The sequence below is a fragment of the Xiphias gladius genome, chromosome 4 (assembly GCF_016859285.1).
Source record: "Xiphias gladius isolate SHS-SW01 ecotype Sanya breed wild chromosome 4, ASM1685928v1, whole genome shotgun sequence".
NCBI classification, from domain to species: domain Eukaryota; kingdom Metazoa; phylum Chordata; class Actinopteri; order Istiophoriformes; family Xiphiidae; genus Xiphias; species Xiphias gladius.
This window is the reverse complement of record NC_053403.1, coordinates 8,204,673-8,493,030: the sequence shown is the minus strand read 5'-3', so window position 1 is coordinate 8,493,030 and position 288,358 is coordinate 8,204,673. Positions and strand designations below refer to the sequence as shown.

The 288,358-nt window shown below is 41.8% G+C and overlaps 9 protein-coding genes and 1 long non-coding RNA gene across 15 annotated transcripts in view; 4 read left to right on the top strand and 6 right to left on the bottom strand.

Moving 5' to 3' along the window:
- Positions 1-10,218, bottom strand: part of fut8b (fucosyltransferase 8b (alpha (1,6) fucosyltransferase)) — an 88,643-nt gene extending 78,425 nt beyond the window's left edge. The window contains exon 1 of the mRNA XM_040126225.1: positions 10,025-10,218. The gene's annotated coding sequence lies outside the window, so the exon portion shown is untranslated. The remainder of the gene's footprint in view (positions 1-10,024) is intronic.
- Positions 10,219-50,459: 40,241 nt separating this feature from the next.
- On the bottom strand, positions 50,460-136,142 carry LOC120789288. Its single transcript, XR_005707366.1, has 3 exons — positions 135,991-136,142; positions 133,389-133,457; positions 50,460-53,872 (listed from the first exon to the last, which is right to left on the bottom strand). It is a non-coding gene; the product is annotated as an uncharacterized LOC120789288 (long non-coding RNA).
- Positions 128,760-129,704, top strand: tmem121ab (transmembrane protein 121Ab). The gene has a single exon (XM_040125911.1). It carries the CDS (start codon positions 128,760-128,762, stop codon positions 129,702-129,704), a length of 945 nt encoding a protein of 314 aa, XP_039981845.1.
- A 6,284-nt stretch (positions 136,143-142,426) lies between the features above and the next one.
- Positions 142,427-177,895, bottom strand: slc24a4b (solute carrier family 24 member 4b). 2 transcript variants are annotated; one of them, XM_040125416.1, is made up of 17 exons: positions 176,979-177,895; positions 170,151-170,258; positions 159,757-159,833; positions 157,186-157,260; positions 157,005-157,089; positions 156,787-156,890; positions 156,341-156,415; positions 156,192-156,217; positions 155,875-155,928; positions 153,441-153,532; positions 150,732-150,901; positions 150,321-150,456; positions 148,888-149,054; positions 147,479-147,593; positions 146,621-146,733; positions 146,410-146,475; positions 142,427-145,455 (listed from the first exon to the last, which is right to left on the bottom strand). In XM_040125416.1, exons 1-17 carry the CDS (start codon positions 177,139-177,141, stop codon positions 145,306-145,308), a joined length of 1,776 nt encoding a protein of 591 aa, XP_039981350.1. In that variant the 5' UTR covers positions 177,142-177,895; the 3' UTR covers positions 142,427-145,305. The 2 variants fall into 2 exon arrangements, with proteins under 2 accessions (XP_039981350.1, XP_039981349.1); XM_040125415.1 differs by having other exon boundaries at positions 150,321-150,462; positions 176,979-177,894.
- Positions 177,896-193,179: 15,284 nt separating this feature from the next.
- cpsf2 (cleavage and polyadenylation specific factor 2) lies at positions 193,180-202,313 on the bottom strand. 2 transcript variants are annotated; one of them, XM_040125170.1, is made up of 15 exons: positions 202,157-202,313; positions 201,589-201,755; positions 200,572-200,731; positions 200,364-200,469; positions 200,144-200,273; positions 199,945-200,060; positions 199,266-199,453; positions 198,753-199,043; positions 198,477-198,577; positions 197,928-198,131; positions 197,683-197,835; positions 197,118-197,340; positions 196,508-196,822; positions 194,671-194,805; positions 193,180-193,292 (listed from the first exon to the last, which is right to left on the bottom strand). In XM_040125170.1, the coding sequence occupies exons 2-15, from the start codon at positions 201,735-201,737 to the stop codon at positions 193,200-193,202; spliced, it is 2,364 nt and encodes a 787-aa protein (XP_039981104.1). In that variant the 5' UTR covers positions 201,738-201,755; positions 202,157-202,313; the 3' UTR covers positions 193,180-193,199. The 2 variants fall into 2 exon arrangements, with proteins under 2 accessions (XP_039981104.1, XP_039981105.1); XM_040125171.1 differs by lacking the exon at positions 202,157-202,313 and adding an exon at positions 201,880-202,055.
- A 10-nt stretch (positions 202,314-202,323) lies between these two features.
- On the top strand, positions 202,324-204,908 carry LOC120788911 (NADH dehydrogenase [ubiquinone] 1 beta subcomplex subunit 1-like). Its single transcript, XM_040125177.1, has 3 exons — positions 202,324-202,588; positions 204,107-204,251; positions 204,696-204,908. Exons 2-3 carry the CDS (start codon positions 204,112-204,114, stop codon positions 204,730-204,732), a joined length of 177 nt encoding a protein of 58 aa, XP_039981111.1. The 5' UTR covers positions 202,324-202,588; positions 204,107-204,111; the 3' UTR covers positions 204,733-204,908.
- A 163-nt stretch (positions 204,909-205,071) lies between these two features.
- On the bottom strand, positions 205,072-210,950 carry riox1 (ribosomal oxygenase 1). Of its 4 annotated transcripts, none has more exons than XM_040125172.1 (15): positions 210,783-210,950; positions 210,477-210,629; positions 210,100-210,260; positions 209,428-209,527; positions 208,622-208,735; positions 208,124-208,230; positions 207,912-208,019; positions 207,350-207,384; positions 206,904-207,082; positions 206,438-206,542; positions 206,199-206,340; positions 205,904-206,024; positions 205,637-205,736; positions 205,462-205,548; positions 205,072-205,215 (listed from the first exon to the last, which is right to left on the bottom strand). In XM_040125172.1, the coding sequence occupies exons 1-15, from the start codon at positions 210,867-210,869 to the stop codon at positions 205,150-205,152; spliced, it is 1,665 nt and encodes a 554-aa protein (XP_039981106.1). In that variant the 5' UTR covers positions 210,870-210,950; the 3' UTR covers positions 205,072-205,149. The 4 variants fall into 4 exon arrangements, with proteins under 4 accessions (XP_039981106.1, XP_039981107.1, XP_039981108.1 ...); XM_040125173.1 differs by having other exon boundaries at positions 210,100-210,257; XM_040125174.1 differs by having other exon boundaries at positions 210,100-210,254.
- Positions 210,951-212,353: 1,403 nt separating this feature from the next.
- Positions 212,354-242,715, top strand: extl3 (exostosin-like glycosyltransferase 3). Its single transcript, XM_040125704.1, has 6 exons — positions 212,354-212,553; positions 232,209-234,847; positions 235,658-235,785; positions 237,508-237,652; positions 237,790-237,918; positions 239,621-242,715. Exons 2-6 carry the CDS (start codon positions 232,709-232,711, stop codon positions 239,828-239,830), a joined length of 2,751 nt encoding a protein of 916 aa, XP_039981638.1. The 5' UTR covers positions 212,354-212,553; positions 232,209-232,708; the 3' UTR covers positions 239,831-242,715.
- A 2,026-nt stretch (positions 242,716-244,741) lies between these two features.
- Positions 244,742-263,182, bottom strand: syt14b (synaptotagmin XIVb). The gene is made up of 9 exons (XM_040125523.1): positions 263,152-263,182; positions 259,499-259,546; positions 255,218-255,364; positions 252,164-252,301; positions 250,542-250,801; positions 248,943-249,380; positions 247,407-247,587; positions 246,918-246,974; positions 244,742-246,214 (listed from the first exon to the last, which is right to left on the bottom strand). The coding sequence occupies exons 1-9, from the start codon at positions 263,162-263,164 to the stop codon at positions 245,898-245,900; spliced, it is 1,599 nt and encodes a 532-aa protein (XP_039981457.1). The 5' UTR covers positions 263,165-263,182; the 3' UTR covers positions 244,742-245,897.
- A 1,979-nt stretch (positions 263,183-265,161) lies between these two features.
- On the top strand, positions 265,162-271,746 carry LOC120789167 (cytosolic 5'-nucleotidase 1A-like). The gene is made up of 6 exons (XM_040125718.1): positions 265,162-265,429; positions 265,604-265,771; positions 267,828-267,957; positions 268,139-268,261; positions 269,409-269,593; positions 270,386-271,746. The coding sequence occupies exons 1-6, from the start codon at positions 265,316-265,318 to the stop codon at positions 270,749-270,751; spliced, it is 1,086 nt and encodes a 361-aa protein (XP_039981652.1). The 5' UTR covers positions 265,162-265,315; the 3' UTR covers positions 270,752-271,746.
- Positions 271,747-288,358: the final 16,612 nt, after the last annotated feature.

Genomic DNA, 288,358 nt, shown 5'->3' with positions numbered 1-288,358 from the left:
TAAATCTATTCTTCAAATGCATTGCAAATGCAATATATGTCAAAATAATGCTGAGGTATGTTTTGTCTGTATTTTGCAGATGTAGCTCTGTATTACTCTGCTGTCTTTGGGTGAGCAAACTGAACAGGTATGAATTAATGTCAACTTACAGAGAGAATCACAGTGTAATCCACTTCTTACTACCTCTGCGATCACTCGGTATGTACAATGAACATGCAGATATTTCTGTCTATTGTGGGTGGGCGTACTCCATGAAGAAAATTTGAAAACTCAGAACTGTTCACCGAAGTACTGCTGTATACAATTATTGACCAGATGTATTCAACTCAAAGCAACTCAGTTTTCTGGTTAAAATTCTAGCCCTTCTTTGTAAAATACCATCCTGATCCTTTGCTGATGTCCTCAATTAAATCCATCTCAGCCCTAAAGGAGAGTTGTGAGAAAAGAACTAAAAATAATAATCCACCCTCAGATACTCTTACACTGTTCGAAATCATCAATATGTGATGAACAATGCACTCCAGAAGTTAGCCTGCGATTGTTAAAAGTACAATTTTGTTGTACCCACTTTCCTTCCGTCTTCCTTGGCTAATTCGACTTCAGTTAATGATTTTCTATATTTCCCAGAGTGCTTTTCAACAACCCCCAGAGAAAAGGTCTGACAAGCTCAATGGAACAACCGGTTTATTCAGCTGTGGGTTATAGACCTATATGTAGGGGGAAAAAGATTCATAAAAAGATTCATAAAAAGATTCCAGTCAATTGCGTTGTGCATTTAAGACAGAACACAAAATGTCTTGCAGCTGCACTGTATTCTGGTCTTTTGAGGCTACTTTCTGGAGAAATTACTATCACTGCCTGGTTAACAACGCATTTCCGCTAGTAATAATTGATGGTCATTTAATTTGCTCCAAAATTAGGTCTTTTTGTTTGATTCCGAGGGGTGGATATGAAAAGCTTATTTATAGTTGGGATTGCCAAATACAGGGAAATATTGCATTACACCCTCTGCATTTGGTCATTTTGCTGGGGAGTAGGAAAAATAACATCAAACAATGAAGTGGTTCCAGAAACTAACCATTACCATTAATTCTTAACTGTCTGAAGGTGGATATATCCATAAAGGGTATGTTTTTCCTCTCAATAGAACTGAATCGAGTATGTGGCAAACATTTGCAACTTCGTATTAGGAAGTTTATCCTTCTATTCTGTACAGTGGATGTATGTGTCTGCAGTGCCTGACTGCAGATTTTGCTGTATATTCACAGTGTGACTGCTGTCTGATTGCTAGCCTGCTGTTTTCCAGAGCGCCATGCTGGGGCAGGTGACAGGACTCCTGCAACGGAAATCCAATCAGGCCAATCCTCTACGATCCCTCACAATCCTCTCAGCTGCCGCCCTACACCGCATACCATCAGTAACACACACTGTACATGCCACACACACTTACAATGAACTCTTTGATGGATATGGAGATGGACACATGCACATTAACCACCTCACCTCCAGTGAACTTGGCACAGACATTTGGGACTGCAAAGTGTACAGTTAGGTGCATAAGTATTTGGACAGTGTCACAATTTTTGTAATTTTGCCTCTGTACACCACCACAATGGATTTCAAAAGGAAGCCATCAAGATGTGATATAAGTGTAGACTTTCAGCATTAATTCAAGGGGTTTAAAAAAAATACTGCATTAACTGTTTAGGAATTACAGACATTTTTATGCATAGTCCCTCATCTTCAGAGGCTCAAAAGTAATTTGTCAAAACAACATAATTATAAATATCAGGACTATTTTTAATACTTGGAAGAAAATCCTTTGCAGTATTAGACTGCCTGAATTGTGGAACCCATGGACATCATTAAATACTGAGTTTCCCCCTTTGAGATGCTTTACCAGGCCTTTACTGCAACCACCTTCAGTTGCTGCTTGTTTGTGGGTACTTCTGCCTTAAGTTTTCTCTTCAGTAAATGAAGAGCATGCTCAGTTGGGTTGAGGTTAGGTGACTGAGTTGGCCATTAAATAATATTCCATTTCTTTGCCATTGAAAAGCTCATGGGTTACCTTTTCAATATGTTTTTCGATCATTATCCATCTGTACTATGAAGCACCATCCTATTGGTTTTGCAACATTTTCCTGAATCCGAGCAGATAGTTGCCCATGTACTTCAGAATTCATCCTGCTACTTCTATCAGCAGTCACATCATCAGCAAACAACAGTGACCCAGTTCCATTGGCAGCCGTACACGCTCATGCCATAACACTGCCTCCACCATGTTTGACAGATGATGTGGTATGCTTTGGATCATGAGCCGTTCCTTTCCTTATCCATACGCTTTTCTTCTCTTCATTCTGGTACAAGTAAATATTGGTTTCATCTGTCCAAGGATCTTGTTCAGGAACTAGACAGGCTTTTTTATGGTTTCTGGATAGGTCTAATCTGGCCTTTCTGTTCTTTATTGTTCCAAGTGGTTTGTACCTTGTGGTATACCCTCTGTATTTACATTCATGAAGGTGTCTCTTGGTTGTAGAGTTTTACAATGATACACCTACCTCCTTGAGAGTGTTCTTGACCTGGCTAGATGTTGTTAAGGGGTTTTTCTTCACCAAGATAAGAATTCTGTGATCATCCACTTTAGTTGTCTTCTGTGGTCTTCCAGGCCGTTTGGTGTTGCTGAGCTCGCCAGTGCATTCTTTCTTTTAAGAATGAACCAAATTGTTGATTTGGCTACTCATGAAGTTTCTGCCATCTGTCTGATAGGTTTGTTTGTTTTTTCAGCCTAATGATGGACCACATATTGAGAGTTCCCATGAACAGCTACCAAATGCAAATTCAATACGTGTAATCAACTCCAGACCTTTTATCTGCTTAATTTGTCATCAAATAACAAGGGAACAGGCAACACCCAGTCATGAAACTGATTGTCTGTCAATTGTCCTATTACTTTAAAGCCTCTGAAAAGGACGGGCAATGTATAAAAATGGCTGTAATTCCTAAACAGTTAATGTAATATTTGTGTGAAACCTGTTCAGTTAAGACTGAAATCCTACTCTTCAATCACATCTTGATTTGTTTGTTTCAAATGCAATTGTGTGTTGTACAGAGGCAAAGTTATAAAAAAATTATGTCACTGTCCAAATACTTACGCACCTAACTTTAGCTGACCTCTCAATGGAGGTCACAGAGATAAATTTACCCCTTGGGGATCAATAGTGTAACAGGAAAAATCCATAAACACTGCCCCAACCATGGCATACAAACCCTCCAGAAAACAGGAATGGCAACAGTGACATAAATAGCCCCGCGCCTGTGAGAAAGATAATGTAGGCCTTTCATCGTGGTCTTGGTCCCACTTTCCACAGGCCTGGGGTTGAAGCCTCTCTGGACTTGTGTGGAAGTCACACAAGGCCACCCAGCACTGGCCAATACTGGATCAGATACCACTGCTAAATGGAGGCCATTCAATAATCCTCGTGTGTGGGTAGAGGTGGAGTGGTTGCTGGGAATTTGGGCTTGCTGTTGAAAACAGAATAATATCCAAAAACCCCCATGTAGAGGCAGGCCTGTCACACAACCTTTCTACCCAACAGTGGGAAATGCACCCATTCTGTCAGATGAGCTCATAGTCCTTTTCTTTTTCTATTCCTATGAGTGTGTCTTTGTGCATTCTGTTTTCTGGCCACAGAATGAATTTGGGCTATTGTCACTGTGATCCTAATGGCCAGCATCTGGCTATGGCTCTCTGTTTTATTTTTTGGGGTAGGGAGAGTGAGGAGTGGGGGGGTAGGAAAGAGGTGGGTGATCTGACTGCTTGTGCCTCAAGCTGCGCAGCTGTCCCAATTACTACCTCTCTCTTCTCTCCTAATTTTCCCTCCATACCCATCTGCCTCTTCAACACTCCAAATCTCTGTCCCATCCATCCGTGGACGTCACTGGTGTGGGTTTGTATTTTCAGGAGGCTCCTATGCTCGAAAGAGCCCTTTAGAGACTGAAGTAGGTTTAGATCCTATTTTAAATTAGATGCTGTTGGGTACATAAGACCCAGACAGTGCAGTATCTTGTCAGGCAGCTGAGAATTTTTAGCAGCATCCCTGAATCCCTCCAACCCTCCAACTCTCCTGCCTCCTCTGATCCTGGTCTGCGCTGTGGACTCAGAGGGGCTGACACGGCTGTTTGATGGGCCATGGGCATTGGACATCAAGGGATTTTGTGGGTAGGTGGTTGGCTGGTTGGCAGGGAACAGGTGGGTGGGGGGATATGGGGGTGGGATTTGATTGGTGGGGCTGATTGTGTCCTACAGTGAGTTGCTCAGTAATTTCTGATGAGATAAATATTCACAGTGTGTGTACCCATGTGAATTCAGTACCTCATCTAGGTGAGGTTCCAAAAACTTCATCGTATTCATCTTGGCGTAGAATACATATACATACATATGTATGTATATATATACATATACATACGTATATATATATATATATACATACATATACATGTATATACATACATATACATACACATACATACATATACACACACACATATACACATATACACACACACACATATACACATATACACACACACATATACAAATATACACACACACATATACACATATACACACACACATATATATATATATATATATATATATATATATATACATACATATACACACACACACACACATATATATATATATATACATACATATACACACACACACATATATATATATACATACATATACACACATACATATATATATATACATAACACATACATATATATATACATACATATACACACATACATATATATATACATATATATATAAACATATACATATATATAAACATATACATATATATATATATATATAAACATATACATATATACACATACATACATACACATATACACATATACATATATACACATACATACATACACATATACACATATACACATATATATACACATATACACATATATATACACATATACATACATACATACATACATATATACACATATACATACATACATACATACATATATACACATATACACATACATACATATATACACATATACACATACATACATACATATACACATACATACATACATATACATATATATACACACATACATATACATATATACACACATACATATATACACATACATATATACATATATACATATATATACACATACATATATAAAAATATACATATATACACATACATACATACACATATACACATATACACATATATATACACATATACATACATACATACACATATACACATACATACATACATATACATATATATACACACATATACATATATACACACATACATATATACACATACACATACACATACATATACACACATATACATATATATACACATACACACATATATATACACATACAAACATATATATACACATACACACATATATATACACATACATATATACATACATACATATATATATATACATACATACATACATACATACATATATATACACATATATATACACATACATACACACATACATATATATATATATGTGTGTGTGTAATATATATATAATATAATATACAATATATTATATATAAAATATATATATATAAAATATAATATATATATTATATATAAAATATATATATAAAATATAATATATATATATATGTAGCTGAGAAGAAATGTCGTAAGACCCACTTCCAAGCTGAGGCTGCAGCAATAACTCCAAGATACAGCAAAAGCAAGCACACATAAGCGAGTGTTTACACACGCAAATACACAGCCTCTCTGATGTGAATGCACTGCAGGTTGGGCAGCTTCCCTGCAGGGCCAAACACAGCTGAAGTAGCACACTCTTTGAAGGGGAAGTCCCAGTCAGGATCTCTCCCTGGTCACAACAACAGTAAGAGGGACAGGGCACAATCAGAACTACCCAACAACCCAAACCCAGCACACATTTACACATCCAAACCCACCCTAGACAGCTGTGGCTAAGGCATTATGTGATCTAGATCCAGTTCCTACACAAATCCAATCTGATGCCACATGGCTTTAGGGCAAAGCTCCTATTGTGCCTGTCTGACTGAATTCCTTTTCAGATCCCCCATTCTTCCACCCTGTCTTCAGACATTCAGTTGAGTAAGACAAGTGGAGAAGCAGTGAGACATTTAGACAGGCAGACAGCAGGGCAGGCCTGCTGGGGCCTTTTCTTTTTCTGCTGCTGGAGAATACTATCAGCCTGGATCAGGCTAGAATGCTCAGGCTGAGCTTCAGCAGCCGCGTGGCCCGGCCCGCTTTTCTCCATGGAAACCTGCCCCACACTCGCCCTGTGATTGGCTCATACAATCACTAGACAGACACTCTGTCTTACAATACAGATAATAATGGCCCTCTGGCAGGATGAGAGCTGGATGAGAGTGATGGCACAAAGGCCATTTTCTTACAGATTTTGCCCTTTAGAAAGGCTGAATTTTGCAAGCTTACAATAAACTAGAGACTGCAGGTATGTTGCTGCACATGACCTGTAGCTGACTATCTCTACAGTCTTTACCCTACTGTTCAAGACATCGTTTTCTCAGCAAAGTCATTAAAACCTTAAGAGATTAATGATTATTTTCATATCTTTTTACTGGTGTCTTTAAAAACCTAGAGGGCTGAGGAGAGAGAAAGCAGAAACCAAACTCTAGTCTCACATGATAAATGCCAGCCAAATGTCAACACTATACAGTGATTGTTCACTGAACCATATGCATGAACCAGCTATTCTTTATCGTTCTTGTCTTGGCGGATCAAGTCTTTCATTATATGGTTCAGAAATGGGTGGGTGTATATGTATCAATATATAATAATTTCAATGTTTCCCTTCTTCTGAGCAGAAACAACACAGGCTAAAGCTTGTTTTCAATGACTGCTGCTCTATTTACGGTACATTGTCTGGAATTTGGGAGCAGAAATACCCTGCACAGAGATTAACAATACCAACAAAACAATGCTACCAGATGAGCCTTCCTCTTTGGGTAGTATTGTTATTGCAGCTCGCTACAAGCATTGCCGTGTCTTGCATAGCCTCTTCACTTCAAAATGTGTTGTTTGTTTCCTCCATAGCTCTATTCAGCCTTCTCATCCGTCTAATGTTCTCAGGAAAAAAAAGTATATATCCGGGACAACAGGGTGCAAAAAGGGGATGTATACACAGCACACTGAAGCCAATATCAAGCATTATACACACACTGTACACTGTGCCAAAACACTGTGATGCTTGAAATTAGAATGGCTTTTCATGCAAACAGAAACGCTTGCTGTGCAGGTGACAGGCTGCTACTGCAGACAGAATTGGAATGAAAAACAAATCCAACTGCTATTTTAAATAAAACTCCACTTGTCAGTGGATTGCTGCACTAAACCAAACAGAGAAATGGTTCTTGCCATCTGACAAATTTGCACAGTGTTAAATTCAGATAAAACTATGAAATAAGTCACCTCCACATTTTTGCTCACCGCACTGCATCTAACCTCTTTGGCAGAGCATCACTAATATGTTTAATGAACTCATTAGTCAAAAATGAAGACAGACAGTGGCATGAAGCATGGAAGGTGGAAGCACAAGGGCAGGGAAAGAGGGAAAGAAACGAAGGAAGGGAAAAGAGAGAAAATAGATCAGCTGGATGGTTGGGTTGGGCTAATTCTCTAAAAAGCAGTCTCCTGTATAACAGATACGGTATCATGTGATACAGTACGTACATGGTAACAAATGCAACAATCTTCCAGTGTAATCAACTCAACAATCAGAAACAATACAATCTGGGAGGCATTCTGCAAAAACCTCCAGGCCTGCCAAGTAAATATCAAGGGTTAGTTTGAGTGTTATCGCTGCTATTAGATATGAGAGCATCATCAAATATTACGCAGCCTGGAACGGACTGTTCTATTGTTATTATGTGTACTTGGCTGGTATAAACGAGTCCACCCATGGCTGTGCCTATTCATTCCAAAAATGGCACAGCCCAGATCAAAGTAAACTGTTGCCAAAGCATGAGTCACCTTGCTTTATGTAAAATAATTGGCCCCTGACAGTTTAAAGCAGTGTAAATTCAGACGGACATCTATCAGAAGCAGCAAAGTCCCCGCCACTGGAACCTAAGACAGAGCTCCCCTGCCATGGCATAGACTGCTGTCACCGCAATATATATGGCTGCTTACTTATTCATGAATGGATTAGGGCTACTAACTCAATCAATCTGCTTCCAGTTACCAAGCCTGACTTTATTAGATAACATTAATCATGCATTAGTTGTCCATAGGTGTTGAGTTTCTCCCTTGTCAGCAACTACAATTCAAATGAGAAAATAATGGATATTAGCTGCAAATGGATCGAAACTTGGGGATAATTGTGGCGCTATACAACACTATGAGCTAATAATTTACTGTCAGACAATATGCTGTCAAGAGAAAAAAAAAAAAATCACATTGTACTTCACAGAGTTGAAATATGTCTTGTGATATTAGCAGCAGACATTAAGTGATTTGAAATACTACAAAAAACCATAATTCATCCAAATCCCAAATTGATTTCTTGAGGAAGTAATAAGATATTGCACTTATTATCCCTTGAATCTGTCATTAAATAGGATTAAAAAGAGGCTTACGCTATACTGTTCCTTGACACGCTTTGATTTTAGCTTGAGTTCTGAGGTCATGACAATATTACACCCATCCACCCATACTGAGGGTATGCAGTGTGAGCTGCACATTTATTACATGCCAATTGGCGGCACTTCTACAACACTATGAAGGCATACATCTTCTAGTGTGTGCCCCTGCTCTGGTTTGAACCTCTAGCCCTCACCAACAGTGCCGCCGAACTGAACACAGAACCACAAACACTGTGTCTTGTGTATGTGGGTGCTGCCATCTGTATCATCCTCAGTGTTGTAAGGTGTGTGTGTGTGTGTGTGTGTGTGTGTGTGTGTGTGTGTGTGTGTGTGTGTGTGTGTGTGTGTGTGTGTGTGGAAGGAGGGGTTGGGAAGCAGATCCCTCTGACCATCCTGCTGTGGTGAAAGCTCAAGCATGGACCGAGCCGGGACGTTTTACTTCATAATCACATATCAGAGGCGCTTATTACACACTAACCACACCTCCAGATGCCGAAAACAAACACACGCCTAGCTGTGGTGGGTATTACAAAGCAGTTCCTGATAGGTACGAGCAGCAGCGCACCGAGGCTGGAACACAGGCAGCATTGTCTGCCCGTCACACATAAAACACAATGAAGGAAAAGGCACCGAAGCATACACACGCACACACACACACACACACACACACACGCACGCACTTGCCAAACGCCTCCTATGTGTCATGTGCCTTTATTTTCACGGCGTGTGTGCTACGGTGGAGGTCAGACGCATTTCTGTCTCAGTCAACGGTGTGAGGGTTTACGGTATGCCCGCGACAAAAACCGAAAACAAGCGCAGCTAGCTTGTGAGCTACACGCTTCTAGCACTGTCGGTGCCTTTAGCCCTTGACAACGCTGCCAATTTTAAACCACTTTAATGCCCGTTCACTCACACTGCCCGGGTCCAGGCAGTGCCGCGGTCTTAGGAGAGGGTTTCAGACCGACTACCCTGGTCGCTGAGCGGATGCACCGTAAACCAAATTGTTTTGAACAAGCCCACTTGATTTACTCAGCAGTAGAGCAGCAGGAGGAGGACGCGGGGTAGTCTCTGTGGGTACAATGCATATAAGCGTCAACCCGTTATCCGTCTGAAGCAGAGCAACAGTACCCGAGTAGCGGCGCTGACACAACGGGACCGGATACTCCTACCTACCGTGACCGCTATTTGGTCCCCGTGATCTCAGCAGCAGCAGCGACGCAGTCAACAGGCCGGGATGTAGTCGGGGAAATCTGTGGGCTGAGCTCTGCCTCCGTAGCCCCTACGTTTACGCCATGCAAGAGGGCTATCGTCACCTACCTTGACATGATACACCGGCTTCCAGCGGCATCCGACCGGGTCCGCGGAGGCTGGGTCTGACGCAGCCGAGATTTGTTGCTCCACAAAAACTGAGTAGAAAAGGGCTGCGGCGGAAACAGGAACTGGGAGAGCCGTGGTCTCCGAATACGGCAGTCGAGGCTGCTCTGTACAGATCTGCTGGATGGTCGGTGTCAAAGCAGATCAGAGAGGGGGGAAACCTAACATCCTGTCAGGATTTTTCAAAATAATAAGCTGCGTGGTCACCAAGTGCAGCGACCTGCAGTAACCATGTAGTGTTTCTAGTGACAACAGTAGCTGTTAATTGTTTGTTTTTTTTTGTTCTCTCGGAACTCGCAATCTGTGTCTGTGGCAACTGTCACACAATCACAATCACTAAAACACTACAAATAAAGAGAAATACCCGTGCTGAGTCTGAACTCCGAGTTAAATTATATTCATTTTCTGTTCTTTCCTTTGTTACATTTGGGGCTATTTTGAATGCACTGAAACTCTATCAGAACTGTATTATTATTATTTTTCTTTTGTTCATCATTTATCGTCTTCTTTCGACCAAATTCCTTTTAAATGTTATTTCCCTCTCAAACACCCATACGGCGTAAAAGCATCTATGCCTTATGTAAAACACTTTGAATTGCCCCCCGTGTTCAAACGTTTGCCTTTCCCTTTCTGTGCCCTGAAATTCGGGCGGGGACTCGTTCTAAAGCGAGTGGGCCGTATTCCCGCCTTACGGTTATGAGCTTGTCGCTCGGCGTCTTTTACTTTGGAGGCAGAGTGGCGGCACTTCCTGGCCGCACGTGGCCCCCGCTCGGCTGGCTTGACTCGGGCCCATGCAGACCCTGGTGGGAGTCGGACGCGCGCGCGCGCCAGTGTCAGGTTGTTGTACTGCAGTCCGGCTCGTACACCGACAGAACCCGGTGCCACCGAGACAATGGAGGGCACAGCCGTCCCCCCCCCTTGGAGGATGACACTCCGTGCGACCTTCAGACGAGCACAGCGTCGGCGCCGGGCAGAGCCTCTCGCCGGCAGCCCGCAGAGCGTAATGCCATCAGTCCCCACTCGCCTGCACTCCGCTCCATTACTCATCCGTTACAACCTCTGAGATTACTTGTTGCATGTGTTCTTTCCTCGACATAATCAGCATAGGGCAATTCCCTTCTCATCTCGGTGATAAGAGAAACCAAAAAGCTTTGATAGCCAATGTTTTTTATTATTATTATTATTATTATTTAATCTATCTTGGCAAACTCAGTGTAGTGGGAATATGTCTAGACGGATGAAGCAAACTATCCTACATCTTTTGCTCACCAGGTGGGGCGGATTGGAGACTCACGGGCTCGGGCCGTTGCTCAGTTGTGAGGACGTTTCGGGAAAGCGAGGTCCTCGCTTTTCTGAGACACCTTTAAGGGGGCTGCTTGGGGGGGGGGGCTAAGACTTGGTTTTAGGGTGATGGTTAAGGTTAGTGTAATAGGCTGGGGAATGCATTAGCACAATGAGATATGTGCGTGTGTGTGTGTGCGAAGTGTTTGTGGTAAAACCGATCGAAAGTGAAAGTGTTTCATAATCATTATTTTAGTTCAGGAGAAAGTCGTTTTTTTTCGTTTTGTTCAAAATGTCCTTCTAGTGCTGTCAGCAGTAAATAAAAATTCCCATCACTCCCATCGTGTCGGGGTGGAAAAACACTGGATCGACCATATTTGCGAGGGCAGATGCAAAACTGGGCAGTAAGTTTGTAGTTCCCGGCATTAGTAAAGTATATCTCAAGGTCTCCTTGTCTAGTGGAGTTGACAGGACTTCAGACCAGGTCATCGGTCGCGCCGCTATAAAGGCTTCACGTGCTCGCACCGAGCAGTCTTCCCGTGAACACCAGCTCATTCTCTCTCACGGTTCAGATTGCGGTGACACTGGTTTCAAACTTGAGCCGGTCAACTTTATGCAGCGGGAGTTCCCTCGCGTGAGGCTGACCCAACAAGGGCGTGCTTCTCGTGTGCTTCTTCATGTACACACTCCTTTGGCCGTGGCGTAGTGGGCATGTTAGTGCAGTGGATGCGACGTCGTTTGCATAAGTATCCCCTTTTGTCCGTGTAAATTGTTGACCTGAGTTGGGCTCAAGTGCGTCTCGAAGCAAAAGTAAAGAGAGAGTGTGTGTGTGTGTGTGTGTGTGTGTGTGTGTGTGTGTGTGTGTGTGGATGGGCACTGTAGAACAGTAAACAGGCTTCCAGGTGGCAATTTGTTGACCTTGAACGTGTAATTTACTGTACCACTCTCTGCAAATTACTGTATATGGATGTTTTTCTAACCCCCCCCCCCTTTCAGACTCACTTGAGGATTAAATCACTAAATCAAACTCATAACACCCAAAGGCTTTTCATTTGTTGTTGTTTCACCATCCACCTCTGAAAAATATCCAGCTTTCTGAGTCTGAGAAGTCTCACTCCTGTGGCTCACTCCCCCCCCCCCCACCACCTACGTTTAGCACACGAATAGTTTCCATCTCGCTTACAGGGTCTGACTCCTAAAGCTGATGCGGTAGCGCCATCGTGCGGCACGCAGGACACTGCGCACGGTCTCTAAGCGGGGGGGGGGGGGCAGTCGGTGTGAGGCATCTTCTTGGTAACCTAGGCGATGGTTCAGAGGGGATGTGGCTCAGGAGATCGTTTAGTTTTGTGTCATCAACCAGGCTAATCTCATACCCTGGAAAATAACTCATATTTATGGTTCAACACATAAAACACCCCCCCACACACACACACACACACACACACTTCCCAACCTCATGCACAAGAGAATTTTGTCCTTTGGCTCCAATGCCATCATCATTATGGTTCTCAGCTGGGCAGAGGCAGCTCGATCACTCCCGGCCTTTTTTTTTCCCGCTGTTGACCTTTTTCGGATTGAGATACCGAGGTAGGGTTTCTGAAGGAGAACGTGTGAACTCCACTCCCCTGAAGGAAAAGATGGACCGGGCAGACACAGAACCGGCGAGGATCATATTGCGCGCAGAGACTCAAATGCTGCGCTTTGTATGCAAACGTGGCCGGGTGCTCAGACTGGCCTGCTATTTGCAGAAAAAAAATATATATCTAAGGTGTGACTTTTCATGCCAAAAAAAAATGCATCTCATGGAACAAACAAAATGGAACAGAATAAATAAAATAGATTATAATTAGACTATCGTCACTGCTTTAAATAGTAACACTTGGGAAGGAATGAACGGCACATGGCACTTGGAAAGCATTTCCAAAATGCGTTCTGTGCTACAAAACATTTCATGAAATGCATGATTGAAAGAAAATTTTAATTATGAAATATATTTCATGGGCATCCTGGTGCTGAGCAGTCAAAGACTTTATATTCATTAAATGTAACATGTTAGTGCAACATTCCTACCTCAATTCTGGCCAGGGAGCTTTGTGGATGAACGGCATTTTGGGGATGAGCAACATCCCGTGCGTTCAGAAGACATGGTTAGGAAAGACCTCGTGACCCTGAACTCGTCGCACAAAACAGTTCATGGGGTTGGGGAATTAGTCCAAAGGTTGAACACCTGGAGGACGAGCGACAGATCGGAATCTTGAGGATGATCCAGCGGTTCATATTGTAACACTGATTCTCGTGTGAAGTTTGCTGGACTCTACGAACTCCTTCATTGAGGATATATGTGTTTATATCGAGGGGAACTTGCAGATACCTAAGACAACAATTCGTCATCCATTCAGTAAAGAATTGTTACCTGTCAACAGTTTTAGATAAGCTAGTAAAGAGACATGGATCATGGATTGACTCGATGCCCTATTTAACATAGAGATTGGCTACTACAGACCGTATCACTATTGCTATGACTCTATATGGTGAGACCCTTCCTGCGTTAAAATATCAAACTTTCAGGAGACTGAGGCCTTAAAAAAAGTATTTTACTGTTTGTGCTGGAATTAAACTTTTAAAAAATGAGAATACTATGAAGCCCGCTTGCACGGAAATTGCAAATTAAAAGTTATAATGAATTTTGGAACAAGGTCAGAACCAATAAAATCCCTTTAGCCTCTAATATCGGTGGTGTGAGTGGCACAGATTAAATTGTTAATCTATGGCAGAGGCATTATTATGACTTGTTTAATTGTGTGCATAGTAAAAAGTCAAGCCCGCTGTTAATGACGCTGACTTCACCCAGGGTATGATAGTGAGGTCTGATGAAGTGTGTGAGGAATGGGCGTCAAGGGTCTGACGAAGACAATTCAGTTGAGGGTGAATGCTGTTTTTGAAAAAATGTGTATGGGTTGTTTTGACACATAACAAAGTCCCACATCTCCATTTATACAGTAAAACAGAGAAAATTATTAAGAAAAAAATGTTGTTTTTTTTTACCCAGCTCTCCGTCCTTGTCATTTCATTTCACCTATTTCTTCCCAATCCTCATACCCACTGTCAGTTTTTACAAAAGTTAATATAGGTTGAAGCTATCAACAATGCAGTGCATAGACAGCGTATGAAGTTAATACAAAACAAGTCAGATAATCACATTTATGATATACATGCATTCAAAATGCTTATTTGAATGACAAAGTACACAATACCCAACTATATGTCATTATTGACTCCACATTGCTATGATTGCAGTCACAGCTTCAGAGGGTGGCTGTGATGCACATGCACAGAGTAACAAGCCTAGAGTTTGCTCGGTTTCTAAGACAAAATTCAGATTGGGGGGGGGGGGGGCGGATGGCAAGCCATGGATTTAGTGGCATGGAACGGTTAGGAACAAACTGACGCAGACGACTGCAACAATAACTCTAGGGAAGACTGAAAATGCATACTTTGATCTATAGTCAGGGGTCGAAAACAGGGAGGCTTATAGGGAGAAAGTTGCACGCTAGCTCTAATAAAGACTGCAGCACCTAAAGAAGGAATCAACGGACTTGTGCAACCAGATAGCTTGACTGGTGAACCCCTGTGAGAGCTTTTTGTTTTCAGGTGGGGATATTTGGCCAAAAGAGTGAACTAATACCAAGACAAATCTGTTCAGTGCCCCGGAATTCGATGGATACGTCTAAACAGAGAGCAAGGCAAAAAGAACACACACCTGTTTCAAGGTAAGACAGCTTGCTCAGTTATTGGCCTCTCTAATGTTTATTGCTGGTTCAGTGAGCAGTGCAGCGGTGTGATATGGTGTATCATCAATGCTCTGCTGATCGGTTAGCAAGCATTGGTCTCTGTTTAGTGACAGTGTATCAAGTGCAGCTGCCAGGTGGTGTAATCTAGGTTTTTATGTCGGTGTGAAAATTATGGATTTGGAAGGAAAATGGAGCGATTGTTTATTATTTATCAGAACTAATCACAAACAGATGTATGATGCTTGGTTCGCCGGTGTGTACTTTGCAAAGGCTCTGTCTACTTTGATGTTACCCTGCAGCTGATTAAATCCTGTACGGACATTCGAGCGAATTAAGCTTTGCCTGTAACGTTGTACAATCAGCAGTGTGGGGCTGGGCAACAATTTAATCTTACCGGGATTGTATCATGATAACCGTTTTTTGTTTTTTTTAAATTGTTGTTTGAAAACAGTACAATTAGTCATTAAGGTTTTGTCTGATGTAGCACTTGGCAGTGGAGCACAGTTCATCGTTGCATGACTTTATATTTCATTTTGCACACGTTGGCCTTGTTGTGTATGCAGCTGCTCAGCTGTGGTGTAGGCATAAAAGGAGAAGAACGCAGAGACTTCCGGTGGCTTCCAGTAATAGCATGAGGACCTTTCTGTGTGTGTGTGTGTGTGTGTGTGTGTGTGTGAACATTTTATAGTGCTAGTCATATACTGGTCAACGGGAATGAACCCATATGTCAGGCAGTGATAAGAAATTTTATGTTTGAGGAGATAGGATAAGTTCGAGAACACCATGACTGATGTCTTGCCAGGCTGCACCTGTTAACCCACAGATATGTGGTGACTCTTTGCATTGCAAATTACTCTGGTATTGATACACCAATGATGCTGTATTGTTTAATTGTATTGTATTGTTTTATTTACTTTGTGCATTCCATGACACTTTGGACGCTGAGTTACATTTTGTGTATTTCATAAATTTCATGCCATAACTCAGTATACATAATGAACGCATATAAATGCAGCATGAGATCCTTGGCGGGCCTCCAGTTTAGTAGGAAAACTTGTTTGCTACCGCATAAATTTCCTAAAAAGCACTGTTCTCAATAAAAAAAACAAAGATCTGTAAAATCTTACCTTGTAAATTCCAAAACTGATAAAATACAATATAAGGAAAAGATGTTCATTTTATAATGGCCCAGCTCTTCTTAATTTATTTTGATTAAACCCATCTCCTGGCAGCTCTTTGAATTAATCTTACTAGGAGCAAATATTGTCTAATTTTCAGTTCTGCTACAACCACATTCTGGATTTCAGAGTTTAATTAGAAAAGAAAGTCCCGTTGTGATTGACCCAGTTTTAAGTTGTTAGTTTTTTTTTTTTATGGAGATGGGGTTAAAGTGCTAGAAATTAAAGTCACCACCAGTTTGGGAAAAAGCAATTAAAAATAAATCATTAATAAATAAAAGAAGCACAGGAAGAGAATAATCAAGTAGAAAAGGGATAAATTCAGGCTTAAGAGGGGGATGAGGATAAATTGTGATAGATATGTGTGTTCAACATATTTTAAATAAGTGCAAAGGTAAAAATGTAGTTTTTGAAAAGGCATTCCTGGGCATTTTGTCCTCTGTATGTTGTCCACATGTTGAGATCACATGACAGTCATTACGTGGCAGTCACTTGAGAGTCACTGGAGTCACATGAACTACGCTGTGAAGGTCACGTACGGACGGCACGGTAAGTAGCGAAAAATTGGTGTCACAGTTTGTCCCTCTGTTCAGGGATGGTTGCTCTAAATTCACACAAATAGCCTCCTTCTCATCCCTCTTTCAAACCACTTGTCTTCTCTCTCTGAATTAAAATATTGCCGTCATGCTCCTACATGGAAGCTGGAGCTTAACCCGAGGAGGTAACAATTAACAGGTCATGAGCTTATTCAGCAGAACTGAATAACACCTTTTCTCTTCTTGATATATATGGAGCTGAGCAATCCTTGTTCATTAGATGAATATTAAATCAATGGTGTAACTTTGGAAAAGGGTTTTTAAGGAGATTTTCTTAGCTGTGTTGATGCAACGTATGAAGGCAGGTCCTGAGTCTATAATGACTTTTAATGCCATTGTAGACCTGCAAACCAAACTACTCAAACTTGGTGAAAATAAATCTTCTTATATTGGTCTTGTTCAATAAAACAAACACTTGAAAGTCTGGCATAATGAATATCTATGACCTGTGTCATGCTGCAGAGTCCTTGTCCAGTCCTGGGCCTTCTGAATCATTCAGGGTTTCCCCTACAGCACGTACAGCCTCCTCACATACCCCGGCAAATTTTATTCGGCCCTAGTCCCCATTAATTGTGATTACAGTTGTAAAACAGCTGTCACATAAAATATCAGGATCTGCACCAAATGCACTTCATATACAAGAAAACTGCTTTTGGATGTGGAGGCATTAGGAAAGTAAATATTCAGAGACATTTATTTAAATGCATTATTCCTTTTAAAACACTAGATGGCAGAGTTACATCACATCTGCACAGTGTCAGTCTACTCAAAATCCCTTACAGCAGTGTAAATGCAGCGGGCTACAGCAGCATCCATGTTACATGTTGGTCATCATATTTAAAGCGCACGCTGTGGAGGACTGTGTGCAATGCTTTTGTTTTATTACGTGCATTCCGGGGACATGTAAACGTGCCTGGGCGTTAAACTGACTGAGTAAAGTCAGAGGGTGAAACGTTACAGTTGGTGAAATTCAGACAAGCGCTGTGATTACAGGCTTGCTAATGCTCGCCATGCCGCCCCCAGGTGTCGCTGAAGTTTTCCTCACAGTGGAGGGAGCCGGGGCAGCTCTCACTGCAGTTTCCACCATACCTGCCTGACCATGCCCTCATCTTTGTTCATTCCTCACTGCTCACCATCACCACTATTACCGTCATCACTATCATCATCATCATCATCATCATCATCATCCAAATCATGTAGGAATTTGGCATGACGGCATGTATACAGTATATACATATGGTACAAAGATAGCAGGATTACTGAGGTGCAAATAATTTTTTACAGTGGTAATGAGCAAAGAATATCACTACAAATACACTTTCAACATTTAAAATGATATGCTGTCACATAATCGTATGTATTGTGTACAGCAGTATACATATAGGACAGGGCAGGGGTAGTTTTGCAGCTCTCTTATTTTGTTTAGGGTGTCAGGTAACCATTATTTTCACGATCAGTTCATCTTGATTATATTCTCAACGAATCAATCGTTTTGTCCATAAAAATGTCAGAAAATACCCCAGGGTCCAAAATGACATCTTTAAATTGCTCACTTTGTCCGACCAACAGTCCAAAACCAGAAGATATTTAGTTTACTGTCATAAGATAGGGCAGAGCAGCAAATCCTCACAAAAAATTTAATCGATAAACAAAAAGGTGCCAATCACCCAATCACTTAATTGAATTGTAGTGAGTTTCAGAGTCCAGGTTTGTCACTGGTGTAAGATAACTTTTTTCTAATGCAAACAAAATTTGTTGAATAAACCTTTTTGACTTGACAGTATTTAAGTGATATGCAAGTGGTGTTAAACTTGTCTGTAAACAGGAAACTGTACTGGATATAGTGCCGAAACAACAAGTCCAGTACAATTATGGACAAAAAATGAATTCTGCACTATTTTTAACTTTAAGTCAAACAAAAATGCTAAACTTTTGCTGGTCCCATCTTGTAAAAGTTGATTATTGGTTGCTCTTCTCCATTTTATATCATTGTACCATTGAATTTTGGAATGTTGGTTGAAGAAAACAAGCAGTCAGATTTTCTGAAAATTTGCTGACTAAATAATAAAAAAATTAATCAATAGATTTTATTAATTGATAATGTAGGCCGCAGTCTTAATTGGAAACAATCGAAATTCTCTCACCCCTCTGTACTGAGTAAGTGAAAAGCTGTATGCACTGGCTGTCCAGCCTGTCAGACATTTCATCACTCATTCATAAGGGTTGATTAATGCCACTGACTTATTGCGGGTTCCCAGCATCGGTTCATTTTCAATGCACACTTCGCAGCATTTCCAATTTCAACTCTGTTGTGATTCACACCTTTATTTCTCACAAAAGCTGCTGAGTCACATGGCAGCCACTGCACTGCAGAGTAAATGTAGTGAACGACTGTGCCGCACACTGCTCCACAGTACCTCGAGGTCAACCACTTCCAGTATGTTGAACTAAGTTGAGAGATTTCAAAGGTTTATGATATGTGATTCTAAGAGCTCTCTGTTGGCAGTGAAGGTGACATCTGCTCCCCAATCGTTGCGTCTGTACCACCTTATGGTTGACGGCAGTCCCTGTGTTTACTGTCACAAGCTCGGCTAAACGACTCTGGCTCTTCCATCTGTGATAGAGCCTGACATTTAGACTTAATGAGCAAAGCAAAGCGGTGCAACTATGAAACTCATCATTAGCTGCACTCGGTTTGAAAACGCCACTCATTTGACTGCATGGTGCAAATGATTGAATGAATGAATTGTAAAGCAAGCATGCAAGCATGGCCAAGCTCTGTACATAAGGGCATATCCAAATCAGGAACTGCACTCAGCACTTAGACTTGCCTCGGTTGAAAATCCTTGTCACCTCTGCAAGAAAAATTCTTCTGAAGGGCCATGTCATACTCAGCATGTCAAGTGGGGATTTAAATTGAATCCTGGTGTTTGAGACTGTCACAAATCTGCAGCCGTTAAAGAATGTGCTGAAGAGGAGCTGGCTGAGTGACTATTCTAATTTTTGAGATAGTGGGTTATCTGGGAGATCTCTTGCTGTATATGGGAGGTGTAGCAGCAGTGAATGGTTGGATAGATATCGTTTATGTTGCGTGCACTGTGTGTGTGGCAGGTATCAGCGTTGATTGCATGCCTGTGCAGGTTGTGTACGAGCAAATTCCAAAGCACAAAGCAGTAGTGAGTGTTTATTTATTTTCAAGAACTTCAACACATTTGGTAAAGAAGGTGTGGAAGAATTAAGGAGTGAGAGGTAAAGAGACTTAAAACCTTCTGTATTTAAAACACTCTGCAACAACATTAAAAAAAAGCAAACATCCAAAATAAATTGACAGAGAGCTCAACATACTGCAACACAAGAAAACAGTAGCAAATGGAAAAAACATCTTCATCACCATGAACATATGTTGCATTTTGAAAATGATCTACAAATACAACACAGTGGCTTGAGTTAGGCCAAAGACAGTCAGCAGTGCAAACTCCACTCCGATAGTTTTGGGGCCACTGGAAAGTACTACCACCTGTTACTAAAAAACACATTCACCAGTTTGACAAGAGCGCCACCAGTTGTTGGAAATAATGTGCCAAGAAACGTAGCAATGCACTTCCAAAATGAAGAAAGTAAGACTTCTAGTTCAGTGAAAACATGGATATACACAGTGCAGTTTTCATAATAATTACAAAATCAGCTTTGCAAATGTGTTAATGTGAAAAAAAAAATGCATTTGTCATGATCCTTGTTAGGCCACAAGAATCCACACAATGCATTTTGATGAGAAACACTGAATTCATTTAACTGTGTCCACAAGAAAAGGGTACATTTAAAGGTACCATGTGCACTCACAGTATGAAAAACATTATTAAAACCCCATGCTCTGACTGAAGTAAAATCATTCTTAAATACCTATAGTCTACAGTCGACAAAAACAGCTCCCATTCCTTTAAACCTGGCCACAGCATTCATTGTACCAAACACTCTAACCCAACCAAATGGCCAGCTAACTAAAACTGCAACTGATTTTCCTCCGGCAGAGTACACAGAGCAAAGGATAAACCCTCCCACAACGAAATCCTGCCCCCCAGCTTACCATACGGACCGTTCGGCAACTTTAAAAACCCACTGAACTCTATGACAACCACAGCAAACAGTTCCAAACAGAGAGAGGGAGAGGTGGAGAGACAGCTGCCAAATCGACGGCCGAGTGGCCACGTGTTTCTTCCTGCTATCTGCCTTCCGTTAATGATAACACACCCAGAGTGACAAGCATGGATGCAGCGGTGGCCATGCTGGCTTCAGTCTGCCAACCAGCAGGATTGGAGACAGGGCTCCTCTCCCACTGATAGCTATGTTAAAGAGGACGCAAAGCAGAATAATGATAAGCCACCCAAAGAAATGCACCAACACAATAACAGAGCGGTGTGTGCGATTGTGTGTTTTGACTTTGATTTCCGTGCATTTGCAGGGACAGTAAACAACAGAATGATATTAAAATTATCAAAGCAACTTGGCCAACTGTCATTCCATTGTGATTTCCGTGCCAAAAACAAAGGAACAAAAGCTTAACTTTGCAAGATAAAGGGACATACTGAGCAAACAAACACATTCACATCTATTCCCCCCATAAGGAAAACAAAGTCCTGGCACCAAATCACTGTGACTCAGCACAATGTGAGACTATGCGGTGTAAGCGTATGCAAAGTCAGTGGAGGATGAAGCTGTAAAGATGTCAATGGTGGCCGTCATCACGCCAGCCTTGTTTGGCAAGGGCGTCTACTCCCTGTGACTGAGGAGATAGACCACTCAATAAAAATGGCTGGTAATCTGGAGCCTGAATTGAGCCATGCCCTGGCCTCTGACAAGATGAATTCACTTAATAATGAGAGCATTTGGATTTATGGGTAACGGCAAGGTGAGCCCCATCTCTGAATGGGCACAGACTCTTAATTCCGGCGAAACCCACTGACTAACACCCTCTCAGTGGTTGTTCACAGTCATACAACAGCACCTTTTCACCCTTGCCTGCACTGCTCAGCACCGGTAATAGCAGTTCCTCCACTGAAGTCTGTCCGGCTCTATACTTGCAGACCACAGTGAAAAGGCCCCGTTGCCAAGAAGACAAGACCCAGGAAGAAATATTTAGACGGCTCTGGCAGAGTAACAACTCTCTCTCCTCAACGTATCAGAAACGTGGGAGAGGTTTACATGTACTTCTTTCCTAAATGTATTCATATTCATAATACTGATTACACCCTTACGAGATGCTTTTGGCCTGGATAATGTTGTCCATGTCCTAAAATTAACCGTTTTTGCTCCCCAGTGGTTGCTCATCATGGCACAGTAAATTAAGAGCAGATATGTGAAATGCTCGTGGAGTAAAGCAGTGGTTCCCAACCAGGTGGTCAGGACCCCCCCCCCAGGTAATCGGCAGATAGATCTGAGAGGGAGCAAGATGATTAATAGGACTGGAAAGCAGAAAAATAAAAACGTCTATGCTACACAAAATTAGACTCGTTTTTCAGACCTTAATCTAATCTTTGCTTTTTTCTTTACTGGTACCGGATAACTTGTCATAACCCACAGACATATCTGAAATCAGATCACAAGTAGATAATGCTTTATTTTAAAGGAATAGTTCAAGTTTTCAACAACTCTGCTTTTATTCCCTTGAGTTGAAGTTGATTTATGGTTTTGTGTTAAGGGTTTTAGATTACAGCGCCAATGCATATAGGCTCTGAAGCTCCGTGATACGCACCTCCTCAAAAATGTAACTACGCATCGGTGCTACGGCAGCCAAGGAGATACCATGTGGAGACTGCAGGAAGTGAGACTGCTTGTGTTTCCTCCTGCAAGTTTCAGATGCCAGAGATCGTTCGGAGTGAAAACAGCATAAGTTGAGGTTAGGAAAGACTCAGAAGACTTACCCTTTTCAGTAACACACATATAGCCGAGTTATTTCCACTGCAAACCTTCCGCTCAACACAATGACAGCGCTCTGTCACAGGGAATGACAGAATGTTAGAATAGCGATAGCACGACAGTAGTCTCTTATTCAGCAATGAGAAAAGGCAAAAAAGAGCTGACCTGAATGTAACTCCAGTTGGTCGTAGCCACCATTGGTCTATATTACAAAGTAAACGAAAGACTGTAAACACATGTGATGTGGGGAATATAATCAAAGCATAACGACTGGCTAATCACATCTGATGCATCCATCATCTGTCTATCAACAGGCAAGATTAAACACTGAACTATAAGTCACGGGTTTTGATTTTGGTCTCTGTACAGGCAGGGTGGTACCAAAACATGCAATGTCTCTACGGTGACGCAACGTTGGGATTCACTGAACAGTGATTGCGACTGGATGTTTTTTCAGAAAAAGACTTTCAACAGTTAACATCCCTAAAACCACAGGCTGCCATTTTTACATTTCTTTAAGAAATACAATGTGTTGATTACTGAGCTTCACGGGTATTTGGAGGTGTATTTTTTTCACTTTAGACAGACCCAAGCTAGCTGTTTTCCTCCTACTTCCAACCGTCGTGCAAGGTTAAGCTAACTTCACTCTCAGAAAAGAAGCAAGTAAGCATACCTCCCCAAAAATGCTGAACTATTTCTTCAAGGGAACACTTGCCAAAAAGGGTGGGAACTACTGGCTTAGAGGCTACATCTCCATCTTTGAGGTTGAAGAGCAGCAACACACAACCAGATGCTTTTCCTGTCTTTGCCTGAGTGAGAAAAGATGTTAATATTGACGGTATAGAGGAACAGGCGGGGAGGCCGAAGCAGGATTCTTCATTCGTTACGGCAGCCCGGCCAGGCAGGATCGCTGTTTACTGCGAGTGAGTATCTTCTTAGTCATATCATTGCCCAGCACGTTCATTTCCTCTACAATTTCCCCCCATGCTGCTTTAAGGCAAAGCTTTGTGCTGTATATAAGTCATGCATAGAGCCGGTGAAAGGGAATAGGCACACTGGAAGGCATGCCTATATTCATGTGGCAGGAATATGATGAATAATTCTGGGTTGTGAATACCTAGTGTTTCATTACAAAACACATGATGGATTGGAGTCCTGTTGAAGACTGCGAATGAAAGCTGCAGTTCTTTTTTGGCCCAGCTAAGTGCAGCTCACCCTGCCTTAACTATTGTAAATGAGTTCTCGCTCACAAAAGAAGGCTGCCCCACTGCTCGGCCTCACCGGGCCCTGCCTCGCTCCACTGGCCCCTGGACTCGCCACTCAAAGCCCCCTTTTTCCATTTTCCAATGCGGCCAGGAGCCAGCTGGCCTTATTGGAGTTTTTAAAAGCTATAGCCTCAAACATTCATCCTCTGTCTCAACACGTTCTAGATGGTTTCCCTTTTTCTCTGTGCCTCACTTCATCTTCATTTTTCGTCCACCTCCTTCTCTGTGTGCTGCACACTCTTTCTCTCGCTCTCTCTCTTTTGAAACTTCTTTACCATTCCCCCTTTTCCCTTAATCCTTTAACTTATCCCCAGAGCTCACTCCATTGGTTCAGTTTGGCCTGGCTTCTTCTAAACCCTTCTCATACAGACAATCAACATTGCCAACACAAACGGTAGTTTCAGGCATATTAAATTCTCCTTCTTCCTTCATTCACACTGAAACAAAGTCCTCTGAGAAACGGGGGCCTGCTCTCATCTACTTAGATTTAATTTGGGTTTCACAAAATGATACAAACACATTCTGCTATCTGACTCATGTCGAATAAAAGACCTGAGATTGGAGACACTGGCCTCAATTTTCTTCCCGTGCTTTATTATTATTCTGCTGGCAGCATGTCCCAGGGCAAGGTTGTGGTCAGCAGCTCTCTGCTGTGTTCCAACAAAATAATTACAACGAACAATCGGAAAAACCACAATCAGTGACAGATGAGGCGCATTAGACACAGTTATTCTTTCAATTTGACATAGTTCTGTGCTTTTACTAGCATGTGCTTTACATTTATCCTATGGATCACAAAACACGGGGTATTTTTCCTAAGATTTCATCCTAATTAACACTGAATTTTGAAAGTGACATTAAGGCACAGTTTGAGTCATATAGCTGTATACATATAAACAAAATTCTTGGCAAATGAGACAGGATCTGTCCCCAGCAGAATTGCTCAGCCCTGTATTTCTATATCATTAGTCGGGAATATGTCCAAATTCTGCACACAGGCATGTCATTTCCCCTTGACTAGGGAAATGAGCACATCGGTGGGGGGTTCGAGGCGCCTGGCGAGGCAAACAACACAGCACGCATATCCGCAGCAAATAGGATCTGCTTCAAAACCACAATGAATCCCCTAAAAAGAGAGACAAATTGGGATGAAATTTGCAAAAAATAGATTGGGATAATAATTCAGTGGGAAATTAGCTGAATGCAAGTATGAATCAAAGCTTTGTAACTAATTTGGACCCTTATGCTATCAGTGATATTACACTGAGATAAAATATTGCCATGGTTGCTTTGTTTCATCGTGAGGGAACAGTCTTGTAGTGCTGTTGCCCTGACATTGAGATGAGCTACTGTTTACTTGTAGGGATTATTTAGACCCAAAATGGCCTCCATTAGTTTTAGCCTGCCACTAGTTTGTATCCCTTCTGATTCCGACCTCATTAGTGTTGGTATCTTTACTCTTTAGTATTTCATTCACTTTCATTTACATCATTAGAAGTAATCATCATCATATTCCCCATATTATTTACATCCACTCACTAGCATCCTCCTCTTCATCAGAAGCAACCAATTTGTTATCATAATTATGCAGCAAGTATGGATGGGTAATAATGACAGAATCAAGTATCATATTATTTTGGACCAAATACCCCAGTTAATTATGCAATGTTGTTTCGGGAAGCTTTTCAGAAGATATTTACACAAAAAAACACTGAGAGACATTCCCAATTACTGTATCGTTTTATAGACTAATCTGGGTTAATGGCCTAGGAAAACAAGCTGTTACTGCAGTGATTTGTAACTTGTAAACCTGCGCAATAACTCTAATGCATGTAAGTGCATCAACAGAGGATCCCGTATAACCCAGCATGTGTTGAAATAGTTGTCAAAATGTCGCTGAAACAAAGGACATACAGTGTGCAATCTCCAACTTTTAAACAAACATTAGCCCAGTTTAAATGGACACCTGAAAATGACTTCACCAAGAAACCACTCAAACTAGCTTACAGGGCTGTGCTGTTATCCGCTGCTCAACTATAAAGTTCAACTTTTGGAGAAAAACCAAAAGCAAAATCCATAAACTCCAATCAGTCATTTTCATTTTAAATAACGTCCATGAAATCCTTATGCTCCGTCTATAACCATACGCTCTGCAAACATGAAATGTTCTCTGCCTGTGAAGAAGAAAATTCTGCTCCACTGTCATAAAAAACCTCAGACCCATGTTTTTATGACTGAACAACATCTATATTCACCTAGGTTGTACCATGTCGGAGGGGGCGATTGCCAACCGTGATCAATCCAAGCATCGCTGAAAATATTTTCAGTTTGACACTATCACTGGTGCGTCACCTGAGACCACATCACATGAATCAGCAAGGAGATTACTCCATAGCCAAACAGGCAGAGATATTAGCTGTTTATTCAGCTCAGACAAAACGGTTTATTTAGGTTAAAAAAAGGCTGTCCTATGTGTCAGGAGGCCAGAAATACACATACATTTAATCTATTTCAGGATACCGCATTTGTCCCAGATATTATCTAGTCTCATATGACAATCTAATATTATAGCCCCGACTAAAAGCCTTAAAATTAGCACAGAAGAAAACACACCGCCTCCTCTCACTTTGCTACAGTCATGCTCATGTCAAATCCCCAAAATACCAGACTGGTGACATTTGAGAAAGAAACCAGCGTGAGCTAGACAAACCTTTAACTCGTAAAATAACTCTTCAACTCTTTTATTATTATTATTAAAATACCTTATTACCATTGGTAGCGTCATCACCTTCTTTATCTACAGCCTATTTGTCATCATTATACAGACAGCATATTATCATCTTCATCAGTCTCATAATGGCAATAACCATCATCATTATCATCATCATTACAAATGTCCTTACTCCTGCTTTAACATCAGTAGTATTATTAAATTGACATCACATTCTTGCCCATCATCATCAAACTATTAATATCATTACTGACTTCATCAGTACCATCGCTCAGCCAAGAAACTGACCATTTATAGCAGATGATTACACATTTAGATTTGATGTAAAAGGCTCTGCTCTCTGAGGGAGTTCTCAGAGAATCCGAGTAGCGACAAGGATTCAGTTGAGAGCAAGTCCCGCCTCTACAAACACACATACAAACAATAAATCTCGGCCCTGTGGCAGCAAACAGCTTTGCCGTGAGCGTGTCAAAATGGCTGTGCCGCACACCTGCAACGTGATTGGGCATGACTAGTCAGCTGGTAGCCAAAACAGCCGATGAATGAACCGGCGGTCACTGGACATCAGTCGGCGTTCACAACGTTAACCTCTTTTGCCATTGTCTCCGTTGCTTCATCATCATCAGTCTGATTGGCTGTGGAAACCGGATGGTTCCATGTTTATTTTACTATGATCTAAGACGTAGCTTTTCCTGAAAATGTATGAAAGACACACCAGCCCAAGTAGTGGCACGTAAGCTCATGCGGGCTTACGGAATTAACCTTTAAAGCTCCCATTAAAGGGTTAGTTCACTCAAACAACAACAACCAAGAATCATCTTGTGATCTCTAAGTAGCCAGGCAGACAATTTGGCTTTCATTTTGTCCAGATTGCTGTCAGCAATACAAAAAACTTTTAATTCCCCTATGTATTGTGTCAGAGGCAGCAACCTTGGGGAAGGATATGTCAAAATCTTGACAAATAAAAGCCAAACGTTCTGCACAGCTACGGGAGACAGAGATAAGTGAGAAGAGAAAAGATATATATTTTTTTGTAATTTGGGTGAATTGACCCTTCAACAGTTAAATGAATAATGTATTCCTTTTTCCTACATTAATACTGTCAGCATCATCGTTCGTAGTACCATACACCATTAACTTTATTATGATCATCATTATGTGCTCATCAAAAGTTTTTCATCCTCTCTAATTTCCTTGTCCTCAGGCTCTTATTCATCATCATCATCACCATCATCGGTATCGCCTCTGATCTGTCTCTGTCTGCGGAGGTGCAGAAAAAATGAAAAGATTTTCCTACACCACGTAACAAGGATAGTGGTGGAAATGTCAGAGTAAATAGCCCGCAGGAGAAGGAGAACAAAACAAACAGGGGCGATAGCGAGTTTGATCTGCTATTTATGAAAAAGCGGAAAAACAAAGGAGGACAATGAAATCGATAGCTTCCTAAATCAACTAAGAGAGGGTTAGCAGAGGCTCCTGGGCAGCCCTCCAGCTCAGGGACTGGGAGTTTATGGATCCTCCGTCACATGCACACACACACATACACACATATATACAGTATATACAAACGAGGCGAGCAAGCACACACACAACCTTCAAATCCTGAAATCACACATATCTCCATGTATCTTTCAAGTAAAAACACACCCACATGAAAACCAAGATCGCATACCTTTCATTCCCTCTCACAATCACACACGGGCAGAAAAAACCTACACCCACACACATACAGTAATCCGCCTTTCTGTCACACTTGCACACACACACACACACACACACACACACACACACACACACACACACACACACACACACACACAGACATCCAAAGTGACAATCCATAAACAAAGTCCAGGAAGCACATCTTTCTCTATCTCTCTCTATCTCTCTCTCTCTCATACACACACACACACACACAAACACACACACACACACACACACACACACACACACACTCAACTCCAGAAAATCATAAACAACCTTTCTCTCTCAATCGTTTCCTCTGTCACACACCCACAGACACATATACACATATCCACACACACAGTTCCACCCGCTTTCTCACACACACACACACACACACACACACACACACACCACACGCACGTCTACACTCACCCACACAGAATCATGAATGCACACCTTCTCTGCTCTCTCTCTCTCTCTCTCTCACACACACACACACACACACACACACACACACACACACACACACACACACACCTCATCTTAAACTCCCCTCCAACTTGCACACAAACACTAAACTCTGCTGAGATTGAGTCAATGCAGTAAAAAAAAAAAAAAAAAAAAAAATCCAGTTTCACCTGGAAACTATATTACACTCGTAATTTTAGGTAAAGGCTATGTGTTGAAATATGACGTGGGGAAGGGCTTGTAAAAACCCACAGTAAACTGCAGCATCGACATATACTGAGCAAATAAAAATGATGTATTCGAGTTCTGATTGTAACTTACGCTTGTGTACCTGTTTACTCATATCTCAGTTATAAATAGCTTAGCTGCAATTTTTCGCTCCTGAATTACCTTTACTGCCACGCTCCGCCACTGCTTTAGTTTTTGAGGAAAGTGAGTTTCTGCGCAGAATTAGCAAAAAATTCCCTGAGTTTTTTGGGTTTTTTTTTCATTAGAGAGAAAAGCACTGATCACGGCGAACTGTTCCTTTGTTGTCTGTGTTTGAAGTCTGTTGTTTTTCGTGTGTTTGGATGTGTTACTAAAGCTACTCTCAGACTCCACTGAGGGTTCCCTCCTTGTTTGTTTGTTTATGCCATTGGGTTCACCCGGTGCTGCTCACTCAGCATCTTTGCAGCCGGTGTCACCGAGCGGTTAAGGTGATCGCCTGGTCAGCTAAGTTTAGGCCTTCCGCCAGGGAGAAAAGGCTCGATTCGTTTTTCGCGGACTCATCCGCCTACATTATCGTGATCAGGGATGACAGGCAGCCGGAGCACGCGTCCACGCTCGCTCGGCGAGTGGAAATTACAGCCGCGGCACTCGTTACATCCCAGAGAGACTGGATGAGAGGGAGAGCATCGAGAGGGAGAGAGGGATGAAATGAGGCAAAGTGACAAAGAGAAAATGACAGATGAGAGGAGGTGAAAGAGACACTAGCAGATAGACAGAGAAAGAGAGAGAAGGGAAGAGAATCATACCGCTGGATAAACAAAGGCGGGGGCCCGATGTTTGTTGAGCTGAGTAGATGCTGAAAAAAAAAAAAATACTGTATGCCGTCATATCTGTGTGAGGGCCCACCGGTGGAAGTGCAACTCTGAATAGGGAAAGAGGGATGATGAGAGAGTTGAGGCCAGAGCTGTTTTCTTCTGCGCAGGAGGCAGGATGTGAATACCTAATCAATAGCCATCAGGACATGGGAGGATTTACTGTCTTGTGCTAAAGGACCCAGACACCCCAAGGCAAGTGGAGTGCTCAGACCAGAGCAATGGAGCATGAACGCTCTGGCACAAAGAGCCGCTGTGATACAAAGCGGGAGGAGGGTCCACAAAGGACGGGAAGGACAATCAACCTCTTTTTTTTTTTTTTTTTTTTTTTTCAATATCTGTCCCCAAACAGCATTAGTTGTTCCATGCTGCATACAGCTGTACATTTTACGATTACAACCACTGACTCCAATTTTCTGAATACCAACCCTTCGGAAGAGAAGCCATCTTGACAACCAGTCAGCCTACCGACAACCTCGCTAGTCAAGCTTACTGCGAAATAGTTCTTCTGAACGGAAAAACATATTTTTGCGTCACTACATGTATAATTGCAGAAAGAAGTTTTGAACGAAAGCAAGTAAAATCGTTGCTAAAATTATTTAACCAAAACTTAAAGGTACCCTGTGGCTTTTTTCACCACTAGTAGTCCCACTGAGCAATGCTTTCATGGCGGGACCCCTGTTTTGTTGAGCCTCTTGTGCTGAATGTAAACTGAACTGAGAATTTCACAGGATACCTTTAACCGGGCTGGCTACGGATTACGTCAGATAAGTCATCTGGCAGCCAAAACACTGGAAGCATTAATCAGTTGGTAGGTAGTTTGTCAGACAGTGTGGTACCTCTGCCTGAAGGCATCAACCCGAGTAGCTTAAGCAGAGGCACACCACGAAAAGTTGATGAGGGCTTAAATTCTTCGCAAAAAATACTTTATTCCAACAAGTGATAGAGGGTGCAAAGTGCATGTAAATGAAAATAAAGCAGCGAGTGTTTAAGCTTCCATGCCTTGCTCAGGGCTTGGCTGAAAGCGGCACACAAACACTCATAATCGAATGTCCTCTAATTAGCAGATCACAAAGAGCTGAGCTGATTTGGTTCATGGAAAGTCCCCACAGATGACAGAATAGACACTAGTCAGACACAGGTGTAAACAATAATAATCAGGGTCTCTGTACCGTGCCTGCCTCTCTTTCTTTCTGATGTGGTGTACTCGCACACTTAATCAGAACACCATCACTGATGTTATTAGCTACACCTGTGCTACTCCTGCTATGACAATTAGACATGTCTGTTATGAGAAGAGACTAATTTCAAATCAGTTCATCCTCACGTAGTCAGTCCTCAGTGCATTTAAAAGTATATAGATTTGAATCCCTTTCTTATATATTTTTGCCTTATCTACCGTAACACAATAAAATGTACATGTAACTTAAGGAGAAACAGTTTAACAACTGGTGCAGTGATACTAAAGGTGCTGCACACCAGCACAGGTGTTGTCGCCTACTTGGGCTGCTCGTGTCATGCTCATGTGTAATTGCCAGTTTCCGGATTGAAATACCGTCCACGTCAACATCCAACGACCGAGGGAGGGATTTTTCTGAAAGCGTCAATATATCTGACAATACAGAAGTGCCTGAAAGCAAAACAAAAATAGATGCCACACGGCAGTCTGTCATTCAAGGTTTTTTCCAGCTTTTTGGTTGTCGTCCTTGTCGTCTTATTTTAATGAATATCGACCTAGATTTTGAATGCACATTATTTTTGACTCCCAACTTTGCAATCACACAACCGTCCTGTGTTGTCTGGTGACCTGAACCTTCGCAAGTCACACACAATGGATTCTTTCCCACCCCTGACATCCACCCCATATTCCATTTCATCCCTGTACATGCAACACAGTACGGAGAAGAGCTCAAATTAGCCAAAATAAGTGAAATCCCCCCCCCGGATACCATTCAAGTGCAACATCTTTCAAGGTAAAAGATCCCCATTACTGCCATTAGAGACTGGGGATGTGGATCAGTGTGAAGGAATGTGTCATTACCCAGGAAACGCAAGTCTGCTCGCGGCAAAGTGTGATTTGCAGATTGTTTATGTTTTAGCACAGAGAGTTTTTCCTTGTGATTTCAGATTTCATCATCATGGAGGAAAAACTTTTTTCTTTTTTTTTTTTTCAGGCTTCATGTCAGTGTTTTATGTGTTAAGAAAAGTGGCTGTTAGTTATGAAGATCGCAGGAAGCAAGAAATTTGTCATCAATCAGTTATTGCATGCATGTAGATGTTTTTTACAAAAAAACATTATTTGAATAATTATGCAGTCTGCATAATTACCGACACAAGCAGGTACTATCATTTTTTTTTTTTAATAATTCATAATGGTTATAGATGATATATTGGCAGGATACTGGCATAAACTGGCAGCAATAAAGTTCTTTTATTTTGAAAACAAAGTGAGCTGTGGTGACAAAGTCAAGCTCAAAGGATAAAACTGGAATACAGAACTTATCAAGAGGGAAATCATCTGGCACCAACACTTTTATGAATTCCATTATAAAACTGCAGACACAGTTTTAAAAATCATGGGATCATTGTGGGTGGCACACCATGGCTACCACATCGGTGATAATTATGGGTAATTACAGACGATACTGTTTGTTTTTTCTTTTTTTTTTGGGTTGTTTTGCATAATGTTGAGAACAGAAACCGGCTGTTAATTACTTGCTACAGCGTCACTACCTTGAATACTCTGTGAATTAATCTCAGCCGCTCACGTAGTAGGTGTATATGTATATGCACGATGAAAACTAATGAAACATAAGAAAATGGACTGAGTTAATTAAGATTTCAGGCTTGATTTATTTTAACAGTTTACACTTACAACCACACATTCAAAAAATATGTATCACACTGCAAACGCACACACATATTGACCCCCTAGGCACACGCGGACACCCACCTACAGGCACACACACACGTGTAGCTTGCCCCAGAAGACCTCTCGGGCCACGCCGGAACGGCCTTGACGTTTATGCTGATCTAGCACGGCAACTGCAGATATTGCTCTACACTCCCTCTTCATATTGTCTGTGTTCGGACCGGCACGGTTCACTTACTCACCACTCCACAGCCTGGCGGCAAATAGACTGTGAACATCCAGACTGTCCATCATGGCGGGGAGTTTGACAGTCCTCTGACAGGCATGCTGAATTGATTCTTCAGGCCTGCTGTTTATTTTCGCTTGCCTTGCCAGCCCGTTGCTCGGCTTGGTCCGGTCTCTTGCTTGCTTGGATTCAATGTCCAACCACCACCACCCCCCCCCTCCACCCCCACCCCCCCTCCTCCTCAACCCACCCAGCCTATCCCTGTCACTGCAGCGAACAACTGACACTGACAAAATAACAGGGGTGTGTGTTTCCCTGCTCTGTTTTGCCAAAGCTATTTTCAACGCCACGCAACATGACAATGACTTATGAATGGCAGCAGCTGGCTAATGTAGCACAAACTGGGGGTCCCTCGTTCAAACATACACACATTATGCAGTGCACACACATCAACCCAAAACACCCACACACACAGACATTTGCACTAGAATAATAGCCCAGGACAAACCTTTTACCCCCTATAGATACACAGGACTAATCAATATACACCGTCTCCTGAAAATTACATTTATAAACAACTAAATTGCAGAAGCAAATATGTTTTAGAGGAAATACAATGCTGCCTGCATTGTTTTTCACACAGTGCATATATATTGAGGACAGGTTTATAGTAAATGCATCTGCAAGCTGTTCACGTGCCCATTTGTTCTGCTTACTCTAACACTCACACTGCTCTTCAGTGCTCCTACAGCACCTGCTGCTTCCAATTTAACTCCTTCCACCGCCTCAGCCTCCTCCAGCCTCTTTATTAAGCGTAGTTTCTTGAGCTTTTTCTTTGTGTGGCCACGTTCATCAGCGTCGAGGTTCGTGAGCGCAGACACAGTCTACATCTCAAGCTTGCTCGGACTTGTTCAAGAGCATCACAACAGCAGAGTCACAGCGGCTAATTCAAATACACATCGTATTGAAATAAATGACTATAAAACTTGAACTTTATCTGCAAAATCGTCCCTGTAGGGCTGCACCTAACAATTACATTCGCTGTCAGTTACTGCCCGGATTATTTTTTCGATTAATTGGGAACAACTCTTTTGTACATAAAGTGTCAGAGAATAGTGACAAATGCCCATCTAAAGAGACCAAGATGAAGTCTTCAGTTTGCTTGTTTTGTCTGTCCAACAGTCCAAAATCTAAATATATTCAGTTTACAATGGTCTAATAAAAAGAAAAGCAGCAAATCCTCACATTTGAGAAGCTGAAATGTTGGCGTTTTCTTTGAAACATTTCTTATTCCTGTTGCCTTTAAATAATTTGCAATATACCTTTTGTAATCTAATAATCTACAGTATATGTGTGTATTCCTGTATGTTTCTTGTGACTGGCAATTATCCTTATTACTATCATTATTATTATTAGACTTTCTACTTCATTTACTCTCTTCTTGTTCTTTTTCTTTCTTTTCTTCTCAATCTCCATGTCCAAACACATTTATATATTCATATTTTCCAAGGTACGAAATTTGCTATATAAATAAAGCTTGTCCTGCCTTGCCCTGATCATTTATCTACACAATCAATCACTTATCAAAATGCTTGCAAATGAATGTTCTGTTGATTGACTAATCGATTGATCGTGTCAGCTCTAATTCACTGCAATCTCCGCTCCCGGTAACAAGATAATGGCTTTAAGGTGATGTTTAGGAAAGTAAAAACCTTGGCTCAGGCCGTAATTACATTTCCACCTGAGCTTATTTTGCAAGGCAGATTAGCGTATAAAAAACACACTCTGGAGGAGATAGGGTTGCCAAAGCCCACATGTACACACAAACCAACTGAACATAACCCCTGACCCTTCCCTCATCCATACAGAAATAGACCCCACACACATTTAGCTCTTTCCTTTACACCCAGAAATGCAATGCACATATGAAGTCTCACAGAAATATATTCACATGCGGTCCAGACAACTGACTGAACAATCTGTGTCTGGCCTTTCCCGCGGCATCGGGAAACATGAGCGAGGTGTGGTCATAAATATCTAAAATGGCCCGTTCCATTCAGTCAGGCCAATGGTAATCAGACTAAGAAGGCAGCGCTGTGACATCAGCGCCGCTAACCTCAGACCCATCCCGCACCGCCGCGGGCATAAAATCATGCTTCTTCGCTAGCTGCACCACCATGTACACACTTGACATCTTGACGGTCTCTCCGTGAAAAAGAAAAAAAAAACATATATGAGACACGCTCTTTCATGTTTTACATCACTGACATCGGGTTACGAGAACAAAGAGGAATTTCCAGTGGGAGTCTTTAATCTTGTTAGTTACTCTCCAACCATTGTAACCTTTATTTATTCAGGTGATGCCTCTGGAGCTGAGGTATTTTTATTCCAAGTAAGATCTGGAATGCAACTTTGTTGTGTGTTTAATCAGAGACATCATTTATTAAAAAGCATTTCCTCATTAACTGTTAAAGGCTAATATACAGTATATTATTATACTAGACCGACAGACAGACAGACAGAAGAGTAGCACATTCCTGAAAGACTACACTCTCTTAAAGCATTGACTAAACAAATCGAAAAACCTGTCCGAGTTGATTGTAAAAGCTGAGATGCTATAGACTCCCGGGAACCGAGACAGCATTAGCAGCTTTGCCAGTTTTTGTTTTCCTGTTCCCTCCACGGGACTGCAAGCTGATATTGGCAGCTTGAGTCGGTCTCTGTTTCAGTGCCATTACTATTTTTACCCCCCATCCGTTAAAGCTCCTTCTCTCTCCAGTGGTTTCTGGGGATAAGGGCTTCTGTCCCCGAGTTGCAGCTGGTAGTATCCGCATTCAAACCTCTGCAGTTAAGATCCCACCTGTTCCCCTGCCAAAATACATACACACGCTTTTACTATTAGCGATAAAGTGTCGTTTTTACAATGGCTTCCCTCTGCCATGATTTAAATAGATGTTCTGCTGAATAAATCATTGAAACTTGTTTCCCCTGTGTTGAGATTTTGGAGGTCTTTTTCAGTCTCTGTCTTCGTCCCACTGGTCTGATTCTTTGTGTTGCCTAGAACAATATTCTTTGATCCACCATAGTCCTTACTGGCTTTTTGCTGTTCAAACTCTACCTCCTCCATATCCTCTCTTCCCCACCCACCCTCCTTTCTTTCCATCCCTCCAGCAGCCTCCATTCATCCTCTGCCTCCTGTCTCCTGCTCCCTTTCCATCAGGGTTGTAGAAGAAAAAACAAAGTTGGATTAAAATTGAACCAAACTTGGTAAGCCTGATATGGAGGCAACCACAAAAAATATACTTGTATAGTAGGTAATATACAGTATACAATTCTAAATCTTTCAAATGGCACACATTTAAATCTTAGCACTACAACATCTACGCCAAGTCTCAAGTTTAATGATTGTAATTCTTAGAAATCATGAAACACAACCAGTGTAAACCACAAATTTCTTCAAACTCTTCTTACCCCCTTGTAGTGTAGCGCTCACTTCTTATGGACAGTTCAAATTTCGTCATCTAGAAAAGTGTCCAGAATTTTTTCTTCGGCCGATAGTGACGTTGGACTCCTCCAGACAAATTTGATGTCGCCTGGTTTGCCCTGAGTCCTCCAAGCTCATCCCAGAGCACTGTGAGGTGTCCTCATCGCAGAGAGGCTCTTATCAGCTGTGACTTGCCTTTTGTCAACACACTTGGTGTTTAGCCTGCAGCCTAGCCCGCTGCCGCATTCGGTTTCCGTCATCGCACTTGCCGGAGAAGGAGGATTCTCACGCATCCTTCAGGCTACAGAGCGGATGAAAACTACTATTTGGAACACGCCAGCACATCAGCCTTTGCCAAAATAGCCAGAGCCAGTTGTATCGGCTCTTCATAAGTCTAAACTCAGCTTAGTTAAAACGTAAGAGTTTACTGAGTTGAGATTTAAGCATCTCTAAATTAAAACAGGTTGTACCACATAAACTCTTACGTAGATAATAGTCGTCACTAAACTTTTGTGTAAATACTAAAATAAACAAATCTAATGATAGCTTGTGGAAATATGAGCCGTTTTCAGTGAAGAATGAAAGAGTTCATTCAGAGTACGGTCGACACATCTGACCTGACACTTTATATAACGTTGTTTAAAAGTCATGTAAACAGGGAAGATTCTAAATCAAATGACCTAATAAGTTAGGCTAGCTTAGTATAATCGGATTGTAAAACACACCCACGCACACATACAGTATGCGTGGGTGCATACCTTGTAGCGCAACCTTGTTCAGTAAATCACTAGTTCGAAACTAGCTAAATTCTTAGTTACTAAGAACTTAGGAAGGACTCACGAACCTAGCAATGGATTTACGGGTAGCGGGTGCAACCAAATCCTGGTGATTAGTCCCGATACAAAATGCTTTGGGAATCTTTGGATGCGTCAGCTATCATAGCGGTTGTGTGACTTGTTGTTTTGCAGAGGCTGTCCTTCTGTGCGTGCCCTTGTGCCTGCAGCTTCAGGGACACCCTTCCTGTTGCGTCATTTGATGGTCGCAGCACACGCCGGATATGCCATAGAGACAGAGGAAGTACGCAAGGCGGCCAGGGCCAAATCCAGGGAGCGAATGTAATAAAAGTGGCGAATAGGAAAATGGTGTAACGCCTCGACACTGCAGGCGTGTGGCCTTACACAGAAAACAATAGGTGGGGTTGTTGTGACACACACCATAAAACAGTTGTTGTGTGTTGCTGTTACAGCACTGGCTGTATCATTGACCTTTATCTGTTTTTTCCTCCGTATTTTGTGTGAGAGTGGGTGCTCTGATCCCGTGCAAACTGTTTTCTCCTGCTTTGCTTTATCTTAGGGAGTCAGTAAGCGTCTTTCACTTTGCGTTGTTTCACCTAGGGATATTTTGCTTTTGTTTATTCATTTGGCCTAGGTTCACCCTGAAGGGATGGCTTCTATTCATTGTCACCTTTCTCTTGCCTGTGGTAATAATGAATTGTCTCACTTTATTGATCAATTAGCGGTTGGTTTGGGGACTCCTACCCCCCTAGACGGGCACGTTACAGTCGCCTTTAAGATACAAACCATTTAACTTGCAAATTCCCCTATTGAAGTCCATCAAGGAAAGGAATACTGTATGTTTTTATCCTCGTTACATTTCCTGTTCCTCACTACTGCTAAATGTCAAACAAAGGCAAGATGCCATAAAAACAATCTTGCCTTGTACAGATTTAAAGACATGCTGCTTATAACATAAACTGGCATGATATTCTACCTCTTTCCTTACCTGCTGTTTTCCTGGACAAAAAACTGATTTAAGACTGGGGTAAATTACAAGCTACCACATCCACCACTGCCCAGTTCACAAGAACAAAAACACAGTAGCACTCACCCACGTTTATAGCTTATACACCTCTGACCCCTGGGTTCTGACTCTCTGACAGATCCATGTATCAACTGTCCCCACGGCAACAGCCTCTTCATCTGTCTCTGGTCCCTCGCCTGTCACGCTCCCCAGAGGGAGAAATACAAACACACACACACACACACACACACACACTTCCACAAACTTCTATCCGACCACCTCCGCATCCAACCGCCATCTGATACAGTAGCACCCTCCCTCTGACTCCTCATGAATATTCATCAAAGACGAAGCCCGTGCCCAGAGGGCAGACTCATTTTGTGGACCGCAGAGACTCGCCACTCTGTCCTCAGGAACGACACTCGGTCTATTCACATCTAGCCGTGGTTGGATTTTTTTTCTCCCTCTACTCCGCCTCAGCCTGACTCCGCTGATGAACTTGCATTCTAAGAAAAGGTTAAGCACAGTGTGCGTTGTGTGTGGTTCTGCATGTTTCCTATCAATTAGGGTGCGTTTGTTTATATCTCACTGATGTGTGCAGAGGGACTAAAAGCACATGCATGTATGCAACCGTTTATAAAACTTCCTAAAATATGATAAAATACAACTATAGAATATACTTATAAAATGGGTCTTTTTTTTAGGTATAAAGTGCTGCTGTTCATATAAATATGTTTTAAACAAAGGTGTGCTTCTTTCTGTTGAGGTGAAAAAAAATAAGCTTACTTTATGTATTTTTTTCAGTTTCTGTGGATGGAAAATATGCATCTTTTGAACATGTACAATATGTACACGACATTTACAGTATGTGTGTGTGATAAAAAAATACAAATAAAAAAAAATTATGAGTACAGGATCTAATACTGATCAAATACGGAACAACAATCCCACAGCTGCAGCTTGCTAGCAGCCTGTCAGCATTGCAAAGTTACCACTTTTCAGGACTGCTGACATCAGAGGAAGGCAAGATCTGTAAAAGTCAACTCGGCTTTGACAAGTAGAGAATAAAAGGAGCAAACGGCATGCGACGCGTTTCGATTTGTTTCTGCAGTTATCTGGTAATAATGCAGCCTTTTTTTTATCCTCGTTTCCCCACTTTTCCTTGGCTCCTCTTGTGGGGCTGTATCCCCGGAGTGGATTGGTCTTTGAGTTCAGCACTGACTGGTGATCACTGTTTTTGTTGATTTATCTTCTCTTCCTTTTCTGGCAGAGCTCTGCCAGACTACAGCACCAGTGAAAAGGTCTCCCTCTGTTTCTCCCCAGCGTCCCTCTCTAGCCCGTGGTATTTCGAGCCTTGTTGTCAGAATTACCCGCAGATGTGATACAAGAGCCGGCAGTCAAATGCTCGTGCTCGACTACAGCGACGTACGATTCTGCTACATAGCATTATCTGTAGGTGTTCCAGCAGCGAAAAGACCCTGAACACACGTTTGCAGAAAACATTATAGGCCTATACAGCACCTCAGTGGAGCATTAATGACAGCACTTAAACAAATTACACTGTAGCAGAAAGTCTGTGTGAATAATGGAAGCTTCTGTGCCATCCTCCCACCTAAAATCATTAGCTCAGCAGCCTCCTTCCACTCAAGTCACTAATATTATTGAGCACAGCGCTAATTGAAGGTCCACCCTGAGAGTGCTCTCTGAGTGTGGGAGAAATAACCGTGCTTCACGCCGTGAAAACCCTCATTTTCATGAAACCTTATTTACTGATCTGTTCGTCTGCACTAGGACACAATGGACTCACGGCTCCTCTTTTCAGTGCTTAGCAACCACATCTTTTTGGGCTCCACCTCCCCCTGCCCTCTTTACTCCTTTTGTCATCTTTCTCTGCTTTTTTTTTTTTTTTGGCTCAAACTCCCATCAACCTCCCCAATCTCCCAATAAATTGGATGGCAGGCAATTAAGTGAGTTGTCGGAGGGCTCGCTGACAGCAATTACAAGGTGTGTAGGAATTCTTGTGGAGACGCAACACCCTGCACTTTTGATTTCTAGACAGATCTCTCTCTCTCTCTCTCTCTCTCTCTCTCTCTCTGTTTCTCTGTTTCTCTCTCATCTGCCGCAGAGAATAAGTTCAGAGAGGGGAGGGGAAGAAAAGCGAGGAACCAAAAAGGTTGAGGGGGAAATGATCAAGATAAAGCAGGGGAGGGAGAAAGAAAGAGGAGAGAGAGACACAGGGAGAAAAACAAAAGAACGGCAGGAAGGCAGAGAGCAGGGTGAGGAGGGGAGAGACAGGGAAGTGATCAAAGCCCAGTCAGGTTTTTGTCAAAGACTGTAGGGCAAACTCAGAAGAAGCCGGGGATAACCTCCACGCACACTTTACACTCAGCAGAGAGCACACACTTGTGTAAAAACACAAACAAAGGCTCTCATATAAAGTGTGGGCATACACAGTTTTTTTAACCATCACTCTTAAGAGGGTTAAGGCTGTTTGGGAAATGTTAAGCAAACTCTCAAATGATTCAGACATCCCCTCACATTGCACAGGAATTTTCGAGGCTAATGGAATTTTCCATTCGATTCTCAGCTTTATGAGAGTCTCACATTGACTCTGAAGACCACCTCATTTTACCATGATGGTCTGATTCTGATTCAGCTGTTGTTTCTGTTCAAGAAAAAAAACAACACACTTCTCTCAGTCAGTGTGTTTACATGCACTTGAGTAACCGGGTCAGCGTTCTCCAGGGGGGGTCATTTCTTAAACATCGTGCAAGAAGGAATCCCGGTTACTTTAATTGGAACAGGGGATTTGACAAACTTTAATTCCCCTGCTAGATTTCTCGTGGAGAACATCCATTTCTTGGCCATGTGTATGGATTTCTAATCTGCTTTTTACATGTACCCATGTGCATGACAAACACTTTAGACAGGGAAAGACAGAGAGCAGCAGATCGGATGGATGAAGAGATGGATAATATCACGTGGAGAGGCATCCTTGTATTTAAATCAATTTAAAACTCAAACTAAAACAAAGTAAACGCTGTAGGTCTGAGACCACATTCAGACCAACTTCAGCCCTGTGAGATATTTATTTGAATGGAGCCAGTGCAGTGTCACAACGTGACATTCATCTGGTAGGGCCCTGCGTCAGCCAGTCACACACATCCAAGCGCACGTTCCCGGTGGATTACTTTGTAACATGGCCGCCATATTTCTATCTTTCGTCTCACGATCATAGTAACGAAAGATAGAGTGGTCGCCGCCAGGATAACCTTCCAGGGTTGTAAAATCCTGTCTGAGTCTTACAAACCCTCTCACTGCGCCACCAGTCTGCTACACACACACACACACACACACACACACACACACACACACACAAGAAAAAAAGGTTTCTGCAAGTAACCTGGTTACGTAAATGCGTGTAAAACGGTAAGTATAATCATTAAAAAACCAAAACATCATCCCTAGACAGCTATCAATAAATGCACTTACCTGTCCATTAGTGCTTCATTATCATTGCTTTAATCCTCTCAACAAAAGGTTTGTTGGGCCAAGGTGGATGAGCCCGCTACCCCCAGTCCTGTCTGCTTCGGAATATGAAACACATCACAGGATTAAAGGAGCGAATTTTTATTTTTTTTCTGTCCATTTCTATCCGTGTCAAAGATCAGCTAAAGCTATCATTAGCTTGTAAATCACGCTGCGCTTTTAATTGCAGTAATAGCAGCAAAGTTACTGCTTCATTAACGTGCCCTTGTCCACAGTTGATAAACTCAAGGCTGACTCTTGGACAGTGTATAATAACACAAAACCCACACACGCACACACACACACACACACACAGAAAATAATGCAAGGACACACATGCATGCGTGCGCTGACATATTTTGAAAAGCTTTATTTGAAGTCATAATAACAGATCCCAGCACACACACACAGAAGTGTTCTTCACACACCCATACGGATTTGAAATGCTTTACTTGAATTCACTGTTGAATAATACATCAAAAACACGGTTTAAGGATATAAAGAAGCGCGAAGCAGTGTCAAAACCTCAAATCCTGGTTACCTATTACAGCACCATTAACACACACACACAAATTAAGTTCTATTTAGCCTTATTATTCCTGCACTTCACACACTAAAGAAAACGTACATCCCAGAGCCAAGCCCAAAAGTATAAATATGCATGTACAGCACACAATAATGTAAGTAAACACTGGCAGCCGTAAGCTTCCAATCACATTCCCACACAGGCTGCTAAACCATCACCATTATCCCACTTAAAGTCACCAACTGGTTGACGCAGGGTTGAATAAATCCGACTGATTTTATGTGTGTCCCACGCAAGTGTGTTTGTTTTTATGTGCAGTAGTGTCAGGGTCAGTAAAACTTCGCTATAAAATGCATTCCACATAGTGAAGACGGCGCCTCCGTCGTAATTTATTAAGAGTCTGTCTACATGCACCACTTTCTAAAACGAGATTTCCATTTTTTCCTCTCATGCTTACTTTGTAGAAAGTGCACATACTGACACTATTGGCGGCGAAGTGAGCTCAACCCTTACATTTATGCACACGTTTCTAAACAAGCTACAGGAATAAATTGTTCTTCAGTAATTTAATGAATGTATTTTAGGCAGCGGCGGAGTGGTATTTGTGGAAGTAGGAGAGTGCTTTGACGACAAAAAACGTGTGAACTCTTACATTTCCAGAAGGGCATCTGTTTGCCGCACCAGCAGCGTCAATAAGTGATGAACGGCCTTGAAAAGCAAAACAACTCTTTTACTGAACTCTATCTTAAGCGTGTTGGTCAGTCCACCAATTTGGTCCAGATGGAAATGACTCAACAGCTAACGGATGGATCTGCCATGAAATTTTTGTACAGACATTCAGGGGACCCAGGGGATCCTACCGACTTTTGGTGAGCCCCTGACCTTTCATCTAGCGCCATCGACAGGTCAATCTCTTACTTTGTCTGCTAATTTGGTTTCTGACCGAATGCTTGAAGAACCAATGACATTCCCGTCAGCCTCAGCCGGTTTCTCTGTTAACTGCTAATCAGCAAATGTTAGCACGCCAACATGCTAAACTAGTACAGTGAACATGGTAAACATTATACCTGCTAAGCACCGACAGCTTGCACCAGCAACAGACAGCACTTACTCGAAATCCGAGACGCATGACAGCAGAGGCAGGCGCTTTAACACTGCTGTGTTGTGAATGTTTGGGTGATCTCTAACTGATGATCATTGGAACCATGATGCGATCATTTTGCTTTAAAACAAACAAACAGAGGGTTAGGAGAACGAATGGAGGGAAGGGGGGTTTCATGAAATGAAGAAATAAAGTAATTGAAAATGAACACGTTTAGTACCACAGCTGATACAAATAACAAATAATAACAAAAGGAAAATATTAGAGATACTCTGATGGTATTAATTTGCTTGTGTTTTGTCTGTTTGCATGTGGTTTTTTTTCAGTCGTAGTGCGCTGAGGTCTCTTGGCCAACGTACTAGCGAGTTGTAGGCTACAAGACGGATGGATGTGGCGCATATCGTGCTGCCATTTCAGAAAATAGACGAGCACGCAAATCTGGAATTTTCTAAATGAGAATCCTCACATTAACTTGAAAAAGGTCCCAAGGGTGGAAAGATGCAAGTGCATTTCAACGCTCACTCCTCCATTGGTCTCTAAACAGCGTGTGCAGCATAATAGGCCCACTGTTGTCAAGCGACTGCCAAATTAGTCCAAAAGACTGCGACGATGATATGATAACAAAACAAATAGCCTATTCATTGGGGCGCTTTTTCAAATTAGCGCAGTCACATGGATTATTGAGCTGACACCACAGTGACACCACAGTGTGTAAACAAAGGTTTTTATTAATGAGGTCAGGCTACTATATTAATTTAAAAAAAAAAAAAAGTTTCTTTTTGTGTGCTGGAATACATGGACGCAGCTCGGGTGATGGATTGACTGAGCCACAGTAAAGCCAAATGCAAGCTGACAGCGACCTTAACCAGGAAGCAACGCTCTGGGCGATGAGCTGTAACAGAGAGAGAGAGAAGGGGAGAGAGACAGCAGGTAACAATGGAGATAGAGACACAGAAGAAGGAAGACCGAAAAGAGGAGGATAGGGGAGTAAAAGGAAGGAGAGACAGGAAGAAAGAGTAATAGTAGGAGGAAGAAAGAAGAGAGCACACTGCGAGGGAGTGATAGGAAGGTAAGAGGGTAATAGACTATGTGGCCAAAAGTATACGGACACCTCTGCCATCATACTTACTTTTTTTGGTCTGGAAGCTTTTTTTCATGGTTTGGGCTCAGCTGCTTAGCTCCAATTAATGGTAATCTTTGAAACACAGTGAAATAAAAACAATTTTTTTCCAAGTGCTAGTCCTTTGTCCCCGAGTTAATTATTCAGTTATCTCTTGGTATAATACATGTGTTCAAAAATAACGTTTGAGTATTTTTACATCAAAATCCCTCTCTTTGATCTCCCTGTAAAACATTTCTGAGCTCGGGGGTTTGTGCATAAACGTATCAAATCAAACCTGATACGGGATATGACGAGGTAACCTCACCAAATATATGAATCCGTTCTTCAACACTGGCTGCCAACCACTTTGTTTACATTTCCAAAAATTGTGTTTGAGGTCACATGTCATCCTCTGCCTTCACAGCTGACAAGAGAGGTGAGGGAGGGGTGGGTGGAAGTTAACAGTCCTCTACAGCTCCAAAACTTAACACAGCTTCATATTGATCCGTATTTTCAAGTGATCAAATCCAGTTTTATTGATTTAAATCTCTCGTTATCTCGTTATCACGTTACCTATATATTCAGTTTCACTTAGAAATATGTTATGTTACAGAAGCTAAAGATGTGCTGATTTACATTTTAAAGTGATTTTAATACTGCCCTATACAATGACAATTTATACAATAGAGTGTTTGCAACTTTGAGGACTGCTTGTGGGAAGCGCCGTTCGTTGGAGTGTAAAAACTTTTTTTCACATGTTGTACATTTACATGAGAAGCAATTTTTAGTTCAATGACTTGCTCAGGGACACGCATGGAGCCAGGGATTAAACCACCAATGAGCGTTCTGCTTTACCAGCTGGTCCGCAGCCACCCTTTCACTGTCTTGTGCATAGGCTTGACCTCAACCCCCTTTGACACTTCGGAATTAGCTATCCAGGCCTTGTCACCCAACATCAGTGTTCAGCCTCAGGAATGTTCTTGTGGCTGAATGGGAGCAAATCTTTACAAGTCTTTTCTGAGGAGGAGAGATGTATCGTAGAGAGAAGAAAAGAAGAAGCCGAAGAGTCATCCAGGAGGATTTGTGTGGAGGAAACAAAGAGCGGCAGGGGAGAATAGAGAGAGGCAGAGATGGGTGAATGGGAGCAGGAAAGGAGCTACAGTAGGATGGGTGAGGTAGATGGATAGAGGGAGAGGGGGAGGGAGGGAGTAAGTAGAGGGGACTGAGGGCAGTGTGTGGCCCTGGCTGTGTCACTCCAGGGTGTAGTGCTGGGCAGCTGGCCAGCCGCAGGGGAATTGGGGAGGGGGGGGGGCAATCCAATCAGCTGTAATGGAGTCAAAGGTCACTGTTCACTCCTGCAAAATTGCCATGGCCAACTGCTGAAGCAAGAGACATCGAGCGAAAAAGCACACACACACACACACACAGACACACACACACACAGACACACGCCGATCACTCACTCACCCAGCTGCTGTAGTACAGTATATCCTGATAACAAGAAGGGTAAATGTGTGTGTGCGGCCATGTGTGGGTACTTGCTTTTGTCCTTGTGTGTCCTTATGAAAGATAACGAGGGAGCAGAGAGGAGGAGATATGTTTTATGCTTTTGGTCTTGCGTGTGTCCTCTGGTGTAAAATGTACAACCAGAAATTACTGATGATATTGGCGGTTGAGAATACGGATTATTGAACTCTCTGCTGCCGTAAAGTGTGGTGCTGTCGTGTGGACCAACCCAGCTGGCAAGAAGCATGTACATACACGTATGTGCAAGTTTAATTCATACCACATGTTGAATTATACTTGTTGATTATGGGTCTATTTTACATAGTTAAAGGGGAAGTCTGGTGATCTTCTATGGTGTATGTTGCGACAAATCCATTGAAAAGACCAAAACAAACAGTCAACTGATACCACTCACAAGTTTTGTCTGTGTAGACAAAGCCTGATATAGTTTATCCCTCTGTGCCGAATAATCCCACAATGTGGCACTGGGTGCCTTCACCACCACAAAAATGGGCACGGTAGTTTGTTCAGAAAGTTTCGGGTGTTGTACCAAATCTGAGGCTAATTGTTGGTTTCTGTTGGTCCTTTCATGGGATTTGTTGATAATAACAAAACAAACAAAAAAAACAGAAAACTGCCAACTTTATCCCATCATTGCCCAACTGAGCTGGGCAAGCAAACGCTCTAAAGTCATGCACACACCAAGACCACAAACACACACATAACTTAAAGTTAACTCACTTAAATGACGGTCTGCGCAGCGCTGACTCTGTGTGTTTACTTTGAAAGTCGCGGGGGCTGGTTCCGCCTCCTCTGCTTCCTTTTACATAGTTTAATCTCCAAATTGTGTAAAAGAAAAATGAGTTAAGCGTCATCACACAAGTTTCAATGTACCACTGAGTAGAAAACAGCAAGAGCTGAAAAAATTGTATTTACTGTTTGCAATTATGTGAATGTGAAAGTGGTCCAAGAAAAAGCACCCAAAAAAAAAACACAAATACACATTAACAAGTATACAAGATGAACCATCTCAGATAAATTATACTTCTAACATGGACCATTTGCTCTGCAAATGTTCTAAAAGTAAGATCATCTATTCAACTCGTTTGTCAGCCCTCCAGGATGCACACAGTGTGTTCAGGTGAGAAACACTGAATGTAAACATAACCGTTAACTTTTTCTATCAGATACATTTCTTGGATACTATTCTCAGTTCAAACAGATTTCTCGCACTTAAAAAGAAAATTTACAGCTGATTTTGAATCATAAAGTTGAAGGCGAAGCCGAATTCCACTTTGTTTCCCTTCTTGATTGAAGAGAAATCAACAGAAGCCAACGTTTCAAATGGAACCAAATGCGTGGGCAGGCTTTGCTTTAAGAATGTCACTTCTCGCTTTGGAACACGAACACAGGTCATTTTATTGTTGCTGTTGCCTTCTTGTCAACTTGAAAAAAAAAAAAAACCTTTTTTGGGAATAAAAAGTGCACAATTTTGTCAACTGTTCATCTAATTTCACATTACACTAACATTACATACTGGGCCCTCTGCTCTTACAGTATGTGTAATGACAGAATTCCACTTAGTAATAGTGTTTTGTTCAGGGACACCTGTAAAGTACAAAAGATTGTATTTAATTCAGTTCTGTACTGTTTATCTTCAGCCTACATTAAAATGCAATATTTAAGTTGCAGTTACATGTAGGTCTTCAGTCTAACTGATTGGCCATTGTAGTGCAAACATTTTTTTTTTAATAACTGGGAGAAAGAAGACAGCCTTAGACCAGCCTCTGATCCCCGGCACTTGCGGGGCAGAGGGCAACAAGAAAAATCATTTAGAATAATGCATGTGTTACAATCATTATCCCTACCCTCAAGCCAAACTGCACGGTAAAAATAACCCCTGTCAATAGTCCCTGGCCAGGCTACAGTATCTGTTCTCATACTGCGTAATGATCACTGAGTTGCAGCACACCAGAAAACTCATACTGTTCAAACAAAGAGCCCAGAGGCGTCAGGCAGCGGGGCGGCTCTGCTCGTGCTGCTCTCATCCACTTTGCCTCACAGGGTCCAAGAGTCAGAGATTGTCAAGTAATTAAATACTACACACTGGCGTGACGTGTGTCGACTCTGATTATTATCTGGACAACCTCCAGACACACTGCTGCCTTTGTTTCAACCTTTATCTCTGACTTTGTTGACCTGCCCGCGCTCAGTTGCATCTTTGCTTAATCTCATGCATGAAATACGGCTGCTTTATTGTTATTAATTAAAAACACATTTTGCTCAATTTCCCCCCATTACCACATGCAGTGAGGAAAGGAGGAAAGGCATCATTTTCTAAAGAGCAACTAGGACCTTTCTGCTCAAGGGTGTCAATTTGTGGTGATTTAAAACTACTTTTGGATTAAAAGGAAAAAAACAACATTAGATGCTTTTTATGAGGTGCTTAGCAGACAAATGGTCTGTTATTTCCAAACTGTCCTTTCATTTAGTATGGAGTTAGTCCTTGAAGCACCTCAGCAGGGGCACTAATACAAAAACTCAACAAAACCTTGAAACCCCTTCCAGCGGATGTAGACGAAGCGCTCCAATGTCAGCTGCACCACGTGCATGAATTTTTTAAAATTAAAGTCCAGTAAGCAGTCTAATTGATCCTCCTTCATTGACCTGAGAAAACCTCAGCACCACCTCACTGCGTAAGTGAGAGAGACGGCCGGAGCCTAGTGAAAAGCAGCCGGGACAAAAATCAATAGGTCTCAGCATCTACTGCCAGAGAAGGAGATGGAGTGAGGCGAGCGAAAGACAGGTGAGAGCGACACAGACAGCTCAACGAGGCAGCGAAAGCCGGGACAGTGAGGCCGACAGGAACGCGGGAAGGAAGCAGAGAGGTGAGGCACATGTCCTGCGATGTGCTGAGATGTAGCGAGGCCACCGGAAAAAATGGTCTTCCGTTTATTCACCCCACAAATTTGAGGTACAGTGTCAGTCGTGAGACCTTCGGCAGGGGTGATGCTCATCAGGGGTTGTTACCGATTTTGCACGTCTTCACAAAGCAACAAGTCCTCCAGCCTGTACTACCATATGGGTCATTTGGCCCTACCTTCTGATACAACCTGTAGGAGCGCCCCCTGAAATAGCACCCCTACAGCGCCGGTGAACCGTACCTTCGTCACCATGGTTACAATAATAAACACGCAGTTAAGCTTATGTAACAGCCGTGGTTTGGTCAGGTTTAGTCAGGAAAAACTACTTGGTTAGGTTCAGGAAAAGATTGTGGTTTGGATTAAAATAGCTACTCCCTTTAGGTTGGAGGACTTTTGGCATCATGGTTACAATGATAAACACACGGTTAAGGCTGTGGAATGGCTATGGATAAAACAACGGGAAAGATACAGGGGTCTGCCGTGTGAAAGTTCTGTGTTTGGTGGCCCGATCCGTCCACCCACCCCTCCTTCTAATGAGTACTTTTGTCGCTCTTCATCCTACGTCACCTGACTTCATCCTTTCAACCTCCCGCCATAATAACTGCAGCTGCTAGAGATGGCCTGACAATAAAATGTAACTATGGGTCGTGACAAGCTGCTTGTACACTGTAGATGACCCGTGGGCTCATTTTTCACAAGAGGGCAGTCTCCATCTGTGTCGATGTAGCCCGATCTTTGGCTCGTATCGGTTATTCCTTACACCCCTACATATTTGGTGTCTTTGGAAACTTTAAATTTTATAGAAAAAGTTTTATGAGTTTGAGCAATGTTCGGCTCCATAGCATAATTTTGTAAGGACTGACCCGCCGGCAGGTCAGGGGGTTTTAACAGCTTAAAAATTTTGAGCGTGAATATTCTGAAGCTATTATTCCGTCTGAGGTATCCCCGGAGGTGTAATCGAGTTTGATGGTAGATTGCAGTTCTTCTGTCCTGGAGCTCTCTTATTGGATTAATCCGTTCTCCCTAAACCATACCGCATCAGCAGTACAGTGTGCTCTTTGGGCAGGCTAATAAGGGACTGTGAGCGGTGTGAGAGAGCGTTCACTCCCTGGAGATGAGGCTGAGCTGAACAGGGGATCCACAAAAGGTTGGAGGTGCAGCAAAAAGGTCAACTCTCTCAGAAACCTCTGTCCGCTCATGCTGCTCTCGACCATAGCTCGTTGACAGGCGGTCCTCAGCTACTGGAGCCGCAGAGGTCAGACTGAGGCTATCGTATGCATTTGCACATGGACACGTGTGTGTATATTTCATCCCCTCTGAATCCGGATTCTGACTAGTTGCGTCCGTGCATGTGTGGGCATTCAGCCGTCCGAGCCTCTTCGCGCACGTGCCTCTGGGAGCATGTATGTGCTGTGGGCGAAGCGTATGAAGCGTACTCGGATGTTGTGCTCCTTCCAGCTTCCTCATCAGCATTCTGTCCTCCTCCCTCCCGCCAGCTGCGCCGGTGACCACTGATGTGTGTGTTGCTGACATTTCTGGCAGCCTGAAGACAAAAGCCACACATCTCGCTGTTCTGTCACCCCACTGGTAGGGAAAAGGTGAGTAGCTGTTGTTATTATTTTTTCATTTTTCCACTCCTAAACAAACAGCGGCCCTTCAACTTGACCAAAAGCCCTGCTGAGACTACCTATTAGGAGGCAACAAATATAGCCTCGGTGGCCTCTTTAGGTCTGCTTGAAACAATCAACGCGCTATGACATAAACAAAGTCTGACTGATATGTTTCCATGGCAACAAAAACACGCAATGGCATTTAAATCAAGTCTTTATTAGTCTCCTGTACTTTTTCATTCCAGGACACAATAGAGAATCGGAAAAGAGCCTACAGGGCTTCAGTCGCCACAAGATTTCTTACTACCTCACAGTCTATCAGCACTCGATATTAAGTCTACCAGTAATTTGTCAGCAGCATAAAACTCATCAGGACAGCAAGATTCACTCATTACTTTCCTCTTGACTGGTCCATTTCTGATTTGAACCTCATTTGTCTCTCAAATTCCGGTTGCTCCCTTGGGGTTTGTCTTTTAAAACAGGGAAGCAGACTGATTGCTTTTTAAACAAGATGATATAGAGGGAGTGGAGTATTTAACCAGTCCATTTGTCGTGACGCAACATTCTGTTCACCTTGCCGCAAATATTGAAAGACTTCTTCCTCGTGTTTTGAACCAGACAGACAGCCACGGCAATAACATTCAGTTCCAACCCAAGGGAGTTAATACACCACAGAGCCAAATATGGCAGCTATTTTTCTCTCCGCACATCTTCTCATTTCTTTTCCTTATCTCAACTTGCCCCCCCCCCCACCGCCTTTATTCCTCTCTCCTTTTTCTACCTTTCTCAAGTTGCTCCCACTATATCTCTATTTCTGGGAGCTTCCCTCTTTTCATTAAAAGGTGTACGTGGGGAGCGATGAATGGGAAGGTTATCGGGAGTGAGCTGAGATGGAACCGTCTCCTCAGATTATGATGCTTGCTACCATTGACTGTGCAGTGAATGTGAAAATGTTTTTGGGCTGACTTGGAAGGGTGGGGGAGGTGAGGGCAACAAGTGGTGTCTACATGAGGTGCAGCGGCTTGCCAGATTGAGGGCATTGCTGTGAAACAACAGCACTGATTCGGCTGTAATTTGTGCAACTCTATCCATTTGAGCCTGAAATCCTTTTGTTTACTCCAACTCTCAGGGCTCTGCTGAGTCGGCCGCCATACTGAACAGCCACATTTCACACTCTTCGAAACACATCACGGCGGGCCATTTGGTGATGAGTGTAACAATATCAAGATGGGATCACAGGGCGGGATTTCAGAAAAAGGAAAAAGCTAACAAGCAAACAAAACTCTTGAATATTGAGTGCCAAGGTCAGCCACAGGTGAGTAAGATAGGAAAATTCCCCTCTCAAATTAAAATGTGTGTGCTTACTCACAGCTCGGATACAGTATCAATGCTCATGGCCCATATGGTCAGGCTGCTTCCCCGCTGTTTCCTCAGGGGAAAACCACACTGGTCCTATGAAAAGCCAAATTCAAACTCCCACGTGGTTAACGAGTGAATACTAGAGGAATGATTCATGGCAGCTGGATACTGGCTATCACTCTTTGACTCTCTGTGGCACCCCAGGGCTCAGGGGCTGACTGACTGATGGATTCAGAGGCACTGCATAAAAAAAATAATAACAAAATTCTCAAGTCTGCAATAAATTGTTTGCTAATGGATATGGACAACATGCCACAGAAATGTATGGCATGTGGGCCCTCATTTGTTGGAGCCGGGTGATATTGCAGATGACATTAAATGCGTCCAGCTGCAGCTGCAGCTCACATTAATCATACTCTCGGAGTCAGGACCTGTCAGACCAGATTAGGAGGGGAGCAGAGCGAGCTTCATTACGCCTCTCTCTCACTCCTGGGTGAAGCAGGATCACGAAAACGTAAGTGTGGGAGCGTTGCGTTTGTGTGTTTTGGCACAGACTATGTGTGGTGCTACAGCCCATCAGCAGGGTGACCTTACCGCTGCTCTGTGAATTTCACAGCTGTTTTTCAGGTATCATAAAGATTATATTTAAACAACAGATAGCCGCTGATAACAGTGATGCCTCATAAACTTCTAAGCATCTGATAAACCCCTTGCTGCAAGGAGGACATATTTGATACCAAAAAATGAGAGAAAAAACGTTATCCCTTTAATAGAGTTGAACTTCAGTGTGATTGACTGCAGGGGAAATAAAGTGTCAGGGCTTGCAGCTTCATTCTCCTCTGATACTAAAAGTGGGGCCTCAACCACAAAATGAAGCCCCAAATGCTGGGAAAAGATTTTCTATTGCAGTTATGACAGATATGGCGCTGTAGACAGTGTAAAACTGAACAGGGTGATGGGAGAAATTATGGGAAGAGCAACAGACAGAGAGGAACAGAGTTAGGAAATAGAACAAGCGCTAAAGAAGACAAAGGGTGAAATATAAGAAAACTTCAAATCCAAAGTGTCGTGGTTAGACATCAGGCAGGCACAAAGCTTCATCCTTAGTCAAAGTCTTTTCTCCTGCATATCAATGTGTGTTGTTCAGTTACCCTCTTACAATCAAGGAGCCATTCATGTTCTCAGACATCAAAAATTACTGTAAAAAGGCTTGGGTGCCCTCCTCCTGCGCCACCACGATGATTCAGCAGTGGGAGCTGACAATCTGGTGGAATAATGAACAGCGACATGCCGGGTGAATGCAGGTGTAAGCACATGCCTTCATTTGCTCTTCTTACTTCTGTATGCCAGCTTCAGCACTGGCAGTCAAGGCTCCCCTCGTCCTCTGCCCCTGCCCTTCCTGGGATGGTAGATGCTCGTGCATAGGAACTCTTTGAGCGAGTACAACAAAACAAGCAGCTTTGAAAACTTCTTCTCCTTTAGATGCCCCAGGTGACTTTATTGCCTTTGTGTGATCTGGGCGCCTTTCTTGGTCTGTCACACTTTTTCTTTACTTATTAATCCATCTCCGTCACACTGTGGCTTTGATGCTGCTGACGGTGGAGCTGCCCTGATTCTGTCACCGAAGAGGCTCTAAAGGTGGGGTACAGTCATTGTGATGGGTACTACAAGGGCTTTGGAGAACCCCAGTGGTGAGATGGGAGAGTGTAAAACAGCCAAGGGTCCAACCGGGCGATTTTCATAGCAGCATGGGATCTCTGATCACTGAAACAAAGACAGGGCACATTAATTGACAATTTGTCGTTTGATGTACAGAAGACCTCTGCTGGGCTATTTGGAGCAACGGGGAGATTTCTGAGATGTCACGTAAAGACACACTCAAAACACAGACACGGGCTTCAGTCAGGATGCCAAAGCAAGGTACATGTGTGCATTAGACATTTCTCCTCTACATGAAACCCTCTGTAATCCCCCCCGTGGATAGAACAGGCTTCACCTCTGTGATTACCGTGGAGGAAAGAAAGATGGAAGACTGGCAGGATGGAGAATATGTAAGAAATGGTTCAGCAGGATTGTAGCCAGACGAAATGTGTTTCAGACAGGGACATAAATACCCCCTCTGGGTGGATTAGCTACCACTGATACTCACAGCTAGGAGGGTGGCCTGTCAGAGCACAGGAATGTGCAACTGTGCTGCGTCCATTGTTAACACAGCACCTTCATGTCTGTGCGTGTTATTTGACAGAACGTAGAAATAATGGATGAGAATGAGTTGTAAATGATTAATAGAGATTATTTGCTTTGTTCTGCTCACTATTGACAGACAAGTAGCCTCTGGCTGCATCTATGTGTGCCTTTACTCTTCCAAGCAAACCAAGAGGCTATTTCAGAGGTGGCGGCCATCCCAGTCGTAAATGACTTTGGAGTGGAGTCAAGGGTGACTGTGTTTTTTTGTGCGTGTGTTTGTGTGTGCATATGTGTGGGTCCATAGACTGGCATCGGTGTCTATCCATCTATTTAAGCTTTCACATGGGGAAAATAAAGTTATTTCAAAAAGGTTAAAATTAGAAATGATGACACTGGAAGAAAAGGCTTCAGACAGCGAGGGTGAATTAATTTGCTCAGTACACGAACAGCTGTTTGTCCCTGTTTATCCCGAGTTTTTCAAAGAAATTATACAGACAAGACATTTGATATGATAAGTGAAAGCTTCTGCATTTGAATTCCCTTTCCGCAACTCTACTCCTCCATTCTGAGCTGATACCACACACTTCTCATCCTCACATAGATGTAGAGGTATGTAGTTTATATGGCTCCTAAGGGGACTATCTGCAGATAATAGTATCAAATGGCTTAAACACAAGCTGTTCCAAGCCTGTGCCTTTATGAGAATCTTCACACTTTTCAAGGCAGGAAATCACTTTTTATAGATAGGTCTATGGAAATGCCATGCAGTCAGGGACTAGATGGATTGTCAAGTCATTTAATATAGATGCAGGGATGTTAATGTTATCCAGACAAGGAAATTGCCTCAACTAATTACAGATCACGCATATACCAAGGGACGGCATTAGCAAAGCAGCAGTAACTCTGATCAGTGGTGCACCTTTGAGGATGTCTGGTGTCAAAATGTCAGGTGTAATTGTCTTGTACTGTCATGATGAAGTACATTAACTAGTGTTAATCACTTAACTACCCTCTCTGTGTACCAGCATTATGTAACCACGGTGTATCACATGTGCATACAAGAAACAAAAAACATAATATTCTGACAGAAGCCTAGCTGAAGTTTCTCGTCCGTGGATTTATGTTATGTTTATGCAAAGCTGCCTCAGTAATTTAGATTTTTTTTTTTCCTTGTTGGTCTGTTATAATAATGTTTTAAATTATGCAATTCAGAACGCCAAAACAGAGACTTAAGCACTGTGGCACTGCAAATTTGGCATTAAAAAACAGCATACTGCCACTGAAATCCAAACTTGAAGGGGGAAAAAAGCTTCGTCTTTAAGTTAGGTGTCCTGGCAAAATCTGCAATGGCACCGAGGAAAGTTCAAATGAGGAATACGAGGAAAAGGAGAGATACATCCTGGACAGTCATCAGTGCTGAATATAGTTTGGAAGCGCCAAAAAAAAAACAGAAAAATAAAAACTTGCCAATAAGAAGGACAATCCGTATTTTCCGTCTCCAATTACAAATGCAGGAAAAGAAGTGTCACCATCGAAGATGGCTACAGTACTTTGCTTACTGCTACGATGCTTCCAAAAAGCCACTTTGTCACATTTATTGATTAAGGTGTTTTGCATGATCAAGCATACAGAAAGTTGTAAATTTAAATTTAAAGTATCCTATTTCCAGGCCTGCAGACATCCTCTGTCCCCTGTACTTATACTCAACTTACTGAAGGAAGTCTACAATCCAGCAGGACAAGATAAAACTTAGCTTGCTTAAAATTCACATTTTCTGCAGTACATGTAGTAAGAATGGTTAATTTGTAGGCAAAATTACAAAAGGGAGGGTTGCGTTTCACCGGGGTTGGAGGTCCATCAACTTGTAAAGGCTGCTCATTCGTATTCTCAGACTTAACACCAGGTGTATTCAAAAGCTCTTCAAGAGCTTAGTCGGACAGTCTAAGAGTAATCATGGACACAGTTTCCTGCAGATGCTAATCCTTCCTCACGAGTCACAAATATAAGTGGGAAAAATCTAGTAACTGCTGAAGGACTGGTATTAAAAGGAGAGATAAGAAGAAAATGACTTCTTCAGGTGACCGTGGCACCTGCAACAAGGCAACAGCGCTGAAGTTCTGGCAGAATCTGTCCTTGGACCCTCTTTTCCGCAACCTGAGCGACACCACTGTAATTTACCTTCAGCTGCTGAGGCCTCCCTGCCTGCTAGCGCCATCGCAGCCCTGTCTTCCCCGCTGCCACCATCAATGAGTTCATGCCTGCTGTGAACATTTTTAGGTCGGGCCCGTTCTTACTGATTCACCCCATATGACTGTCTCCATGACTTTTGCCTGTCTACGCTGCCTAGGGTCCAATGATTATTTTTAGCATTTCTGCCAAGCCCTTATTCCTCTTTCAATCATTACAGGCGTAAGCCCCTCTCTACCACCATACCCCTCTAAGCTGCCTCAATCCCAATGAATCACACCACTGTGGCCCCCCCTTCTGTTGCCAGTGGCCCAGTCCACTGTGCAGCCTCCGGTTCAGCTGCAACTTAATGTTCTTGGAGTCAGGTGAAACCGGGTATCAGGCACCATGGATCCAACCAGGCTGCCCCTCTTAATTCTTTTGGAGAGAGATGCTTAACAGGCACAAGATGAGGCAAAAAAAAATTTATGAAAAGGCACTGTCTGCCAGAGTCCTCGTGCCAATTCTCAAATGGCTCCCACTACAAAAGAAGCAGACTGTGAAGCTGAAAATTACACCAGCTTCTCTATGACACAGATCGGTTGTAAGTTTAAGTGAAAGTATAGTTTACTCTAACTTCTGTGTTCAGGTAAAAATGAAACACCCGTATATCTAATGCAGAACGTCTTGGTGAAATATTTGGTTACGAGAAGCTTGGTGACTGCTCACGAGGTTAGTTAGCTAACTACTGTAGCCGGTGAGCTAGTCTGCCTGAAACATGCCAATGCTAGTCAGTCACACTGGCTCCCAGAGTTCCTATTTTTTCTGTACTGGGCTATTTACTCCCCCACTGGGATTTTGTTAACTTAATTAAGTGTTATTAGAAATAAAGAACTTACTGGAGCTTGCTAACTGTCAGTTTGCAGCGGGACAGCAGGTTCACTCAGTTTATTTAAGAGATGTATTTGTGCCACTGATTAATATCTTATGACTGTCAGCGAACCATTCCTCTTTAGTAAAGTAACGTAATGCTCAACAGAGGAGGTTAAGTACAAGCGAACGGAGCAACACAGCTAGGGTACGACGGTTTCCTCAATTCCTCCAGGCGGCTTGCTATTGGTCAACGGCACAAATGTACATGTCGAAGTTCACCAAACTCGAACGCGGTACGAAAACTGTGCATGGATTTACTCCGCCCCACAAATCGTGGCAACGCCACGGGAATTAACTGATTTTGCCATCAAAATTTTCCCGCTTTATATGCCAGTGTGTTAAGTCAGTTGTTTCTTCACACAGAGGAGCAGTGTTTTGAAAGTTTCACTGGACTGCTCCTTCATAACCCGATTAAAATAAAATACTACGGCTGATAATACCAAAACTCTCTCTTTTTTTTTGATTGTGTTAAAGTAGAGGACAGGATAAAGCCCACAGTAGCTGGCTGTGAACAAATCTAGTTTGTGTGTTTGGGATTTATATAACAGAATTGTTTTCCTTTTTTTTTTCATTCTGCTCTTGACAGAACTCTCCGGGAACAACATCAACTGCCAATTCAGTAATTTCTTTATTACTGAGGAATATTAAAGTATGAGTCAATGGCAGCCTCAAAGTCTGTTCGGATTCATATTTAAAAGAAATTTAGTTCTGGAGTTCTTGTCAAACTAACTTTAACAGAAAATGAATTATAAACTTTATCAAGACATTTTATACTGCTGAAACAATATCCATCCATTATCAATTACACCACCACCATGGGGAATAAGAGATATGACAGTTAACAGGGAAATGTAAATTAGAAGATTACGTGAAACACATCATCTCTGGCTGTGCTTTACCTTTTGTGTTCTCTCTTGTTCTAGTAATCATCAGTCAGCAGGGCTGCGAGTGAGAGCAGAATGATTTGGATGAATGTTTCACACCCTTCTTGTTCAATTTCAGTGCTAAAACGGGACTGGTTTTATGGCATTCATTTGTGTCTGTTGTCCACTTTTTTTACAGGTGAAATATATTTTTTAAAATCACTTTCTTCATGATTTGCTCTTTAATTTAGAGACACACATAAGCTAATATTTTATTGGTGACAACATACATACAGTAGGCGTACAATTTAATTGTGAATGAAACTAGCAGGACACAGCCAACACCACAGAAACTTGCCTCGCACATAGCAGATGTTATACCCTATACTTACAATTATTCTCAGACCGCAACAGCAGTTAATGTGATTGACATTATTGAGACCAATGGAGAATGTAGAGAGGTGAAAACAGTCGATTTGAAGACTCCTAGTTCTATTGTCTCTTGACAGTTTGCCATGTTCAGTTCAGTTAAGGAAAAGGTCGATCTCTGTGTCCTGGGATTCGATAAGGCGTGCACATTGTAGACATATGATGGAGGATGATAGGCGAGAATGAGTGTGTGTTACCTTTGAGATATGGTGGGTGAAAAAAGCTATGGTCTGTTATCTAATAACATCTTCATTGGCTGTTGGATTTGTGAACAATCATCCTCTCAGACCTGGAGAGCACTGAGCTAAGAGAAGCAAGTGCTCGGAAAGAGAGATAGGAGGTTAACGTAGACTAATCAATTTGTTTGACATGTTTGGGCTCATCTGTTGCCATGAAATAAAAGAAAAAGGGCAAACTATGATACTGTATTATGTCACTTGGAAATTCGTATTTTATACTGGCAGATGTGTTACTGCATTTTGCGCTGCCAGGGGAACGAATGTTGTCAGCTCCTCTCTCTCGGCTTGAGTGCCTGCTCTGCTGAAAATGAACAGGTTACCACCTGTCATGGCCAACTCATCCTTTGTGGCTTCAGGGCAGCCCTCCAGTACTGGCTGTGATGAGCATGCGTCGCTTTCTCATGTTTGATTAATACTCCACTGAGATGCCAAAACTCAAATGGGCGTACTCAACCCCCAACCGTGCTCTGTACAGTCTGTAATCAAAATGTGACTGAGTCTTTGAAGCGGGGATCTGCAGTATAAACTCATCAGGTTAATCTCAGGGGGAGGCTTTGTCCCAGGTCCGCAGCTACAAGAAGAGCAGTGGGTGGTGGAATTGCCAACTGAACTGTCCTAGTCTCTGTCTAAAAGGCTGGTTCACAGAGTGTCCCAGCCTTACTCTCATTGCCAGAGGCACCGACATCATTGACTTGGAAGCCTTAGCTTGCAAGTACGACAGCCAAGAGCATGATGGAGAGGATCCTTTTGCAGTTGTTAATACTGCGACTGCAAATACAGTGAAACCTGAATGATAGTGTGTTTAATGTCTGGAGCCAACACAAGACGTATAATTTAGTCTCTCCAAGAAACACGTGTCTTTGAGCAAGACACTTCTGTAAAACACAGAACCCCAATTAACCCCTGATGGTTACACCGGCACCTTGAACTGTCACATGTTGCCGTCCGTGTGAGTGTGTGTGTGTGTGTGTGTGTGTGTGTGTGTGTGTGTGTGTGTGTGACCAAACCTTAACCATAGTGTGATTGCCATAGCAATTTTGGAAGGAACAGATAAATGATGCTGTCCTTTCTAATATGGGTGTCAGATCAGAAAACGAGTCTTTATGTTGTTCTGGGGGGCATGGACAAACAATGTATTATGTCCCTTAGTTTAGAGGACTTGTTGCAAAAAAGCACTAGTTAGCAATGATTCATAAGTACATGTAGCTGCAAATTTAGAGGTTACCTCACTTGGGAGCCACAGTTTCTACCAGCTTCAATACACCTTTTTCTGCAAAAGTTTTGATTTCAATACTTTGGTATTTGTCCTATAATATCCCAGTTTTTCATATTTAATTTTTTCAGTGCTGAAAACTGATGTCACCGTATGGAATAAGGTGTTTTGTTAATAGTGATGTTGGTCCAGACCTTGTGAGATGGTTTAAGAGACAGGTCAGTTGGTATAGTTCAGGTCTTTTACAAGGAGATGGCAGCCCTAGGCTATGTTGCATTAGAGCCACAATTAACTGTGTTAATTTGTACTGGATCCTCCCTGCTTTCAGCTCTGTGACAGCCAGCAGTGGCTGTGACCCTCATTAACCCAGCCACTGTACCTGCTCCTCACCTCATATCAATAACCAGCTGGCCCTCACACTGCACAGTAATAATGTTGGGCAATCTAGAGAAAGTATGTTATCAGGAGCGGAGAGGGGAGGGGGAATTAATTTCTCATTTATAACCAAATATTTTCAAAGTCAAAAAAAGCTCCCAAACCCTGTAGGCAATGACGCGCCGATGACTGCATAATGTTTTAATTTTGTTAACAAAAGCAAAACTCCAAAAATGAAAATTATCAGCATTTTACCTGCTTGCAGAAACACATGCTAAGCAGGGAGAGAGGCCTACGGATTTGCTCAAGTGAAGAACAATAGTGGTAAGATGTTTAAACTAATTAAGCACCGGTATGTAATGCACCTCCCATGTCACCAGAAATGACCAAGCGTTTTTTTTTTTCTTTTAGTATACCAAAATGTTGCCAGTGCTGCATTTGTTAAAATACTTTTGTTACTTTAACTTGACTTGGAGTCTTATGTGAAATCTAAGTTTAAGCAGCCCTTCTCCTTTTCCCAGAGTACTTAATAATAGACTGTACAGCGGCCACAATAATATTACATACAGTAAATTTTCCTACGTGGCTAAAAAAATTCTTGGCTAAAAATGTCCCACAGAACAAGCCATCAGAATTCATGTTTACCCGTGCTCACACTGACCCATAAATGTAGACTCTCTCTGCTTTCAAGTTGAATTACACATATTACCTGATCCGTAAACAAAACAGCCCTAAGAATCAGACGGCCGAACTCTCGAACGCCCAGAGCGTGAACCAACGGAGGGCAGGTCAGAAGAGAAGAGTTGCCAGTGAAATGGGCGGTCGCTCTCTTTTAACCCCCCCCCCCCCCGCTCGTTGTGATCCCTTTTTTTCTGCCCTTCCACTTTCTCTTCGGGGGATGAGATGCATCTGCCTGTCTGTCTAGAGTTTGTATCTATCTGTTCTTTTACACATAGTCTCCCTTCACATCTCGCTCTCCTCCTCTGCACAGCCTGTTCTCTGACCCTCTGCTTACAAAATCAACAGTCAGAAAAGCAACATCTGGCTTTCTAAAAAGGAGCTACTTCATCTAAACGCCCCGCACGTGCACCCTAAATAATGACTGAAGCATTTCCCGATACTGTATAAAAATGGCTGCCACATCATTTGTCTCCTCACTCACCGTCCACAGCTGGCCACACAAAAATGTCTGAAAATGTTTAAAAGAATAAAACAAAAAAAAAAAAAAAAAACAAGTTCCCTGATCCAGGTGACTGTGATCAGATAACGAGGAGGACTAGGGGGCAGATACGATTGTTGTTTATGCATAACAGGCTCTTTCAAACTGGCACAATAGAGTGGGGATGTGGTCCTTGACCCAGTTAATTAAAACACTGGTGGGGATGTAACACAATAATGTCTTTGAAGTTGAGCACAACAGTCCGATTCATGTTCCCAGATTAGCATTCCCTTTCCTACTAGTTTCATTTAGTTTACCAAAGACTAAGGAGTAACATTGCAACTGGAGCATACTGACACTACACCACTCCATACTCAGAATACCTCTAATCACGATGAATCAAAAAATGTGTTTTTGCTTGGAAAGTACATATTCTTGGTGTCTGTTTAGACTTTTGTGATTATTCGGTCAAAAAAAAAAACAAAAAAAACCCCAGAGGACATTTTGAAATGTCACAGTAGGAAAAGAAGAGGTGTTACTCATAAAATGAATGATCACAATTGATGATTCAATTTCATGTGCATGTTGGTTCACTGTCACGGCTTCCTGGGATCCCCAAATACAGAGCCATCGATGATGTAAAAATTCACACCCGTGCTTTTTCCACTATGAAATTTAAGTTTTCTGCCATGACGGGGCCCCTTTCGTTGGTGCTCTCTCCAGGGGATCTAAGTTTTTGGTTTCAACTGAGACTGTCAGTACAAGTCATGTGACTGGTACCACACCTGTGTGGGTAAGTGTAGTTTGTAACATCACTTTAATTCCAATGAGTACACACGCGGTTAACTAGCTCGCGGGTCGACTCTACATTTCCCCATGCTGTACAAGTCAGTTACTGTGATTCACATCACAGAATAAAGTACGGACAGCTGAGGTTATAGGACTTCCTGTTGCTGTTAGTTTTTGACAATGTGGTCATTCGCTAATGCTAGCTAGACCACATTTGTATAATGTGGGTCAAACACGGCACCGACCCATATTTTACACACACCCCCTGATGACTCAGAAGGTGTTGAAATAGCATGTGCGGAAAGTAATATTTGGTGCGAATCAGTGCTAACATTAGCAAGCTAAGATAACTGAGCTACTACTATCTGCAGAAGCCGGGTAGCTAGCTAGGTACCTGGTTAACCCCGCTAGCTTTCACTTGGCAAGTACAATACAAATATAACAGCACAATAGTTGCTACCAAATGTTGAATGTTGCACAGGGACAGAAAGCTCGAGGCGCAGCTTGAAACGGTACATCCATCGCCATATGGGCTTGTTGAAATAGGTTAAAAAAAACAAACAAAACCTGTAGCATCGATGTTCGTAGGATAGGAGTACAAGACCGAAGTTGACAGTGTCTCTCAAATATCAGTCACCGTTGCCAAGGCAAATGCCCACCCAGAGGTTTATCCTCTTTAGAAAAATGACAAAGTATGCACAATAGCTGCAGTTTAATTATATATTTAATCTATATTTCTTTAGACAGAAAGTGAGGAGGATTCAAATTTCAGTTTGACTTCAGGTTTTCACATGATTATCTGCTTCTGAAGCTCCTACAACTGTTGACACCCAAGTATCAATGGAACATCTATCAACTACAAGCTCTTTGAATGTGAATATTATTGGGTGGGGGAAAGCCATAGTATCCCAAGCATAAAAAATTAAGAGAGTGAGTGAACTTTGCAGTCAGGTGACAGGACTGGGGCTCAGTGCAGATACAGTAGATTGTATTCTGACGGACAGCAGCCAGCCCTCCACCTCCCTCTTCGCACATAAATAATAGGACGGAGCAACGAGCAAAGACAGCCAGGAGGGATTGAGTCTCTGAGAGCCGCTACTCAAAGTGCAACGCCATTTATCAGTGTCACGGCAACCAATTCATGTTAGCCGAACACACAGCAAACACACAACAGACACGAGAAGCGTACACGTACACATACTGGCCGTGGGACCGTGGGCAACAAGGACGTACAGTATATGTAAGAGATGTCGATTCTGCCTTTAAGCAATTTTGACCAAGGAATAGACAAGGACAAGACTAGTATGAAATGATTTTCACCCAGAGTACATTTCCTCAGCTACTCTGACCTCCGGCAATAGAAAGTGAAGAAGAAAATGGGGAGAAAACGCAAATAAGCTACTGATTATGCAGTCCCTGAGGTTAAAAAATAGTTTACTACAGAGTAGTAGTTTTAAAAATGGATTTTTATGCTATTTTTGAATCACTGATTTTTTTTAAAACCAGATTTTTTTTATTATTCAAAGTGATAAAATACGTAAATAATTAAACCTATGTGCACACAGCACAGCATAGCTAATGTATACTTTTAGATATTCATAAATATAAAGGGATTTATATTACCATCGTTACCCTTTGCTTATTGCACAAATTGGAGTAAACAAGCAGAACCACTCATACATTTCATTCATAGAACTGCACATACATGTTAAGCAAAGAGAAAACCATTCTAATACCACATAACATTAAACAAAAAACACGTGGCAGGCCCGGCTCTGCAGCCTCCCACACAAGCATGTCAAACTCTCTCATGGTAATATGATAAATGTATATTATTTCCTGTATAGAATCACGAATGCATAAAATGGAACACTTAGCATTCTGAGCATTCAGATTTCAATGTAAATCTGAGTCCCGCTGTGTGAAACCTCCTCTATAGTATGCGAACCTGATGACGGAAGTCTATCCTCAATATGTGTGACAGCTCAATCCTGTGTGACACACTCCTGTCTCGTTGTCTTTATATGTTTACCTCCCCAGGCGACTTGGTTGACAGCTTCGCAGCAGCTACAAAGAAGCGCAGCAACCCCTCTCTGTCACGCCAGTGCAGCAGCCACTCCCTCCCTCTTTGCCCGACACCCAAAGCAGAGAGGAGGATTGAGAGGCAGCGAGTGGAGATGGGAGGAGAGGAATATATAGACATATTGTGCAGGGAGTGAAAAAAACATAAGAGAACCTCAATCAGGGTCACCATCTGTCTTCTGAACAGCTTCTTCGGGTTTTCTGTCACGTGGTTCTTTAACTGTGTGTAGTGTATTGGACATTTCTTTAGGCCTCCAGCTCTTAGAGGGGCAAAGAATGTAGAAAATCCAACCTCTAATCAAAGCTTCAGTGACAATTACGTGTAACGATGTGGGAGGGTGTTGACATTATCCTTGTGTTGGAAAGCAGCATCTTGGAATGTGGGGACATCCTGGGCAAACAGAGTTTGCACCTCTGGGTGCCACTGCTTTTGTAAAAGTGCATGGCTCCCTTGGCCACAAACATCAAACCTGAGGCACGTAGATTAGTGGGTTCCCTGGCTGCTGGATCTCGATTGTTTTTAGGCCCCATGACCCAAAGTATTTCCACTCTAGGTGGTGGACTAAGACAGTGAACTGAATACCTCAAAGTTTTACACTGTTATTGAGACAAAAAAATTAATAGTTTGAAAGTTTTCAACATTTCGTAAACTAAACAATTAATCAAGAAAATGTTCATTAGATTTACCAAATATTAAATAATCATTAGTTGCACTTGTTATATCCTCTTTTAAAAATTACGCACAATAGCATTAGTATCATTAAAGTTTGTATTCTCTCACACAAAAAGTGAAGAGAATTTACATTTTAATTCAACTTGAACAGGTACATCCTGTTTTGTTGAAATGAAATGGTCTATAATTACATATACAGAACATACAAAATATAAAGAAAATTAAGAACACCGCGCAATTATGTATTTGGCAGATGCTTTTCAGTTACTATTTACACTGATCAGCCACAGCATTAAAAGCGGTAACTGGTCTTAGTGTTGTGACTGATCAGAACTTACAGCGCGCAGGAATTTAAAAGCATGCTGTGCTTTATAACTCAGCAAACTATCATTTCTGCAGAACTCCTCGGATGGAAACCCAGCCTCTGCGAATCAGAAGTGAACTAGTATCACTGTCAGCAGGAGCAGCAGGAAGAGCCTCTGATTGACCAACAAGGGAGAACAGAGGTTCACTGACACCTCTGTAAGAGACTAATGAGGACCTTGGGTCCAGGCTGGACCCAATTGGCAGGTTGCTGTCGTTAAGCAGGAGGGAGAGTGGATTAGACACACAACTGGAGGGACAGTGCAGTGTCACAGTCACTCGCAATCTGATTTCTGGGTCCCAGTTGAGGAAAGCGTCCAATTGGGAATCACTTATGGAGTGTCTGGTGATAACAAGTGAGGCTGAGGCTTCTATCAGGGTCAGACAGATTCACACTTGAAGCCGAAGTCCAAATTCAAACCCTTTTCTGCTCAGAAGTGAGACTGAATCCAGGCCACTGGCAGTACAGATTGTTGGCTCCAGGGTTTTTATACGCTTGTGTATGGCATGGAACAGAAAGGTAAAATCAGAGGAAAGTGATCAAGTCATGAGAGAGAACGCAAGGAATGATAAAAAGAAAAAGATACCTGAACAAGTACGAATCTTTACGGACCCAGGTGGCATTCTGGTAAAGGAAAACTAGGTTATATGAAATAAAGAGAAAAAAAAACACTCTGAGGACTTCTATTCTATAAAGAACTGCTCTTCACTGCAATCATACTGTATATACACCAGCGCCTGATCTGAAACGCCACTTTATTACACTTTCATTTTTATCTGTGATCGACATGAAACTGCAGCAGCAAAAGAAGTTGTTTGATTTCTCCTTGAAATCAAGCACTCTTTTTTTTTTTTCTTTTTGGGCAGTTGAAGTTACGGTAGTTTGTCAACAGTCTGTCAATCTTTATGGATTTTCAAAGTTGATCAAAACGCATTTCAGTTGAAATGTAATTGGTTAATCATCACCAATCAAATTTTCTCTCCCTGAGCTGTATAGGAACTGCGTCTGCCGTGTTGCAAGACTGCTAATTTAAAGCGATCACTTCCCAGCTAACCCTGTTTCACACGAAAAGCTTTCCATAAGCAAACCCATGGGGACTTTTACTGTGAAGCAACCACATGAAACGCACTGTCTGTAAACACTAAATCTGACTGTGGTTGCTCACAGCAAAACACGGCACATTATTACTGGCCTCAGACCCCCTGCTTTTTTTACTAATTAGTATTTTGAATTTGAAGATGTGTCTTTACAGCTTATTTTGGAAGCAGGTAGAGTTTAACTTCATGCTGTGTGCTAGTTCCTCCTGGATAAAATGGTAGATCTTGGCTTACTTTGATGTGGACATGAAAAGTAATCTTTGGTTGGATAGACCTGTTATCCTTTACTAAACCATACTAAAAAATGATGGCCCCCTTAAAAGTGTATTAAACTCTACATGTATTATCCTGTGCATAGTGTGGAAATAATATATAATATTATCAATATTACCTATTGTATGTATGGCACAAATTTAATCGTCTTAGTAGAGAGAGAGATTCACAACTCCTGAAAATGTGCAGTAACCAGCAGCAACCATTCAAGTGTAGCAGTCAATATAACTATTACCTGCAAATCCATCATAGACGTGCCATTTCACATACATGTTCTTATCATTCACAGTTATCAGGAAAGCTATGTTTTATTGGCCGCCTGCCTGCCTGACCCAAATTGCCTGCCTTCTGATGCCCCTGAGAGAGCCACGGGAGAAACAAGACAAAGAGCCGTGAATAAACTGATGGATGAGACACAGAGGGCAAGGGATAGATGTGACTGAATTGTTGAATCGAGCTTATCACAAAGAGGAGTTTGGATAGACAGAGAGATGTAAAGAAGGGAGAGAGAGGGGGCGATGCGAGGAGACATGCCAGTCTTGGAAACTCTTGCATCACAGTTGGAAGTCCATCATAGCAAAAGAGATGAGGCATTTTTGAAACGAACCCAAGGGAGACAGACAGGGGGATGGAGTCAAAGGAGCAAGATGAGTTGCAAGATGAGGCGGGGTTAAGGGGATGAGCACGAATGGAATGCGCAAGTAAGAAAAGTTTGTCAGCTTTCACTATGACGTTTATATGAAAACTGTCATTCAAGAGAAGAAGTATGCTCAGACAAAACTCTCCAAAACTCCAACAACACTCCTCTCTAAAGTTAAACTGTAAAGACTTAAAGTTTAAGTCCTTCACCTCCTTGCATGAGGACCTTGTTTTAATTGTGAGTTCAGGCCATAAGGAAATAGCACTGACCATTTTTGGAAAAAACAAACAATTCCAAGCAGCACTGTGGTCTTGTCACCGCTGAACACCACTTATCCTGACTTAACACAGAGTTTAGCTTTGTCAAGCACCTCTAGTCGTAGACTGAGTGTCTCTGGGGGTGTGATTGGAGTGTCAGGCCACTTACACAGCACAGCACTGTCTAAGTGGCTATCTGGTGCTCCATTTGGGAACACTTAAGACTCTCCCTCCACTAATTACGCAGTTCTAATTAGCTTGCGGTTAAAATTCAGTAAATGCCTAATTGTCTATTGACATTATGCAATGAGCTGCAACAAAACCCTCTATCTCAGTTACCGTATCGCCGCAACAGCAAAAAAATATGGACTGCTGAAAGTGTCAGTTTTGAAGTGCATTCCCAAACACAAGCACACAATGGAAAGAGAATACGAATATTCATGTTCAGTATTCCAACCCTGACTTTTCAAAGTCGACAGAGACGTGAAAGACTCAAGTCTGTCAGAGTTAGGCAGAAATATTGTCGGTCTCTATTTTCTGTCTCTCTCTGTCTCTGTCTCTTCCTTTGTTCCTTTATCAAATCCAAATTAAATGAGCTTTACGGGGATAAAATACTCGTGTCTGCGCAACACAAATAACAATACAAAGTTAATGAACAATACCGAGTTGCCACAAGACAAACACATACCAATAACATAAAAATAAAAAAAACAATTAGCAATTAACAATAACAAACACTCACTCAGGGTTTCTGTAGCAGAGGCCCGACAGATCCCCTGAGCATTTCCAGGATCCTCAAAAACTCAAAGTTTTCTGTAGAGACAGACAGTATGTTATAAGGATGAAAGTATCAGCAGATTCTGCTTTTCTAGCCTTGGGACTAAGCACACATCCATTACTTCTGTGTATATGCATACATTTACTCTCTGGGCTTTGGTTTTAATAAGAATTAACACACTGACAGCAGTAATTGATGCATGTTATTTCCTGCTTCTAATCCAGTCCCTCTGCTTTGCAGGTGGAACATTTGAAGCATCAGCAGCAGCACAGTGAATGGTCAGCTTTTCAAGCTAGAATGGAGCCAAAATAATCATTTTGGCCCTCTTTTGATGTTGCAAAGAAACGGAGGACATGGCATATGTATCAAAGCAGATTGATGTGGCACTTGAAGCTTTTAGTGTGTGTAGCGTTTATGAAAGCAACAATAGCCCTCTTTGAGAGCCCGTCCCTGTTGTCTTATTTTAGCACTATAGGATGGAAAATTGCCGTTAATGCAAAGTTTATTCAGACTCATTCAGGGAATACATCCCATTTAGACAGACCTTGAGGTAGTATTATCACAACAATAATCTAAGACCATCAGGTACCGTGCCTTATCTAATAAAATCCTAGTCTGAAATCAAGACATTTGCCTCTGTTATCCTAATCTTGTGCATTGCCTATACTAAGTGACAGACGTGAATCTTACATATTTTTATTTCTGGCTGGTGAGTACCTTAACTACTTGTAGCAAAAAAGAAAACATGTTCTGAAATAAGAAAACTTAACGTTTCCTGCAGACTAAAAGCCTCCGACGATGATGAAATGTTACTGAAATACTTAATCACATCAACTGCCGACATGCTAACTAGCTGGTGATTAGCGCCTAAACAGGAAGCTGTGGGAATATGTGGTTTATATTGCTCTTGCTGTTGTTTTGGTCAAAGCAGTTGTTATCTCTTAACATACTTCCCGGTCTCGACTTGTTCTTTTGTTTTTTGTTTTTTGAAATCACAATAACAGAAGGAGGCTCTGAATGAAATTCTGTGAGAGCTGCAGAGGAGCAGTGATAATGTGCTGAGTCGACTGTTAGCTGACAGCAGCTAAGATTAACTCATAAACCTGTATTTTTCACACAGTAGCTTCCGTCAGACAAGCTGCACTTTGGACTTAAACATATACGACTGAAAACTCCTCAATACAGCTCTTCAAAGCTGTTTTGCTGTTAGTAGTGTTGTCATCTTTTATGTTGTCCTCAAACCAACCCAAAGTTTTTTTCCAGGCCATCACTGGAGGAAATACCTTCAAAATTTACATTTTCCCAGTAGCCTCAGCTGTACTTTGTGCTTTACGGTAACTAGCAAATATTAACATTCTAACACTATATAATTAGTCGCTAACAGTGGTAAAAACTGATGAAAGAACTGGTGATGTTCATACTGTGTAGACATGGAAACCAGTAATTACATGCAGCATATTTTACAATAGAAATGTGTCAAATGAGAATGTGAAAACAATGTGACTAAATGAAAGGAAACGCTCGTAGTGATGATACTGTAGAGAATTATAATCTGAATTTGCTCAGCTTTACCAACCTCTATAGTGAGTGTAAACTCATTGTTTAGCTGTCAAGTCCTTGAATTTACTGTCTTGGTCCATGCCCACTGCTCTAATAGTGTCATTTTTGGTGGCAGCAGGCAGGTGTTCTCAGTGAAAAAGTTAGTTAGCAACCAGCACGTGAACTCAGTGCAGCAAGTAGCAGCTTAAGAGACAGATATTTTGCTTTGGAGTTGGTGGACACCTCGGTGGAGACCAAAAATGGAGCTAAAGGAGAGTAAATATTTAATATTAATATAATATAGACTTTATGTTTGCCAGGTGGCCAGAAACATGGCTCCAAAGGAAAGCTAATGTTGCTCCATACCAGCTGGATGTGTAAAAAAAAAAAAAAAAAGGGTTTGCTAACAAGTTCGCTATATCAGCTTTAAAGGTGATGTACTCAAAATATGTCAGTGTTGTGTTCACCACTTGTTCCCACTGCAGGTTAAGTAATTTGTTCCTAAATGTTCATAAACCATGAAGACTGTATTTCTTACATCTCATTTTTCAGGTCCTTGCTCGCCCAACATTATATATGATATAAAATCTTGCAAGTAACCTAACAATTTGAACTGTTTACACCATCCTCACGCAAATATAAATGCTAAGGACATCTCTTAACACGTACACTCACAACATGATAAACATTTCAGTTTTATGTTGCTTATTCTGACACCACCGACTGGCCAGTTACCACATATACTTCACCATGACTGAAAACCAAATTCTGGACCTCAAAATGTATCCGTCTCTTTACATTTCTTTACAATGAGCTATACAGGCTCACAGAGCCACTACAGAATCTCTTGACTCTCTTTCCCATTAGAATGTAAAAGCTGGTTATGTGCGATAAGAGCAGCTGTCTGTTGCACGCTCAGTTTTCACTTGTAAAATCACTGATGCTCAGAATTTTGTTGAAATCACAAAATGACTTTCACTATCCAATCCTCCATCTGCCTTTCCCACTTGCATGTGCCATCAAAGATTATTTAAAGAAGATTTTAATCTGCAAGCTCAGAAAGTCTTATACAGAAGCAGTAATTATCTTCTTTACACTCTTATATAAATTAATACGACAGGATCATACCACATTAAACACATAGCCACTCTCCAGTACTGCTTTACATTTTACTCCTGTTTTTCTTCTTAGCTACCTTGGTAGCTAGTCTCTAAGGAGAATAAGGCATTCACATGCTGTACACATGGCAAGTAAGAGCATTTTTGTTTTTCATTTAACCTCAAACTCAATTCTAATTGATTTTAAACTGTCAGTGGCTTCCCATGACTCAGATTATTCACTGTAGCTCCTAAATTAGACTGTTGTCTAAAAAATGATATTGAAATGACTTATTGATATTTCAGTTGAAGTCGCCTGGTTTGCCTAAGGGTACTGAAAGATAAAATAAACTGCAACTTCACTTGTTGCGTGCTGTATGACTATCTGTGTCCCAATCCCTGTGTGAAGAGCGTGAGTGACAAGAAGGTGAGAGGAGAGGAGAGGAGAGGAGAGGAGTTTTGCCTGGATACAGCGGCGTGAGTGCAGAGCTGCTTTTGACAGCGCCATTATTAATTCATTGATATGTTGATGAATCTTGCAGCTTTTTTTAAAGGCTCAAAAGCATCCCTCTTGGTAATCAAGTGTTTGAGCAGGCACGTGTGTGTGTGTGTGTGTGTGTGTGTGTGTGTGTGTGTGTGGGGGGGGTATATTTATGAGTGTCCATGTGTTTGAATTGGCTTGCTGGTATCTCTTGGGGCCACAACAACACTTCTACTAAAATACAAACACAGCAGCTCCGCAGAACCCAGAGGAGAATTGTTTCGCCACAGGTGTTTTTCAAGGTGTTGACGGCCCGGTGAGAGCAAGTCTGTCTGTCTGTGTGCATGTGTGTCAGTATGCATGTATGTGTAGCTACACTCATGCAGATGTGTGTACGGTATGTAAAGCTGTCCAGTGTGTGTGTGTGTATACATATGCATAATACACTTATTACCACAAAGTAAAGCTAGCAAGGACCGTTTCTTTGCACGCAGCTCTGCGTGTGCGGTGGCTGGGAAGCCGCAGGTGTTTCGTCACAGTTTGCCAGATGTCACCCACCCTCAGGGAGTACCTACCAGTCACCCTGCACAACTTAGAACTGACAGTCCCTCTTTGATAGCAAGTACCAACTCCTCAGCACAGACCACCACCACACAGGGGGAATCTCTGGTAAAATGAGATGTGAATTAAGTTCAGAAATCTGCCCTGAAAGCCTTAACTTTTAATTGGAGGAGGCACACCTTGAAACACTCCCATAAACACCCACGTGCATGCACCAGGGCCCCTCACATTAAACTACGCCAACAATTTAAAGAATGACCAGAGAGCAGTCTGAAAACCCCCTTTAAAGCGGCGTATTCCGCCAAACACCAGCCCTCAGACATAATTGCTGCAAGCACTCAAGGTACATTACTAGTGGCAGGCTTAAAAAATTGCACATAATGTGTATTTGTATTCAATAAATAAGATGTGCTGTATTTATATGTGATGCCCTGTGTGTCTTTCATACAGAGACACAAAGTAAATGGTTGAGTAAAGCTCTGATATTGGCAGCAGGTATGGCAGCTGCATGTCAGAGAGGTTGCCATGGTGACTGGGCACAGTCAGCTCAGCCATCCCCTCCCTCCCTCTCTCTCTCTCTCTCTCTCTCTCACTTTATCTCTTTCACTCACTTTTTTGCTCCTAGTTATTTCGTCTCATACCAGTGGATAGCTTTATATTACTGCGGGGGCCTTGTGGACATAGCCGGAAGAGGGGGGAAAAAAAAGAAAAAAAAAAACATTAAAAAAAAACACCACAGCAGAATATTTTAGACCTCTAAAGCGCATCATGACGCTCATCATTAACGTGCAAACATCAGAAGACCTCCGTCCCATTCCCAAATGAGAGCACATGTCTGCTGGAAAGCACCGCTGGCATCCTGCCTTCATGTCCTGATGGCTTTTTCCCTCAGAGCACCATAATTGGGGGGAAATAAGACCGAGCAAGCCCAGAGCAGATAATCACATCCTGACAAGAGAAATTATCATGTTGAGTAGGGGAGCAGGGCAGTCGCGTGTCTCAGACACAAATGTCACACTGCTTTCTGCTCCCCTGTCTTACATGCTGAGGTCATGAAGTGCCTCTGTGTTAATTGCTTTGCCATGGACTTTGTGTCTCTCAGAGGGTGCGGTGCCCCTTTCAAACCCCCTGAGATCATGGGCAGCACAGCTCTATATATGGTCAGAGACTTTGCAAAGCCCCTGGTTTCCTGGCTAAATCCATGCCCTGATTCGGAGCTGGCCTTAACCGATTCCATTTATGCGGAGGCTTCCTTTTCTTTACTGTATTCACAGGCCTGTCATTAATGCCGTTTACCATGGTCTTTAACCCGCTCGTTAACACAGCCGATTAGTGCAGAGGAGCCAGGACAGGATAGGATGGTGGCGGAGCGTAATGGCTAAATGTCAGCCATATTCTGTCTGCAGTGTGCGCCCATAATGAGAGCAAGGGAGCTCTTAAAATAGGAGCTATTTCTTGTAATGGGAGTCTCACGCAACGACTCAATGGGTTCTTTGTCTTGCTGAGCTCCCATACAGGAGCACGGTGGCACACATGCGCACATACTCACACTGGTACACTGACGTTCAGATAGAAACACAGACAGACGGACAGACACACACACACACACACACACACACGGTTACATGCAAAGCTTTCATATCCTCTCTTGCAATGAGAGAGTCAGAGTGTACACACAGTGACTCAGAAAAAAAAGAAAAAAAAAAACACACACACACACATCACACACACACACACAGACACACACACACGCAACACACACACACACAAACTATGACAAGAATATACACAGGAGAATAAGAAGAATAGACCACATTATTCATTACACCAAGCTCACACATCAAATTAACCCAGCATCATCAATCTCAGATTTCTTTCATCAGATCAGAGAGAGAAGGCAGAGAAGGAGAGGTTACATGCAAAGCTTTCATTATCTCTCTTTGCAGAGAGAGGTCAGAGTACACACAGTGTGACTCAGAAAGCCAGAAAAAAAAAAAAAATGACACACATTTTTCATTCACACACACACACACCACACACACACGCACACGGAATCAATCAACACACATACTACAAGGAGAGAATATAGAACCACATTTATTCAGCCTTCCTCACAACATCAAACATCAAATCATCACTCAATCTTTCATCATTCATCAAGAGAAGGCAAGCGTGCAGAGAGTCTTGAGGTCTTCTTTTACAAATGAGGCTGTGGCGTACACAGGCCAGTGGGGAAGAACAGAAAGGTACAGAGAGCTGCCACGGAGAGCCTTTTTCGAACTGAACTGGTGGTACGGCCAGCCAGCACTCGGCGTCACTCCCATGTTGCTGGTTCTTATAGACAGCACGGTGTGTGCCGAAACAGTACTCTGTGCCTCAGAGTCATAATTTTCGTCTTGACGACCCACTACACAAAATTTTTTGGAAAATGTGATATGGATGCCAGCTGCTGACTGACCACCAGCAAATGCTGGGGGGGGGGGGATCAGAGAGTGTGTGCTCAAAAAAAACATCTCAACTCTCAAGTCGTACTTTTTCTTCTTGACCTCCCACTATTTTTTTTTTAAATTGTGATATGATGTGATGTTTTTGTGAATGCAGAACCAGCGCTCGGCTGGGGGGGCTACATCAACATCTGAGTGGCTATCAAACACCTACATCTACAGTATTTTTTAGCATTGGTGGCCCCAGTGAGAGTCAGACCCCCCCCCATCACAACTATATTACTGATAAAGAATACTTGGAACAAGTTTTTCCACAAGTTTTTTTATGATTTTAAATGTTTTCATTTTCCTGGACTGAAAACATTGTCTCACCTTCAGACAGGCCAGCTGATTTGCGGAAAAAACAACCCAGTACTTAATATAATTATCAGTGATTACTTTGTTTGGTTTTTCTACAAATACAAAAACAGGGACAACATGTTCCTCTCAAATTTGTGAAATAATTACTTCCCATTAATAAGTCAATGTATACACCTGTGATTGTTGTCAAGGTTTCAAGGATGATTTCATTATTCTGTCCGTAGAGGAGATCTAAAAACTTTTAAATCCACACTTCAAAGCTTGGAAAATGTTGCTTCGATTAATAGTGTAACTGTTTCCATCGATATTGAGATATTATTAATTCTACTGAGGTGTAACCAGCAGTGATGAGTAATGCATTTTATTTATATAATTCACACTTCAAGTCATTTTTTAAATCATTCAAAAAACTTCACCTGCACGGTGTCTCCTCAGCTGTTGGTCTGCTAAAGCAAGCGCTAGCTTGCGTTTCCTGCTAATGACTGTGGCTGAGAGGGAGTGGGGCTTTGGGAAGCACATGGCCAGGAGGCACAGTCTCGATTTGTTTGTTTTTTGTGGGATAAGAGCATTTTGAGACGTCAATCTGTTCCTGTGTTTTATGTGTGCCGTTCCACATATTGCCCTATTCTTGATAACTAGCCGCATACTATACTCCAAGAAAGTTGTCAGGCTTCTGTGATTTCAGTCCCAGAGCACTTAGCAAACTACTATCCTTCTTTGGCTGAGTTGACTGCCTTCCCCAACACGAATGTCACAAAATCAATATTCTGACAGGGCTTTTAGGTTTTTCTTGGACTTAATAGCTTAAAGTTTGATACAACAAGAGTAACTACTCAGTGTTTGTGATACTCAGGAAATGTTTTGCATTGTTTTGCAGCTGTTATAGCCATTATTTTTGTAACTTGACGTAACTACGTGTAGCCAGACGCCATTGAACCTAGCTAGTAAAGCAACCCCTGCATTTTGTGGTGTGTTAGGTGGATGAATGATGAACAGAAAACCTGTGTCTGTTTCTGTGCTGCCGTCTATTGTCTGGATAGAACCTTGTTCCAGAACTGGGCAGGCTTTTTTATTTGTTTTTTTTTTGGTTTGTTTTTGAATTAAAGCTGAAAGTCCACACTTCAAACACATCTTGATGGCTTTGTATCAAATCCATTGTGGTGGTGTACAGAGGAGAAATTACAAAAATTGTGTCGCTGTACAAATACTTATGTACCTAACTGTATGTATAGCTGTATATATAGAGTTGGCTTGCCCCAGTTACGTCAAACGCAACACAATAAAAGAGATCAACAAGTTATTCTATCACAAGGGCTACGTAGCTTGTCTGTCGACTGCACTATTTCACATTATATGACCAAATTAGCACAGTAAAATGCGTTACATCTACTCGTTACAGCTTGTAGTAAAAATTTAGTAAGTCACAACACTAGCATGCTCATACAGGGGAGCTAATAAACCTACTATTACTATTACATATACGGTGGGTGGAATCACACACTATACTGTTGCATATAGGAGAATGTCTTTCAGGCCCCAAGCACGTCATGTGACATGCAATCTCATCTGGTGTGGCCACCGGTGCCGTATCTGGGGGCTTGGCAGAAACTCCCAGCCTGTGGACAGAGCACAACTTTCTACCTTCCCACCACAATCTGGAACGTCTCCAGCCCAGCATGCTTGTCCAAGGAAAAGCATCCACATAACAGGAGCAACTTGCCAAACTCCCTGTCCAGCCATGGGCAGCCGTGACAGGTAAGGAGGACAACAGGGAAGACAAAAGAAAAAAAGAGATGGAGTTGCTGCAGGTCCAGTGAGAAAAGACTCATTTTATGAGGAATTTACGGTGGTTATTTCCAGGGAGGTGTCCATATTTCTTGGCCACATCCACCAGCTCAGCCCCGTTTATACTCAGCAGGACATTTATTCAAGGTTCATCCAGCCCACCTGCTTGGACAGATGCCATGCTGGGAGAACACAAAACAGAAAGTTCTTCTCTCGTGGGGGCCTCCGCATCAGTTGAGGATCCATACTGAGACCACCATGGGTTCCATCTCTGAGCCATTTGTCCATCAATCATCCCATACTGGGTCTACCAGGTTTTTCACATTATTCACGTTATACGTGTGCAAGCAGGAAAAAGGTGTGTTATTTGTAAGCCTACATGAGTAAAAAAGGGTTAATTATCATCCATTAAACCTCACTACCTCTCCTCCCGACTTCTGCACCCATTCCCTGCGCGAGGCTGTGTGTGCTGCTACTTTAGGGAGGCTTTGATTGTCAGATGGTCTGATAACCCTTCCGCCTCCTTTCCCGGCAACTGTCACCACGGAGCCGGCGAGCCACAAGGAGCACGAGACGCTACTCAGCCAGAGGGGGAAGAGAGCGACACGTAGAGAAAGAATGAGAGGCAGGAAGACACACACAGACACAGAGAACTAGACAGACGTAAACACCTACTCTGGGCCCATTAGAGGACAAGCAGGCAATGCTTTGTCTAAACTCAATTGAAGCCTGTTTCAGCATTTCTGATCATTAAACTATTGCCCACAGTTAGGGATGGAGCTCTGCCCCCTGATGTCTCCATTAATTTATTAGTGTTTATTGACTGGTCTCCTTTTTTTGCTTAGAGATAATTATGTTTCCCCAATGTGCCCTTTTTACCCTCCCTTCGTTTGCTGATTTGACAGAGTTGCTGGTTGCTGAGAAAGACTAACATCCCCAAACTGTTACATAATGTGTGTTCATACTCTGCCGGCGCTTGGTCTGTGGGCTCTACGCATCCTACTCCAAATAGTGTTGATAAGAGTGTGTACTGAGTGCTGTCTGAGCTGCTTAGCAAAGATGATTTGACCAATACAATGGTTTTTAAGTTATGAAGATTTAAATCAACAAAGCAGAAAAATGTAAGTTCCTTTTCTTATATTTGTTCATCATTTTCTAAAAAATAATGCCGCTTTTCATCACTGACTTACTTTCATGTTAAATGCGTAATTTTTAATTTATATTATGCCGCATTTACTGTATGTGCTCTAAATAGTAGGCCTAATTAACAGGTTTCATCAATGTCGTGATTAATTCCATGAATAAATAATGCCTGAGATGAAGTGATGATGTAAAACTTCGACCAAAGTCACACCAGCATTCATGACAGTTTGGACTGAAATCCGTTAAAGCTTAAATAAATAAAATTTTTAAATGAGCAATGGGTGAAATTACCATGTGTAGTCTGAAGGGGGTCGCTCTTGGTGGTGAAGTCGGGGAGAAATCTCCCCCCAATTCTGCAGTTTCCCTCAGCAAAAAATCAACTTGCGACTTTGCGAGGTGCTTTTTCTTGCAATTCCACCTTGGTGAACTTTGACACACAAATTTCTTGCCATTGATCAACCGCTTCCAAACTGTCTGGTCTGTGCTGACTTTTAAAGGGAACAGAGGGAACCAGGAAGTCGAAAATGGAGTAAGCGATTACATTAGCTGTGCAGCACCATCCAATTTTACGGAAACCCCTTCTATGTCGAAAAATGGCAATTTCAATAGAGCTTTCCTCTCTGTACCCAGTTTGCCACACACAGAACTATAGTATTAGTAGCCACTGCACAACCTGCAAGTATGTAACCAGGCACCAATAATTTGCATCCATTTAAAACCGTTGTTACATTTTCATTTGAAATTCCGCATTGAACTGTAGGGTTTTGGGTCATTCATTGTTCAAAGTGATTAAATTATAATTATTAATAGTAAAAGATGTTGAAAGTAGAGTGCTGAAATATGATTTTACCGTACCTCTAATGGATTGTAGTTACCAACTTCCTGGTGAACAGATTTATGAAAACATTTTACATACAACTCCACCTGCCAGTGCCTGTTTTTTTTTTTTTTTTTTTCCCCAGCAGCAGCAGCAGGAGAGGGTTTGTTCCGCAGATTAATGGATGCATGCTGCCTTCATGACGCCCGCCTCCTCCATCAAATTCTAACGACAGGATTGTGAAAAATCCAGACAGGATTATACAAACAAAGAGTGGAGGTTCGATGAGGTGTCAGAGCAAAAAGAAATAATTGTCAACACGTGTCGCCCACCAGTAATTATGCAACAGTATGCATGTGTGCATATATAAATTCATGCAAATTAAATTCATGTATATATCTACTTATGCATTTATTTGTGTTTTATTGATGTGCATGTCTGTTTTTGAAAGCATTCGAGGGAATCAGCGCATATGAGGGAATATGCGTGTCCCTGTCTGCCTGTGCGCGCGCAAGATAGTAATAAATGTGCCGAGAGGGAGGTGGCAGTGGAGAGTGATGGATCGTTTGTGTGCTGCAGGCTGAGTCTCCAGGGAGGGACACTGCTGCATCCTCGCAGGGAGGGACAACTTAGAGTAATTGGGTCACTGGTACTGGGAGGAGAGTTTTCCAACGAGCCATGCTTTTAAGTGAGAGAGGGGCATAGAAAGTAAGGAGAATGGAGAACAGAGTGAGGTTAAGCAGCGAGGTTTGGAAGAGTGGTAAATAATGAGAATGGGGTCTGTGCGAAAGAGGCGGACAGAGGTAGAGAAGAGCAGAAAAATAGGAGCCGAAAAAAAATGGGGGCAATGAAAAACAGGGAACAGAACTACAGTTGGCAAAAAGCAAGCTGCTATTTTGTTTTTTGATAACTCTTATAAAAGCTGCAGTGATTACGGGAGGCCTTGGGTTCAAGGTTTTTCAGTTTTCTACTGCACAGACACAGAGTGTGGGTAGTTTTCAGCCTTCCTGGCCTCCTATCAGGAAGTATACAATATGCAAAAAAGAAAAAAAAAAAAGAAAAAAACGGCTGAGCTAACTCTTACATGCATCCTCCTCTTCTGTTCCTCTAACAGGGGAGCTCAGCTGTTAAATCAGATCCAACTCATCTTTAATGAATACAAAGAGGTGCAAAAGACCGGTCTGGAGAAAAGAAGAGAGTCTTCAGGCCGCTTAATGGTTCAGAGGGAGAGATTCAAGAGAATGAAGAAGAAGCAAGAGGAAGAGAAGGAGGGAGGGAGACGGGGAGAGAAATGTGGGCGTCCTCCGCAGCTTTGGCAAGACAGAAAGGAAGGTCAGAGATCGAGTATTGTGTAAATCTATCACTACAACACCGGAAGGCTAATACACCAGAGCTGGCTGCCACGCTGCTTCTCTGGCCTTGTCTACCACTCTGGCCTGACCGGGTTTATAAAGATATAGTGTGAATGTAACTCTTCCATTTTGGGGAATTTTGCAACTTTTTAGCCAGGTTTGCATGTTTTATCTCCAGCCTCTTCCCACCGTCTACAAACATGCAGGTCAGGTGAATTTGAAACTTGAACCGAAACCGAATTTGAAATTGCCACCAGCTGTGAAGGTGTTTGGCTGAATCTGAAGCCCACCGCAGGCTGGGATAGGCGTCTCGCCACTATGACCCAGAATAACATTTATCAAACCCGATGATTAGATTTGATGTGTGGCGGAATATATGATTTGTATGAAATGTAGCCCGATGAATACCGGATTTTTGAGGCCAGTACCAATATCAATTTTAGATAACTTATAAATCCACTATTGATACGTCGGTCAATTTACAAACAATTTACATAAACATCAATACAGATGTACCTGCAATAAGCTAATAAGTGCTGATAAATTAGCCTGGACGATTTTGTCAGCCTAGCTACAGTAAGAAACATTGAACCCGAGGTCCATTTTCACATTTTCACACTTGCAGAACAATGAAAATCAGTCCATTACCGAGGCAGTGTAATTGAAGTAGTTTAAGTGCTTATATCATTTATAGATTACAAACAAACATTTGCCAGGTTTTAGCTAAAATTCAAGTTGAAGAAAAATGTGTGTATCACTGAATTCAGAGATTATCATTCTATAAAGGGCTGCAACTACCAATTATTTGCAATATCAATTAATCTGTGGGTCTATTAAATAAAAGTGTGAAAAATGTCCATCACAACTTCCTAAACCGTCATGACATCAAAATGCTTGTTTTGTCTGATCAACAGTCAAAAAACCTAAAGGAATTTAGTCTAATATCACATAAAACCAAGAAAAGCAGCAGCGTCTCTCAGTTGAAAGGCTGAGATAAAACATTTTTTTTCAAAAAACAACTTTATCAGTTTATGATTAAAATAGTTGATAATTATAAGAAGACATCTTTAGACCTTTTTCGAAAGCACATTATTTGTTTTAAAAAGTAGTGTCTGGTAGGTCCTTCTCTGCCACACAAAGAGCGATGCATTTTATGTTTCCAGAAGGCACATCATGTAACATTAATAGCCACCTTGGATAAACAGACAAAACAAAACAGTTTTGCCGCCTACAGAAACTCCAACTTCATCATCAGAAAAAAATAATACAAACCAAAAGACATCAGAACAGAGGACACACTCACAAGTGATTTCTGAGAAGAGCAGAAGAATAATATTTCATTTTCTGCCACTTTCACAAGTCGCAAATGGTGGATACATAATTTTGGAACACAAAACCTCATTCTGCTTCTTGAATTTAAGGTATCATTGCCTTGCTACCCAGAGTGACTCACATGAGACATGACGTGAACATCAAAAAGCTTGATTCATAGCAATGAAGCAAACATGACACAAGAAACTCTTCACTCTTTTACTTCTATACCAGTGCTCTGTATCTCCCATTTGCTCATCTTTGTATCTTATCTTGCTCTTCTATCCCCCCCTTTTTTTTTTAATCTACCCCTGACATCTCTGCTTATTGTCTTCTAATTATCTCACATGCATGTCTCCCCCTCTTGCACCACTATCTACCATCTGTTCAACTGGCTCTCCACCCTTTCTCACTTTTAATCTGTATCACTGCTTTTACAGATAGAATGAAAGCACATTCATTTACAAGAAACACAGTATATCCAGCAGAACTTTGTTTTTAAGAACATTCATTTGTCTGAATTTCTGTGTCTCTTAATCTGATCCAGTTACTGAATTTGCATAATGAGTAAAACACATTGCTCTGATTAGCTGTTGTGGTTTACACATGCATTTAAATGAATTTTTTAAACCACAAACTAGACTGAACATAACTATTCATAAAGAATGTAAGTTTCATACTTTATTTATTACTGAGATGTCTTTAAAACAAGGCTCTGATGCAAAAACAAGCTTTTAGAAACTAGGTGTTCATGTTATTTCAAGTTTCACAGGCAACTAACTTAACAAATATTTATGTTCTTTTCTGCTATCAAACTGTATGATTTATGATCAGCCAGGCAAATGTGAGCTGAATATTCAATTAAATTCATTAACTCATGACTTCTGGACATAAATTGATTTTGTGTCTAAAATAAAAACTGGCTGTCAAACTTAAGAGGCCCTAAGTTTAGAATATTCATAAATGAAAGGAGGAATCCAATGAAATATACATTTAGGAGGTTGTAATTCTTCCAGTAAATGCAATTAGTCTCCGTTGATTTTCCTTCCTAATCCATGAGTCCGCAAAATCATAAAATTAAGTTTTAATATGCGGAAACATCGTAACTTGATGCCATTGTAAATGTAATTCTCCACAGAAAGTAAATAATACAGAGTGCTGCAGTACTTGCCCCAGTAATACATTTTTAAGTTTTAGACAAGAATAATACATAATAAACTCTCACTTCATGTTTCTTAAGAAGTGCTCCAGGAAGCAACTTTATCTGCTCACCTCCGCTCTAAGTCTCAATACCCCTGAGCATAGTTTGAGTGTTTCGCAGCAGAATGACTGCACCGTGGATCCCAAAGTTCTTTATTTACCTCACGCTCTCCTACACCGTACTTGCTGATAACAACCCAAGTCAATCGCGTTCCACAGCAGCAGCAGCAGCAAGCGGTAGTTTTCTTGAACATTCTCAGCTTAATGGCTCTACCGTGCTATTTTGAAAATGATGCTCATGATCATATCAAGTGTTGAAGGGAGGGCTGAGATGAAACTGAGACAGTGTGAGTGAAAATTCTCAACAACTATTGGATAGGTGTTCGTATACTTTGATATTTGACCGGCTGTAGACACTCAGTTTTGTTACAAATATCACAACAACGTAAAGAGATAATGTCTGATTCTAGCTTAAATATCCATTCAGACCAGCCAGCTGAAATTTGTCTGTCCACATATCAAACCTAGACACAGGAATCCGTCCAAGCACAAATTCCTCGAGTCTGGAGAACACCGGTTGTGTTCCTGTATCAACCTGGGGGTTCAGCACTGTGCTCCGGAGCCCCCCAGCAGTCATAGCGGGGAGACCACATTAATTACGTCCCGATCCAAGTTATTAATCAGCCTTTCTACCTCCCGGCAAACCTGCAATCTCAGAGTGTCAATCTTTAGAAACAGCATCAATCCAAGTGAGATGAGAGCCTGGTGGAAAAGCTAATTACTATTAGTTATGATGACGGAACTGACTGTTTGAGTCCTGTTACGCAAGATTTCATCACTGCACAGATATCGCGGTCTGTTCAGAGAGGGACAACCATATCAGACCTCTGCCCACCTTTTGCTTGGCCTGGCCTTAGCTGGCTGCACCTTCACGCCACTGACGGACGATCAAGCAGGTGTTCTGGGCCTGTGTGTGAAGCTCCAGAGAATATAGAGTTAAGGAATCATCTTAAAGAGAGAGAGCCCAGATCCTCCAGACGGTCCTCAGTATGTAGCATGCATTACTATGTTGTTTCTGCTGCAACATCATTCGTTTTGAAACCAAAGACAACCTTAAAGAACAGTGACTTTTACTGTAAAATATGGGTCTTTAAAATGTTCTCTAGGTGTCCTTGTCTGTATTTGAAGCCACATGCTGAAGGAAAGCAGCACTCACAGCAGCGAGTGCCAAGTAGTAAAAGAATCTAGTGAAGAGACTTGAATCTGGCTCACAATACACTGCAATGTGTGTTTATGTAGGCTTTGCTACTAAAATTGACACGCTGTCCTTCTGTTTCAGCTTCAATATCAAAATGATCGCTTGATTACTGGTGTAGGTGAACAAAATGACATAACGATACAAACCAAAAGCAGAAGTCTAAATCAAAAGGAGGGTCATATTAGTGTAAATACCGGTTAGCTGCAGCTAGGATAGGAATTAGCAATTTTGCTAATTGCAATTTGGTGGCTTTTCAGGGCAACACAAGGCGGCAAACAGCCACAAGAGGCTACATGATCTGTAGCAAAATTGCAGGTAGATTGTTCAAAAATAAAACTAATTATTCATTCCAAAGGAAACAGTCACAGCTGCCATGACAACAAATACCACAGATAGATAAACAGGAACAGTGTTTAAGTTCAAGTTCAAACTATCCTATAGATAAAAATAAACATCACACACTGTACATGTGGAGATGGTTAACTGGCATGCGGCATAACAAAATGCACCTTTGTAGCTGTGTTTGCAACAGACATTAAAGAGCTGAAGACAGCTCTGATGATTCTGTACTTTCGTTACAAGTTTTGTTAACAACGAATCCAATGAAAAGACCAAAACCAACATTAATTTTCTACTGACGGGTCTGATATAACTTATGCCTCTGTGCCACAGAGCTCAGTTTATGTTAAGCAATTAAAAACACATTAGTTTGGCACACTGCTGCACTGGGGTGACATGTTCCTTCATTACAGCGAACATGCCTACTGTTGTTTGTTTTTAGTCAATCCCACATTCACCGTCCCCGCTGCCATAAACGCTCAGAAGCATATAATTCACAGCCGAAAATAGTCCCCAGGAAACCCACCATGTGCTTGTGAGTAATGTTTGACGAAAATGCTAAAAACTTTATTTAGCCCTTTTTTCAAAATGATAGGATACAGCCACAATCCATTTTTAAAATTCCCCTCCACTCATAAATGCTTTTAGCTTGTTGTTACTCCACTTGGATGATCACTTCACTTTGCTTCGCTGTGCAAGCTGATGGACCATATGTGCATAGTTTGACACTGGAAGGCTGTTTTCACATTCATCTAATAAAGAGGCAGAGTTTTCTCTGTGCTCACCTTAAATCTGAGTTTAACACATGAGCGTAATTGCAGCTAGTTTGGAGGCCCATCGTGGTCCAATATGCAGCCCACCGAAGTGTGATGAGGAAACTTCAAGCCTCGAATGGACTTCAGTGAAGTAGGAGACGTCTTGTGTCTAGTAGTTAAACTTCTGGAATTAGCAATATTTGCATATTCATAGATTCTGGATTTTTCAATGAGGGAGAAGGAGTAAATGAACTTTTTCCTGGTAGAACGTATCAGACACAAATTATTATTCCATGCCCGGATGAGTATGTCTTAGAACATGCCTGGAGGGGATCTTTCTGAGGTCAGAAAGATTGAGAGATTAAGAAGAACTAACACATTGCAGTTTTTTTGACAAGAAAAATATAAAAAATATAGAATACTGGCAGTTTGAACCTTTAAATCCCTTTTCATGAAGGGTTTGTGTTTTTTGATGGCCTCCTGTATGCAATTCTTACTGCTATAGAAATACAATAGCTTAAACTTACTCAATTACCTAGTACAAATTTTGAGACAGACGGAAAACAAAGAAGCAGCTCGCGAGACAAGTGAGTTTTAAACACAGAGCTAATCAGAGCTCCCTTCATCATAAAAAGGTTTTATACCCCCAAATTTTCTGACAAGAATTTCTAAGGACCTCCATCTTTTGTGCTGGTATGGCTACAGAAGATTAGACTGAGCAAAAGCCCACTGTTTTCTTCTACCCTCCTGTCAATCAGACCCCCCAGTCCTGTTTCTCAGCCTTCCATCAACATCTATCAACTTCCCTTCAATCCGCTGCTGCCCTCTCTCCTCAGCAACTTGTTTCACAACATGCTGATCCGAGGACGGGTAATGACAAACAAACGGACAATGGGTCACTATGGCGATCGAGCTGCGGGAGGTTTTGAGGTTTTCTAACAATGTGTCCCCCTGATTGACCTGTGACCAGTCTGCTATAATCTCTGAAAGCTTTGGCTCACCTCACGGCTCACCTGGTAGAGCAATACTCTTACTCTTTCACTCTCTCCTCTTCTAATCCCCCTCTCTTTCCCCTACATTCACTTGCTCTAATCTCACTCCTGACCCGCTCTTTATCACTCTCATCCTACACGTCCATTTAATTCAACCCCGCCATTCAATTTCATTTGCTATATTAGCACAGGATAGGAAATGCTTATCTTGCCAAAAAAAAAAAAACGTATGTAAGTAATAAATGGAAAAACACCAGGCCATAAATATGAATAAGGATTAAAGTTGGTAAGCCATCAAATTTACTCACAGCCAAAGCAAATTTTGCAACAAAGGATTCATATTCATGAAGCCATATGTGCCACAAAAGCTAGATATTAGTCCCTTATTTGTAATACACAATGTTACTTTTTACAGTCATCTTTATCATATACACAATCAATATGCAAATGATTTTTTTAGGGAGCTAATTCTGCCAAAAACTTAACATGCTGATCCAAGTCTAATTTTATCTTGGAACAGGCCTGCTGTCTCTCCACAGAGTCCGCCACGCGGGCTTTTAATGCACCTCACCTCCTCCATTCACATATCAGTGCAAAGACACACACGTGCGCCCGCGCACAAAGGGATGCACACATGTGCCTCAAAGCCCCCCAGCTGGCTGCCAAATGCCAAATGCATGCCTGGTAAATACAAACACAAATGCGTTAACACACACTTATCGTGTGTATCCTGAAATCCTCCCACATTTACACACTCACCGACTACAAACAAGTCCAAGATACATGTCAGACTGCGCTTGCTCAAAACCACCACACTGTTGGAATATAATAATTTATACGCCACATATACTTTTCTTTCACTTTGACTGTGTCTGTGCCTCACTCTGGCTCTTTATCATCACCCACTCTTTACCCCCTGGCCATATCCCGCCACCTGTGCACTCAGGTCCGGTCCCGCTGTACGTGCAGTGTGTTGATGCCCTTGTCCCTCCCAGCGCTGCCTGGCCAAATGCCTACTGCAGATGGGAGGCAAGAGAGAGGAGACTTTACAGGTATGAGCTTTGAAATGGTAAGAAGCTCTGTTTATAGTGCAGTGCAGATGAAAGTGAGCCGTGAGGAGATGCACAAGGCCGAGGGGGAGACGGGGGTGGCAGGAGGTGGTGTATATGTGGCTTGTTTTGGCAACCTACAACTCACCACCTCACCCGCAGTATTGCCACTGTTACCTGGAACGATTTATTCTCTCTGTGCCTCTTTCTTCTTATCTCTCTTCCTCTCCCTTTCCTTTGATAAAATACGAGACCGGTTCATGTAGAGGTGAAAATGAGATGCACAAAACTGCATGGACAGCCAAACAGGGGTCTGAAAATGTAAATGTTCGGCACAAATCTACGCTCTCCACATTCTATACCCACATCATTATGCACGGCCGTATACTTCTGTGCATTATGTATCTGTGAGAAGTAAAAAGCAAAGCACTACGGCCTCCTCCTTTTTACTTACACTGCACTGCTACATTTTGGTACACTGCACTGCCCAATCTCCCCATGGGGATCATTAAAGTTTCATCTTACTGTACCTTATTAGGTATCCTCAGTCACACGGACTCTGTGGGAAAAGCAGTCTGTAGTGATGTTTGCCGTGCCCCACCTACTGGTTTTAATTAGCTAAAAGGTAAGTATCAGTGCACTTAAAACAAGATTTAAAGGGGTATTTTCTAAAAATAATTGAAGTTCAACTCTGAACTTCAATTACTTCAACTGAACTTAAAGTACTTAAAACCGTTAAGAAACTCAGAATAAATCCCAGCTCACCTGGTCCAGACAGCTGGTTTGGGCCGGCACCACAACATCAAAGCTCAGCTCAGAGCTAAACACAGAAGGGAAACTGGGGGAAAGTAAAAAACTTAACATGAGAAAAAGCAAGTTGTGTGTGGAGAAAATATGAATAATGGATAGAAAGTAGAAATACTGCAGGTGAGAACAAATAGCTCACAGCAGCTCTTACGAATAAGAGCTGCATTAAAACAGACAACACGACACAGACTGCTGAGGAAGATTTTTGTGGATGTGATTGCACGAACACATACACGCGCGTTAATGTGCACCAAACGGAGGGATGCAAGTCCCGATGTGCTTGACAGTGGTGACGCAGAGACAGAGGCAGAGTGCTGGACTGGAGGAGCAGAGCCTGTGAGCAACAGACCGGCAAACAGAGCATGTCAAATCAACCTTATGTGGGACAAATCATTATGTCACCACATACTAATCTGGCAGCCACAAACCGCAATTTGGTCTTTTGGCAACACAAGGGTCAGTGGCAGATGGGTAGAAGCTGGGACTGTAGAACTAGCTGCTGGCCACACAAACACACTGACTGAAATGCTAACCGCATTTACGCTAGTTTTTGTTTGGCCCCCGACAGCGCAACCTAAGTTCTAAGTCCAAGTAAATTTAGGCCAGGCCAGGGGAGACCGTGGCTTCAGCGTCTCTGGTCACTGGAGGGTTGCTTGCAGCTGTCACAGTGTGCATATCAAGCGTTAAAAATGCACATTTGCTGCAGACCTCAAGAATATCAAAAGAATGTAAGTGCAGAAAAAGCAGGGCCTACAGCTTGTGTACAGTTTTTTTTTTTTTTTTTTTTGTGGTGCAGATACAGAAATGGAGGCAAAGAAAACAACCTGAAGGGCCGGTGCTACAGGAGAGTCTTATTTTGTCCTTTTACTGAAGCTGGCATAACCTTCGCTGTACCTTGCCAATAAAATTAACAACTCTTCAAGCACTCAAGGGCTTTATGAATAAGTCCCGATTACCATGAGAGAAAAAAAACATTTGTAATCAAGCTGTAAAAGTGACTTAAGGAATGTTAAATTTTCCACAATAAAACAACTGCCATGTTAAAAAAAAGAGACATTATCGGGAGAAACTTCTCGTGTTGTGTAAACTGTGATGAAGTTTTAAAATGAAATTTTTATTTGATGAAAACTGCACATTTACTGACAAAAAAAACTCAGGAACTCTTTAGTCATTATTTCAAAGAAGCCACAGTAAACATATCAATTTTTTGCAGCTCTGTTTCATTTAGTTGATGTTAAATACCTTTGTATGGTACTTAGAATGAATAAAGGACCAACCTAACAGGGAAATAAATGGATAACTGATATCAATACGTGTTAAAATTTGGGTCTGCATGACTGGGTTCAATTTTCGGTCTCAGAGAACGAAAGAAAGAAATTTGGAATTATGATAAAGACAATCGACTTTGAAGTGTGAAATACTTTCAAGTTCAAGAACTTTTGTAGACGTGAGTTTAGATTAGCAAAATAAAACCTATGTTTTTTTGTCGAGTCCACACGACTACTTAGTATCACTGTTGGAAGATAAGAGAGTGCATTTACTCAAGTGCTGTACTTAGTAATTACAATTATGGCTGATTAAATATTAGCTATTTACAGTAATTTGGGTGTTTTTTGTGCTACTTTATACTTCTGCTTCACTAACTGTCAGGGAGAAATACTGTACTTTTTTATTCCACGTATAAATGGACAGCTTAATTTACTTTGCAGTTTAAAATCGGACACACATCATATATGACAAACGTCTAAAATATGATGCATTATTATAGATTACAGGTTAAAAAACCCAATACTCTTTCAAGTACTCAAAATTAGCACCACCTTAACTACCTACAACAGAGAAATGCTACATACACATCAAGGCATCTGTAATATTGGTTCAATAATATAATATAGAATAATAAAGCTATCACAGGGACATTTTCCTGCATAACAAGTACTTTTACTTTTGATAGTTCAGGTACATTTTTCTACAAATACACCTTTTTTTTGGCCACTTGGGGAGAGCAGCAACAAGTTGTGAACAAATTATTTACATATCATCAACTTTTCAGTTGATATGTCGAACTTGTTAGCAAAGCGTTGTTTATCTACACATCCTGCAGTTACAGAGCAACAACAACATTAATTTGGAGTGGTGTTTCAACCTGGACACTTGGTGAATTGAAGTCCGATATTCACTCTCTCCGAGCTCTGATTTTGGTCTCTACCGACTCCAGAGGGAGGCTCTGGCTCTTTAGCTGCTAATTGCTCTGCTACATTCACCAGCTAGTCGCTAACTGTGTCTGTCTGCTTTTTCATGCTGAGCGGGCAGAGTGGCTGCCTGCTGTGGCAGACTATGACACTGTGAGAGCAGTGAGACTGAACCAAAAACAGCAAAGTTGCAGGCCGGACGGCTAAAAAATGCTCTGTAAGCTCTGTAAAGCCGAGGGGAGCTGCAGATTAGGATAATTATTATCTGCAGGCTAATCAATACGCGTGACCCCTTTCACATTGTCACACTGCGATTTGACACATTGCAATAAAAATATCGATCACAGCTGCCATAAATAAAATTTTGAGTGTTAGTACTAAATACTTCTCCCACCACTGCTTAGTTTACAGACTATCTGGTGTCTTATACTGCATTCAGTTCATTTTTTGATTTTTCCATGTCTTATCACTGGTCAACAAACACAAAATCGATATAGTCCGAGGAAGCACATTACTTTGTTAACAGAGCTGTCAAAGTTAGCTGCTTTAACACTATCAGTACAAGGCGCTATGGTCTGAAGTCACCTACACCTTTGGGCTTCACCTTTATGCCTCCTGGTCTACTTTTATTTCTGTTTCACAAAGTCTGGCCCCAACACTAGGCAACAACAGATGCTGTAATCCTAATCCTGTTGCAATGATTGTGAAACCGATGTGTTACAAAGTCTATAGCTGATACCACTTTATCTGTTACTTTATTGGTTACTTGAACATTTTTTTGTACAACATTCCAGATAAAGTTTTATAAACTTAAAATAGATGTATTTGGGTGTACTGTACATGACAATAATAACTCTGTGTCAGTCCATGCTGGCTAATTAAGACTAATGAGGAACCCAGAGATGAGTTCTCCTAATAGGATCTTCCACCATGTGATATTGTGAACTGATTTGCGTACAAGGAGGAGTGTTAATATCAAGATGGATTTTTAAAGTAGGATTTGTACTGCGATAAGACTGTTGCTTTCTTTTATCGAACGCTCCCTCAAGAAAAGCTCTCATTTGTATCAAATGGTTTTTTTCGGGCACTTTAAATTCTGCTGGAGTCACACAGGTAGCTACAGTGGACTGTAGTGCCTCACCCCCGTATGATGAAAGCATGCATCAGCCCGTCAACTTCCCCTCCTTGGCAGCCAGAGGACAACCTTTCCCAAAAGCCCTAAAACATACATGAGAAAAATCGTTACAGAACACAGAAGCTGGAGCTAGATATCTAAAGGGGGGGGGTGGTCCTCAATATTTAACACCTTTCATCCTACATTCGCTTTGACTCAGACCGAGGAATAACCTTCTGATCTCCCCCTATCAGAGCACACTCAGACAGTCACCTCACATCTCCATCTATCCCCGAGTCTAATCGGCACTGATTGGCTTATGAAAACCCTAATCATTGAAAATGACTTTTAATGTGATGCCGGTATGTGTGAGTTCTGAATAACTTTAAGACGACAAGTGAGTGCAGGAGGGTTTTTCTGTGCCTACTTGATTTGAAGTAGCGGTGCGCAGTCACTCTGTATGGATGTGGTTTGGAAAGCTAATGAGACAGAGCAGACTCCTCTTCTCTACGGAGAAGGGGACGGCCAAATCCCGAACACAAAAACAAAAATATTCCTGTTAAACCCCTACAGGGACATACTATAATGTGTACTGACTTACACTATGTCTGTGTTAGTTGATATTGGGCTAGTGACCTTATCCTTTTTCATAATTTCAACTCCAATTTCTGTAATATTGCAATAAGAAAACCTCCTATAATTCCTTACCTTATTTTACATGATGGCATTTTAATGTATAATGGCATCATTAAATATGGATAATATTTCTCCTGTCCCGTACTACGCTTCTGGTATTCAATACTGGGTACAGTGGAAATATAGCTTTAAATTTTGAGCCATGCCAACTGAGTGGTTTTGCGGCAATGTTAGGCGGTGGATTGGTTGGTCTGTCCACCACTTTGGTCCAGACTGAAATATCTCACACAGCTACTCGATAGGTTGCCATGAAATACGGAGCACATACATATTCATGGTCCCCAGAGAATGAATCTCAATAACTTTGGTGATCCCCTGACATTTTATGTAGCACCACCATGAGACTGACATTTGTGTTTCTGAGTGAATTGTCTCCGCAACGTTCGGATGGATGGCCATGAAGTTTGGAACAGTCATCCGTAATTCCCAGGGGGTTGGATCTTAATGACTTTGACGATTCTAAGACTTTTAATCCAGCGCCAACGGTAGGTCTAAGTTCTAAGTTCTTACTTATCCAGTGGACTATCTCAACAACTACTGGATGAATTACCACAAAATTTTTTACAGACATTTGCAGTTTCCATCCAATGAATTATAGGGACTTTGGTGATCCCCTGACTTTTCCTCCAACACAATCACGACGTTGACCTTTTTGGTTTTGAGTGGAATTCTTCAACAACTATTGGGGTGGTGTGTCATGAGATTCGGTACACAATTCAATGTCCCCCTCAGCACGCAGTGTATTAACTTTGGGGAGCCATCATCAGGCCAACATTTTAACATGTCCAATACTTTGGATTATGATTATGATTATTTACAGTTTCAGTATTACTATAGAACAGCCACTTATAATTTGTCCATTGTACTCTTTTTGCGGTCTGACGACAATATCTTGCATGATGGCCTTTTAATCTTATGGTCTCATGTAACGTAGGTAATATTCTTAGTGTCTTGTCCTTTGACTCATGTTATATATTGACTATATGTTCCATTTTAATCTCCTATAAAAGCAAATAGACTTACTGCGCAAGTTTATAATGACCTGACCCTACATTATGGTATTCTGATCCCCTTGGACGCCACTAATTCTTATTAAATTGCTATTCACATACTGCTGTGATACCTCAAGATCCCCCGTCCCAAATTAATTATCACATTAGGTCCTTCCTTTAGAGACTGATCCCTCCACCAGTGTTGCTGACACTGTCGTTTCCCACGGAGTATTCCGTGGAAAACTGTTGCTGTGTTAAAAACAAAAGACAGACACACAATAAATGACAGGGCAGGAGGTGCTTGAAACAGATGGCTGCTCCCTCTACATAAGTAAATTGACCATAAATTCAATTCGATACAATTCCCCCAGTGTGTGTATGTGTGTGAGAGAGAGAGCCAGAAAATGTCCCCCCCCCCCCATGTTCATCTTATAGCTTATACGCAGTCACGGACATTTTTTTTTTTTTTTTTTTTTTTTTGGCACAGTCCGAACTGAATCAAATTGAATGTTTCCTCATCACATCGCTGCCAATAAAGCTAATGCCGAAAGATTTCTGTTCGACTATTGGCAGTCACTTGCCCGTGTCTGCTGTAGCCTATGGGAGACCGGAGGCTGTTGGTTTCCCTCTTGTCACTCCAACATATTTTAATTGAATAGGGATTGATAGAGCAAGGATAATAGGAGAGAGAGAGGCAGAGAGCGAGGAGAGAGAGAGAGAGAGAGGTGGTTAAGCCTATCCAGTGGAAGAAGCAACTAGAGAAGAAGCCTCAGTAGTTGCACTTGCCAAGCAGGCAAGACTTCAAACATTCGTCGTTCATATCCGTTTTTTGAGACACAGTCGCTCTGTCTTCTCGCGCCGTCTGCGCTGCGTCGGAGACACGCGGCTGCGACTGGGATTTTTTTTTTTTTTTTTTTTCCATTTCTTTTTTCTTTAACGTAACTTAACGGCGGCGGCGGCGGCTGCTGTTGGACCGGCGTCTCCGGGCGCTTCCCTGGCAGCGGATTTACAAAGCCCCTCTCCGGAGCCTGCGTTGATATTCAGCGCCCTGGACAGCGACTGAGCGTTTCAGCGCCCTGGACAGCGACTAGCCGACCGGCTGGAGGTAAGCCAGCGGAGTTGAAGTGCAGCCCGTCGCCCCGATCTCCGTGTTAGCGGCAAGACAGCGGGCTAAAAGAAAATTAAAAAAAATTAAAAATAAAATCACTCTTCCACAGTGCTTGCTACGACTTCTCTCAACGCCGCCTCGGATAGATGTACAAGCCAGACATTAAAAATGGGAATAGTCTGGGTTGGGGTGAATTCCTAGCAAGCACAGTTTAATAGCCAATAAGTTTAAAGGTTGAAAGGTAGACATTTTTTTTTTAATCAGTTCTGCCACTTTCTACCGGTCTAGTTTGCGACTCTTCCAGCCGCTTTTCTCGGTGTTAAATCGGTATATTTTGGCGCTTTCAGCCTACAAACAGTGGATTCATGTGCTTTGCTGTGGCAAAGGAGGCTGAAGTGACCGCTAAACATTATTATGATTGTTAGTATCACAATTACCGCTGCCATGCGTCGGTGTAAAAGCGAGCTTCCGTTCGCTCTTGTCGGTTTTATTTATTTTTATTGAGGCAGCTGTTTATTTTGAAGAGTCAGCGCGTGCCCAGGCAGCAGCGGCGGCGGCTCGTGCCTCCGGTCTGCGCAGAAAATCAGCCCAACCGTGCTCTGGCTGAGGCCCCCGCCACACACACACACACACACACACACACACACACACGCCACCTCCACGGCACGCAGCCAGCAGCTTTGAGTCACTGAGAAAATACATCACCCCCACTTTCCCACCCCCTCGATATTTCAGACTGACTATCAGATAATGGGCACAAGGCAGGTGCTCCTCCCTTTTAGACAAGACATTTATATTGTTTAACATTTTTTTTTTTTGCTGTTAATCTAGAGTGATTTACTATGAGTGGGTGGGTTCACACACACACACACACACACACACACACACACAAACACGAACACACACAACAGCCCCTTCATGGGCTTGTCCGTGGCATCTGCCAGGTGTTTAACCAAGTGGGACCAAAAGTTGATCTCGCAGATTTTATAGTTATAACAACTGTGATGCCCAAAATGCTTTGGAGGCCTCAAATGTGTGTTAGACCATCGGTATTTGCCAACATGTTCGATTGACCAAATAATACATTCTTTTCCAATGATCGGTCCCAACTCGAGCTGAAACAATGAGATCTGAAGTTCCACCTCATCAACTGTTAATGTTTGTCTTTGTCTTATGGGGAAGTAAAATGAATACCTTTGGGTTGTGGACTCACCTCATGACTTGGCATGTAGGAAATTTGAAATTGTAATGGCCATTTTCCATCATTTTCTGATGCTTTGTAGACAAAATGCTTAATTGGTTAATCAAGAGAACAATAAGCATGTTAATCGATTATGAAAATAATTATTGGTTGGATCCATAGTTTTATTTCATTTATTTATTTTGCACCCTTGTAATCCCCGCTGTACATTAGCTGTTGCTGGGATTAAACATGTGACCTTTTGGTTACTACATGGGCGCTTGAAATTGATGTGGCCACCCAGCCTCCGTTTTCCCGCTCGCTCCGTGCATTACTTGAGCTGTCTGCTGCAGCTCCTTCTGCAAGACGAAATTAATTCTCAAAATGTAAAAGAAGAAAAATGCCCGTGTCAGGCCTGCTTTTAATAAGAGGTGACCCCCATGCTTTTTGCCTGCAGCGCTCTAAAAAGGCTCTGATAGCTCTTAACACACACCCGCACACACACACATACACCCTGAGTGTCTAAAACCACAGTGATGTAAGCCTCAGTTTTTAAAGCCTTGATTTTAATGATGTTCATTACAATTTTGATAACGCTGAATGTGTGATAACTCTCGTCTCGGCGCTAAGTGTGTCTAATATGTCGGCTCAGACTGTGAGTGACGAGAATTCAGTGGGAGGAAGCAAGATGTGTGAATCATAGCAGAGACGTTGCCATAGGGCCCCACTCCAGTGTCCTTGAAAGAAAGAAAGCACATATTGATATGCCAGCTTTGCCTTTGGGTTATTAAGCTCAGGGCACTAGTGTATAGAAATTGCTGCTTTATATCATGGGGATGATGAACTAAATGCAAATTAATCTTTCATGGCCAATTTATTATCCAATAAACAGACCATGAATTTGAATTTGAATAGTGGCCCTACAGAGGGAAGGCCACACAATTGTCTGTTAACTCTCTGAACTGTCTTTGTCTAGTAAGAAATTATACTCCAAGGGGTTGAGGGCAGACAAGGCCCCGATTCAAGGTATTTATCTCCTCGTAGTATAAAAGCAAAAAGCCAGTGCAACAGTCATTTGCCACCCAGAGGGTTACCTTTTAGCCGGTTAGCTGTCTCAAACTGTGCCTCGTTGAAAAGCGTTGCACAGCACACAACCTTGGGGTCAGCAGTTACAAGCCCTCATCGGCATCCAGGACACAGTCATGAGATTAGAGATTTGGTGCGGACATTAATGTTCCCCTCAGCATACACCGTATTAACTGTGGGGATCCTCTGACTTTTCATCTTGTGCCATCATCAGGTCAAATTTTTTACATGTCCAATACTTTGGATTACGACCAAATACCTGCAAAACTAATGACATTCCCATCAGTTATTGACATTGGTAGCATGCGGACATTAGCTTTTAGCTCGAGCCTCACAGAAAAGTCAAACATCTAAGGCAAAAATCTGCTTTAGATTGAAAAAAAAAATCTAAAGCAAAAATCTGCTTTAGATTTTTGCACTACACTGATTTCAGATTGAGTTGTTTTTCATGAGTGTGCACTTCACATGCTCATTGCACAGTGGATCATGTTCCCGCATGGCTGGAATTCCATTTATGGGTCTCTTAAAATTCAGTCCCACTGCTAGAAAAGCAATTAAATTCAATATTACTATAAATACATGACGGGTTGGCCTGAAAGCCAGAGAGCAGGCTGAGGCAGCGAAGGCCCACTTACCCTCCTCACTCCACAACCCCCTTCCCAATCATCTCGGGCCTCCGAGAACCCCTCACCCCACCGCATAGTGAATTGTGGTCAATTTGAACGATCAACTGAAGACAATCTGGGAGGCAATGGCTGTCACAGAGAATATTAGGCCACAATGAGCCTCACCAATAAAAAAAAAATATCTTTGGGTCTGGAATATTCAATGTGATTATTCACTCCCACTCCCTTGTGTTTGTATAGCTCCCTTTGACACAGATAGAAACTAGAGAAATGAGAGTGCTCTGTCTTTGCTGTGCTAGGCTACACTCTGGGCAAGGTTTTGCCGTGCTATAAAAGCCGCATGGTTCTGTGCTATGCCGTTCTTTGCTCTTTGTCATTAGCTGATACACAGCTGCTGTTGCATCTGATGCAGTAAGCACTCAGCTCATCTCATCGGTTCTCAGCCACTGATTTTCCACTTCAGAATCACTGTGCTTCGGAGGGCTAGAATCTCACTGACATAATGGCATCCACTCCAATCAATAGCCAAATGGCAGGGTGAATCAATAGCTACCTTACCATATAATAACGTGGCCTGGGAGTGGCAAACGGGAAAGCAGCCTGCAGCCATCACATTTAACCCAGGAAACTCTTTGAAAATATTCTCCTTAATTATGGATCAAAAATATCAACCTTGTTAACGAGCCATGTATTATGGATTGCTGCATGAGCTATGCTAATGTAAGCACAGCAGTTGGAAAAAAAAAAAAAACTGGCACCACTTTGCTTGCTTGCTTGCTTGCTTGCTCTCCAATCACCACAAATGCAAATGCACAGACACACACACACACACACACACACACACACACACACACACACACACACACACACACACACACACACATTATATGCACCAAGAAGCACAAAAGTAAAGCCAAAATTGAGAAAAAATAGCCATGATTGGTCACAGAACAGCTTCAGTCTTTCTGGATGAGAACTACATTAATCTTATAAAAATTTGTTTTTGTTTAAATTCTCCTCGACTTCCCCTTGACACACTGACAAACCAGAGGTTTGCAAAACTGAGCAAGAACATAGTGTTCACACATTTAGCCCATTCAATTAAAGGTTTGTTGGTTTTCCCTGTGGAGCCAGAAAATTCATTGGCTTTTTAAGTGTTAATCAAGCTTCTATCAAAAAGCCTAGCTAAAAATAGCTAAGTTAAAATGGTCATTTTATATGTAACAAGTCACTGGCAAAAACATTTCCGCAGTTTTTTTCTCACAGAAACAGCTTGAGTGTTTCACACTCTAGAAGAAGGGCCTTTAAATTATCCAGCTGTTTGAAATGTTTTGTCTGCAGCATCCTCAGAGATAATATTATGTACAGCAAAAGGCATAATGGTTTTGAGAAGGATACAAATCGGAAAAGTAACTAGTTAAGGGTCACAGTTAGAGCTCCGTAACTGCTGTTATTCCAACAGAGAAGCAAATTGTCCTGAATGGAAGATAAGAAGTTTATCTTTTTGTCTGTACCACACTTAAACGAAGTAAGAACCTGTGAATGATTAGATCCAGCTTTAAAAAAAAAAAAAAAAAAAAAAAAAAATCACTGCCACCCTAAATGGCATTTCCTCTGTTGGTGGGCAATTCGGCAATTTACTCAGCATATCAAAAAGCAGAATTCCTCTGCTAGACTGGGCATTTATATATCAAAGATTTCATATCTCAGAGTTGCTAGGGGAGAAAACAAATGTGCCGATGGGGATTTTGACCAATCACTGTCAGGTTTGAGTATCAAGGGTCGGTGTTATGGTATCAGGAAATTCTGCACCATCTGCATGGTGGTTAAAGACTTTTCCCTTATCTCTGTTTTCACTGTATTTTCTTGCCACTAGCTCAGCTAATCTGCTTTAGTGGAGGATTGTTGACAAAAAAAAAAAAAAAGACTTCTAGTCGGAGCAGAATACAAAGTATACATGCAGAAATGTTTGGCATAGCATTACCACAAAAGTCACATCACTAGCTGCTACAGCTCACTGTTCTAACCATTGAACTAAAACATACATGCATTTACTGTATGTATTTACGCATATATGTACATATCTATCCATCTATCATCCATCCATCCATCCATCCCGACAAAAACATAGATATTGGACTATTGTGCAAAACTGTTCAGTGTTCAATGACGTTTTGTTTACCAGCAATTTTAAAATACTTGTTCTCTGCACAGTATGGTTAAGGCTAGAGAAAGAGAGTGGTTCTGGTTCCTCTCTCAGAAGCAAAGGGAGAAGCTTAATGCTGCTTACCACCACAAAACATCCTAGTGAGGAGGTCAGAGTGCATGTTGGGGCATACGAAGTGTTTGACTTTGATGGCAGAAACTGTGGCTTGCATCCCGGTTCCTATCGTGAGTTAACATTGGTTTATTTTACCCATGATGACAATCTTTCACAAGTATTTTTGAAACAATGGCTATAGACTGGATTTTACAAATACTGACATCATCGGGCCAGGTTCCCACCCCCAAGGACCAATACATAAAGTCTGTAAAATGTTTTAATTATTTGAATTTTTACTATTTCATTTACTCTCCAAACTGTTCAGTTTTAGCGTCTGTAAATTTGATTTTTGCTAAATTAAGATCAAAGCCTTCTCCTCACTGCCAGAAAAAAAAAAAAAAAAAGCTGGGTAAATGTTGCATCTCTGTGGTTAAGGCTATAAATATAAAATATCCATGAGCCCAACGAAGCATTCAGCAAAATGTGTTGCTCTTGCGCTTAATGCAAGATTCTTGTTTATATTTTTACACGTCGAGCGTGCGGTTTCTACCACAGCTGCCAGCATTCCACCGAGGTTGCTGGAAACCCTAAATTTATAGAAAAAAAAATCCACAGGATTTGGTTCCCGAGTTCACGGATCGGAAAACACTTGTATTATTTTTATAGTGTTCGTATGGGTAATTTAGGAAGGCACTGACAAATCACCTTTTTTGTCACAGCTATGAGGATCTAGCTACCTGCCTACCTTCACGTTAGCTCAGTTCAGTGTGAAGTGGGCGATGCAGTGTGAAGGCAAACAGCACACGGATCTGTTACATCGCTATGTCAACCTCATATCTAATTCATGCACTTTATTGTTGCTCTGCAGATGTTCGTATGTGCTATGATGTGCACTGGTAACAGCTTTGGCCAAAACGAGATCAGATCAGATACAAAAATGACCAGAGCAAGGTAATGTACTGTAGCTGGAGGCTCTAGAAGGTTTAAGTGTCCATAAACATTAATATGCCATATTATCCAGCTGAGACTGTTTCCCTTATAATGATTTTCATGCAGAGTTCTCGATGGCTTCATTTTGACAGGCGGGAAAGGACAGGAAGTGTGTGTCTGTGCGTATGCCCCATTTACATTGTGACATTTCATCGACACTCAGGGAAACAGTTTACAACAAGTATAACCTTGCTGGCTTAAATGCTGTGGACTGTGGGCACAACAGGCCTCCACATTAATCTATCAGCATGTGTGTTTGGCTGTGAATGCATACGTGCACATACACATTTCCATGCACATCAAGGGCGTCACAGTAGGGCTCCTGTCTCTGCTATCTAATACTATTAGACAGGAAATAAACCATATCACGTTTTTCTCCTGTCTACATGTGTTCGCTTCTGGTTTCCATCCTCTTGTATCATTACTGCAAGTATGTGCACCAGTCCAGATTCCAAGTGTGTGAATTGTGTGTGTGTGTGTGTGTGTGTGTGTGTGTGTGTGTGTGTGTGTGTGTGTGTGTGTGTGATTGTATTGCTCCTGATTCCTGTTTGTGTATGCATGTATGCGTGTGGGAATCTACTTGAGCATGTGCTTGTGCAATCTTGTGTTAGCTTGTGGTGGTGTATGCCTGGATGTGTGTGTGTAGGTTTTGTGCTTGTGTGTGACAGTAAGTCTGTACCTAGGTGTCACTGAGAGGGTGCTCCCTACCTACTCACAAATGCACAAACTTGGCATCTAACAGTTTCCAGTTCTGAAAACCACAATTCACTGTGTGCAGTAAATAGCTCTTAAATTAACACCACTAAAGGCAAGGGAAATCAACTGAGCATTTCAGAGTGAATTTTTTTTTTTTCTTACACTTTCCAATTTTGTGGCTCTGAATTTCCGTTAGTCCGAAAGTGAAAGCTACACATGGGTAACAAATTAAAAGGAAAAACAGAAATAAATCAGAGGAGAAGCATAACAAACACAGATGCCTCCCTACAGGGCATGAGGGGTCACTGAATGGCTTCATGAGTACGAAAATTATTTAAATCATGTGGATCCAAAACATCCCCTCTTCATTAGCTAAGGAGAGCAGCCTTGTTTTCAGTTTTGTTACAATGCCTCTTTCAGACAACTCATTGGTTTGGAAATGGTTTATTTAGATTAAGGAGTAGGAGAATTTTTCTCAACCCACAAATACTTCACTTTGTCCGAAAACGTTAAAATCACCAAAAATGTGAGGGCCATGAAGCGATACCTGCAAACAGGCAGCCAACCTGAGTCCGCCGCCACACTCGCTTGGGGTTCTCCTCTCTGTTCTCAGCATATATCCAATGCACCCTTGCAATCGTGGCGGTGTACCTGAAACCGCCAGTGCTCTGCTCACTCTTTGCTGCTACACCATTCACCTGACTGCTACGCTGTCAATTGCTGCTGCCACTTGCTTCTGTTCATATAGCATTTCATAAGCCCCTTCATCACCGAGCATCAGCCTGTTAAGGCTAAGTCTGCCTTCCCCGTATGGGTGAAGTTGGTATTAGTTTCCCTACTCCCTCTATGTGCTGAACTTGGTGGGGAGAGACGAGGGCAGAACCAAGACACCAAACAGTAACGCTGTACATGTTCTACATTCATGAATCATGTTTTCCACATGAGTTACCCAACTGAATTGGTTTTCATTGGACAATCGCAATACAGTATGCTGCGACTTTTTCAGTCACCAGATCTCAACCCAATTCAACAGTTAGGAGAGATTTTGGAGCTCTCTGATACTATCATTAAAACACCAAATGAGGGGACACACTGTACTTTGAAGAATGTTGTTCATCCCTCCAGTAGATTAGTAGAGTTGTAGAAGCTACGAGAAAGAGCATTAAAGATCTTCTGGAGGTTCATAGACCAACACCTTATTGAGACACTTCCTGTTGGTTTTTACTTTAATTTGTGACACATCTGTAGGGATTCAAATGTTTCAGATTTTGACAATCACAGGTCACAACTGCTGGGATAAATTTTTACATCACATCACGAAAGACGGACATCAAAGTTTCATATTACGTATCTTGGTGAGTTGGGATATTTCATGTTCTTCTTTCGTTCTGGTGTCCCGTTGGTCTACCAGTTGCAGCTAGGTTCAGATCAGGGTCCCAGGTGACGAGGAGGCTTGGCCTTCTGGTGACCCAGTCTGTGGGCTGCCATGCCGGTTAAGAAGCAAGACGAATGGAGATCATCTGGAAAACAAGCTGATCTGAACAACAGCCAGATGCATCTTATTGCTAAGTGTACGTCAAGGGGCCTGGATATCTTTTTCTGTTTGTGTATTGTGTAAAGTGTGACTCTTTAGATGTCTGTGTGCGTATGCATGCAACAATGTGTCACCTTGTGCCTGTATAGCTGCTCAAACTGATTATGGTGTGGGGTCCAAGAAGTGGAATAAAAGGGGATATGTGACAGATTTCACCCAGCTGGAGGATATAAATATATTATTATAGCCACAACATACTGTGCTGACAGTATCCTGCTGTACTGTTTATCTATGTGCTTATGGACAAAAACGGCCAGAGCGAAGGTTATATCAGCGAAAGCACTGTCCTAGTTGAATGCATACAGTGATTATAAGGGAACGTCATTGGGTTGTCCTCTAAGCAAGCTTATTAGAGAAAGTTGCAATTGTTCCTGTAGAAAATACTGTTTGGACAACCTTCGTCAGAGCTGGCGCTGCCGTGCAGGTGTGGCTGGGTGTAATTACAGTGTGTGTGCTTGCTTGTAATTAAGTCAGGCCCATGGAGTCAGCACCCAAGCTAGCCGTAGTGTGTGCAGTGCATGTTCAGTGCTCGAAAACAGAGGCTCCCATGATTTAATTACCGCATAAACATACACACATATACACACACACAGGAAGCACTGAGCCAACAGAACATGTCTCATACTCTCTAGTACAGCCCTCTGTATTCCCCTCTCGTTTGTCAATTGCCGGCCTTTGCCAGCCCTCCACAAATTCACTGGCTTTGCGTGGTGCAGGATGGAGGCCACCATAGCAGGGAATTAACCCTGCTGTATGGGGCCGCATGGCCCGCCTGCGGGACATTATTGCCCGTGCGTTGTACATTTCAGCCCAGCGAACGCAGTAACTTACAATATCTGTAACAATATCTGCATCGATACAGATCAAGCCTGAGGAGCGGAAAAGTCAGACTCCCTCGGCCGGGCCGGGAAGCCAGGACTGGTGGACTGAGTAGTCCGCAGTGGCTGCTGGTAGTTGTTGCTGGTGGGATAAACGTTGCTTCGTATGACTGCCACTCTTGCTCTGAAAGGCAGAAGCAGCTGCTGCTATGTCACTGCCCCTGGTCTGTGAAGGGAGACTCTAGAGATGCAGGGCTCCGCTCTCCTCCTCCTTCCACTACCCCCTTTCTCCGGCGTCTGCCATTACTCCTTTCCTCTATCTCTCCTCACCTTACCTCACCTCCCTCTCTCCCATCTTTCTTTCTTTCTTTCTCAGCAGCACTTAAACACCAGCACCAACAGGCTGTAGATAATGCAAGGAAACACACACACACACACACACCCAGCAGTGATGTACTCTCAAGTGTACTGCTTCTTCTTCTGTGTGTGTGGGCTTGAATACAAAAGGCTAGTCACTCTTATCTTTGCCTGCTTTCTTTATGCCTGTGTGTGTACGTGAATTCACATAAGCTTGCGCTTTTTTGTTTTTTTGTTTGTTTTTTTGTTTTCTTTTCAGTGGTGAGCAATTTTTCTCACCAGCCTGTCTCTCAACTCAGCACGGCACTAATAGGCATTCTGCAAGCCACCCTGCTCTGCAATTAGCCAAAAACCGTGGCAAAAACATTGATAGACAAAGATGAAACAATTCACGCCTTGCCCGTCGCGAAGCCCTCAATCGAAGTCAAAGGCTATCATCATCTCAGCAATACATTTCGGCAGGTGGAAGCCCGCTCTGCCAAACAAACACTACTATGCCTTGAAACACATCAAACAAAAGCAGATGCAAGTGCCTGTTTGTTCAAACGACTTACCAAAAGCCCATATAGGCCATTTATGTGGGTGTTGTCACTGGAACCTGTGCTAAAGCAGTGGTGGGTGCTTCATCCTTGTCCACACAGCACTCTGGCAGTGTGGGCCCCAGGCTGCTGCCCAGAGTTTAATGTCAGAGCCAGAGTCAGGGACTGCAGCCGCTATCAGGGCTGAAAAGCACCATCATCCAGCAAACATGCTCATCTATCCCGAGCTGGCTGCAGAATTAAAGAGATGGCTCGAGGAATTTAAAAAAGCACATGAATTGTTCTCTTTTTCTCTTTCCTTTCTTGTTGTCTTTCTATTTGTCCCTCATCTCCCATTCCCTAGATTTCTCTCGATTCAGGCTGTTTCTGTTTTGGAACTGTTTACACTTAACGAAACCCGACCAGCCAACTCCCTGAAGACTGATGCCTTTGAACATTATTCTTTGCCTCAGCAGATCAATATCAACTACGTTCTCTGTCCATCTGTTTGCAATCACTCAAACTTTGTAGTAATGAATAATTTTTTTTAACCTCAAAAATTCTCTGGAGCTGTCTGATGAAACCAGCAGCATCTGGGTCCTCCATTGAGCTTTTCTTCTGAATGCTGTCGGACCAAATAATATCTCTTGTATCTCACATAGCTCTTAATCTGTCGCTAATTACAGAAGTGTGACAGTAATGAAATGCTCACATTCCCAATCACAGCGGTCACTTAGTGATGCAAGTTCATGAAAGTCCAAAGTACAGGCTGGATATTGGCCGAGTGGCCACGTTGCATCATGACATCAGACAGACAGCATACTGTATTGGTAAAACAATTGCTCTGCTGGCACTCTGTTTACATCAGAGCCAGTCAACAGGAGACAAGGAGGTGAATCGGACGGTGACTGGTGCCTTGCTTCACTGGACTCAGTGAGTTTTACAAGATTTTTGTCAATAGCCATAACAAACTACGAGCAAAATTTCAGCAGTCTTGACGGCACTATTCTGATGCTCAATGGGCAGAGGAGAACACTAACAATTCCCACTGGGCCTACACAAGCATTTACAGTATGTATTTGCAGAGATAAAAATACAGAAGTTAAAAAAAAAAAAACAAAACAGGAATAAAGTGCAGTTAAAGGAGAAAATGCACCAAATGGGATGAATAAGAGTAAAAATCAAGGAGCTTGTTACACCTTAAAATAAGCAAACTAGAAACCTTGAGGCATACAAAAAATGATAAAAACAAGCGCCAAATGGGATTTTACTAATGTCAACTGAAGCCCACACAACACAATGATTGCTACATACTGGGGAAAAAAAACAGCAGCATTCCCTAAAAATCTGAAGAGGTTATTTGTGCTTTGTGTGTCAAGACTGATAAGGAAGGGGGGGGGAAAAAAAAAAAAAAAAAAAAAAAAAAAAAAAAAATCAATATGCACGTTGAAGGTGAGTTTAAACAATTAGTCACTTTGTCCACAGTATTTTGATCGTCATTTAATTGTTTTAGTCATTTTCCAAGCAAAAAAAGCCAAACATTCCCTAGTTTGAGCTGCTCAGCTGCAAGGATTCTTTTCTTTGTCTTATATGATCACACGTTGAACATTTTTCAGTGTTGCATTGTTAGTTGGACATAACAAGGAATCTGAAGATGCCACCTTAGGCTTTAAAAAACTATAATGGGCAATTTTCAAAATGTTCCCACATTTTAAAGACTAAGCAATGAATCGATAAATAAAGAAAATAATCATCGGAATAGTTGCAGCAATAATGTATTTGTATTGACAATGTGCTGTGTAGTTAAATCTTCATAATTCCGTGAGGAATGATTTTAATTTTTCAAGTTATTTCAATTATAACACAAATATTTAAATTACTTTGTTTTTGTTTTATTTTATTGTTATTGTTATTTTGTTGTTGTTGTGCTGGATGGTAATAGGTGAATGATATTTTGGGGAGGAAAATAATGTAGTCAGCAGTTACACTGATGCCGCACACAGGGCGGATAAGGGGCAGCCGAGGCACCTTTGAGGTCCTCAGGAAGTGTGACTGTTGATGCATATGTCCCAGATTATTATGCCGGTGTAGCTGCATACTTATTAACAATGAACAGATCCTACATGCACTCTAAAGGCCTGTTTTAGTGCTACAGTCATAATATGTAGGAAAAGATTGTTGAAAAAGATTGGCAGAGCATCTTTGTCTATTTCATTTCAAGATTTTTCTAATCCCTACTCCTTTTCAGTCATGATGCAGATTGCAATATATCCTCCTTGGTCACTCTATCAGGTACAAGTATGCAATCCAATGCAATCCAATACGACATCTCTGCCATATATTCGTCCTTTACAAAGATTATAAGGTTCAGTTGTTGTTAAGACTTTCTGACAGGCCTAAACTAAATTATATGTATTTTACTGAGATTGTAGTTAGCTGGGGTGTTGAACTGGACTGCATTATACTGAAATGTGTTTATAATATTCTTCCCACCTCATTTTTGTAAATGGAGTGGGCAAAACATTGGCGAAAGCTCTCAGTATAATTCAGTCCAGTTAAAACACCACTGCAAACTACACCCTACATAATGAACATATAGGTAAATGAATACCACCCTGATGCTGTCTATCAAAACTGACCGTTACTTTTGTAAATGTATAATTTATGGCTGAGATGTTTTATTATATTGGATTAGATCTTAGAAGTGGCCTCTGGGTGTATATTTTGTGGTAAATTGTGTGTTTGAAGTTTATACTGCACATAGAGAAAAAGGCACACAGTCAAATGAAATGTAGAAGGTTTTCTCATCCTGCAGCTTTGGATTTCTCTGACAGTATTAAAAACTATTTTGCACAGAGAGAGTGCATTCAGAAAATAGCAGACCCCTTCAGGTTTTTCCACATTTTGTTACTGTATATTCATTTTTTCCCCCTCATCAGTCTACACTCAATAACCCATAATGACATAGCATTTTTAATAAATTTGCAGAAATGTCTAAAATTCAGTTTTTTGCTTTGTCATTATGGGTTATTGAGTGTAGATTGATGAGGGAAAACATGAATTTAAACCATTTTACCGAAAGGCTTCAACATAACAAAATGTGAAAAAAGTGAGGCGATCTGAATACTTTCTGAATGCACTGAGGCTACCCCATTCTTCATTCTAGAGCAGACTTTCATGATTCATGATTATTGTCCCACAGCAGCCCTGCATTATGTTCCCCTCCCTTCTTCCAGACCTGTCTCCGCAGCTGTGGTTTCTGCCTGATCAATGTGTGTTCTTAGCAACTCCATTTCTTTCTAATTAAGATATTTCACTCTGTTCACCACAAGGATTTCACAGAAAGGTCAAGCTGACTACTCTTCCATTTAGGTCTCAGAGCATTCACAAAAGGTCTTTTTTTTTTTGGTGACGAAGACAACAATCCAGACCCAGTATTGGGCGTGACAACAATGTCACCCACTGATGACATTAGGGGTTTCGGGAAGTGTGCGAAGTTGGCCAGCGCCTTGCTCAACCCGCTCCATCAGACTCACTGACTAGTGTAATCACCTCATGTTTCATCAGAGCTTTCCGATGGGACGAATGATGCTATAAAACACGAGGCAAAAAATTAACCATTGGTGTCCAGATTTTAATGGTTCCAATTAGTCAACACTTTGGGGAATGTGCATTATTAATAACGATAGCGTGCCACCCCCAATCTGTAAATTCCGCCTAGTTCTAAGCAGTCAGTCAGTTTTTACACTTGTACTTGATTGATATGAAAGCTGAGTATTCAGTCAGACTGACCAAGCTGCCCTGAACGCCCCCCCACCACGCACACACACACACACACACACACATACACACAAACACACAAACAGACACGTACACATCTCCATATGCAAACAGCATCACAAAAGGTTTATCCTGTTTGCATGCCAAAAAGGATTGCAGCTACATATCCAAACAAATATATACAAATATATACAAATATATATTTCAAATATATATTTTGCGACTTTGTCTCTGTCTTTCCTCTTAAGTGTTGCCCATTGGTAAACCAACAAACAAACCAAGCTAACTGGGTAGCAAATATTCAACACTTTAACTTTTTGTTACTTTTGGTTTCCTCCAACTTGCTGTTAGAACTGGGTGTTTTGATTTGCATGCACAACTGCCAGGAGCTCCTGACCGATTTGTTCTGAGATTACATCCTTTGGAACGGTATTCTTTTGGCACCGTCTCCCTCCTCTGCAATGGTCTGATTCCAGACAGAGACAGTATCCAATCAGTTACCCAATAGTACGCATTCCAGAGGTTGTGGAGCCAGCCAGAACTGCTTCTGTTTTTCTATCACTATAGATAAAAACGATTTTTCTCCCTCTAAAAACACTGAGGGCTTTTTCACTGAAAATGTAACAACACTTTTTAACAAGAGTCTAAAGCCATGCTAGAAGCTCTATGAGGCTGTTAATGAACAAATTGAAATTTTAACCTGGACAATGCTACTACTGTAGATGATAAAGGGGATTTGTCCAGGGATGTGTTCTCTCCACACTTGTCTTCTCCTTCTATACCAACAACTGCACCTCCAAGGACCTGGCTTTCAAACTCCTGAAGTTTGCAGACAACGCTACAGTCACTGGACTCAACCAAGATGGAGCTGAGTCTGCATACCGGCGGGAGGTTGAATGGCTGGTGCTCTGGTGCAGTCAGGACAACCTGGAGCTGAACGTGCTCAAGACTGAGGAGATGACAGTGGACTTCAGGAGACAGCCATCAAACGTGGAGACCTTCAAGTTTTTGCGAACTGCCATTTCCCAAGACCTGAAGTGGGTGACAAAGATCAACTCCATCCTCAAAAAGGCCCAGCAGATGATGTACTTTCTGCTCCAATTTAGGGATTATGGTCTGCCACAGGAGCTGTTGAGTCAGCAGGATTCATCCTCTGGGGAGCATGAATGCTAATACAACATTCCATCTAATAATTCTTGAGATATGTGAGTCTGGACCAAAGTCTTGGACTGACACAACAGGTAAACATTAACAAAATTAGCAGCCACAGTTAAAAAACAACAATTTTCCAACAAGAAAAAAACAGTAACATGCATACAGTAAATGGGAGTAGGGCAAATAGAGTAAGGCAGATAGAATACATTTATTTACTTTGCAGAACTAAATCTACTAAAAATATCTCTGGGCCCTGACTGCATGTCATTGCATGAGTCTGCCAATTTACATGTACTGTATTCTTTGGCATGAAATTAGCACGCATTCCAGAGACATACTGGGCCTAGAAATTGCTGGACTGCAGAGGAGCCGACTGCGCCTTCCTATTGATAGTTGAAAAAATACAGCATGTTCGCCCACATCTGCTCTTAAGGCTAAGCTCTTGCTAAGAGCCGCACCTTGTGCACTTCTAACCAGCACCCACCACCAATAGCTCCCCCAACCGTCTCTCTCCCACAATATCCAGGCTTGTGGAGCTCTACGCTGCAGGCAACAGAGAGCAGACAAGGGCTCTGCCTGCCCCTCCCTCCACGTGTATTGATAAACAGGCTTACCAACTTGCTGTGTCACATGGGGACCTTAGAGGGCGAGGTGATGCTCTTACCCACTCACCCTGCCCACACCGCCAGCCCCATTCCAAGCCGCTCCTGCCCCACCTACCTCTGCCTCCTCAGCTAAAATGCCTTGAGGGAATAGCGGAAGGGCTGAGGAAACAGACATTAAGCAAGTGTGTGTATAGATGATAAGGTGGATGTGGGTCTGCGTGTTTGTGTGTGTGGGCGTGTTTAAGACATATGCACCATTTGAGCCCGTGTGTGAGTGAACTTGTGTCTGTGTCTTAGAGCGGTGGCACGTAAGCGTACGAGCTGGAGACATGGTATGTCAGATTTAAGTAAAACCGTAAAACCGTAAAGAGATAGAAGCAGAGGAAGAGACTTAAAAGCACGATGCAGCGGCCTCTGAAGGTGTGCGGCTGTGTGTGAATGATAGAACGCATGTGTCGCTCATCTTCTCTCTACTCACGGCAGTGGTTAATTATTCACCGGGGTTGTGCTGCAGAGATGAACTGAGGGGCTCTGGGATAAAGGCATTGGAGGAGGAAGATGAAATTATAAAATCCTAATGACGGAACTCTGGCTGAATGGTAATTTTTTAAATTGATTTTGAAGAGGTGCCCAGACAGAACCGGCATGGAGAGACATTGAGATGGGGAGAGGGAGAAGTTTCCTCCTTCGCTCTCCTTTCTCTCTTTCACTCTCTCTCTCTGGAAGCGTTCCAGTCCTCTTCACCTCTGGCCTAATCTTCCTTTTTACCCCACATTTTAGCTCCATTGCCACACATCTGTCCTTTTGTTTCAATCTATTTTTACTTACCCTCAACTTCTCACCACCACCACCATTATCTTATTAACTGTTATCTCATTTTACTCCTCAATCATATACTGTATGTACGGGACCTATAACTTCTGGTCTCAATCTTCTTTGAGGTGATAATTATGGATCTGGATGTTGGATTAAGCATTATCTTGTGCACAGAAATATTAAAATTTTGAACCGAGTTATCTGGCCAGTCGACATTTCACTAGCTGGATTCAATGAGGTAAAATGACGTAACAAGCGATGCACTAGATGATCCATCACAGTTCGGGGACAATGTGGAAATGTACATAGAATGAAACAGCCTTTTCCACATTTAAAGCTGTGAAGTTTGCTCTTGAGACCTGAGCAGCCTTATCAAGTCGGCATTTCATAAACACTAAGCAGCTTTCCTCTTAATATCCATACAATTGGAGTCAGAATCTGGCAGCTATTAACTTAATTTGGAATCACTTCTGAATGGGTTTCAACACTTATCTGTGAGTTGAGACAGATGTGATAGCCAAGGATAATAACATCATTAGCATGTTATCTGGTCCAAGTGCATGTCTGAAATGCTTTTATGATTTTCCCCAGTTTTTATCTGTTTACAACGATACACTTCAAATGCTACTAGTTTATCATTTTATTTTTTAACATGGCAGTAGTCTCAAGAGTTATAAATGGTTTTATGAGTAAAAACCATCAATAGAAGCAGCAAGAAATATTCAATAGCTACTGTTGAGTAGCCACTGAGCAAAGCACTTAACCTCCAGCTGCTACAGTGGAGTAGCTCACTGGATCCGTATGGATGGATCAGTGAATGCTGAGTTTACTAAAATCAAAAGACATTTTCACCTCCTTTCTCTTTTAGTCCACTCTTACCTTTTTACACCACCTGTACAGGCGCAAAGTATTCGCACTTCCGCACACAAGCGGAGACATACACGCACACAACTCATTGATCCTCCCTCTCCAAATATCCCTCTCCTTCTGTCAGCTCCCTTTAGCATTTGTCCCTCTCCTCCCTGTCTGTCTTCTCTCTCTGTGACCACCTCGCCATCCTGGCCACGCCTGTTACCCTGTAATCCGCACAGCGGGCCGCAGAGGAGAGCGAAGGCACGGTGATTGACAGAGATAAGGCCTCTAATTAGAACCAGTGATTGGGGGCTCTGGGGGGGCTTAGCTTCCTGGCAGGCAGAGACAGAGGAGGCAGAGACGTATCCAGGGCGCCCAACCCCTCCGCAATTAGACACACATCTGCTATCAGCGATCAGCTCGGTGTCCCTCGAACGGGGAGAGGCTCTGCAGCACGCTGCCTGTCAATGTCATTCATTGTCCCTTTTCCTTCCCTTGTACAACCTGCCACCACCCCAGCAGATGGATTGGGGAGATACTGATAGTGCCACACAGACACAAAACACACACAGTACGAGAGACAACGATGAATATTCAAAAAGAGTTTTAAGCACGTATGCAGGACAGCGGGAGGCAGAGAGGCAAATACTCATTCATACATACAGTATACTGTTTGTAGTGCGAGAAAGATGCCAAGATGCATCTTGTGTTAGATCTTGTAAATGGTGCATGTAAATTCATACACACAGCAGGATGTGTTTAAGTACACGGGGATAAATGCAAATAAACACAAGAATAGAAACACCTACTCCTACTGTATATGCACACATTTAACATACCATTTGCATGCATAAGCCTGACTCAGTACTCTCACTGCAAGCTTTGAAATTACTGTGTGAAAGTATGATCTGTTTGCAGAGATTTTACAGCCCGGGCAAAATGTCACATCTCAGCGCCGAGTTTTATGACTCTAATCTGGGTGTGTGACACAGAAGTAGCACCCACTAGCATGTTCAAAATGGAATAATAGTGCATTATGACACTCAAGATCATACATCATGGGAGTCCTTTGCAGCTGGAGTGTGTTGCCGGATCCAGCCAATTTATGAGCCGATATGTCTACAGCCTTATTCCAAATATGAGGGAGCAGTCATTTGAATAATCTATACCAAGGGAGTGGAAGGCTAAGGGATATTTAACATGATGAATAAGCCAGAGTTTAAAACTTGTGCTATCTGCTAAGGTCTTACATCTATAGTCCAAGTCACGGGGAGAGAGGTAAGACGGTGGATGGAGCGAGTCCGTGTCCGTCTGAGGCTTTTAGAAAGAGACGAGAGAAAAGGCCAGACAGTTGAACTGAAAAAAACTTTAGGACTGAGACACGGGGGGCCGGTTACACACAGTCTCCGACTAAAGAGATTTCTCAACAGAGACATCCGCTCAAAAGGCAAATTAGTCTAGGACCAGGCGTAATCCATGTCTGTGAAACTGGCCACGAGTGTTTTCTCTCTGGGGAGCCAGGTCTTCATTATAGCTTTGCTCTTTAATATCATACCCCAGCCCCTGGAAGGAATTTGGCTTTAACATGCTCTATTAAACATGCCATGCTGGTCGGCTCCTCAGCCTCCTTTGTGCATTACTGTTTTTAGTCATTAAAAAAAATTACGTTGTGTAAGTTCAATTGTGACTCCAAGCACTTGTTCATCTCCCTCTCTTGCTATGTAAACACGAGCAGTGAGAGTTTAGCCCTGAATAAGTGACCTTGAGCAAGGTGTGCGCTGCAAATGTTCAGCATAATAGGGAGCAGGAGAAGATAGTTAGCTGTGTGTGGGGTGAGGAGGGCAGAATCGCATCCCGATAGCGCAGGTCAAACAGGCTCTGTGACAGAAGGAAGAAATCAGGAAGGCAAAGATGAGGAGGCAGAGAGGGAGACAAGAGCAGAGTGGAAAAGAGAGAGAGAGATCTGTGAGCTTGCTCAAGGAGAGAAATGGGAGAATTGGAGCATTTCCCCCTCGTGGATACTCAACATTTAGGACCAGACTGAGAGACTGAAAAGAGAGAGGGAAAAAAAAAAAGAGAAGAGTCAATGTATTCTTTATACCTGTGTTTGTGATTATCTCTCATATTGATTTCTCTTACCCAGTACAGCTGTTGAGTTAGGCACGCTCTTTAGCATTTTAGGCAAAATCCCTCCTCCACCGCCAGCTTTTCCAACTCCGTCTTGACACACCAGTCACCTTAGCCCAGGCCAGGCAGAGCTGAGGTACAGTAAATAAAAACACCAGCACAGATCCAGACCAACCATCGGGGAACATGCAGCCGGTCTGCAATTGTAGTCACCAAACTTTTTTGTAACACCTTGAATTATCATAGAGAGACAAAATCACAGGGTGAAACATCTTACTGGAGTTATTTGTCTAAAAGGTTAATGTGTTTCTCACCCTATAGCCAGGCGTCGATATTAAATAATTCCGCAAAACTCTGGATTACATTCAATGACAAAGCTTTTTCTTCATGTCCAATGCCAACATGTTTTTAAAATTGCCACGCTGTGATATCTTTGCCTGGTAACTGCAGTAAGTGAAAGTTAGGGCAAGATTGTGCTAATGGAAAATAAACTATGGTTAAGATATGGCTACGACTAGGCAGCTGAAACACTTGGTTAAAGGTTAGGGAAAATCGTGGTTACAGACAATAAAAGAGCAAGTGTTGATCGCAGGTGTAACCGCCTTGCTGCATTAAGGGCACATCAGTACCTGCACTGGCACTGAGGGATGGCATCGTACGTTAATCATGAGGTCGGATTCGTCCAATAGGGACGTAATTTCTAGGGTTTCTGGGTTGGTCTATCTCCTACCGTACAGGCATGTAACATCTGAGCCGCTTGTCTTTTTTTTTTTTACAAATATAAAACAATGTTTATTTTGTTGGAAACCAAAAACATAGTTATTGCTGAGTATTAACCACAGAAGTGATGTCAAATCCTGATGGGAGGAGAAAATACTTGGAAACAACTAAATAATTACAAATTTGTAGTGGCAGTCTCACCTGACACACATCCCATTTCATGGATACCTCTCATATTTTCTACATATATTTAGTCTACAATTTTAAATTATGTGCAGCTCAGCCATGATTGTGTACACAATGTTACAGGATTCAATTTTCTGACAGCTGAGATAATACAACACGCATATAGTCAAGTGCACTCGTGGTTCGGTAGTTATGTTTTTTTAATTTAATAAATAATAATTTAATAACTTTGTAGATTTTCAATATTATATATGTTGTGGACACACATTATTTTTGTCGTGTCTTTTTTTATTCATTTAGCTTCTCGGTATGTGATGACCCAATTAAGTCCACGACATAGTGACACATACAGTATACAGTTTTAGTCACGTCCATGGCATGGCAAAAAGCCACTTTAATAAAGGCTTCAGCACTTGCAGTATTACAGTCTGAAAATACCTTCCTCCTGCATGCAAACTGAATATAGCAGCTCTGTGAATGTGTCATTATTATAAATGGGGAGCTCTAGGATACTCTGCTGTTGGCAGGCTACTTTTGCGCTGCCTTCCTCCGGCTCCTAGTTTTCTTCATTTGTCAAGATGCATTTTATGTTTCCATCTTTTTTGGTGTTTTGATATTTTTAAAAGCATTGCTTGTGATATGCCGAGGCACTGGAGTCTCATAGAATCTGTGACAGCGAGGCAGAGTGAAGGCTGAGTATTTATGAATGGCCTTTAACAGCAGGGGAGAGATGAACAGCTGGATTTTCCCTGCTCGTGTTACTTCTCCTGCTCTCTCCATCTCTCTCTCTCTTTCTCTCTGGCTGTCAGCCCCAACCCCGGGTTGGTGTGCAGCATCCCATTGTACACGACATTCAGCCTCAGTGTGAAAATCAGCAGATGGGTAATTTTGATTGTATGGTTAGTGTGGATGTGTGGGTGTGTGTGTGTGTTTCTGTCTGTGTATGAAGAGAGAGAGAGAGGGGTTAGGGAAATCTAAGAAGCAGGGAATAATTTATGACCGCTGTACCCTATAATTAGCAAAAACTAAATTGCGTGTCAGTGTAGGAGGCAGTTAAATAGGGTTCCGCTTCTGTCAGAGGACATTACAAACCTCAAAAAAGAACTACAGTAGCAGGCAAAAGTATTTCCTTTGAGTCCCTCTCCGAGCAGAAAAAACAGGATTGCTAAAATAGAAGCCCATGGCCTGAATGATTTTAATCCCAGTTTGGCGAGACCAACCCGCCAATAACTTTTTGATGAATTGCTAATTCCCAATTACTTTTTGGCTTTCAGTCTCTTAATAAAGGCGACAACACAGCCCCAAGTCAAACTTACATTTGGAAACACAGACCACATTCTGAAGGCAAGAAAGCAAACTGCTGTTTTTTAATTCTTCTTCTATACACTCTGTTGCCTATGAAGATGCAGGCCAGCCCGAGGTGTGCGTGTATGTGTGTGGGGTATAGATCAGTGTAACATTTCCACAGATGGGGGCTGTTCTCATTTGAAAAGGCTGACAGCAGTTGGCTGATTGATCAGATTGACTTTTTAGCTCACAGCAACCCCCCAAGCTTCATCTGAGACCTTTACTAAGGATTGGGACAAATCAATTCACAATGCAGTGTTCACAATACGACTCAAGCACCATCAGATAAAAAGAAATTAAACTTTGACAACAAAGAAGTGTAACATCACGTTATTTGAGTCTCAGCTTTAGTTTTTAAAGGGTAGGCCTCAACATTGAAAAACAATCTAACTATGTTGATCTTTTTACAGCGTAACAAACAAATTTATCAGGAAAGCTGGGCATATTACCAGATTTTAATTTAAATCTTCCAGAGTCCAATTTATTCATATTTAATCTACATTTAAACAACATAAAATGTAGTAACTCATTCATTAAACTCTGATGTGAAACTTAAAGTAGTTGGAGTAAAACTTTACCACACCTTCTTCCCATCACAGGCTGTATCTGCAGCTTGGACTTTCAAAGTAAGAATCTGACCTTGTAAAGATCCAGTTCACGTCACAGTCTATATCACCACTGTGACTCAAGAACGTGTAAGCATGCAATGGTGGATGACTAATACTCTTGTGGATTTCAGTGTCCACATGCATAATATTTTATTTTGAAGAAAGCTGAAATTTTACTGTTTCCATACATAAATTAATTACCCACTTTTATAAGGGGAAGATTTTCAGGCTTTTTGGTACTTAAGTCACCAGAATGAGCGTAATAAGCAAAGAAGATGGATGCACTGACCTCCAGAATGACTAGCCAACATCAGCTTTGACCTCTGTGCCTGCACAACTTCCTGGCTAAGTATCTCCCTACTGTGCTCCCAGTTTTGAGCATTAAAGGACTGCACACAAACTGTGCATACCAATAGTCATGTTTTGATCTTGATGCAGCAGGGGAGATTTGTCTAGCAGACAAGTGGAAAGCTGACAGTCTGGATAGTCGTAGTGTCTGTGAAACTAGGGCTCGGAGCTTAAACTGCCTGGCACTACCATTAACAGAGAGGTGGATGCATTCATGATGTTGACTGCTCCATATGCTGCAGAAATGGTGTTGTGGGTGGTGGAGGTGGAGGCAATCTTATATAATCTTATACTTTAAGGTGCAATGAGCTACACATTAGGCATGGTAGTGTTTTTCAGCCCTTTGATGTACATGGTCACATTTTTACATCACAATATATTGTTGAAGACACCCTGGTACTCTTTTCCTTCCTCAAATCTCAAGACAAAAGGTGACTGGGCCTTTGCCAGGTGGGCCCTTGTTTCTTTCCTGATAAACAGAGGCTGGTGAATTAAGTTACACATTCCTATAAATGTTACTTGTAAACTGGCATGTACATTTTACAAACAGGCTTCAATGGAAATAGCTTTTACAAATTGCTCACTGTATTCCAGTTTTGTTCACAGTCACATAATTAATACTTTAATTGCTTTAATAGCTCCTCTGCATTGCTAATTGTTTGTAAATTACAATGTAGCACTATTTTAATAGTACCACATAAGAGAAGTTGATTAGTGTGCCCCATCTGCTTGAGGGCCACTGTAGGTCTGTTTACATCAGACAACCTGATGTTCACGTCATTCTTTGATGCAAGGCATCAGATCTTCCTAATTAACATGAAGACAGCTGCATTAAGAACAACAGAATGATCTATTACCTTTAAGTTGATGTCGGTGGTGCTTCATGTACTTGACAAAGCTCGTTGTGTTAAAAGGTCTTAGTAGCGCACTAGTTCTTGCACACAACAGCTCATAAATTGTTGAATGAATTACTTTTACCATTAATGTTAATTAACAATGCATGTAAACCATTTTAATGATTCAATAAAGTGACATCTACCATTATAACCCATGTTAGATGTGACATGTGACAATGAAATACCTGAGAATTGTTACTGAATGTCTTGACATATTGGCTCTAAACGTAACTATCACAGGTCACTGTCTTGTAACACTGCCTCCTTAGCCAACATTGTGGACCAATATCTTGCAGCAGTGGTGCGAAGAAAACCTGGTACCACAGATTACACATTTGCCATAATCTGGAGTCACCTTATTGCTTTTTGTCTTTTGAATCAGTACGTTCTCCTATCAGTATAAGTTTCCTCTCTGTGGGTTCAGTGGAGACACAGGTCTGGGGCGTTTAGAAATCCACCAAAAGGAGGAGGAATATGTCTTCCAGTAAGTCCATGGTTGTATTATTTATATGTTTTGACTTCTTAGATGACTAGCTTGCCATATTGTTGCATGAATTCAGGAAAACACATGGGTTTCGCTTAGAGTTGGTTGGTTTGTGAAACATCCTTGGCTTCACTGTGTATATACCGAACATCAGGAATGCTAATCGAAGTCACGGGGTCCAAGCTAGCTGTTGATGGTCAGTAGATGCCTCCAAACTGTGGGCTTGCTGCTTGTTTACCAGAATGTCTTGCATTACACTACACGTTAAAGAAGATGTAACCTGTGGGTCTGGCTGCTTCTGAGTTCTTTAAAGGCACCTTTGACAGACTGGTCTGAGTACTAGAAAGTAACTAATTACTTTTTTAAAGTAACTTGCCCTCGAATGGTGGAGACAGGCCTGGGATGTGTTAGATAGCAAGGGCACGGGCTGAAGGTGGAGGAAGGGTGCTAGTCTCCACAAACAGAAGACAAGCATGCCCACTGGTAACGGAAAAGTTGCCTTATAAATGTGTTGTGTTCTCTTAGCTGGCTAGCTAGCCACTGTAAGCTGACGTTTAGGAATGGAAGCTGATTGAAACCTGCACATTCAATGTGGGGACAAGACTTTCAGAGTTCTCTGTGTAGTCTCAGTATAGAGTAAAATTTACCAAGTGACTTACCTAACACTACTGTAACTGTATATGTACTGGGTGTGTGTGAGAGATGGACAGCTACTGCCTCGGAATTGCAACACACAACCAAATTATCACATCAACATCATTTAACCAACAAAAAACTGCACACTGCTGAGCAGATCCACAACAACATTTCAAAGGCTACAACACACGTGCTCACAATGACACAGCCTATAATTGCTGGTAAAATCTTAGAAAAGAGCCATAATGAGACCTGAAAAAAATGACTATGAACCACATCCATTTGACAACAACCACCAGTTGTAAAATTATCACAGTTCTACATTTATTTTGGTTCCATTGAGTAACTGTAAATTGCACAAATCCTTCCTTCAGAGATGAACAGCACTTTTAAATTTTAGAGTCCAACCCAAACATACCTCAGCAGAAGTGGTTGCCAGGAAATTCAACACTCCTAAGCAAGTTGCACTGCAAACAATTGTCTAAACCGGAGTGAAATACTGTTTTCCATTTCATTATCATACAAAGCAGGTGTCGCCTTCAGCAAACACACTGCCCCTGAGACACGTTCAAAGTTTTGCTATGTTTTGTCAAATAGCCGCTTTGACTTCATAGATGTAATGGAAAGCATATGAGCAGAATATGACAAAGATCCTTGTTCACTGCCAAGCATCCCCACTTAAGGAGAACGAGCATGTATTTGGTTTTAAAAAGCTATCATCCTTAAAATGGGGAGCATTTCTCACACCATCAATAGATTTTCTTCAATTGCTTCATGGAAAATAAGTTTTTGAGTCTGAATATAAGATACAATGACTTGTTGAAAGGGACTTTTTTTTTTTCTGTCTGTTTTTCACACTCTCATCACAAATCCCTGGCTGGTAATATATAATCTGTTTCTCAGCAAAGCTATCCATTTCAACCCCCAGCTCATTAGCAGCACTTTAAATCCTCCTTGTATCAAATCTCTTTTTGCTTTTTATTCAATCACATGGAACCAACCCTTGTTCTTTTGCCTCAATCCCTCTTTCCCTCTCCATCTCATTTCTGTGCTCTTTTTGACCTGTTACCTTTTCCTCTGGGGACGCTGCACGAAGGTGAGCGGTCTTGCCCTTTTACCTGCCAGTGCACATCCGTTTTATGCAAACTAGTGGGAACAGCAGGGTGAGTGGGTGTTTAATTGAGATACAAAACAAAGCTGATTAAACACTACCTGGCAGAACTCGGAGGATTCTTACTTGCTACATTTTCAGCCACTATTTGCTGCATTAACACAATACAGAAATGATAAATACTGAATCGGACCCTGTGAGGTTTTGATGTCTTTGAGAAGTCATTTTACCCTCAAGTGAGATGGAAAGCAAACAGAAAGGCAGCGTGACTGGAATGAGGTATGGATGCCACATCCCTTAGGGTGGCCAGATTAGAAATGTCGACAGTGAACACAGGAGGAAGAATGGCAAAGCATGGTAAAAGAGCAAGCTTAAGAGGGAAGGAGATGGGTTGGGAGGAGGGTGGCTTATTGACATAAAGATTAAACGGATCTCCCTGTAAAACCACTGGATAAAAATCACTTCTGTCAATGGGTGATCACACACACAAATTATCATTAGAGAATGAATATGAGAGCTGGTGTCACATGGGCAAATCAATATGCTTGTTAAACCCTTGCATCGGTGCACGGGAGAATGGCACAGCTTCAATACCACACCAGAGATTTTTGTATGAGAATGTGTGTGTGTGTGTGTGTGTGTGTGTGTGTGTGTGTAAAGATGAGGGGTAATGGTAATCACTCCAGCACTTTAGGCATTTTTGTGGCCCTAAATTTAAAACATTAAAGGGGCGTCCAACAATCACTTGAAGGGACAATCCAATTATCAGTGTCAGGAATAGTTACAGCATGTGCTTGAAGGTGTGTTTTTTCGACATAAAAGATTAAAAGGAAGCAAAATTTAATTATTCAGGAAATCCACATTGTTATTACTCAGTTTAAGTCGCTAAACTGAAAACCAGGGACAAAGCAGTTGGGAGAAATAGGTGGTCCTGCCTCACTGACTGTAATCTGCGTATTTTGGTAAAAGTGAGAGAAAGTGGGTTCTTGGGGATGAGGTTTTTTTTCCTCAATAAGAGCCAACAGAATAATCAGAGATTAAAGCACATTTTGGGTATTAAAGTGTATTTTGTAGGTCATCTGAAATTTCTGAAACCACAGGTGTAACCTGCAATAAATCTTAAAGTGACTGGTGTTTCCCTTTATGGAATCCAGTTTGCACAGACAGCAGTAGTGGTACTGTTTTTCTCACTGGATTTATTTCATTTTGTTCTCTTAAAAGGATCGCAAAAGGACTTCATTGCCATAACAAAAGCCTCAGTCAGCTCAGAGATGTCATAAGATATTGGGAGAACATGTTTTTTATCTTTAAAGCTGCACTAATCAATTTTTTTTTTTTATGAACAATGGATCAAATGAAAGTGTAATGTGAAAAGAGTCACTCTTATGAGCAACTCTGCAGTTCGCCTTGGCTCTATACCCAGCAGCCGTTTGTAGCAAAAAATCCTGTACACTACCTGCCCAGCATCGAACAGCAGACAGACAAAGCTGGCGACTAGCTCATGAATGTTGTGGAGCGTTTAGCATTTTAATAGCCAAACATTTCTTTTAGGAGTCGGTGGCAATCAAAACAGAGCTAAAAGGAGATTGAATATTGGACTTACATTCTCAAGTTGGCCAGAAACTTGACTACAAATCAAGGCTAATGTTGGTCTGTGTCTAGTTGATGCATAAAAGTAAACCATTTTGTTAACATGTTCACCAACAGGGCTGAATAGTTTTTTAGAAAGCGGAGGTTACAGCTAAAAAGTTAGAAAGAAGAGAGTTGTGGGAACTCATTCAAAAGTTAATGGGGAATATAATGTGAACACTACACAAATTAATAATTGTTCAAGTTTCATAAAAAAAATATATATATACAAAGGGTTCAAAATCTAACAGCAAGTGTCATAGCAGATACTCACTGATGGGAGACTATAGATGTTAAACCCCAGGATTCACTTCTTCAGAGAGACAGATGAAAGAAACCCTCAATGAGAGATTGCACTGAGTTACAGATGCCAGTGAAATAGCAGCAGGGGCCCTCAGGTCAGGACTTTCTGAGCAGTAGAGTAACTTAAGGTATTGACTCGGTATCTTTGATATCGGCTTTGTGCAGACGACATATTAAGAGGAAAGAGAGCTTACGAACCTCAAACAAAAGGTTAAATTTTTCAGTGTTACCCACTTAAATTTAAGTGGCCAACACGCTGTTAACAGCGTCAGCTCCGGAAGGTAGTTCAAGAGTGTCTCGCCTCGTGTGTATACATTGGGCAACTAGTCATCTTCACCCCCTGTGTCAGTGACTAACTGCTGGGTGGGATGTCAGAGGGCTGCACTTCTCTTTGATGATGACTCACCGTGGCATGGTGTCTTTGATCCTCTCCCCAGCTTTGTGAATAAAGAATTCACTTTGATTGACGCCGCGCACATTACAGCCGTTTGAGAGTTGGCAGGGGGAGAAAAAGACACGTTTGTCATCTTGAGGCCCCCGCCCCCCTCCTCCGCTGAGGGCCGAGCCAAGGAGAAACACACTTTTGAGCTGCTTTCAACATCTAACCCTATCCAGTGCCTATTATGGGAGCCTACCCTGCGCAGCACCCATCTACCCCTTGTCGTGTGCAGCATGTTTTATTTTGGCTGCGTTTGATCAACACACACGCGGCTATTTAAAATCAAAACGCAGACGGCCCAAATACGGATTGGGTTACTTACATTTATGTACTGAAATGAACCTTCGGCGCTTATCACATACAGAACGTGACGTGGCAAAGAAGTGTGAAAATCAGCTTTAATCAACCATAATTGGTGATAAAATGAGCTTAGCCACTGCTACAAAGCACAGTCCCCTTCTTAGTTTCGGATCCTCTTCAGTAGTCTAACCCAGTGCAACCTCATAAGCTATTACAAGCATATTATGCAAGGATAACACGAAAAACAAGCGTGTGTGAATCTAAGTGCAGCAAGTAACATACAAACCCTGTGTATTGTGTTTCGACTAATTGAGGTGTGTGATTTTGAACTGCAAAAGAATAGGTGGAAAGGTCTAAACCTGCCAAAAATAATGACAACAAAATGCAAAATAGACTTGTTTAGAATTTCAATACACCACCACAGTGATCCATTGGATACAGTAGATATACATTGTGAATAATGCATCACAGACAAGGCTAAGCCCCGCGAGGGCAGCTGAGTCTGGCGGTTTTAATACGGTAAGAAAATGTACTGAGCGCCTAAGAGATGTCACACACATTTGTCAGTGCGACTGGGGGAATCTGGCAGACATCCTCGTAATGCAGCCAGGTTGGTTATTGGTCCCAGCAGGGAACATGAGACACGTTTTAACATGTATCCCGGGATTTGCGGATCCAGCACCTTGCTATGTTATAATCAGCACAGGATGTGTGCGATCAGTGTGTGGTTACAGAACGTTATCAGGCTGTGAAAGATGGGATGAGGACATGACCCGCAGAGTGCAATCCTGTCAGCAACCTTTCAGGCAAGGAAAGTGTGTGCGTAAAAGCTTTCATATATGCACGTTACTGCACGTATGTATGAACACGCTTGTGCATTACAAATGTGTGTGTTAAGTTTGTGTGTGTGTGTGTGTGTGTGCGCGTGTCTGTGCGCAAGCCTTTGTTCAGCTGAGCTGTGCTGAGCCTTACTCTGTCTATTGGGTAAATTCAAAGCAATCTGCCACCTCTCCCAAAACTAGCCAGGCGCTGACTGTAACACAAAGGACGGCGCAGAACACCTGCTGAGATGATGGAGATGGCTGGCAGCCAAGACGACATATGGGTCTCATTCTGGCCCTAATGAAGACAACCAGACATAAACATCGGACAAAACGGACCACTCTGGAGACCTGTGCCGTCCCACTGCAGTGGTGCTGACATTGACATAAACATCTGATCATCCTTGGTGTGTTGAAGCGGAAGAAAGGAGAGGGGAAGTGTGGAGGGAAAGCGGAGTTGGGGATGTAATACGATACATTTAATGCATAACAATTTGCCTTCTCAAAAGCATAAGCATCTCAGTCCTCTTTGAAGCCTACAGGTAACTGCCACAGTTGCAGGATGAAATGATTTTTGCCGCTATAAACAAGTGCTAGCTCAGGTGTATCAAGTGTCAGTAATCCTCAGTGTTAAAAGAAAAGCTTCTTGGAGCTTGAAAGTCTTCACGATCCTTAAGCTCCGGACTTGTGTCAAAATAGACAAACATCAATCTAGCAAGAACACAGGTAATTAAGTTAAGTTGGTTCTTGGAAGAAAACGTTTTTCGTGCATGCTCGAAAGCAGCACCTGGAAGCAGCTGCACTTAAACAAACAATAACGCTTTTGATTTTATTTTTCTCCACACAGTAGAGAATGGAAGGATCTTGTGCCAAAATACTGTTCTTTCAGTTGTACTGACTGTCTTGTTCTGTGGCCCAAACAGACCTCCTCCACTGTTTTTTGGAACTGGTAAGACAAAAAAAAAAAAAAGTAGCATTGATGCCACTTTCTTTGTCCTTGTTGTGATCCATGTGGAAGCCCGCGGCCAGTCAGGGAGGTTAACTGTTAATATAACTGCATGACAAGGAAGCTGTGGCTGTTTAGAGAGATAATGGCCTGGACCAGAGACACAATAATAGCCTCCCCCTGTGAAGAAATGTTGTGCTGCCAGTTCACAGCCCCTCCATGTTGCCTATTTATAGTACACCATAATTACTACGGTGTAATTGAAGTATATAAGCAGAGCTGAAATGTACAGGGTGCAGGCCCTGCGCTCTTGCAGGAGAACAGTTAGAGTTGTGAAATGATAGTCATCACAGCTGTCAAATCAAACATCAATGGACATTTCTTTCCATCTTTTTTCCCCAATTCTTCCTCGAGTTATACATTATAAATGCTGAACAGAATATGCAAAACAGAGTGGTGCACTGCTGTCACCATTTCACACAGACAAAGGCATTTTCTAGAGTATATGACAGAAAGGATTAATAATCTTCTATTACTGTCAAAGTTCATCAGCTTCCTGTTTCATAAGGCGCCCATGTAGCATCAAATCACGCTGATGACAACTTGGGATCCATGTTTCGCTGCAGAAGTCATAATTCCTGGGAGGTTCAAACCATCCAGTTTAGCACTCTCATATTATCACGCCTGCTGTAATCCTTTCATTAGGGAAACAATCTCTTGGTCATCTTTGATATTAATGGCATTTAAATGATGATGTGATATACTGTATATACGGGAGCAGTCTTCCTTATAGCATGTTAATGATCCACAGCAGTTTCATTATCAGTAATTAATCACCATCTTATGAATTTAATCTCTTACTTAGGCCCTGTTATACATAATGGATTTGAAACATTCAAATCCATGTTTGGATTACAAATGAGACTCACCGTGGTGCCCTACTCTTCTTAAACTGGGCTTCCATTGACAGCCTTTGATTTGAGATGTTATTAGATGTAACATTACTTTTCTTTTTCAACAAAAGGATATGTTGCAAATGCAATGCAACGGTGCACAACATATCCACTTGTATTCCTACAAGGAGCTATTAAAGCTGTTTGCTTCCTGTATATCCTTATGAGTGTGCGTGCATGTTCTTCTAGGTTGGTATTTTCTGATGAAAAATAACCTCGCCACAATCTTTGGATCTCATTCAAAAAGCTCAAAAGCCCATTTTGCTTTGGTGATTTCACACAGCGCGGCTGAAAACATACTCATGTTTATTCATCACATACTTAAATTTGTCATATCAAGAGCTCAGTTAGTCAAAATGGGAGTGAAACAGAAGTCTTTGACTTAGAAAAGTAAGCACAGTGGTGGAATAATTTGTAATGCATGTCTGGAATGGCTTTTAAAATGAAGTCAATAAATATCACTAAAAGGTTTGCAGTTGTTTTGCTAAAAATGTTCAGTAAATTGCAAGAGCACATATTTAGGCTTTGGCCTTCAGTTTTTGTTATAAACATTGTCAATGACAAATTTAAGGTTCTTTCCCCACCTCTTTACTACTTTCTAATGAGGAACCCTTTATAAAGTTAATTATGGAGTCGTAACTAAGGGCTCTATTAATGGTTGGTAAATCATATTGTGAAAACTCACTTTGACTGGTTAGCCTGTTTGACCACTAGAAAACAATCTGAACAAAGATCCATTTATCAACAACATACTAACATTTACATGCACCGTTATTACAAACTGAGAAAGCCATAGGTATTTATTAATGGATTAGCAACATTCATAACTGCATTATGACCAAACAGAAAGGATAAAGACCAGCTAGTGGGATTTTTCGCAATAAGGCAGCCCAACATTTGTTCTTATTAATGGCTTATAGTAAGGATAAATTGTAATCACTTTGGAGTGCATCTTCATTGTTCCTTTAGCGCCATCTTCAGGTCAAAACTTTAATTTGTCCAATACTTTGGTGTATGGCCAATTTTTAATGACATTCCCATCAGCTTCAGCTGCACTTTGTGTTTATTGATAATTGGAAAATGTTAGCATGCTAACACAAAAAACTAAGAGGGTGAACACTGTAAACACTATACCTGCTTGGCGTCAGCATGTTAGCATGGTCATTGTGAGCATGTTATCACTCTGACATTATCTGTTAGCTCAAAGGCCACCGTGTCTAAGTATAGCCTTACAGAACCACTAGCATGGCCGTAAACTCTGGTTAACTTGTGAGATTTCAATCATACTTAGATATGTTGTATAATACTCGAAAAATCTTCGGAAAACCAAGTGGTTTGCTTTGTAGAGTTAAAGTGAATGTTACTAATTGCCATCTGAGTCAGAACATTAATTCAAATTCCCCTAATTGTACTTTTTCTAAGAATAGTGGACTAATTTGGGATGTCTACATTAGACAGAAGTATTATGGTCATTTGCTTTGACTATCAGAGCACTGGCAGTGCTCGATGAATGATACAGTCATATCTTGATTTGAAATGTACCTCAGCTGACAGAAACACTAATGTGAATCATTTGTGTTCTGCCTGAAGGCTCCAGTGACAGGAGGAGCAGACAGAAATGAACAGAGCGAGAGATAAATTCTAGGTTCAGTTGAAGCTCACCAAAGTTGAACCAAGAAATACATTTCTGCTCAATTAACACATTTCACTTTCTTATACCCAGCCTTGTTTTCTATCCCTGCTGTGTTATTAAAGGACAAGGCAGGTACACAAGGTGGGCTCCTGCTGGCGAGTTAAGCACTCTGTATTGTTATTTTATTCTATTTTATTTTATTAGGAAAGTGATGTTAACGTCTGACTGGACTGTTAATGAGAGGCCCCCCACCCAACCCGTCAAATGCTTCAACACACACATCGGGGGGGGATACTAAAGAGGTCAAAACAAAACACCTTGAAACATCATTCAGCAAAAATAAGACTGTAATTGGAGACTGTAAATGCAGCTTGAACTGAAATAAAATAAAACGGTTTGACAAATTTTAGACACTGAGCACACAAGAAGGAGACACATGATAGCTGAAATGTATAATGTAAACTATGTAGTGCATACTGCAATCAAGATTTCCTTGTTGAAACTGCACCAAACTGACTCAGACTATCTACAGGTAATTACGCTGTTTTTCTCATTTATTCTGGCCTAAGAAGAAAATGTAGAGCCAAGTAATGCAGAAAAAAAGAGAATGAGGTGCCGAGCACTTACCTACAATATGAGACTTTGAAATTGGTTTCTACAATTTCTTGAAATAAATCCTCTATTAATTTGACTCCAAAAATTAAACTACTGGGTATTATGGCCCCAAATATGCTGGATACAATAACATTATCATGGTGTGTATATTTAGCCATGAAACCAGATGTCTTGAGACACATCACATACAAAAGAGAGGTGATGACACCCTGAAGCAGTCTTACCGTAACCTGCAATATGTTCTATCCTATCTATACTGAAATAAGTTATGTTTGAGCCAAGCTGACACATTACTTGGCTCCTCATACATGGAGGACCGTTGGCAAAGAAAACTGTGTTGTATGGCCCAGTGGTGCTGACAGGTTTCTTTCTCCTTCTCCTCTTCCCTCCCCCTCTTCTCCATTTTATTTCTCCTTCCTCTAGGCTGTGGAGAGGCTGGCACGTGGTAAGAGGAGGGAGAAAGGATGGATCTCCAGCCCGGTGTACGAGCCTCCCCCCGGAGAAGCCGTCGTTGGATGCAAGGCCTCATGGGCCGTTGACCTGCTGTCTCCGTGATTTATGGCGGCTGGGGGCCTCTGGCCACTGCAGACTCCTCTCTCTTTCCTCTCCTCTCTTTCCTTCATTTCCCTTCACGCACACTGCAGGATTGAAAGGAGCCACACACACTGCACCAGTGTCTACAGGAGTATTCAAAGAGGAATTCCTCGCACATGCATACACGCGGATACATCCGCAAGCCACACTGTTGCTTCCCACACTGTCTCACACAAAAATAAACACCTCTATAAAACATTTCCATACTGCAGCACCGAGTCCCGCAATCCGATCACATGTACATTAGGCTGAGCCCACTCAGAGAATTCTCCATTTGACTGTGTGTGGATTACTATCAGTCATGGTGTGTCAGCTGTAGAGCCCTTGGTGTAGCTGCTGCTTAGGGGCAGAGCTGGATCAATGGAAGTGCGCTGAGTAACGAGGTGATGTTCCTGTTTTCACATGGTCTGAGAGCAATCAGCCGCCAGCATCTCTCCGCTGACTCCACACACGGCTCTGCTTCTACACTGCAGTAACTGTCCTCAATGGACTATTAGCACAGTGACTTAGACTATTGTTTTAATATTAGACACACTGTAGCTGGACTTCTGCTCCTGTGCACACCAGAGCCGTCAGACCAACTTAAATACCATTTTTTTCTCCAACCATAAAGGTTTTGATTGGGCACAGTGCCGTGTTTACCTTCTGGACCTTTTTATTTTTCCTTCTGAAAGCCGTGGACAGAGTGAGAGCCAGCAGGTGCCCTCGCCATGGTGTTGCCGCCCCCAGACAAACGCCACGTGTGCCTGACCACCATCGTCATCATGACCAGCATGGCCTTCATGGACGCCTACCTGGTGGAGCAGAACCAGGGTCCGAGAAAGATAGGTGTGTGTATTATAGTGCTGGTAGGGGATGTATGTTTCCTCATAGTGCTTCGATATGTGGCAGTGTGGGTCGGTGCCGAGGTGCGAACCGCCCGACGAGGATACGCCATGATCCTGTGGTTTCTGTACATCTTTGTCCTGGAGATCAAACTCTACTTTGTCTTCCAGAATTGCAAAGCTGACAGGAAGAGTCTGGAGACAGTGGCACGGAAGGCTTTGACATTATTATTGTCTGTGTGTGTACCAGGCTTATACTTGGTTCTAGTGGCTCTGGATAGTATGGAATATGTAAGAACTTTCCGAAAGAAGGAGGACATGAGGAGCCGTCTGTTCTGGGTGGCTCTGGACCTGCTGGACCTGCTAGATATCCAAGCTAACCTGTGGGAACCCCAGCGGACAGGCCTGCCCATCTGGGCCGAGGGCCTGATGTTCTTCTACTGCTACATCCTGCTGCTCATCCTTCCCTGCGTGTCGCTCAGTGAAATAAGCATGCAGGGGGAGCACATGTCGCCCCAGAAGATGATGCTGTACCCAGTCCTGAGCCTCGTCACCATAAACGTGGTCACCATCCTTATACGTGGTGTAAACATGGTGTTGTTTCAGGACAGCCGCGTTTCCACCATCTTTGTCGGCAAGAACGTGGTGGCCATTGCCACCAAGGCATCCACCTTCCTGGAGTACCGCAGACAGGTGAAGGAGTTCCCCCACCCACAGAACGCCATGGCGCTAGAGCTGCAGCAGAACTCTGTCAGCCACACGCAGCCGCTGCCCAACGCCACCAGTTTGCCACATGAACCTTCGCCAGCGCAGGACGTCATTGACACATGACCGCCAGCACAGGACTCAGCACCATTAGAAACTGACTTTCTGAAAGCTCCAGGAGTGGAGGTAAATAGAGAAATCAGCTGCATGACAGGATAGGCTTGTCAAGCCCACATGAACTGCTGTGAAACCATTAAAGAGATTTTCAGCATCACCTGCCTGTCAGAGCATACTGTAAACCTACACTTGACTGTGAGTGCAGCGTGCAGACTTTAAAATCAAGGTTTTTATCGTGCTGTTGTTTTTTTTTTAATTGTTTAAAATGTTTTAAAAGTTCAGACTTTATTAAGAGACGGTCTCCACAGTGCATTGACAGTATGTTGTGTAAAAATGGACAGTTTTGTCCCCCCTCGGTGAGTATCTTGTATTTTTTTTTTTAAAGGTCACTTTTTCGATAGTGCATCTGTGACATTTCCTTTGAAATCCAGCACTAAAGGACATACCGCTCGGCATGAAGCACTGGTGGCGAGGAGCAAAGAGTCACAAGGGTCAGTCAGCACGGGCTATCTGTGCTGTGCTGTGCTTTGCTGTGCTGGAGCAAGGTTGATGGCAGACAAATGCTTCTCATTCTGTGTTTGGTTCTGCTGAGAAAGAAGCTCTGTGGAAGCTGCTGCCTCGGTCAGTGTGACGCTTTACGACAAAAGGTCTGATCAAAGCACGGGAGCTCAGCACTATAGGATCCATCCATTGCCGGCATTCAAGTGTGTGTTTTACTGTGTGTGTGTGCTCGTGTGTTTATGTGCACGCACACTAGTCTATAGAGTATGTATGCCGCCACGGGAGGTTTAGGATATTTCAAATTGTTTGGAAGAGATGTAAGTGGTTGATGTGTGATATTAACTGCAAAATCAGACAAAATATGTAGTGATGTCAAAAAAAAAAAAAACGAGATGATGGGGGAAAGATAGTTTTTGTTTCCTTAACTGTACATTCCTCTAAAACTATCTCAAGCCTTGAAGTCAGAGAATGCAGACATCCAGCAAACGCCTCACTGAAGAATTGACAAACAAAAAAAATGATAAATACAATAACATACAAACAGAAAATACCTTTTCTGATGTTATTCAGTTAATTATTATTATATTATTATTATTATATTATTATTATTAATTATTATTATTATTATTATGTACATTCTTTACTTGTTGGAGGCCAATGATGTTTTAATAAAAGTATAAATAAAAGTATAATGACGACAGCATGGTTTCTTTTTTTCATACTGTTGATTGTGATTAAAACAAATTATCATTTTTCGCTAAATTCTGAATTTTTATTGCTCTTTATTGTGCTTGAATGCAACAGCTAAAAGACAGCAAAATAATGGCCATTTCTTTTACGTTGCACATGGAAGAATCCACACAGCATATAACTATTTAGGCTGAGCAACCTCCTGCTGGACTCCATCATTAATTTTCTACCCCTCAGGCTTCCACATTTGGGGAAATAAAGTAATGGATTTATTTTTAAAATGCGATAAAAATGTATGAACCTCTTCTCAAATTGTTTCTCTCTTTTCCTCCCAGTTCTCATTATCACCTCCCCACTTGCTTTTTTGCTCCGTTAACACTAATCTTCTCTGCACCGACCTGGTTTAAATAGAACTTTTACAGCTGATGAATTGCCTTCGTGTTTTCAAAGAGAATTTTATTAACTGACCCGAGTGTTGTGGTGGAAGCTGGAGAGGTCGGCCACATGAGGAAAGTCACTTTACTGCCGTGAGGCTAACTAAGGTTAACTGCTGATCTCAGCTCACGGAGACTAACTCTCAGACCCTGAATGACCCCCCTCCATTACCAGTAATTGTCAGCTGTGGAGTAACAAAGAGACTGAATTATTACCAAAAGTGTGACGTTCTCCTTTTACTTTACATGAGCATATTGTAGGACTTTTTTTTTTTTTTTTCAGAGATAATACTGATTTCATTCATGGTTCTCAAAATAGTGTTTTGCAGAGCTGTTACGGTTTGAACCACTAGAGATAAATCGGACTGACCCGACTGCAAAGACCAGAACAAACATTCAGTCGTCACTGGGATTTAGGCTACTGTATTATTAATTAAAGCTGTAATCAGTTGCAGTAAAACTAAAACTGCAGTAAAGGGATAGATGCAAGTCAGTTTGCCAACTGCACTGCCAGACGTCCTTACAGCAAAGACAGCCATTACAACAGCTTAATTGTGTGTTTTATTTATATTCAGGTAAAGTAGTACTTGCTTGGCCGAATGTTACAAGACCCAAGTTACAGTGTATTTAGCTGCTTACTAACTAGGGATTTTTTTTTTTTATTTTTTGAAAATATCCAAAATAAACAGAAAAGCAGTTTCAGAACCCCAATAAACTAAGGAGAGAAGTGCTGATTTCATTCCCCATACCCACTATTTTGTTGCCCAAAGGTCATCAAACAGCCAATCCTTTAACTGAAGGAGCAGGATCAGTTTGGGAAAGACAGTATCTGTACAAGCTGTCAGTCTCTTCTCTTGGAATCTCCTAGGTAGTAACATATTGATTGTTGCTGCTGGTGGAGTATTAAATATTTCTGAGGCATATCTCTTGGGCAAATCCAGTTCATTCTGGTTGTCTGTCTTCAGTTCAGCCCCTGCCTTACAATAACTCTCCAGCATTAGACCTAAAAACTGACATGAAATTAAAAATACAAAAACCTAAGTAAGGGTGACATCATGTCGTTTTCTTATTTGCGTGGATTTCCTACGGTTGAATTCCCCACCATGGTCATAACTGTGAAGTACTAAATGACTAGGGCTACACTCAGTTGTTTATATGGAATGTTATACATATTTAATATCACTTTATTCATTTATTTATACGTTGTCATTACTAGCAACTCAACAGTTGAGACTGACAGAAGGTAGAGAGAGAGAGAGAGCGTGAGAGAGAAAGAGGGAGAGCATGAATCCCACATGATTCCTGGATTCCAGCAATTCAGAAATGTATTTCATCATTTTGGCCATGATAAATCAATAAATAAAATAAAGATGTTTTTATGGTTCTAAACTATCATTTATTTTTGAATCAGTACCTTGATACTCTCTGCGAACAACATGGTATAACATTTGCGCCTCAACAAGGACGCAGCAACAATGCTTTTATGTAAACATCATACAAAAGATCAATATGTTGCATGCTACATATATTGGCTATTACACACCGGTACTGGCAGCTGTATTGAGTTGGCGCATTACAATAAAAATGAAAAAATACACAATTTAGATAAATGTGACTTATAAAGTGAAAAACGGCTACTGGGCTGGTTCCTATCAAAGACTCAGTAAAGAATGAAAATGTGACAATAGTGTGTGTGCTCTTGTGTGAGTGTGTTTCTCCTTGCTTTGGCCCTAGACATGTCAGCTTTGAAAGCCTATTGCTGTGGCATAATAGAGTGATTGTGCAGATAATGGCTGGCCTAAATGCAGAAGAGATACATTTATCGTACATTACTCATCTGTTTACCATCATTACTGTGGGAATTGTTTTCTTGATAATTATCAAAATCGTTTTATTGTCCAGCTCTACTCCCAAGATAGTCAAACTTATTTGGAAGAGAAAACAAAGGTGACTGGGAAAATCATTACAGAGCAATGCCGTTATTTCCAATGGTGAGCACGGCACATAGTGGCACACACTGCGCTGATTTTTCCCACCAAGTTTTGATCACACACACACACATGCTCACCTCCACAGCGTTTGTCCAGTGGGATCCCGGCAATGACAGGAGGCTGAAGTTATGACGGCACCAATTTCACTGTAAAGTAGAAGGGGGTTAAAGTTAATGTTGTGCATGTCAGAGTTGTGTAACTTTACTCTCCAATCCGAATGCAACTTGACAAAAATCTAAAGTTGGCAGGAAATATCACCGAGGCTGAGGATACCCACATTAATTGTTGTTTTGATCGTTTACATCCTGTTGTAGTTACAGCATCCTGCCCGCTCTGTTTACAGACTTTCCTGGTTCAACCTTGACCTTCTCCACTGACCACAGTGCACTAGCAGAGTTTTCCTGTGCAGTGAAGGATTAGGTTATTAACCAACATTGTGTCTGCACTCACTTTTGGCTTTACCTCCAGGTGGTTTGGATAATTTGGCTTAACTGCTGGCTTGCTACAGCAAGCGTTCAACCACTTGTGCGTCTCGCCCCGTCAGACTTCGGCAAAGCAATGTTGCTGTATTTTCCGGAGTTCAGCAGTTACTTTGGCTAAAACCTATCGCTAAAAATAAAGACCCAAGCCTCAATAAACCACAATTATACTTTAAATGTGAGAAACATTCTTGGTGAGACTCAAACCCAGCACATCACCGTTGTATCATTACATAATGTGCACTCTGTTAATCTGTTTTTTCGCTCTGCCTAAATTAACTGTTTTCACATTAATGCAAACATTGCATTACACTGTTTACTTTTAATCATCCTTCACCCACAGGAAAACACATAACTCACTCCCGATAAATAATCTTGTCACCTCACATATTTTACTGTCACATCAAGGTCTCTATATTTAGAGCTTCCTCGTTAGCAGGGACAGCAGTTAATCTACGTCTGACACCGTGCAGCACAAACAAGTAGGTTTAAAAAAAATATATATCTAATTACACACCTCATGCACCACAAAATGATTTGTTAAATACAAATTGGCAATAAATCTAAATGTCGCAATGACACCGGGTTTCTACCTTTTGACTCTAACAGGCCCAAAGACACAGCAATGCGAGGTGACAAAATTACTGAGAATTTGGTGCGTAGAAGATGATGGCCCGGTTGGCACTCTGCCACAACTCACATTATTAAATCTCTCTCATGCTGCCTAAACAGTAGACTAAGCAAAAAAAAATTTTTAGAGAGGGGGAATTGAGACCCAGGTTTAAGATGTAATTAAAAATGTGCTCATGTATGAATAAGTCATTGGTGCTATTTGGAATCTTTTCACATCTGTGACTGAGACCAAATCTTTGCTGTGGTCTCAGCTCAATGTTAGGCTCACCGGATAATGTCACTATTGTTTGAATAAACCTTGTCAGCCCAAGTGGTTGAGGGCGAAAAAGTAAATGGCAAACTTGGGAATAGAATAAATTACCTGGGGCTGCCACTGCACCAGACCACCTTTTCCGAGACCCTCCGAGCGAGGGATTCATCCATAAATCACCAGGCCTGCGCATCAGGAATTATGCTCTCCTCGTATGTAATAAGTCGGTAAAAGCACTTTTTCCTCTCTCTGCCCGTGATTTACTGTGCATCAATGACTTCCTGAAGCACTCAGTCTCAACAAAATTAGATCAGAACCAGCTGGATGAAGGTGGTGGTTTCCGGTATTACAGACTCTCTCTTGACCGGCTTTGTATTTGCTGACTTGTAGGAGTTTGTCCACTCGGTTGCTTCAGTAGCTGCTTCTGACTTGTTAGCAAATGTCTCATGCTGTAATCACTTTGCTGGCCACATAACCCCTCAACTGTACTATCCACTGTGCACAGTAATCTATATTTAAATCGCTCTCCCGCTGCGCTTGTATCATAAAACTATTTATTGTGCGCGGGGTCCTTGGTCAACAAAAAAAATGACCTTCAATCCTACACAATGATCCTAAAAGTTAATGAGGCAAAGTGACAATTAGTGGAGTCTTACTGCAGAGAAAAATCAAGAAACACCCCCCGGGAAGTACAAGGTATCATGTTGCCCTGGAGTCAGCGAGCTACCTGACTCCAACATGAGTCCTGGTCATTGTAACCCATGTTTGTTTACATGTTTGGCAAATAGACGCCATTAAAAGTAAGCCGAATTAGTCATTAGCAGATCCTGTTTGCAATGTTGCCATAGATGTGCGGACAACTGTCACTGGTTTACTTGGACGCTGAAGAAAAATATAAAAACGTGAAGATTCTCAAGCAGGTTCTGCAGAGACAAGAAGAGTCTTTTTCTTTCTACAGTTTCTGAGCGGATTTCTGGGCGTCTAAACTTTACCTTACCCGGAAAAACACCGGCTCGGCTGTGCTCGTCAAACGGTGACAGCGGGTAAAACTTCGCATAAAAACCTCAGAGCGGTGGTTTTCTCATGTCTGTGCAGACTAAACAAACGAGATACACCAAGTCTAGTAGGCCACTGGGCTTTAGAAATACCGGTGGGCGCCTGATAAACCCCACTTGCGCACTCACCGGCCCAGCCAGGCCCAAAATTAGCTAGTGGCTGGTGAACACTCGGGAGCATTTAATGGCTTAAAGGCTAGAAATTTCCCCTCAGGGTTGGTAGAAAAAACCAAAAAGGAGCTCAAACAGGAGTGAATCTTACATTTACATTTTGCCGGGTAGCCGGAGACACGACTTCCGAGTGACGGCTAATGTTGCCACTTGCTACGACGAACGCCGGGCCGTCTTACTTGACGTTGGCATGCCAACGTCGTACTTGCACGTCGCCACGCTGCCCCCATGTGGCCAAGAAAAAAAGTAACGACTGACGCTTGCAACCGGTAGGTTACGGAAGGGCGTTGCGTTCACAAGAGAAAATAATGGTCAAAAAAAATTCTAAATCCCGGATCTCGTGATTATGACTTGCCGAATCAAAATGACTATCTACAACAACTACTACTAATCTACTAAACTACTAAAACTATCTCATAATTACGAGATAAAGTAAAGTTACGGGACAGGAATTGAAACGCTTCAGAGCTTGCCTGGGGATCATTGGGTTTTTAAGATTGCTTCAGTGTCAAAGTAATTCGTTGGCAGTCATCGGTACATTCAGTGGTACATACCAAAGAGGAATGGTTAAAAGCTAATGCGGCGCACTGAAATTTTCAAAAATGTACAAAAATATAGGCTAAAAAAATGGGGCCCAATTTGTAGCCATCGTTGGCAACATTCTACTTCCTGTTTCTTGTAAAAGTTTACATCTGTACTCAGAATTGAGGAATTTTAATGTTAAATTTTGCATTTTCCAGAGTACTCTGTTGAAAAAAAAAAAAAACAAGCAGTTATATTAACAACCACCCTTTGCCTTTAAAGCAGCACCAGTTTTCCTTGTTACACTTGCACACAGTTTTCCAAGGTATCTGGCAGGCAGGTTATTTCCAAGCACACTGGAGACCTTGCCACAGTTCTTCTGTGGATTTAGCCTGTCTCAGTGTCTCCTGTCTCGTCATGTGATCCCAGACTGACTCCACGGTGTCAGGATCAGGGCTCTGTGGGGGAGCAGACCATCTGTTGCAAGGACTCCCCCTGTTCTTCTTGTCTTGAAGATAGCTCTTTATGTCTCTGGCTGTATGCTTGGGGTCGTCGTCCTGCTGCAGGATGAATTTGTAACCGATCAGACGCCTCCCTGATGGTGCTGTGTGATGGATGGATAAGAATCAAAACATCTAGAGTGCCTGAAACCTTTGCACAATGCTGTAGATCTCTTTCTTGGTGCTGAAATCAATTAATCGCACACATACACAAAATTGAAAAAAGCAATGATTTAATGTTTTACTCATTTGCCAAGTTTAACAAAATGTAGTTCACTAATAAAGGAGGAATTATCCAAATATTAATTCTGGATAACAAGAAACAAAAGTATGACTGTGGTTTCTGCTAAAAACCAAGCAAAGTAACCTGAGTCAGCTTTACTGTTTTAATTTAAAATTAGATTTGATCTGATTGTGAATCTATATTTCAGGCTACAATAAATGCAAACCTTGGACGCTCTCCAACACTAATGTGTTCTTGTTATGATGGATGTCTGTGGAATAGCCTAACAGAAGACCACAGTGATCTATGACACACTACACATCCTGACTCTAACCTTGATTAAGGGGCTCAGTGCAGGACTCACCATTAGTTGAGTTTTTGTTTTGTTTTTTTGGTTTTTTTTTTTTCAAAATGGTCTTATCAGAACTATCAGTCTCCATTGCGCACGGACTCCATCACCAGGACGGACTACTTAATATTCATACATGCAATGATAAGAAGCTATTGTGTTACCTTCATGAACTGTACCGCATGTGCGGGATGGATTAATCACTGAGCCCCAGTGCACCGGGGAACAGACTGTGGGAGCTGTCATAAACAGATAAGCATAAATGAAAGTTAAGCGTGCGTCGTGGTGGAAAGTCCTGCTGTTAGTTGTGAAAACAGCTGACTGTGCTTGGAGTTTTATGGCTTCATTTCTGTGCCATCTTTGTTCTCGTTTCTACGTGACTTCATTATCATCTGGGTTGCTAATGGAGACCCGGAAGAACTAGTGACCGCAGGTTACAGCTCCAAAAATGCTACTGACCTCATCGTTATTCACTTTATTTTAATTCTATCTAGTTATAAAGTTTGCAGACAGTTTAAATACCAGGGAAAGGTCACGTGGTGGTAATGGAGTACGAAAGCAATGTATCACCTAAGGATTGTGGCCTGTTAGCGTAGGGACCTTAAATGGACCCAGCGAGTGGATTTTTACTGTTGGCGCTTTGGGTGACAGTGCCAAGAAAACCAATACAAAGAAACGGGGTTGAGAGTACAATTCACAAAATGGCCCCTAAAATATTGCCTATACTCTCCATGTTAAAATGAGTACATCAAGAATCATCATGCACTGAAGATTGAATTTAACAAAAATAAATAATAAAAAGGAACTTTTTTGCAACACACAATTATGTTTATTTTTCTAACTTTTTTAACTGGGTATTTTTACATATTAGGCAAGGCAAGAGCATTTGTATAACATCCTTGCACCAGTGCTTTACATGATAAACAGGCATTCATTTTGTATATTAAGGCTTGTGTAAAAACTTTCAAATAAAACAATCTGAGAAAGCAAAATCACTCTTTGGTTGAACTGACCACCATCCAACGACATTTGTAAACTGTGACAAGGGGTGGCAAGAAGACACAATCCAGAAAATGTAGGAACCGATGCCTTAACAAGCCCCATTTCCCACAGGCCCAAGTTCATCGTAGCTTATATGTCACCAGTCACGGGTTACTGCAACATGATGCTGACAAAGGATGACAGGACTGAGAGGGCCAAATGGCGAAGACACTTTTTTAGACATCAGAGATTGAGGATAATCAGAATAGTCCACAGAGACTTTTTCCTCAATAGAAAGTAGCTCCAGTGAGGTCTGTGAATTATCCAGAGTAACAGGGACATTATTTTTGGTAAGAGATGCCGGTGTTGAATTTTTTTTTTTAAATGTATTTTTTCATTTCTGTGAGGGCCACCACAAAATCTATCCCCTTCCGATGAATCGGGTCGAAGGCAGAAATCCACGAGGCGACACCTCAAAACCAAACCTGCTCTCACGGTAACCTAATACCATTAGAGGTTTTGTAATTTGGATGAACTAAACACTTAAAGGACCAGTATGTAGGATTTAGTGGCATCTGGTGGTCACGTTACAGATTGCAACCAACTGAATACCCCTCCCTTTCCGAGCATTTTGGAGAACCTACGGTGGCCCTCAGGTAACGTAAAACCCCGAAAGGCCCTCTCTAGGGCCAGTGTTTGGTTTGTCCATTCTAGGCTCCTGTAGAAACATGTCAGCGCAACATGTCGGGCTCCGTGGAAGAGGACCCGCTCCCTACGTAGATATGAAGGGCTCATCCTAAGCTAACGAAAACACAACGATTCTTACTTTAAGGTGATTATACACTAATGAAAAAAGGATTACGAACATTATATTCCATTTCTCCTAATAGATCCCCCCATAACCTACACCCCGGTCCTTAAACAAAAATGCAGAGTCCGAGTCCACCAGCACATGTCAGTATGCTACGGAGGAAGGCAAACCAAACTGGTGGTTAAAGACACAGGGGCGACCGCCGGTGCTGATGCCCTTATGAGGGACTGCAGCAGGCAGCAGCAACCCAGTTTGTTCACCATCTATCACTGCAGCACAGCAATTCACCCAAACAGCAGAGCAGTGTCAAAAATACTGGCAAGGCACAAACAAGGAAAGAAAATGTCCCCAAACTGTAACCGTGGGGGCGGCGGTGGAGCAGATAAACAACTTTTCAAAGCAGAATCACGGTGCTGTATTACGCCGAGGCCGGGATGCGTGGGCCCCGTCTCCAAATGTGGCACAACAAATGTTGGAGGGGAGTTAAGCCGGCATTAACGGGAGACGCGCAGTAGCTGCCCAAACGGGCTTGTTAGGGGGCAGAGAGGGAACTCATCAGAGCACAAGATCACGGCTGACAGAGAAGCTTGTTAACTGCAACACAGTAGCCAAGAGGGTGGCTCATTAGGGAGAAGCACCAGTAGCGTGCACGAGCCATGCTGGTCTCACCAGATGGCTAGCTGTCTGCTGGCAGATGAGGGATATGGACATCCATCATCCAACAAATTATGTGCAGTATGTTTTCTGTGCGTGAAATCGTGCAGAGAGCATTCACTCCGGTCACGGTCTGACTTTGTCACTGTACAATATTTGAAACGTTATATCATAGTGTGCCAGAGACTTATTCACTTTGGTAAAGAAGCCCCATTTTCATTTCATCCTGAGCTGTAACGGAGTTTGCCTATGACACCGGCGGAAGGAACCCTGTTGCAACATTGCCCCCTACTGGTGCTACTGACTGGAAAGCCAGATTGATGGAGGCCGGATGCAATCAAAACATGAATTTTCCCATCACTTGGCCCTCGATGGACACTCCACATGTTGCCAGCTGTCGCTATCAATAACAAACTGTTTGCAATCAAACTGCCTGGATAAGCGCGTCGCTCTCGAGCTTGATTATTGGACAAGACAAGTTTCCAGTAAGGACCAATAAATCATTCTTTATCAGTGAGAAATACACACCGTTACAGCAACGTCTGAATCGTGAGTAGGACTCATTCATTTAGATATTCTTTTCAGGAGTGTTTCAACCAAATAGCGGATGATTTATTTGCTATCTAATCTCACACATATCCCAAATTTAAGTAAGTACTGTTGCATGGTATTGCTTTGGATGAAGACTTTGAGTGTGAATTTATCCACTGCTGATGTGATGCGAAGATGCTGGAATCTTAATTAAAAATCAATGAATTCTGTATTAAATACGACTGTATACGACCGGAAGAATGAAAAAGGGGTGGGTGCAATCAAGCCAGGGGGATATGGCCGGTATATATTAAAGAGTTTTTGAGGGGACATAAACTACTTTTAATTGCTGTTGGTGCATGAGAGTAGCCATAAGGAGTAAGTCAAACTCATTGACTTTAGCTTTAGACCAACAAGATTTATTACACATCTTAATCTGCTCACATCAAAACTATGTAAACTGCACCGATTTGTTTGGCTTTTGGTTAAAGGAAAAAAAAAAAAAAAAAAAAACTCTGAGTCAGCAAATCTGAAATTGTCACCCAGTGTTATCTCTTTCTGTTAATTAAATCTCACGTCGAGGAATTAGAATGAATTACAGGGAACAAAAAAAGGTTTCTGAACAAGATATAGCTGGAGCTTTTGAATTGGTACGTTTCTCTTTATACTTGCATAAATTTAAAATACTAATTTAAACCAACATATCTAGAAAGGGACTCAAATCCAGGATATCATGGCCTCTTCTGCTTCTTCAGTTTCAACCATTTTTTTTTTTTTTTTTTCACTGTGTGTCTGTCAAGCCCCCTCAGTTTTATGAAACTGAATCACTGGATCACCTTTAAGTAGAAGCAGAAGGGTATTGTCAACATCGTTTACTGAAAGTGTAAATAAGGCTCGTTCTGCAGGGGGGGGGGCACTGTGACTGATATATTTTATTACATTATTAGATTGTCAATATTGATGCATCAAACTGTAAGTAGCATTTTACTGCTGCAACTGGTTGAGATGAGGCTAGTTTATACTACTTTAGATATTTTAGTCCAGTGGTTCCCAAACCCCCCTTCAAATGGTCACAACGAATATGAGGGGTTGTAAGATGATTAAGGGGGTAAGAAGGAAGTGAAAAAAAAAAAGTCAAGCTGTCTTAATTTGGGGTTTTTGGGGGGGATATTGGTTATTAGTTTTATCTCTTTTAGCCTCGAACATGACAAGTATGAACAGCTACTCTGCTTTTCTTTAGGGGATCACAAGCCAAGAAGCTTAACCGTACTGGAGCAAATGTGCTCACCACAGATTTGATCCAAAAATAAGTGCCCTTTTAATCATTTTTAAAACATTGTCAATACATGCTGTGAAAAAAAACAAAAAACAAAAAAACAGCACAACCAGCAAATACATGTACAAATGGCTTCATTTAATTTATATATGTCACAAACAATCCAAGAACTCATGAGACAAATGTACAGGAATTATTTTGCCATTTTATTTTTTTTTTTCTTCACATTATTGCTTTACAGTAAAATGCATTGGTTGGATATGTCCAGTATAGCAAGACAATACATTCATATAAGTTATACAGATGTCCTCAGTAATGTTTTATAGTAACTAACTTTACATTAAATATATTTTTTAATCATTTATTATTCTTGACAAACAACTCCCACGTCACATTGAGCTCACAGTGCATCAGGTCGCATTCAATCATGAAATACATACCGGTCCTCTCTTGTGTTCACAACTGCCATTTCTAACGTGTGTGTGCTAAAGTGTGCGCTCCTTTTGTACACAGGATTTCCATACAGTCTGGATTTATGCAAAGATTCAACAAGTATGGCAGCTGAATTTCTACGTTATCTTTCCTCTTCCAAAAAAAGTGACTTGGTAACAAAGATGCAAGTCAGACGACCGGTGAGAACAGAGGCTGTGTGTCAAGATGAGGAAAAAAAGGGGGGGGGGTTCCCCTGCTGTTGTGTTACTGCTCAAAACTGGCAACCGGGACATGACCACACAGGGCCAAAAAAAACAAACCAAAAAAAACTCTTAACACTGCACATTCTGAATCAACTACAGTACAGTACAAACGTGCCTTCCCCACAAAAAGCATAAACCAAAAAATAAAAAGGTACTGTATGATCTTCTGTACTGTATGTACAGAAGATTCACTGAAAAGGTTGTTTGTGGGGGGGGGGGGTAAAAGGATGTCAATGGGTGTGTGGAGGCCCTGTGTGGTCACCTCCATCCAGTAAACACAGCTATTCGAACCCTGACTGAGTAGCAGCTTAAGGGGGTCCAGCTTTTTTTTTTTTTTTTTTTTATTTCCTTAACGTCTGCTCTCACCAGGGCCCATTGAAAAGTGACGACGGCCCGAGGGCGCTGGAGGAAAGTCATCCATTCCAGCCGTCTGTCCGTCCAGGCTCCCTGCTGCCTTTCCGCTCCTTCGGCTAGGGTTGGTGGAAAGTTAATGCCCTTGTGCAAGAGGGGACAAAAGTGCGGAAAGAGGGAAAAAGAGGTTGTGTGCAGGAGGGGGAAAAGTCGGACTTCCCACAATGCCACTGTTTCCGGAAACCTTCCACGCTGTTGATTCAGTTCCTTGGCTGTCAAAACACACACCTGTGAGCTCACACATCAAGTACTACTAGACAAACCGACGTCACATCTCCACAGGATCCCCCGTCTTTATATGGCAACCTTGCAGGGGCCCTTCTGTCACATAAATTCTTTACATTGAGATTGCATATACAAGTGCCTGCTGCCAACAGTGTGGCAGAGGAATATTTTAAACACTTAAACACTCCCCACACGCTTTTCAGTTTTTAAGTCTCTGCACCTCAACTTGTGTTACTCATCACAGGCATTTTTGCATGACGTCAAAATGTCTGGATTGCAGTGTAGCTCGTAGCTGCCGATTTTTGTAAGTGGGTTGGGCGGTTTCCATGGGGATGCCCACAAGCCCTCAGCCTTTCGCTGTGCTCTGGAGGAGCTGCGTTTAATGTCCCAGCATGCACTGCAGACAGAGGCGGGTGTGCTCATGATGTTAACGAGGTTCCACTCTGAGAGTCAAGAGCCCGGTGTCAGAAACGTAGCGCGGGCCTGTAATGAGCGCACGTTCTCTCTCTCATTCTCTCACACACACACACACACACACACACACACACACACACACAGTCACACGTTCTCTCGCAAACACACAGTCACACAGACACATATACACCGAAAAGACACACGCACAGAAGGAAGCACTAGTTGATTCAGAATGAGAGGATGGCTGTTAAAGTGCAATATCTACATGTAACTCAAAATCCAGAGACCATCACCACCGCCACCTCTTGGAGTTGTCCATTTCAGAGTTTCCCTGATAACTGGCAGCTGTGGTTGTCACCCCTGCCTGGGTAGAGGGGCTGCAGTACCCCCTACTGGCCAAAGGGTGTTATAGCAGACAGTCAGATTTGAGAACTGTCTGGTGTCTTTGCAATTTTTTTTTTTTTTTTTTTTGGTGTGTTTTGTTTTAAAACGACTACCTCCATGCTGCTGCTGTCTCGTGATGAGAACAAGTCACCTGATGATGACAAAAATCAGATGCATCCCACAGATCTGGAGCCAGTTTTTTTTTTTTTTTTTTCTTCTTCTTCTCTGAAGTTGTGCAGAGGGAAAAGTGAAATGACCCATCAATGAATGAAAACAACACTTGGGTGGAGCCGCCACCACCAGCCTTAATACCCCTTCTGAGTGGTCAAATCTCCTTAGAGCACACAGCAAGAAAAGCATTTCCATGTGCAATATGTTTAAGTGAAAAACAGGCAATGTCCTATATTTGCAACAATCTCACCTTCATATTTCATACTAGACAAAACCTTGTTTTGAAAAAAAATAAATACAAAAAACAACAAAAAAAAAGTGTTTACAAGTTTATATTGTGCAGTGCTGCATATGCATAACACCCTCACAGTCAACTGATCTGGACTGTGACGCATGTCGACACAAAGTGTCCTGATGTCTTTTTTTTTTTAAAGAAAAAAAACGAAAAAAAAAAAAAAACAAAACAGATTTGATCAAGCAGATGAAGGTTGAGAAGAGTTGCGCAGGTTGAGTGAAGCGCAAACAGTATCCGCTCCCTGATGCCAAAGGCCATGCCAGGGGAGTCAGGTCCAGGCTGGAGGAGGGGAGCTGCCAAGGACAAGGCCCTCCTCCATGGGGTTTCTAGAGGGAAAGAGGAGTGTACTTTTTTTCTTTGGGTGCTGGGGTAACGTGGTAAATCTTTTCGGAATTAGTTCAAGGAGACTTGTCTCTACATGGGAGGTGTTGATTGGAATCAGGGTTTGTGGTAGGATTACTTTTTTCCCCTTCTCTTCACAGACTGGGTTGGTATTTGGGAAGGCTTTGAAAAGGGCGTGTGGAAATCTACAATGTGAACGAATGAAAAAAAAAAAAAAAAAAAAACACGCACCAATAATCAATATGGACAATTTATGATTCTGGAGGTCCCCAACATCTAAAAAGGCATGCTAGATGGGTAGAAAGTTCACAGGCGCACAGAGTAACTAAAAACTTCACTGCGGTAACAGGCAATGCCCGACATAATGGGCATTAAGGACCGGCACTGTGTGACATAAGGACAAAGAGACACAGAATGGAGTCCACTCTTACAGTGCACTGCCTTCTCGAGGAAATTAGATTCATATTTGGGACTAAAAGGATTACAAGGGAGAGTGCAGGGGAGGGAAAAAATAAAAAATCTGCAGATAGGTCCGGCATTACTGGAAAAAAAAGGACAAAAAAGAAAAAAAAGAAGTTTGGGGTTGCTATGGGAGCACTGAGGTTTCGGTTGCTGCGGTGCTCTACTCCTCCATGCACATGGGCAGGTTGACGAAGGTGAAGATGTTGTACTCGATCATGATGGAGAAGCAGAGGAAAACAGCATACAGGACCAGCACGTAGATGCCCAGCTTCATGTCCAGCCTCCACTTATTCATGTGGATCCCCAGAACCTGCACACATAATAAAAAACACATCAGAATGGCTTGTGCAGGGACTAGTATTTTTTCAAATGAAATCTTACTGGGAGGTGCTTTGAGTTCAAATGTACCAAAACAAAAAACACATTAGGATTTCAGGCTGCAGGCAACGATTTATTCACTTCAATTATATCACTTTTCTGATGATAGTCTTTGAAAAGATGATCTGCTCATGCTAATGCTGCCTTTGTTTGTAGCTACAGTTTATGCAGTGAATCACAAGTGGGAAATGTGTCATTACTGGCCTTCGCCTGTTTGACATGTTGAGGTGGGAAAAACACGGACGCACGCATTGTGGGTTTGGGCTGCTGATGAGGTCCAGAAACTCAACCACACACACACTTGACCAAATGAAATTCCTGCTCTAAGCGATTAAAAAGACTCCAACCTAATAAAAATAAACCCACACCTAAGTGGCATTTTCAAAGTATTACATTTTGTAAAATTATTTTTCGTTTACCACTGGCATTGTGCGCACCCATGTTTATTTGATGTCCCATTGTGAAGGGAAAGTTCCAGAAAATGTGTCCGGCTTTCTGACTAGAACTCTGAATTGCGATAAAGAGTCATTCTATTGTGTCACATTCCAATTTATTATCAAATGCAGCATAACGACCGGAATTTATTCCTAAAAGAATAATATATCATTTCCAGTGCACCAGAGGAGTTTTCACAGGAAAGACAGAAAGACACAAAGTGTTATAATACAATTCTGAAAATTTTTTTTTTTTACATTTTTATGAAGCAATTACATAACATGCTTCAGTCACCGTTGCATAACAGCGCATCAGTGGAGTGATGAGAGTAGCCAAAGCACGGATGTTATTTATTCATATACAAATACCGCAGATTTCTCAGATTTCAACACATAAGTTACACTACAGTAGTAAACCAGTGTAGCGTAAAACCTCGTTAACTATTGCTCACCGTGAGGGCCACAGAGCCCAGCAGAAGCACCACTGAGTACACCAGCCCCCGACTGTTAATCATCACCTGCAACACACAGGTTGAAGGTTGGCAAGTCATCTGCGGCCATTTCATCTCAATACTGACTGTGAGGTATAAAAAGGAAACACTGGATCTTGTTGTTACTAATTAAAAGGTCTGAGCTGCTGCGAAAGTAAACGAGGCTCCTTACCTCTGAACCATAGCTGACACACATGGTCTGTATCGCCCAGGGAACGCCCAGTCCCACCAGAATATCAAACACATTACTGCCGATTGTGTTGGACACCGCCATGTCTCCCAGACCTGCAACACAACGAAGAGGAAATGGAGGAGGATGTGCAGTCTTTCCTCCCAATAAACCACTTTATTTCCGACCGAAGATTAACATTTCGCTTCTCTGTACTTTCCGATCTTCACGAGGGCCCTCACCTTATTCAGCTGGGAAGGCAGGGACGCAGGGCTACGCTGTAACGTCATAAGCATCTCTGCGCTATTTTCTCTTGTCCCTGAGTTGTACTTTGCAAATTCATACTTGCACGATTTGTGTCCGTGCACGCAGGCGACATCTCTGTATGCGTGTTGCAACAGTTTTCTAAAAAGCTAACCAAATGCACCTTAGCATATCTGGATGTCGGCATACGTTTTTCCACTTATAGCTAAAATGAACAAATGTACGTTTAACACCATCTGCATGTAAACAGTTTACAATGCAAACTTACTTATCGACATTGTGATACATTTTTCTACTTCTTCCATCTATCCACTTGAAAAAAAAACATCCCAGAAAGCACTCTGACCTCAAACTACCTCAAAGTATCCACAAAGACACTGTATCTATATTTGTAGTGTTTGTTTATTTCGATGATTCACCCAGCCAGCATCAGGGATTGTTAAAGTGCAAGAATCTTTTAAAAATGAGAATGTGCTGGTGGACTGGTGGTATTAAATGCATACCACGTAGCCGCCACATCCACATTTGGCTCTCTACTGCATAATAAGCCATTATAAAAATATCAATCCTAAAACGATTCCGGGGGAAAAGGCATACCTTGCCGAGCCACGATGAGACTGGCTATGCAGTCTGGGACGCTGGTGCCTGCCGCCAGGAAAGTGATGCCCATGATGACATCAGGGATTCCCAGAGTGTAGCCAATTATAGTCACCTGAGGAAACACAGAGAGTGTCAGGGCTCAGAAATAGCATTATCTGAGAGTGCTGGGAAAAAAGCTCAACATCCCTCGAGCCTAACAGAACATTGCTTAAGATTTAGTACATTTCAACACTCAGTTCTGTAACAATTCTACACGTCCAGCAACTTGTCAGATTCATTTGATTTGAGCAAATATTGACACTCTTATCTGCTCCCAAAATGGCCTTTGAGCAGTATCTGTAGATACTCTTATTATGACTGCTTTGTGATATGTTAATTTAATTTTACAGTTTTGTTTTTTTTTCAATTTTTCAATCAGTTTACGGCGAACCGTGCTAGCCATTGTGCTAGCTGTCCGAGGCTAATGTGTTGCCAATACAGCATTCTGTTGGATAACTTATGTATTTTACTGTTTGTACTATTACTTTTGTCTATTACATACACATGTCTGTATATGTTGACTAGAGTAATTACGGAGTTGTAATTCTTATGGATATTTAATGTTGACATTCTGGCAGGAAGCACAAGGTAACTAATTTGAAAGTCAATACTTGTGTGAATCAAGCTTTCTTCAACTGTACTAATTCATTTTTACAATATCTTTGGTCAAAATCCTGGTTTTGGTATGTCATGCTTTTCTGATTTGTATCTTTGAATTTAGGGCTGTAACAAACAACCATTTCCATTATCGATTAAATCTGACGATTATTTTCTCAATCAATCATTTTGTCTCTAAAATGCCAGAATACGGTGGAAAATGTCAAATTCCCTGTTTTGCTCGACCAACAGTTCAAAATGTGAAACAATTATTGAATTCACTATCACATAATACTAAGAAAAGCACAAATACTCAAATGACAAGGTGGAACTTGTGAATGTTTGACATTTTTATATCAAAAATGAATTAAAATCAATTATGAAAATAGTTGCCAATTACTTTTTGGACGATCAACTAATTGGCTAAACAATCCAGAACCCAAAGATATTGAATTAAAACAATTATATAATTAATATATATAATTAATTATAAAATTAAACAATTATATAAAACAAAGAGAAGCAGCCAAATTTCAACTTTGAGAGGCTGGAAACACAGAATGTCTCAATAATTATTTAATGAATTTTTCAAGCAAAAATTCCAATAATAGAAATTAGCGTGAATTCACTTTATGCCAATTGACTAATCTGTTAATCTACTGATCATTTCAGCACTGCTAGACTCAAAAGTAAACACTAAAGGTGTCCTGGTAAATGCCTCGTTCTGAATTTAAGTTCTTGCTTTCCACACAAATAGCTATTACACTCACCATCCAGACCATCAAGTAGGAGAAGACTGCAATCCAGACAGTGGACAGGATGAAGGAGAGCATGAAGTATTTCTCCCAGCGCGGCTTGGCACAGTTCGGGACGGTAAAGTACAGCAACAGCAGCAGAGGCCACGAGATCAGCCACTTCACTTTGCTGCCAATACCCCCTGCAGCAAAAACACACAAGATGAGCTCTTCAGAATTTTGTTGTGTGTGGGGGGGGGGGGGGGAATAAATAAATAAAAGCTTATCGACTAGATGATGGAGTACTAAATGTTACCGGCGTCATTGTCAAATTCATTTTTACTTTAATAATTACCGTCAACAAATGTGATCAAGGTCAATATCACCTGCAGCTTCTGTTCAATGACCCTGCTGCTGGTCAGATCATATTTCCCATTTATTTTTTGACATTTAAAAAAAAAAAAAAAAAAATTAAATCTTGTTTCCCCTAATTGATTATGTGAAGAACCTATCCTGTCAAGCAGCTGATTGCTAATGTCACTCTTAAGCAGGTATACTGACCTATTTCTATTCTATGTGCCAACAACATATACAGATTTCTTAAAATCTATTTTGCTTGCTAATAGTCATTTTTTTTTGCTAAAAAAAATATTTGCACTACAAATACAGCTAACATATCTTTTTCTTCCTGTCATTGTTGTCTGTACTGTAAATAAGGTTTTGTTGAAATGGGACAAATTAATAGTGTTAAAAAAACAAAAAAACAAAAAAACAGCATAAGATACCTCGGATACCTCTTTGGCTTTAGTGAAAAGAATAAACATGCCCTCCATGTGTCATTTACCACAACTGAAAGCCTTTTTTTTTTTGGCAAAAGCATTAGTACTGACAGCGCCCTATTCCCGTTTTGTTGCACAAAACTTCCGCAGACAGACTGCACATATCACCTCAAACACCAAAATTTTGACACCCCCCCCCCCTCGTTTTAATGCCTTTAGCCTAATATAACGCAACACTCAGAAAAATTGGTCTGTTTCATGTTAAATCAGATTATTCAGATTCTTCTCACATCAGCAGCCACCGACTGATAAAAGCCCTGCTAAGCTGTCAAAGAGGGTCATCATTACCTAGTATATATGAAGCCACTGACTAATTTCAGCAAAGACGTCAATAGGGACGTCAATAATATAAGTATATAATATTGAAGTGGAAAGTAATTCTTGGGGCAGATTGAGCAGGGCTGTCCAACTAAATACTCCTGTCAACACTAATAATGCCGCAAGTTCTTAAAATAAGTGACACAGGAGGATGTAGAATAGATTTATAAATGTCTGAAATGTCAAAGATGTGAAGATTCTTCATAATTATGCTATTCCTGTATCTTTTTACCCCCTAAAGTATCCCAGCCAAATTAAAGCATGCCAAATTACAGTCAATCAATCAATCAAGTAAACACATGGACCATGTACTTGGAATATGAAACGGCGAGATGGTGTCGTTTTCCTCCGCCTCGGTGGGTTTGTCCTCCGGCACGTTTCCGTTCTCGATTTCAACCTTCCCGTCAATCACTTGTGTCTCCACGCCATTGGCAGCTTGGACCAACTTCTGGCGCTTTCAGAAAAAACAAACTGAGTCAAAGAGCACATGAGCAGACGCGCTGCTCCTCTGACTGCTGCGCTACTGCCACGACCTTTACTGAGATATGTATGTTTTTGCATTACGGAAAATCACAAATATACACACTGTACAAGTGAGATAAGCAAATGAGTCAGAACTGAAAATACAGATATCACTCATAAGCAAACCAAAAGAAACTCTTAACATACTGTATAGCAGTAGCAGCTAAATCTACTTTTTGGAGCAACAACGCTCAGCTGTACCTCTGTAATGATGAGGCGACTGGCCATGCGCAGGCGGGTCTTGGGTCCAAAATGGCTGGTGACCATGACACGGAGGCCAGCCTCTGGAAACCTAAACTTCGAAGGGCTGGCGTTCATGATCTCGTCCACCATCACCACAGAGCCGCGGCTGTAAGCCTTGCTGGGCTTGACTAAGGGGTGGAGGGATGCGATACAAATATTAAAGGAAAAAAAAAAAAATGCAATGAATGAACGAACTGTGCATCAAGCTACCAGATTATCACAAGCATATAACGGTATTTTCATTCATTTCTATCCATTTTATTTGTGTCACTCAAGTGCATGTACTTGATACCTTCCTGACTATGAAGTGCTTTGTCACTCTGGTTTTTAGAAGTCATATGTAGGTTTGGACCATTTTAATTCCAGTATATCATAAAATTTGATACAAATAGGAGCATTTAACATGTCATCGCTGTCCTGTTAAAAAAAAAAAAAAAAAAAAAATGTGCATTATAAAAACTGAGTTAATTGTGATGACGCATTGTTCCAGATGATCCAGAGGCTAAGAAGCCTTTGGATTATCTGAAATAGTTTTGTTTCACTTAAATCTTTCATTTATTTTAAATTTGGGAGACACGTGGTCTTCACTGGACAGTGATGGTCTGGAAAAAGACTCACCTGTGAACATGTTAACACTACATAAACCTGCATATATTAGTAGAATGCCGCACGGTTACGTACGTCAATATGAAGGTGACTTTTACAGCTCTGCAGGCCACTCAAATCAAACATCCCTCTAAGATTTGGATGCAGTGGCAGATTAAGTTTCCAAAATGCTCATGCCATGGGGGAGAGGAGTGTAAAATCTTTGAGATTCACCCCGGGACTCACCAGTGCTGAGTCTTTTTGCCCCTCTAGTCCCTTTGGTATTTAAAAAAAACCCCACACACCAGTCAGGTGGCTTAAACTTGAGGGTATTTTTGCACAGTTTACATGATTCCTGGGTACTGAACTTCAAATAGCAATCCCAAATTGCCTGGTGTAGCTTTGAAGTTTCCCTACCAGTTGTGAATATTTATGGGCCGACCGAGAATTTCTTCTAAATCTGTGACACTGAAGACGTAACCTCTGGCATCTCTGACCTGACAATGTCACATTGGTTTGCACGTGGCTGACACATTAACCTCGCGGTCTCTCCCCTTCAGACCATTAGCGTTCTGACAATAATGCATACCTTAAAAAAAGGTTTTATTGGCGTCCTATAACACCTCATTTGCTCACAATTAGCTATAAGATGCTGTGTATGGGGAATTAAAAAACTTCTACAGTACACTTGTTAGTTTAACTCAGCCTTAATTTAACTTATTATGCATTCAAGAATGCACATAAATTAACAGTGTAAACAGAGCCGGCATAAATATTTCCTCTTGTGAAATTCATTACCACTTCAGGAGTGAGTGGGTCTACGCCCCAGAGACTGGCAGAGGAAAAGTAGTATGCAAGCAGAAAGAATTGGCACACGGCAGCACAACACTGTTGACAATAAGCAAGAATAAGTTTAGTAAGGCTAAACAGACAGGCATGTTAACACTAATGCAGCCAAAGTGGGAAGGGGTTAAACCTCTCACAGGGGTTAAATGTCAGAGTAGAAGTTTTTTGAGTGGTCAAGAGGAAGGAACGGAAGAAGTGGAGAAACCGTGGCTACAACGAAATCTCAGCCAAACATGACGCTGAAGATGCTATTCAGATAAAGTTGAAGAGACCCAAACCAACAAAGTCCCCTGACATTAAACTGCATCACCGAAGGCAGATTAGAAAAATTATCTTCGTTATGCGGTTCCCATTTTAAACAAGAACGTTTCCTTTTGTGGCCCCTGAATGCTCAGGTAAGCCTCAGTTGCTTATCACCCTGAAAAAGACTTAGCAGGCAGAGAAAATTAATGGAGGAACCTACATAAAGATGAAAGAGAAATTTAACAAACCATGTCTTCAAGGTGGTGCAGTTCACAGAGGTCAGAGGACTAAAATTCTCTTTGCAAAATTTAGCAGTTTTCCTCGGCAGAATCTTATTTAAAAAGGAATATCTGACATTTTGGGAAATGTGTTTATTTGCTTTCTTGCTGAGGGTTAAGATCAATACCAATTTGTATGCTCATAATGGAGCTACAGCAAGTAGCCACTTACCTTAGCATAGCAATAAGATTGAAAATGGGGAGGTAAACAGCTAGCCGGCTGTCCGAGGGTAACATAAATCCACCCACCAGCAAATCTAAAGTTCACAAACCAACAAATGATCTTTTTTTGATAAATTCGTACAAAAACCAAACTGTAAAATTTGTGGTTTTACAGCTACTACATGCCAGACCATTTCCAAGGAAGCAAATTAGCATATTTCCCAAAAAATGATGAACTATTGCTTTAAGGAAATTTCAGCAGAAAACAGTAACAGCTGAAGCAATTCAGTTAGTTCAGCGGAAAGGAGAAAAGGTTAAAGCCACAGACCCTCTAGCAGAAGGAAACATCCACAGTCTTCCAGAGAAACAAAGCCAAATCATCTAATCCCCCCCCCCCCATAGCCCAGGAACATCAAACTTATTTCAATATATATCTGAGTCATTTCCTGGCAGAGAGTAATCTTGGGTACCCGGCCTGTCTGATTAACCTTACCTGCTGAGAGCAAAGGCGATGACGGGTCGTCATCCCAAACATAGTAATAACTAGTATTACCGTCCTCCATCTCACTGCTGGCCGCAGCGTTACCATTGGCCACGTGCTTGTTCGACTTCCCCGTGAAAAACTTCTGCATGCTGGAGTTGAATCTAAGTAAAGAGATGGAACATAATCCTTAAATTAGAGATGCTGAAATAGTTCATCCGAGAGTCAAAAAAAAAAAGGGAGGGGGGAGGGACCTCCCCGCCCAAAAAAAGACAAACAAACAAGATAGGACATTCAGTGTCAAGATTCAAATTTGCAAATAGGGTTTACAGAATGAACTTCAGATGAAAGGCGCCAACTCGTTTGAAATTTAATATGTATTAATTAAAGTGTTTACTTCTATAGAATGAATTTACAGTTAAGTTGGCCCACTTTCTGAAAGCCAGCATCAGCGTTACCACTAAACAAAAAGGCATGAAATATGGCACTTTTGCATTGGAACAGAAAAGGAAAAGAAAGTCAGAAATGTTCACAGATGCCAACCCACAAGGCTTTCATCAGCCACACAGGCCTTCAATAAGAGCATTTGAGGGTATTAAATAAAAATTGATGAAAATTACTGAACATAGGGCTGCTGCCTTTGATCACAATGTGTTCACTGGCCACATCAGAAGAGCTGCACTCAGGAGCTCCACCGTCAGAAGCTGACATTAAAGCGAAAAATGTGTTGCAGCTTCAGCGCGCAATTTGCAAGAAACGATTCAGTGCTATCATTTCACTTCAGCATTTCATTTTACATCATGTTAAGGTTTTTGTTAACACGAAGGGGTTTAAGGATAGAGATCGTTCAAGTTTTCACAGATTGTAAATGTGTGGAGGCCAAGACCGACAAGCAGTAAAAGATTATCAGATGAGTCAATAATGTAACAGATTACATTAATAAAATAGTTTTAATTCTTAAAGTGAAAAAACAAATAAAAAGCTTTATACTTTTCCAATTCCAACTAGGTGATTAGAGAAAAAGCTAGCAAGTTTAATGCAAAACCAGCCTTTTCAGCTAGCTACATAGCTAACGCTAACTTCTGTCATGAAACTACACCAGCCACGGCACGTAATGTTAACTGTCCATACTGTGAACTCCTGTCCTGCGGCACCACTGTAAACCTTTGTAACAGTAGCTGAAGCATTTCGTTAGTAGCTGGGTTATGCTACTTAGACGTTTTGAGATCAGTTTGTGAAAAAGACATTAAATCAAATACATCTACATAATGCATAAAAGACAAAAAAAAGTCCAAGTCAGGTCCTTGATGAAGCTAATGTTATAAAGACAGATGTTTTACTCAGTACATTTTGTCAGTTTAAGGTCCAAATTTAATTGACTAAACTTTATCTCCACTGACATTCAAAGGAGATTTTTTGATATTTTGTGCTGTCACATTTTTCCCTATGTTTGTTTTACATTTGACAGGATGTGTGCCATTTGCTAGGGGGAAAAAAAACAAAAATAAAAATAAAAAAATAAAAAAAAATAAAAAAAAGCCAAGCCCTGGAAAGTCACCTCAGAGCAGCGATTGCGCCACATAAAACCGGCTCTGCTTCATTTTGAATGGAACAGCCCAAAAATGGCTAGAGGATATTATGGGAGAGGGGAGACATATGACAGCATATCCGTACAGTAAGCACTTCTTTCCTCCAAATGAAAAAAAGGAGGGGAGCGCGCCGGTTAAGCCTGTGCTCTTAGCTACTGCAGAGGGAGAAAGATTAAACTCTTATGGCAGGAAGAGGGCAGAATGCTGCTGCGTGTAACACAGATTACCAGCTGGACAGAGACGGTGGCACGGGACGATGTGGTTGGCGTTATGCACTTTGGCCTGTAAAGACACAAATGTGGTGTAATAGAGCAGTCTGTATTTTGTTGACGGATACAGTAAAGGAGACAAGGAGCTCTCGGGGGCAGATTGCGACCCCAAAATTGTGATCAGACAATACATACTCTATCCAGTCAACCACGAAGACACTCCAGTTCTAGTCCTTTAATAATTGTCACAAGTTTAAAAGGAAAAAAAATACTTAAATATGACAAATTCATGCATGTTTCATGGGACTACAGTTTTGTTACGTATGAAATGAGACCACTGAACACATTATATACACATTATCTAATTTTGATATCCAGTATAATTGTCAAAGGCAAGGTAAGACAACTATAATAAAACTTTCCTAACTGAACAAAATGCATCATAAAAGTTTTACTTTGCTGTAGCTTCATTCAGTAGAGGAGCAATATTTTTCACCAGAGGTGCTTCCTGAGCGGAATCTGCTGCTAACATCTGGGCAGGGGACATGAATGAGACACTCCCCTCCAGCTGGAAACCCCGCTCCTCTCTTGTGAAACTACCGAGTGCACAGCTGGTTATAGCCAGCGGCTAACAGGTGTTAGTGTGTGTAGGCATCCCCCCCCCATGCACACAGCTCAGCTTATTAAATGGTGATATGCACAACTCACTTCATGACGAGGATGTATCCGGCGTACATGACTACCAGCACCAAACTCTCCCACCTGATAAAAAGAAAAATCCAGGATGAGGAATAAGAAGACAGCAAAATTCAGGTTCCCACCCACTTAAAGAAATAAATAGAATATCCAAGATCTTTTAGCTTACACTGGAAGTATTACTCAGAGAAAATCATTAGTTGGGGCTAAAGAAAAGAGTCCTGCTAACATTTAGTCACCATAGGCCATGTTAGGCTGTAGCAGCAAAGTCCTTGAATGCTTAGAATCGAGCAACAGTGTATTACAGCTGAACCGGATGAGCAACTTACCAAACTATCTTCTCATCGTAGATGAACTGAAAAAGGAAGGGACACATTTCTCTTAGACTGGATGAAACAGCGCTCAAAGAAAAAAAAAAAGTCTCGGGTGGCGTCCGTTAATAAATGCACGTGGTGAACCCGTAACTTGACCAACTTACCGCAATCAAAGCCACAACAGACAGGATGTAGTAGAAGGAATCCCTGAAGACAGCCCACCAGGTCAACATCACCACCTGAGATTCGGAAAAGGGAACAGGGGGAAGGGGACGGTCATAACTAAGATTTTTCTTTTGAATTGTATCCATGATTATTAAAGTTTTGTGGATAATAAACGTTATCATCACCCCCTAATATGAAAATTGGGCTTTATTGTAAGGCAATAGAGAAGAATCAGATTTATGATGCGTTTACGCCTCTAGAATTTAGTTCTCCATTTACACTTAAACCAGTTCTGAGAAAACTAACTCATGAAGATGACTGTTTTCCCCTCAACAAAAACTTCTGCCGCAATTGTGCTGGTCTGCAGTCAGTCAACTGAATGATGCAGCCACAGCAGCAAGTCACTCCCCCTCTCTCACACACACACACACACACACACACACACCTGTCCAGCAAAGATCCCGCAGACACCAATGATGCAAAGGATGTTGAAGACCGCCGAGCCAACGATGGTCCCCACCCCCACATCACCGTGGGTGATAAAGACACCTGCGCACAGAGAGGCAGCCAATCAGGATCCAGCAGTGACACCAACCATCTGGGAAAGTCTAAGTGTATGCACACTCTGTATGTGTGTGTGTGTGTGTGTGTTTGTGTGGTTACCAATGACAGATGCAAAAAGCTCAGGTGCAGAGCTGCCAGCTGCCATGAAGGTGGCTCCGGCAACATCTTCACTCAGATCTAGTTTCTGCAGAAGTAAAGTAAAAGAGGGGCGGATTACACAGACAAACCAGCATTGATTTCCTCCGGCACTTCAAGATGAAAGACTGGAAAGTCCGAGTACCTCACAGATCTTCTCCAGCGATGTCACAAAGTACTCGTCGCATGTTATGGCGAGGGCCAGAAACATGTAGAGCGCCTACAGAGGGAAACAGAGTTAAATTTCAAGAGTGTGTGCGTGACAAGGGCAGAACAGAAGCAAGAGTGCGTGTGTGTGCCTCTATGGGGGGCTTAGGCAAGATCTACAGTATAAATTATAGATCAGATTTGACATCATCACGACCTGGCAGCTCTGGCAGGCATGCCCTGCTCTATGCTATCCACAGGGGGCAGTGCAGGACTGCAGTATGATCATAAAAAAAAAAAAAAAAATACACACATACAAGTACACACACACACACTCCTCCTCCTCCCCAGTAATGAGGCCAGGACAACATTAAGTCATATTTCAGTGCGGAACATAAATCTGGGGGTGAGGCGTAGGTGAACATGCTGGATTTTAGCTCAAATCTCGGTTTTGGTCATATTTGTAAGGAAGACTGTTCATATCCTGGTCTTGAAAATGTCTGTGTGTCACTAAGGAGAATTTTTATAACCTTACAAGGGAAAAACAAACTTGAGCAGATCACAAAAACCCAATAGTGATCATAAAATCTACATTGTGGTTCTTCTATGAGGAGCTATGAGCTTCTTCTAGTATTTTTTGCTCAGCATGTTTAGATTTGACTACTTTTAAATGATGGATTCACAGTTTGTCAAATCCATCTTAAAGTAATAGCCAGGTGCTAATATAAGACTGAAAAACGTTGTGTTTGCTGTAGTTATTCCTGCCGTTCATACCGGCCATTAAGAGACCCTTTCCTAATGCACTTCCACTGTAAGGAACAAAATCCACAGTCCTTGTTTTGTGAAAAAATATATTTCATGTTTCCTTGCTGAGCCATTTTGGAAGGATAGTAACAGCAAAGGGAGAGAATTTTTTTTACTAAAAAGACTAAGACAGACTATCCTTTAATACAACAAAATAATACATTATTAAAAGCTTGTGCATTTCTCTCCTAGAATCCATTTCCTAGCAGTGCAGAGAAAGCTGTGAATAAGTACTTCACGTTGGGAAATAAAATCTCCATTCATTTCCATTTAATTCTTGGTTTCTGGTCAAAATTTTCTGAGCAGTGTGGGGAATGTGTTGGGGGACCCATGACCTCAGCATTTCTAAAATCCTGGCTGCAGACCTGGAAGGGTTCAATTAAAATAAATGAATAAATATAAAATAAATAAAAAGGTTTTAAAGCCAGTTGTTTTAAAGTGAACAATGCTCAACAGCTCCATTGAAATCCACAGGTGGCTTTTGTCTTTATGTCCAAGTCAGTGGAGCTTAAAATGACTGAATGTAGAAAATTTCTCTTTAATGTTGAGAAAAACCTCAAAACCATGAAAACGAAAAAAGACATTTCCATGCTATCATTAATCCTGACCTGGGCGTGTATTTATCTACATCTCAGCACTGTGTTTATGAACCATGCAAACATTTCAACTTAGAGTAAAAATACTTCAACTTCAGAGTAGCACCACCATATTTATGAAGCTTTCTACATTCACTCAAAGAGTTTAAGTTTTTCTTTGGGAGATATCATTTTATGGAGGCATAAAATGAATGACTGCTTTCAGTAAATTCAAAAAAAAAAAAGACCATAAGGCTGATCTACAGTATATATACACAATTACACCAGCTGTGATGTTTAGCCAGTAAGCCTTTTAGTTTACGGTATTAGCCAGCCGTAATAAATGTGACTGTCCTGGTAAAAAAAAAAAAAAAAAATTCAAGGGGTACTTTGAAACCTTAAGGCATTTTTCTGCCCTCACAATTACCAGTCCCATGACTAACATGGTCCAACTGCCAAGATTTTGAGAGTTCTTCAATGAACTGCTTCATTCAGAAACTTCGGTCATAGGTTTTAGTTCTCTGGCATGATTTTTTTTTTTTTTAATGTAAAATACTTCAATCGCGTTATTGCTCAGGGTCAAGTATTAGCTTGATTTCTTAAATGTTTTTTGTATAGTTTTTCTTAGTTTTTTTTTGTTTTAAATATACTTTTAATTCTTTCATTTGCATTTGGCATGTACTATATGTCTGCATGTATTTAATGCCTCCTCCTCCTCCTCCAACATTGGAAGAGGACAATAAGTGTTGGGGAGGATGATTCATTGGTGTTGTATGCTATTGACCCATGGTCCATCTTTTTTTACAATACAAAATATTTAAAAATAAAAGTTGAAAAATTCTTTGTTCACTTGTCTTTCTTTCCCTATGTATCTTTCCAAGTAAATATGTTGATCTGCGTCTGTGTCCACATTTATATGTAGGTTACCATTAATGGGAGCACGCTGGTTTTAATAAGATAAGTTTACCACCACTTGAGTCCTCTGAGGCATCTTTAAAATCTGGCCGGGCAAAAACTACTATGTTAACTCCACCTCACCTTACAGGCTTTTAAAAGCTGGACAAGCAGTTATTGGCTCTGTGAAAAGCTTCTAAATCCTCCTTCAACCAGCGGAGCTTCACAGAGTGCTGACTGGGGACCGAGGGGAAGGGTGATGCGGGGGCCGCTTCTTAAACAAAATTTCCTCTTACCGCCACAATGTGCAGCAGAATGGCACCACTCTTTCGTTCGTCGTTGGTGAAAAGGTCATCGGGGAACTCGTGTATTGCTGAGGAGAGAGAAAACGTCACAGTCGCCACACATAAGCAGCATGACGGCAAGGTACATGTCCCCGCTCCACCATGAGAGGACTGGGTGACTCCGTAATGGATGGAGGTCTGCGAGGAACAGGCCTGGGATGCCCCATTGGTTCAGCAGGCTTACACCCAACTCATTTGGTTGTGGCACCTATGGGAGTTATTCCTTCTCTTCTATCTCTTTCCACTGGGTTATCTAATACAGCAAAAACATCTTGTATTCCCAAATGCAAATGTAATAATAGCCTGTGATCATCATCCAAAAGCAAAGCTGGAAACTCAGGCATCATCAAGGGCTTTGAATTTTCAAAGGATTGAAATGGTTCAAAACATTTTCTGCAGCCTGCTGTATGTCAACCAATGACTTCATAGAAAAAAAAAAAAAAAAAAAAAAAAAACACTAATCAACCATCACATCTCCTCAAAAAGTGTTGTAAAAAGCTTGGGCTATATTAAGAACCTGAAGTCATCAGGATTAAGGCAAGCAGGCAGAAAAACCTCCCATGCTGAAGACTCATCATCCAGAGCTCCAGCTGGAACACAGTGTGATCATGGTACCACCATACGGCTCAGATCTCTGGGAGCACAGCCACTCCACAGTGCACCTGGCTGGAGACAGAAGCCGTCCGTTTCCCTGACGGGACCCAGAATCTGTGGGGAACGGCCTCTGCCAGACCTGTCCCTGTTGATCCCGAGCTGCGGGCTCACTTCTTGTCTTTCCTTGTAACAAGACTGCAACATTACCAGCAATTTGCTTACATAAGCTACAGATATCTTTAAGCTACAGTTAGCCTTATACTGAAGCCAAGATAAACAAGACTAGGAGTCTACAACTATGCTAGTGGCTCTTCGAGGCTTTACTTAGGCACAGTAGGGCTTTGAGCTAAATGCCAACATTAGCATCCTAACATGCTCACAATGCAAATGACAAACTTTTTTTTTTTTGGTTTGTTTTTTTGGAGGTATACTTATGTTTACCATGTTCCCCATCTTAGTTTAGCACATTAGCTTGCTAACATTTGCTAATTAGCACTAACCACGAGGTAGAGCTGAGGCTGATGGGAATGTCATTAGTTTTGCAGGCATTTGGTCATAAACCAAAATATTGGCCACATTCAAATTTTGAACTGGTGGGGGCGCTAGATGAAAAGATCACCACACTGATTACAAATCATCCTGACGGCAACATGAATGTCAAAATGTCACGGCAATCAATCCGGTGGTTGCCCATGACATTTCACTCAAAACCACAAATATTAATGTCTGTACAAGATTTCCTGCCAGTCCCTTCTGTAGATGAGGAGAGGGATATGTGAAAACTTTGAGCTGTTAGTGGCGCTAGATGAAAAGTAAGAGGATCGTCAAGGTCATTTGGATTCATCCTCTGGGGACCATGAATGTGTGACAAAATTCCATGGCAATCCAGCCAATTGTTCATAATATATTTCAGAATGGACAAAAGTGGTCGACTGACTGCCTGACTGACCTGGCCATCCCTAGAGCCTTGCTGGTAGAATGAGGAAAGAGAAGAGAAAGAAGGGGGGGGAAAAAAAAAAAAAAAGATGGAACTGCTTTGCTGTTGTACATAGTACGCATAGCATACTCAGATACACACACAATGTAAGAAACTGCAGAACAATGCTGTTTACAACAGAACATGGGGGGCAAGATTTGGGCCCTTGTCACATATGGACTGATGAAGTGGAACAGTGCTCACCTGAGACTTCTCACTGCATCTGTCCCAACCTCACCATGGTCTGTCTGAATGATATTCCATGGTGCGTACACATGACTGAGTCCGTGCAGCATTTGGAACACTGCACAGGCAAATCGAATACTCCGCAGGATGTAGTCCAAGCCCACTTAATCAACTGCATGCCTCCTGGATTTCATTCAATTACATCACGTATAGAGAAATGTGGTACACTTTGCATCCCCATGTGTCGTCTAACACATTATCTTTGCCACAGATCAAAGAGCCACAACACAAAGAAACTGCAACGCTTTTTCTGGCTGGGGGGGGAAACAAATTAATCCGACGTTGATTCGTAGAAGATTTTGTGTCTCATAGGCAACACTGCAGCGCTCTGGCTGCCTTCATGACACAGTAAATGCACCTGATTAGATTAGGGGACATAATAAAAAAAGTTAAATGAGTAATGTGTATTATGGACTTTAATGTACAGTATAATGAGAAAGCGGTGACATTGAAAACACTGACTGTGGGAGGCGGCTTTGGCTCACGTTGTTCCTGACAGGTTTATGTGTCGAATGAAATGTGTCGGAAAGCCAACGGCCTCAAGCAAAAGGCGCCATCAATTACGGGATTTGTCAGCTGTGCCCTCAGAGGTGACTGAAAACAAACTGATGGCAATACAGAAGGCTAAACTCCTACCTCACGGACAACAACCCCACAACCATCTCTTATTCCAGCTGCACATGGTTGCCCGTTAAACTTCTGAAACACAAAAACTGAAAAAACATGTATAAGATTTAAATTTTCTGCTGTCTAAGTCTTTTCACCTCCTGCTACCATGTTCACTTAACAGCCTTGTAGGTCTCCCATTGATCAATAATTAAACGCCATAGCCATCTTGTTCATCCCCTTGCTACTATATAGAACCAGCACTGGCTGAGTGTGTGTGTGTGTGTTAAAAATAGGTGATCACAAAGGTGTTTAAAGGGCGCCAACACTGGGACAGCTACGAGATGACAGGCAGGCGGGGGGGGGCACCTCCCAGTCCCTGTAAACACTCAACCAGACGGCGTCTGCAGGGTTCGTCTGTGTCTCCTCACTGTAGAGGTCAAACCGGACATGAACATGCTTGGACAGCCATTTCCCACACAAGGACAGGACAGGATGTACACACGGGAGCGGGAGATGGCTTAAGTGGTGCATCTCAGATGAGGTCCATAAATAGAATCATAAATAATATGTAGCTCAGTTGAATCAGATGTAATTTTGACAGAAATTTAATAAATAAGAGAAGGCACGTCGTTATGATGTGCTGGGGATGTATACTGCAGAAATCCTTAGCAGGCAGCAAATTAATTCCGTTATTTATTTTCAAATCATTTGAATAATTTATCAAGAAAAAAAAATGACTGAACGTTTGTAGGTTACAGCTTCATGAATGAAAAGATTTTAGGGCTGCAACTCTACGATTGTTTTCATTATCCATAAATCAGATTATATTCTTGATTAATCATTTGTTAGTTAGCTTACTTTTCACCATTTTATATAATCATGTGTTGAATATTTAAAATTTTTGGCTCTTTCGTCTCAGACGTCACCTGAGACTTTTGATATGCACTCGTCATTTGACACTTTATAGAGTACATAACTTTTTTTTTTAAACAATTATTAGTTGCAGCCATAATCTGTCATGCAATACAGCACTGAGAAACAGACTTGTACAGAAACTTGGCATTTGCCAATTTGTTTTTAATTAGGCGACAAATTCTGAATCTTCATGTAAATATGTTTAACGTGAGTTTTGCCAAGCAAACTGCTTCCAGAATAAAGTCAACCCTGCTGAACAAAAAATTTTGTGATTTTACACATCTGAACAAAACAACTAAAACTTTTATTTATTCTGCTGTTCTTGTGTTTGTCTGGGATTGCTTTCTTTTTTGGAGGCAGCTGGGGAGAGAAGAGGGAAGGCAGGGCATCCAGGAGGCAAAAAAAAAAAAAAAAACCCCAAACAAGTCCTTTTCAGAATCTAAGCTAGTAATCTACAAGTAAACCTTGGATTCTCCGTTTGGACACCTGACTGTGCCGCTTACGCAGGAAATTACCGGCAACATTTTGTTCATCCGTCTCCCCGACCCCCTCGTTTTCATCCTATCCAACCCCAGAAGTAATTACAAGTCCACACAGAGTCCTCACAAGAAGTGTTGGGAGGACTTTGGTGCTGCCACACTCCACATTAACTCTTTGATGGGCCGTCATTGGCTACATTTGTGGTCAGTAAGGGAAGGTACAAAAATTATTATTGGGGGGTGGGGGTGCTCTAGTGTGCAGTAGGCCAAAAGAACCTCTCTGCCATATGCACAGGACAGCAATCTTCCGTATCATCATACTCAGCTATATGTCATAGGGCCAATATGTCAGTTTTTTTTTTGTTTTGAAAAAAGCGAGAATACATTGAATTAAAACATTATCTCTAACAGTCATTCCCACATTCACAAAAAGGAAAAAGTTAAACATGTCATAAATTTAGCCCATAATGTAATTCAAATTCAGCATGACATATCGGGCCTAGTTCACTCAAGTGGTGACAGTAATAACAGTTTCCTTAGCAGCTATTTATTTAGAAAATACGACAGAATATTCAACATTGTGTTATGTTTGCCACAGACACAGCAAATGCCAATGAAATTTTTAATGTATGATTAGCGGTTATGTGAAAACTCTTGTTCCATCAAAACTTTACGGTTTATTTTCTTGCGATGATCAAATAAGTTGAACCAATTCAGTAACATTTCATTATTTTGAGATTTTTGGGGGAAGAGTAATGCGGGGTTTTTTTCTTAGTCAAGGGGAAGGTTCAAAAAAATGTAACTCTGGTGAGGGCCTTCCTTTTTTTTAAAAAGTTAAATGTTAATGTTCAGCCTTCCTCCCTACCCCAATTATTTTTGCAATTCCCGATTTCATCAGATTCCTGCTTTTATTCCATGTACTGTATGTACTTCCTTGGATTTATATCACAGCAACACAAAGAGTAGAATAAAAATATAATTCTGAAAAGTTCAGTGATTTAAAAAAAAACAAAAAAAAACTGAGTAATTGAAAAATATCAAATTTTATATATTTTGTCTCTACACAGGCCAGTTTCCACAATTTTACATCCTGGTTAATATACAAAAATCCCCTCAGATGACCTTAATTTATTGACGTATCAAAGCCAGAGCATGCAGGCCATTCTTTACATTTGTGCAATTATTATTCCATAATCTGGTAATATTCCAGATGTTATAGTGCTGTTACATAATGGAGCTCAGTGTCAGGTGCCGTTTCTTGTCCCAGAGGACGACTGGCAGGCCAGGGCAGAGAGCAGGCCAGTCTTCACCCGACGCTCACACGCTGCTGGCCTGGACAAAAAGCCCAATTCCAGATACAGAGACTGAGATAAAGTCATGCAACGACCACATTTTTAAAAAACAAAAATACATCATTCTGACGGGGAAAACCCCAATGACACCATAAAACCACACTGCCAAATAAAAACTTATGACGTGAGCGGGATGTATTGGCAGAGCGCCTGGTGCTACCTTCTGTCACAACCTGTGCGCCGACACACGGTGCGACGGAATCCAACTGACATTTCGGTACGGCAATCAGGAGACTCTTCAGAGGAGCACGGTTCCTCTGGGTCGTTATTAGCCGATTAGATAATCACCTTGCTCCAGCAGACGTCAGCGAGCATCCTGACTCCCCGGGTTACCTTTTGGGAAAAACAATCTTTAGGTCACACGGACATAAGTTATGTAAAGTGCAGGGGCTCTATCCTCTTGTTGTTAGGTCAATACTTTCACATGCTCAAGCAGCACATGTACAACTGCTCTCACATGGCCATGTAAGCACTTAAACATGCAATTTCCCTTGCATGAACACACTCACACACCTATTACACTTCTACTTTAAGCACAAATTCCCGGCAGCCTTTGTGTGACTGCGTAAGTAGTCAGCCTGTTGGTGGACCAGAAGACCTCTGGTTCAATAACCTAAAAGGGGCCACCACTGTGAAACGTATGCATTCAACTGTGTACGGGAGAGATAGGTAAACAGCTCCATCAGGGTGAGGTATGGATCTGCAACAACAAAGAACAGAGCCATCTTGCTGCTGTGACTATACACTTTCTAGTCTCAGTTTTAAAAAAAGTACTCCACGTTACCCAAAAGCCCAATGGAATGAAAATTTATGACTAACAAAGAGGCAGCAAATCTCAAGCAGAACAGAATGTGAATGAATAAATATATAAAGAGGTCAGGCATGTTTGGACTGCACAGCGTGGAAAGTGCTCCGTGCAGGTGCTCGTGCTTGCGCTCGCCTCTCCGCCGCATTGTTCCACTGTTGGCATGCAAGCGAGAAGCAAAGCGAGGTCAGTTTCCATTATGCATCGCAGCGTAATCCCCGCTTGTGTAATTCCCTTTTAAAAAGCCTCCTTCTGGTGATTCCCTGGAGTTGACGAACCTGCAGCCCGCTAGCCGCTGGCAGCTTTGCTCCTTGTGTTGCCGCCAAATTTCTAGCCTGCTGCCCCCCCAAAAATAACTCGCCGTCGCCCAACCCCCATTTGCCTCAAATCCTGCCTTTTCTTTGAGCCAACGGAGGAAATCACACAAAAATTTACAAAATCGACTCCAGCGCCTTCAGGCCGTTGTTTCCCCAGAGTTCCGCCTCTCCCTCTTTGCTCTTCTCATGCCTAACATGCAACATGTGCACCCCCTTGCCCGTGAACAGATTAGTGCCATATCTAAAAACCAGCATAATCAAATCCCGTCGGATTAATTCATAGTACAAACCACGCCACGCTAAAACCTGCTTTGTTGTTCACTTCTACTTTTTGCACCGCCATCTACTTCTACCAGGCCAATTATGCCACTCAAGTGGGAGTTTTCAATATATGGTATAAGCAGCATCTTTATTAAAGGCAAACTATTGCTCCTACAGAACGTTGCTCTGCCCCCTCGCCAATTTTGTTTGCTCCACGGTTGGCAGTCAGTCAGTCAGTCAGTCAGTCCCACATGGGAGGGGATACGTATGAGAGATTATAATCTAATACTCTGTGTCCCCGCGTAAACCTCAAGTCTTATTTTAGGAAACATCACTGATCGTGTTCCTCACACTGTCTGGAACAGCCAATAAACATTTGAACAGTCATTACATTCGTTCCAGTTACCGCCACTTGTCAAATTTAAGTAAAAAAGTAAACATGAATTTGTTCCGTTTGTCAGGGGCTTGCTCGGGGGGGGGAGCGTATCTCAAAGAGTGGTATGACTCAAGGTCCGCATGTGACGGTTGATAAACAGTGTTCAGAGGTTGTATCAGGCCCTTGCCCTTGTGATTTAGTCATTTGTAGATAGCAAGCATGCATTGTAATCAAGCAGGGGCACAAAAAGCAGTTTGGGCAGCACCTTGTGTTTTCCAGGAGTTATTACTGGATGGCCAATAAAAAGGAGGCACTTGTGATGAATGGCTGCCTTAGCAGCACAAGTCTCAGGACAAGCAGAACAACACTAGCACCACGCGAACCCCCTCGCTGATCAGAGAAATAATGATGAGGGAAAGGCAGAGAGACCAAAGCTGGCCGAGTGTAATCTATGCAGCCCACAAACAGCAGCCTAATTAAAAAGGGAGCGTCAGATGTTGTACGCACTCAGCATAAAACCAAAAAAAAAAAAAAGCAGCCCCAAATAATAATTCTCGTCCGGTTGAGCCTGGTTCCATTCATGGTTACTTCCCCTCACCCCGCCGGGCGAGGAGCAGACCAGCACCGTCACTGGTCCACTGCTGGATCATGAGCTCCGGAAAAAACAGCTGCACAGGGAATCAAGACAAACACATGAATCTGTGATAGAGATCAGCGACTATCTGATATTTAGTGCGAAAATAGTACAAGCCCTATGGTCAATTCATCTAAAAGATTAGGTCCCTCACCGGGAACAAAGACGTCTATTCACTTCTTGGGCAATGTGTAGATGGTAAACAAGTTTGTCATCCTTGAAAGATTTACTTTTTCACGAACATCATGAGCAGCTGGTCCGAGTCATTCCTCGTTTCCCAGATGACATTTGTGTTTCATTAACAATTATTCCCCCTGACAAGTACTACATGAACAACAAGCAAATTGAAGCCTTTCAAACCTTGCAAATTCTCAGCCACCTTTATTTAAACATTACTGTTTCACCCACTGTTAGAAAACAGTGCAAACTTGTTGTTCGTCAGGGTGCAAACTGTTTGCACTGACTTTAGGGTCTGAATCTGTCTCAGGATCCAATTCAAGTGTTTCAGATTTTTTTTCATGTAACAGTTTTTTTTTTTTTTCCCCCTTTGGAAAGAAAGCTTGCATTTCTTGCCCCGATTGATTTGCTGGAGTCACGTTTGCCTGAATCTCTTCATACAGAGTTGGTGAGTACAAAGTTAGCATGAACCCCAGTATGAACAGCCACAATTATGTGAATAGGAACCCAAAACTGGAAATACAAGAATTTTTCTTCATCACTTCCATGATCATGTCATGAAAAAAAAAAAAAAAAAAGCTAGTTGTATGGTTTTATCTTATCAAAAATAAATCATCTTGTTGCAAGACTTGAATTAAATATATACCAAGAAACACTTAAGTGGTTTGAGTTATTCTCTTTTGATTCAAGATACTGACACTCAATACTACACAAAAGGTCTACACAAAACCAAATAACCTGTGAGCTGAGGCCTGAAGTCTGCAACTATGACAGGATTATTCACGAGACCAGGCCCCATGAACAAAGAGTCATATGATCAGCCACACTGATGAGGCAGAACAGCAGTGGTGCAATAAGAGGAAGGCGGACTAGAGCCGATGAGAAATGTGTGGAATGTGAAGTACAGTGTGGTGCCTTCGGTGCTGTAGACATGTGAATGGAAAAGGAAAAAGTAATCCTGGGAGGATTAGGAGGAAAACTTCCAGCACATAATTTTGTCATTTGGCCCTCATTTCAATAGAACCCCACTGTGACTCTGGGAGGGGAGAGAAAAAAAAAAAAAAGAAAAAAAAAAGTGGACATTTAAATGCTCACAATGCTGAAACCAAACATTTTTTGGTTTGCTTGCTTACATATACATATATATTAAAAAAACGGCAGGTTTACTAATCCCTGAAGGATTCTGCCTGCTGTGACCAGTTAGTCCTCGATGGATCACTTGAGATGCTGCAAGCAGTAAATCTGACACTTCAAATTACTTCCAAATTGTCTGCGCTCTGGTGTCATCTTCTGTGCGTTAGTCAAATATAGTAGTAATACAAAATCCCAGTGCTGATCCGCACCCCATTTGGCAAAAATAATTATTCTCAGGGCTTCAAGATCCTCCTTCAACAGGTCTCCTTTCAACTATATTTCCAACTTGGATGCGGAGGGTTTTGTAATGGAAAAAGCAGGTAGTCCCCTAGATTCTGTACAACCCACTTAATATCACAGCTCCAGAACTACATACATTTAACATGGAATGGCCAATAGGGACTAAACCTCTAACCCTGGCAGCTTTAATGCCATGCTTCTCCCCACTGAGTCATGCAGGATCACAGAAAGTGAATCATAGTGTTTGTATTTAAAAAAAAAAAAAAAAAAAACTAGGAAATTAATGAGTTTGAGTGAAACAAGTGCCCTTTCTTGTCATTGCTGCCATTTTCTTGTGCACTGTTTCAATCACTCATTTCACGAAAAACGTAGCTTTAATGTTTTTCGTAGCCTGCTGCAGATGTTAGCAGCGTCACTGGAGGTGTCAGCACACACAGTCCAGTATAACTAATTGTAGAGAGTGCTGCTTCCTTCAGGTGTACCAAAGATGCTGTGAGATAATCAATACTTGACCGTTTTAATAGACCTTTCGGAGCCTATTACAACGCAATCACTTTAAACGGAGTCTAAACAATACGGACCCAACAAGGAGGTGAATGAAAGCAGCAGATCAAGTCAAACTCCTCAACTATTGGGGGTTACTTTGAATTTTCCCTACAGTTTCATTCATGTGTTGTCTGATTTGTCCCCTAGAACAATACATCCCCTTAACCCCAAATAAAACAAAACATGTGCGTATTTAATGATCCTCAAACTGCATTAGTCATGCCTTGCATGTAAGTGGATTCTGAGCTGCTGATCAGAAAAGATCAAGGGCATTAAACCTCTTGAAAATAAAAATTGTTTTAATAGCTTAATGGGTATTGATAACAACCTCGTATTGATTTGGTCTTGACTTTTCACTCGAAGGAGATCTTAACTATATAACTGGCTGAAAATGACTAATTTAAAGCAATATTAACTGATTTCTTTGGCAGCATGTTTGCACCTCATAATGCTATTATGGCAGTTATTTAAAAAAAAAAAGAAAAAAAAAGTTGCGGGCCTGAAAACCAAAACAATAAGGCAAAAGGCACTAAAATGCCACATAGAGCTAAGGAAAACTGCACCGTTGGGTGATAGTTCTTTTTTGGTTCGTCACTTCAAGCAACACATTTCACATTATTCAGTCATTTATACCACTGTTAAAATAAAAGTTGATTAGTGCAACTTTAATCTCAGAACATCTTACCTGGCTCTGAACAGTTCTTCTGCTCCGTTTCGTTGTCCGGCACCGAAGCCATTAGCCGTCTTCCCCAGTGTTCAAGGTTCGGCTGTCCCTCCACTATCATCCCATGGCCTGCAACGAAATACAAACACCTTTTGATTATCGGACATCTGCATAAATAAAAGGCTTACAAGCTTGTAGCCAAGTCTACAGCGCACAGCGTGATGGAGGTGAGTGCTCCTGGAATTATTCCTAAATCCTTTTCATTGCTGCAGGGAAACCTTGAGAGTTCATTTTGCATATATTAAATACTACAACCAAAACTAAATGGCCACTCGCACACTGAGTGTGTTTCAGGACCCAAAAGATCCATGATCATGATCATGGATCTTTTATCCAAACAAGGTTGCTTTTCTTTAATCCCTTAAAAGTTTTCATTTATGGAGATATGACATTTTCATCCGGCAGCGGGAATAACATCAAAATGCAGCTGCTGTGCCATTATGTTTTCGAACAGCAGAGTGGGAGGTGGAGGGTACGAGTTTCATTTTTCATTAAACAGCTCTTAAGCCTCTGTAATGAGGACATAAAAACAGCAGTCCCACATCTATTATGTAAAATCATGCCAACGAGCTGAGCAGCGTTTTAAAGTTGAAATTTTCATGAAATGTCGCCATACAATTGCAATGTTGAATTAACATAGCAGTAACTTGCTGCACAGTATTGTTGTATACACAGTTATCAGCTGATCCCTAGGGACCACCCCGAAGGCCGATGATCTGTGTTTCATTCATATATACAAAGTTGTTCATCCACAGACCAGGTTACACAATGGCTGCGAAAGATTTAAACAGTCATTGTGACTTGTCTCTATGACCATGTGATTGTCTCCCTATGATCACTTGGTGTCAGCAGGCTAGTTTCCTTCTGGCCGTGTCTATGAGGAAGTAACATGAAAAGGGCAACAAATTAAAGAACATTGTCTAAATATGTTCTTCAGGCCATTTTATAGGCATCTATGAACAATTTTCTGCTTATAACATTCAAATATATAGAATATGGAACTAAACCAATCAAATGACGGATATTCGCTTATTACAGCTATAAACAGTATCAGTGAATATGCTGGCTGATAAGTAATTTGTAGCACAGAAATGTCAAAGATGTTTGAAGTCAGGCAACAACTAAAGATTATTTCTACTATCAATTAATCTGCCGAGCACTCTCTCTTTTGGTCCAACTTATGTTAAAATGAGAAAGGTTTGTTTCAATGAGATGTGTTGATTTTGTGAACTAGAAGAACGTTTTGTGGTCTAACAAGATAAAGTGATATCTTTTTATTACAAGAAACATTTGTGAAAACTCAGTATTTTGGTATCTAGTAACAATGAGAAAATATGTAATTAAAAAGATCTTGTAAAAAACAAGAAAAGTTCCTCCTTATAACAAGAAAATGATCAACACTTCTTTTCAGAGTGGCAGCAATACACCGCCATAATAAAATAGTTAAAAATGCCAAAGACAATTTACTAGGGCCCAAGATGATGCCACTAAATGATTTGTTCTGTCCAACCAACAGTTCAACACCCAAACATATTCAGTTTAATACCACAGAAGACAAAGACAACCAGAAAATAATCACAATTGGGAAGTTTAAACTAGGAAATGTGTGAAATTTGTTTCATAAATGACTTGAACGATAAATAGATTTAAGTATTTGATGATTCATCTTTTTTGGACGATCAACTAATCAATTATTTGACTGCAAAAAGCCCGGCGCAACATCCAACATAAGTCAAATACTCACTTTCCTTTTAGCTTTGTTTTGGTCTCCACCAACTGTTAAGGAAATTTCTGGCTCTTTGAGTTGTTAAATGCTCCGCTATATTGACCAGCTAGTCACTAACTGTCAATTTGCCATTTAGGGCTGAGCAGGTAGCATACAGTGGGTTTTGTCAGATCTTTTTTGCTAGTACCAGCTGCCATCTGCATTTTGAAACAATGCTAATGGGAGCAGTCAGAATTAATCAAAAACACTGCAGTTGAGGGCCAAAAAACCAAAACAACGAGCTCAAACGTGCTAAAACGCTCTTTAGAGCTACGGGGAACTGCAGAGTCGATTGACGAGCAAACATGTTGATCAACATTATACAGTCATTTGATTCATTTATAATAGATAAATATTGGTTGGTGCAGCTTTAAAAAGGATCTGTAAATCTGTGAAAATATCATTATCAGATGTTTCAAACTCTCAAAAACAAAATCCAGTATAATTTTGGCTGTAGAATGCAGTGTGCAAAAAGGAAAACATAAAATCAGCCCACGCGCTTTTCCACAGAGGATTAAATTCTTGATTTTTATGCACCGATTCTCATTTTAATCTAACAGCTTCCAGGCAGTGTTTTTCTAAAGTCCTCTACCAGGACCTGATGGTATTTTCAGAGTACTGACACAAAAATGTCTTCTTTAAATGGCTTTACATATAGTATAGTTAGACAGCCTGAAGATCAGCGGGCCCTGGACAGACAGATTGCACACAAGGCGACTGCAGCTGCTTCCCACAGTTCTCCAATCCAAAAGACCAAACCCTCCAGTCATCGCTCCAACCTGTTCCTCCTCACTAACCGGCTCAGTTTCACTCCTCTGCTGCCTCTGGTCTTCCACTTTCTTTGTTTAAATCTATTCTAGTGATGCTCACAATGAAATACTGTCCAAATTGATGTCAGCGGAAGGACATGGAAACATGTGGACAGATCACGCCAAGATAGCTTTGTTGTTACTTAACAATAAAAGAATTGTGTGTAGGGAACTAGGGCTGATCTTTCACATTTACACAACAAATGAGGTTGGATGTAGTGGATTATTTTTATTCTTACGAGAAATTACTTTTAGATGTACAATTATCCCTGGCAGTTGTGGACAATTGTGTGTGTGTGTGTGTGTGTGTGTGTGTCCGTACATATCTTTCTGTGGTTGTGTGGACAAATTTCGGTTTTAAACCACCGTTGTGAGGACATTTTGGCCTCACAACCTCGAAAGGGCTGTTTGAGGGTTAAGACTTGGTTTTAAGGTGCAGGTTAGAATTGGGTTAGGCATTTAACCTTGGGTGTATGTGTGTGTGTGTGTGTGTGTGCACGCGCGCGCTTCAGACTACTGCGCTCTCGTTTCCAAGCATCTGAAGGGGAAAAAAAAAAAAGACAACGTGATACTGTCGGTACTTCTAGGCACGCTCATGCTACATCTGCTTTCTTCTCCCAGTTGACTGACTTTGATTAACCGTCTTAGTCCTCATGTTCAATGACCAGTGTGTTCTGGTGTTGTAAAGACATTGACAGGGTTGAACCAGACGTTCCCTGGTTCCATGTCAATTTGTTGGTTCTGTTTTTTTTTTCCCCCTCTTTGTTAAATCAATATCTTTTGGGACATTTTTCAAAAATTCGACATTTCGCGATTAATTGGTTAATTGCGAAAATAAAGATTAACCAATAATGACAATAACGAACAGTTGCAGCACTAATTTATAATGCTTTACAAATCGTACCTCACTCATTCACTACTTTGAGTTTGGCTTCTGGTCATGCAAAGGAATTTGAGCACAACACTTTGGGGTCGGGGGACTTTGTTAGTCCTTTTGGACACATTTCAGATTAAAAAAGGAAAAAGGACAAAATTTGGCCCTACAAAATATGAACACAGAGCAATTCTTCTCATTCTCGATTAATCTGTCAAATGTTTTCTCGATTCAGTGTATTTCAGATAGCGTGTTTTACTTAGCCAACTTTCAAAAAAAAAAAAAGAAACTCATCAAATCCCCTCATTTGACGACCCGGAACCAGTTCATATTTGGCATTTTTGCTTGAAAAAGGACAGAAAACAATCAATCAATCATAATAGTTGCCAATCAATTTTCTGTCGATTGATTCTTTTCAGTTCCACATTTGCTTTGGGTCAAGAAGTCAACTCATCTTTAGCGGCTGATGGGGTGTAACAGCAAGATTTACCATTGCTCAGAGATGGTGGAGGTTTACATTCGGCGCGACTTCAAGTGGCGTCATAGATTGCTTGGTCCATACACAGGAGAGAGGCCAACCTGAAGTCCCCCAAAAAAACCATAGCGCAAATAGCCCTTAAATCTAGTTGGGTACTTTGGAGCAGAAACAAATGAGCTAAAATGGGATAAAAAAAAAAAAAAAAAAAAAGAAGCAGTGACTACGCCTCTAGCAGACTGTACTGAGAAACAGAGACCCAGAAAGGGGCGACCATAGCACAGTAGTAATGTCATCTTCCAGCTCTGTTCAATCAGCTCAGGAAGGAGACGGACCAAGGACAGCCATCCATCAATCTCCCTGTGCTATGAACACGCTCTCTTATGTGGGTATTCACTTTCCCGTCACCGAAAATGTCTCCAGAACAGTCTGCACTGCACCCCCCCCAAAAGCCATCACTGTCCTGTCAGCCTGCTGCAGATACCTGTCAGAGCAGAGCTCAGCCCTGCTTTTCAAAAACACCTGTTCTAGTTTCCCATGTGGAGCACCATCTCTTTCTCTCTCACACACACACACACACACGCAGCCCCACCAGCATGTTGCGCCCCACCCCTCTTTATGGAGATGTAACCCAGGAGTAGTACATCAAATCCCATCCACACGGACCATTCAGCACATCAACACCCCCCCCCCCCCCAACGCTACTATCAGTCTAATGGGTGGCAAACGCGGGGCACGGGTTTGTTACTGTGACAAGACAGACGCTTGTTCTTGTTGTGACTGCTGAAAGATGAGGAGGCCACGGCTCTTCAGTTAGAAGGATCTGATTATGGCGAGCTCTGGGTCTCGTGGGTTTAAGGGGGGGGGGGGATTTCTGTTTCTCATCGAGCACTTCTCATGCATGTCACCTTGAAATCCCGCCACCTCCACCGCTGCTGCAGCTGCTGGCCCAAAAAAAAAAAAAAAAAAAGTCGCTTGAAATCCACGACGAACGCCTTCTGTCAAATACCCCCACACGTCAATCACCGCGTGGGTCAGGCAAACTTGATTAAATGAAAAAAAAAAAAAAAAAAAAGGCAAGCCATTAGTGACCGAAAGGGGGGGGGGGGGGGGGTTACTTTGGCTCACGCAGCCTGCCTTTGGAGATAAGAGATTTGCTCTCCCCTGTATGATATCATTCCAGAATAATCTTTTAAGCCTCTTGTTGTTTTTAATGTAATTAATGAAACTCCAGATACATCCGTCGGAGATCTAAAGTCAGGCAGCAGTTGTAGTGAATTTACGGCCACTTTCAGCCCTGGGGGGGGGGGGCTGAGTGCTTACAGATGACGATTCCCCACACAGGGTCTGGGGCTGAGTCTTAGGGGTTAGAAGCACTTTGAGGGTGGGGAGGGAATACTAAACATTATTCCCTTTAATGCAAAAAAAAAAAAAAAAAAAATCCTGACTTAAATGCAAAAAGTCTCTACTGCATAGTGAAAAAAAAAAGTTACCTGGGTGTGTGTTTTCTAGTTAACCTCTGACCCCATCGGTGTGTCAGATGTTCACCACCAGCAAAATGTCAGGGTTGGTCGTTGGATTACATAACCGTGTGTGTGAGGCTGTACGGGATGCTCTGCGTGTCAGTGCTTGCACGGGCCTGAGGTTTGAGTTTTTGACATGTGTGCACGGGAGGGCATGTTGTTTGGCGTGCGAGCGCTTGTGTGTGTGTGTGTGTGCGTGTGCGTGTCTGTGTGTCTCTGCCTGCATAGGGGCATCACACGCATCACGCATGACCAGCCGTCTGAATCGTTTGCTCAGCGCACACATCGGACATCGGCGATGAATATTGCAACATCCGGCAAGCAAAAGCATCCCACTGTTCCCACCCCGCTTCCTAAGTTATCTTTAGTGGCATCCGCTTTAAAAAAATAAATAAAATAAATAAAAATTTAAAAAGAAGATTGGCATCCCTCGATCGCCATGCGAAACCTGCCAGCAGCGTGATGATGGCTCGAGTGTGAGTGAGGTGATCCAGTGTGGGCAATGGTGTGTGAAGACGCGGCTCCAGACACGATGATGCCAGCACTGACCACGAACCCGAGAGCTCCAGCGCTGCGTGACCGACGATGCGCCTGGCGCCAGAGAAAGGCACATTTTTTTTTTTTTTTGGGGAGAAAGAATGAATGAATGAATAAATAATGAATAAATAAATAAACGCACAAGCGAAAAAAACCCCCCAAAACAAACCAGAACCTTACTGGGTTCGCTTCTGGGGTCGGGTTGCTTTGATCGGTGCGTGCATGTGGAGCACGAAGCGTGCGTGCGCCGCGATGATGAGCCTGCCTCTCAAATTAAAAAAAAAAAAAAAAAAAACGTGCCGCCGCCACAGCGCGCACACTGCGGCATATACCGACAAACAGACGCATGTATTCTCCCACACCGAGATTAAAAATTTAAAAAAAAATTTTTTTAATTAATTAAAAATCCCGTGACCTGACGACAACATGTGCAGCTTACTTTTTCCCACCGAGTGTGATTGGCCAGGAACGCCAAACGCGTTCTGTGCCATTTTGATGCAAACCAGGCTACACACGCTTCACCCAAACCGGCAGGAGAACCGCGACCGGAGGCGTCACACATGCGCTTCGGACAGGAAGACGGCGCCCGCTCCTGTCTGAAAACGCACAACGAGTATCACGTTTCGATCGCGTGCCCTTGGCATTAAAGCCTATTGGTTTGTCTCCGCGATCAATAGGAGGCAGCTCCGTGGTTACCAAAATCAATCGATGTGCACGATCATGCTGCAGATCTCTGAGCCGTTCCGCTCCGTCCCCCCCAGCCCCCTGCGCCCCGGTGCATCTCGCCAGTCTCTCTCCCCACTCACCTGTCTTGGTCAACAGCGCCGACATGCTCCACGCCGCGAAGAGGACACTGCAGATAAAGCACACCTGAACAAAAAGCATCTCCCTCCTCTTGCGAACTTTAAATATCTTCGCAATTATTGTCTTTTTGGACGCGCTCACGGCGTCGGTGTCGTCCCGCTCCATGCCTTCGCAGCTCGGCCGGCGGCCACTTTTTTTTTTTTTTTTTTTCCTTCTCTCTCCTCTTCTTTTTTTTTTTCCGCGTCCTTGAGAGCCGAGAGAAACTGCCGCCCCGCTTGCCTCTTCACACGGAGCAGGGCCGGGATGTGGTCCTCATTTCAAGCCGTCCAGGGCGCGGATGGAGAGCGGTGAAGCGGACACTTTCCCCCACCCCCCCACCACCTCCTCGTCGTCTCCGCCGCGGAGAGGACGCCTGCCTACCCGCCGCTGGGACTGGCAGGACCGGGCAATGACACGGCGGTCAAATTCCGATATAGGGCTCCGCAATTCAATTCAGCGATGCTCCGGAATCCGGTTTCTGCGCGAAGACGAGTATCGCAGGGGCTCCCGTTGTAACGTGCATCCTGTCCCGTGGGGGGGAAAAAAATATAGATATATATATATTAAAAAAAAATCATCTGCAAGATCCTTTATCCGTATAGTTTCTGTGTTTGGCATAAAATGCGTCAACGTCCAGTCAGAAACGTGGAGTCGCTCAGCTGCGCCGTGTCGCGGACTCCACGCACCTGCGCCTGTTAAGTGAAACCAATCTGCGTTCATCAAGGTTAATTGTTAAAATCGGCCGGCAGTCGTGCCGCTCGGGCGCCTCCCCCTCCAACATGAATTCAGCACTCGAGTGCAGAAAAGCCGCGCCGCTGAGACAGAGAGGACGCCGTCAGCGCCCCGTGCTTCCAGCTGCCCTCCCACTCTGCGCCCGTCGTCCCCCTCGGCGACGCCGGGCTCCTTTCAACTCTCCCGAAGACCGCATTTGCAAACATTGTGTGAAGAAGAAGAAGAAGAAGAAGAAAAAAAAAAAAGTCAGGCTTTGCCTCTGCCGTCTTCTCCACTGTCCCCACCTCTAAACCCTCCCCACACCCTGGAGTCTGGCAGTCTTTCACGGTATTCGCGCGTCCAGGTTGGGTTCGTGCGAGGGGGGGGGGTGGGCGAGCCCGAAAACTAAACACCCGAGTCCCGCCACTGCTGTGTTATGAAACCACGTCCAGTGTCTTGTTCTAGGTCCCCAGCACAGCCCCTTTGACAACTGGCCCTACAAGTCACCTGCTATCCTCATTTTGATATCCTGCTGAATAATTGGGGTTATAGATCCTCCAGCTCACGGGCATCCCCCCCCCCCACCCACCACCACCAAATCTACAACCCTGACATAATTTCTCATTGCCCAAAGGTTTCTGCTGCCAAGATTATAAAGGCTTGCACGTTCTGCTCTTCAGAAAATCGCCTCTCACAAACAGAGTTGTCTGACCAGTGCATAGTAGAAAGGAATAATGTCGTGGGCGACCTTTCGTGTCAGTGTGTCAGTGGTAAATGAAATGCGGCCTGCCAGTCAGTGATCATTATAAAGCAAGCAACTACCATCGTGCAGGAAAATCAATTGCACGTCCAGGGAAAACGAAAGACCCCGGCTGCTCTCGTAACTCGCCTCACTTTTATGTGACATACCTTTTTTTTTTTTTCCCCACAAATGTTTTAAGTCAGCTTAAAATACTGAGTCGAACTCGATGGACCCTCCACTGCTGCACCACTAATTGGAGTTTGATAGCTGGCAGCCGTGCCCGTGTGTCACCCATGCGGACCAACCGAGGTCCCCCCGTGGAGTCAGGGCAGGCTCCGTGGCATGTGATTGGTGGAGGTCAGGTGTCATTGGAGTTAGCGGTTGTCAACTGGAGCTGTCACCCTGTGGTACAGGAAATAATCGGAACATCCCCCCCCCCTGGACTGCGAAAGGTACATTAAATGGGAAGATCAATATATGGAATAGATGTTATACTTTGATATATGCAGCCTGTTATCACGACATCTGAATCAAATGTAACTCAATGTTGTGCTTAGGAAAATGCACCACCATCAGACTACATATTCAAAATATGCTATCCCTTTCATACATTGTTTTTTTTTGTGTGTGTGTGCTGTTTTCACCCACAACAAATAGAAGAGTGAGATTCAAAGTTTTCTGTTTGTAACTTCCACAAACAGATTAAATTTTGCCGCAGTGTCGGTGACAAAAGCCCTGCTCCCCTACTGTTTGCTCTAATGCGGCACTCCTCTGTTATTAACCAGCTGTATTTATAGACTGCTCCTGGAATAATTAAGTCACTTCCCATTGTTGAGTTTTTAAATAGCTTGCCCCATTCAATTTAAAGCTGATAATGCTTCCGCTTACAAAAAACTCTAAAGGAATAGTTCCACATGTTGGGAAATACACTTATTCACTTGCTCGAATCCCGTCCACCCCTATCGAGATGTAATGTGTGAATTAGTGGGCTTTAGAGGCGCTAGTGGGTGGATTCTTTTGGCTTTGGGCAGAGCCAGGCTAGCTGTTTGCTCCTGTTTCCAGTCTTTGTGCCAAACTAGGCTAAGCTACTGGCTCGAGCCTCATGTTCACCTTGCAAACACGACAGCGGTATCAGTCTTCTCCTCTAACTGTCCGCAAGAAAGCAAATTAACATATTCGTCAAAAAGAAACAAACTATTCCTTTGACGCTTGAGTGCGACCTTGTCTTGAAAATAAAAACAGCGCACGCGTGCATCGGTGGACTTGTCAGGCTACAGAATGGAGACTTCTCTTACTGCTGCAAGGCCTCCTCTGGGTTAAACTTAGCTTCCAAGATAACAGGACAGGAGCTCTGCCCCGACTTCGTAGCCGTCTACACAAACAGGCTGACAAGGCTGAAAGAGCGTGTCAACTTTTTACCGCCGCCACTGCTGACAACCTAAGCAAAAAAAGCAAGCGGCAAGTCAGGGTCAAAGGCCTCACACTTCCGACGCAATCTCCTGCAGACCGAGGTTACGTAAGATCAGGACTCTCCCTGCATCTACAGTATGAGGCAGACCTCCAAAAACATTAACCCATCATCTCCAAGAAGCATCAAAGACGTTGTGTGAGGGCCGCTAGTTAAGCATGGAAGGCGTTATTAGTCATGGCTTTCTGAATCCGTTGCCAGGTCTTGTGTTTATCCTGCAGTTTGGGTCTTCTGCATGCACACACACACGCACACGCACACACACACACACACACACACACATCAACGTGTGACCCGTGCCCATGCCAAGGGATTATTCCCCTCCAGGCCCCTGCCCACACAGCAAGAGCAGGCAATCGGGGAGTAGTGCCAGGGCCTGCTTACAGAGATTTAGCCACTGCTTCACGCTCCCTGGCTTGGTCAAACATACACACATGCACCTCCTTTGCCTTCTTGCGGGAGCCAGTGAATAGCTGCTGATCTGCAGCAGGGATAATGATGTGTGTGATCTGTGGTTTTAGCTGTAGGAAGACAGCGAGAGATTGGCTTTGTAGGAGTGTTTTAGTGTGGGCAGATGTCAAAAGGAACAGTCAGTGTAATGTAAATGTGCCGTTTGATATAAATGCCAAGTACGTGTCATATCCTTGCACTGCGGATCACTAATGACTCGATGTCAAGGGTGTTAACAATGAACTGCGTGAGTGTTACACAACAATTGCCGTTTGACTCAGCAATTCTCATTTCAGCTTCCTACTCCATTACTGCTGTGATGATTCATGTGGTTTATTCACTGGTTTAAGACAGAACTGTGGCACAGCTTACATGGCGCTTTTGTAATTGTGTTGATATTTTTTCAGTGCGGTATTTACTATGCAGGTCTTCGAATCAGGCATTGAACTTATGTGCCCGATGTAGGAGCTTAGTTAAGTGCTGAAATAACATAGTTGTAGTGTTGAGTTCAAAGTTGACCATGGAAGCGGCAGTTGAGAAAACAATTCACCATAAGGTCCATTTAGTAGCTCTCCCGGAGCTTCTTCTTTTGATCATATCTCATCATCGTATTTAGGAGATGGATTTTTCCCGGTTGTCGCGGAAGTTTAGATGCTCAAATATCCCTTTCTTTCTGAGCACGTTAAAGCGTCACACCTTGTCACTTTAGAAAGAAGAAATACGATCTTCCCCTTGCAAATGAAAGGTTAAACTCATTAGCAATAAAACACCCTTTTGCCCGACTCGATACACTGCAAGGTTTTGCTGATACACTTTGACATGTCGCACATAAACATTTCAAAGTTTTATGGGAAGAATAACGAGGAATGAACTCACCCAACACAAGAGTCGTTTTCCTGCTTGTGGTCCTGTTCCACCTGCTCTCATCTGGGTTGCCTGATGATGCTGTCTTCATAGCATCTTGGGAAATTAATGAAAACTCATCACATAAAAGGGCACATTAAATTCAGAAATTTAAAAGTGTACTCCACTGATTTAGCATTGCAAATCCTATAACATTGTCTGACTCGCCATGTTTTAAAAAAAAAAAAAAAATTAACGCAGCAGAACAAACCTTTTTTTTTTGTCCCACACATTCTTCTTCCTTGTCAAAACCCGGTGCCTACATTACCCACTATGCAACGCGACGGCCAACAGTTCGCTCTGAGAGACGGGATGGGTTATGCTAGTGGCGGCTAATGTAGCCTCTAGGTGCTAGTCTCAAAAAGAAATGAAGAGTGTGCTACAGAGGTCTGGTAATCTCACATTTGTCCCACTCCACACTGTTGTGGAGATTTTGCTGATTATTGTCAACTCGATAACGGTAACTCGTCAGTGAAGGAAGGGTTCAGGAGTCCAGGATGTCTTATGCTGAAAATATTTTTAAGTTTGGCCGAGGGGAATGGAGGAATTATCAATACAAGTTTATGCGCATGATCCCATCTCCATTGTGAAGCTCAGTCCCCTGTGCTCAGTCTTAACCCCTACAGATTATGCTGCAAATACTTTACGCCCAGAAAGGGTCAAGCTCAATGCCTTCACATTATGTGGAGTTAGTCCATTGGTTCGCTATTCTGTAAACAGGGAAATGTTTTTTTTACCCGTGTTAGTTCAGATCACGTTGCATGTAGCCTTCAGTTTAACGTCAGCGCATCCTGGTCTGGAGCCACCGTTATCTGGCTATGCCCATGGACTCCAACAGACCCCAGTCTATGGCGCCTGGGCCGGTAAAAACAGCCGTCTCTCCTTTCACCTTGGCTACTCCAGCAATGCTGCTTCACTTTTATCAGAATGGCTCTGTTTTCCCAAATCACCTCAGACGGCTGCCCAACGTCTTAAGGAGAGGAGGCAGTGAGACTTTCAGAGAGATTTGCTGCTGTTTCGCCTGAGACCTCAAGGCCCGTGCTTGACCCGTTTAACCCAATAGAAAATTCCTTAACACAAACCTCCAGATCTCTTTCCTTTCTAAACTTGTAGTCTTCAGCCCCAACTGACGCTGACTCAAGTGGCATCACTTGAGGCAATTCATCAGATCTCAGGTGGCTCCCTCTGGAACTACAAAAGGCTTCATACAACTTTTTTTTCACATATGCAGCAGTACTCCCCAAGTCCTATAAACAGACTTTAATGTGTAAAATTGGTGCAACATTGGTGGCATTCTCTCTACTGTGCCTTTATACTGAAATTACCATTTGTGGTCACAGGGTCTGCTGTTTAATAGAAGCTACATAGTCTCATTTAAAGACTCAGAATTGATATTTGAGCATCCACAGTCCCATGACAAGTGGGTGAAGCCCGTCTGCTGATTAGGATCGGGTGATATGATCAAAAAAGCTGCTGAAAGGGACCTTGTGGTGAGTCTGTTTCCACATGTCCTGTTTTAGCCTTGCCTCATATAAGCTCAGATCAAAAACAATATTCTATCTGCAAGTTTAACCCATGAAATTTTAAATAAAAATTACATTTTTAAAAACTGATAACTTCCATAAGTATACTTTCAAATTCTCTCAGTTTTTTTTTGTTTTTGTTTGTTTGTTTTGGGATAAAAGGGCTGATGTAATACAGTATGTATTAGTTTGCACAATGGCTGTGTGTGTGTGTGTGTGTGTGTGTGTGTGTGTGTGTGTGTGTGTGTGTGTGTGTGTGTGTGCGTGCGTGTGCGTTTGCAGTGTGGAGAGATGACCAGGTGACACTAAGCAAGAGAAAGAAGTGTGACACCCTCCATTAATGCACTGCTGGCGTCGTGACTAATATTCTACTAATTATCTGAAGCAAGTAAACAGATGGAGGGATAAATACCTCCAGCTCTGAACCCTTTTTTCCCCCTCAACCTGCCAACTATTGCTGGGCCCACTTTAGCCAATGGCTGTCAGTTACAGTACAGTACAAGCTTGGTGCGCGTACACACACACACACGAAGGAAATGTCTCCGGAGACCTGCCGATTTTACTCCTTGCAAAAGCTCCTCGGGCAACTGCAGGAAAAAATAAAATATTCATCGTAAGTGTTGAGCATTCTGTGGCAGCACCGTAGGTTTATTTGTATGCCTGCTCAGGTGTGAAGAGAAAACAGGGCAGAGAGGAGCAACAGAGTCTAATCTGTGGATTCTGGAGGCAGCAGTCATCATCTGTACTGCTCTCTTCATTTCCCACAACATGAAAACTCACCCATACAGCTGTTGACAACTTCGGGCAACTCAGTCAACCTCGGTGCAAAACATTATGGATCCTGCCGTGCTCTTTACTGGATGAAATACAGGTTTACATGCTCCAGAAAACAGCAAATTGATCAGTTGTGTGTGTTTCATGCCTGCTGACTGATTTATTTTCTTATCTCTCAAATAACCTGTTAGATAACACATGATAAGTACCAGCGTGGCACAGAATTAGAGCTACAACTGCTGTAACAATTTTCATTATCAATTAATCTGCAGATTAGTTTCTTGATAAGTCAGTTCAGATAATAACAGATAAAAAGCCCACTAATTTCCCAGCCCTCAAGGTAATGACTTTAAACTGCCTGTTTAACCTGACTAATGGTCCAAAGTCCAAAAGTTTTTTTAAGTTCACTATCAAACATGACAAAGAAGAGCGTCCAATTCTTATGTTTGACAGGCTGGTATCAGCAGGTATTTTCAATTTTTGTTTGAGCTATCAGTGAAACTGATGATCACATTAGTTGACAGTTCATTTTCTGTCAATTGAATGATCTATTAACTTGTTTCAGTTCTACATACAAGAGGTGGCTTCTCACTTCTAAGATCGACTACTCAGGAGATAATACTTGCTCTTTATCGAACTGTATGTACTATACATACTTGTACTGCCCATAATGCAGTCTAACACACTAGCCCTGCAATCAATAGAGTATTTGTTAACCTTATAATCCTTGGATTTAGTTGAAACGGTGTCGGAAATTGTTTATCTCAGCGGTAATGTTTCAGGCTGCTACTTCTCCTGATGAAGACCTGCTGTTGAAAGTGCCAGAAAAAAAAGCTTGTAAGGTAACCTTGAGTTCAGACTACGGTTTCTAAGGATCAGGAAGGAATGAGCTGCAATGCTCAGTTTGAGGCCGCAATTTGTGGTGTTGCATTGGAGTCCATTATATTTCAGAGTGCTCAAGTTATTTTGTCCACCGTCTTTACATGACCGCGGTTATTTTGGACCTGAAAACAATAAATATGCTTTTACTACTGTAGAAGAAAGGTCTCTTCAACGCTTCTGATTAAATATCTCAACATGTCACACACCGTACCTTTATGTTAATTATTCCCCACGCTGCTACCTCTTTTTCATTATTCGGCTGACAAACTCCATTAGCAGTTCCACTGGACCTCTTTATTTTTCACTTTTTCTTACATCCCGCACACAAACTGCGGTCCACTTATCACAACATCATCCTCCTCCCTTGGGGCCCAAGACATCAGCTCTACTTTTTGGAATGGTTTTATTCATTTGTGCATGGGCATTAGGACTGCGTGAAATTGGATGAAGGTTTTCACAGTTCAGTGCGCTCTTCTGCCAAACGACGGACAGTGGCTAGAGGAGAAAGGTTGGCTATACTTGAGACTTAGCCTTTCGTAATGAGCTGCACATAAATAACTTCATTATTCTTTTGTCCGCTGAGCAGAGAAGAAAGGGCAGGCGGGCAAAGAGCAACCTTTTCCCCTTGCAAAAACAGCGGAGGGTCCCATTTAGACTCACCACGGAGGTTATGCCAGCAGAAACATGTAGCCAATTCATTCTGGCAAGATAGCATCAGAGCTGCAGAGACAGGCTACAAAGTCTATATCAGCACAGGCAGCAGTTCTCTTAAAACAAAGGACAAGTAAGGGTGAGTTCTTCATTCACTTGGAGCTGGGGGTGGAGCGGTGTGCAATAAAGTCAGTGACCCAGTAGATTTCCCTGCTGTGTGATTTCACCACCCCGCAAACCTCCATACTGGACACAAAAGTTATAGGCACTGTGCAGTAGGAGGATGAGTAGGAGTTGTTAATGTCATAGTCTTATTATTCATAAGCAGGCACGAGTACTGGAACATGATTTTTTTTCTTCCCATGGAAAACGTATCAGAAATATTTTTTTTAGAAGAGCACTCCACTTTTAAACATGACGAAAAGTTCACTTGCCATGAAGAGTTTCTTTGTTCTTCTGTGGTTCTGAAGGGAGCTTTTTAAATTCTGAGCAAACAACCACGTTAATGTGATTTTTGTTATTTCGCATTGGGCATGAGTGGTCAAATCTTGACAGAAAAACTGAGTTGGGGATGGAGTTTGAAAGATGTGGGCATTTTCCAGGCAGGGAGGGTCTAATCAAAGACGATAACTGAATTGTGGGAATTGTAGGATCCAGTTGTTTTTGGAGCTTGACCCAGACTTCAGACTAAAAGTCGAAACATCTTGCTCAAGTGCTGACCTTTCTTATCTAAATCTGTTCCTTGTGAGTTCCCGAGTTAATGAAAATGAAAAGCCAAATCGCTGGAGTTCCCCCTTAAACACTTAAGTCAGTCGAGAAAAGCCCAAGTCACGTCCTACGTAGCAGGTCTTAAGTGAAGTCTCAAGTCCAAGTAAGGTCACAAGCCTTCATAATCTAAATGGACTTCAATTGCAAGTCTTCTAAATCTCTGATTATTAAAATGATAAAGCATTCCAACATGTTCCTTTCAGAACTGTATTATTAGCACGTGTGGCAAGGTATTCTCAACTCAAAGGTCATCTTACAAACTTTTTCTTGAGTTTTTAGTCCCATCTCATAGCTGGCTCGAGTTCCGTTAAGTGACCCGAGGGTTAGAACGAAGACTCGATTACCAACCAAGCCAAGTGGGCAACTGCCCGGGGGCCCCAGAAACTCAGGGAGTCTGAAGGATCCAGGGTCACTATGCGTTGCTTGAGGCTCTGCTTTGTAGACAGGCCCTGGGTTAGTTTTTAGTTACTTTAATGAATTTACCACAAACAAATTACTAACAACAAATGAATAGACAGTATATGCAGCGCACAGAATGGGAAAAATGGGGGTCATTAAGGGCCCACAGTTAATTTTTGCCTGGGGGCAGCATCATTAAGGGTTAATACAGCCTTGAGTGAAACCTTGGTCACATGGTAACAAGCAGTCTTGGTCCTCTATTTTCTGATAAGGACTGTGAGATGAGATTTAAAGTAAAAATCTAAATGAACGAAAAATATAATAATATAATAAAAAAAATATAAAATATAATAATTACAGAAACCATTATTATTGTAGTTTAATCCCCACTATCAATCGAATTATATTAAAATTCTGATTTACATACTCTCTGGTAGTGGAATTTATGTCAATGCATCACGTACATTTTGTATGTAAAATCTTAATTTTCAAAGTAACTCGTAAATATAACTGTCAAATAAATGTAGTGGAGCAAAAAGTAACAATATTTCCCTCTGAAATGTAGTGGAGTAGAGGTATAAAGTGGCATTAAATGGAAATACTCAAGTAAAGTACAAGTACTTCAAAATTGTACCGTAGTAAATGTTCTTAGTTACTTTCCACTACTGGATTTTAACAAAAAAGGTGAGACTTGTTTTTGCTTTTAAACCTCAAGTCAAGTCTTAGGTAGAGCTAATAGCTGTCAGGTCCAAATCAAATCTATAATCCTAATTTCTGTGATTTAAGTCTGGCTCGAAGCTCAAATCCACAGCTCTGAAACGAATATCTGAATTAGTCTGGTGCAGCAAAACCTCACGTATGCTGTGCTACAAGTTACAGCGAGCCCAAAAATTTGGAAAATCTGTCGGACTTAAGTCTGCGGGCCGCCACTCAGAGTGCTGGCATCTAAACGGAACTGCACAACGAAAAACGGTTGTAGCGCTGAAACACTTTCTCTGGCCTCTGCCTGTTTTCACGGCCCCATGTCATGGTAGGGAGTCGCCCTGAGTTTGAGGGAGACGTCTGCAGGGGTGAACTCGGGGAGCTAATCCTCATCATGTTACACGAGCGCGAAGTAATCATCGGCAGGGTCTCCTCACAGCTTTCGAGGGGGCGTCAGCCGTAACACGTTGGATGAGGCCGCTTCCCCCCTGATGTGGTGAGCGGGAAGGGAAGGCCAGCCAGGCTGCATTCTGCTGACTGGCTGGAAGCACACGCCAGACCGAATGCAGTCTGCTAAGAGGCTCATATTGCCCTCATCCAGGAGCGTGTTTCCCGATACTACTGCCCGCATCGCCTCAAGTTACGGACAGCCAACTGGTCAGGTTTGTTTTGCTCCGGGAGGAGAAGAATGCACTGTTTTTCCTCAAGCCGAGCAAAACAATCTCATGTGCTCTGTCCTAAATATCCAGTCACATACACATGATTGCTAAGTCATCCACACGTCTCTGCCAGAGAGCCAGCCAGGATCAGCCCCGGCCATGAATGCGACCGACAAAACGCATTGTTTCATCAAAAAGGCAACATGGCAGCTGCAATATTGTGGACTGTAGATAATCTGGCAGCAAGTGCCTTTGTGGATTTGTGCTCGTGAGCGCTCCTGCTTTGTGGACGGGATGTGAGGAGCAGGTTGCATAAGAGGATCACCTGCATAATGGTGTCATTCAGGATTCCTCCTCAACACGCCCTATCTATGGGTATCTTAAAGAGCGTAAGTGGTTCCTTTACCGGAGGACCGTAGCTGCGGGAAGATGCTGGCACATTAGGATTAATCCATAGAGGGAGGAATAAGGGGAAGAGATGGAGGGAGAAGGCAAGCGATGGGCATGGAGGGGAATTAAGAGGTGTAGGGTGGGAAAAAGGAGGAAGAAAATTGAAAGAGAATGAAAATGGGAAAGGGGAAGAGGGGTTTCAACTTGCCTCCTTGAGCATCCACAAACCTTTTAAAAAATATCTTTAGGTTCTAAATATTATTTAAAAGGCAACTCCACACAATCATATTTATTCGCATTTGACATTTTGGGAAAATATGCTTATTCACGTTTTACATTTTGGTTTGTGTGCTAATTAAATGAGATAGAAGTCGGTAGGCGTACTTTTGAACTTTGCAAAGAGCCAGGGTAGCTGTTTCCCCCTGCTCTTGGTCTTTACGCCGAACTAAGCTAAGCTAAGCTAAACTAAGCCAAGCTAAGCTAAACTAAGCTACCCAACGCCGACTCTAGCTAGTTAATACTGCATTCATGCGATGCTGGAAGGAGCAGAAAAACCTACCGTGATTCCGGCTGGGAGTATCCGTGCATTACTCCAAAATAGTTTCCAGAGAAAGCTTTGTAGTCACACCAATAAGTAGCCTAAATTAGCTACTTCAAGAGCTACTTCAAGAGTGTTATGCGTTTTTGTTAACAACTTAAACTAAATGCAAAGAAATAGTGTATAGCCCTTCCTTTAAATTAGCTGAATTTATGGATTTTATGTTGGATTTTATTTAGCTGTAGCGGTCATTTTGCTAATGGTTTTTTATTTCAACAGTTCTTTTCACAAAGTTAGAGATATTGTAGCTGTCACAAATTTGTGATTTCTCAGACCTTGGAATTACAAACACGAGGATGATGTGAACGGTTTTTAAATTTAGGTTGCTTTTAGTCAGTCTAAATGACATGATGTGAATGCGGCACAGACACCGGAGCAGTATCGATCTACTTTTGACGAGAAAATGATTATGTGTATTTCCCAAACTGTAAAACTAATCTTTTCAGCTTCTGTTTGCAAAATTAGTTTCCGGAATCACATTCCTCCCTGTTACTTTTGTGTAAATTTTGCAAGATTTTGGAAAATTTTCTCTTGTAATTTAATTATTTTGCATTTTCTCACAAGTTGAAACGAAATGTTTAATATAAATATGGAGGCATAACTGTCACGATGTCAGAGGACCACTGTGTGTTCACTTACAACCTGTGCTTAAGCTTGTAAAACAACTGTACTAAATCTCCAGAAATTTCAGCCTTGTTGTCCATTTGGGCAGAGTGACAAGATTGAGTTCCATTTTTAGATCTGGATATCATGGGATTGTTGTGCCTTATGCTATGTTTGAATATCGAGAGGTTTCATAGAAATTCGTCCCCTTTTCACATTATTACATTGATGTCATTGGCATTAAGTGGTCTGCTTAGTGAGGAAACGGGGAATTCAAAGGGGATTAAATTCATTCATCCTCCAATCCACAGAGATGAATGGATATACACCACCAAGATGCCCCCTTTTGAGTACAGCGTCATTACAGTGTGAAAGTGAGAGGGGTGGGCATCCTGGAGCCAGGTTATGGATTTATGATTTGAAATGGTCTGAGAGATTGGGGGGGGGGGCACTTGTTGAATGGAGAGCAGATCTCTCGCTGGCCTCCAGGGGGCAGAGCGGCCTCCGTGACCCGGGGCGATATTGCCCTGTGCTCTGGGCTTAGCTGCTCGTTACATTAAAACAGGGGCTTCTGTGACAGAGTCGGCATTATGAAAGCTAAGAGGATTTGTTGATGGACATTTCTGGCGTTGCCGGTCAATTATCAAAATGAAAAGCAGTGACTGGGCAGGCATGGCATGCTCTGTGGCACAGAAGAGCTCCTCTCTCTCCTCCTCATCTCCACTCCGGCTCTCTATCTCTCACTCAGCCTCAGTCTGTCACAGGTTACTGAGGTTCGGGTGGGGGGGGGGGAAATAAATAAATAAAAGGCATCATTGGTGCATTTCTGAACATGAAAGTTTTTTTTTTTTTTTTTTTTTTTGAGTGTGTCTGTGTGAGCCATGGATTAAAAAAGAGCATTTAAATTTTAATGTTTCTAAAGTGCAAGACTGTATGTTATGCAACTGTATAAAAACAGGCCTGCACGTCAGCCAGCCATCCATGCTCAAGTCTAACTCCTCCAACCGTGTGCATGATCACCCCCTTACATGCACACACACACACACACACACACTCCCTGACACTGCTTCACTTTCACTGTCCTACTTGCATGTAGGAGTGTGTCTGTGTGTGTGTGTGTGTGTACCCACCTGTGATTGCTTAACAGGCTATCAGTGTAGGAGGAGTCTCCATCACCGAGTATGTCGTCACACCGTGGGCATGTGCTGGGTTGGAGGGTTGGGGGATGATGATGATGAGGAGGAGCTGCGGGGAAGGCAGCTTGTTTTGGTGTATCCGTAAAGGTGGCATTCCACAGCTGCCTGTGTTAAGGATCTACCCCGGGGATTCACACGCCACTGCAAACGTAATCGACCGAGTCAAAGCGCCACCACGGCTGCAGCGCACACATCCCTCCCGCAACGACACCCAGCCTCCTTGCTCGCAACACCCCCCCTTATCGCCCAACTTTCTAATACTCCGGTAACCCCTCACTGGGGCACGGCAGAGGTGAGGCTGTATATCCATGTGTGCCTGAAAAAGATAAGAAGACAAACCGCTGAACCATTATATTATTATTATCATCTTTTTTTATTTTTTTTTATTTTTTTAAACCATGTCACAAACTGCCTGGGAGGAAAAGTTTTTCGCTGCGAGAGACGGTCGCCTAAAATTACAAAGAGGTACCATAATCCGAGCTCACCACATCGCAGGCTGAATTATATTCAATCCCAGTTATCACCTCGGGGACAATGTCGTCTCACCCCATGTAGTACAGATGGCGCCGCTGCATGTGCGGATTTGATATGGGTATTCAGAGGCGGGTTGGGTAGGGCTGAAAAATGTCTCCATCTGCTGTTAATGCGGCAACTTGTTGACCTAGCAGGCAGTGGAGCGTGTGTGGTGGTGGTACAGAAAGCACAGGCAAAACATCAAACCAAATATGGACAGGTCTGGTATTATTTGAAAAAAATTTTTTTTTTTTTTTTTGGTCCAACAAAACCCTTTTTTCCATTCAAAAAAATATTTCAAATTCAATGCATCTGCGTTTAAAGGGGAATTCCACCAATTTTACACATGTAGATTAGTTTACCAGTCATGAGCTAGACAATTAAAAGCTTTTCTAATCATTTTCTTTCTTTTCTTTATTTGGCATATTTAATAAATGCATTAGTTTCCTATTTTCAATCGAATTGCATGTATTTTCAGTAATGCCATCACTGACAGTTTGATCATTTTTCTTATGGTAGTGTCAATCCTCCGGTTGTAACTTGGTTCTGTTTTAGTTATGGAGTCTTTTTCCATTGTTGTGTTGTGCCTTGTGTTTTGTATTGTTGAATGTACGTAAAACACGTCTCATGTGGCTCTGGATGTCAGATAGAAATCCCATACTACAAGCGGGAGCTGTGGGAATTTGTCCAGACAGGGAAGGTTGACTGATGAGCTAATGGAAGATGCTATCGACCTGCATTTTGGGAAGTGTAAGATCCAGCTTTTTTGAAACTTGACCTATATCAGGCATGAAAACTCAGGATATCTCAGCCTCTGCTGCTGCGATTTTGACCATTTCTCTTTTTAGTCTCTCTTTTGCAAGTTTTCCAATTTAATGGAAATAGAATTAATCGCTGGAGCATCCCTTTAATGTCTCAACAGAAAACAGCTGCACAAGAACTCTACCTAAATATAACTGAGTCTAAAATGACCAAATATTCTGATTAACCTGGAAACATATGACCAAAGAATATGTAAACAAAACTAAAGGTTTACTATCGTGTGCAATACATTTCTCCTCTGCCATTATTATTTGAACTGTATGAATTCTGAGTCTGAAAGACACTCAGTGGCCACTTTATTAGGTACACCTGTAAGATCTAATGCAATTCAATACGAGAGCTCTGCCATAAAACCTAGTTTTACAAAGGGTTATAACGTTCAGTTTTTGGTGACATTGTTGGAAATGTTGGAAATTCAATTACTGCCTACCGAGGTCGTAGTTAGAAGGTGTTGCTGTACTGCACCGTAGTATTGAGAGGTGTTCCTAATTTTTTTTTTCTCCCTATTTACATACATGAGGGGGGAAGAATTTTGGAAACGCCTCTGAATATAATGAAGTCCATTACATGACCTCAGTGCTAAAACATAAATGCTAAACACACTGAATTAAAACTGAAAATTACAGGCATCATAAGAGTAGACTTTATGGCAAAAACGTTGCACTGGATTGCATTAGACTGCACGGGGTACCTAATAAAAGTAGTCACTGAGTTTACGATATATTAACTGCAGCTGTGGAATAAAAAAAAAAAAGGGAGTGTTCACAGCATGTACACTAATTTATGGAATGATGTGAAAATTACCGTTGCGCAAGAGTCCAAAATCTCAATTTACTGCTCACTATGGAGTGAAACACTGAGTCTCTATTATATAGGAAGTAGCCAATGAGGGAGTGATTTCAGACACAGCTATAAAATACAAAAGTAAGGTCAATACTCAGACAAAACTACGGGCATCTGAGATAAACCTTCCACAGTGATGCACAGTTGAAAAAGAAAAATAGCACTTTTTTTTAATGACATAATAAGAGGTGGCAGCATCCTTTAGTCCGTCCAGTGCGTTGGGATGATAATGTACAGTGGGAGCAGTTTTAAGTATACGAGATTCAGTCCGTTCACACAGAGAAGTCAGTCCAGGGAAAAGCATCTGCCTCTCATTCTGTGGAGGTAAACCAACCAATAAAACAAAACAAAAAACAAAACAAAAAAAACAAAACATTGTTATCTTGAAAAAAAAAAAAAAAAAAAAAGAAATCATAAAATGGAAAATGTACAAGGTTTGCAATAAAACAGCTGGAGCCGCCCATGGGGCAGAGGAGGCCTAAGTGTAGAACACTCTTGTCCTCTGGGTAAAGTTCTCGTAAAGGATTGTCTCTGTATTGCCACGGTTTGCTCTGCTGCTGCTGCTGCTGCTGCGGCTGCTGCTGCTGCTATACCACAGCGTACTGCTGATACAGCAGCTCCCGGATCTTATAGTAGTCGTCACACAGGCAGCCTTCCAGGCCAATGCGTCCAGCCTCCGTCTGGACAAAGAGCAGACAGACACATAGGTCACCTAGGTCTTCACAGAACATTCATGGTTTCACCTTAAAAGTATTCGCATAAGCCCCGTACAGCATAAACGCTGACCTCTATAATAAATATTTTCCCCCATTCCTTCCTGCAGACTTGGGATTAAAGTGCCTAATGAATCCAAATCCATCAAGATTTCCCATTAAAATAGCACACTCTCACACACTCTCTCTCTCTCTCTCTCTCTCTCACAGACACACACAGACACACACAGTCACACACAGTCACACACAGTCACACACAGTCACACACAGTCACACGTGCGCGCGCGCTCCAGTCTCAGTTCTTTGATTTCATTTTCTGGGTTGCATCTATTTTAAGTTCTTGTCAATTATGCATTTTGTTGTTGGTATCCTGGCTCACTCCTACTTTCCGTTTACTTCAGTTGTTAAGTTCTGCCTGTGATTCTTTTTTGTGCGTTTCTTCTGAGGTGAGATGTTTTCTTATGCCCGTGGGATTTTCTTATCCTACTTGAGCTGGCTGTATTTGTTTCTCTCTGTGTTTAATTTTCCATTTTGTGTTAAGTACTGGAACTTTATTTTATAGTATGTAAGTAAATAAACTTTAACCTCTGAAACCACCAGAAACCTCAGATGTTGTTTGGTCATTTTCAACTTATAATCGTAAGAAGTCTTTTTTGTTTGTTATGTTTTGTGAATTCTGATGAATTAAGTTTTTATCTCAAACAAAATTGAATCTCGATTTTGGTTTACTGTCAACATCTGTCAACACACATAAAAAGTCATTCACATACATTATATACAGCCTCCTGCTTCTGTTTCCCTTGATTCCCGACTAAGCTGCTGTATTTCTTACGGCATCTAAAACACCTTGGTCACTACTCTGGAAAGCGCAGCTGTCTCTGGATGCCCAATCAGTCAAAAAGAGGGAGAAGCTGAATGCGACATCCTGCTTTACATCATTAGTACGTCGTATGGGGAAAATTTTCAGCTGTGCATCACTACTTCTGATGGCTCACATTCAACAGAATCTCAGGCAATAAACACTTTCTTCATTCTAGTGCATTCATCCCGTCTCTGTCTGTTGGAGTGATGAATTTTTCCCCTCAAGCAAATTCTGCAATTTGTTTTTAGTTGTTTCTAGTTGTTAGAAGTGTCCTAACCGATGGCTACAGGAGATGTGAAAGGAGTATTTTTGTAATGAACCAAAGACCTTTAAAGTTGCTTTTTTTTTAAGTCATTTTGTCTGGATGCTTAGTTCTTGTAGTGTTTTGTGTGCTGGCCACTTTCCACGTTGAGTACTAGTGGTGACTAGCGTTGCAAGGAGCGGATGGATAGCGTGCTCAGTGAGCCAGGGGGAAGGACTCACCCTGCGGACGGCCACCATGTTGTTGCATACCAGCACTCCTCCCACAAACTCGGCCTGGATGCCCTCTCTCAGCAGGACCTGCTTGAAGTCTGACAGGCGAGGCTCGTTGATGAACACCGACTGATGCCCTGGAATCTGGAGGGAGAACAGAACGGAGCTCTGGTCAGACTGTTCCTCAAAAGGCTGTCTAAACTGCTTTTCCACCATTGTGGATACATGCTAACAGGATCACATTACAGGCCCTCTCAAGGCCTTTCTCCAAGTTTTTACCACATGCAGCTGAGTCCTGTGGTTATCTGTTCTGGGATAAACTCTTCTCTGGGAAGAAACTGGGGCCGCGTGCTAAAATTTTGGACCTAAATGAAACATAAAAGTAAAAATCCTTCCCTTTTATTCCAACTTGCAAAATCAAAAATGAAATCTATTCATCAAATTTCTACTGAATTACAATGTTTTTAAATTGAAAAGAGGTACTTGTTTGGGTCTCACACGGCTACAGTATAGAGACAGACGTTTTCACACACCTCCTGATACATGTTTTGGAATGATTGTACAATATTACAGCATTGGTCATCCTGTATAATGCATTATCTGCTGGAATATGTATAATTCAGAATATGCTAGTTTTAGCCTGTTATTTGCAGCTGATGCTCTATTGTAAGTTTTTTTTTCCCCAAATATACATTTGATGGGATGTTACGCCATTTCTTTCATTCCTCAGTGGTGCAAACAACAAGAATAGAGCTTTTTTTAGTTCTTGAGTAATGTTAATTGGCTCTTTAGAGCAATAAGCATTAGGAGCTTCACTGTAATTCTCAGGGGTTTGATAAATATCTCATGACAGGAAAAAATAAGAGTTTTCTTTCACCGGCTGCAGCAGCTGCTGGGTCATAAATGTCATCTTCTGCTTGTGCAATTAGTAATTTACATTACCGCAAAGTGTTTTGAAATGAGGTTACCTGCCAACATGAGCTGACAAGCCTTTCACCCTAAGACAGCACCTCTCTAAGCTGAATTAAAGCACAGCATCCTCTTTAGCTTTCTTCCCACTTGTTTTATGAACCCATCGGTCAGAGGTGGGACACTTCACTGATATGACACTATTGACCTTTGTCACAGTTTATAACACTGGAAAACATTATCCACGGATAATGTTTGATCTTTATTCAATAACAAAAACTAACACTTGTTCTAAATTGTTTAATATTTTAAGTCCCCCCCCTTCACTCAGAACTGTGCTTTGCTTATTATTACTATACTTAGATGTTTGAGCTTCACTGTGCAGAATGATGTATGTGCAGAGTTTGACACTAGAAGGCTGTTTCCACATCCATCTGTTGAGGGGAGAAAGGTTCTCTGTGCTTAAACCTGAGTTTAAGGCGTGTTTGTACAGGCAGAATTTTGCAATATCACTACTAGTTTGGAAGCCAATCCCTGTCTAATGTGCAGCTGTGCCATTCACAGTGTGATATAAAAACTGAAACCCCCAACACAGAGACAGTGAGAATGGACTGTCAGTGAAGTACGGGACATTTTTTGACTACTAGTCAACTTTTTTTGCATATTCACAGATTCTGGATTTTTCTGTGAGGGAGAAGGAGTAGGTGCAATTCTGAGAAGTTTGAACTGCATACTTTTTTTTTTTTTGTGGAAAAAACTTATCAGACACAAATAATTATTCAAAGCTGCGTAGATGGAAACTTTAAACTTACTAGCTACAAAATCTGGCATTTAATTTTCACGCATTTCCCAAAACCCAAAACTCATATTCAGAAATAATGAGATACCATTGCAACAACTTTGCCAGACAGTGAAAAGTCTGTATGGGTTCCCTCACCTCATGTGGAGGCAGTGGCTCCAGTGTGGGAATAACGTCGCTCTCTTCAGACAGCTCCTTCTCGTCCTCTCCAAACAGGTTCTTCATTGCACGCTGTGCTGCCATCGCTGTGGCGTTGTGGTCGATGCCAAGATCGGGGGCGATGTCCATGGCAAGATCGCCGTCCTCAGCCTCCTCTTTCACACCCTCCTCCAGCATCACGCCTGTGTCCACCTTCACCACGCGCATGTCCAGCACGCCATCAATCCACGCCAGCTCTGTGTCTTTGGCTTTGCAGAACTGCAGGGAGCTCACCAAGGAGTCTTTCAACCGCACCTTTATCATGAGGAGACGAGCCAGAATGAAGACACTGACCTGTCATGGACGGTTGCTTTTTTGCTCTGGCACAGTAACTGCTTGAGAAATCAACCTTGTAGCTGTTAACTTCTTGGCTCAACTGCCATGGGATTGTAAAATGCAAAAAAATGACCTGACAAACGCAGCAGGATATTTTAGATTAACGAATCTACAAAACACATTTAAAGGATAACATAGCAGTTTTGTATACCCAATCAAAAAGAGGCAACCAATTTCACTCGAATAGATTCAGCAGGGCTTTACTGAGGCTGACCTGGTAGATGTGTGTCTCGCTGGTGGCGTCTACAGTCTCCTGCAGTTTGGGCGTGTAGACTTTGATGTCCTTGCTGAAAGCCTTGCAGGACTCGGCCAGGTCCAAGCTGGCCTCTGGCGGACCATGAACGATCACGAGCTGTCTGGGCTTCATCTGATTAATAATCTTCTTGATGGAGTCGCCGTCAGAGCGACCTTCGTAGTCTATATACGTTACCCTCGCTCTGTAAAGGGATGAAGACATGATGAAAGCCTTTTAATGCTGATCATTTGTTGCACATTGTTTAACACCAGCACATATGAGATTTCTTGAAAGACCAGTAATTTATCCAGGGGAGGTTTGCTGACCACACGTAACCTTTTTCAGCATCGCTTAGCTTCACATTCAAACATTTCCACTCATTCACACCTGGAGGCCATCCAGCAACCACAACACTATACTGTACTGTTCTGTGCTGCTGGCCACTGACTAGCTGGGAGGGCAGTTTAAGAGGGATAAGACAAAATTATACAGTATTATCATTAATAAGATTCAAAGAGGCTGCTAGCTTTAGATGATAACTGACCTAATTTCAAGGTTTTCTACACTAGAGATGCACTTGGTGGGAACGACAGAGAGATCCTGGTCCATAGGTTCATCACCGTTGGTCAACCCAGATTCCAGTTTGCTTTTCTCCTCCTCTGTGGCCTGCAGTTCAGGAACCAGAAACTCTTCTAGCCTTTGAAAACACAATAACAGTTTATTGATAACGGCACAAAATGCAGATGGGTGTAGGTAATCTCATGTCTAAATGTATCGGTATTTTAGTACCTGATGATTTCCCCATACTCGTCCCATTTGATCCTCTCCTCATGTGTGGGGAACATTGGATAAGACTTTTTAGCCTGTTTGAAGAAACTACCTTTGCGGCTCCCCTCGCCCTTCATCATCAAGTCGTGGTGTTTGTTTTTTACTGCAGCTGGCTGATCCAGATCATCATCCATATCACTTTCATCACTGGAGTCCACATCCACCCTGCAAGAACATCAAATAAACATTAAAAGAGTACGTATGAGATACATTTTTCCAAAAGCAAACCGATTTCTTTTGCTCAGTTGCAGAGTATAAACGTTTTCTTAAGAGTGTCATGACTCTTCTCCCATTTACGGATTTCCGTTTAAGCAGCCTGTTTTAGATTTGGAATCTAGACTATCATTAGCATTTCTGTTGGGTTTTTTTTTAAACATAATTTGCTGTTTTAGTTGTCATCACACTGTAAAATTATATGAATTAATTGTTATGCAACACCAAAAAGCATAAAGCATAATCAAAAAAAGACATGTAACCCTCAGTGGAAGCAGTATCTCTACTGGGACTTACTCTTTTGCTTGTTCAAGTTTTTTAGCTGCCTCTTTCTTTATTTTCTCCTTTTCAAGGTATTCTTCCAGTTCCTTGCCTTCGAGTTTCACTCTTTTCCTCACCTGTCATAACAGAAGAATTGAAAGATGTATATGGTGCAAATGATAGAATTAAACACTTTGCTGCTTCTTCAGTTGGGTCTGAATGTGAGAGACAGGAGATTCCTGTGGGGCAAGTGCTTCATGAAGAGATAAATCTCAACCCTCTGTCATAGTAAAGTGTGAGTGCTGGTCTCACCTCCAGATCCAGCATCTTCTCTCCGGGGTTGTCAATGAGGTAGCGGGCCAGGGTTCCAGGTGTAGTGCGGTAGGTCAGGATGATGGAATTTTTGGCGTCTTGGCACCAATTGATGAAGAGTTCTCGAGAAAAGCCGGACTCGAGGTCCGGCTGGCTGCAAAGCACCACCTTGGGGCTTGGCACCCGGGCCAGGTCGGCCAGACTGTGGCAAAGGTTCAAGTGACGGAACTGGAAGGGGTTGTTTCTCTTGTCCTCAAAACACCTCATGAGTTTGTCACTCATCCACTCCACCTAGACAAACAGTAGATTACAAATTATTGAAATTGTCAAAAAGCAATAATATTATTTGCTTATCATCTCTGCACCAATGAAACCAAGACAAGTTAATGTTATTGTGTACCTTTACTGTATTTGGCAAATAAAGTGATTCTGATTCTACAATCATGGTGTCATGGTAAATCAGCAAGTAGGGAATAGCACAATATCTTTTTAAGTGTGATCAGTGATTGATACCTGGGACTTGGAAAACTCCACCACATTGTAGCTGACATTGTTAAGCAAAGCTAGTGGGTAAGCTCCCAGCCCAGCATCCTTTGTTCTCCAAATCTGGTCCAGGAGCTGAGCCAGCTCCAGCACGCGCCCAGCTGTATCCACGGCAATAAGGACATTACCGTCACCACGTAGGGTCTCCATTACATTAGCTTTGAGAAAGAAAAAAAAAAATGTATATGAAGAATATGTTTAAAAATGAGAAATTGCATTATTCACCCATTTTATATTTAGCAGTTTTACAGAAATAAAGGAAGGGTTGAGAAAAACAAAAATGTAGGGGTCATTTGAGGGAAAAATGTCATGCAGTTTAATCCTTGTCCAACAGAGGTGCAAAACACCAAACATTATCCTGTTATTAACTGCACAGTATTAAACCAAAAAAAAAAAACCCAAACAAAAAAACAAAACAAAACACGGCCTTAAAGGACACAGAGAGAGGATTTTAAATGACAATATGCTTCTTTGAGCTTCAGTTTCAATAAAACTGAAATCAGGATTACATGATTCATTTGTTTGGGCACTGGGATGTGTTATAAAATTAATACAATATTTCTAAAATGATGAATCAATAAATAAATAAATACGTAAATAAGTTGTTAAATAAATACACTACTACTATAGTCTTGTTCAGATTACTTACTAAGGAGCTGCTCATCTCTTTGTTTACGACGTGGCTGCACATAAGTAGCATTGAAGGAGTCCGTAATAAGTAAGGAAGGACGACTGATGCTCTCCAGTGTACAGCCATTCAGATGGCTAGAAACAGAGTAGAACAGGACATTAAAAATGAAAAACAAAATACATTTCAGTTCCTATTTTTATGTTTTGTCTGTGCTTACATCTCTCTCTTGTGGTTGAAGTCCACCGCATAAACAACCTCCTCCTCGCCATCCTTCACAATTTTCCAAATGGTGCCTCCTATCATGTGACCAGCTGGAAGTGGTGTGATGGAAAGACCGTGTCCTTTGCCTGTCAAGTAAAAAGGCAATAAAACACTTGGTAGCTGTGATACATAACCCCGGGGGACTCCTGTCCTATAAGGATCTGCAACTAACTCACCTTTCAGGTTGACAATCTGAGAGTATTTCAGCTGCTGGATTTTATCAAAAGCACAGTCCACATCATCAAGAGTGAAGAGTGTGAAATCCTCACTGTTGTTTCGAGACTAACGGAAAGAAGGAAACAATTAAGAAACTAATTGTAGCCTTGCAATTGAGCTCCAATAATAAATAACTTACATGCATGGCATTTCTCACTCCCTTCTTACCTGATATAGATCATACATGAACATCTGACCCATTTTGTAGACAGGAATTGTGGCATATATTGTACAGTTTAGACCCAGTTTGCCCACAGCGTATGGTAGGGCTCCCAGGTGTATGGGGTCAGGGTGAGAGAGGAGCACAGCATCGACCTGATGAACATATCTGAGGAGGACAAAAGACATTTACATTTATTCATTTGGCAGATGCTTTTGTCCAAAGTAGTACAAATGAGGTACAACCCGAAGTACACTGGATCAGGGAGAAGTCTTTGCATATTTAATATATAAGTGCTTATAGTAGATGACAAGAGATAGAGAAGGATCAAGAGATAGAGACAGGGCTCATTAGGCTAGTAAGTACTGTCGGAAGAGGTAGGTCTTCAAGCGATTTTGGAAGACAGAAAAGGATTCTGCTGACTGAATCAAGTTTGGTAACTCATTTCACCACCAAGGGACCACAGAGAAGAAGAGATCGGATTGACATTTTCTGCCACACAGTGATGGAAGAAGTAGGCGGATCGGCGTGACCGAAGAATGCTCATAAACCTGAAAAAGGGAATTCAGGTAGGCGGGTGCTGTGCCAGTGGTTACTCTGCAGGTGATAGGTTCACAGTTTTTCAAGTCAGTCTTATAACAACAGCCAGGTGCTCATATGAACTTTGTAAGAGGTTTGGCTTGCTGTAATTGTTCCTCCTGTTCAAACGGGCCATTAAACATACCCCCACTCCTTAAGCATTTTCACTGTAAAAGTGGAGAAGTGGAGTAACATGCGCTGTCTTCGGCTTGTTTGAAGACCTGACATGCCGCCACATTTCGGAGGTCTGTTGCAGAGGTTTTACTGTGCTTTCTGGCAGAGGGGGGCGTTACAGAAGCCAAAGCAAGAGATGACCAGTGCTTTTTGAGCAGCATACTCAGCCAGATTGGAACTATGTCATACTGTATATGGGCATCGATCGCAGCAAAATGAAAATCACACACTTGTTTCAGCTCACCAGACGACACGATGGATATCATAATTACCGTTTCATAGCATCAATGATGTCCATGGAGAAGTTCTCATCCCAGCCACAGTCCAGGAGGAAGCGGAATTCATCCACCTGCAGCAGGTAACAGAGGGCCGACTCCTCCTGAACCCCTGACACGGCTGTCAGCTTGATAATGGACGTCATTTTTCTTCAGTTGTCACGCTGAAAGTACAGTTAGGTACACGTTAGATCAGCCTGGCCTTAACTCAAAATCACCCTAATAAACAAAACATTCATGGCCCGCGTATAGTGCTGTGGTTTCATTATGAATGAACAAAAAACTCACGCAGTTCATTCAATTAAGTCTACAGAGGAAAACAAACGAAAACGATGGTCCTGTTGTAAACTGAAACTGGACGATATAGTAGCATAACGTTGCATAAACTCTGCCTTTGAAATGCGGCTGGAATGTGAAGCAGTTACGTAAATTAAAAGTAAACACGGTTTGGTTGCTAGCCACAGTTAGCTCACACAATCAATAGGGTTGCCCATATAGCATGCTAGCTACATTTTTAACATGTGGATATAAGTGACTTGAATCGACAAAGGAACTCGCAACACACCATTAAATATGAGATAATATAAATGTTCTCCCGCTGCAATAGAAACACAATGAAGTATAGTCTCTACAATCCCAACTTTAAGACATTTTGGCTAGCGTTTCTGTACACACACTTGACTAGCAGGCATGTTTGCCGCTGCATCATGAGTGAAAGGGCAGAGGAGCGTACCAAGTTTGGCGGTGTAACCATAACAATCTTGTGTCGAAACATCGAATGCTCATTACTTGTATCATACTATATTTGAATATATTTGCTTTATTAGTTTGTTCTCAAATTTTGTTGACGCTATAATTAGAATAATTACGGTAATAATAGTTTTTATAATGTTTTTCTCGTTCGAGTGACCACGACGTAGGTGCGCAGTTGGTAGAGTCCAATGTCCTCTGCCTGGTGAGTGAAGAGCAGAAGGCCGCAGCTTGGTGTAAAAAGAAGGTAATATTTTGGATCTCCCATTGTCGTTTCGCTTTATTGTTTGAGTCTTTGTACTGTAACATGTTAAATGGGATAAACGCAAAATAATTATTTTAAATGAGAAACCATTCTCAACTAAAACCTGGCATCTATTGCTGATGCTACGTAGCTACCTGATTAGCTAGCCAGGCTGTGATGGCTGTGGTGCGAGTATCATCAGAAAAGATGTACTTCCAATATCAAAAGTTAGAGTACTCATTATGCGGAGCGGTCAGTATTATACTGTTAAATTACTGGATCATAATTATTTATGTATCAAAATGTAATACATAAATAATGTACCTCGCCCAACTAATGCTGTCGTTGGTCGAGGTGCAGCTATCTTTTTCATACTTCATTTCCCGTTGGGTAGTTTAATCGTTAATAATGCTTCATATCTTATAACGGGCCATACATTCAGTTGTCAGTTGATTAGGAACAGCTAGCTAAAACTAATGCAGTGAAATACAACAGTCGTGCAATAAATAAGAGGTGCGGATTTCACATTGATCCTTTTGGAGGCTACAGTTTGTGGTGCTGTTGAGCTGTATTGTGTTAAACGAAGAGGAGTCTGTTATTTAGCCTACCCGCATTGATACGAACGGGGTGGACAAAATAGTAGGAACACCTGTCAACAGAACGCAATACATTTCAACCGCACCACGAACTGTAGCCTCCCAAATGACCGTACAGTAGAATCCACACCTCTCTGAAACAATTGCAATAAACACTGGAAACCACAGTATAACAATCATGGAGGATTTATAGCAGGACTTTTGTATCTGACTGCATTAGTTTTGGCTGGGTGTACCTAATAAACAACTGACAAACAGACTATCACAACTGACAACTGAGTGTACACAGTTTTAGTTGTGCAATCAAAATATGTCCAGCCAGCTTTATTTGTGATGTTACCTTAGAGTCACACTAGTTAAATAAAGATGGAGTGTCCCAAAATAATTGGTAGTCCTGTGTATGTCTGCAGATAAAAAAAAAAAGCCATTTTACTTAGGAATTACCTGTTAATCCTTCCAATTATATCTAATATGTGACCACCTTTTTGCTAAGGATTACTTCCTGCTCATGTCACTGTCTCCAGATCAAGTCCTTTTTAAAATAGATGGATTTCCATTCAGTGGTGGACAGAACAACCTACCAAATACGGCTTAGGGTTGTCAGCAATTGTAGTTTACGGGCCTCATGTCACGTGGGCAATTGAATGTATTGTTTTCTCCTTACCATGAAAATGTTGCACTGGTGTGTTGTCAGGGGCTGCGATAATCAGATTCACAAAGTTTAAGGCAATGTCAATATTGCATCTATTGATATCAGGTTCTCACATAAAACTGAAATGAATCCATCAGTTTTAAGTGTGTGGGAAATGGGTAGGTGAGAGCTTTAGTCACTCTGCACCAGTGCCAGCGTAAGTGTATTTGAACAGAGAATAAAATCAATGCCACTGAATTAATGTCGCAATATGCCTTACGCCTATTTCTGTAGGAACCATGGTCAACTTTGTGGCACTTGCGCGTGAGCACTGGGTGAACATATTGGTGCCCATGGGCTTTGTGATCGGATGGTACCTTGACAAACAACAGGACCAGAAGTTGACAGCTTTCAGGAACAAAAGTGTTTTGTTCAGCAGGTAAGGAAAAGCAATTGCGTACCTACATCTAAAAGCAAATCAGGCCAGTAAATTAAGGATCTGGTACTATTTATGTCAAAGTCATGTGTTGGAATACATGGAGTCGCAGATGCAACGGTGAACTATCCGTTACAATATGCAGTCACTCCACAGTCCACAAATATTTTTGACATTCACAAGATGATGACCATTTCACATAGTATCAAAAAGTTGATTACTGCCCATAGTGTTGTGATAGTAAGCATTGTAAAAACTGTAGATAAACAGGTTTAACTTTAAATGTAAAACAGCTTAGATATGGCTCCTACATTTTCACATCAGTCTTTAGAGTGTTTGAAGTTAAAGCAAATTTAATCTTGAATGGACTGCCCAAAAAGGTCATCTAATGCCAATCGTGTTCGAGGTACAACGTCATGCAACTTTTTAATCTCTCTTCTCCTGTAGGGAGCTGAAGCCTGGCGAAGAGGTTACCTGGAAGTAGACAACTCCTACCTTGGATGTGTCCTGTCATCTGTGGTGTAAATGACTGATTTGTGGCCCTCGAATCAGATTATTTAAGAAGACTACTATACTTCTGTTTTTGAGTTGTATGAATCAGTAATCTTTCATCTTTTGAGTTGTATCAACCGATAATAAAGATGCCCTTTCTCATCAGAATCGTCTGGTTATTGGAATAACACATAACATGAATTTCAGTTTTTTTTTTTTTCTTTAAAAACTGATTTATTTGATGCCGAACACGAAACAAATTCATAAATGGTTTGTTCAGCGTGACCATTCCAGTACAGTGCAGCTAATGAAGACCTCTCAGGACAAGAAGTGTTTTGAGTCAAAGATTGTATTTTTGTACAAAAAGGAAATTTGAATCTACTCATGCAATCAGCATGACTGAAGAATCTCAGGCCGTTAGAGGTTCTGCAGTGTGGATAATCCCTCTCTCAAATAGCAGCTCGGCCAAAGTGACCTGGGCAAAAAAGAAAAACATGAGGAACAGGTTAAAAAAAAAAAAAAATCATTTAGAATAAATATTTATGTAAAATGGGATACATTTCAATAGATCCTTGGACAGTAGAGAAATGGGTAAGAAGGTAAAAAACATCTGCCTAAACTGCCAAATGCAAAACACAGCCATATACAAAAAAGGAGCAATGCATGAATGTGCAGTCGTAACACATCTCAGCAAAGATCTTATGTACTTAAAACAGCATACCCTGTCCTCTGCTGAATCACATGGGAAGCTTCCTACTGTCACAAATTTGGGATAAGAATGGATCAGGAACTCCACAGCATCTGTGTGCTGAGAGGCAAAACAATCATTAGGCGTTGACAACATCATTAGGACACTGTACAGAACATGAGACTTGCACAGATCTTCCCAGCTCTACCTCCGGCTGTATTTCGAAACTCTTGAGCTCCTCTTTGTGGTAGACTCTGGAGTTGTCTATGGTGTAGTAAAGATGAACAGCCTCTCCCTCACTGCATAACCTGGCAAGAGAGAATTCTTTTAAGCTAAATACTTGATAAATACATTTTTTTTACATTGTCATTTGAAGCAGGTGTTCTCAATAACATATAGTAAAAGACATTATACTCTTTGAATAGTTCATTCTGAACGTGAATGTGCTGTGAAGTGCATTAACAAGTTCTTTTACCTGGCACATCCCGCACGGAGGACTCTGACTCGGGTCTGGATATTGATGCCCGCACCTACGCCCATAACTTGCCCACATTCCCACCGAGCAGGTGCTCCTTGAACACTGGTGGCCAGTTCCTCTGTAGAAGATGCAGTGAATATGTTCATCAGAAGCCTTAAGTACTCATTATTCATTCACAGGACATCCTGCACAAGTTGAAATGCCGTGGTACAATTTTCTAATTTTCAGTTGGAATTCTGAATTGAGTGAATTGAAAGTGAGGGGATTACAGACTGATGCATCCATCGCATACCTGGAGTCAGCACAGGAGGCAGGCAGTCATGGAGGAAGTCTCTGGCCTTTTGATCCACGGCGGCATCAACCGGGGCGTAATTTGTAAGCTTCTTCATCAGGCTCTCGATTCGCGAGAAGAATTTTGTCCTGCGTGGTTCATCCTATGCAAGGGGATCTTTTGTCATGAATTGGTGAAAAGACCAGGAATGTGACTGTGGCTAGAATCAACGGCTCATTAAAAAATAACTGATAGCCTACCTTATCAGAATTCTGCACTCCCATGTATGTCAGGTAGTCCACAGGTAAGCCCTGTCTGAACTCCACATCCTCCTCCATTGCTATTTCCAGTGCTGCTGGAACCACCTAAAAAAAAACGCAGATAAAATTTGAAAGACCTTTGGTAAATATAATATGGTTAGCTGTTTAAAGATAGTCGATACTCACTCCTAGAAGACCCTAAGGCTGAGAAAGACAGAAAATGCATCATTTATTATTAGTATTTTTTCCCCCAAGAACTAGATGTGTTTAGATCAGCAAATATAAAAGCTTTCACACATGTCATTGGCCATTTTTATATACTTGTAATGCATAAACAATAAAGGTTCGATGCAAGAAATGACCGGCATCTGGTAACGTGCCCATGCCCCGATGCTGCCTTTGCCTAACCCTTTACAGCTGTTGTCGTCTTCAGCAACTATCACGCTGGGGGATCAGAGTGCATCACCTTCTGCAGCAGGTCCCCCCAGCTGTTCTTCTGGTAAGAGGAGATGGTGATGTGCAGGGAGTGAGCGTCCGGCAGGCAGTCGCCCTGGTGGATGAATCCCCTGGGAAAGTAGAGGAGATCCCCAGCTTCCAGCACCGCTTCCAGGATTGGCCTCCCGATGTCCTCCTGGTCGAAGTTCGCTGGGGAGGACACGCAAAGCAGTCACCTCTGAGAAATGGCCGCTGTATGTTGTACAGCTTATCAGGCCCAAAGAGAAAACAGTAACACATCCCCAAGCATTAAAAATTGCATCACATTGGTGGAATGAGAAACCTCATTCTCTGTAGATGTGTTGGAAGCCAATATCATAAATAATTGCTGATGACTCCTGATTTCAAGCAAACTGAGACTAATCACTTTCACTACAAGAAGAAACTATGCATAAAATAAATATTTTCTTTACTCACGACTTGAAAGTATAGGCAAGACCTCGTCGTCGGTCCTAAAAAAAAAAAAAAAAAGTTGGAAAAACAACTTCACAAATGTGTTTCTTAATATCAGTCTCTCACAAATTCAACTGACACTGGTTGAAATGGTTTTTTTTTATTAAAAATGAAAAGTCAAAGACCCAAAATATAGACTAATATTATATAAAACTATTTGAAAAGCATTTTTTTTGTATCATGACCAACATATAGTAAATATATTGCATAAAAAGCACACTGGTACATCTGTGATATATTTTAGCCTGGATCTGTTAGGCATGTTTCCTAGTCCAAAACTGCCACTGCCTTGCTTGAAAGAAGAAGAGATCCTGATTTAAAAAAACAAAACTTACACGAACTTCTTTTTAAGGCATAACTGATTAGCAACCTAACGTAATTCACTGGTGCCGATAACGTGGTGTTTGATTCCATAACAATAAAACCTACTGTTAGCTTTATTTTTTTTGTGTGTTGTCAATGTAGTAAAAATTTCACAGTGTGAATTTAACTTAGTGCTGCACTTGGTTTCTTCACACTATCTGACCTTGGGTTATACACTCTCCAGTGTTTCTTCCCCTCCAGCTGAATCACAAACGCCTCAATGTCGTCATAATGTGGAGCAAAGCCTTGTGTTCCTGTTGGTGTCAGGTATCTGGTGAAGGAAAACACACATTCAACACCGAAAAAAACACACAAAAAAACTGAAATTGATTACCTAAAAGTTGCCAGTGTCAGGTTCTTGTCTCGAATACGTACATGTTGGCTCCCGCCATGCTGCCAAACTGCTCCTGAAGGATGGACAGCACGTTCCACACAGTGGAGGAGAAAGCCTGGGGATTCAGCATTCGGAGGGAGCAGCCACGCTGTAAAAAGGAAAGATACAGTGTGTTTGACGATGACTAATCTGCAATGAGAGCTCTGCGCAGATGGTGCACTGATACGGTTAATGCGCTGAGCACAAAATGACTTCCAACTTGCAGCACAGAAAATATTAAAATTAATGTTCCATAGTAGATAAGGATACATCTAACTGCTTTTTAATGAAGGTGGACCTAGAAAATTTGAAAATGAGAGGGAACTTTAATGACCGCCCCACAGAGAAGGCCTATGCATCTAATTTGCAGCAAAGGGCCCAATTATTAGGAATGTATTCAGGACCATAAAAATGCATAATTACTGTAATCTTGCATTGGGAATAGTCATATGCTCTATATATACGCAAATCGACTGCCTGGATCATTATGCCCCGTTTACCTCATAGAAGTCCCACACCGTGAACGGCAAAGCTCTCCCTGGAGGATTGTGTGTCTCCCTCTTGCCATTAGTGTAGCTCGTGACGTCCAGGTTCACTCCATACTGAACATCCTCCTTAAATTAAAGGCCGCAAAGATGTAGTTCAGTATGAAAGATTTTATTTCTTCATTCAAGTTTTTTTATGAACTTTTCCAATACATGTACAATATAATGCAGCGAGAGAGAAAATCTTATATTTAAACCACTGAAGAACAGGTAACTCAACAAAAAGGACAGCAGGTTAGCTAACAGAAACAAAACAAGGCCAACAAATAAAAAGAAAAAGTACAAATAAATGCAAAAAAAAGAATGTGTCCCATGATGTTTTTGTATCCAATTGAACTAAAAAATGAGACCAAACTTCCCTTGATAATTATTAATCCATGCAATTAAAGATTCAACAGGGGCATTGTCAGTAATTATTGTTAAACATTCAGCAAAATCAGGCTTTTTCTGACTCTTCCAGTGGCTGAGAACGATCCTTGAAGTGCCAATAAAGCCTAATAAAGCCTATATACACACACATATACACACACACATACACATATACATATATACACACATACACATATATACAAATATATATATACATATACACACGTATACACACACATATACACACGTATATACATATACACACATATATACATATACACACATATATATACATATACGCATATACCAGCCAATTACAACAAAGGTGGGAAAACTATAGATAAATGCAGGATGGATGAGTGTTATATTTATGTGATATTTCGGATCCTTACCTCTCTTAATATGCGATCAAACTCTGCTGTGGAGAATAATCCCTTGTAGTAGTTTGGATTCTTGCGTTGAACAAGAATGGGCTTCTTTTCCCATGTTTCCCTGATGGAGGGGGGGGGTGTATATACAGTGAGTGCTCCAAAAAAAAGATGAAAGCTTGTACAGGATTTTGTTGTAATTTTGAATTTAAAACCTATCCAAAGAAAATCACGAATCTCCAAATTTGGTGATTTTGAATTTGTCAGGTAAATTTAAGGATGTAGTCTGCCTTCATAGGTTGAGAAACTTCTCCTGCTTCCTAAGATATACAACCTTAAAAAAAAATGTTGGATAAGCTGAGAAATGCATTGTCTGGGTTTTTTTTCTTAGCTCATAAAAAGTTGACATTTTTGAAGATACATACACACATTTGACAGGGCAGCAACGCCGTGTTGATCCATTGTGTGATTCCAGTGTTTGTTGTAGTGCAGCCTACGTCGATTTAACTGTTACCTTTTGTACATACACATTTATTTGTGTTTAACAAGAAGCACTGTTTCATGAGGATTTGAGCTCCAGAGTGGGGAAAAATCTGATGGATTTTTAAACATATCATTCCTTGGGGTTGCAGCAGCTTGTTACTTCCAAATGATCCTATAGACAGACAGAGACACCGCCGACACACTCGTCAGTACCTGAAGAAGGCTTTGGCAGGAATGGGGTGAATGAGCCACTGGAACAGTTTGCTGGCTCTCTCCCTGCTGTTGCCGACTCTTGCCAGTGCGCCAAGCAAAGCATCGAGAGCCTCATCGTCTCCACTCACACACTCCTCCTCCTCCTGCTGCTGCTGCTGCTGCTTTTCAAACACGAAGACCCCAATGAGGCTTGGGTACACAGTACTAGTTTTTCAGGTTCAGAGGAAACAATACGGCCACTGATACTATAAACCACTTTGGGAGGGAGACAATGTTGACATTCAGATTAATAAATCATAACTTTTCAGCAACGCGTTCATGTGCACAGCCCCCCCATGGCGCCTATCTTTGCATCTTTGCAGCAGGTGCACACTTACCTCTCCATTTCCCTTAAGGCTCTCCTCTCTCTGTGCAGACTTCAGGAGCTTCTTTCTCGGTTTCCTTTTTTCAGGCCTCGTTTGAGCTTTAAGGGTGTTGACCTTGCGGACTGCGACTCCGTTCTCCTTTTTCTTTTTCTTCTTGGCGGCCGCCTAGAAAAAACCATAGATGGTAACGTCAAGTCAAACAGAGTTAAGATACACAGGTAGTCTGGTCTCAGTGCTGTTCCTACCGCAGCCGTGACACACGCCACACAGCCAGGCACTAAGCGAGGGCACCGACCATATTATTTAAATGATGTCTACCTGCACTGAAGGCTTTTTAGCAGGGGGAGGCACATCTGTTGACAACGTTTGATACAGAGCAAAAGCTGACATGTGTTTTTTCTCCATTTTCCAGCATGGACGTCATCACCCGGCGACCGCCGCAGCCTTTTTCTACTAGCTATCTGCGCGCATTTGCTGCCTAACGGACTCACTACCGCTACCCATAGAGGTTTACTACTAATCACAGCCCAGGTGCCCAGGTTTTTTTTTATTTTTTTAAACAAATGTATTTAAACACTTTAACATTTCAATACGAGCCCTTTTTTTTTGCCAGTCAGAACTGTAAACGTGGTTACCTTTCAAAATAAAATGTCCACTATTTTCATACCGCATGTTTAATATAGAGTTTAAGTGGACTGCATAACTTCACTATTGTTTCTTCATCATTAAAACATATGAGCAAAATTTTTGGTTGAGTATATTTGTACATTTTCCATTTGGCCTGATTTTTTTCACGGACCTTGTCGTCTTGTTTTGCTTCTTTTTTTTTTTTTTGATTTTATGAATAATTCAGTATTTACACATAGTTGGTAACTGATCCCCTGACAAAAGCAAACAAAACTGTAACATATAAAACACACTGTCGCTCAATTCTTCATTTTCTAACCAGTTCTCTCTGAGAGACGGTGAATTTTGGAGCTTTCCTGAGAAATTATGTTTTATGACTACAACAATTTCCCAAATAAAACATAAAGTTGATCATCATCTTTATCCTTGAGTACAGTACCTAAAGTTATATCATCACATGACAGTGAAGCTAAATCAAATATTCGCAGTCTAATCGAACAGTCCCGCAATAAATCCTACCATCGTGAAAGTTATAATGTTCGGATTTTGTTGAAACTGTGTTAAAGGCGTGTGGATTCAACTGTATCGTCGTTCTGGAGGCTGCACTTTGTGTCGCTGCTGAGCTGTGTTGCGTGATGTTGACAGGTGTTCCTACTATTTTGTCCACCCCCCATTCAAGCCAATGAGGGGAGGCTGAGTGGCGCACATGGCTCTCGGCAACGACGCAATTGCCGTTCAAAGGCACCACAAACTACATCCTCCAAAACGAGCATACGGCGGAATCAACACCTCTTTAACACAGTTTCAACCAAAATCTGATCATTACAACCTGAATTTTAACCTTAATCTGCTCAGTTGAAACGAGCTCCAAGATTTAAATGCTGCTTATACGTTAATGTATAGTATGATCCTATAATATATTTATAATAAAACTCTGAGAAAAGCAATTCTGCATAACAAGTACTTGTACTCTTGATACTTGATATACATGACACTTATGTACCTTTACTTAAGTTATGGTGTAGTACTGTATTGCAACTTTTAACGATAACCCATCTACTCGTTGCACCACCGTAAAGCAAACTGTGTAAAATTATATCAAAAAGGCAAAAAGGTCCGTTTAATGTTAAGACTTGACACAACATACATTACCGATACTGACCACCAAGTGGAGCATTTTGTCCTTTTTTTTTCCGTTCGTTCGAACGGCACACTTAATACACAGCATTTCCCACAATGCTGCGCTGCGGGGCCGTCGACGCTGTTCGTCCGGCCGTCGCTCCAACAATGCAGCTTTTAATGGAGCAGTGAGCGGTGCGGGCTGAAAACGCAGCACCGCCGCAGGCTTGTCCGGAGACTGTAGCCGTACGAATTCCACTCAACGGAGGTTTTTACGGTTTGACAAAACCCGCCGAGCGGCTGTGACTCAGTTTTATAGGACACCCCGGACTCTTCTGCTGAGGTGAGTAGCTGCTGAAGCTAACGTTGGTCTGACAGTGTAGTCAGAGCAAATACATTTTGTTGTGACCACTGCTGGCTAGCAGGCTAGCTAATTGGCCAGATGAGACATATGGCCCCTTGTGTCTTTCCCCTGCAACCCCCCTGTCCATCTTTAATACAGTATCCTTATGTCCTCTCGTTCTCATTGGGTCTTCGATGTGGAATATGTAACCGGTGTAAATGTAAACGGTTGGTAGTTTAAAAAAAAAAAAAAAAAAATTATAAAGACTTTTAGGCAGTTGAGTCGTTTCTTTTTTTTTTTTTGTAGCCGCTGCAAGTCTTAGGTCTGTTTTGCTTTGATCTCGGCTGATGCACACGTCAACCCAGCCGGTGTACCCGTTGCCGTGATGTAGTCTGTATCTGACTGCCAGGGATGGCCCGAAAAATGTTTCGGTTCCATGCACATTTTCACACTTGGGCCCCCTATTTGACTGTCAAACCCACAACCCCAAAACATGCCGCTCTTGCGGTGTAAGTAGAATGTCAAGCCGAATTCCATTTCAAAAAGTGGCAATTTAATGTCGACCTGCTTATTAGATAGCACACTTACTGGCGTGATAATTTATGCTGATTATGAAAACCACATTGAGCGTCCCGGTGAAGTGAACATGCAGTAATACACCGACGATCGTTTCTGCGACATATCGGCTATCTTGTACTTAGCAAAGAACTAAAAAATCCATTACTGCCATTAGTGATAATCGAATTGTAAAACCAAAGATGTGGAAATGGAAATTCTGTTAGGTATTTTGTAAAAGTGTTGGGGCTTCTCTAGGGTTCTCTCAAAATGAATAATACATTTGAAATCTTGCTCTGTCAGTCATTTACTGTATCTTTACCATCAAGCAAAGCGACTGTAATAGTTTCTTTGCTCTGATAGTCAGAGTGACCTGCTTATCATAGAGAGGATCACCAGTGAATGCATGTATGATCTTACACCTGAGACAACATTTCTCTCTCGGGTTGGATTCCCATGATTTAAAATGTGATGTGTCTTTTTAAAATTAAATTCACTATTGATTATGCTCACTTGCCATCCCATGTTTTTAAATAAGGCTGGGCCAAATTTTAGAAACACCTCTTAGTATAATACAATGCAGTTCAACAACACCACAAACTACAGCCTCCTAAATGAACAGAAAATTGAGTCAACATGTCTCTTAAACAATTTAAACAAAATCTGACTGTTGCAGCCTACTTTTATAGCAGGGTTTTTGCATTAGACTGCATTAGTTTTAGCTAGGTGTACCTAATAACTTGGGAACTTAGCACAGATGTTGTGTAATTTGCATTGTGCTAATAAAACAATGACTGACTGGGACAGAGGAGATGAGTACAATCCTCTTGAAGCAGTCTCCTCTGCACTGATTATGAGTCGAGTGCGGTATGCCAGCTCCTTGCAATTTGGGAAATATATCCACTATTAAGATGACGCTCAGAATGTTTGTGGGAAAACAGAGGTTACTGCTAGGGGCACTGCCTTTGAAACATGTTTCAGTAACCAGTTAAACAGTTTTCACCCAGATTTCGGAGCCCAGAGTTGATCACTTAATAGCAGCCTTCCCAGAGTTTTCGGCCCAGAGCTGTGTGATCAGTTTTTTTGTGGCTGTAAGGGATTGCATCCATTATCAGAGCGTGCCTTTGTGCATTTTTACTTGACAGGAGGATAGTTTTGTCAAATCGGTCAACAGATCATAGTTGAAGATATCAGTCAGATTTCAAAGTTTGATTACATGTTATATTTTATGCCTCTCAAAGTCTGAAACTTAGTGGGAAAACAAAGTCGCTGAGCACGTACATATGCAGTGTCCGGAATCTGATGATGCAGAGAAAACTAAAAAAGGGATTGCAGGGTATTGGTTGTGTGAAATGAAAATATATACCTTTATATACAGAGGCAGCAAAAGTTAAAGAGTTCAGATTTTCACATGGGTGTCTGGATTGTAGGTTCTTTACCCACTCCCAATTCAAACATTCTCCTTTAGTTATGTTATCAGGTATATTTGTCGTGAATGATTAGATTTCAGAGTCCTTGTGTGAGATGTTGAGGACTGGGCAGCAGTAAACCCATACAAAGGTGTAGATTGTAGGTTTTGTAAGTCAGTTATCTCTCACCCAGTCATATCCAGGATCAGTTAATATATCATAGCAGATGCTAGCGTTGGTCACAGATGTTTTTATTTGGAGGCATTCTTCCATCTCTGCTACTTATTTTCTGTGTTGAGACAAAAACAACAGCTTTATTTCATTATTTCTTAAACTTTGGAATAAACAAAAGCATTAATAAAACAAATAAAAATTACCAGGCAGCTGTTTGTATGATTTGAACTTTCCCCCTGTTATGGTCAGGTTGAACCACAGCATGCTTTCCTATGGATTGTACAGGGCAGCGTGTTTTCCACTGTGGACAAGGATATTGATCTTTTTTCTCATAGGGGCATGATTGCCACACTGTCTTTGAATGATTTTATTTTTCTTGTGGTCACATAGTAATCCACAACTGCCACAATAGAGACTAATTGCAAAATCTATATTTCATTATATTGCCCTATACTGCATTTTTCTGAATCTTCATTGTGTAGAGGTCATTATAGTGGCATAATTAGTAATGTTCTATCAGTGTATAATATCTTTGGCCTGATACAGATGTTGTAATTGTGAATTAAAAAAAAAAAAAGAGAGAAAGAAATCCCATAGAGCTGCCAGATAGCACTTTTGGCTTTTTGAAATGCATTTCCTTGGACATTAAACTCCAATTTGTGCACTGAGGATTACATACAAACAAGCTTTCATTTGAATTTTATTTTACCACACTATTTAACTTGTCCTTAATCATATCCTTCTTGCAGACCAAACCAAAATTATAACATGGCCACATTTTTGGTTATATGGAATTTCATAAGTCCCTATTGTAAACAAATGTCTTACAATTTAGTAACCTCAGTATGTGCATCACATGTATGAGCTTAGATTTTGGTCAGAGAGGTAACTACTGGATTCTCTAAAAGACAATTAATCAGTTATGTTTCAAAAACCCAGAAGGTCATTTAAAAACACGTACTTTAAACCCTCTGTAAAACCCATTTCCCAAGTTGTGACTCTTTTAGAGACCATTTAGATATAAGAAAGCGATAAGGTATTATCCTTTCTAAACCTGATTTGACATTGCTGATGAACCCGGATTGGAAAAGACTTGTGTGTTTTGGCCAATGAAGTTTCAGCAGTGTAATTCATTTTATTACAATAGATAAATAGTGATTTCTAGTTTGTCAGAAATCGCAACTCAGAAAGACAAAAAGAGTGCACGTTTCAAAAATAAGCCAGAGCACATTCATTGCAGGTCAAGTCATTGCATAGGGAGAAGATTTGGAGCACCTGTTCAGCTTAGTAGTTAAGCTGTTCCACTACAGGGATCTATGAGCAAATTCTTTGCGTTGGGTGCGAGTAAGAGAAATGTAGGGTTCACACCTGAACGTAAACATTCATGATTTTTGATCAAGCTTGCGCTCCTCCAATGTGATCACATCGAGTAATCGTCTTCAAGTTTGTGCATTGTTCTTTTTTGACCTTGTTCAAGGCAGACATTTTGGTATGTCATAGCAGGAGAAGCACAGGTGTAACCAATAACGGTAATCATTTCTGAATTTAATTTAGTTTTCCTAACTTCAGACTCTTGGTATTGTGCATGCTGGCCCAGCTGGTGCACTTTAAGCACAGCTAGATTTTCCCAAAACTTCCTCTGTCATGGATGTCCTTTCTCCTTCCTGCTAGAATGAGAGACCATTCAAAGACCTTTATTTGGAACCTTTTGACTGGCATGTGGTGTGGTTGGGATGTGGTTTGGCGGTGCAGTGTGCCACTCATTATTATTTCTTCTATTTTTTATTTTTTCTATTTTATCGACTAATCCTTTAAGTCCGACTGTACTAATATCAGGGATGGAGTATGCTTTTATATGGGAGCCTTAATTTGTAATTTTAGTCTGATAAAAATTGCACGGGCCAAGAGTGGGAGAATTTAACTGTGTTGTTGAACATTGAGGCTTGGGCATTATTTGGTGTGTCCTTGTAATGAGGCTGTAGATGAATCACCAAATCCAGCTGCTGCCTCTTGACTTGCATTCTGTCAAACTGTCCTGCTTTCCTCTGCGTAAGCGCAGAGGTTTAGCTCTACTTGAATAGCTGAGTGTTTTCGGTATGGAGGAGCTAGCTCTCCTACTCTAATGAACATCTGCTTCAAGAGGCAGGAAAAGTTGGGTTATATTAACCTGGGACCACTTGTTCTGCATGTTTATTGAATAACAGCAGGATAGTGGGGTTTTTTTTTTTTTTTTTTGGCACAAGGCAAAAGAGAAAATTAATGGCGTGAGTACAGTTTCTGACAAGAACAGATGTAACAGCTCGTAGCTTTGTGAGCGTAGAAAAATGCTGGGGAAAGGGATGGAAGTACTAGTTTTACTTTTGGAAGATCAAGCAAACAGCAGTTCTCCGTGCTATGACTGCTAGTCAAGCAGTAGGATTTCTCAGCTAATTCATTTTCCAAGTGGCATTATTTCCTTAAGTAGAAGCACCATTATCCCTCCTCCAGTGGACCTTAGTTAGTGTATATCACTGTCAAGTGCTGTACATGACTGAAGCAGTTAAAAATAAATGCTTTGTTGCGAGGTAAGAGTGAATATTTGATTGTCAGTACCTTTTTTTTTTTCTTTTTTTTTTCTTTCCTCCAACAAATCACACAGAGCGTGTTGTCTTGTGAATAGAACGCAATCTCTTTCACAATTAGGTCATTGCTTTTTTTGGTTTTGGTCCTTGGATTTTTTTTTTATTTTTATCCTCCTGTTTTTTTTCCCCTAGATAGTAAGGAGTTTGATCAATGCCCCCACACACTTGTTTTTATTGACATGCCCAGTTCAAGCCCTGTGCATTTGTAAGACTGAATGGGCATTGACAACATGACTTAATGTATTGTGAATGCCCTAAGTTGACACTCAGGTGCTATATCTTTTTGGGTGGTACACTGCAATAATTCTCCCATGTCAGGGGCTAATCACCCTGGCTCCCCTCCCACAATCCATCAGTGTCTGGAGGACGAGGCTTGCGGTGTTCTGGCAGCTGTTGTTGGGCTGAGTCAATCTGTTATGGTCTATGCCAGCCTGTGCAGGAGGGGAAGAGGAAGAGCTCTCAGGAGGACACAGAAAGCGGGGCTGCTGCCACTGCTATGGCAAGATAACAAGAGGATTTATTTGTTAGGAGGGCAGGATTTCAGGGCTTGTGTGTTAATTTTGATGTGTTACCCGCTAACTGTTTCCTCTGTGAAATATTTGCAGGGAAAAGCCAGGTTTTACCATGTATGACTAAAGGAGGATGGTTTTTATTAATAGAGTTGTGAAATAAAACTAAAGATAGGGGTTCTGATTTGATTACTTTATGGAAATACAATTAATTGCTTTAATAATTGTTTCGGTAATTGTTTGAGTCACGGATCAAGTAAAAACAATAAAGATTCTGTGTTTGCAGCTTCTGCTGTGTGAGGATTAGCTGCTTTTTTAAAATATCTTTTATAAATGGAATGTTTGTGTTTTTTGAAGAGATCACCTTGTACTCCCGGGACATGTAATAGACCTTTTGCAGACTGAGAGTATCAGTTGCATATTTTGTGATTTTAACCCAAAGCCATACTCAATCTAATCAAGATAAACAGCATATCTACACAGGAAATGCCATTGAGTTTTAAGCCATCAGAGTGATATATGTTTAAATTGGTCTTATTTAGGGAATGAGGACAGCACTCAGTGGGCTTAATTCACTTTAGAGTGTTAGCCAGACATTTTTCTCTTTTTCTATGTGATTATCATGGCTTACAAACTAGTCCTATTTATGGATTAAGCCAAAATGCTGATATTGCAGGGCTGGCACAGAGTATTGTTGATGCTGGGAGAGAGAATTGGCAGGGACCTTACAATTAGACTCAGTCGTCAAAGCAAATATTTGGATTCATACTTCCATTTACAGACTGTTCAGAGTTCACATCTGTTTGCAACTTTGCAGTAACTTTATTTTTATGGTATCTACTTCCTGGGGCATTTGTAGATGTAATACCATACTGAGAAAATGTTCAACTTGAAAATGATCAAAACAAGTTGAGGCATTTTAACTAGTCACAGCAGGACAAGCACAGGTGAAACCGGTAACATTAACAATGACTTGGTTCATTTAGGTGTGTGAGTAAGCCAGTATGCAAAAAACCAGGGCTCTGACACGTAAATGGATTAGCATTAATGTTATCTCTTGCAACTGTGTTGAACAAGTCAGAATGTCTGAAACATTTGTTTTAATGTGGCATCGTTTTTCATTGTTTATGGCATCGCATTCATGACAAATCCAAAATAGTAAGGTTTCACCACTGTTGTTCACTCATATGCAAACAGTTTGTTTTTCACCACATGGGGATCCCCAGGATAAAGTTGGTTAAATTCCACATTCATGTGCAATATATAACCAAATATAACCTCTGCTTTAAACTCCTTCATACACTGACTAAGAGAACTCAGTAGTGAAAGTAGATTTAAGTTCTGGCCGCTACTCTACCTCTCATTGCTCTTCCTTCTTCCCAACACAAACCACATTCAATACAAATTTTCTAGTGTGCAATGTAGCAACACACATGATGTTAATGTAATTAACTAGTTTATTTGATTGGCAGAAATCCCACTGTGTATTTTGAGTCTAAGAAGTTATAATATTAAACAAATTAGAGGAAAATGGCAACAAAAATAGATTTTATCAGGCCCATATCCTGAACTTTTGCATTTTCACTCTAAACTTCTATCCTTTTTTTTTAACATAAGGATATGTAAAGTGAGACACTATACAGTAAGTGTGTCATGCATCAGATATGTTTACATACTGTTTATACTGTGGTAGCTACGTCTTTCATGTCTCTGCTTGTGTAAGGCCACAGTGGGACTGTTTTTATGGCACAACAGGATGTTTATATGATTTTTGAATCAATGTGGGGGAGTACTTTGACTTTTCAAAGATTTATAGCTGGTTATTTTACCCATCAACAGTGTCTCAATTGATTTTTTTCGGATAATTCATTGCAATATATATATTGTGATATAAAATTACACTGTCATAGAGGACGTTTTCCATCCAAATGAAAATTTGCCGTTCCAAATTCTTCCCCAAACCTCAAGTCTAGAGTAAGGGCTGCAGTAGTGGCGTTAGTGGGGTTACACAGTACAAGGCCGTACTGACTTACTTTCACTTATGCAGTAAATAAATGTGCATAAAAAGCGTTTAAGTACTGACAATAGTTCTTTCCTCTAAAACTCCAACCAACAAAATTATTGCGATTGTCGAACAGGATCTTTAACGCAACCCCTGATGCTTATGGGGTTGCCTTCAGGAAATAAAGATTCAATTCAGAATCAGGAGATGTGGAGGTTCAGCTGTTACATCCACGTTTTTTTCCACCCCATACAGTATTTTTAATATATACTCATATAGAAATCAGGATATGTCAGAAAGTGTGCCTTGGTGCAAATCACTCAACCTTACCTCAGAAGTTGCTATACTGAGCGGAAGACAGGTTTCTTTTGACACACGAGAGCCTCTGCTGCAGTGAACTCGACATGTATTAAAATCACTGAAGCAGTTTCCACTTTGGAATACAAAAATACTTCTTTTTTTATCCGTCCTCTTTCTTCTACCTCTCAAGAGTTTGTCCAAGACAAACTCTTGTAACAACGGACTGTTGAAGTTCTTGTAGCTGAGACAACTGGATTCACTTTGCTCCTGATGAGTTTGATTATAGCACAGGCGACTAATTAAGGTTGGCCCGCCCCTTTAAAAAATATGACATTTGGCCTTGTGCATTGTCCCGAGCTCTCGATTATTGAGAGGAATTTAATTTAACTCTTGTGTAGTTGCAGCAACATTTATTAGCTATGCACCTGGTTAGAGCCCTTCAGATAAGCGTTCTTATTTGGGCTGAGATCAGAGTATAAATATGAAGCATTAAATGCTAAACTGAAATCAATGCCTATGCTAAGATACTCTGCTGAAGGAGGGAAAGACTATTGATCTCTAAGGGAAACTGGAATATCATTGGCTCATTTTTGCACACAGAAAAACACGTGATCACAGTCAGTTCTGTATTTACAAAGAATTACAAGGAATTTAATTGAAGAGGTGAGATAAAGTAGAGTTAGTGGCTACGGAGAGATGAGTATAAGTATAAAGTATGAAAATGAATGTAGGCAGTAACATGCTACTGTGATGTGAGCCATAAAGTAGCCACACACAATGCTGGTACATAAATCCGTGTTCACCCTGAAGCTGCTTTTAGTTTCCGTTTTAAGTGACAGTTTACTTGATTCTGCCAGGGTGGACAGTGTATGACAGGCCCGTTTGTAGCCTCGTATTTTTCTGTCCCTTTTCATCCCTGCCTAAAGTGCTTAAGCAGACGCAAAGGATTTAATGAGTACCATGTGGCAGCCTGTAATTAGATTTTTGGTAATGAATGGGTCAAATACCAGTTTCAGGCATTCAGGCACAGAAATCCCCTCTGAAAACAGGGCTTGACAATAAAATCGGTGCGTCACATGAGACAGGGACCTGCTGTATTACATGTATGAGAAGCTTGTTTGAACTTTGGTTGCCAAAAAATGGGTTGTTATTATTCCACATTTAAGAGACCTACATATGAGATTCCCACAGTATTGGGGCTGTCGATAAATATGTCATTCACTGTTGCTCAAAGCAGAAGTGAAGATTAAATTTTACAAAACTGGCTTTAAAAGTCAGTTTGAAAAACCTGTAAATTACACTTTCTTCACAGAGTGATAATGAGCTGTTAGCTATAGCCGCAACATTTAGTCGATTGATTGATCAGCTGATTGAAAGAAAATTAATCAGCAATCATTTTTATAACCGAATACTCGTTTTAGTCATTTTTTTAAAGAAAAAAATGCCAAATATTTTCTGGTTGAGAATTTGATCCCTCTGACTATGAACTCGAGACATTAGACGATTCCACCTTGGACTGTAGTGGAACTGCAACGGGCATTTTTCACTATTTTCTGACATTTTAGAGACAAAACAATTAATCGACTAAATGAAAAAATAATCAGCAGATTAATCAAAACAGAAAATAATTGTTAGATGAAAAACCTATTGTAAACCCCAAGTGGAATTTAAAATGTTTTTACACTTTGAGAAGAAACAAGACTAGATGAATGCAGATAACCCAGGCCATAGTTGTGACCGCCCCAAACAGCACAGATTAATAAAGGAAGCTCATCAGTGATCACTTTGCAGAGAAATCAACAAAGCTAGGCCAGCTAATTTAATTGCAAACTGCGACACACACAAGAAATCGTGTGCCCTTGCAAAAAATCACAGAGGCTTACTGTTTGTGACCACACATTAGATTATAGAAAATAAGTGATAGTATATTTTTCATTTCTGCAAATGACATGTATGTAGATCTACTCTCTGGTCAGTTCAAGTTTCATTGCCAAAGCTGTTGTCCTCAGAGAGGTGGAAAACATGATAGAAAGTTTAGGACACCCTTAGAAAGACATTTAACTCTAGAGGCATTCACTCTGTGAACCCATAGATGTTGTAGATAACCTCATTTCCAACCCAGCTCATAAGTAAATAATGTAAATCAAGTTTAAAAAGGTGATAATATGAGCAAGCCATGCAAGAAGAAAAAAAGCCATCGTAAAAGTCAAGAAAATGTTCAAATGCTTCTTTTTACTCTACATCAACAAGAATTACTTATGCATCTCACCCAGTCTGCTCACTAGACACCTCATCTCACTCATCTGTGTTTTAAGAATGCAGATTCAGTCTGTTATTGAAACATATTCAGTCCTCTTTCCTGCTCTCCTCTGTAGATTTTTTTAAATCATTAAAATAGACAAGTTTTGACTCCAAAGGAATCGTAATTAAAGGAAAGAGGAAGAACCAGTTTCAGACTTTCAGCTAACTCTGTCCTTTGTTATAGGGAGAAGCAAAGTAACAATGCTAACAAATCATTTTCTGGGAACTGAAGGATACATGATTAAATTTCTGCCTACTGTGTGAGTTTTTGGCAAAGAAAAGCCAAGTACAAAGTTAAAAATGTCAAATAATTCCTTTGGAGGTTCCTCGAAGTTAAAGCTCATTAGAAAAATGTGTGAGCTGTTGTGTGTTGAAAAATAGAGGAGTCCTGTGTGTCTCAACGTCTGCTTTGACTCTAATTGGATGTCACACTCTCAATTCTCACCAACACAGTGAGAGTCTCTCCTCACCTAACCTCACCTCTGCGGGGCACAATACGTGCGCCGCAGCAGCTTTAGAGCAGAGGCTTCGGTGACAGATTAGCACTCGCTGCAGAGCCAGTGTGATGCATTTTGTTTACCACTCTCCCAGCTCTTACAAACACTGAGCCGCATCACTGAAGATGTTCACAGATTAGTGAGTTTGCCAGAGCACTTTTAGATTCTCCAGAGAAATCTTTTTTTACACATTTTATATTTGCTTTACCTTGGAGTGTCTCTTAAAAGACGAACATGTGCAATCCTACAAGGACATGGACACCTTTTTTTTTTTTTTTTTTTTTCTTTTCCCCCAAATTGCTCTCCTGTGTACTCATGGTCATATTGCAGGAGCTTTAGAGGTTGGAAGGTATCCAGGCCCATCTGTCATTATGCACTCATTCCTTCTCTCCCTCTCTTTCCCTGGTTATCTCTCTCCATCTCTTTCTGTTTATCTACATCGCTCTCTTTGACTGTGCAAAAGTTATAAATACACATTATCAGACAACTCATGTGTGATGTTTATTTCAAAAACAACAGGGCTGTGAAGGGTGGGTTTTCTGTCTGCCTCTGTTTGTCATTCTCACTTTTTAATGCACACACTGAGAGATAAAGGTCACCACACTCATATATTCTGCACTGAATAGGAGGCGGTCCACATTGAGGGCGATCTTAATTGCCCCTGCGCCGGTTCATCACCACACCTGATGATCATAACAGCCTCATTGTCATCACTTCAGCGTTATTAGATAATAAAAGGAACAGCAGAAAGCAGCACCCGCTGGAAAGTTTTCAGTGCTGAGACAGGATGTAGTGCTTAAAGTTTGATATTGTTTTTAAAATAGTAATTATAAAAACACACTTTGATTAGGCCTTTATAGCAAAGTGTGTCATTTTCAATAAACTACATTATTGGTTGGACTATATGACAATATAAAACCACATACATTTGTCTACTGTCTGATGTTTCTATATCATTTATAGCATGGAAGCTAACTGGCCATTTTGAACTTTGTTGCTAATTAAAAAGTTAATAATTGAGCAGCACTGTTGTGTGGCAAAAATGGATTTTTGTACAAGTGTGATCAAGTATCTTGATCTCTCAGGTATTTGCTTAATTGGATTAGATGAACACTGACATTTGTTCTGTTTTTTTTCTGTTTGTTATTCCCTTCAAAGACCGTTTATTACATGTACCATGATAGAGGATTCTATTAATCTTCCCCATTACAAAACCCCATCAATAGACAGATTAGGGCAGCAACCAATAACTTGTTCCATTTTTGATTCATCTGTCTATGATTTTTTTTTTTGTTTTTTTGTTTTTTGTTTGTTTAATTAAACGCTTGAGTCTGGTCACATGCACACTAGTATCCTGGCTTTGATGTGATTTGAGGTATGATGTTTACGTGGGACATGGGAAACCTAGTTGGTAATATCCTTTTATATTGGATTCTGATACATTTCCAATTGTCTGCATCATTGCAGGCATGTCTCTGTCTTTTCTGCAAAGACTGAGTCACTTCAACAGTGGAGGATGAACCCAGTTTGGTTTTCTGCCTTCCTGGACTCTGTTGGATTTAACGCTCTGCTGGATTTGGCTTCTCCATCTGATGAGTAATGGAAGGAGAGAGCTACAATTCGTTTTTTCTTTTTTTGTTTTGTTTTTTTTTTCTGCATTACTGGTGTCAGATTTTCACTTTCATTTAAGCTTGTTGTTCATCATTACATTATTTACCATCGTTTTTATCTAAACTTGATTCACTGACACACCTGTCATTGTGATCAGAAACTTGGATAAGGTTGTTTACAAGGGTCAGAATCCAGGTTTAAATCTGAGTATTATGGCTTGTATATTCAGGTTTTACAAAACTCGGCTAGGGGCTTATCCCGGTTTGTGAGACCAGTAGTGTGCATGTAAACACACTCATTTAGGCTTTAAAATATAAATGTCACAATTTTTCTAGAACCCATATGGCATCCTGAAATTCTTGATATTCAGTTTACAACAATTTTAAAAAAGAGGAAAGAAGCAAATTCTTGCATTTGTTATAAGAAAGGGGATGAATTCCAAAAAAAAATCAAGGCATAGTGTTTTGTTACGGTACAAAAGTTGAAAAGTCCTTGTAATCAGTGCGTTTCGACCTCACTCCGATCTTTCTCAGGGTCAATCAGTCACACACATACAAGTGAATTGAGTTATCGGCTTCAATCACACGAGAGATTTTCACAGCTACATATGGTTCCCTCATTACACCCAGACTCAATGAATGAACACTGTCGACAATACTAGCATAGTAAACATAATAATAAAATTAAATGAAAAAAAGAAACAAATTATTCAAAAGAGAAAAGGAAAACAATGAATGAAAAATTCGCATTTAAAGATCAGAATGATCAAAACTGCTCAATTCAATTTTCAGTCAGTTAATCAACTATTGGTTTCAGCGCTAAATTAGACTATCAGTTGTTGTGCTTAATAAAGAACTCCCCCAGGTGGAAAATTTGAATGATTTTATCTAAAAGTCTCACGTTTTCTAACTTTCCTTTACCCTTTTGAGTCTCACTCCATAGCCCTGCAGTCACCTCTGTAATTTACCAGTGAAAAGGTCCTTGAGATGGTTCAGTCAGCCATCTGAAGATGAGCTGTGATCCATGGCTGCAACAGCTGCTCCCCTCACATGGCCCTGTGACTGTGCTTGCCCCTGCAGCTGCCTGCATCTTTTTTTCTTTTTCTTTTTTTTTTTTTTTTTTTTACATCACCTCCACAGGGAATGCCTTACCTCAGTCTCCGCCATGAAACCGCAATTAATTATGGGAAGGGCATTCTCCAAGCACAATGAGCCAAAGCCCTTTTAAGGGGAGAAATACATCAGATTAACCTGGAGTCCCAGCAGGCATGATGATTTTCTGAAGTGCAGCATCACCTCCAGAGGCCTGTGCTGAAGTAAGCTCGAACTGTATACATTTGGATTTATACCACTCACATGCTGTAGTTTACACTAGTATTCCTTTTTTATTGAATTTGCAGCTTAGGGCTGCAGCTAACGATTATTTTCATTATCAATGGATCTGCTGATTTTTATTTTTTATTTATTTATTTATTTTTATTTGTTTTATTTTTTTTATTTATTTGGATTAATGTTTTGGTACATAAAATATCTGAAATAGTGAAAAATGCCATTCACAACTGCTTAAAACCGAAGGTGAAATATTCAGATGTCTTGTTTTGTCCAACCAACAATCCCTGAGATATTCAGTTTACAATGATTATAAAACACAGAAAAGCAGCAAATCCACACATTAGAGAAGCTGGAGGACGGAAGTGTTTGACATTTTGTCACAAAAAAAATGACTTAAACAATCCATCAACTTTCACAATTTTCTGTCAGTCGACTAATCGATTAATTGCTTCAGCTCTAGCACAGCTCATGTTACTGACAGATGAGAGTGATTTATCACTGTATGAATGCTTGTTTATTAGAGCTGAAACTATTGGTCATTTAGTCGATTTTATTCAGAAAAATAATTGAAAGCTATTTTGAAAATTGATTAATTTATTGACATTTTGAAGCAAAAATGTCAATAAGTTGTTGTTTTCAGCCTCATTAATGTTTGTTTTATATTTTGACTTTTGGTTGTACAAGACATTTGAAGACATCACCTTGGCGAGAGAAACTGGGATGGATATTTTTCTCTGTGTTCAGACATGATATACACTAAATGATTGATTGATTAGTCGAGGAAATAAATGGCAGGTTAATTGATAATGAAAATAATTGTTAGTTGTAGCCCTATAGTTTATATCACCAGACCAGCTAAGAAAAGAGGGGGGGGGGGGCTAGAAAAGTGCTTTCAGCACGTACGGTGATGTAATTCGTGTGTTTTCTGAGAACAAACTGCAGAAAAAGGATACACCCAGTCCAGTTTGAGGTTGTTACTGGGCACCTCGGCTCTGGCCTCCAGGCAGTAGCTGTCCACCTGGTCTTTGGGCATGTATATGGCGATGGAACGACCCTTCATATACATTTCCGCATAACCTTTCTCTAGAAAAAGTAAAAAAAAAAAAAAGAAAAAGGTTTGAGATGACATATGTATAGAAAAATGGTATTTTATGGTATCACAATAATATACATAATACCACTTATGGTATAATTACTTAAAAATACTATTACATACCATACCATACCATACCATATAATTATGAATACCACCGCATTATACAATGTGCAGTGAGTTATTTTTCTTATTGATTTAACAGCTTTTAAGATACATATTAACCTCCTCCTGCTGCATTAGAAGTGTTAAGTGGGTGACAGTGTACAAACAGTCAGGTATTGATGTAACTGTAACACTTTAAAAAGATAACCTTTCTTTGTCCTTGGCTAGTTTCCTCTCAGACTTTGTTTGGGTATATGTTAGCGTACTGAAGTTAGCATTTACCTCAAAGCACCACTGTTACTAAATACAGGCTCGCAAAGCTACTAGCATGTCTGTAGACTCTTAGTCTTGCAGCCATTTGAAGATTCAGTGTTTGCACTCGGGACCAGAACCCTGACCAGACTAACTGATTACAAAGGCGGCCGTCTGACAAATTACAGATTGCGTTATTATAGTTTTTATTTGTTTATTATTTATGTCCAGATTCATTTAGCAGTGAGTCACACCTAAAGCAGTGTAAGAAAGCATTTGCAGTTGTGTGGAAAATCACTGTCATTCTTATCTTAAGAAGTTACACCCGCCCCCCCTCCCAGACATTAAAAGAAAAATCAAATACCCATCTTCTTAATATTTCAGTCCTTGCAGTCGCTACCTCTTGGAGACTTGCTACCCGGGTCCTTATTAAAAATACAAGCTGTGTGATCTTTCTGTCGACCCTCAAATCCCTCAGTTCGTCTCACTGTCTGTCAGAGGCTCAGTCAGACTCCTCGCAGACAGGCAGAAAAATGCCAAACACTCCTCATTTTGAACTCTGTTTGCAGGATAGGCTGTTTCTCAGAAACTCCAGCTTTCACCCATGCGCAAGCTGCTTTCCCCACACCCCCACAAGTGATGGTACCCTCGAGTTAACTTGATTGTGTTCAAGTAAAAGCCTGTTAAAGTTGGATGTGGAGTCTATCTGTGCTTCCTGTTCCTTCATAGAGGAATTTCAGGACTGTCTCAGGAAACACTGCCAGTGAGCAGAGAGACTGTTCAAACATTTATACATGCTTTATACAAGCGCTTGCCCTCAAATGTCTGGGAACTTGGAAGCAGTGTCCCTCACTTCTTCATTCAGGCTGTGAGTGCAGCACCTGCTGCAGTTATTCGTTTGACTTTGGATGAAAATATTTTTGCCCAGACCTGCTTGGTATTATTCACAGCATGATGCATCTCGAAGTGTCTGCAAACATTACTGTAAATTCTTTCACGCTCGTTGACTTGGCTTAAGCTAAGAATTTGGTTTTCATTGACATAATAGTCTGCGTTCCGAATCTCTGTCCTCGTCAGTTTTTATACCTCTAAATCAAATGATCACGCTGCTAGACTATTGCAGTCTGCGTTATTCATAGGCCTGACCAGTAATTTGCTGACGAAGCCATTCCTTGCTCAGTGCTCACCAAGTGGAGCTAAAGGTTTTTATCTGGGTCATCAGTGTGGCGGCTGTGCCTCAGCTTCTCCTTTCCCGAGAAGACCACAGACCATTTTTTTCAAAAGTGTTGCGAGATTTTACCTTTGTGCTGTGATATACAGAGATTAGTCATCTGTAGGCATCTGTGAAGAAATGTTTCAACATACTACCTTAAATTATAGTATTACAAAATAATTCGAATTTGACACTTGGTCCCTGCAGTGGCATAGTGACATATAACCCAGTGGCTTCATGTAATATTATAACTGCAGGCTGTGTTGTATAAGGTGAAGGCAAGGACGGGCATGTCAGTGTCTCTCTGGGAGTGCAAATATTTTTTTATAGTTCACTCTTGTATCTGTGCTGCCCTGTATGTCTGCAGCCTACAAGTGAAAATGGCTACCTCGGCAGCCCTTTAGATGCTTAACACCAAACCGCCTCGCAGCTCAGGAGTAGGCGATGATGGCATTATCATTGATCCTCACAAAGTAAGTCCAGAGCGATCAATGCTTCCCTGAGTGTTTTCCATGCAGACAGGATTAAAATGACTATAGCAGAGAGAAGACATTCTGCAGATTAGAAAGCTACAACTGAAGAGATTGAGGTTTAGTTTGTATCTGTTTTTGTGTGTGTTTGTGTGTGTGTGTGTGTGAGAGAAAATGTGTTGCTCTGTTTCCCAGAAGCAGCCACGGGCAGAGCTTTAAACCAGCATGTTTTGGGCCCCAGATTAGGCCTAGCAGCGGCGTTTGCCAACATCTGTCTACCATTACCCCTGTGACACTGGCAGTCATGCAGCAATTAATCAGACTGTTTTGGTAGTTGCCTCTCATTCACTCTGCACCTCAGGCGCATCACTGAGCAGCAGGATGGAGGTCAGCGTTCAAAGGGTTGTAAATCCTGGGAGTTTTACTGTACATGTTTCTTCCTAACTACACCAGAAACCACTGTGCTGTGGTTGCTTTGTAGGACTAGAGCATCTTGTCTAATTTTAACCTGGGGTGCTCTGTTTCCTCATTTGTCTGTGGCTGCATCTTTGTAGCCAACAATATACTTTGCATTCACTTGTCTATCTTATTCATACTGATGCTCTAGTCTGTAATTGATGCAAAAGCTGACATTTGGAAAATTAAAATCAGCCATTGGTCAGTAGCTTGACTATGTTGTGGTAGTGTCGCAAATACAGAAATATCCAGGTGGCGTCATGCTTAGTACTCCTCAATAACACAGCTCTATTTGACAAGGCATATTATGATTGAAGATGGGAATCAGAAGGCAGTGTGTTTCAACTGCTCTATACAAGATACTCTTGTGGCACTTAATTTCTGACCTTCAAATCAGACTTTCTGTTCTTATATTTTACACTATGGCTGAAATTAGGTCTAAAATAATTAAAAGCGACTAGTTGATTCAGCAGGTGATCTATTAATTGTTAATGTCATTTATCAAAGGAAAAATCTACACTTACAGAAAACGAATTCTCAAATATCATGATTTGCTGTTTTTCCCTGTCTTGTATAATTAACATGTTTGGGTATTGGACAAAATAAGACATTTAAAGATGACACATTTTGCTCTTGGAAACTGTGATGAGCTTTTTCTCACTTTTTTTCTGACATCTTTTTTTTTTAGACTAAATGATTAACTAATTAACTGTAAAAATACCTGACAGACTGACTGGTCATAAAAATCGTCTGTTGCAGCCCTAGCTGAAACAATTTGTCATTTAAATTAGTCAACAGAAAATTAAACAGCAAGTATTTTTATATTTGACTATTTAAGTCATTTTACAAGCAAAAAACATTCTCTGATTTTAGCTTCTCGAATATGAGGATTTACCGCTTGGAATGTGAAGACCCTACCTCTTTGGAAAACTGTAATGGACATTTCTTGTGACATTTTATAGACAAGACAATTAATGGATTAATCAAGAAAACAGATTAAAAAATAATTGAAAAATATCTGACAAGTAATTAAGACATTTTTCTGTCAACAGAAAACTCATTTGGCCTGATGGTATGTGAGGTTTAAGGTGCATTCAGACATGCAGCTACAAGGAGACAAGTGGCAGCTAGATATTGTTCATTTTAGGCAAGACGAAATCGGGTAACTGTCATGTGATTGACAAGTACCTTTCCTCATTTCCCTCCTCGACAGGCGTCCACACGAACACCAGCTGTACTGCAGGAAGCTGTATTTCAGGGGAGTCAGGAATCTCTAAATATCAGAAATGCCAGTCGCATGGAGGCATCAGGGAGAAATGAACAATGAAATGAACACCACCTGCATTCCTTTTCGCTACTGGTTTCTGTGACTGTTTCACTCCGGACTGCACTGCTTGATGAAGGCTCGCTCAAAGTGTTGTGGGTTCAGTAATGCATTTGATAAGGGCTGTTTGGCCCCTGGCCTATCGGTTGACATCCTCGGGGCTTGTGCTGTGATGTGATATCACGTGATCTTAGAAAGCACACTACTTGCTGCTCATGGAAAGAAACAATCTGCGCTGAAATTTAGATTATGATCATGATGTAGGACCCTTTCAAAGGCATCCACGCCCCTATAAGGGGACTTACTGTGACCTCCAGTGTTGCTAGGGATTTGAGCCCAGAGCTACCTTTTCAAAACATCTGCAAATGGGCAAAGCAGTTCCTGTGGCCTTGAAGTTTTCATATATTCTTTGTATTCTCTAACCAGTTCCTAACACATGTTGAAAGGGAGCAGAAAAGGAAGGTTAATTTGAGGTTATTCTTGCATTGATCTGAGGACACAAGCCATTATCGTCTGAAAGCTCACCTCCAGTGGCCTCAGCAACATCCTGCAAACTTTGTAATAAAACTGGCAAGAGAAAAGTGTCTGCATCAAACTTTCAGCTGATTACCGTGTTTCCTTTGAGTCTTTCTCTTCTTGGAAACGTGGAGATAATTATACATCACTCTCTGACATGGAGTGTTATCAGGGATGCTCTGTATTTTGAGTCAGTGATGAGGTCAGGATGCAGGAGGCGAACTTTTAGATTTGCTGGATTAGCTGTTGATGTTGGACTGCCTACTGTGCGTAGTCTGCCAGTGATGGCTTTCCCCTGTTTTGTTTTCTTTCTATGTAATTTTGAAAGAAAGGAAATTGAAAATAAAAGATATCCCCTGGTATTCAGCAGCACACTGATGGGGTTTTTTGTTTTGTCCTGGAGTAGGCAATCTTGCACAGAATGCAGTGGAAAACAGGATGAGCTGCGTCTCGCTCTACTGTAGAGCAGTAGTCTCGCTCTACAGTGGCTGATTGTGGAAAGCCAGACTATAAATATTACAGATATACCTTAACGTGTTCTTTACCTTTAGGGCCCTTCAGCCTTTCACCTCTCGCATCTCTGTGATGACTAAACTTTGCTGCCATTATGAATGCAAAAGAAGTGACCAAAATCTAGGCTATAGAGAATGAGTTTGCTTTACAAAATGCAGCTCGGCTTCATGAGAGGATATTTTAATTTCATTGAACAAAATTTTACATCTTGCTCAGTCATACGTTTTGAGAGTTGCATGAAAAAGATGAGCTATTTTACAACATAAATTAAGACAGTTTTTATGGGCTCCACTAGTCAACTCATGCTTTCTTATAGTTAAACAATATAGTTAGTCATCCATTTGTTCTTGACACAAACAGTCCTTGTCACTCATTGATTCTTTTCTCTGTTTTTCTGTCTCAGGTTTCTGTATTAAGCAAAAGGAGGAGGTGTTTCCTGAGGCTCCATCTCTAGAGGATTTTCTGATGAGGAATCAGAAAATGAACACATCCCAGATAGAAACGACTGGCCCACCCAGCTATCTCACTAACCTGTGAGCAGCCATGTCCTCCCAGCATTACCCATCAAGGGGCCCCCCTCCCCAGTTGCAGGACTGTTTTCTGACATAGATTTGGAAGAATAGCAAAATCTCATCATTGAAATGGCATTAGGTTGTGTGGGCTATAACACATCAGAGAACATATTAGAGTACAGGTGAGGCCGAATTCCTTGCCAGTACCCACAGGACCCTCAAGAGGAGGTAAACAGCCTCAGATGACCTTTACAGAAGGACAGAGCTACATCCGAGCTTTGATGATTTAGTATCCATCCCACTGCCTTGCTGACAAGGTCGACCATGGCTGCTGCTAATCCCCATAGCAACGGTTCTTAGAGGGGCGAGGAGCAGACTGAGAGAGTCAAAAATGCAGCGTAACGGTGGTGGAGTGGGTGCTGCAGGCCAGCCATGGGTGTTACGGCGTGTGCGTCTCACGTGGCTCAGTTTTATGCTCTTCTTTATCCTGGTCTTCTTCCCGCTCATTGCCCACTACTACCTCACTACCATTGACGAAGCTGGAGGTCCTGATAAGCGCATCTTTGGGCCGCGGCCTGGCGGTGAACTGTGCGAAGCCAAACATGTGCAGGATCTTTGCCGCATTCGCGAGTCAGTCAGCGAGGAGCTGTTGCAGCTGGAGGCCAAGAGGCAGGAGCTCAACGGGGAGATCGCTCGACTCAACTTGCGCATTGAGGCCTGCAAGCGCAGCATTGACAGCGCCAAGCAGGATCTGCTGCAGCTGAAGAATGTCATCAGCCAGACAGAGCATTCCTATAAAGAACTAATGGCCCAGAACCAGCCCAAGCTGTCACTGCCTGTAAGGTTGCTGCCGGACAAGGAAGACCCAGGACTGCCACCACCCAAGTCTGCACGCTACTGCCGCCTGCGGTCCTGCTTCGACTATGGTCGCTGCCCTCTTACATCTGGGTTTCCTGTGTATGTCTATGACGCAGGCTCCTATCCATGGGGGGACTATCTTGACCCACTGGTGAAGCAGGCTTTTGCAGCATCAGTTAAGAGTAACATTTATGTTACGGATAACCCCAGCATTGCCTGTCTGTATTTGGTACTGGTAGGGGAGCTACATGAGTCCTCCTCCTCCCCACTACCATCTCCTTCAGAGCTGGAGAAGCAACTAAAAACTCTTCCTTACTGGAGATCTGATGGACACAACCATGTACTGGTGCATCTGTCTAGAAAGTCCATGACACAGAACTTCCTGTATAATGTGAGCACAGGACGAGCAGCAGTCGCTCAGTCCACCTTTTTGGAGCAGCAGTACCGTGAGGGCTTTGACTTGGTTGTGTCCCCACTTGTTCATGCTCTCTCAGAACCAAACTTTTTGGAAGTACCCCCTCAAGTTCCTGTAAAGAGGAAATACCTCTTCACCTTCCAGGGGGAGAGGGTGGAGTCACTGAGGAGCAGCTTACAGGAGGCGCCCCCTCAGTCTTTTGAGGAGGAGATGGAAGGAGACCCACCAGCCGACTACGATGATCGCATTATTGGTACCTTAAAGGCTGTGCAGGACAGCCACTTGGATCAGGTGCTGGTTGAGTTCACTTGCAAGAACCCACGGCCTAGTTTGCCGACTGAGTGGGCTCTTTGTGGTGAGAGGGAGGACAGGCTGGAGGTGCTCAAGGCTTCTACTTTTGCCCTGGTGATCGCTCCAGGAGATGGACAGCTGGTGGCCTCAGCAGGCTGTGGTATGAGGCTTTTTGAGGCCCTAGAAGTGGGTGCCATCCCAGTTGTGTTGGGGGACCACTCGAGGCTACCTTACCACCAGTTTATTCGCTGGAGTGAAGCTGTCATTATAGTCCCCAAGCCTCGTGTCACAGAGCTACACTTCCTGCTGCGCAGCCTATCAGACAATGATTTGCTAGCTATGAGGCGGCAGGGCCGCTTCCTGTGGGAGAACTACTTCTCCACCTCAGAGAATGTTCTCAATACCATCCTGGCCAGCATCAGAACCAGCATCCAGGTTCCTGCTGCACCCATCAAAGAGGAGCCGGCCTATGAGATTCCTCACAAAGCTGGGAAGCTGGCAGGAACCGATGCCAACCTGGCTGACAACGGTGATCTGGATTTGGGTCCTGTTGAGACAGAGCCCCCGTACGCTTCTCCACGCTTTCTCCGCAACTTCACATACACAGCTGCAGACACCTATAGAGCATGGAACCGGGCCCCCGGGCCTTTCCATCTGTTTCCTCACACTCCTCTAGACCCTGTCCTGCCATCTGAAGCGAAATTCCTTGGCTCCGGTACTGGTTTCAGGCCTATAGGTGGAGGTACGGGAGGCTCGGGGAAGGAGTTTCAGGCAGCCTTGGGAGGGAACGTGCCGCGAGAACAGTTCACCGTGGTCATGCTGACATATGAGAGGGAGGAGGTGCTGATGAACTCCCTGGAGAGGTTGAATGGACTGCCGTACCTCAACAAGGTAGTGGTGGTGTGGAATTCGCCCAAGCCTCCTTCAGATGACCTGTTGTGGCCCGACATAGGCCTGCCCATTGTGGTGAGTGCTCCTGCAGAAAAATCCTTTCTTTCAACAAATATGCACATATTCATCTGGATGGTGTTGTTTTTTTTAATAAGGAATACAGTACATCTCTTTCTCATCCTGACTCTCTGAAATTAAAAAAAAAAACGAATCTGTCACATGTGTCAGAGGTGGTGCAAAGTTTGCTCAAGTGAATCCTTGGATCAGTGCCTCTTTGAAACTCTGCAGGAGTCCATACATATTACCAGCAGCCTTACTAGAAGGATACGAAGAAGTCTGACGTCGACGAATAATACAATTTGTGCTTTTGAATTAAGCCTGAATAATAAAATATTCATCCAGTTATATTCAAACCATTAGTTGGTGATGGAGATGCTGTGGAAAAGTCGTAAGCTGTGAGAGAGTAGCTAAAGAACTGGGCTCTGTATTTGTCAGTGCTGGTTTCTGTATTTGTAGACTAAGCAATTAGTCATATAATTGAAATAATAAATTAACTGATTGTTGCAGCCCTACTTCAATAATGTATACCTAAAAATCTTATGAGAGCTTAAAAAGCACTTAAAACTTACGAAATACAGCTTTTTACATAGCTGACTTTAAGTTTAATCATGTAAGTCATTTGCAGTCAGATACCATTAAATGTTTATACGGTTTTAGGTGAAGATTAATTATGTATATAGGTCAGATAGAAGTACAAAATGCTCAATTTGCAGCATTACTCAAAATGTTCTCAACTGCACAAACTACGAGTGACCCTACAAAAGTACCCCTACTCTAAAAAGTGGAAATGCTCTTGCTAAGTTGTGTCTCATCTCATGCCCACAGGTTGTCCGCACAGAGAAAAACAGCCTCAACAACCGCTTCCTTCCCTGGGATGCCGTGGAAACCGAAGCCATCCTGTCAATTGATGATGATGCTCATCTCCGCCATGATGAGATCATGTTTGGGTTCAGGTCAGTGATGGTGACCAGACGCATGAAGCTCTACGGATTCATATGTACAAAAGAAAGTTTGCAGCCACTGTGGGTTTGGCTAACGTGTGATGGTCATTTGTCGTTACTTTAGTAATTTTACAGTGCCTCTAAAAAGTATTTGCCTACCTTTTGATATTTTCATATTTTATTGTCTTTATTGTCTTATAACATTGAATTGAAGTGGATCTCAATTACAAATATAAAATTTAAAATACTTATTTGCATAAGTATTCACCTTTTATAGGCACTGTATTGGCTAGGCAATTATTAACTAATTTAAAAAGACATCTACAGATTAATTGATAAGGAAGATCTTCTCAGGAGTAAAGCTGTGAAGAAAGGTGAACACGAAAATATAGTAAAATAGAAAAAAAAGCTTTGTCTCCTGTCAGAAGTCAAAATGTCCAAAAAATCCAGACGCATCACATTCCTGTAAACACTGACTCAGACAGAGAAACTGAACCAGCCACCAGAGACTGAAGCTGAAGATATAAAAGCGAAACATGTTGCCAGCGTCTTGTATTTATGATTGATGGGGGGGGCGTGTTTAAACCAATTTACGGAGCCCCACCATAGGGTCAGCTGAGAAAAAGAGAGAACCGTGTGTAAATCTGTACTCTCGGTTTACAAATCTGTCCGCACAGTTTATACACCGTGCCCTCGGATTAGCAATTCGTTCACACGGATTTGCAATTAAAACTGCACGGATTGCAAAACTGTGGGCGAGGACCTCCAATCCGTGCGCATGGATTTGTAAACCGAGTGCAGATTTACAGATGGCTCACTTTTCTTTCTCAGCTGACCCTAGGGGCATTCAGTATGAATTAAAAGATCAAGTAAACTGTTAAGTTATTTTGGTGCACCCACTCCTCCCCACACTCAGACTTATCTACAATTTAGTGCCGCAGCAGCTTGTCCAGGCAGGCAAAAATTGGCGCTCTAACTGTGTGTGTGTGTGTGTGTGTGTGTGTGTGTGTGTGTGTGTGTGTGTGTGTGTGTGTGTGTGTGTGTGTGTGTGTGTGTGTGTGTGTGTGTGTGTGTGTGTGTGTGTGTGTGTGTGTGTGTGTGTGTGTGTGTGTGTATGGGGTCTTTTTTTTTCTTTTCATGAATTATCTCAAGATTCTCCCCAGCATTACCCAGGAATGTTTCCTCACCTCCACCCTCCCCAAAGAAGAAAAAAATCACACAGCATCTGACTGTAAACTAAAGTAGTGTCATATTAGCTCATTTGAGATTTGCATCTTCTGTCTGAGTAAAAAAAAAACCAAGTATCTCATCTGATAAACTGAAACATGTTTTTTTTTTTTTTTGTTTTTTTTTTTTTTCCAAGAGTTTTTTACGGTGACTGGGCTACATTGTGTGTAAATATGAGCCAGGAGGGATATTTTGGTTTTAAATAATGATAGAGGATAAAACCGTCATATACTAACAGAAGACAGCAAAGTACTTAATTGCTCCCAATAGGAAAATAGTTGCCTCACTGCTTGCATACATGACAGGCTGAAACAGATTGTGCATGTGCCACTCTTTTGGATTCAGACAGACACTTGGAATCCAAACTGATGACCATAAAGAAAGTAACAAATAACCACAATGAGAAATTGTCAATAAAACATTTATCAGATAGGCCGAGGAGGTGTTAATTAATTGACTGAAAATGAGGAATTCTGCAGACTTTCTGTGTTTGGCGATGTCTCACAGAGTGTGGCGTGAGGCCAGAGATCGCATCGTGGGTTTCCCCGGGAGGTATCATGCGTGGGACATCAACCATCAGTCATGGCTCTACAACTCCAACTACTCCTGTGAGCTCTCCATGGTCCTGACAGGGGCTGCTTTCTTCCATAAGGTCAGATCTTGCACCTCGCACTTACCAAAAAACCAACCACAACAAAAAAAAAAAAAACTACCACATGCCGCGGATTTATCTTTTAACTGTATCATATCCATATCAAACACGTCTTTCCTGTTTCTGTGTTGTTGTAGTACTACGCCTATCTGTACTCATACGTGATGCCCCAGGCCATCAGGGACATGGTGGACGAGTACATAAACTGCGAGGACATCGCCATGAACTTCCTGGTCTCTCACATCACCCGCAAACCACCCATCAAGGTCAGTTACGGAGCGCGGAGTCCGTCTGTGCTCAGTTCAGCATCGACGAGCCTTGTTTCTCCCTCAGGCATCGTGTATTTATATTTTTGCCCACTTAGCCTTGCCATTACTCAAACTGACACATCCAATACTCCACACAAATAGTAAATCAAAAACACAAGATCGAATGGGTGCGTTATGTGTGATTTTTCCTTCTGGATTTTTATTAGAAGGACATTTATTACCAGAGCATATTTATGGCTAGACAAATTATTATAGCAATCATGTCAGGGATGCTGTTGGAACAGAAATGTCATTGCAGCCCTCAATTTAAGTTCTTTTTGATTTAGAGGAGTGTTAATATTCAGGGGTGTTTCAGGGGGGAATTAAGGCTGGCTTTGATGGAGTGTGTTGCATGACAGCATTTCACTGCTAGGAATAAGCCTCGTGAATAATTAATTTGGGGCAAGTTTGAATGGGGAGTCCTAAATGGAGACTATATTTCTCTCTTAGTCCAAATAAGACAAATTAAAGCAGAAAAATAAATTGCTTTTGCTGTGAATTTTTATGCATCACTCGTGCTGAGTTGACAACATTCGCACTCAGTTTTTGGAGATGGTTTTCCTTTTCTAACACATTTCTGTAATTTTAAGTTCTTTTCTTGTGCCGTGCAAGAGGGGACATTGGCAAAAGCAGCTTCTCATTTTAGAAATAGCAACTTCAGTTGGCGGATACCAGCAACTTAATGTGTGCTCCGTGAGTTCACAGTCTGGGTGACTTTTAATGTTTCCAGCTGACTTGTTTTTAATAGGAAAATATTTTAAGCGGGGTCTTAAATATGCACTTGATTGCTACATACAAGATATGCCAAACGACTCAACAGTTGATTCATGTAGAAGCCATGGAAATAAAGAAAAATAATTGTTTTTGCATTGCAGTGTAGAGGTGGTTAGACTTAGTGTTACAAGCATGATAAAGAAAAATGTAAGATCAGACTTTTAATTCATTCTAACATAACCCTGTTCAGCTGCTTAGCTTACATGCTTGGTACTTGTATACATTTTCAAACAGTATTTCACTTTTAACATTAGCGAAGAAAAGGCTTTTGGGATCAGGACGAACAAATGTGTTAGGAGAGCGTAGCACTAGCTTAGTCCCCAAATCCAGTAAAGAGCAGGACAGAGATGCTAATGCTAGCCTAAACTCTCGTAGCATCCAGGATCAGCTTTCGACACATTGGGGAAATATGACGTTGTGGATGTGCAAGTCATGAATGGGGCTTACGTAACCTGTAAACCAACAAACTAATGTGGTTACTTAATGACGTGCTCCTTGACTTGGGAGGTAAAGACTGGTTTCTACTACAGGTAGTCAGCCGGATATGCTAGCGTTCGCAGCTTACATTAAAGCAGACAAACACTGTTTAATCCATTTCTTACACTTCTGCCCTTGTGTTTTTGGTTTTGGAAAAGGCTAAAAGGAGACACTTAAAATGCAGAGCATTGCTCTTGCTACAGTCTCACGCACACCCCCTTTGACATGTGGAGAAAGCCAAAGTTTGACACGCCTGCTGTGCCCGGTTTGGACAATTGACCAAAACGTCAGTTCCTGGCATTTTTGTCATCCCGCAGCAGCATTATGCTATGAAGTACTACATGAACAAATGGCCTAAATATAACTAAATATCATAAATTTACAGACTGACAGTCTTTATCTATCTTAGGTTACGTCTCGTTGGACTTTCCGCTGTCCCGGCTGCCCTCAGGCCCTTTCACACGATGACTCGCATTTCCACGAGCGCCACAAGTGCATCAACTTCTTCGTCAAAGTGTACGGCTACATGCCACTGCTGTACACACAGTTTCGTGTGGACTCCGTGCTGTTTAAGACTCGTTTACCCCATGATAAGACTAAGTGCTTCAAGTTCATCTAGCATTGGGCTGAGCGGCCCAGCAAAGAGCCAAAAGCCGAGTGGATTGAAGGACTGGAAGTATTTAAAGAGAGCAGCAGCTCCCACTGAGCAGCGAGGAGGATGGATGGATGGATGGACGGACGGACAGCCAGATAAATGCACAGAAGGAAAGTATTGGGCTGGGATTTTGCCCGGGGGGACAGACAAGTTAACCTGCTGTTGGTCTAATCCACAACTCTACTGAAAATTTGAAGAGTGGAAGCTGAAAAGGACCGCTGCCAACAAAATAGGCCTTTTCAGTGGATGTCACTCCTCCTGTTTCATGTTCTTCAATCATGCTCAATCATTAACCACTACAGATGTCATTGGCACCTCCAAACGGCCTGCTGAGGAAAGAGGGCGGTTGTACACAGTGTACAGAAACTCTCCCAGGATAAACTCTACCTGACAATGGAGCGATCACTTAGTGAATCACTGACAGACTGATGTCAGGCTGCGTTCGGCTCAGCAGCCTGTTGACAGTTTCAGCTCGGAGACCAGAAGTGACAATGGCACGTGGCTGCCGCTGCGCTTTTCTGTTTGTTTTCCATTTTACAGTTACAAACTGTACTTCTTGTACATGTATGTGAAAGAAGCACTGATGGTCAGAAATATTTTATTGAACAAAGTTTTTTTTTTTTTTTTTTTTAAATAATGTCATTTAAATGTGTAAAACTATGTGGAACGAACATTTTCCAGAACCTCTGCCTGTGGGACACAGATTTAGTCTGAGAACGAGACAGGACCTCAACTGGAGAGTAAAATAAGTCGGCCCGATCATGTTCAGTAGTGTTACGTGCTCAACAAGGTATTTCAGTTCAGCGGTCACCATAATGCCTGAAATTTGTCATGAAAACCAGCCACCATTTTGTCATTTTGTTATGCCCACCGGCACTCCGCTACTCTGCTACTCTTTGAGTGTTTACAAATGGCCTTTTTATTCTTTAGGGTATCTACTAATGTTTGTAAAACTGGTCCAAGGTCGACCAATCAACTGTTACGGTTTCCCTTACTGAAGTTAAACAAAGTCAAGAATCACAGCTGCCAAAATTTACAAAAATCGGTTTTGATTTATGATTAAGATTGTAATTATGCAGACAGTCTCCAATTAAGTTAAGTGTACCATTAGGATTATGTTAAAAATATTATGTTTAAAGGGGAAAACATATGCTTATTTGCATTCTGGCAAAGAGTCGGACGACATGATTGAAAGCTACCATTCTCGAATCTGTCCGTTAAATATGAACCTACAGCCAGCAGGCAGTTGGCCTAGCCTAGCTTAGCACAAAGACTGGAAACGGAGGGAATCAGCTAGCTTGGCAACCTAGCAGTACCTCTAAAGATCACTAATCAACCTTTTGTATCGTGTTGGTTTAATCCATAGAGAAAAGCAAGTGTAAAAATGACAGTGATTAAACAAATGAGGTATAAAGTGTTAATATTTGAACTTTGGGGGTCCTTGTTTCCATCTTTATGCTAAGCTAAGCTAACTCACTTTATATTTTACAAATATGAGAGCGATATTAAAGTTCTCATCTAACTCTCAACCAGAAAGCAAATAAAAGTATTTCCCAATTTTTTTTTTTAATTATTCTGTTTAAGAAATGGCCAGTTCTGGCTTTGCATCAGAATTATTAGATATGTCCTGCCATGTTCAAGTTACCCCTCTGTATACGAACTTTCCCAGCTCAGACAGAACCGTCAATTTATAGTGTCGCTATATTGGTTTCACTTTGTTTTTTGTTTTTGTTTTTTTTACCATTGCTAATGAATGTTTCCTTTGCCAAACAGGTACGATGTCTGCTGCTTTCCAGCATAATTTGCAGGGTGCACAATGGTTGCTAAAGGGATCCAGTCTGGTACACCTTTATCCACTCTGCATGGTACTTTACCAGGAGTCAACCCATTGGAGCCCAAACCATCATGTATTATAAATCCAAAGTCCTTTATTTGACCTTGTCAGACTTAAAATTCCAGTAATCTGAACAAGGGATCGGCCTAAAAAGATCCCTTTTTAAAGAGATATTTAGATTAGTGTCTTGTTTCTAACTGTTCTACAAAAACTCCATAGTTCCTGTATATTTATTGAATATATTATGAAAAAAAGGTTCTTTTTCAGACTGATAATGACAAATGCAATAAAATGACAAGACATTGTAGTTTATTATTCCTAATAACAAATAGCTCCCAACCTGATTGAGCCGTCAGCTTATTTAATTTCCAAGGAAAACTAGCTTGTGCCACTGAGTGCTTGAGGGGAACTGTCCTGACCTGAGAGCAGCACTTAGGCAGGCAAAGGTGTGTAAAACTGGGGGCACCACGACGACCTGGTCGGCCTATAAGTAGAATGTCATAAATTGGGCTTCTGAAAGAGCCAGTGGACACTGGTTGAAGTGTCTTTGAAGCCAAATCCCTACCTGTTCCCAGTGGCTACACTTTATGCCGCTGCACCGGATTCGAAAAACCAGCTTGGCTTCTCAGACACTCGTCACATCTCAGTATTTTTATTGGAGCTCCAGGGGCCTCATAATTACCTTGCTGACTCTAAACCTGTCCTCAGGGCACAGTTTGGCTCAGCTGGTATTTTGGAAGTAAAAACCTCCCCGTTCCCCCAGTCAGTGGTTCCCCCGCCCCTCTAGGATCTGTGGCACAGCTGGTTTTCCGTGGCCTAAAGCAGGAAACATTTCCCTGGAAGGCCGCAGTTACTCTGCTAGGTGTAAGGAGGTGTGAAACTATGTGCTCTCGGGTCTGATCCACAACTGTGGGCGAGGCTCCGGCCACCTGCAACGCTGCTTGCGCTGTGCCAGACTGATGACTGATGGCAGCGTCAAACATACCATTGAAGGCCAGATGAATGGAAATAAAAACCCAACATTGTTGAAAAAATTATGCGACTCATGTCTTTTCTCCATCTCCTTTCCAAAACACGTTCCGGCGCTTTGACTGTTTGGTAATGTCTCAAAATTACAACAGTGAATCTGGGCCTTTATTTTATCAAACTTTGATGAATTACACTTAAGAATGCTCAAAAGTACCAACTTAAGAGTACAAAGTTGTTGGGTGAATGTGAACATTAAGATACAATTACCAAGCCACTAACTCCTACTGTGGTAAAGCAACTTTCAAGAGCAACTCTCAAGTGATCACACGACTGATCACATGTATGCTCAGAGAAGGAATAGCCAATCAGAGAGAGATTGACCCTTAATTTTTGCCATGTTTTACATTCTTTTATTTAAAAAAAAAAAAAAAATCCTTACAGTTTATTCAGTGGTATGTTATTCTGGAAGAACATATATAATCATAATTTTTTAAAAAGCCCGTTTTATTTTTGTAAAATCTTTAAATCTCCAGGAATAATTAACATGGAAAATTACCAACAACATAATGTATAGAATAATAGGACTGTATGAAATAATTTGGCTGGCATGGAATTAAAATTCCGCTATTGGCGGACGAGGTACATCAGAGAAATGGTATAATAAGAGAATTTAGTCCCACGCTGACAAGCGCATGCAATGAAAATACTTAGACAGTGATTACAAATAAAATCAAAGCCAGATTTGTTCTTGTCTCTAATCATAATGCTTCAGATATATTCTTAAACAACCTAAGAGAACTCTTACATCTAATTTAGTAACTTTGTATTTTTAAGTCACAAGAAGTTTAATAGTTTTCATTTTGTGAATAGAACTAAAAGTGAACGATCTTTATTTCTATACTTCGCTACCAAAATTGTACTAATGGCGGTCTGATAATGCCCGGAACTTAATTTGAAGGAATAGTTTAACGTTTTTGAGAAATACCAACACCAAATCTAAAGTTCACTAATTTATATCTTGTATCTTATTTTTCTTTTTCATGGGTACAAAAACCAGAGTGTCAAAAACGCATATTTGCCATTTTACGGGGGTCTAATTCGTGGACGGGGCCGGTTGCTTGGCAACCAGCATCGACTCCTGGGCCAAGAAATGGCCAGGAGCATAATTACCCCCGTACAAAACAACCAAAGCGTAAAAAAAGACAAGATACAGTTTGTTAATTTGTGAGATTTAGAGGTGTTGTTAGGCGGATTTCGTTGTCTCTGGACAGTGTGTTTAATATGTATAATTTATTAAATGAATGGGCTTTAGCCCAGTTTTGACCCACATACAGAGAACATTGTTAGAATATCTTCCTTTTTTAATGGCACCTATTGCTGCTATAGAAACTGTACCTTTTTATTTAGTTGGAGATTGTGTGCGGAACTATTTCTTGGACGGCAGCAGTAACTCCCTGGAGTCTCAGAGTGACAAGACTGTAGCGAGGCCCGCTGTTTTCCCCCCGTATCCGTGGAATCATTTAACTCTCCGCAGGAAAACGAATAAGCGTATTTTCCCAAAATGCCCGACTATTCTTTTTCAACTGTTCTAATTGCTGCTTATGCACAAATTGTGCTGAGAACCAAATACAAGCCCGCCTTGTGATAAAAAGCACACCGGTGGCTGTTATTCCCTTTTCTGCAATCAAGAGCCAATTGTTTCTCTGGCAGGGACGCTAGGCATCTGGTTTTCATGAAATCCGGTGAAATAATCTTACAATGAATAAAACAAGAAATTTTGGCCCGGCAGGACAAGTGAAGGGATGAGGGGTGGTTGCAGCAGCCCTGACCCAGACGAGGGGCTCGAACCTGACGTCACTGAGACGAGGAGAAGAAAAAAAAAAAAAAAGCACCCCACACCCCTCAACTTCAGTCAGCAGGGAGAGGGCAGAGGGTTTGCTTTTGCGTTGTACCGAAACATGGGTGGGGTGGTGTACTCTTCTTTTTTTGGGGAATTTTCTGACACATAGCTTTTCTTTTCTGATGAGAGTTCAACATTGGCTTCGTTCCAGATGAACACAACGCAGCTAGAACTAGATTTCCCACAAGTTCTGGACAATGTTTTTTTCATTTAATAATACAATGTCTCTTCACCTGTGATGAGAACATATGATATAGAAGCAATTTTGTTTTTACCCCTCCCCCTCAGCTCACAGCCGAGGCAGTCGTCGGCTCTGTCTCAGAGGAGACAGCCAGGTTTCCTGGACTGCGCAGGCTTTTGCATATTCTTCCTCAGCGGGAGGCACCTTGTTTCTACATGAATGAACATGGCTGAGTTGTCAGAAGGCTGAATGGTAAAATCTGTATCACACAGGAAAGGGAGCTGCTCTTTGATACCGGCGGCATGCAGAGCTGTATCCAATTCTTCAAGAGACTCAGCCAGCACAAGACAGAGTTTCATTCCTTTCGTTTAAAGTGGCGTCAGATGCATAGTGTACCGAGCTAAGACCAGAATTTTAAAAAAAAAAAGTGTCTTTATGTAACACATACCCCATAAAACTGGTAAACCATTTGACTGATAATCCCAAAACATAACACGGAAACCGACGAATGGATCTTGCATAATGTCCTGTGCATGTAAACAAACTGTACAAAGCATAGCTTGTAAGCATAGTTGCAGCATGTTGTAGGCCTTTAGTAACAGTCTTTTCATTGCATTCTCTTTTGTCAAAGTCCACGATTGATAGAGAAATGTCCGGTATGCTGGTGGCAGGCTGAAGTCCAGAGAAGCCCGGAAGAAACGCGGAGGAGTCCGCTAGTCCTGGACCTTGGAAGTGGCTTAACATTGTCCTGTAAACAGTTAGTGTACATGCAGATTTTGCTGTAGCCAGAGTCACTGGAGAACAAGCAGTGACCTTTTTGTTCTTGGTTAGTTCAGTCATTATAATGTCATTCATTTTCAGTCTGCCCGTGGCTTTTGCTGTCTGTAATAAAAAGGCCGGAGCTGGAATTTACACCTCCACCGATACAGTCAGTGTGTCTGCCTCAGACACAAGTGGCAGGTTAAAGGGGGATTCATGCAGTCTCTGGCAGTGAAGACGGGGGAACCCATGCCCGTCCTCACACCTGTATGCAGCACACACAAACACACACCGCCACGCATCTCACAAGGTGATTCCTGTTCCGCCTAAAACTCTGACTGTCCAGGGAATGCTGTCAAAGTAACTTCCGTCTTTACAAGTCTTCGTCCTAGGTGTCGGTGAGCGTGTGCCAGTGGCAGACCTGCTGTCCCTCCGCCTCTTTCATCTCTGTCCAGTGGGCCTGCTGCTCCTCGCTGGTGCTGTTGAGGCCCAGGGAGACCCAGCCCAGCCTCTCCCTGGACCTCATGCTGCTACGGCGGCAGAACACCGACACCACCAGAGACACCTCGGACAGCTGGAAGAGCGCCACCTGGAACACAAACGTCTCCTTGTAGGTGGGGTTGGGCTGTCCGCGGCACACAGCCGTCTTACACTTGGACATCTCCTTCCCCTTGGAGTCCAGCATGGTCAACTTCACATAGGTGTCTGAAAGGAGAGTGGTGAGAGAGTGCCATCAAGTGGTGGGACACGAGTACTGAGAAAAATGTTATATACTGTGCAGCAGAGATTTGAAAGACTAGGTGTCCTCAAGGACATTCTCCCTCTTGTGCCAAGTCCCAAATGCCCACAAGATAAAAAAATTTCTTTCAGGGCTTGGGCGTTTCCATGCCAAGTCAATATTTGGAAGGAAACTAGAGCTCTGGGTCTCAGTGTAAACCAGTACTGAAGACCAGCGCTGTACATTAGAACTAGTGTTTTTAAAGGGTCATTTCACTAAAAATTACAAATGTAATTGTCCCTTGTTGTATCTAGCCATGGAGAGATTTTTTTTCTCTATATTTGTCCAGGTTTTGTAATATCTGTTTTCGAGATTTAATAAATGACACTTCAAATTGGTAAAAATCAACACAGACGCCAGAACTGACCACATACCACACTGTGGAAAGTTTTCACCAGAAAGAGTCCTGAAAACTGTTTACAGTGAGGTCCACGGATTATTCAGAGTAACAACGACACTGATTCTGGAAATAAATGTTGCGGTTGAAATTGTTTGTCCCACTGTTCTGCCTGTGGGACACTAGTGCTATGTAGAAAGACACTCACAGGCTGATAGTGCTATGAAATGGCTACGCTGTCAAATGTTTTTACCGACTACCCAAAGGTTACGCGTAATTCACTGGTGCCTTACCTCTCATTATATAAAGCTGTCCCCCTACGAAGTGTTTTATACAACAAAACAGACCATCTGTGACACACACACACACGCACACACACACACACACACACGACACAAGGTTGGAAAGAAGAAAGAGAGGAAGCAGTCAGAGTTCACAGTTTAAAGATTGTGATACACACTAGAAGGTCGGCTTTCATGGGAAACTCTGATAAGCAGCAACTGCTTCAGCATTGTGGCCCGAATAAATTAGGTTATTAAAAAAGTTGGTACTGTTGCCAGGAAACAGTAAATGTAAAGGCGCACAATTTGTTTTTGCTACACGTTGCTGAGAGTCTCGCCCATCTGCTTTGCCAAAACATTTGCCCGGAGTATATTGAGAGTTGGGGACATTACAAGGGAGCACTTGACTGAAGAGAATATTTACTTTGTCCCTCAGCACCTCATTCCGAGCTGGCACAAACCTCCAGAATTAAACGCTAACGCGGCAGCTTTTGTACTTACTGACGGCTTTATCGGACGCGGTGGTTTTGAAGTGGCTCCCCTGGATGACCTCGGCAGATAACCGCCCTGTGGCGGAGTTGTAGATGAGACCCAGGAGGATCTCCGGAAAGGACGAATCTTCAGCTGAGCGGTAGGACAGAGCTCCTGCGCTGCGAGACACGCTCACCAGAGAGCCACAACCCTTGTGAGACGAACCACGAAGAGAGTTAGTCAACCAATACAGGATGCGCCAGGGGGATTATTACAGCATGTACAAAGTCTTCCATGGTTTACAGTCATGACTAAAGAAGACGGCATTCCAACGTAGTTTGGCCTTCATCTAGAAAAATCTGGTCACCAAGTTACATAAAGAACTTTTTAGTCATGTTAGCGGCACGGCTCTGGGGATGGAGGTCGGTCGGTCCAAGCGACAGAATTATCTCAACTCTTAGTTGAGATGGATTCTCCAGAGGACGACCCTACTGACATTGGTGTTTCCCAAATTTTTCCTCTAGCGCCACCATGAGGCATTCGAGGCATTTTTGGATTTTCAGTGAAATGTCTCCAGATGCACTAGATTGTTAACTTTTCATCCAGAACCATCATCAGGTCGGATCTGATGACATTTCCATCAGCCTCAGCTCCACAAATGTTAGCATGTAAACAGGCTAAAATTAAGATGGTGACCTGCTAAACATCAGCATGTTAACATTGTCATAGTGAGCATGTTAGCATAATAACTTTAAAATTTAGCTTCAAGCACCACTCTGCCTAAAGCAGCCCCACGGAGCTGCTACACTAGCATGACGACTGTCTAGCATGTATGCAAGTGTTGCTTGAAAGTATTTTTTAAAGGTTTATAATGAAAAAACAAGGTGTTTCAAGGTATTTTGGCCTTCATATGGGAGAAGCAGAACACCAAATGTCATAAAGGACTTATTCAGAACTTTAGATTTCTTAGGTTCTTGTGATTCAACGCGTATTCCTTGAGGAAGTATATAGCTTGACTAAGTAGCATCGCAGTAGAGCTTCTGTTTTTAATGTAATGATATAATGGGTATTGATACTCGCAGTCTGAGGATTGTGTGCTAAGAGTTGTTTCAACGCCTATTGTAAAATCTGTGTCAGTCTTGGTGGAATTGCATCTACAAAATTAACCTTGTCTGAACAATGAGAGGACTAGTTTAGAGCTCAAATCATTAGCTGATTCATTTTTCAAGCAGAAATGCCAAACATTTGTTGGTTGAGATTCTATAATGTGAGGATTTCCTGTATTTCATAGTCTTACATTGTATTAAATTGAATATTACCGGGTTCATTTCTTTTTTAAGTTTTATATACCAAACATTTAATTGATTAATTTAGAAAATAATCGGAATATTAATCAGAAAATAATGAAAACAGTAATTAGTTGCAGCCCCTGGGCTAATTTCTGATGACAGAAAAGTGAGAGTAGAAAAAAGTCAACAGTCAGTATGTTCATTGTCAATCCAGTATCACATTGCTTCAGACAAAACTGTGTATAGTTCAAGATATAAATACACAAAGTGTTCTCACTGCAAGTTCAGAGCCCGGTTCCAGGGTGACAGGTAGAGCGATCTTGCCCTGCAGGTTGAGCTTAGTCAGGTAGAACACCTTCTCTCCCAGGACCTTTTCTCTTTTCATCCGCCTGATGCTGTACAGGCGGAAGCGAACAGCGTAGTCCCCCAGAGCCTCCTGTTCCACTCTTGAAAACTTGAATGTTTCCGTGAAGACAGGGCACGGGCCCTTCTGTATGCCGGTCTTGGCCCGTTGCTTCTTGGTAGGCAGCAGGACCAGGTGGACCTGCCACGAGATGTTTCCTGTCTGTTTGAGGGCAGGGATGTCTGTTGCCGCAGTGACCGTGACGGCCAACCACTGCTCACTGGAGTCGTACTCGAAGGCCACGTCCAGCGTGCCGTATTTGGCGAGGGGCTCTGGCTCGTAGGCTGTGGGCAGCTGAGGACCAGAGCCATCCTGAAACAAAGAGAGGCTTGGAGGAATAGTGAAGGAAGAGAGAGAGGCCGAGTTCATCGAGGAGGGAATTTGAAGCGTTAGACGGACTGAAAAAGTTGTAGCTTACTGACCCTCGTTAATTTCCATTGGTCCTGATAAGTACTCATCAGTCATTTATATCAAGCAGACTTGGGTCAAATATGTGGTGTTTATATCAAGACTATTCACATAATGTCAGATAAGTAACGGTGTCAGCATGTGCATCTAGTCAAACTATACTTTTTGGTTTTTATTTATACTAACTGCACTCTTAAATACTTAACTGTGTTTTTCTCAGCTTATCAGTTTTTACTGATTTTATTTTTTTTTAAAAGACCAAATTGGTTTAAACTATTTTTTCACGTGGAATTTATGTCCCCACACATCAAAGCGTTTTTGTATATCCTGCTGCAAGAAGACACTTTTCACTACAGTTTATGGTACAACAAAGCCTTGTGTGATAAGGACGGTTCAGAAAATGTTTGTGGCGATGGAAAGTGAAGGAAAAAATGTAAAGAGTTGCTGAATATCCCGCAAATTAATTGTTAAAACAATAAAGTAGTTGTTGTGCTTCAACTTGTATTGTTAGAAACAATCTTGACCTGGATTTCGTTTAGATTTTTTATCAGATTTTCAACAGTTTTTTATATTCAAAATAAAACACCGAAAAATGTCCATATTTCTCATTGAAAAATGAACAGTATAACATGGCTTAAGCATGTGTTATATCTCTGGGAGCTCATTTGGCTTCAGTATTAAGAAATCCTATAGGACAGGTGGAGAATGCAGCAGTGTCGGTGGATTCGTTTTCCTCTTAAACATGCGATACCACCTTATCGCCCCCCCGTCTCCCTGAGTCAATGTGACCTGAAACTGTAACTGACACTGTAACTGAAGTAACATTTTTACAGTAAAAAGGTAAGTTATCTAATTACAGTGCACTTTATCATAAATGGCAAATGGATTAGAGATAATAATCCAAGAACACTGTAGTAACTAAACAAAGTGTAATATTATTTTTCGCTTTTTATACTATGGGTATGGTGCACTACAGGGCAGTACAAATCTAAACCATTAAAGGAATGTATTGATTGTGTTATGTGCTGCTTAAAGACAAGGCACAATTTCCTGATTTGGTCTCACCTCTGGTCCCAGGACAGCGGTGCTGTCACTGGGTATGTCCTCCTCACAGCCTTTGTTGAGGTAGCTCTCGGTGTCCTGGTCCACGCTGGCCTCACTGGAGCAGCGGGGGCTGTCGCAGCGCTGCGAGGACGACCCCCTCCGGACCACTCGCTCGGACCGGGAGCGAGAGGACACGCAGGCCGCCGAGCCCTTGTCCTGGTACGGAGGAGGCTGAAGCTCAACGAGGGAGGAATCTTTCTTTATCCTCTGGATGCTGTTGGCTGCTTTCGTGACAGTGATACGGAGGGATATAGAGAGAGTAATGTGATATGGAAGGAGTGTTACTGGAGACATACTGTGCTCTGCGGTGACACTCATTATGTATGCGACATACGGTCTACCACAGAGTCAAGTTAACCTCTTAAACTGTGCCAGACCCACAGATGAGTTGATGCATCCATTAAAAATATGGCATCCTACTCTATATCGTTGTGCAGTGAAGCAAAATTATAATAAGCTAAATTAAAGGAATAGTTCCACATTTTGGGAAGAATGCGGCTTTGCTTTCTTGCTGAGAGGTGTACTGTATGAATATGCATTAAAGCGTGAAGCTACAGCCAGCAGCCAGTCAGCTTAATTTAGCATGAAGACTGCAAACAGGGTGAAACAGCTAACAAAATCCTCCTACCTGTACCTCTGGGCCAAGAAATATTCCAGCACATAACCCCCTGTTGTTTTTAATGCTATGCGGCTTTGCATGTATTAACCAAATGAGATTAACATGTTAATTAGTGATCTTTGGAGGCACTAGTATATGAGTTTTGTTATGTTTGGACAAGGCCAGGCTAGCTGTTTCCCCGTTTCCAGTCTCTCTTTTAGGCTAAGCTCTGCTGGTGGCATCCTCATATTTTAATGCATATTCACACAGTACTTACACTCACACACGAGAGTGGTATCAATCTTCCTTTCTGGCTTTTGACAAGAAAATTGAACAAACCGTATGAACCACAATGTTGAACTATTGTTTTAAGACCAGATTTAGGGGGAAAATCAGTCATTTGAGAAGCTTAGATAAAACCAGATTCACCTGAAACTTCCCACATGAGAAAAAATAACAAATTAGTGATAATAATACATTTCAAGATACTCAAAGACGCTTTACATGACAAGTTAAAAAAAAAAAAGATGCCAAATAACTAAAAACTAGGCACAAGGTAGCACAGGACATTAAAAGCTGCTCTAAAAAGGTGAGTTTGAGTAACATAGATATGGTGGTGACTTTGACTTTAAAGTGGCATGAGAACTCAATAAAACTCGATAGAAATAGGTATATCCTTTAAATATTATAGGGTCATGCAGTAGCAGGAAGTTTGAGATGTAAAAGTATCTAATTGATTTAAATGTTGTCATTTTTCTCATCAAGTGTTTCTGAGTGGATGTACATACATATAAAGACGCTCGATTCAAGGGATATCTGACAGTTGGAAAAAGCTTCGCATACTGTCGAAAGTAAGAGGAAATAAAACATATAAAAAATACACACGGTACTACATACTTCAATACGTTAACTGTCAACAGTCCAACGTCTATAGCTAATGATGTTTTTTTTTTTAAATGGGTACAGTACATGTGCTTATTCTGACCTCGTTCGCTGGAGGCCTCACTGCTGTATCCCCCCTGCTCAGCGGACTGTTTGCGTTTGCTGCTCCACAGAGAGGTTGTGTCCTGCTGGGCCGTACCCTTTGGGCCTCTGTCCTCCTCGCTGTCTGATACAACTCCCTCTGCACAGAACACAGGGATGCTCTGGTTCAACCATTACATTTACAGTATCCCGCAAAACACAATATGTGCAATGCCTAAAGAAGCGAGGAGCACAAGAGCTGAGATGGTGGTGCCGAAACTTTCACATAACAATCAGGAAGAGTGAATTTAAGGATAAGAACTTTGGATTTCAGCGATGTGAAGAGTTTTAACACAAGAAGAAGAAATCCAAAGAGTGGTGGTGAAAGAGAAGCGGCACACCCTCTAACCTTGGTTGCCCTTTTTTTTCTTCTTGCTCTTCTTCCTTTTCTCCTTCTTCTTCTCCACATCTGAGACTTTTTCTGATTTCTTTGAATCCGCTTTTGCGCCTTTTCCCTTCTTCTTTTCTGACTTTTTCTTTTTTACTGTTGAAGACGTTCTAGAAAGCTCAGCCTCCACCTCATCGCCCCCCTCTCTCTCCACGCTGTTGTCCATTTCTCCCTCCTGTTCTCCCTCATCTTTTCGCTTTTTCTGTTTTGATGACCTGCTTTCAGTTTCGGGACCAGGTGAATGAGGAGCTTCGTCACAGTCATCACTTCTCTGCTGAGCAGCTGATTGGTCTCCACTGTCGCTCGCCTTTCTGTCTTGTACGCTACTGTCCTCTGTTTTCTCATCAGCTTCCTCCTCTCGCTCTCCCTCTTGGGATTCCTCTTTCTTTCTCTGAGACTTGGCTTCTTTCTCCAGCTGCTTCTCCCTCCTTTCTTTTCTCCTCTGCTCTCTCTTTTCCTGCAGCTCCTTCTCCTCTCTCTTCTTCCTCTCTTCCTCTGCTAACTCTGCTTCGGTCTTTTTAACTCGCCAGCACCCATCCCTCCATTCCCACTCCAGCTGACTCGGAGTGTACTCTGCCTCTGTTGAGTCACCGGCTTGGTTGTTTTTTGAAACCGCGTTACTTGTGTCAGAGTCTCTTGACATTTGCCACATGCTTTTGTTGCTGGTCTTTCCTTCCTGTGCTGTGGAAGTCTGACAAGGCTCCTGCCCCCTGCTGTTGTTTTCCCCCTCTTCCTCCTCTTGCACCTTGCTGATGATAGTGGTGACCTGCTCAGTCAGCTGGTCGCTGACGGCGTAAGTGACATCGCTGACAGCGCTGGCCAAGTCGTCCACGCGACTGGTGACCGAGTCCAAGATGGAGGAAATGTCGACAGATGGGAGGTTCTGCTGGAAGCTCTTGAAGAAGGCCATCTCTCGGCCGGGGACCTTTGTTACCACGCTGACTGCTACATTAGCTCATCAGAGGCACTGACACGGACATGTGGTAGTTAGCAAGGTGTGGTGCCAGCATCACAGTGTGTGCTGAGACCAACATATACATACACACCAATATGGCTATGGTAAGGACTATTGGCATGTTTTGTAACCAGAAATCTCTCACAGTTCTTTTCATTTAGCTATTTGTATTCTATAAAACAAATGTCAGGCTCAGACATTTTTGTAGTTTTGGACATCATTTCTGTTGGTTATGTTAGCACTGTACCTACCAAGTCAATTGCTGAGATCTGGAAACACAGTGACTTCCCAAATGTGAAGTTTGCCTCTTTATGTGGATGCCTGTGATAAGCTCTCATTGAACGAGACGCCTGTGCAACGCAACTTACAACGGACACTCTGAGGAATAACCACCCATTATCATCTGTCTTTGCTTTCTCTGCCAAGTAAGATTGGCTGTTTATTTTACAACCTGATCATCCTCCGATTGTCTGACTGCTCATGTTCCCATGATTTTGCCCCCTTGACGGATCTCAGCAATTACTTGGCACGTACAGTGTTATTTTTTACCGATAAGAACTACGCCCAAAACTATGAGAGAGGAGACTCAGGTTTTAATAAGCCAGAATTATTGTTTAATTTCCGTTTTAATGCAACTCTAAAAAAAAAATCATAGCATGGATTAAAAAAGCCTCAACTTTCTGTCATCTTGTGCTTATGAGACAGAGAAGAGATGTGTGATTGTACGTAGTATTACAAGTGCTAGTAGTATATCCTTTGTTAATCTTGAGGCAACTTGCAGCTCATTACTGCTTTGTAACTGTGCTAAAACTGTACTTCTGGTCTATTATTATTTTTGTCTATTTGTGTTTTACTTTCATTTTATGCATTTTTATATAATGTATTCTAATTTTTAAACCACATTTTATTCTTTCTTAATTGATTTCATTATGGTTTTCATTGCTTATTGTTTCTGAATATTGTTCTAATGTTTTTTATTTGCCTATGTAAAGCAATTTAAATGGCCTCTGTGACTCTAATGTGGTATAAATAAAGCTGCCTCGCATTATACGTAATTACATCTGCATGTCACAGCTTTCACCTAAAATTCTCTCATGTACCAGAGGCACAGCAGTCTTTGTCATGATTTGGGGCGAGCCAGGATCACTATGGAAATATTTTGTCCATGTCCTCTGATGAATTAAATGCACTGTTGCTTTTTTTAAATTATTTTTAACAACCTTTTGTTTTCGTTTTGTCGTGTTGTGTGTAAGTTGTTTATGACAGAATCATCATCAAATCATATCAAATCGCCTCAGTGGCCTGGGTGTCTGAGCACCAGCCCTGAGACGCACCAACCATCTCTCAAGCCAGTTATTTCTTATCATGTTATCATAGTCGACAGTAGTGTCAAATCATGACATTTGGTTATCGCATCACCCTATAAATGTGAGCATTACATAGATGCAAGTGGTACTGCCAGAGCTTTATTTAGATATATCCAATAATCTGCTAATCTGTTTAAGCCTTCAAGCCTTTTTTGTTTTGGTTTCATATGGGACAGGTATCTGAGAATTAGAAATAGGAGGGTAAATTTCATAATTCCAAATAGTAAAACCGAATCAAAGCCAATCATCATCCTAATGTGTGAGTAAATTTAGCCACTGCGGTAAATCCACAAGTGTGTTGAGTACCTGGCTCTGTGTCCTTATAGCCACTGAGATGTGACAGATCGTCGGGACTCCCCACTGACAGCTTGTTGCTGAGGTAAAGAAAAAACAGAGCCATCAACGCCATGAAGGCTGCAATGGAAGACAGGACACCCAGAAGTTCAGGAGAGACTGAGGAGAAGAAGAACAGCAACAGAGAGGGAGGGAAGAGGAGAAAAGGAAAGACAGACAGAAAAAGAGACATGGAAAACAAATTAGACATAGAAGAACATAATTAGTACTGATTCTGGAGATATGTAGCAGTTAGATTCACAGTCAATCAAGGAAAAAATGTCCCCATGGCTACAAATGAAAGGAAAAACAGATGGCTGCAAGGTAGAAAATGTTGTTTTTAACAAAATGCTTTTAAGGCTCTAAACAACTCTACTTTGATAACGCAAATAATGTTGTTTGATGATAGACATCTTGTTATGGAATCAAACTGCTCAAATGTTGCCTTGTCAGGGGAGCTGTAGCTGTTATAGATTTAAACAGTCAGTGGTTTTTCCACTTCTAAGGCATACCAGATACAATCTACAGCGCTGTATGTAGGCCAACCATACTTCATGTAACCATGCAGCCCAGTGCTGCTGATGTGCTATTTTTACGACAGCCTCAAAGGGACTGTATCTGACTGAAACGTAGTATCAGCGAACCCAGCAAAACCGCACTGGGCCCCCACTGAATAGGCTACAACACGGACACACCAGAGTGTAATAGCCGAAGACAAGGGGGAAGTCGGTGACAATGAAAGACAAAGCGGCATTTCTGAAGACCAAATGCCTCAGTGGGAAGGGCAGCTCGTGAATTAAAGCCTGCAGTGTCTGAGTTGTCAGTTTAAATACTTCAGGCACATAACACAGCTACGATACAGTTTTTGATCCCCATATTCAACAATGAATCCCTTGGTACTTTATTACAGACACCCCTCTTGAAGGCTTTGCATGTCCACACAGGTGTTATCAATTGATTGTTCATTATACCACTGGCCCGAACAGCAACTGTCTAATCATAGCTTAGCAGCCATAACTAGGCATGGCAAGTCTGTCAGGCTGTGGTTTAATCCACATGTTGAAGTGGTGTCATGGGGTGTGTTTTTTTTTTTTTTTTTGATTTCTCAAAACCAAAAACTCAAAAGCAAATGTGTAAGAAACAAATTAAACTGCGTTTGTTTGCTCCAACGTAAGCTGCTATACGTCCGTCTCGCTAGCTTGCTACCAACGGTCGTAACCTAGCATTATTTAAGAGTCCAATTTTACGCTACATCAAAAAACCAGCCAACGTTACCTGAGTTAGTGATATGTTTGTCAGACTCATGGGTTATTCCTCGTCCTAAAAGTCTTTTCTCATGTAATGTTAAAAGTGAAACATATAAACAGTAAAGCAAATATATGACCTCTGTCTTGCAACATATAAGCGATGGTTAGTTAGTACAATATTCATTCTACTTTAAGGTCTCTTTGGCCTCAACCGGCTTCTGATGAAAATATCTGACTTTTTAGCGGCTAAATGCTGCACGATTTTTCGCGACACTTGCAAACTTCGTCTGTCTTTCGGTGCTGGGCAGGAAGTGTTCAGTGAGTTTTTAGGATTTTTCTCTGAAAACCGCTGCCTGCTGCGGCCAAAAACCACGCTGATGAGAGCGGTGGGAGTGAACCAAAACAGCAAAGTTGCAGCCCCTCCAAAACAAAGAGATGAAAGATGCTAAACAACTCTGGGAACTTCAGAGGCAGGTGAAAATACTCTCTTACATTATTCATAGCCATCTGTTTCATTGTTACTTTAAAAAAATGGGTTAGCGCAGCTTTAAGATGTCATTTCAGATCCTTTCTGGGATATGAGATTTTACATGATCCTTACTGGCAATTTTATCTGTGATATATAATTACATTTCTGTTTGTGTCTGATTTTGTGACACATTTTGTGTTATCTGTTTCATATTGTTAGCCTGTAACTCATTGTTGTTGTTGCCTATCTTGACCAGGATGCTGTTGATTAATTAATTTAATTCCAATGCGGTGATCCTGGTTAAATAAAGTTTAGATAAATAAACAACTAGAGCTGAATCGATTAGTCGATCGAATTGCCAACTATTCTGATAATCTATTTATCAATTTTTCAAACAAAAATACCAAACATTACCAATTTCCAGCTTGTCAAATGTGAGGATTTCGTATCTTTCTTAGTCTTATCTGATGGTGAATTAATAATTATTGGTTTTATGGGTTTGTGGCTAACAAGCTATTTGACAACATCAATTTGGGTTTAGGAAATTGTAAGGAGCATCTTTTTCACCATTTTCTTTTAACATTTTGTACACCAAACAGTTAACTGTTCAATTGAGAAAAACATTCAGCAGACTAATCAATAATGAAGATAATCATCAGTGGCAGCCCTATAAAAAAGAAGGAAATAAAATGGTGGTGTATTTTGGGCCAATGCGTCTGGTGAAGCAGACACAGCCCAAATGTTGCAGCATCTAGTTTGTAGCCGGTGCTCATATACAAAGCACTCAACACCAGTCACTGATTAAATTGGTCAACAGTTTGAAAAATGGTATCTCCCTGAGATCATAAATGAGACAGGAAGAGAGAAAAACAGCAGCAAGCTTCGTCAAACCTCCTGACCACAGACTGAACTTATTATGGACAGACTTGCCTCACCATGGCAACAGGCAGAGACCACTGCAGCCTGACAACTAGTGCTGCCTGCTGCAGAAAGCCAAAATGATGAATGCTAAATTCCCAAGAATGGCAAGATAAGTAGGAGAGAGATGAGAGGGCAATGCGGCTGCAGAGGCTTACCTTCTCTAAATGAATATCCTATTAAAAGGCAGCTGTTCCCAAAAAGCACTAAGAGTACTTCTGCAACTATAGATAGTAAATGACCTCAGAAGAAGGAAAAACAAAGCTGTTCTGCTCTGAAGCAATCCCACATGCAATAAATCCCTTACACTTAGTCCTGTCCAGCACTTGCCAGGGTTACGTATCAGCTCTCACTGCTGACAGTTGCGTTGATTGAGCCAGAATGACCTCTGCAGCCACGGGCGCAGCAGCCATCTGTCGAAAATTGAACAGCTTATGGCCCTGTGCCCCAAGGTGTGATGACACTTCATACACGGCCCTGCTCTGTAAATGTCATCGACAGCTGAATAATTCAGACACCTGAGGTAACCTGATCCCTCCGGCAACGTACAGTGGAAAGTGGATGGGTAGCAAGCCAACTTTTCAGAGGGCTCCCCCCGCTACGAGTTAATTTTTATATAATACCAATTATTCTCAGGAAAGTCAAAAATATTTTTCTTACCATGAGACCACATTAAAGTGGATTATTTTTCCTTCCCTTTCTCTTTCTTTGCCTTTTAACTGCCCTCTTTAACCCTATCCCACCCTCACTGAGTGTGTGCATGAACGAATCTGTGTGTTGAAAAAGAATAAGCAAGAAAATGTAACAATAATAAATCGGAATGAATCGTTTTTTTGTTTTTTTTTAACAGCGTGTGAACCGAGGCTGAACTCAGGTCTCTGAAATGAGCCTCAGGATTCAATCTGCCTTTTTTTCCAGGTAACGACTCAAGCGAGCTGTCCAAGTCACATGAAAGCACAGCCACTGAACCATACAATGTGAAAACAGCAAATGAGTAATAACCTCAGAGAGACCAAATGTTTATGTCAAATAAATACAAGGGAAACAAAATCATTTTGTAGTATTTCTACATAAATTGGACACAGCTGCAAATAATTTGTGTAAAGTTTCCTCATCATGACTGTTAACCTTCATTCATTTATTCATGTAATAACTTATCCCGCTTTTATCCCAGGTTTTAGACCACTGCATACTTAACAGTGCTGTTGTTTATATGGCACGCTTGTTTAAAAAGTAGGTAGGCAATCTGGAAATGTTGCTTACACATGGACCTCTGATACGAAACAAAACCTCCCGACTGAATAAATCATGATCACACAGCTGCGTTCTTTTGCTGAAGTGAACTTAAACTTGATATGCCATGCATAATTCACACGCAAACATCATGCTTTTCTGGGGTCTATGTAGAGAAACTTCCTACACGCCAAACTTCAGTGAAAATTCCCAGGAAAGAGGGAAGTCAAGAGCACGGGCTAAATATTTGGACGTAGAAATCCTCAGCATTCGGTCATCCGGCCAAACAGACCGTCATACAGAGGCGGAAAACAAATAAAAAATGTACTCATATGCTTACTGAGACGCTCGAATATGGGGATACGCTCGGCTGTAGCGTGGCCTTACCTCGTCTGGCACAGATGAGCTCATGAACACCGCAGTTTCTGCCCCCTCCTGGGGGAAAAGAGACAGATGAAAAGGAGTCGGGGGTTAAAATATGATTTAATGTACTGTAGAGACATATGTTTAGGCCTCAAGTTAGAAGAGCTGGCAGATGGTCATCATGTCAGCAAACGTGAAACTGATTAGCTGGAACCAACTGAAAAATCAAAGGGGTCATTTTGAACATCACGCTAGCAGAAATATCCCAATAAGGTGATGTATTCGGAAAAAGAGATTGTACAACATCTGTCAATGCAAGTTCAAAGCATCTGGCTTGAAGGAACAGTTCGACATTAAGGGAAATACGCTTATTTCATTTCTTGCATTTCGATGAGAAGGTTGATAACACTCATGTCTGTATGGTAAATATGATTGAATATGGGAAAAGAAGCCAGCCATCTCCTGGTTATATTTAAAAGACAGATATAAGAGTGGTATCAATCTACTCGTCTAACTTCCAGCAAGAAAGTGTATCTCCAAGATTTTTTTAAAAATATTTCTTTGAAATATTGTGTACATCCAGGGATAATGACCTTTAAACAAGTCTAAATTAAAAAAAAAAAAAAAGTGCAGCGTTTGTCATCTTGAATCGTCTCTTCAGCTTCAATAAGTGCCAAAAAAATACATTTTTAAAATGCTCTCCGTATGTGGGTCAAAACCGTGCTTAAGCTCATTAATGTAATAAATTAGACATAAAATATTAAATGCATTGAATATTACTCTAATGCATCTTTCATAAGATTCAAATAACTACATAATACTGAGCTCTGGAGTCCCTCCTAAAAACCCTGGCAGTAAATCTTGAACAGACACCAAAAAATTAAGTCTCTCTCTTTTTTTTCTTTTACATTTTATCTATTAACGGTTTAAATAAAGTTTCTTAATAATAATAACGATAACCATAAACGTCTAAAAGCTTTTACAAAACTCTCTGTAAGAATAAAAGTCTGGTAAGGAAATACTAAGTAATCAAGGTCATGACCCGTGTGTCCTCATTAGCACGGTAGCTATAGCCCTGGTAACAGCTGCCTTATTAATATCAATTCTCAATCATTCATAAAGGAATGTTTTACTGAAGTATCGAACGTGTTTGAAGTTTTCACTATTTTGACTCACTTAGATGTAGATTTTTAGTACGTGTTCTTACATTACCTGGTGGTTTTCTTTAATCGGTTTCTTTAATACCCACCGAGGCTTAAATTAATGAAGGATGCTGACACTCGTATCACTCTCACACACGTTCACACACCGACAGGCTTATGCACTTACGCACACACATCTGCACATTATCCCTCTTGGCTCAACACTTCAGTATTTAATGATTCAGGTGTCTGCACTGAGATGATGGCGGGAGCAGATCTGTATCAGTCTAATTTGGAAAGAGATTACAGATGGTGGAAACGTCTTTGTCTACAGATTTTTCTAATCTGCAGAGCACTTGTCTTGGATGACGGAAACAGCATTGTACTCCCACAAAACACTACAAAAAATATTAAACAAATCATCCACGGATTATTGCATCACTTCCCCTCACATCGAGGATTGGACCCTGGAAGTGGTCTGAGGCACGGATTTGATGCCAGAGCAAGGAGAAAGCTTTGAGGCACTGTTTTTGTCACACAACAGACAGACCCTCTGTAGACCAATTCACTTAATTATTACCAAACTCTCTGTTCGCCATTCTTGCAGAAATAAAAAGATTGCCAAAATGTAGCCATGGGTGATGCACTATCTTTGACTAGACTGCCAGGTTTTACCCAGGTATTAGATCACCAACTGAAAAATAATGTAAATTACAGCGTTACAACAACTGCCAACAATTTACAGATTTTGTGCAGCCTTGAAAGTTGATGCAAATAATTCCTACGCGCGTCCCAACTTTTGTTGATGACTCACAAACCCTTTGGACAATGCAGGAAGAAATGCTCTATACTGCCATTGCAATGGTAGGACAAAGGAAATTAACAAAGGAAGACAGACCGGTTGCTCAGGGGTTCATCCTACAGCAAGAAAAGGTACCTCCAGGCCACATGTGTGTCAGAACTACCTCAGAGGAAAAGACCAGCACAGTCTCCAGGCTTAAACCCCATCAAGCTGGTTCGGAGTGAACAATCCACAAGTGCAGACCATTTGCGGGAACTTCTGCAACAGTGTTGGGGACGAACTTTCCGAACAATGTTTTATTTCCATTGTAGTAAAAATGCCAAGAGCGTGTTCTGCCATTGAACGAGTCAAAAATGTTCATTACATTTTGTTTAATTAAAAAAAGTACGTGGTTCCTTTTTTAAATCCCCAATTGTTTAATTGTTCTATTCTTTAATTACAGAGTAAATTGAGACATTACATTTCAATAAATTCTGGTAAAACTGAGTTGTCCTCGAAAAAAAAAGAGCAGCCCAAACGATATTTTGGGCTACTTTTTTTTTTTTTAATGATTTATTTTACGATGTATTTCAGGCTTGGGCTCCGTTCATTTTTTTTTTTTTTTTTTCCAGTCCGGCTTAGTGTCAAACTCTGCCAATGCATTATTCTGCGCGGTGAAGGTCAAACGTCCAAGTGAGGTAACAATGAGAAGAACACACTTTTGAGCTGCGATTCCATTCCGACCTGTGCGACCGCACCCGTGGGTCGTGTGGAGCATTTGATTTCGGATACTGTATGTGCGGTTCAGCTGTGGGTGCACGGCATGATCTCCGGTCCCAACGCCTCGTACCGCCGGTGACCTCGGGAAAACCCCGCTCTCTCTCAGGCGTCGCGGTGTATCGGTAAACACCGCTGCACGCATGGCTGCACGTGACTGCCGGGACGGGGCAAGGCACGCGCCCACTGCTCGCCGACTGCATCCCTTCGTCGCCGCTCGGCGTCCCGGTCACTTCCAGCGGAGCCTCTGGGGAGACGCTCAACCACCGGTGTGAATGTAGGCTACCGTGTCGGTAGGCTACCGTGTCGGTGAGGTGATGCACACATCACCCGCGATGAGCCGTTATACTGATTGGACGAATCACTCGCGATGATTAGGGAGAGTATCAACGGCACGTGCACACCATGAAAGCGGAGTGATTTCGAACTCAAATTGTTCTTTAAAAAAAAAAAAAAATCGATAATATTAAACTGTATTCATCCGCCAAGTTATCTAGTTCTTTTACAGTAACAAAACAAAGTAGTTGCTACTGTTGCTGCTGTTATTTTACAGCTGAAGCCAGTTTTTTTTTTTTTTTATTAATCAATCGCTACACTGTCACATGTGTGTTTTAATCAATTATTTTTTCAAACGTGATTCAGCCGTAGTACCGGGACTATCTGTTTTCTCTCCGTCCACTTCAGCACCACTTCACGCAGCCGAGAGATCGCAACATTCCCGCATCGGTGCGGGCGTCCGCGCCTCGGCATCGTCAGCCCCGTGAAGCTAGTTAGCTGCTCGTCCCAGCTCCGGAGCACTGCGGTACTCGCGGCGGGATTTATAAAGAAAATGGAGTTTAGAAAAAAAAAAAAAAAATTAATAAATAACAGACTCGGTGAAAATAAAATGTGATTTTTAAAAAAAAAAAAACGTTCTCATTCCGTCCCGAGCAAAGTTTCACACGAGTCCCGCAGGACACCTGAAACCGAGTACTCACCGTCAATCGCCATGATGCTCCGTCTCGGACTCTACCAAGTGTGTGTGTGGGGGTGGGGGGGGGGCGGAGGGGATGCGATGGAGGCGGGAGGTCATTCATGAACCGGCGGACGGTTTGTGTGTGTGAGAGAGGGAGAGCGTTTGTGAGCTACGACCTACATCACCAGGTACCATGTTGTGTTATATCATACTACTCCAAGTTGTCACCTCTCTCAGTAATAAGAGGGACTACGCCACGTCGGCGTAAACTTCTTGTGAAGACAATGGGCCCCTGGGCACATGTGAATGGCCCCCCCACCCCTCCCATATAGGAGCAAGACACCCCGATTAAAAAGACACAAAACCAACGTTTGTAGTCGCTTTGACTCTCGGTGGTCTTGTGAGCTTTTTGTGTCTCTTTGTGGTCATGTTGCATCTCTGTGTGTGCACATTCTTTGCGTCTTCCTGGTCCATTTGTGTCTCTTTACAGTTGGTATGCCCCGGTTTCTGTGACATTTTGCAGGTCTACACCAGGGCCCCCCCCTTTCTGGCCCCTGGGCTTGTGCCAAATAGGCCCGTTCAGTCATCCAGCCCTGTATGTCTTGCACATATACCTCATTAATGCACATTAAACACACTTGTGTAGAATAAGGGTCTATTAGTACATTTATTTCAGTTTGTTGTACAGTTCGTTCTCTACTTGCTGTTTACTATTTTGTATCTGAATAGAGATTTAATTTAATTTTCTTAGAAAATGTCAACAAAGAAAACATGTAATTTACAATACAAATATACAAGTGTTTTTACAATGCATGCCTGGTAGTAACTAAGAACACACAAGAAGACGGCCGTAAATTAAAGACACATCCATATTTGTCGTGTGTCATATTTATTCAGTGTGGCCACAGCAAATAAGGCTGTGGTTATTTAAGTGAAACCAAGTGTTTATTCCAATATATTTTGATTTCTCACAATGATGGAATAATTATTTTGTGATCTGGGAATAAGAGAGTGGAGATCAACACACAATAAAAAATGTTTTTTTCATGATCACGGGATATTCGTAATGTATAATGTGACATAAGCGTAAAAGAAAATGTTTTTGTGTTATTCTGACATGATAATCATCTACTTTCAGTTGACTAAAATAGGTCAAGCTATGATATTTATATCATGTTTATATAGAAATATAAATACAAACATATGTAGCATTAGTCCTTTGTTATTGCTTTGTGTTTCTTTACTGTTTTTTTTCTCTCTCTTTGAAGTAATTTTGTGTCTTTGCAGTCGTTTTTCATCCCTTTGTACTCGTTTTGTCTCTGTTTGTAGTTTTTTTTGTCTCTGTAGGCAATTTATGTCTCTTTGCAGCTGTTGTGCATCTCTTTATAGTCCTTTTGTGTCCTTTTTTTGGATGATTTGCACCTTTTTTTTGTGGCCAGTTTGTGTCTCTTTGTGGTTATTTTTGCTTCTCTTTGTGGCTGGCTGGCGTCTTTTTGTGGTCATTTTCACATCTCTTTGCGGTCCCTTTTATGTCTCTTTGCAGGTGCTTCTATTGGCTTTCCAACGAGAAATGTTAACAGCAACGTCAAACGGTGGCTCTGGCCCAGGGGCCCCCCTGACCTTTGAGCCCCCCCCCCCACGGTCCTGCGCCCACAGTAGGCCCGTTCAGTAATGCTTGCATGTCGATGAGGCCTGGCTCGCAGTTCCAGCTCGTCCCAGAGGTCGAGGACGGGGTTGAGGTCAGGGGCTCCGTGCAGGCCAGTTGAGATCTGCTACACCAAAACTGGGGAAAGCATTTCTTTATGCAGGGCGCGCTGTCAAATAGAGAACAGTAAATAGCCTTCCCCAGACTGTTGCCACAAAGTTGGCAGCAAATTTCACAGCATGTTATGGCATCAAAAGTTTTTTTTTCATAGGAACTAAGGCGCCAGGCCAAACAACTAAAAGACCACTGGACCAAAAGTGAAGGCAAGGGGTAGGCAGGCAGGGGTGTCCACATACTTCTGGCCACGTGCGGTAGCTCGCGCCCAACCGTCAGATTTAAGTAATACCCCGATGTGCTGGCGTCACTGCTGGAAGACACGCCCCCCCCTCTCACTACATTTCCGCAAAGTTTTCGTCTGCGGCCGCCTCACCTTGCTCGGGGTTCGCCACGGTTCCGGGTCTCGCAGAAGCCCGATAGGAAAATGAGCGAAGTCCAGTCCAACGACTCGGCCGCCACCGGGGACAGCTCGGAGGAGAAAGACTGGGCTGCGGCCAAGGCTTTCTTTGAAAACCTCAAAACAAACAAACCGAGACCCGTGAGTATTTTTTCGCTGAGGGTAGCCGCCGGGGTAGGCTCGTGTGCTAGCCTCCCGTAGCTTCGTGCGAGAAGCCCGTGGGGCTTGGCGGTGTGCTGAGCAGGTGTGGCGTTGCAGGCTCTGATGTTTCACCTTCTGCCTTTCCACTCACCCCCCCCCCACCCCCACCTCCAGCCCAAACCCCGGTATGCCGTCACCATCGCCGTCTCCTCTCGCACCCTCTTCAACATGGTGGCAGAGCGGAAGATCTACCAGGAAGAAGGAATGGAGAAGTATGTGGCTCATCAGGTGGAGCACGAAGGCGAGCCTCTGAAGCCAGGAGCTGCTTTCCCCTTCGTCAAGGTACAAGCGAGTCCTCGTGCAGGGCGTTTTGCGGGGCGGGGTCCCTGAAGTGCATTTATTATTAGTCCATGCCGGGGGGGGTGGGGGGGGGTTTAAAGACCACAGACAGTGATGTCTGAGATTGGACTGCATCAGGAGTCTAGTCTCTGTGTTGCAGCATAAAGCCACGTTGAACCTACTTCCACACCCCAGTAAGTCAGGTAGAGGAATGTTTTTTGTCTCTAGCACAATCAGGAAATTGTTGCTTCCTTTAACTAAATATGGCTGTCTACTGATCCATGACACACGTTCTCTCCTAATTTTCATGTTTTCTTAATTGCCTATCAGGCAGAATGACCCTCTATTCTTAAATGTGAGATATCTCAAAGTCATGTCGTCCACCTCTGTCATTATGGAGGCTCCTCAATGACCGATTTACTCTAGACGTCACCCATGCTATACAGTGCCGACAGACAAAAAGAAGGGAAAGTCCCATCAAAAACTTGATGTTAAAACCTCCCTTTGCCTTCAAAACTGCTCCACTCCTTCTTGGGATGCTTGTCTTGAAATCCCACCCGGATTTTGATTTTGATTTATCTATTTGTCTTTTTGAAGGACAAAGCAGGTTTGAAACTACCGTACAACTTCCCACAAGGGTTGACCGGTGTTCAGAGTCGACAGTGGGGCAGGCCTGGCCTTTATCACACCACTCTTGAATGTGTCGACCGACTTAGTCATGGACAGTTTAACCCTGCAATACAGGAGCGTCACCGGAAGAGTGATGGCACCCCGTTACTGTAACGCGGTCTTGTACTCAGTGGCAAGAGCTCTGCGCTACCACAGCTGGCACACCGTGGGTTTAAGGCCTGGTTTGGCCTGCTCCAAATGTAAACCCGCCTGGATGAAAGGGTGTAAACTGACCACTGACTCACTGGAGCGTGTTAATTATTTTCATCGTAGGCTCTGGTTTGTTTTGTTTTTTTTGGTTTCTGCATGGCCATAATTTGATCTTCTAAGGCCACTACGAACAGTATTTTGTGGAAACTGAGGTGCAGAGACGTTGATTTAATTACTGTGAATGACATACTTTTGTCTTTGGGACCCTGAAAATAGCGCTCTGCAAGTATTTTTTGAGGCTTTTCCTCTTTCAGTTATTTTACTACGTATAGGCCAGGAACTCAATTCCTTTTTTTTTTCAAAATTTAAGAAGAGAATTTAAATTTGTCAGGTTTGGTGTTTTAGTGTCACAACATGGTGAAATACGGATTGTGAAAGCCTGTTTAAGCCAGAATACACTTATTTAACAGTGAGTTGTTGTAATGTTCTGGCATGAATGTCTTTTGGAAGACTGGTGTCCATCCCTCCAGTAGAGCTCCAGAGACTTGGAGAATCAATGCCGAGGTGCATTGAAGCTGTTCTGGCGGCTTGTGGTGGCCCAACACCTTACTAAGACGCTTTATGTTGGTTTTTCCTTTTAATTTGTCAATGTCTTTACTATGTAATGATTTTCGCATTATTGAGCAAATACAAAGTGCAGTTCAAGGGAACCATGAATGTTTTCATGCATGTGACTAATATCATAAGACAATTTCATGTACTTCAGTAAGTTTGTGGTGTCAGCTTTACAGCCTGACCGGTGTTTGAGTCAGATATTGACATCGAATAGTGTGAGATTTCACAGATATTACAACATAAACATAAATTTTAAATAAAGATCCCTCAAATTCGTTTTTGAAGAAATAAAGGCCAGGATACATTCTGAGCGGGAATGTTTGTGCTCTCTGTAGACAAACGGCGGTAGCACAGTAAATCTGTGATAAACTAACATTGCGTGATAAGTCAGCAGTGTAATGCATGTCCATACAGATGTGTACCGAACACCCTGATAAAGGCCTGTGTGGTTTATAGAGCATGTTCCTTTGGTTCCTTCTTAAAATCTCTATGATGTAACTGAAAGAAATCCTTGGTAAAAATGTTGCACTGTGTGTGTTTGTAACCTCACGTTGAACACTGACACAATGTCCTGTTTTTTTTTTTTTTTTTTTTTGGGTGTAAACCTTTCCTTCCTCCCACACAGGCACTGATGAACGTGAACTCTAGACTGAGGGAGCTCTACCCCGACAGCGAGGAGCTGTTTGACATCGTCCTAATGACCAACAACCACGCCCAAGTCGGAGTGCGCCTCATAAACAGCATCAATCACTACGGTATGCCGCGTCCTCAACCAAACACCGTCGATTGTCTAGCACCGCCGCAGCAGCAGCAAGATTAATCATGAACAGCACTCGGTCCAGTAATTACACAGTAGAAACGAAGAAGAGCTGCCGTAGGATAATTAGAATGGGAATTCTTCCTCCACACATCTCCAACTTGCTTTTATTCTTTCAGATCTGACCATAGAGAGATTCTGTATGACGGGAGGGAAAAGTCCTGTAGGTTACCTGAAGGCCTACATGACAAACCTTTACCTCTCCAAGGACTCAGAGAAAGTAGCAGAGGCCATAAAGGAAGGTAGGTGACGCTGCTGTTCGATCGTAATAAATATTTCTGCCAAAGATGACCTCCTTTTCAGTTTTTGCGTCACGAATAGAAAAGCAACATCAGCCTCTCTCCGCAGCCTTGAGATGTTTTTTGCTACCTCGCTGATATTTACACACACGCGTGTCGACTTTGTGCGTGGCTCGTTCACGCTGTTTAGAGAGAGCCCGACCCCACACTGTGCAGCAGGAGGGGACCGACTGAAGACGTGTGATTCATGGCTCCCCGTCGGGTCAGTACACACGAAACAAACGGATATGAAGCATCAACACTCAAATTATGGATGAAATTGATTAATGGATCAGTGGAAAGCCAGCTGACAACAATTTTGAGAAATAAGTCACTCATTGAGCAAAAATGGTAAATATATGGGAAACATGAGAACTCGCAGCTTTTTCTGTTCTACATTTCATTGTAAAGTGGGTATATTTGTTCTTAAAACAGAATATACAGATCTATTAAAAATGAAAATTATCATTAGCTGCAGCCCTACTCATGTGCTCGATAAAATTCACTTTTAACATCTCAGAACGAGAGACGTCTAAGTCCAAGGCCACAGCTGCCCACATGCACGTGCTGCATGCTGACACTGCCTTGAAGCATGCCGGGGTTTTCAAATGAGACTGCGTCTGACCTGCGCATGGACAGGCTTGAACGGCAAAATAAAAAGCCAGCTAAATCTTCAGACCGGGCCAATAAATCGCCCGCCTACTTACACATTTTTGTTGACGGCCTATCATCCCGAGAGATGCGTGGCACCCTGATTTTTGCCCCCGACAAATCTGTGAAATGTCGTTCCACGGGGGCCCGTGCCAGTGAGCAGCCACGTAGATGCTGTAGTTAGAGTGTGCGAGTGTAGGTCGTCACGTTTGTCATTCATGCTCCCATTTGAGTCAGATGATCCGCATGTCTACAGTTCTTCTTTAGCGAGGTGGCTGCTGTGAGGCTGCGCTGGCTGAACCGAGCAGATAAGAACTCTCCCCTCCGCATTTGAATCTCTTCGTCCCTCCTGTCGTTGCGGTCGCATAATCCTAACTAGTGAGGTGACAGTCCAAAAATTGCGTAGGCAACGTAAAATTGAAGACGCCTTTGGCTGTGACGCTCATCTCCCCTCCACCAGGTATTGCGGCGGCCACAATGTTTATGCCGGAAACTGAGACTCAGTTGAGCGACACTCAGCTGAGGGTGGCGTTTGATGGCGACGCCGTCCTCTTCTCAGACGAGTCAGAGATCATCGTGAAGAAACACGGCCTGGATTCTTTCTTCGAGCACGAGAAGGCGTTTGAGAACAAACCTCTCGCTCAGGTAACCTACCTTTTGTTTTTTTATGCACTTAAACATCGCTGGCACCTCGTGGAGAGAGACATTGTATGGATATTATACTGTATATCTTCATAAAAATGAAAAATGCAACGGGTAATATGATACGTCAGCCTGGTATTGATCGCAGTGTTTATAAGGCAGTTGTGTTATTCAATGCTGATCTTTCTCTCTAATCGCAGCCACGTATAAACATTGTCAGAGCTAGTATAAAAAAACTTTTTTGGATTGTTGAGAGTTGCATTCTTAGTGAAACTTAATGCTGTGGATGTGTTTCGCTCTGCCCTTCACCCTCCTAAACTGATTCCCCGTTCTGGGTTTCAGTAGATAGTTTTATCGAGTCAGGATGGCTTTGGAATTGCCATTTCAGAAGCTTATCAGGCCTGACAAGAATGAAATTCTCAAATCTCTGCCAGGAATGTGGTGGTCACACTGAAAAATACACTCATTGATCCCAGATCAGAGATACTAAGAGATACTCAGAGATACTAAAAACAATAGAAATAGTAATAAATAGGTACACTTTTATATTAGGAAACAGACTGCAAGGGATTTTCAGCTGGTGATGGGTTCTGTCTTTCAGTGATTCATGTGTAATCAACCAATTACCCTAAACTAAAATATACAGATGCTCAACAGACTATGTTCATGGTTATATTTTTTTCTGTATGACACTTTGTGCATTTAGTTTCTCTTCCCTCCATTTATCTGTGTTCCTGTTCCTCTTCGCCTGTGTTGAACACCTTTTAAATTAACTTGACTCTTTAACTCTCTCAGGGTCCCTTAAAGTGTTTCCTGGAGGCTCTGGGGAAGCTCCAGAGAAAATTCTACGCCAAGAACAAGCGTATGACCTGCCCCATCCGCACCTACCTGGTGACGGCCCGCAGTGCAGCCAGCTCGGGGGCCCGCGTCCTGAAGACCCTCCGCAGCTGGGGCCTGGAGATCGACGAGGCCCTCTTCCTGGCGGGGGCTCCGAAAGGGCCCCTGCTGCAGAAAATTAGGCCGCACATCTTCTTCGACGACCAGATGTTCCACGTTGAGGGGGCCCAGGAACTGGGAACCATATCTGCACATGTCCCCTATGGGATCGGACAGAAGTACCACAGGGGGAAACTCATCGAGCAGCCCGCAGAAAAGGAATAAACTAAAAACAGTTAAAATATAACAAATGCACTACATTTCACTCGCATAAGAACAAATTTGCTCCAGAAATTATATATTACAAAGATAACAGCATTTTTTTCGAGGACTGAGGTAATGAATAGGTAATGCAGTCCACAAGTTTCCTACTTTGGGGGGTTTTATAAAGTGTTTTCTACCATCTCCTTTATGATGTGATATTACTGATGCGTGGGGGAATGTCTTTTCTAGGCAAGAGTTACACCTGTTGGTGCCTTGTATTCATGTCTGCCTACCTGTTTACCGTTTTGAAGGGTTTACTGATAGAGGATTAACAATTTCTCTCATTTACATTGGATTTTCTGTCATTTTCTTTACACTTTTATAACAAACATGTTTTTTATTGTTTTTTTTTTTTTTAGATTCATATACTGTATTATATGACCAGGATGGAAGAATATACTATATCTGCTGTAGTAGTTGTTTTTTTTTTTTTTTATTCTGCATTGGCTCTTTTATAGGCCGGCCAGGTAGAGGGTAAATTTCCAACATTTTTGGCGTCTGGGCCTAATCTCGCACATTTCATGGGACTCGTTAACCTTTGGGCTTTATGTTTAAAAGGGACATTTATCAGGGTAGAACCTCTATGGCCTATAGGGAAAGCTGATGCTGGCTGTCTTTCTTACTGTCTTTGCTGTTGACGCGCACACATTATATAAAATGTACACTTTTTATTTTTCCTTAGACTTTCGCAGCCATGTTCTGTGAGTTGTTTTATATAGGAGTGACGACGTAATGTATGTTTGCGGATGGCATTTTGCGTATTTCATACCGCAAAAATAACTTGAAAAACGTAAGAATAACTACATGTCATCTAGGAGTTACACAGATACACTCACTTGTGTGTTCAATATCAAGGCTTTTAATATTTCTATATTTTGTAATAGTTGTACTCGTGTGGTAACAAAGTAACATGATTTTTGCACCATTTCACTTCTATGTTCCGATTTTTTTTATTTTTTTTTCCCCAGTTGTTTTGAACAAAACGGGTGTAGTAGATAAATAAAGGAATGTGGAGGAACCCTATTTGCTTGTCTTTGTCAGTGGTGGTGAGTAAATTAGTATATGTAGTCGAGAACTGTACTTAAATACAGCTTTGAGTTACTTGTGTTTGAGTGTCTCCATTTCATACCACTACACTTCTCCTCTACATATCAGAGGGAAATACTGTATTTTTCCTCCACTACATTTATTTGACTACTACTAGATTATCAATTTAAAAAACACATACAATGAGCTAATAAAGTACAATGCACTGTTAACCATTAAACAAGTGGTTCCCAAACTCTGTGGCTCGCGACCCCTGTACAAAACGCTGTATCTAGTTGGGCCAGTCGTTGCGTGAGCAGTTCCTCTCTGAACTTCTCAGATTCTTTCATTTAAACTGTTGGGTTCGAGATCCAAGGACGTAAAACGATGCGATATTTCAAAGAGAAGATGCACAGATTACAAAAAACCTACATGGATGCATCGGTGGTAACAATTAATGTCATATATAATTACATTTAAGTCGCAGGGGGGATTGTTTTTGTATTTGAGTACTTTTTCGTTTGATACATTGATACATTTTGCTAACAATACTCATGTAGTTTTAATTCAGTAGGATTTTGATTGCAGGACTTTAATTTATAATCAAGTATTTTTCCACTGTTGTGTTGGTACTTTCACTAAAGAAAAGAGTCAGAGTACTTTTTCCCCCCACCACTGGTCTCTGTGCCTCTCAGCAGGAGGTGGTGCTGTTCAGCTGTAATCGTCCACCTTCATGCTGTAACCGCTCCTGAATTGTCCCACGGGCTCTTGTTTGGCGAGGAGTCACTTTTGAAATGAAACCGGTGGAAGCCAAAAATTCAGCAGTGAATCTCTGAGCACATCTGTCCTGTAATTTAAACCCCTACGTGTCCAGCCTCAGCTGATAGGAGAGCAGCTCTCATTTTACGTGTACAGGCTGGAAGAAGCCACAGGGAGGCGTCCTTGCTCAACTAGATTGGGATATTAAGAGAAAGGAGTAAAAAAACAAAGAATCCCCTCCTTTGGCGTATGTTTTTCTAAAGTATATGGTATGTATAGTATACAGAATAATAAAGAGTGGGTAAACATCACTAGAAAACATAATTTAGACATAATAGTGAAGTATTAAAAAAAGTTTTCTAGATAATAAGAGAGCCAATAAAACAAAAAGCTTTTTTTTTTTTATCTTCCACAGTGTACACTGCTTTGTGCTTTGTTCCCTCTGTTTGTTACAACCGAGCTCCCACTTGGCCCATTTTTCCAGGTACCAAAATACCACCGCAAAGCACAGCTAGAACAACAAAATGCAAATCGCTCTCTTCTCAGCAAACTAACATTAGGCCTAATTGGAAGTTAATGAGATATCCTGCGGTTCCAGATATATTAAAGATATCTGAGGTTAATCCTTCTGGACTAAAATAACACGTAATAGGAGGCATATATAGCAGGAAATAGACTAATTTTTAAAGGAAAAGTTCAGAAATGTTCAAGTCTTTTCATGTTTTATAAACACCGAATGTGGCAGGGGAAGTATTCAGATGCTTTATTTTAGTAAAAGTAAGCATACCGTACTGTAAAAAATATTCCATTACAAATAAAAGTCCTGCATTCAAAATCCTTAAGTAAAAGTACAACAGTGTTGACAGGTAGGCAAGTGTTTGCTCAGCGGAAAAACCACCCCCTGTGAGTAATATAGCTGTATTATATGATGATGATATGATGATGATTATTGCCGCATTAATGTGAATAATTGCTGTTATACCTGGCGGAGGTAGAGCTAATCGTATCTATTGAATACGATTTAGTGCATGACCTTTAAGTTAGCACTCCTAACCCAGTCACAAGAAATGAGAAAAAATAAAATAAAGAAATAAAATTACTGTCAGATGTTGTCAAATTCAAATTTAACAATTATATATATATACTGTTAGGTCTGACACTGTGTCATGTTTTCTCACACCTGATAGTAAGCTGAATATATTTGGGTGTTGGACTGTTAGTGAGGGAAAACAAGACATTTAATGGCGTCACCACTGGGTCTGGGGGATCATTATGGGCAATTTTCACTGTTTTCTGACATTTTGTGGACAGAACATTTTATCGATTTTTTATCGAGGGGAAAAAATGGGCAGTTTAATCAGTAATGAAAATAACTGTTAGTTGCAGCCCCAGAGTCAAACGTACAATATTTAGTGCAGCGCAGTAGAAGTATAAAAGTGGCATAAATTGGATAACCTCAAGTAATGTACTCTATATTAGTACTGAAGTACTGCACATGAGTAAGTTTTCTTGGTTACGCTCCACCGCAGCACACGCTGTTCATTTATTAGGGACAGATTATTAGCGGTTGTGTTGCGTTCCTGATCCTACTTCAGTTTGTGCAGCGTTTGAATTTAGCAACAGGCATCTTTACCAATTGGTCACTATGGCAATGGCTATAAATATTGTTCCATGCCTAGAAACTATGAGGAGGAGAAGATTGTGAGGATTAAAAGTGAACGCTTAAGGGATGGATTTATTTTCATTTTCTAATATTCTTCTACAGGTTGAGTTATTCACCTTGTCAGTGGAGCGTCTCTGTAGCGAGGCACATTTTTTTTCTCAGGCAGCCAGAGTCTGTGTGTGCGAGCATCCCTGAGAGCCGGGACCAGCCGGCTGTTGCCATGGATACTCGGTGCTGACACCACAAGAACTGTGTAGGCTTGTTGAAGATATAATTAATAACAAAGGATTAGAGGCAAAGGTAGCGTGGGGCTCAGTATGAGAAACCTCATCACGCCGTTACTATAATTGGCATCCTGTCTGTGTGTGTGTGTGCGTGCGCGTGTGTGTGTGTGTGTGTTACTTTTACTGAAGTTACTGAAAAACAACTGTGGAAACCGTACTCTCATACTCTGCTGCTGCATTTATCTTCTTGACAAGCAATTTGCTCTAAATATGTTTTCTTGGTTGGTAGCCAGAAACTTGTAGGTAGATGTTTTCTGAAAGTAATTTATTTGGACCGGCATTACCTTGGTGGGTGCCTTCATGCCTACACACTGGGTATCCTGGGAACGTTTATTAAACATAATTAGATAATTGATATTTATTTAATAAGCTGTAATATTTAATAAGCTTTGACATGGACATACAAAAGCTTTGTCTCTTGTTTACATAGAGCAGAGACCAGAATCGGGTTGTTTTTAGCCACACCAGATCATTTTTGGCCGGACTGCCATTAAATTTTGTACAGACATCAGTGTTTCCTTTGGTGATCCCTTAAGTTTTCACCCAGGGCCGTCATCAGGTCCAAGTTTTAATTTGTCCAATGTTCTGGTTTATGGCCAAATACCATCAAATGAATGTCAATCCCATTAGCTTCAGCTGTACCTCGTGTGTAGTGGTACTGAGTGAATGTTAGCATGCTAACATGCTCAGCTAAAATGGTTAATCCAGGTAATCGTACCTGCCAAACCTCAGCTTGCTCAAATTAACATTTAGCTTAAAGCAGACTGTTTGAAGCTGTAATTCAACAGAGGTTTGCCTCTCTTATCTACTGCAGGTTATGGTTACATTTAAAAATAAATAATATGTGTTACTGCACTTGTATAACCCTGGTAGAGAAAGAGGCACCTAGCATCTTACATATCCTGGAATAATGGCTATGAACGATTCAAGGTGATAATAATAGTAACAGAACAAAAAGTTTAGCTTAATAATTAATGGCTCTTGAAAGCAAAGCAGTCCAAAAGTTTTTAAAAAAAAAGCAACCTGAATAAACTGTACACTACTATTCGAATTAAAGTTGCATGCCCGTCCGTGGTTTTTTTTCTTATATTATATGCAGTTTTTGGACTACACTCCCCAGACACCACAGGGAAGCTACTCCCGCTGTGTCTGTCTGTGATGGGCCTCTGTTGACGAAGTCGGAGTTTCTGCAGGTGGCGCTCGTTTCTTCGTCCGTTCGACCGCGAAGTCTGTCAACGCTGGTGGTAACGTCTCAGCGAATCTGCTGCGCGGTGCCACAGTCACCATTTGCTGTGCGACTGAGCCGGTGGAGCACACGCAGCGGTATGACAGGCTCTGTTGACAGAAAACTGTGGTATGATAATGACATGTATTGAGGTCAGCTGGTCCCCCCTCCCCAGTAGCACATCCTTATAGGAATCAGGGTATATCCACTCCAGACCCACAATAATTAAAGCTATATATTGAGATACTGTAAATTTTCAGTGTAATTTAAGAGGAGTGTGTTTACATTCCTATAGTTTTTGATCCGGAACAAAGCTGCTGGTGGATTCTTTGTACAGATTGAACTATAGACTGTTTTTGTCTGTACTGACACGGTTCCTGTTTGAAACAGATGCTCATCGCCCTGGTGTGGTATGCATTATGTGCTTCTGTAATTGCTGCCTGACTGATGTTATTGCAGACCTAACTGTGTGTTCTGCAGGGATCCCAGGAAACCTATCTCTACACCCCCAGAATGAGCTGGCCCCTTATTCAATTTAGCCCATTCTCATTTGATTGCGCAGCGTGGTTCTCTGAAAGCGACCCCACAGGTCCCGAGGCATTGACAAGTGTCTCTGCATGAGATGGATTACTGATGCCTCATCGACACGCTGCTTCCTCATCTCGGCTTTTCACAAGAGCACCTGTTTGCCATTATTGACAGGCTCAGCAGACATACAAGACACAGTTAGTAAGCTCCATACCCGAACATCCAATAAGTGATTCTCTGAAAATGCTTCTAACAGTCTGAAATCAATCGCCGCTTTGCCTGTTGCTTTGAGAGATGAGCAGGAGAGGGAGGCAGTGATCTCGCTGATATCAGGATGCTTTAAGTAAGGGCTTCCCGTTGCTCTCATACAAGCTATTAATTCACTGACGACACGTTTTATCAGTTCGTAGGGTAAAAACAATGAATGGTGCAGAGGGAAAATAGAACGTTATTTTTTCTTCCAGTGTTTTAGATTTATCTGGCCTGTGTGAAATGAGTTCGGCTGCTCTTTGTCACTGCCATCTTTAAGACATGTTCCATGCTGTTTTTTTTTTTTTTGTGCTGTAATTCTGCCACTAGTTGACCTGGCTTTTGTCATTTTGTGACGCATCACACTGACCTCCTGTCCAGCCAGTGTTTAGCGTGAGGCTGTGTGGACAGATGGGAGAGCAGTCTCTGATCTGGTGAGAAGGGCAGGCCAAGCAGAGACAAAAAAAAAACAAAAAAAAACAGCTGAGCGGAACAAGGCCGTACTTCTTCATGGTCAGAGCTGATCAGCTGTGGCATTTAGTCTGCTCTGAAGGCTTAGCAAGGGGCGAGGAGCGTGGCCCCTGCAGAGTCTGGGCCCAGCCACGCAGCTAGGGAAAGCAGGGTGCAACCACTGAGCAAGAGAGAATCGCCAATTATCTCCACCTCTGCGCTTGTAGCAGGAATCCATTTCAGCACGATTACCCCTGAGCAGCCATGGGGCTGACAGTCTCTCCCGTCAGGGCAATAGTTGTAAAGTGGCTCCCAACCCTCTAAACTTCCTGAGATTGAAAAGAGATTATTAAAGACATTCATCACAGAAGAGGCCCGGGCTTGTCTGGAAAGTCTGAAATTGGTAAGAAACGGCGGCACAATGGAGAGGGCCTGACGGAAGAGGAGCAAGGGGGATGGAGCAGAGAGAAAATGATACAGAGATATGTCTGTGTGCTGAAGGTTTGGTGGTGCTCCCTGGTACCAGACAGGGTGGTCCCCTGGGTGTCCTGTGAGCTGGCTGGGCTGTAGCAGCAGGCAGGGTGTGTGGGGCCCAAGTCTGCAGCAATGCACGCACAGCAGGCCACCCAGCAATAGCTGAAACCCTACATATCGGATGCAGCGCTAATGATATCCCTGGAGACTGAAACACTCTGGCTCCTGCATGACAAGATGCACTGTACAGTATATCATCCCTGTCTGATCCGGGTTGACTTGCTGGGGAAAGACTTCACAGGTAGAACGAGTTGAAGGTCTGCGCTGTGGTCTTACATTAGATCGTAATGGCTTGCAATATTAAAAGTGTTCTGGTTTAGAAATCTTTGCACTCAAGAATACCGCTTCAGTTTTAGTCTTGCCTAAAGAAGACCGTTAGTTGAGCTGCTGGATGCTGCACCGTGCGGTTGCTGAGCCTGCCTTTTCAGCTCAGACTTCGGACAAGCATTCATTTTAAAGTCATGCTTTGCATTGTGGTTTCACTTTACGGAGACCCCGCTGTCCCGGCTTGGTATGTGACATTTCATTTCTGTCTGACTGCTGCCACTCACTTGCCAATCCCGATCTCTTACACTCCTCCCATGCACCGACTGACAGAGGTGTTATAGATGCAGTTATGTAACCACCTGAATATTGATGAACATTAGAGCTACAGTGTGCCCATATGAATACACTGTTCAGTATGTGAAAGCTGTCTGCATGGTACAGATTGCATGCACATCAGCAGATGGATAAATTTAGAATTAGGAGAAGATATAGTGGCAGCACATAATGTGACAATGTGTATTTAACAGCAGTCATGACCAATTAGATGAAGTTTTCAAACGACAAATTTTGTAGTATAGTAGAGGCTAAAAATGGGAGTGAATGAATGTAAAGTGTGTGGAAAATCCTACAGTTACATAGAGAGTAGAAAAAGGGGAGGGGGGAGAATCGCTATGATACTGGACTAAAACAAATTGATTGAACCTTGACTTTGGATTTCCATCCATCTATATTCAATCTAAGTATGTAGTTTAAAGGACACAGTTTGAAATTTTGAAAAATACGCTTTTCTCATTGCGAGTTTCATCGAGAAGATCGGTGCCAAGTATGGACCTGTAAGCAGGGAGGCAGTTAGCTTAGGGGTCTTGTTGAGCAATGGATTTCAGCGATTTTATCAATATCTCTCAGGGATAAAATGGTGGTACTCATGAAAAAACTCTAAGCTGTGCTGTACATTTGAAACAGAGATATTAGATTGTGAAATTATGGATAAGAACATATATAAACATTAGTCAATACAATTTATTGAACTGTTGTAGAACACACAGTTACAGTGTTTTAGTCTATAATATTGATATTGATGAAACATTTCTTTAAAGGAATAGTTTGACATTTTGAGAAAAATGCAAATCTTCTTTTTTTTTGCGTCAAGTATGTAGCTGGAGCCAGGAGGCAGTCATCGTAGCTTAGCATGAAGACTAAAGCAAAGGGAAACAGGTAATGTCAAAAATGTCACTGATTAACTTGTTGTTTCTTGTTGTATCTTGTAATTTTGTTTGCACACAAGCAGCGAAGGATTTTTTTTTATGGATTGTTATGCTTTAAGTCTTTTGTGAAAAGCAGTTTATCAATCCACCCAGGCCTTCTGGGAAGTCACCACCCCTTGCTTTTGTCTGCTAAGAAACAGTTACACAATGTAAGTCCCTGTGAAGCCACAAATTGGCAGATTTGTGAACTCTCAAGAGAGCCAGGGTGGCTGTTTTCCTCTGCTTCGAGTCTTTATGCTAAGCTAAGCTAACTACCTCTTGGGCCCAGCTCTGTACTTAAAACGCAGGATATTTCTGACGTTATAGAAATTAAAACTGTGCAACTGTATGTTATAAAACAAATTTCAGATAGTATAAGTTGTCTTAGTTTAAATATGTTTCTCTTCTTAGCTGTTATTCCATAATAGAAAGTCTCTTTCCATTTCAAAACATACAGTACATCTTAGAGTCTTTTCATAAGCGTCACTCTTTTGTTAATGAGAGATACTGATGAGGTTGCTATAATCCATTGCTCAACAAGCTCGTCCATTAGTCCGTGTGTTTGTGTGTGAGCTGCCATGTGCTCGGTTGGATCAATGCTCTTCTACGACCACTGACCTGGAAAAAGCTGAAAAGGCTTTGCCTGCTCTGCTATCAATAGACGGTCTAATTAAGAGCAGCACCCTCGGAGTAAGCTCTGCTCAGCCGGCAAAGACACTTGCTAGGATTGTATGAAAATTCCCTCTCATTAAACCCAAGCCTAAAGCTTCTGCAGGTTAACAGCAGAGCAGCCGTGATTTTCGCTCTCTTTGACCTTGGCTCAGAATATCTCATCAAAAGAAGATACTATGATGTTTGTGGGCAAACATTAAAGAATCAGTGACAGTTTTGTTAGACTGACCTACAGTAATAGGATGTCTCCATTGTTCTCTGCATTAAATTTTAACTCATGGATGTCCTTCCCTGTCATAGTAGGGGGGTTATCCTGGCCCTGAAGGAGGCCATCTGTTCAGCCTAGAGTGAAAAGTATTGGATCTCTTCTAGGTCAGGCTTGCACACTAATGAGACAGGATTGGGGTAGAACTCTTTAAAATTAGTGCTCTCCACTGGACCATGGTTCATCTGCCAGTTGCAACATTTAGAGACAGAACACATCCGTGCAGAAAGGATTGCAAACTGATGGATGGGACGAGCAGCACAGCCTGCTTCCACTCCCAGGGAGGCACAGCCGAGCAGGGCCAGCCATCGCAGAAATATCGGACCCTCTCTGCCACCCTCTGTCCCAGTTTTATAGGCGATCAGGTCTGGCTGGAGGAGCTGATAGGCTCCTGTTCTAACCAGTCATCCCCAAGCCAGCCATCCAGCCCCACTGTCCCAAGCAGCAGCCAGAGAGGCAGCGGGAGCAGCAGTGAAGGCACCGACAGCCTGTACAGCTGGAGCTCGGGAGTTACCTGCCTCCTGCACAGCTCAATCAAGAAACAGAGCCGGGAAGCTTTTCAAACTCGACTCAGAGAGGAGAGAAGGTGGGGGGAGCCCGCAGCATGTCCCTCCAGAGAGCCTCATGGCAGGGTTCATCCACAGGCAGAGCAGGGAGGAGGCAGCAACTACAACAAACTGCATGCATGGTCAGAGAGAGGTGGGCTGTGTCAGGGGAGGGGCTCAGCATGGACCCACACCGGCGCTAAAAGTCTAAAACTACAGTGGCTCCTGGAGGAAAAGTTTGAAGCCAAACTTAAGTTTTCACAGTTCCTGGATGAGGTGACATCCAATGTCTTTGACCCAAACAGCCTGCAGGCATTTGGGAGACCAGTGTCTCCCTCTAGCTCCACCACCACAAACCCAGACCAGCCAGAAGAAAAGATCCAAGTGGTGACTCAGTGGAGCCCCAGGCTGCCCCGCTCAATGGCCCAGCAGCAGGGCACTTTACCCGAGCAAAAGAAGGCCCAGGAAGAGCGGTCTTCCCCGGACCTGACACAGAAAACTTATCTGGAGACGGACATTGACGCTGTGAGGGCCAATGATGTGCAGCAGGACATGGAGATAAAAGCCGATACAACACCACAGCTGGAGATCGACGAGAAAAAAGTGATTCCACCTCCTCCCCAGTTCTGTCAAGGATTTGGGATGAAGAGTCTCTATCCGGAGTTTTATCGTAACTTCCCCAGACATCCCTACAGATCTGCCTCTCTGCCCAGGGGCATCAACATGGTGAGTGATGAAAGTTGTCCCAGTCTTTTATCAAAGCCAGGCCTCTGAACATATGTTATGATTGGAGCGGAAATTGTTTCTCACAAAGCTTGAAGTGATGTCTGAATAAATCAAGTGTTTGGGTGATTTAAGTGAGCTGTTCTTGATTTTTCTAGGGTCTTTCTGCTCCGTTATTAAGAGCGTAAAGGGGTGCAGGAAAAAAGGGGCAGGACGTAAAAAAGGGTCTCTGTCTAATGCAGCCCATGGGGTTTTGTTTTACTGAAGATTTTAACAATAGACAGGAAATAATCCATGCAGCAGTAAATAAAGAAAATAAGAAAAGAAAAAAACAAAACAAAACAGGGCATTAAGAAATATTCATTGGCTTAATGATATTCCTACATTTTAGCTTTTTTAGACTTGCATTAACAGATGTTTTCCCACTTGGGGGCAGCAGAAATAAGCTGTATTATATTATTATATGTATTATAGCAAACTTATTAGCAAAAAGTTGCTTATTTACACATCAGAGCAACATTATCATTCATTTAGAGTCGTGTGTCAACTGGTGAGTATAATTCCAATTTTCATTCTCTCTTACCTCTGTTGTCTGTCTCCATTAACTCCTGAGGTAAATACCTGGATGATTAGCTGCTAAATGCTCCATCATGGCCACCAGCTAGTGGCTAATGTAGCCTTTCTGCTGTTTGGTGCTGAACAGTGGGGCTTTTCGGAACTTTTTGGTAAAAAAAAGCTGATGCGAGCAGCGAGAGTGGACAAAACCAGTACAGTTGTGGGCCAGAAAAAACAAAAACAATGTGCTGAAAGACCCTAAAAAGCTCTGCAAAGCTGAGGCGAATTGCAGGGTCCTATTGTGATTCTCCCCTGGTTTGTCAAGACGAGCAACCCCTTTCACACACAGTCATTTGATCTACTGTAAAATATAAAAATATTGATTATAGCTGCTTTAAGACTTTATTAGTTTTTGCTGGGATAGTGAAAAGTCTCAAATTACAGGGTTTATCAAAGGGTGAAAAAAACTGATGAAAATTCTACATTTATGTATAAATCATAAATCAACTTGATAAACTCTTATTAAAAATAACCCCACTTATTTTGTCTTCATGAAAAAAAAAAAAAATCATATCTGTGTGGGTCAGCGTGAGTTATCACACTGACCCACACGGACATGCTACCACTCAGCGGATCCACAAGTTCAGATGGATGATGATGATGTGTGTGTGTGTGTGTGTGTGTGTGTATGTGTGTGAGAGTCTGAGCAGGAGCGCTGCTCTGTGCCGTCCAGTGAGCAGGTTTTTATGGGCGTGCTCATTAGCATTCTACCCATCAGCAGCTCCTCCACACAAACAATCTGAACCGAACAATGCAGTCATTTACTGAGTCAGCCCACTCACCAGCATTTATTGTGTGACAGCCATCATTTACTCAGATTGAGACATAACCTCGCTAAAATGGCTGGGGATGCGGGGAACTTGTTTAAACAACTGTTTTCTTCGGGAACAGCAACCGGTGGTTTTCCCCAGACTTATGGCGGCAGTGTGCATCACAGTAGGACAGGCTCAATTAGCAATTACTGCTGCAAAAGTGACATTCATGACATGACATGCCTCTCAGTGGTGGAGCATAGTCCGGTTGGCTATGGCTATCTTATTTTAAAATGTATATTATGTCAGATACTAGACATCATAAAATCGTATTATTTTGCAATTCACTGGACGATGTAAAGCATCTCTGAACAACCGATTCCACTGTTCCCCAGGAGTTCGGATTTGCAGACTGTCAGTGTTTCTCCACAAACCCAGAACATACTTGACAGGTCCCCGAAATCAGATCCGCTGCCACTTAATAATAAAGGAGAAGATCACATTGCCTTAATTTATTGTCTGATTAAAATTCAGCCTTTACGGTCACCTTAGCAACTGCTTGAAAAAAGGTGGGTGGTGTGGGGGCTGAGAGGCAGGCATGTGAGCCTGTTGGTGTTCGTTGCAGTGTAGTGTGTGAGAGTCTTTGTGTGTGTGTCGCTACAAACTTTCATCTCCTCACACGAGTCCTTGCAGTAACGAAACATTCTTCACAGGCACATGACCCTCTGCTGTGTGCTCGCTGAAGATGCAAACTCGATTCTCTCAAGCTTCCCCCGGCTTAAAAATTCTTCCTTGGTTGGTATTCTAACCAGGTAGTGTTTCCTTCTGACCCTGGAGATCAAAAAATCCGTTTTGCAACGGTCGCGTCCTTCATTAATTACGCTGGTTACATTAATTACGCACAATTTATCCGCCTTTTAGGATTACGGACGGTTAAACCTACTTTTCCAGCTTTCACCAAATCACGAAACATGATAACACAGCAGCATGGCTGCCACCCTCCATCCGGCCTGCACCCGAAATCTGAATGAGGATAAGAATTCGGGGGGGGATGTTCTTAAAATGATGCATAATTCATTGCCTTCAGGAAAAGGGCCCACGGCAGACTAGTATAAAATCCTGTATTCTCCCTAACAGCTTGGGACTTGAGATGTAAGATTCAACAGATTGAACCACCTGTTCCCCCTCACCTCCACTCTTCTCCTTCTTCCCTCTTTCTCTGTCTCTTTCCACATCCCCCCTCCTCTCTCTCTCTCTCTCTCTCTCTCTCTCTCTCTGTCTCTGTCTTTGCTCCTCTCCGAATCAGGACCTCGACAGGGATATTGAGTTGCTGCCAGTATCCCTCGTGGGGGGGCTTGCCATATATCTGCAGTCTGGCTGCAATGGAGGTTTCCGCTCTCCCTCCACTTCACATTCCCTCCTTCCTTCCCCTCTTTCCATCTCTTTCTCACTCTCTTCTCTAACACTCTTGGTATGATGTGATTGTTTCTTTGCTCACCTCAAGTAAGCGTAGATGTAGACAGCCGGGTGCAGTCTCAGTAGTGTTGCTCGCGAGCAAGGGTGGGTTGGGGGCAGAGGGGAGAGGAAACATAAACAAAAACAGAGGAAAACTGCTGAATATGTATGTTTCATTTCTTTTTTTGGACGAGTGTGTGTGTGTGGCTGCGATTCTCTAGTTGGCAGCTCCCAGGCCAGTTTTGATGGGTCCCCTCCACTAACATGCTGTCATTTCCATTAGGTGCCTGACGAAGAGATGGACAACATAGACGCTATCAGGTGAGCTTCCCCATCTCTCTCTGCATCTCTCTCTCTTTCTCTCTCTGTGCACATATTTTTCAGGGCTCCATCATCACGCCCCCGCGTTCTCCCTGTCTTCTTCCTTTAAGCTCCTTCCCTCCCACTCTTCCTCTCTGTCTTTCTACTCTTGCACAGTCTCTCTCCCTCACTCCCTTGTCTTCCCTCCTGGCTCAGCTGCCGCTGCTGCTGCTGCTGCTGCTGCTGCTGCTGCTGCTGCTTCTGCTGCTGTTGGAGTGGTGTGGTGGAGTTGGAGGTGGCGGCGGCGGCGGCAGTGGTGGGGTGGTGTGAATGTGTTGGGGTGTCTCTGAGCTTTAAGGGAGAGCTGGGTAAGCCAATCCAGATAGCATATAGAAAGAGGGGTTTTCTCCATTCCCCGGCGAGGCTCGGGCAGCAGGATTTTATCTCTCGGTCTCCAGGATGAAGCTCTGCGTGAGCGGAAGGTACTGCTTCACCGTTTGCATCTTTGATTTGGATAACAAAGCTGGCTTGATTCTGTCTCTGCCTCTTTGTGTGAATGTGTGTGTGTGTGTGTGTGTGCTCATCTGTATATGATGTGGCTGTGCTCACAGTGTCAGTTCGTGCTCTCTGTTTACTGATGCAGTGCTGTTAGGGAAGGATCTGCTTTTCTCATAGTTTGTCAAAGATAAAAGGGTGTTTTTTTTGTTTGTTTGTTTGTTTGGATGGTTTTATGCAGGAAATCTCTTGGCTTGAAATTCACCGCAGTATATGTGGCGTTAGTGTTAAAGCTTTTTCTCGTAGGAATCAATCAAGAGGGCTTCTTAATTAGTCTTGAATGTATCAAGGTTGTAAATATGTCCATCCATGACTCTTATGCATATGCTTCTGCACGATTTTGGACCAGCACCTGTCCGAATGCACCTATAACAATAATTAATTACTTTGCATGATAGCGCTGTCTTACCAATCTGAATAACTAAGCAACGGCAGCTCTGATTAGTGATTTCTTTGTATTTAAATGAGCCTGAGAGTCTAAAATCTTCCCACAAAACCTAGGTAATAGCTGAACTGATGCCTACACATGCCTGCACAAAAAGATTTTAATGAGCTCATTACAAAATTGCAAGTGCTCACCCACTTTTCTGAATTGAGTTGCTTTATATGGGAATGAAAGCAGCGAGGCAAACATGACGAGACGCAGGAGAGGGGTTTTTTTTTTTTTCAGTTTCTCCCTCCTCTCGCTCTTCTCTTTACCTCATTGTCCTACGGAAGACATATATTAATTAATACCATTACTAATGAACCATCATTAATCTGGCACAGATGGAAATAGATTCTGAGCTTTCCCTTTTCTGTTCGATTACCGATGGTATTATTACGATTTCAGGCAGATTACAGTTTGAAAGCTGTTTAACCAGGGGGTAATTAATCTGACGGGGTGTTTCTCCAGTATGAGGCTTCAATTGTCCTCACCTCTGTGTCACAGCTTTAATTGAATTATAGCAGCTCTGCCGAGATAAGAGGGGGTAGTCCTGCGCCTTTTTTCTCCTCGCTCTCGCTGAATAGGAAACAAGGTCACCTGTGGCCTCTGAAGAAGCCGTGACGAGGTTAAACAGGAAGCGGGATCTACCTGAGATTCCGACCTTACCTCTGCATCCCACCCAAACCCCACACCTCCACCCCCACACCTCGTCTCCAAGACGCCTTCCGGTCTAAATGATGAAATGTCCTGAAATCTCTGCGGTCTCTTGCTCTCTCTCTCTTTCTCTTTCACAATTTCTGTCACAATTTCCTTCCCGTGGCCGGGCTCCTGCGTCGGGGGCCCTGTGGCGGAGATAGAGATGTTGTGTTTTACATGCAGACACATCGGAGCATTGGGGTTCCACAGCAGAGCAGAGCAGGGCAGAGGAGACCTCAGCTGCATAAACACATTTAGAAGTTTTAGAGAGTTTTTAAAGTCAGAATAATCAAGCAAACGTCAAATGTCGATCTTCCGCCCAAAACAATTTAAAGTGTTTAATTTTAAAAATGAGATTGACACCACTTTAACTAAATAAATAAATAAATACAATAAAATAGACAGCTGCTCTGCAGGGATGAAGAACTAAATTATAATGCTGTTCTCTGAAAGAGGGATGTTGAAATGCGAGAAAGACTAGGTTTTAGTTTTTAAGATGTTGACTGACGAGATTCAGAGCAAGTTTTTTTCCCCCTCCACAACTTTCATTTTGGGATTCATCCAACATACTGCCACTGGGATGTGATTTCAGAATAAGTGTTTTGTAAAATGTCAGCAATACTACATTTCAATAACATACTGTACATTTTTTTCGTTTTCTTTCTTTTACTTTTTCTTGGTCTGCTCTAATAAAATGACTAAAAGTTTGCACTATTATACCCACAGCTGTTGGAACATAATTAATTGGGGGTTATGAACCCAGTAATAACATAGTTAACTAGACTGGCACTAAGTAAAGCACATACCTCCACCAAGGTGAAAAATTCCTTGTCTCGCAATGTAAAGGAAAGTGATTAGAGATTCTTGGATCTTCCCCTTTAAACTGGATCCGCACCAGAATTTAATGGGCTCTTCCCTGGCCCGTGCCCCATCCCTCCACCAAATTTGGTGCAAATCGGCTCAGTACTTTTTGCGTAATTCTGCTGACAAACAAACAAACAAACAAACCAATCAACCAACAGACAGTGGTCAAAACACAACCTCCTCGGCGGAGGTAATGAAGCAATTTAATGACGGTAAAGTATACACAGACAATGTTAATTGTGAATATCAGATGGTGCTTAGTGTTATTGTAATTTGCTTTATAAGCCAGTAAATATTTTACAAAAGTTTCAAATTACTGAACGTAATCTTATTAAATAATAAAGGATTTGGCACAAAAATGGTAGCAGTTAAATTTAACAACAGTATTGTTAATATATTTGAGTTTTGACAAATTAACAAGTAGGCCTAAAGTGCCTCTTCTAATAGTGTACATGTGTATTGTGATGACAAATTAAAGGGAAAACCAACATTAACTGCCCTTTTAAGGAGCTGGGCCACCACGAGTCACTGCAGTGCTCATTGACATAGATAATCCAAATCTCTGAAGCTCCACTAGACCGATGAAGACCGTTCTTCCAAAGAATATTCCCTCACTTGGTGTTTTAATGATAGTGGAGTCTAACACATCAATTCGAAATCCACCAGGTGTTGAGTTGGGTTGAGATCTAGTGACTGTGAAGGCGACAGCGTATGAATCACATCATATTTCATATTCATCAAACCGTTCAGTGACCCCTCGTGCGCCGTATGAAGGCATCTGAGTTCATCCTGTTTCTCCATTCATTTATTCCGGTTTTTCCTTTAAAGGAATGCACCCATTCACTTTCTTGCAGAGAGTTAGATGAGACATTCGATACTAGTCTCATGTCTGTTAATTATGAAGCTGCAGCCAGGAGTTGGTTAGCTCAGCTTAGCAACTGAAGACTGCAAATGGGAAAACAGCTAGCCTCGTTGTGTCTGAAGCTAACAAAATCTGCCGACCAGCACCTCGAAAATTCAGAAATTAACACGTTCCATCTCGTTGGCTCAATCCATACAAAAAAAAATGCATGGATTAAGTTGTGGTGACTTTCGCGAGCTTTGTTTTCACAGTGAGTTTGCCAGGCAGCCGGTCATCGTTAGTTCAGATGTTCTGAATAGTGTCACTTTCACGTCATACAGGGGTTACCGTACTAGCACTGTTTACAAGTATCCCACTTGTAAATGGCATTCAAATCAACATCCAAGTCTTAATTACAACTGGGAGAGTAAAATTTTTCTAAAAGCTCTGATACACCTGACTTGGTGCTAAAATGTACCGAGGTCCATTGTTAAAGGTAATAAAAGGCTGAAATTTAATAGATACAGCGCTATATTGAACAATCACACTATTTTTAACACTGAGCCATACAAGTCAGTAGATGCAGTGAAACAACCGTCACTCAGTGTCATTACTCTTTGTTCAAATTT

Bases quoted from the DNA above. Each gene is read 5' to 3' on its own strand.
- tmem121ab (XM_040125911.1), top strand. From the start codon at position 128,760: ATGGTGTTGCCGCCCCCAGACAAACGCCACGTGTGCCTGACCACCATC.
- slc24a4b (XM_040125415.1), bottom strand. From the start codon at position 177,141: ATGGAGCGGGACGACACCGACGCCGTGAGCGCGTCCAAAAAGACAATA. The intron at 153,533-155,874 runs GTGAGTTGTGCA...CTCTTTACTTAG, and splicing joins GGATACATCCTCGTCATGAA to ATTCAACTCCAGCATGCAGA. The intron at 150,463-150,731 runs GTACAGCTGAGC...TTTTTCTGAAAG, and splicing joins GTCGCCTCATCATTACAGAG to CGCCAGAAGTTGGTCCAAGC.
- cpsf2 (XM_040125170.1), bottom strand. From the start codon at position 201,737: ATGACGTCCATTATCAAGCTGACAGCCGTGTCAGGGGTTCAGGAGGAG. The intron at 200,274-200,363 runs GTGAGTTAGTTG...TTTACTTGACAG, and splicing joins TCAGATTGTCAACCTGAAAG to GCAAAGGACACGGTCTTTCC. The intron at 200,061-200,143 runs GTAAGCACAGAC...CTCTGTTTCTAG, and splicing joins TTCAACCACAAGAGAGAGAT to CCATCTGAATGGCTGTACAC.
- LOC120788911 (XM_040125177.1), top strand. From the start codon at position 204,112: ATGGTCAACTTTGTGGCACTTGCGCGTGAGCACTGGGTGAACATATTG. The intron at 204,252-204,695 runs GTAAGGAAAAGC...CTTCTCCTGTAG, and splicing joins AAAAGTGTTTTGTTCAGCAG to GGAGCTGAAGCCTGGCGAAG.
- riox1 (XM_040125172.1), bottom strand. From the start codon at position 210,869: ATGGAGAAAAAACACATGTCAGCTTTTGCTCTGTATCAAACGTTGTCA. The intron at 209,528-210,099 runs GTACTGACGAGT...CCCCTCCATCAG, and splicing joins CCTGCCAAAGCCTTCTTCAG to GGAAACATGGGAAAAGAAGC. The intron at 207,385-207,911 runs GTCAGATAGTGT...TTTTTTTTTTAG, and splicing joins TGGAGAGTGTATAACCCAAG to GACCGACGACGAGGTCTTGC.
- extl3 (XM_040125704.1), top strand. From the start codon at position 232,709: ATGCAGCGTAACGGTGGTGGAGTGGGTGCTGCAGGCCAGCCATGGGTG. The intron at 235,786-237,507 runs GTCAGTGATGGT...GATGTCTCACAG, and splicing joins GAGATCATGTTTGGGTTCAG to AGTGTGGCGTGAGGCCAGAG. The intron at 237,653-237,789 runs GTCAGATCTTGC...GTGTTGTTGTAG, and splicing joins GGGCTGCTTTCTTCCATAAG to TACTACGCCTATCTGTACTC.
- syt14b (XM_040125523.1), bottom strand. The intron at 252,302-255,217 runs GTACTCAACACA...TGTTCTGTGCAG, and splicing joins CTATAAGGACACAGAGCCAG to AGGGAGTTGTATCAGACAGC. The intron at 246,975-247,406 runs GTAAGTACAAAA...TGTGTGTCACAG, and splicing joins CGCGTCCGATAAAGCCGTCA to ATGGTCTGTTTTGTTGTATA.
- LOC120789167 (XM_040125718.1), top strand. From the start codon at position 265,316: ATGAGCGAAGTCCAGTCCAACGACTCGGCCGCCACCGGGGACAGCTCG. The intron at 265,430-265,603 runs GTGAGTATTTTT...CCCCACCTCCAG, and splicing joins AAACAAACAAACCGAGACCC to CCCAAACCCCGGTATGCCGT. The intron at 268,262-269,408 runs GTAGGTGACGCT...CCCCTCCACCAG, and splicing joins AGCAGAGGCCATAAAGGAAG to GTATTGCGGCGGCCACAATG.